At 38.6% G+C, this 288358-nt stretch overlaps 4 long non-coding RNA genes and 2 pseudogenes across 9 annotated transcripts, besides 4 other annotated features; 4 read left to right on the top strand and 2 right to left on the bottom strand.

Moving 5' to 3' along the window:
- Window positions 1-5791: 5791 nt before the first annotated feature.
- On the top strand, window positions 5792-215817 carry LINC01507 (long intergenic non-protein coding RNA 1507). Of its 2 annotated transcripts, NR_121212.1 has the most exons (5): window positions 156285-156484; window positions 156816-157093; window positions 171219-171326; window positions 211846-212031; window positions 215563-215817. It is a non-coding gene; the product is annotated as a long intergenic non-protein coding RNA 1507 (long non-coding RNA). The 2 variants fall into 2 exon arrangements; NR_121213.1 differs by lacking the exons at window positions 156285-156484; window positions 156816-157093; window positions 171219-171326 and adding an exon at window positions 5792-5888.
- Window positions 15878-16508: an enhancer, noted in NCBI's record as "OCT4-NANOG hESC enhancer chr9:82449531-82450161 (GRCh37/hg19 assembly coordinates)". NCBI's record gives its function as "activates a minimal SCP1, AML or CMV promoter by ChIP-STARR-seq in naive H9 embryonic stem cells {active_cell/tissue: H9 hESC(naive)}" and the evidence as "EXISTENCE:reporter gene assay evidence [ECO:0000049][PMID:30033119]".
- LOC105376334 (ankyrin repeat domain-containing protein 36B-like) lies at window positions 32067-32829 on the top strand (annotated as a pseudogene).
- On the bottom strand, window positions 43469-69144 carry LOC105376101 (uncharacterized). 4 transcript variants are annotated; one of them, XR_929985.3, is made up of 5 exons: window positions 68707-69144; window positions 67827-68012; window positions 55752-56367; window positions 47948-48130; window positions 43469-45177 (listed from the first exon to the last, which is right to left on the bottom strand). It is a non-coding gene; the product is annotated as an uncharacterized LOC105376101 (long non-coding RNA). The 4 variants fall into 4 exon arrangements; XR_929986.3 differs by lacking the exon at window positions 67827-68012; XR_001746762.1 differs by lacking the exon at window positions 67827-68012 and having other exon boundaries at window positions 55752-55865; window positions 68707-68735.
- On the top strand, window positions 44282-48137 carry NPAP1P6 (nuclear pore associated protein 1 pseudogene 6; annotated as a pseudogene).
- LOC105376100 (uncharacterized) lies at window positions 69184-73271 on the top strand. 2 transcript variants are annotated; one of them, XR_929984.3, is made up of 2 exons: window positions 69184-69311; window positions 70034-73271. It is a non-coding gene; the product is annotated as an uncharacterized LOC105376100 (long non-coding RNA). The 2 variants fall into 2 exon arrangements; XR_929983.2 differs by having other exon boundaries at window positions 69184-69307.
- Window positions 156661-159521: an enhancer, noted in NCBI's record as "VISTA enhancer hs1163". NCBI's record gives its function as "enhancer in: branchial arch[6/11] | trigeminal V (ganglion, cranial)[8/11] | cranial nerve[8/11]" and the evidence as "EXISTENCE:transgenic organism evidence [ECO:0001131][PMID:17130149]".
- On the bottom strand, window positions 166475-169144 carry LOC105376099 (uncharacterized). The gene is made up of 3 exons (XR_929981.2): window positions 168770-169144; window positions 167640-167725; window positions 166475-166626 (listed from the first exon to the last, which is right to left on the bottom strand). It is a non-coding gene; the product is annotated as an uncharacterized LOC105376099 (long non-coding RNA).
- Window positions 231272-231773: an enhancer, noted in NCBI's record as "OCT4 hESC enhancer chr9:82664925-82665426 (GRCh37/hg19 assembly coordinates)". NCBI's record gives its function as "activates a minimal SCP1, AML or CMV promoter by ChIP-STARR-seq in primed H9 embryonic stem cells {active_cell/tissue: H9 hESC(primed)}" and the evidence as "EXISTENCE:reporter gene assay evidence [ECO:0000049][PMID:30033119]".
- Window positions 247615-249039: an enhancer, noted in NCBI's record as "VISTA enhancer hs1004". NCBI's record gives its function as "enhancer in: hindbrain (rhombencephalon)[7/10] | midbrain (mesencephalon)[8/10] | limb[4/10] | branchial arch[3/10] | nose[5/10]" and the evidence as "EXISTENCE:transgenic organism evidence [ECO:0001131][PMID:17130149]".

Below are 288358 nucleotides of genomic sequence, written 5' to 3' on the forward strand. Positions count from 1 at the left end.
TATCCTTAGAGCTCAATTCTACAATCCTTCCATCCCCCATTTTGCCACTAAAGGTAGAGTTCTTGCCAGCCAGACATCCCAGGAAAACCAAGCAGCACCAAGCCCAGCTAACGGGACCATGTTGAATTCTAATGCAGTTGGTTCAGTTGGTCCTTCTTCAGGTCAGAAAATTGCTTTAGGCAAATGCGCTGGTCTGGCGGACTGGGAACACTTTGGAGGTTTAAGTTTTTAGCACCATGTGGGGGTGATTACAAACTCTGAACTCAATGAGTGACTGAGTAGCCTTACTTCTGTGAATTTCTCATGTAATATTTTAATTCTGGTGCTCCAATTCCATTCTAGTATGTAACATGCTTGAGTTTTTAAGACTCCTCTTTCTTTCTTATAAGTATACCAGCATAGAATACCTCTTCTAACATACAAGACTGTAATGAATATGAAATAAGGTCATCTATTTCCAGATATGTTGTTCCTAAGAAGAAAGGTGTTATCTAAATTCTAAATAGTGCCATGATTATATTTTTATAATAATAACCTTACATTTTAATATAATAATCTTACATTTTAATATTGAGGGACAAAAAATTCACATGACCCAGTGAGCTGTACTTACTTGGACTATGAACCAGAGATGCACTTAAAATTTATATCTTGGCCAGGCACGGTGGCTCACGCCTGCAATCCCAGCACTTTTTGAGGCCAAGGGGGGCAGATCACCTGAGGTCAGGAGTTCAAGACCATCCTGGCCAACATGGTGGAACCCCATCTCTACTGAAAACACAAAAATTAGCCTGACTTGGTGGCGGGCTTCTGTAGTCCCAGCTACTTGGGAGGCTGAGGCAGGAGAATTGCTTGACCCTGAGACGTCGAGGTTGAAATAAGCTGAGATTGCACCATTGCACTCCAGCCTGGGCAACACAGTGAGACTCCATCTCAAAAAAAAAAAATTATTTTTCAGCAAGTTCCTTGGGTATTACATTAATGTTTATATAAATTAAATTTCTTTTTCATAACAGCACCCGTTCATTAGGTGAGAGTTGATGTCTAAGGAAGAAATAAATAACAGCCTGGTGGGACAGGCAGGAAATGCAGGACGAGGAGTGTAATGTTGGTACTTCAGTTTTCTCATAATTGATAGGACAAAAGTGAGACATCAAAAAATTTTTTCTTTTAATTACAGGAAAAAAAGCCTGCACAGAGACGTTAGACAACTGCTTTCAGATCTGATCAACTGTAATCTAATTTTTCTTTTCTTTCTTCCTCTTGAGCCAAGGGGGTTTTGTTTTTTGTTTTTAAAATATTGAAGTAGTTTGAAAGATGGGAAGGCAGTTGTGCTAAATTTTCTATTATTAGCATGGAAGTGATAACAGCTTTCTTACCCCTTGGGAGAAGAGGTGGCAGTTGGAAGCCGAGGAATGCTCAGTGCTGTGTCGGCACACTTTTCACCAAAACAAAAAACGGAGTAAGAATATCTGCCTGTAATAAAATAATGAGTCTGTTACTTTTCCTCAGTATGAAGTGAGCGTTAAATATACACATATTATTAGGCAAAAGAGAGCACCACGAAATCAGTGGAGTTTTAAACCCTCCCTCTCCTGTCCGGTGGACACCAGGACTGCTTGGCTGCAACCCTCTGTCTTCTCAAGGCTCTAAGGGCAAGCAGCACCATCTCCCCAGTGTGTTTTTCACTAGTTGCTTGCTTTGGGATCTTGATTTCTTTGCTAGAGTCTTTTTATTTTGGCCTGGCAAAATCCTTCACTAAGCTACAGAATGCAGAGAGTGCATACCAGGGGTGAGTTGCCAACATAAGGCTTAGTCAGTAAGGTGCAGGAGGAGGCATTTGATACACATTTCCCTCCTCTTCACCAAACACCTGGGCAGCACTCTGCAAGAATTGTATTCTATTTACGGTCATCTTGCTTATGATGAAAATTATATGTTTCATCCCAAGCAACAATGAAAAAATTACTTTGAAACCTCTCACTGGCACTTCTAATGAACACAATAAATAGAAGAATATGCTCATCAAAAATTGTTCTCCTTTTCTCCATGATAAACCCAATAAATATTTCATTAGAAGAAGGGTTTAGCTTCTCATGTGAATTGTGAAATCTCTTGGGTTATATTAAGGCTGTAAATGTAGTTCAAAGCAGCTCAGAGTCTCGCTTTAGGGGATGGGTGCTTTTTATTTTTTATCCTTTCCCTAGAGGGTCTGATTAGCCCAGAGCTCATTTGGTGCAATAATGGAACAGGAAATTTTCTACGAGCGACTGCAACAGAGTTCCAGTTGAGAGTTTGCTACCTTGGGAGAATCAGGTCATTCTCATATCTGCTGGGGAAACGCATGCTCCCCAAGAGAAAGGAATTGGAAAAATAAATTCTTCTGACAAGTGGAGAACTTCTGCTGCAGAATGTTTCTGAACCTTGCCAGAGGGGGAGATTTTGTCTTCCTGATCTGATTGCCCTAGCATTTTCCCCTCTTCCTTTAAAATTTTGTGTTTTTATTTTATTTATTTTGTTTTAACATAAGATAACTGAAAGGTCTAAATGCTCTAATGTGCATTCTTCTAATGTGAAGCGCTCATCATTTCAGTTCTGAACACCGATTTCTGTCACTTTGGCCAACACGAAGGAAGAGGCACACTTCTTTTCCTCACTGACACCTCTGATGACATGATACACAAATGATGGACTATGTAATAATTTAACCATGCCTGATCTTTCTGCCTGGGGCACTTGCAGTACTTAAAGCCTCAGTGGGTCTTTATTTTTTATATCACTCAAATAGAGAAACCATGGTATGTAAAATTCACCTATTTTTAAATCTTTAACATGGAGATTTCATTTTTTTTCTTATTGCTGACCAACTATCCCCATAAGCGAAAGTGGTAGAGTTCTAGTTAGAAGGAGATTCCACAAATATTTTAATTATCATTTTTTCCTTCGTTAATGTCTGGGGTTTTCGTATGAGCTCTCTCCTTTATCTGGGCACTGTGCAGAGGAGAAATTGCGTGTCCTTCAATCTTCAGGGTGATCCGTTGGTTTTGTCACTTTGATTATTTTCTTTCCCAAGTACTACACAGCATATGTTTTCTGCTGGATTCAGCTAAATTCATTCCCCTCTGGTTCACTGTGTTGCAGATGATGTGATGTACCAGGGATCTTGCTTGAAGCCAGTGCTAGATTTCTTAAGAGCACTTGAGCACCTCTTGAATGACATAGGAATTCCTCTGACACAACTGACATGGTGATTCTTTTAGGACAAGGACATGCCATTTTTTTTCTTCTTCTTCTTTCCTGGTGTATCCAGGCAGGATTTAATATAGAGATGGATGAGTAGACAGAAAGGAAGATGAGGTAGGTCTTACAGATCTGTCTTTTAAATTAACAAAAGCCACAAAAATATTAAGAATTAAGCTACATTTGAAGAGGCCTCAGGAGAAATCTGTTAGTCTCCAAGACCCAATGGCATTTAAATACACTCAAGACAAAGCCATGAAGTGTCAAATTGGTCATGAACTTCATCACAAAGTGTGGAAACCAAGAGGATGAAAAAACAGGAAGGCCTTAACCAATTTAGATGTTGTCAAAGAGCATTCTTAGAAGCCCTGTCTGAAAGATGTTAGTTTTGCCTAATGCCGATTATCACCTAATTCCAACTGAGATTGAATTTCAGACTGTGAGTAGTAAAGGTGAGAGGAGGAGTGGAGACTGGTGGTCAGCGGAGTTGAGAGGTGGGAGCTCTGGCCACTGGGAAACAGATGTTGCAATTTTTAATGGGTTGGTCAATGTCATTGACAAGATGGCATTTGATTAAGGCCTTGAAGGAGAGGATCAAGTCAGCCTTATAGAAACTTCGGAATGGAGACAAATCAAGTCAAAGGCCCTGAGGTAAGGGTGTACCTGGTTGAGTTTGAAGAAAACTGAGGAGGTCAAATTTCATGGAATGTTGCTGTAAAGGGGAAATAGAGGATAATATGGGGGTAAGGAGGGGTTCTTTTTAAGACACTTGACACTGATGGGCATGACCCAGTACAGAGGAAGAAATTCTTGATGTAGGGAGAGTGATGGGAGAGGAGAAGTTTCAGGAGTCGGGTTTACGTAAGAGAGAGGAGATGGAATCTAGGATGCATGTGAAGTGTTGGCTTTAGGGAGAAGCTTAGACAGTTCAGCTATAGCAGCAGGAGGGAAGGACAAACATATGGACACTGTTTCCAGTAAGGAAGGAGATTTGGGGTCAGGAGCTTGGGAAGCTCTTTTCTGATGTGTGTGTGTGTGTGTGTGTGTGCGTGTGCGTGAGTGCAAGTTAAGTCATCAATGGAGAGTAAGGATGGAAAATATGTGTTGGAGGTTTGAGAAGAAAGAAAAAGTCAAGAAATAATCATCTAGGGCAGTGGTTATCAATGTGTGGTCCAGATTAGCAGGGTCAGCATCATCTGGGAACTTGTTTGAAATGCAGTTTCTTTTTTTTTTTTTTTTTTTGAGATGGAGTCTCGCTCTATCACCCAGGCTGGAGTGCAGTGGCGCGATCTCGGCTCACTGCAAACTCCGCCTCCTGGGTTCATGCCGTTCTCCTACCTCAGCCTCCCGAGTAGCTGGGACTACAGGTGCCCACCACCGCGCTCGGCTAATTTTTTTGTATTTTTAGTAGAGACAGGGTTTCACCATGTTAGCCAGGATGGTCTTGATCTCCTGACCTCGTGATCCACCTGCCTCGACCTCAAAGTGCTGGGATTACAGGCATGAGCCACCGCTCCTGGCTTCGAAATGCAGTTTCTTAAGCCCACCTTAGATTGCCTGATTCAGAAACTTTAGGGGTCAGGACCCAGCAATCTGAGTTTCCACACATCCTCCAGGTGATTCTGTGGCAGTCTCAAGTTTGAAAATCACCAGTTTAGGGTAACAGGGGAGTGAATGGATTATGGAAATATGGAATGATTGATGGGCAGAGCTCGAGACCTTTTTGAAGGTAGGGGTCATCAACTTAAAATGAGATCAGTCAGCAAGCTGTGTGGCTTTCTCCAGCCGTAGCAAGCTGTGTGGCTTTCTCCAGCCGTGGCCATCTGTGTTGGTGTGCAGAGTAAACTGAGTTGATTTAACCTGGCCTTGGGCCTTGTTAATCTTCTTAACAAGATTGTTAAGAATGTATGCAAGAGTGTGAGATGATGGACCATCAGATCTAATCTAGGTGGGGGAGGAAATTGAGGGACCAAGAAAAGCTTAAGCAGTCAATGGCTAATAGCTCCTAGTGGGGTCAAGGTTTCTTGGAGTTGGGGCATTGGTGAGAGTGAGCTGGAAAGACAGAATGGTTGAAATTGTAGTTATGGATTGCTTTACTAGTAATGATAAGGATAGAGTATGGCATTTGGAGGGAGTGGTTGAGGCAGGGTGGAAAATGTGAGAGTTGGAAAAGAGGGCCTCGAAAAACCGAGTCTAGGACATTGGAAAGATCATATATATATATGGATATTGAAATTACCAAATATGTTGGAGAAGTGGTGGTGAGTTAGGTGCTAAAATCTTCAAGGAATTAGGGGAGTGACCTGTGGATCTGTAGGTAACAGGAATAAGCTAAAATGGTGCTTGGTAAGGACTAATCACATGGTAATAAAAGATCAGAACTTTGTGTTGTTGTTTGTTCTTGTGGCGGGAAAAAGGATGTTCCAGTGGCAGTATGAAAGCAGAACACCTGCCCCTACCTCCAGATCTGGCATTACGAGAACCTTGCAAGATACCACAGCTACCACTTTCAGACTGCTGGGTAAAAGCAAGTGGTTTCCTGAGAGTCTGTCCATTTACAGCGAGAAGTGAAAAAAAGTTCTGAGAAGAAGTGAGGAGGAGCTAACAATTGAGCATGACTTCCAGAAGACAGTGTGGACTGGTTTCAGGTATTTGGGATGAGTGGCAGAGTGGATGAGAAAAGGGAGACTATAGAGATAATTGAGAATAAGGGTCCAGGAAGATCAGAGTTGATTGGGAGCTGCAGGCTCCTTGTGAAGTTTGATGTACATGAGAGAATGGCAAAACAAGATTTGCCTTGATGTTCTCAATGTAAGCACTGAGGAGAAGGCTTGGAGTGTTCCAGGACAGTGAGTGGTGGAGTCTTGCTGGGAGTGTTCTGAGCCTTTCTCTTTATTCCTGACAGTGGTGATGTGGGGCCCAGGATGGCAGTCTTATCCTGAATGCTTGGAAATCAGGGAGAGGTGTGGAGACCAGGGGAGTTTAATCTTTTTCAGTTGAATGTGTGGATGGCTCTTCAATCGAGTAGATTTGAAAGTGTGTAATGGAAAACGGTGTTGGAAATGAGTTGAGGAGTAGATGAGTCAAGGCTACTCTAATTTCAATGCCCCAAACCATGCCCAGCTCAAAAGTCACAGGGTGGTAATAACAGTTCCACTTTTCTATTCTTGTTAACATTAAGCCTCAGAAATAAATAAAAATGGGGGCCTGTCTTCAGCATATCAAAAGCAGCTAAATTTGTGTCCATTTATCCTTTCATTGTTGTGAGATCAAGCAGTTGCACTTCAAGTGCATTCACTGATATAATTTCCAGCAGGAGAGACCACTTCATTCCACATTGGTGCCCCACTCATGCTCCCAGCATGTACCATACAAAGAGACATCTGGTTTGCAGAGATGCTCTTAGGAACCAGCATGGTTTGGTGGCTTGAGCACAGGTCCTGGGTGTGAGGAGTGTGCCGAAGATGCAATAAGGCATACTTTTCTGGGGATGCACACCCGGACTGCAGAGAGGGGGCTACCAAAAAGCAGTTGGCTTGGATGCAAAATACTTTCAGAACAGGTAGCCCCAGTGGAAGCCTCTTCAACCCTGGCAAGAATTCCAAGTTTTGAGAGTGGTGCACACTCAATTTTCACACTGTATGTGAGCCATTGCTTTGTGTGGAAATGCTTGAATGCAAATAGAATTCTTGTAATGTGCCTTTAGTGGCGTAATATTGCATGCAGGGCAACAAGCCTTAATGCACTGCCTCCCTCACAGCTAGGCTTAATAAGTGGCAAGAGAATGGCCTGATGCAAAAATTAATACCTTTTAATGAGTCAAGATTGATTCTAGAATTTAAAGAAGTATTCCATGTTTTCAAATAAACAGGTAATAGAGAAAACTCTGGACAGCTATTGGCAATTTTGAATATCTGCAGAGAGCTAGAGGGATGACAGAAAGAGATTTGCTTCTTTAAGGCCTGTTTTAAAAATGAAACAATACCTTATAGTTCCAATTATATGACTTTCTGGGAAAGACGAAACTATGAAGACGGTAGAAGGATCCGTGGTTGCCAGAGGGTTTGGGGTTGGGGGTTAGGGTTGCATAGGTGATGCACAGAGAACTTTAAAGTAGTGAAAATACTCTGCAGGATACTGTAATTACACAAATGTATAATGAATATGTGTCATTATACATTTGCTCAAGCCCATGAAATGTATAAAAGCAAGAGCGAACCCTGTTGTATACTATGAACTTTGGGTGATGTGATGTGTCACTGTAGATTCATCAGTTACAACACATGTACTACTCTGGTGGAGGATGCTCATAATGGGGGAGGTTGTATTCACGTTATGGGGGCAAGGGATATATTGGATATCTCTGTAACTTCCTCTCAATTTTGCTGTGAACCTAGAATTGCTCTAAAAAAGTCGTAAAAAAACATAAAACCCTTTGAATCCTTAAGATCTCTTTCTCACTTGCTTCCTCTTCTCTTACTGTAACTATTAACCACTGTGAACAGTTTCATTAACAGGAACACCTTTGGCAACCAGTCCCTGGTGATGAACATTTAGGCAGATTTTATTTTGCAGCTACTACAGCAAAACTGTGGTGGACTTCCTTGTGCAGATGTATTTTTGTGCACTAAGGCAAATCTATCTTGCCTTATGAGTGGGGCACCAATGTGGAATGAAGTGGTCTCTCCTGCTAGAAATTATACCAGTGAATGCACTTGAGGTGCAACTGCTTGATCTCACAGCAATGAAAGGATAACCGCCTAAAAGTATAATTTCTGGTTTAAAGAATGTATGCATATATTTTTAGTTTGATAAATAAGGCATTTTATTTTAGGTTCACAGTGTTCCAGCAAAGCAATAAGTAAACGATGAATTAAAAAATGTAAAACTAGGTAAAGGAAAAGATAAGTGGCAGGGAAAAAATACAATGGGTTAATGAGCAAATGAAAAGATACACAATCTTACTCATCACTAAAGAAATGAAAATTAAAACAAGATATCATTTTACTCATAAAATTGATAAATATTTATGAGTTTGATCCCACATGGCATTGGTGAGAGGGTGGGAACCCAGCATACGCGTGCCTTCCTGATGGCGGTGTGAACCATCTCACTTGTTTTGGAAGGCACTTCAGCAAGAATTTTGCCAGTGTTTTAACTTTCTAATGCCCTGCAACTTGGCCTCGAGCTACACTCTGCTAACTTGATCAGAGGAAGATCTTCTTTGGGCACCAATGATAGTTTATTTTTCAGTTTGGAAAGCTGTCTGACTTACCTCATTATGAATCAATGTATCAGTTTAACTCTGAAGGCAAAGGCAATTTTATTTCATTCATTTAATAGATGTTTGTTAGGCAGCTGCTGTGTGCCTCTGGGAACACAGTAGCGATCAGTGGGCATGGCAGGCAAGGCCTTTGCTCTCAAAGAATTTTTATTTTGATGGAGGAAGGCAGGCAACAAGCAAACACACAGATATATGATCAATAGCAGGAGAGAGCAAGTACTGTGGTGGAATCAAAACAGGCGAAGTGATGGCAAGTGGCTGGGGGATATTGAGATCAGTGGCCAGAGGGTCACTCCAGAGATATGACATTCAAGCTAAATGCTAGATGACAAGAGAGAGCTGGCCATGCCAAGACCTGGAGAGGTCTTGCAAGCAGAGGGCACAGCATGGCCGAAGGTCCTGGGGGCAGGAAGCCAGCGTTAGGGATTGAATAGTGTTCTCCCAAAATTCATATGTTCAAGCCCTGATCTTCAATGTGACTGTATTTGGAGACAGGGCCTTTAAAATGGTAATTAAAGCTTTCTGAGGTCATAAAGGTGGGGCCCTAATCCGAAAGAATTGGTGTCCCTATAGGAAGAGACCCAGGGATGTGTGTGCACAGAGGAAAGACACTGTGAGGAGACAGTGAGGAGATTATGTGAGGAGACTAAACTTGCAGCCACCTTGACTTGGACGTCCAGGCTCCAGAACTGTGAGAAAATAAGTGCCTATTGTTTGAACCACACAGTCTGTGGTATTTTGTTAATCAGCCTGAACTGATCAAGGCAACCAGTATGGCTAAAGCCTCATGACCACTTGGTAACAGAGGACTAGAATGAGCAGGGCTTTGAGGACTGGCATAAAGATGCTGGATGTGGTTTTCAGTGTGATGGGACACTACGGGGGGCAGGGGTTAAGTTTAGAATTCTCACTCTACTTGCTGTGAGGAGAATGGAATGAAATGGGCAAATAGGAAGCAGGAAGGACAATGAGGAGGACTTATCTTATAGAAGTCCAAAAGAGGTTGGGCGTGGTGGCTCATGCCTGTAATCCCAGCACTTTGGGAAGCCGAGGCGGACGGATCATCTGAGGTCAGGAGTTCGAGACCAGCCTCGGCAACATGGTGAAATCCCTTCTCTACTAAAAATACAAAAAAATTACCGAGGCCTGGTGGTGCATGCCTGTGATCCCAGCTACTCGAGAGGCTGAGGTAGGAGAATTGCTTGAACCCAGGAGGCAGAGGTTGCAGTGAGCCAAGAAGGCGCCATTGCACTCCAGACTGGGAGACAGAGTGAGACTCCATCTCAAAAAAAAAAAAAAAAGTCCAAAAGAGAAGACAGACGATGGTGGTAGCTAGGGTGGCAAGAAAGAGACAGAGAGGGCTGGGTGAATCTGGAATATAATGTAGTGTATGAGAGGTAAGCCTTGGGGACCTCTACCCAGTGGTGCACCCAGGAAGGGCAGTGGGTGTGGTCTGTCCTCGTGCCTGCAATAGGGGGTGCATTGTCTGGAGAGAATTTAAAGACAGTGGTAGTAATGACAGTCCTCTGCTTCATATTATCATCATGCTCTGACACTTCTAGACAATGTTTGGGATAGAACATTCCTCAACATGAACATGGACATCTCCTGTCATCTCCCAGTACCCACCATCTCACTCCCTTGGCCCAGACGCTGGGGCGGGAGCGTGAGCCCAGTAACTGCACCACTAGTGCTGTGAGGCAAACTGAGGGCCTCAAATTCTCACCTATTAGGCTAGCGACTTCCTCTCCATCCCTGAAGGGTGAGTGGATAAAGATGTGAGTGGAGAAAAACCAGAATCTCTCCTGCCAACACTTCCCTGCACAGTGAGACAGCATGAGCACAGACAGGTCGAGAGATGGCCAGGTGTTCCCAAATTCTCCTCAGCTTTCTGTTCTCTCTCAAACTTTTGGACTGATGGTCAAGCATATGATCAGCCAAGGACATAGCTGTCCCCAGAGAGAAGGGGTCAGCAGCACCAGGGCCACTCTGCTCCTTCTCCTGGGCCACTGCCCAATACCCGACAAGACTCTGAGGATCGTGTCCTGGCCCTAGAGACCCATGCAGTTCAGTTTTCACTCCAGTAGAATAGAGAAGGGTTACAAAAAGATGTTAACTTATTTCAAAGGCCAAGCTGAATTTTAGGCTGAGTTCATGCCTCGGCCAATACCCAGGCACACTAACCAAAATAGCTTATCCAAGATTAGGGACTGGATCAAAATAATGCACTATTGGTTCCCCAATATCAAGACTAGATAACTTGTCTCTTTACTAAAGTCCTAGAAGAAATTAGAGCTCAAAAGTGACATAAAAATGGAACTCCCCTTTCCCTTGTCAACCAAAGAAGCATAATTCTAAAATACCTTCCTCCTCCATCTCCCATTCTGCTCAGAGTCAGTCTTGCCTGGCTGTTGCAGGCTGCTCTGATTTCTAGGGAAGTGCTGCAGCTGCTATATCCTCCTAAGAGTAGATTCAGCCAACCCCAGAGCTCTAATGTGTCCCAGGTTCCCAAAGGGTCAAAAAGTCACCCTGACTCATGAGATGATTGATCAGAGCATCAGACCCATACAAACACCATTTATACATAATCTCCACAGCAAAAGCATTTCACAAATAGAAGCGATGTTCCCCTCTTACTTTAGCCAGCAATGGATCAAAGCAGAGAGTTGGTGGTGTTATGTGGAGGAAGTAGCACAGAGGAAAAAAAAAGTACGAAGGGAAAAATCATCTTGTCTTTGGATTTGCCTGTGTGCCAGTTACTCTATGCCAGCTGTCTGGAGTATACAACATGTTCACTTAAACTCAATTGGAAAAATTTTCCATCATGAGGTTCAACATACTGCCATATGCTCCTACCCGAGCCTTACATAAGGCCAAAGCTTCCTTCGCCTGCGCCGCTGCTGAGAACTTTCTCTTTCCGAATCCTGAGAAGTGAAGACCTCTGCCTGCCATGTGCTTCTTTTCTCAAACTTGCAGTAACTGTGGATTTCTTTAGCTCATTCTGGCTGACATAACCCCCAAAACATGTGATTCAGTGGTCCCTGAGAAATAAGAACCCCAAAAGCTTTTCCTTTTTCCAATTTTTTTCTTAATTCCCCCAGGCTTTGAATAAATTTAGCTGCCCAAGTGGCAGCACAAAATCCCTTTAACCACCCATGTCCTGATACATTAAATCCATAGCAATGGACTAAGGGGAAAAACTAAGCAAGTAACCTTGCCTCTCACATGCTCAACTCTCCAAACATCTCATCCATTTGAATTCTCCAACATTTGGATGTTTCTAGGCCCTTGAGATGAGTCTTCTTTAACTCTATTAAAGGCCTTTTTCTTTCTCCTTCCTTCCTTCCGTCCTTCCCTCCCTCCCTCCTTCCCTCTTTCCTTCCTTCCTTCCTTCCTTTTCTTCAGAGTTTCATTCTTGTTCCCCAGGCTGGAGTGCAATGGCGCGATCTCAGCTCACCGCAACCTCCTCCTCCCGGGTTAAAATGATTCTCCTGCCTCAGTCTCCCGAGTAGCTGGGATTACAGGCATGCACCACCACACCCAGCTAATTTTGTATTTTTTTAATATAGATGGGGTTTCTCCATGTTTGTCAGGCTAATCTTGAACTCCTGACCTCAGCTGATCCACCTGCCTCAGCCTCCCAAAGAGCTGGGATTACACGCATTAGCCACTGCGCCTGGCCTAAGGCCTTATTCTTTCTAGGGCTGTAGTCTGTGAAAGGCTCTGTGAGATCCTGAATTCCTGGAGAAATTAGATGGTCCAAGAAAACTTAACTGATGCCAGATGAGAAGTCTTTATCACTGCTCCAGACCAGATCCCTGCTTATTCATTTTGAGATTCCAAATAAACAGTGAGTTCCTTTTAGTTATAATTCCACCTGTGGCCAACTGCATTAGGATCCCTGGCACAGGTGCAGATGATTCTCAATTGCTGGGGCCTATGATTGCTAAGTCCAGATTCCTTGGCCTTGTCATTCTAGAGCTGCCATAATGATCTACACTGTAAGCAGCAGAAGAATTGGAACAGAGAGAGGAGTGTGGCCTGCATCTCACTCACCACAACCAATGGAACTAGAAAAAAGCTCATGCTTCTCTTGAGCATGTGGGAGTGAAAAAGGAAGCTGATCATTTAGTTTCTGCTTTGGAGGCATGGAGATCCTGCCTTCTACTAAAAGTGGTCAAATGAATGTCTTGTCCTTTGTCCCAAATAGCTCCATAAACAAGGACTAAAAGCTTGCCTGTAAAAGACAGTTTGTGGGTCCCATGCAGATATGTAGATATGTGTCAGTATTAGCCTGTTTGTATTGCTATAAAGGAATACCTGAGGCTGAATAATTTATAAAGAAAAGAGGTTGATTTGGCTCTTAGTTCTGCAGATTGCACAGAAAGCATGGGACCAACATCTGTCCCTGGTGAGGGCTTCAGGAAGCTTTTACTCATGGTGGAAGGCAAAGGGGAGCTGGTGTGTGCAGAGATTATATGGCAAGAGAGGAAACAAGAGAGGGGAGAGAGGTGCCAGGCTCTTTCTAACAACCAGCTCTCACAAGTACTAATAGAGCTACCACTCACTCATTACCTGAGAACTGCACCAAGCCATCCATGAGGGATCTGCACCCACAAACCAAACACCTCCTATCAGGCCCCACCTCCAATATTGGAGATCAAATTTCAACATGAGACTTGGTGGGGCCAAACAAATCATACCCAAACCACAGGATTTTGCCCCTGGTCTTCCAAATCTCATGTTTTTCTCACATGCAAAATACAATCATCCATTCTAATAGTCCTTAAAAGTCTTAACTTGTTCTATCATCAACTCAAAAGTCCAAAGTGTAAAGTTTCATCTGAAACTCAAGGAAAGTCTCTTAAGCTGTGAGCCTGTAAAATAAAAAACAAGTAATTTACTTCCAAGATATAATGGTGATACAGACATTGGGTAAACATTTCCATTTCAAGAAGGAGAAATCAGCCAAAAGAAAAGGGCAATAGGCCCTGCCCAAGTCTGAAACTCAGCAGGGCAGACATTAAATCTTTTTCTTTTTTTGTTTTTTCTTTTATTCTGAGGCAGGGTCTTATTCTGTGACCAAGGCTAGAGTGCAGTGGTATGATCACGGCTCACTGCAGTCTCAACCTCCAAGCTCGAGCAACCCTCCCACCTCACCCTCCTGAGTATCTGGGATCACAGGCATGCATCACCACACCTGGCAAATTAAACAACAACAAGAACAACAACAAAAAGTCATTTGTACAAATGGGGTCTCACTATGTTGCCCAGGCTGGTTTTGAACTCCTGGTCTCAAGCAGTTATCCAATCACAGTTTCCCAAAGTGTTGGGATTACAGGCATGAGCCATTGTGCCCAGCCAAGAAATTAATTCTTGAAGCTCCAAAATAATCTCCTTTGACTCCATGTCCCATATCCTGGGCACACTGGTGTCAGCGGTGGGCTCCCAAGGTGTTGGGCATCCACAGCCCCATGGCTTTGCTGGGTGCAGCCCATGTGGCTGCTCTCATGGGTTGTAGTCTGGTGCCTGCAGCTTCTAGGTTGAGGGTGCATGCTGCTAGTGGTTCTATCATTCCGGGGTCTGGAGCATGGCAGCCCTCTTCACAGCTCCACTAGGCAGGGCTCTGGAGGGCATTCTCTGTGGGAGCTCCAACTCTATATTTCTCCTTGGCATTGCCTTAGTAGAGGTTCTCTGCATGGGCTCCTGCATCAGGCTTCTACCTGGGCACCCAGAGTTTTCTATATATCCTCTGAAATCTAGGTAGAAGCTGCCAAGCCTCCATCACTCTTGAATTCTGGGAGCCTGCAGATTTAACACCATATGGAAGCTTCCAAGGCTTATGGCTTATGCCTTCTGGAGCAGCAGCCTGTACAGTACCTGGGGTCCTTTTGAGCTGTGGCTGGAGCTGGAGTGGCAGGGAGATAGGGAGCAGCATCCTGAAGTGGCACAGGGCAGTGACACCCTGGACCAGTTCCCCAAAACTGTTCTGCCCTCCTAGACCTCTGGGATTATAATGGAAAGGGTAGCCTCAAAGATTTCTGAAGTGCCTTCAGAGCCTTTTCCTTATTGTCTTGACTGTTAGCACCTGGCTCCCTTTTTTTTTTTTTTTTTTTTTTTTTGAGACGTAGTCTTGCTCTGTTGCCCAGGCTCTGGAGTGCAGTGGCACGATCTTGGCTCACTGCAAGCTCTGCCACTCGGGTTCACGCCATTCTCCTGCCTCAGCCTCCCAAGTAGTTGGGACTACAGCTTTTCACTTTCCCTTGTCTTTCTTTTCTTTCACCACACCTGGCTAATTTTTTGTATTTTTAGTAGAGATGGGGTTTCACCGTGTTAGCCAGGATGGTCTCGATCTCCTGACTTCGTGATCCGCCTGCCTTGGCCTCCCAAAGTGCTGGGATTACAGGCGTCAGCCTCCATTTTATTCTTGCTAATCTCTCTAGCAAGTTGTTCCAAATGTTTACACTCTGTTTACTCTTTAATTATAAATTCCAACTTTAGGTCATTTCTTTGCTCCCATAACTGATCATAAGCTGCTAAAAGCAGCTATGACATTTCTTGAATGCTTTGCTGCTTAGACATTTCTTGTTCCAGAAAACTGAGAAAAGGAAAAGCTTTTAGGTTCATTATTTCTCAGGGACCACTGAGTCACAGGTTTGGGGAGGTTATGTCAGCCAGAAGGAGCTGAAGAAATCCACAGTCACTGCAAGTTTGGGAGCAGAAGCACATGGCAGGCAGAGGTCTTCACTTGTCAGGATTCAGAACAAGAAAGTTCTCAGCAGTGGCTCAGGCGAGGAAGCTTTGGCTTTATGTAAGGCTCAGGTAGGAGCATATGGCAGTATGTTGAACTTCATGAAGGAAAATTGTTCCAATTGAGTCTAAGTGAACATGTTGTACACTCTAGCCTTTGTGAAAGGCTGATATTAAGATTGATAAACTTGCCTTCCACAAAGCTCTTGGGCATGAACACAATGTGGCCAAGTTCTTTGCTACAATGTAACAAGAGTGGCCTTGGCTCCAGTTCCCAATAAGTTCCTCATTTCCATCTGAGACTTTGTCAGCCTGGCCTTCACTGTCCATATCTCTATCAACATTTTACTTACAAGCACTTAACCAATCTCTAAGAAATTTCACTTTCCCTTGTCTTTCTTTTCATAAGCCCTCCAAACTTTTCCAACCTCTGCCCATTATTCAGTTCTGAAGCTGCTCCACATTTTCAGGTATCTTTACAGCAACATTCCACTCCTTGCTACCAATCTTCTGTCTTAGCCCATTTGTGTTGTCACAAAGGAATACCTGAGGCTAGGGAACTTATAAAGAAAAAAGGTTTATTTAATTCACAGTTCTGCAGACTGTACAAGAAATATAGTGCCAGCATCTGCTTCTGGTGAGAGCTTTAGGCTTTAGGCTGCTTCCATTCATGGTGGAAGGTGAAGGAGACCTGGCATATGCAGATCACATGGTAAAAGAGGAAGTGAGAGAGGGGAGGGAGGGAGGTACCAAGCTCTTTTTAACCATCAGTTCTCATAAGAACTAATCAAGCAAGAACTCATTCATTTCCATGAGAATGGCACCAAGCTATTCATGAGGGATTCTACCCCCAAGACACAAACACCTCCCATTAGCCCCCATCTCCAACACTGAGGATCAAATTTCAACACGAGACTTGGCAGGGATCACACGAATCCTATCTAAACCACAGAAGCATCCCACTCAGGTGTACATGCTTGAGCAGAATGCCAGTCTTGTTTCCCGTTACAAGACAGAGTAACTCCACTCATTAGTAAAACAGCATGAGGCTTTGAATACCAGCCCTGGCTATTTAAATTGTTTACCATAGTCACTACTTCTTCCTTGGAAAAGAGTGAGCTTGGGGAACAGTTAGGGGGGAGAGAGAGAGAGAGACGGCAAGAGAGAAAGCAAGCCTAACTGTTTATTATAATGCTTCCTCCTGTGTGCAGAATGTCAGATTGAGAGGCATGAGTAGTATATCAGCCAGGGTTTCAACAGAGAAACAGAACCAGTAGAATGTATATTGCGTGTGTGTGTGTGTGTGTGTGTGTGTGTGTGTGTGTGTGTGTGTGTAGAGTGAGATTTATGTGATTGTGGGGACTGACTAGGCTAATCAAGAATCTGTAGGGTGGATCATCAGGAAGGGCAAACTGAAAATCTCAACCAGCGGCTGATGCAGTTCACAGGGGAAGTTTTTGCTTCCTCAGGGAAACTTCAGTTTTGCTCTTAAGGCCTTCAACTGCTTGGATGAAGCTCACCCAGATTATCCAGGATAATTTTCCTCCTGTAAAGCCAACTAATTATAGACATTAATCCAATCTACAAAATACTTCACAGCAACACCTAGATTAGTGTTTGAATAACTAGATTCTACAGTCTAGCCAAGTTGACACAGGAAATGGACCATCACAAATAGTAAGGAAAACAGCAAGCTTTCTCCACTAACTAGGTGACTGTGAGGGGGAGGGTGTTTCAGACAGTGGGAACAGCATGTGCATAGAAGCATTGAAGGAAACTCAGAGTGTTGTGGGTGGGATGGAAGGTGGCAAAAAAAAAAAAAAAAGAAAGAAAGAAAAAAAAAACTCAGAGTGAAGAAGGAAAAGATTTATAAAGGTGAGCTGAAAAAATCATAAGTTGTCTTGCATTTTAGAGCTAGGAAGTTTAGATTTTATCGATATACTTAAATCTTAGAATTTTAAGATAGAGAGGGATATGTATTTATAGAAAGATCAAGGAGGTAACTCTAAGAAGGGACTGGAAGAGGCAAAAATGGAAACATGAAGGCAAGATAAGAGACAGTGGACAGGATCCAGGTAAGAAATGTGTTTCTAGGGGTCAAGCTGAAGACAAGGTATAAATTCATCATCAATTTAGTCTGTTTAAGAAGTAGAGTTTACAACACATGGTAAGGATTGAAAATGGGGTTGAGAGGTCAGAGAAGAGTCCAGGTGTTGGGCAACAAACAGGGTTTTTGGTCATTCATCTGTGAAACAGGGAATTGGGAGGGAGATCTGATTTGTATGTCTTGTGTTCATCATGAGTGGTGTGTATAGGGATCCTGTACAGAAAGGAGACTGTGAGCGTTCACATGTGAATAGGTAATACTAGAGCCCTAGAGAGATGTCTGAGCTGAAAATAGAACTTTGTGGTCTTCTAATATACATAGTGAGTTATACAATTGGAAGAGATTATTTAGGAAGTCTATGAGCATGAGACTCCAAAAAGAATAGGAAAAGAGGAAATAAGAGGATACAAGAAAAGAAAAGGCCAATGAGAAAATTCTCAGGGTCACTAACATTTAAAGAATTGGAATAGAAAGAGCATGTTGTGAATGACGTAAAAATCAGATGAGGTGAAAGTGCATGTTCTTTTCAATAAACCTCCCTAAATGATGATATTCTATAGAGTACTTACTGCCTTTGGTCCTCTTAAATGATTTATCTAATTCCGTCTATTGCCAGACACCATTCTGGAGATACAATGATGAGCAAGTCATGATTTAGGCCTTCAAGTATCCTAGAGCAGGGTTTCTTAATTTCAGCACTATTTTTCGTTTTATAATTTCAACTTTTATTTTAGATTAAGGGGTACATATGCAGGTTTGTTACATGGGTATATTGTGTGATGCTGAGGTTTGGGGTATAAATTACCCTGTCACCCAGGTGGCAAGCATAGTACCCCAATAGGTAATTTTTCAGCACTTTTCCCCCTCCCTCACTTATCTCTCTAGCAGTCCTCAATGTCTATTTTTTTTTGATAGGATTCTTTTTTTCCAACTTTTATTTGAGACTCAAGGGGTACATGTGCAAGTTTTTTACACGGGTAAATTTCATGTTGCAGGCATTTAGTGTACAGATTATTTTGTCAGCTAGGCCATAAGAATAGTATCTGACAGGTAATTTTTTGATCCTCACCCTCCTCCTACTCTCCACCCTCTGATAGACCCCAGTGCCTATTTTTCCCTTCTTTGTGTCCATGTGTAATCAATGTTTAGCTCTCACTAATATAATAATATAAATGAGAACATGCAGTATTTGGTTTTCTGTTCCTGCATTAATTTGTTTAGCATGATGGCCTCCAGCTACATTTATGTTGCTGAAAAGGACATGATCTCATTAATTTTTATGGCTGTGTAGTATTCCATGGTATAAATGTATGACATTTTCTTTATCAAGTTCACTGTTGATGGACATCTAGGCTGAGTCCATGTTTTGCCATTGTGAATAGCCCTGCAGTGAACATATGTGTGCATGTGTTCTTTGGTAGAATGATTTATATTCCTTTGGGTATATACCCAGTAAAGGGATTGCTGAATTGAATGGTAGCGCCAAGTTCTTTGAGAAGCCTCCAAACAGCTTTCCACAGTGGCTGCACTAATTTACATTCCCACCAGCAATGTATAAGTGTTCCCTTTTCTCTGCAACCTCACAAACATCTGTTATTTTCTGATTTTGTTTTTTTGTTTGTTTGTTTTTTCATAATAGCCATTCTGACTGGTGTGAGATGATATCTCATTGTGGTTTTGATTTGCATTTATGCTGAGCATTTTTTCATAGGCTTGTTAGTCACATGCATGTCTTTTTAAAAGAAGTGTTCATGTCCTTTGCCCATTTTTTAAAGGAGTTGTTTGGGTTTTTGTTTTTTTTTTTTTAACCTGTCAATTTGCATAAATTCCTAATAGTTTCCAGATACTAGACCTTTCTCAGATGCATAGTTAGCAAACATTTTCTCCCATTCTGTAGCTGTCTGTTTATTCTTGGCTTCTTTTGCTGTACAGAAGCTCTTTAGTTTAATTAAGTTCCATTTGTCAATTGTTGGTTTTTGCAATTGCTTACAGCATCTCCATCATGAAATCTTTGCCAAGGCCTATGTCCAAAATGATATTCCCTAGGTTTTCTTTTAGAGTTTTTATAGTTTTAGGTCTCACATTTAAGTCTTTATTCCCTCGAGTTGATTTTTGTATATGGCAAAAGGAAGGGGTACAATATTAATCTTTTGCATATGACTAACCAGTTATCCCAGCACCATTTATTAAATAGGGAGTCATTTCTTTATTGCTTGTTTTTGATGACTTTGTCAAAGATCAGATGGTTGTCGATATGCATCTTTATTTCTGGGTTCTGTATGCTGTTCCACTGGTCTATGTGTCTGTTTTTGTACCAGTACCATGCCATTTTGGTTACTGTAGCCTTGTAGTATATTTTGAGGTTGGGTTATCTGATGCCTCTGGCTTTGTTCTTTTTGCTTAGGATGGCTTTGGGTATTAAGTCTCTTACTTAATAACATATAAAGTTTAGAATAGTTTTTCTAGTTCTGTCAAAAATGACATTGGTAGTTTGATAGAAATAGCACTGAATCTGTAAATCACTTTGGGCAATAAGGCATTTTAGCAATATTGATTCTTCCTATCCATGACCATGGCACATTTTTCCATTTGTTTGTGTCATCTCTGATTTCTTTCAGCAGTGTTTTATAATTCTCATTGCAGAGATCTTTCACCTCCCTAGTTGGCTGTATTCCTAGCCATGTTATTATTTTTGTATCTATTGTGAATGTGGTTGCATTCTTGACTTGGCAGTCAACTTGGATGTAACTACTGTATAGAATTGATTTTGTATCCTGAAACTTTCTAAAGTTCTTTATTCTTGGAGCTTTTGAGCAGAACTATGGGGTTTTCTAGGTATAGAATCATATAATCTGTGAAGAAAGATAGTTTGACTTCTTCTCTTCCTATTTGGATGCCTTATATTTCTTTTTCTTGCCTGATTGCTGTGGCTAAGACTTTCAGTACTACGTTGAATAGAAATGGTGAGAGTGGGCATTCTTCTCTTGTTCTGGTTCTCAAGGGGAACACTTCCAATTTTTGTCTGCTCTCTATGATGTTGGCTGTGGGTTTGTCAGAAATGGCTTTTATTATTTTGAGGTATATTCTTTCAATGCCTAGTTTGTTGGGGATTTTTTTTTTTAACATGAAGGGATGTTGAATTTTGTAGAAAGCCTTTTCTGCATCTATTGAGATGATCATATGTTTTTTGTTTTTAGTTAGGTTTATGTGATGAATCACATGTGTTGATTCGCATATGTTGAAAAAAACTTGTATCTTAGGAATAAATCTTGCCTGTTTGTGGTAAATTGGCTTTTTGATATGTTGTTGGATTGGGTGTACTAATACTTTGTTGAGGATTTTTGCATCTATGTTCATCAGGGATATTGGCTGGATGTTTTATTTTTTTCACTGTGACTCTGCAAGGTTTTGGTATCAGAATAATGCTATCATTGTAGAATGAGATAGGGAGAAGTCCCTTATTTTCATTTTTTCGGAATAGTTTCAGTAGGGCTGGTACCTGCTCTTTATACATGTGATAGAATTTAGTTGTGAATCTGTCTGGTGCAGGGTTTTCTGTGGTTGGCAGGCTTTTTATTACTGATTCAATTTTGGAACTTGTTATTGGTGTGTTCAGAGTTTCAATTTCTTCCTGGTTCAACCTTGGGATCTTATATGTTTCCAGGAATTTCTTCATTTCTTGTAGGTTTTCTAGTTTGCATGCATAGATGTATTCATAAGAATCTCTGATTTTTTTTATATTTTCGTGGGGTCAGTGGCAATGTCATCTTTGTCATTTCTGGTTGTGTTTATTCGGATCTTCTTTTTTTCATTAGCTAGTGGTATACCAATCTTATTTATTCTTTCAATAAATTGTTGGTTTAATTGATCTTCTGTATGGCTTTTCCCACCTCAATTTCATCCAGTTCAGCTCTGATATTGGTTATTTCTTTTCTTTTGGTAACTTTGGAATTAGTTTGCTCTTTTTTCTCTAATTCTTCAAAAGTGTGATGTTACCTTGTTAATTTGAAATCTTTCTAATTTCTTGATGTAGGCATTTAGTGCTATAAACTTTCCTCTTAACACTGTTTAGCTGTGTCTCAGAGATTCTTGTATGTGTATCTTTGCTTTGATACAACATACAAAAAAGGAAAATTTTGATTTTTGCCTTCATTTTATTCTTTACCCAAAAGTCATTCAGAAGCAAGCTGTTTAATTTCTATTTAATTGTATGGTTTGAGAGATCTTCTTAGTATTAATTTAAGTTTTTAATGTGCTGTGGTCCAGGAGTGTGGTTGGTATGATTTTGGTTTTTTTGAATTTGTTGAGAATTTTTTATGGCTGATTGTGGGGTTGATCTTGGAGTATGTGCTATGGGCAGATGAGAAGAATGTATATTCTCTTGTTATTGGGTAGAGTATTCTGTAGATGTCTGTTAGGTCCATTTGGTCAAGTGTTGAGTTTGGGTCCTAAATATTTTAATTAGTTTTCTGTCTTGATGATCAGTCTAACATTATCAGTGTGGTGTTCAAGTCTCCCACTATTATTGTACCATTATCTAAGTCTCTTCTCAGGTCTCTAAGAACTTGCTTTTTGAATCTGTGTGCTCTAGTGTGGGTGCATATATATTTAAGATAGTTGAGTCTTCTTACTGAATTAAACCCTTCATCATTATGTAATGCCTATCTTTGTCTTTTTTTATTGTTATGGGCTTAAAATCTGTTTTTTTTTTTTTTTGAAATAAGAATAGTGACTTCTGTTCTTTGTTTTCCATTTGCTTGATAGCTCTCTCTCCATTCCTTATCTTTGAGCCTATGGATGACATTGCATGTGAGATGGGTCTGTTGAAGACAGCATACAGTAGTGTCTTAATTCTTTATCCAATTTGCCACTTTGTGCCTATTAAGTGGGGCATTTAACCTGTTTATACTCAATGTTAATATTTGTATGTGAGGATTTGATATTGTTGTTGTGTTGTTAGCCGGTTGTTATGTAAACTTGATTATGTACTTGCTTTATAGTGTCAGTTGGCAGTGTATTTAAGTGTTTTTTTTGTGGTAGCAGGGAACTGTTTTTTGTTTCCATATTTAGCACTCCCTTAAGGACCTCTTCTAAGGTAGGACTGGTGATAATGAAGTCCCTTAGCATTTGCTTCTCTGAAAAAGATTTTATTTCCACTTCACTTGTGAAGGTTAGTTTTGCTGAATATGAAATGCATGGTTGATATTTCTTTTCTTTAAGGATGCTGAATACATACTCCAATCTCTTCTGGCTTGTAAGTTTTCTGCGGAATGGTCTACTGTTAGCCTGATGGTGTTCTCTTTACATGTGACCTGCCCATGCTGTCTATCTGCCTGTATTATTTTTTCTTTTGTGTAGACTTTGTAGAATCTGAGGATTACATGTCTTAGGGATGGCCATCTTGTACAGTATTTTGCAGGACTTCTCTCAATTTCCTGAATTTGCATGTCAACCTCTCTAGCAAGGTTGGCAAAATTTTCATGGACAGTATCCTCAAATGTTTTCCAAATCGCTTTCTCATCCACATCTATTCCAGGAATGCAAAAGAGTCACAGGTTTGATCTCTTTACATAATTCCATATTTCTTGGAGGTTTTGTTCATTTTTAAAAATCATTAACAATTTTTTTTGACTGCCTTTGCTGGTTCAAAGGAATTTCAAGCTCTGAGATTCTTTCCTCAGCTTGATCTATCCTGTTATTAATGCTTCAAGTTGAATTCTGTAATTTCCATAGTGAATTTTTTATTTCTAAGAGTTCAGTTTGGTGCTTTCTTAAAATGTCTATGTCATCTTTAAACTATTGGGCCATTTTATTGTTTTCCTTGGATTGAATTTCAACCTTATTTTATCTCAATGAGTTTCCTTGCCATCAAGATTCTGAATTCTATGTCTGTCATTTCAGCCTGGTTAAGAAACATTGCTGGGGAGCCAGTGCAGTCATTTGGAGGTAAGAAGATACTCTGGCTTTTGGAGTTGCCAAAGTTCTTGTGCTGGTTCATTTTGATCTGAGTGGTCTAATGTTCCCTTATTCTTTGAAGTTGTTGTCTTTTGGATGAGGCTTTTTGCTTTTGTATTCTTTGATGCCTTTAAGCATTTGACTGTGGTATGGGTTGGGTTTAGTCAAGTGGCATCATTTCTACATGCTTTCAGGGGGCCAAATTTTATCTTGGCATTCTTGGGCTGCATGCCCTAACTCTTGGGGGCTGGGATCAGGCCACCTGCAGCTTTGTTATTTGGCCTCTCAAGGTTAAGCACCTGCTGCACTAGAGGGGTTAAGGGGTTCCCAGCCTGCTGGCATCAAAATTCCAATGGAGGCTGCTGGCGAAAGCACCCCAGGGGGGCGGTAGTGACCTCCTTCACATACACATGCCAGCAAAGTGGCAGGGGTCCTTGTGTGCGTATGCACTGGTTATGGATCTGCAGGTGTATGTGCATCTGCAAGTCTGTGCATCTATGCATGCTGATGGGGCAGTGGCTGGCCCCATGCACATGTGCAGCAGTGGGTTGGTTGTGGGGAGGTTGAGGGTGAGTGGGCACAGGACAAGGAAGGCTGTGGGTTGGTCCATGCTGGTGGGGATCGGTGGGGATCTAGCTTCAAAAGTGTTATGATGGGTAGGTGATGTCTGTCAGTGAAAAAGCTGTGGTGGTGGCCGCTAGCAAGCTGAGGCTGTGCTGCTAATGGGTGCAGCCAGGCAGGGACCCTGGGAGAGGCTGACAGATATAGGGGTGTTCAGATCACATTGGCCTCACCCCACTGGCAAGACAGCCCTGCTTTGTCCACATCTAGCAGCTAATAAAAGCTAAAGCTACCTGGGGGAGTATGTTGAGCTTTGGAGGATGGGCACCAATAACCATTCTCCACTGCAGCCATTCCCATGCCAAACCTCCTGGGCTCTGTGCAGGCCGGAGTTCTGCCTCTGCAAACTCTCTGGGCAGTTCTCCCTACCAGCTCAGATGTCTGTGGGGATCATGGGGTCTGCTGCAGCTACAATCCCAGAGGACCATGGCTACAGTTGGCCAGTCCACACCTGTTTCGCTTGCTCCTTTCCTAGGAGCTGCTAATGGTGAGGTATGAGTGCCAGTTCTTAGAAACCCCATGCAGGTTTCCCAGCTATCTCTCCTTTTATCCTGCAGCCTGTATCCTCGCTCTGTCAACTCCCAATGCCCAAAAGTCATTCAGAAACTACTTTCAGATCTGCTCAGAGTGTGCCAGTCTACCTGATGGTCTGGTCTCTCCCGATGGGAGAAGCTCTTCCTGGCTGTTTGTAGTCAGCCATCTTGGCAGAGCTCAAAAAAAAAAAAAAATCACCCTTCTAAAGACTACTACTAAGTCAATTAAATTTGTAGGCAATAAAATTGTTAATATTGTTAATGGGATTTCAGTTATATTTTTGTGTTTTCATAGCTGACAACAGAGATATTTGGATTAAAATATCATCACCATGGAGGCTTTTTAGTTCCTGCTTATAAAATTATCAAATTTATATAATATTAATAGATCACTTTCTTACTGGTGGAAAGAAAGCTTTTCTAAACAGCTTTCCACCAGTAAAAAGTTGTGGCAAAGTCTCTGTAACCAGAAATGCTGGTTATCAAAATGCAAGAAATGTATAAAAAGCTTTGAATAATGTTTATGAATTGTCAAAGTATAATACATTTGTATTTCTCCAGTTTTACTGTTAAAGAGCAATGAGGAGAATTGTTGTGTTATATTTTTGTTCACTATAAAAATAAATTAAAATAGGCCAGGTGTGGTGGCCCATGCCTGTTATCCCAGCACTTTGGGAGGCCAAGGCAAGAGGATTGCTTGAGGCCTGGAGTTCGAGATCAACCTGGGCTGAATAGCAAGACCCTGTCTCTCCAAAAAATAAATTAAACTAGCTCCAAGCATCTCTATTCTCTTTCCTGGTCTACCTAAATGAGAGCTTCTTAATGGAATCTTCTTACTCTACTAACCTCTCCAATTCTTGGATAAAAAGTACTCTTGACTCTGCTGTGGTTATTTAGATCTGTGATGCTGTAATCTTAAGCTCTGTTAACTAGAGATTGGTCCTAGATGCCACCTCCCTCCCACCTAGTTGAAGTGACAGAGTCTCTGTCGCCCAGGCTGGAGTGCAATGTTGGGATCTCAGCTCACTGCAACCTCTGCTTCCTGGGTTCAATCCATCCTCCCACCTCAGCCTCCCAAGTAGCTAGGATTACAGGCATGCTCCATCACACCTGGCTAATTGTTTTATATTTTTAATAGAGACAGGTTTTCACCATGTTGGCCAGTCTGGTCTCAAACTCCTGAACTTAAGTGATCTGCCCGCCTCGGCCTCCCAAATTGTTGGGATTACAGGCATGAATCACCTTGTTCGGCCGAACTGTAATCTTTGCTAGTAGAGAGTCTTGCCTCAATGCTGATGGCTGCTGACAGATCATAGTGGTGGTTATTGAAGGCTGGGGTGGCTGTGGCAATGTCTTAAAATAAGAACATCCATACTGTTCTTGTTGATTTTTCACCTCCTTCCATAAATCACAAATGTTCGTAATGCCATCCATAATGGGGAGTCCTTTCCAGCAAGTTTTCAATGTACTTTGCCAGATCCATTAGGGGAATCACTATCTATGACAGCTATAGCCTTACAAAATGTATTTCTTAAATAATAAAATTTGAAAGTTGAAATTACTCCTTGATCCATGGGCTGCCGAATGGATGCTGTGTTAGCAGGCATGAAAACAATATTAATCTCCTTGTACGTCCCCATTCAAGAACTCTTGAATGACTAGGTGCATTGTCAATGAACAGTAATACTGTGAAAGAAATCTTTTTTTTTCCTGAGGTATAGGTCTCTTCAGTAGGCTTAAAATATTCAGTAAACCATTCTGTAAGCAGATGTGCTGTCATCCTGACTTTGTTGCTCCATCTATAGAGCAAAGACAGAGTAGATTTAGCATAATTCTTAAGGGCCCTAGGATTTTTGGATAGTAAATGAGCATTGGCTTCAACTTAAAGTCATCAATTGCATTAGCCCCTAAAAAGAGAATCACTGTGTCCTTTGAAACTTTGAAGCCAGGCAGTGACTTCTTCTAGCTATGAAAGTCCTAGATGACATCTTCCAATAGAAGACTGTTTCATCTACATTGAAAGTCTGTTGTTTAGTGTAGCCACCTTCATCAATTATCTTAGCTAGATCTTTTGAATAACCTGCTGCAGATTTACATCAGCACTTACTGCTTCACTTTGTACTTTCATCTTACGAAGATGATTTCTTTCCTTAAACCTATGAACAAGCCTGTGTTAGATTCAAACTTTTATTCTGCTGTTTCCTCACCTCTCTCAGCCTTCAAAGAATTGAAGACATTTAGGGACGTGCACTGGATTAGGCTTTGGCTTAAGAGAATGTCATGGCTGGTTTAATCTTCTATACAAACCACTAAAACTTTCTCCATATCAGCAATAAGTCTATTTCACTTTCTTATCACTGCAGTAACACTTTTTTCAAGAATTTTTCTTTTGCATTCACAACTTGGCTGTTTGGTACAACAAGCCTAGCTTTTGGCCTATTTCAACTTTTGACATGCATTCCTCACTAAGCATAATCCTTTTGATTTAAATGAGAGACTTGTAACTTTTTCTTTCACTTGAACACTTATAGCCACCGTATGGTTATTAATTGGCCTGATTTCCATATTATTGTGTTTCAAGGATAGGAAAACCCAAGGAGAGGGGAAAAGATAGCAGAACTGCTGGTCATGGAATAGTCAGAGCACATACAACATTTATTGATTAAGTTGGCTATCTTATATGGGTGAGGTTTGTGACGCTCCAAAGTAATTACTAGGTTGGTGCAAACGTAATTGTGGCTTTTGCATTTTTGGGTTCTATGCTAATAAATGCTATGCCACTTTATATAAGAGAGTTGAGCATCCCTGGAGTTTGGTATTCATGGGGGTACTGGAACCAATTTCCCACAAATATAGAGTGGCAACTGAGTTTTGTTATGGCAGACCTAGAAAAGTATTAATATAGTAGTAACATCAAAGATTACTGATACTAATCACCATAACACATAAAATAGTAAGGAAAAAGTTCAAAATATTTTGGCAATTATCAAAATGTGATATCAAAATGTGACATAAAGAAACAAAGTGAGCACATGCTATTGGAAAAATGGTACCAATAGACTTACTTGATGCAGGGTTGTCACAAATCTTCAATTAGTAAAAAATGCAGTATCTGTGAAGCACAATAATGCAAAGTTTAATAAAATAAGGTATGCATGTATATATCACATTTTATTGATCCATTATTCCATAATTGGACAGTTGGTCAGTTTCCAGCTTTTAGCTATTGTGAATAATGCTTCTATGAACATTGGTTTACAAATATATGCTCAAGTCCCTGATATCAATTATTTTGCATATATACTTGGAAGTGGAATTGCTAAATCATATGATGTATTTGATGAATTTTCATATGTTGAAACATCCTTGCATTCCAGAAACAAATCCCACTTGATCATAGGTGTATAATCACATGCTGCTGAATTCAGTTTGTTCATATTTTGTTGAAATTTTAAAATTTTTTACATTAATTTTCATAAGAGTTATTGATCTGTATTTTTTTTTTGTAGCATTTTTGTCTGGCTTCAGCATCAGGATAATGCTGGCCCTACAGGAAAAGCTAGAAAGTGATTTCCTGCTCTTTGAGTTTTAGAAAAGTTTGATAAAGGCTGGCTTTGAGTTGCTGTGTAGCATCCTTCCATTTCAGCCTGAAAGTCTCCCCTTATCATTTCTTGTAAAGCAGAGCTAGTGGGAATAAACCCCTCAGATTTTGCTTATCTGAAAATGTCTGAATTTTTCCCTCATTCTGGTGGACAGTTTTGTTGGACATAGGATTCTCAGTTTAGAGTTTTGTTTTTCTTTTAGTACTTTAAATATATTAGCCAACCAACATTGGATTCCAAAGTTTCTTCCTAATAAATTGGTTGATAATCTTACTGCTGATGATTGGCACAGGATAAATCACTTCTTTATTGCTGCTTTCATGTTCCTTTTTCCTTGTTTTTATTTTTCAACAGTTTGGTAATGATGTGTTTCAGTGTAGTTTGAGTTTAGCTCACATAGAGTCTATTGAGCTTCTTGGATTTGTAGATTCATACCTTTAATCAAATTTGGAGATTTTTAGACATTATTTCTTCAAATAATCCCTTTGCCCTTTGTTCTCTCTGCCTTCTTGAACTCTCATAATGCATATATTGGTCCTCTTAATGGGGTGCCACAGGTATCTTCAGCTTTTTTGACTTTTTTCATTCTTTTTTGTAGGCTTTCTCATCAATAGTTTTTGACAATTTATTTTGTTCCCTTAAGTAGGTCATGTTTTCTTGTTTCTTTGCATGCCTTGTAATTTGTTGTAATTGTTGAAAAGTGAGCATCTGAAAAACAGACACATCTTCCAGTTTTTGAAGACAGACTCTGTCTAGGACAGTACTTCACTGATTAGCTGGATTTTCTCTGAGCCTAGGGATCAGCTAAAGGTGGAAGTTTAAGGTATTTTCTGAGTATTCATCTTTCCAGGGTCTGAAATTGGCCTTCTCAACTCTAAAATATACATGACTTCTCTCAAACGTCCTAATTTTCCAAAGAGTCTTACCCTAGATTCTCCTCAGGGCCTTAGATGGTGTATTCTATGTCTCTACCTGTAATCTTTTGTCATAGACATCATCAGGTCTGAAGTCTCCCTGTGGCTTTCAAAAGCAGAGCCTGGTACTTATACCACCTAAGATGTGAGTTATGCGAAATAGAAACCAGGCCTTTGAGCAGTCCCTGAACAGTTTAGAACATTGCAGATAAAATCTTCTCCCCTCTCTCCAGTTTGAGGGGGAGAACTGATAGCTGGGCTGTCACCTCTTCCAGGCCAAGACCATGAAACACAGAAGAGAGATGGGAATTTGGGCAAAGGCAGGTGAAAACACCTTAAAATGTCCTACCATATGAAGGTGGCCTTTTCCTGATTGAGTGTACATTCATTTGCTGTAAATCTTTGACTTTTTTTCAGAGCTTCTATAAGGTTAGTTCAGCCAGTTTCTGGTTCTTCCTTGGTGTTTTTGGTGTTTTCAGAGCTTAGAGATTCCTAGTCTGCCATTTTGCTAATGTCACTCTTGTCAGTTAGTCTTTTCATTGAACCATTTAATGAGTTCTCCTCATTCATTGACAACAGGACAGGGGCCATTCATTCTAAAGCACCACTGATACATATTTCACCAGTCCTCAATGGTATTATTTTCCATCCACATCCTATAGCCAGTTTCTACCATTCCACCAAAAATTACTGTCAAAGGCAACTTAATGACAGAGAAAGGACTTGGGGTTTTGAGATCATCAGGACTTGGTTAAAATTCTGGTCCATAATTACTTGTTTTTGTATCTTGGACAACCATCATAAACTCTGCAAGTCTCAGTATAGTGAGTTATTTCATTATTTTACCTGTAATATAATCACTTTGCAAATTTGATTTAAAAATCAAGATTAGGCTTGTGACTACCCCACCCCCCACCAATAACTCAAAATCCATCTCTCCCTTTTTTTCGCATGGTTTATCCTATGGAAATCCAATAAGAACTTTTATGCCTCTTTCGAATCGCTGTAGCACTTGTTATCTGTATCATTTATAAATATGTCAGTTGCAACTCTGTGACTGGAAATACAGTTTTTCTCTTTGCTTATGCCTTGGATCTTTCTTAATAATGTGTTCATTTGGAAATAAAGTCATGTCTCTATCTGTCAATTTATCTGTTGCTTATTTATTGACTGTTTCATAGACATTGTGTTCAGTTCTGGTTACAGATGCTAGTGAAATATAGTTCTACCGCAGAAGCTTACAGTCTGCAGAAAATAGAAAAAAACCAACAGCCTATGCCTCAAATACTTTTGCGTTTCCCAAAGAGAACACAATTAGTAGGTACAATAAATTAATGTGTTATAGGTAAACATATAGTTATTTGGCATCAAAACCCAGTTAACCACTTTTCTATTTTGAAATAGAAAACTTTTCTTTTCTCCTTGGTTTGCTCCTTGATATCTGGGATAAACTTAAGCCAGCAAGGAGCAAACCTTATGAGGTTCAGAACTTTAGTTCAGAGAAGCATTGAGAAGTTATTATCTGAACACTTATACAACATGCTTGACATGAAAATAGAGCTGGAAATCTCTCAAAGTTAGGGATCTTTCAGGAATTTCAATACTTCCTGCTGTTGGTTGGAAGGCCTTTAAGAATAGCCTCCTTTAAAATGCAGTTAAATATTCAACGACCTATGTATTGGCTAAGTGAGCTCAAGAAGGGAAAGAAACTTGTGTTTTAGTTCCATTTACTATGGAGCCTCTGGTCAAATTATTCACTTCTGCTATATCTCTGTCAGCTTATCATCTATAAAATAGAGGAAGCTCTAAAAACGTAGTGAGAGATGCTGCACAGCTTTATGTGTAATTGTGTTCATTTATCTTAGAATACCAAGGACATCTAAACTATTACTGCAGACAATTCAAATGTTATTTGGGGTCATCTAGTAGACTCTGTGGAAACAAAAGTAAAGAGGCCCCAGAATAACTGACTTTTCCAAGGGGCCACAATTATTTTCTGGCCAACTTGGAACAAAAACCTAGATCTCCTCAATTCCACTCTATTGTTCTTTCATTGAGTCCTAAACACAGATGCATAAACAGAAAATAAAATCCTTCTGTTCTATGTAACTTGTGCAGGGTTTGGCAATATCAAAATTGCAGCACTGAGTATTAAGAGGCATTTGGAAAATTCTGAAAATGAAGTAGGATACAGAACTCTGATACTGTAGATGAGCAGAACTGGTAAATAAAAGTGTATGAGGACTGTAGTTTCTAATAGGATAGTTGAGTTATTTTCTTCTGGTACCTTGAAGGCTCCAACCCAACATACAACTCTAAAACAAAATAAATTTTTCAACTAGATCACATTGAGTTCTACATGCATTCATGCAGACATGCATACATCTACATACACTGATGTAAATCAATAAAATATCCCATGTATCATTTATCATTTGCTTTTCTTGATTTTTAATTTCTACTTCATTCTTTCCAAACATAGAACAGAGACTGAATATAGGTATATGGGAGGCCACGGAGATGAAATAAGCTCACTTCATTCACCATGAAAATTAAGAACCTGACAACCTCTTTGTAGCTGAGAGTATCCAGACCAACTATCTTTGCTTTATAGGCAAGACTTCTGGAAAAATCAAGCTGACAAACTCTTAATTACCCAGTGTCCCTTGTCTGTTTCAATAAGTACAATTATATGAGAATTCTTCTAGAGACAGAGAAGGGCAGCCTTACTATCACCATGACCATAATGTGGATATGATGGGCTCAAATTATGTTAGAAGGGATGGAGCCTATTTCCCATTACTAATATTAATATAGTATAGCATTTAATATTCTCTTGGTTTTGTGCTAAATAATTTTTTCCATTCATTTAAATGGATGGGCTATAATTGAGTCTGTAGTGTATGTACTGTTGAAAGCTGAATAAATCTTTGTGGGTTACTAGTATCACTTTTATAAGTCACAGGTTTCTAGGGAAGATCTGCTGAAAAACTCTCAGTCTAGTATTACATTTATAACAAAATTGTAATGTAGCCTTCAGCAAGTTAAGCTCATCTGTAAAAGAAAGATACTTACACAGTAGATAAATTGTGTCATTTACAGGAAAATTTGAATTCTCATATTCTGATTCTTTCTCAGCAACTTCCTAAAGCTGAGAGTAAGTCCGGGGGCCTCGAAACTGCGCTCCATTACACAATAGAGGCTCTGAAAGAAAAGGCTTTGGTTTTTGAACACGTACAAAGAGAGCTAAACCAAACACAGTGTCAAATGAAGGACACTGAAAAAAATGTACAAAGATGGCCAAGATAAAGTAGAAAAATGCATAGAAAAGCAAATAAAATTATGTCAACTACAAAGACAAAATATGTTACTTCAACAGTAACTGGATGATGCTCACAACAAATCTGACAATCAAGAAAAAACAATAATTGATATTCAAGCCAAATGTGATGTTAGAGTACAAAACCTTCAAGCTGAGTGCAGAAAGCACTGTCTTTTGCTAGGAGAAGATTATAAGAAGTTGATCAATGAATTTAATCATTTGAAAGAAAAACAATGTCAATATGAAAGAGAAAAAGAAAGAGTAGTTGTGAGACAACTTCAACAAAAACAGGATGATATTCTAAACAAACAATCAACAACAAAAGCTCTGCTGGATGCTTCATTGTGTCACTGCGTCCATCTAGAATGTGAGATGCAGGATTCAAGGAAGAAATTAGGCCAGATGAGAAGTCAATTTCAAGAAATACAGGATCTTGGGAGGGTGTATGTGTCGAGGAATTTATCCATTTCTTCTAGATTTTCTAGTTTATTTGCGTAGAGGTGTTTGTAATATTCTCTGATGGTAGTTTGTATTTCTGTGGGATCGGTGGTGATATCCCCTTTATCATTTTTTATTGCGTCTATTTGATTCTTCTCTCTTTTTTTCTTTATTATTCTTGCTAGCGGTCTATCAATTTTGTTGATCCTTTCAAAAAACCAGCTCCTGGATTCATTAATTTTTTGAAGGGTTTTTTGTGTCTCTATTTCCTTCAGTTCTGCTCCAATTTTAGTTATTTTTTGCCTTCTGCTAGCTTTTGAATGTGTTTGCTCTTGCTTTTCTAGTTCTTGTAATTGTGATGTTAGGGTGTCAATTTTGGATCTTTCCTGCTTTCTCTTGTGGGCATTTAGTGCTATAAATTTCCCTCTACACACTGCTTTGAATGCGTCACAGAGATTCTGGTATGTTGTGTCTTTGTTCTTGTTGGTTTCAAAGAACATCTTTATTTCTGCCTGAATTTCGTTATGTACCCAGTAGTCATTCGGGAGCAGGTTGTTCAGTTTCCATGTAGTTGAGCGGTTTTGAGTGAGATTCTTAATCCTGAGTTCTAGTTTGATTGCACTGTGGTCTGAGAGATAGTTTGTTATAATTTCTGTTCTTTTACATTTGCTGAGGAGAGCTTTACTTCCAAATATGTGGTCAATTTTGGAATAGGTGTGGTGTGGTGCTGAAAAAAATGTATATTCTGTTGATTTGGGGTAGAGAGTTCTGTAGATGTCTATTAGGTCTGCTTGGTGCAGAGCTGAGTTCAATTCCTGGGTATGCTTGTTGACTTTCTGTCTCGTTGATCTGTCTAATGTTGACAGTGGGGTGTTAAAGTCTCCCATGATTAATGTGTGGGAGTCTAAGTCTCTTTGTAGGTCACTCAGGACTTGCTTTATGAATCTGGGTGCTCCTGTATTGGGTGCATATATATTTAGGATAGTTAGCTCTTCTTGTTGAATTGATCCCTTTACCATTATGTAATGGCCTTCTTTGTCTCTTTTGATCTTTGTTGGTTTAAAGTCTATTTTATCAGAGACTAGGATTGCAACCCCTGCCTTTTTTTGTTTTCCATTTCCTTGGTAGATCTTCCTCCATCCTTTTATTTTGAGCCTATGTGTGTGATGGGTTTCCTGAATACAGCACACTGATGGGTCTTGACTCTTTATCCAATTTGCCAGTCTGTGTCTTTTAATTGGAGCATTTAGAAGAAGTTGAATCTCGGAATAGACCAATAAAAGGATCTGAAATTGTGGCAATAATCAATAGCTTGCCAACCAAAAAGAGTCCAGGACCAGATGGATTCACAGCCGAATTCTACCAGAGGTACAAGGAGGAACTGGTACCATTCCTTCTGAAACTATTCCAATCAATAGAAAAAGAGGGAATCCTCCCTAACTCATTTTATGAGGCCAGCATCATCCTGATATCAAAGCCGGGCAGAGACACAACCAAAAAAGAGAATTTTAGACCAATATCCTTGATGAACATTGATGCAAAAATCCTCAATAAAATACTGGCAAACCAAATCCAGCAGCATATCAAAAAGCTTATCCACCATGATCAAGTGGGCTTCATCCCTGGGATGCAAGGCTCGTTCAATATATGCAAATCAATAAATGTAATCCAGCATATAAACAGAACCACAGACAAAAACCACATGATTATCTCAATAGATGCAGAAAAGGCCTTTGACAAAATTCAACAACCTTCATGCTAAAAACTCTCAATAAATTAGGTATTGATGGGACGTATTTCAAAATGATAAGAGCTATCTATGACAAACTCACAGCCAATATCATACTGAATGGGCAAAAACTGGAAGCATTCCCTGTGAAAACTGGCACAAGACAGGGATGCCCTCTCTCACCACTCCTATTCAACATAGTGTTGGAAGTTCTGGCCAGGGCAATTAGGCAGGAGAAGGAAATAAAGGGTATTCAATTAGGAAAAAAGGAAGTCAAATTGTCCCTGTTTGCAGACGACATGATTGTATATCTAGAAAACCCCATTGTCTCAGCCCAAAATCTCCTTAAGCTAATAAGCAACTTCAGCAAAGTCTCAGGATACAAAATCAATGTACAAAAATCACAAGCATTCTTATACACCAATAACAGACAAACAGAGAGCCAAATCATGAGTGAACTCCCATTCATAATTGCTTCAAAGAGAATAAAATACCTAGGAATCCAACTTACAAGGGATGTGAAGGACCTCTTCAAGGAGAACTACAAACCACTGCTCAAGGAAATAAAAGAGGATACAAACAAATGGAAGAATATTCCATGCTCATGGGTAGGAAGAATCAATATCGTGAAAATGGCCATACTGCCCAAGGTAATTTACAGATTCAATGCCATCCCCATCAAGCTACCAATGCCTTTCTTCACAGAATTGGAAAAAACTACTTTAAAGTTCATATGGAACCAAAAAAGAGCCCGCATCGCCAAGTCAATCCTAAGCCAAAAGAACAAAGCTGGAGGCATCACACTACCTGACTTCAAACTATACTACAAGGCAACAGTAACCAAAACAGCATGGTACTGGTACCAAAACAGAGATATAGATCAATGGAACAGAACAGAGCTCTCAGAAATAATGCTGCATATCTACAACTATCTGATCTTTGACAAACCTGAGAAAAACAAGCAATGGGGAAAGGATTCCCTATTTAATAAGTGGTTCTGGGAAAACTGGCTAGCCATATGTAGAAAGCTGAAACTGGATCCCTTCCTTACACCTTATACAAAAATCAATTCAAGATGGATTAAAGACTTAAACATTAGACCTAAAGCCATAAAAACCCTAGAAGAAAACCTAGGCATTACCATTCAGGATATAGGCATGGGCAAGGACTTCATGTCTAAAACACCAAAAGCAATGGCAACAAAAGACAAAATTGACAAATGGGATCTAATTAAACTAAAGAGCTTCTGCACAGCAAAAGAAACTACCATCAGAGTGAACAGGCAACCTACAAAATGGGAGAAAATTTTCTCAACCTACTCATCTGACAAAGGGCTAATATCCAGAATCTACAATGAACTCAAACAAATTTACAAGAAAAAAACAAACAACCCCATCAAAAAGTGGGCAAAGGGCATGAACAGACACTTCTCAAAAGAAGACATTTATGCAGCCAAAAAACACATGAAAAAATGCTGATCATCACTGGCCATCAGAGAAATGCAAATCAAAACCACAATGAGATGCCATCTCACACCAGTTAGAATGGCAATCATTGAAAAGTCAGGAAACAACAGGTGCTGGAGAGGATGTGGAGAAACAGGAACACTTTTACACTGTTGGTGGGACTGTAAACTAGTTCAACCATTGTGGAAGTCAGTGTGGCGATTCCTCAGGGATCTAGAACTAGAAATACCATTTGACCCAGCTATCCCATTACTGGGTAGATCCCCAAAGGACTATAAATCATGCTGCTATAAAGACACATGTACACATATGGTTATTGCAGCATTATTCACAATAGCAAAGACTTGGAACCAACCCAAATGTCCAACAATGATAGACTGGATTAAGAAAATGTGGCACATATACACCATGGAATACTATGCAGCCATAAAAAATGATGAGTTCATGTCCTTTGTAGGGACATGGATGAAATTGGAAATCATCATTCTCAGTAAACTATCACAAGAACAAAAAACCAAACACCACATATTCTCACTCTTGGGTGGGAATTGAACAATGAGAACACATGGACACAGGAAGGGGAACATCATACTCTGGGGACTGTTGTGGGGTGGGGGGAGGGGGGAGGGATGGCATTGGGAGATATACCTAATGCTAGATGACGAGTTAGTGGGTGCAGCGCACCAGCATGGCACATGTATACATATGTAACTAACCTGCACATTGTGCACATGTACCCTAAAACTTAAAGTATAATAATAAATTAATAAATAAATAAATAAAAGAAATACAGGATCAACTTACAGTGACTATAAGACGTAGTAAGGAGAAGCAACGCCACGTACAAAAGCTTGACATAGAAAATTCCAAGTCAAAAAATACAATTAAAAACTAAGATGACCAAATTGAGTGGCTTCAGAAAATCCTGTGAAGTTCAAGTTTGATGCAACGGATGTCACGAGAAAATGAAACTACAGAAGTAGATGAAGCTGCCTCTAAATTTAAATCTGGATCCTCTATAGCAGAGGTCCCCAACCTGCAGGCCACGGACAGGTCCAAGGCCTGTTAGGAACCAGGCTACACAGCAGGAGAGTTATTGTGGATCTTGTGGATCATCTGCATGCCATGTGAATCTTAAAACCAGTTTTCAATTACTACAAAAAAAAAAAAAAAAGCCTGCTTGGCTTGGGATGGGAATTGCATTATATCTATAGATGAGTATGGAAAAGAATGAACATCATAACAATGTTGAGTCTCTCAACCTATGAACAAGATATTTACTTAGGTCTTCTTTAATTTTTCTTAGCAATGCTTTTTAGTTATCAGTGTACAGATATTCCACATAGTTTGTCAGGTTTATTCCCAAGAATTTTATATTTTAATGCTATTGAAAATAGTATTATTTTAAAAATTTCAATTCCTAATTGTTTACTTTTAACATATAGAAACACAATTGATTTTTGTATATCAGTTATACATCCTGCAGTGTTGCAAAACTCACTTGCTGGTTTCAGTAACTTGGTAATGGATTTTATTTGGTTTTCTACATAGATGATCACATATGTGAATTGACAGTTTTACTTATTTATTTTCAATCTAAAGGCCTTTTATTATTCTCCTTCCCTCCCTCTTTCTCCCCACTCCCAATTAAAAAATGATTGCAGTGGCTAGAATTTCCAGTACAATGTTGAATAGAAGTGGTAAGAACTGACATCTCTGTCTTATTCTCAGTCTTAAGGGAAAGTATTCAGTCTTTCATCATTACATAGGATGTTAGCAGTAGATATCTTAAAGATGCCCTTCAACAGGTTGAGGAAATTCTCTGTATCCCTAGTTTGCTGAGATTATTTTTTAAATAAAGAATGATTGTTCAATTTTCAAAAACAAAACAAACAAAAAAGATACTTATACTTGCTGTCTCTACCTCAGGGGGCTCTTATAATAAACTCAATAGAGGTGTATATGCATGCATGTATTTCCAATATTTACAAATATTTAAAATGAATTCTGTAGAATGCACTATGAAAAATCGTGATTGTGTCTCCCTCAAATAGTTCCAGACTCCATTAAAATTACCTAAATGAACAACACCCTATATATTTACAAACATAGAACTCCAAATACTGCTTCTTGCAGTACCCTGTCCCAACCATGCTGCCTTCTTCTTCACACTAGTCCTCAATTCAGACACTATGGGGATTCATTTACTAATCGGTGCATACATTTAGTCATTCAAGATAATTTATTAATCCCCTACCAAATGCCAGGTACTGCCCTTTGGTATGTTTCACAGGTACATTGAGGAAATATAGCCATAAACAAAAAATGATAAATATCTTCACCTTGTAGTTGGAGGGGGACACAAAAATAAATAAATGAATAATCTTATAAACATATACATAAATATATAAATAAAAATAGATGGGTAAAATAAATAGTACATCAGATAATTGCTAGGGCGAAGTAGAAAACTGGGAAAGGAGATAAAGACTGTTAGATGGTGGGGGGAGGTTGCAACTTGAAATTATGGGGGAGGTGAAATTTAAGAAGGAGCCTGAGGGTGTTCCAGGAAACAATAATGTGCATATCTGGGAAATGAGCCTTACAGGCAGAGCGAACAGCCAAATGGGAAGGCTGTGAGGCAAGAATGTCCATGAGTATTTAGGGAACAGAAAGGGCACCAGTGTGTGAGGGAGAGAGGGATCAGAGTGGAGAGGAGAAGGAAATGATGTCAGCAAGGAAACGGAGAACATGGGTTGCTAGGGGTTTGGAGGCATTTAGAGGACTTTGGCTTTTGCTTTGAGCAAGCCATTATAGAGGTTTGAGTGATACAATCTGATTTAGGTTTTAACAGGATCTCTCTGGATGAATGTTAATTAAAAATTGTAGAAAAGTAAAAAAAAAAAAAAAAATTAGGGAGACCAATTCCTTTACAGAAGTGATTTACTCAAATATTTGCTTTCTACTCAGTAAAGAAATAGATCAGTGATGGGCAAAAAAATGGCCCATAGATCTTTTTGTATGACCTGTGAGCTAAGAATGATTCTTACATTTTGAAAGGGTTCTTGAAGAAAAAGAAAAAGGAGGAGAAAGGGGAACTACAGAAACTGTTTACGGCCTACAAAACATAAAATATTTAAAGTCTGGAAAATATTTGCTAAATCTTCAAGTAAAGGATGTAACTGGAAGTAGGTTCTCAATAAAATTGGAAACAGAAATACATGAGAAAATAGTTGCTAAAAACATTGTGAAGCGATAGGTGTTAAGAAATGTCTATGGTTTCATTCCCAACCTTCACAATGTCATAATTTCCACTGAGATATTGAAAAATATGGTCGGTTTGTAAAAGAATAAACAAAAAGGCACTGTGTCACCTAGACAATGTCATACATAAAATTGTATAGTAATAACAAAAATAATAACACAAAGTATTTTTATAGAACTTAAAATTTTACAAAGCATTTTCATGTTAATTACCTCATTTCACCTTCAAATCAACTGCATGGGAGAGGTATAATTTCCTTATTAGAAATTACTGTATCCTAAATCTTTAGTGATTGATTGCTCAAAAAAAGTTGACATCATAAATGCTACATCTGTTAACAGAGGTTGGTTTTCTCCTATGAGAACATTGGATACTAAAATCAACAGGGACTTGTAGTAAAAAAGGATAGACCATGAACACATATTAGCCTTGTGTTCCTCCTGAAAACATACTTAAATAAAAGTATAAAGATACCGAAATTAGTAGACCAATAAAAGTCAAGAGATTGTGGAAGTCATCAACCACAGAAAGGTTTTGTTACATGTCTGGAAAACAAAAAGTGAACTGGAGGGGTAATTAATAAAACAATCAAGAAGAGTATCTTAAGAAGCAACTGCACAAAGTCAGTCTGTTTTTGCTGAGCCTTCGGTATAGTCAAAGGCAGAAGTGTGTGAACAAAGTGAAACTGAAAGAGCCAATCCTGGACCCTGATTGGTTAACTGGACTCCAAGCAGCCATTGGCTGACTAGAGGTCACACAGGTACTTTGAATTCCCTCAAAATCCACACCATTTCAACCTGGGAACTTTCAGACATCACCTGAACCAACCAATTAGAGCTCGCCTGCCTAAGCCAATCAGGGCTCAGCTGTATGAACGAGGCAGGGCTTCTCTGTATCAGCTAATTAGAGCTCAGTTGCATCAAACTATTGGAACTCAGCTGTGTTGACCAATCTGAATTAAGCAAGTTTCTAACCTTTCATTTGTGTAAATGGACCTGAATGGGAACCTAGACAGAAAATTTCTGCTGTAAAACTCAAGCCTTCCCTGTAGGGTGAACCGTGTAGCCTAATATAAAACCTACCAAGAGAATTGCATGGGGCTATAGAAGCAAAGCCAAAAGATTACACTCTCATGCCTGTAATCCCAGCACTTTGGGAGGCCGAGGTAGGCGGATCATGAGGTCAGGAGTTCGAGACCAGCCTGGCCAACATAGTGAAACCCCGTCTCTACTAAAAATACAAAAAATTAGTTGGACATGGTGGCAGGTGCCTGTAATCCCAGCTACTCAGGAGACTGATACAGGAGAATGGCTTGAACCTGGGAGGTGGAGGTTGCAGTGAGCCAAGATCATGCCATTGCGCTCCAGCCTGGCTGGGTGACAAAGCAAGACTCTGTCTCAAAAAAAAAAAAAAAAAAAAAAAGATTCTACTCAGCATTGTCTACAGTCACACCCCCTAGGCCCTAGGAAGGGGGTGAGGATAGAAAGGGAAAATGAAAGAAAAAACAATAATACTATTATTATAGGGAAAGAAAGAAGAAAAAGAAGAAATACTACCTGCACGGAACTAATTATAAAAGTTAGAAGTGCCAGTGTCTCCAGGTGAGAAGAAACCAGTCAAATAATGTTGGAACCATGAAAAATCTGAAAGTAGTGATACTACCAAAGGATTGCACTAGCTCTCCATCAATGGATGGAGATTTAGTTAGGTTTGATTCCTAACCAAAATGGAAACTCAGAAGTGACAGGTAAAGAATTCAAAGCATGGATTGCAAGGAAGCTCAATGAGATCCAAGACAAAGTTGGAAATCAACACAAAGAAACTGCTAAAGCAATCCAGGAAAGGAGAGGAATGTGTAGTGACTGACAGCAAGGAGACAAAAGGTATTTTAGAGGAAAAAAGTCTATTTAATGAACTCCATAGGTCAGTAAAGTCTAGAGGACTCAGTATGTCCCCATATTGACTCTATATGACTTAAAATGGATTGTTGGTGATTAAGACAAGAAAAGGGGGAGTGAGAGTGTCAACCACAGTTTGCCAGCTATGGTTTATTGTCACTACCACAATTCCATCCCAAACTGGCCAACCCCAGATTCATTTTCTATGATTGAAAATTGTTCCTTTTTTTCCTCAAAAAAAGATAGAGGTGATTTTTTGTGGAATATCCTTGTCCAAATTTCCTTGTATTGTCCTGAAGCCCAAATATGCATTATTGTGTTTAATAATTTTTTTTCCTTTTTGGAGAATAAATGAAAATAATATGGTATTAATTTATTATTTTTAAATACGTCTGACATATCATCTTTCTTCCTAGTTCCTCTAGGAAGTCTTTGTCCAAAATTTGTACCAGTTTGTTTTGTTCCAGAAAACAAAATCAAGAGATTATTCCTAATTGAACTCTCTCCAAATGATAGCAAGGAATTATGGTTACATGCCATAACTGTAAACCATTTATGCCGTGGTTAGAAAGGGCTGATAATATTTCTCCTCTTTTCAAACAAAATTTGGGTCTGAGCAAAAACTTTTTGTGTTCTACCAACCTCAGCCTTTTTGGGAATGGAACTCCAAATTTGCTCTGACATGCTATAAAAGGAATCTTATGAGGAGAGGGCTAAAACCAATTTTATAGTATGTTAATTATGTACAGTGTTATTTTAAATAGATGTTTTAAAATGTAACATATGAAAAATTTTTAGAGAGCTTTGTTCTTGGTTCTGAAACTTCCGCATGTCATATATCTGATACACCACATCAGCCCCAAGAGAGAAAAACACATTACTGAAATAAGCCTGAGAAACAAGATTCAAACTAGACAAATCTCTGTAGGATTTTCAAATCTTTCTTGTCATGCTGAAGCTTCTAGCTCCTAGGACAGTAACACACATTTCTCTTTTCCTGACACTGAAGATCATGTCTCCTCTCTTGGGCATAAGAAGGTTTAGAGTGATATGTAGGTGACAATAATGTGTGGTGAGGAGTAGGTCCAGCTGGCATGCTCACAAAGACCAAATTGTGTTGATCATATTTTAATTCAATACATTTCTCCAACATTAACTGGCAAATAAATTATATACTTGCTTTCTAGACATATTTCAGGAAGACCAGAAAACATGGATTCTTTTATTTTATTTATTTTATTATACTTTAAGTTTTAGGGTACATGTGCACAATGTACAGGTTTGTTACATATGTACACATGTGCCATGTTTGTTCGCTGCACCCATCGACTCATCATTTACATTAGGTATTTCTCCTAATTGTTGCGGGAAGTCAGGGACCCCAAACGGAGGGACCAACTGAAGTCATGGCAGAAGAATGTGGATTGTGAAGATTTCATGGACATTTATTAGTTCCCCAAATTAATACTTTTATAATTTCTTATGCCTGTCTTTACTGCCATCTCTAAACATAAATTGTGAAGATTTCAGGGACACTTATCACTTCCCCAATCAATACCCTTGTGATTTCCTATGCCTATCTTTACTTTAATCTCTTAATCCTGTCAGCTGAGGAGGATGTATGTCGACTCAGGACCCTGTGATAATTGCGTTAACTGCACAAATTGTAGAGCATGTGTGTTTAAACAATATAAAATCTGGGCACCTTGAAAAAAGAACAGGATAACAGCAATGTTTAGGAAACGAGAGATAACCTTAAACTCTGACCACCGGTGAGCCGGGCAGAACAGAGCCATATTTCTCTTCTTTCAAAAGCAAATGGGAGAAATATTGCTGAATTCTTTTTCTCAGGAACATCCCTGGGAAAGAGAATATGTGCTTGGGGGTGGGTCTGAACTGGCCCCCCTAGGTGTGGCCATCTTCTATGGTTGAAACTGTAGGGGTGAAATAGACCCCAGTCTCCCATAGTGCTCCCAGGCTTATTAGGAAGAGGAAATTCCCACCTAATAAATTTTGGTCAGACTGGTTGCTCTCAAAACCCTGTCTCCTGATAAGATGTTATCAGTGACAATGGTGCCTGAAACTTCATTAGCAATTTTAATTTTGCCCCGGTCCTGTGGTCCTGTGATCTCGCCCTGCCTCCATTTGCCTTGTGATATTCTATTACCTTGTGAAGTATGTGATCTCTGTGACCCACACCTATTTGTACACTCCCTCCCCTTTTGAAAATCCCTAATAAAAACTTGCTGGTTTTGTGGCTTGTGGGGCATCACGGAACCTACTGACATGTGATGTCTTCCCCAGTCCCAGGTCCTCCTCCCACCCCTGACTTGGGAGTGGGCCCAGCTTTAAAATTTCTCTCTTTTGTACTTATTTCTCAAACCGGCTGATGCTTAGGGAAAATAGAAAAGAACCTTTGTGACTATTGGGGCAGGTTCCCTGATACTTAATGCTATCCCTCCCCCAGCCCCGCAGCCCCCGACAGGCTCTGGCATGTGACGTTCCCCACCCTCTGACGTTCCCCACCCTGTGTCCAAGTGTTCTCATTGGAGAACATGGATTCTTATCCATAATAAATAAACTGCTGGTGAATTTCTTTCAGGATAGACCATAATGGGTCTAGAACATAATCTTTATATACTTAGATACCTCACACAGGATCAAAAAGATCATCTGAGCTGCAAGGCTCCATTAGAAGAGAAATGTGGCATGACCCTGTGGGACAATTGCTGGTCCCTGCCCTACATTTTCTTAGAGGACTGGAGCCCACTGTGGGCCATGGTCAACTTATGAGTTGAGGTAAAGGCCTCATCCTAGGAGTGCATGTGCTTATTACACATATGCCACCGTGCAAAGTACCCAGAGAAAATACATGTAAATTGCCCATCTCGAGCGAGTTGTGCTCACTTCCTTTTACAAATTTGCTAAAACACTCCTTCGTTTTGTACTGGATATTGCTAAAACAACATTTGGGCCTGAGACTCTTCTCCAGGTCATTCAGGTGGCAGTGGCCCAGCCAGGCTGTGAACCCGGGCTGTGTGATTCCACAGCTCACGCTCTGGCCTGTGTGCCTCCTTATCGTGGAGACATGGTGTTTTCTCATTCTTTCCTGTAGCCGGATGGAGGTTCATTGCCTTGCTTCTGTCCCTCGGTGGAGATGGGCAATTTACTTCACACGTTTCTTCTCTGGTCTGCCTGCAGGCTCTCGGGCCAGCGGCCGCCCCTTGCCCTAAAGGCCTCTGCGCCTGCCCAGGACAGCCAGGCCCTTTCTTATTCCTGTTCAACCCGCGGCGGCCTCCTAGGCCCTCCTCTCCAGGCAGCTTGTGTGGCACCCCTTGTCCTCTCCCACATGACAAGGGTGACCCTCTGGAGTTCCTGCAGGCTGTGGCCTCTGAGCCACCTGTTGGGAACTCCCGAAGGTTGCTGCACCCAGGGTCCCTGAGGACCCTCCTCCCGTCCGCAAGTTCGCCCTCCCGCTGCCTTCACCACCTAAGCAGGTCCCAGCCAGGCTCCCGAAGGAGACTGAGGGTAGGGCCGAAGAGGAGCCCAGAACAGTGACGCAGGAGCATCACGTAGAGACCCAGGAGCAGGATGACAAGAAAAGAGCCCCCGTAGCCACGGCAGGACTTCATCCACGTCTAGGGCCCTGGAGACCCAGGGAGACCTCACCTCCTTCGGGTGCAGGCCCGGGCCTCTGCAGGGAAATGCCCACCCCTACCTGTTGGAAAACCATTTGAGAGAGAAGGCCCAGGTGTCTCCAGTGAGTGGCTCCTTCTGGGAGGGCCATGAGGCCCCCAGCTCACACAGCCCTGCTGGAGGTGGCCTTCCCCTTGGGAAGCCTGACCCGGCTCCAGCAGTGCTCCTGGCCCCGGCCCCGGCCCCGGCCCCGGGCTGCTCCCTGCAGCCAGAGAAGGCGGCCAGGAAGGTGCTGGATGAAGACCACCCACCCAGCTCTCCAAGCTTGCTGATGTCGGGGAAGAAGATGCAGGACAAGAAGCCTTCAGCTCTTCTGTCATGGAACTCTTGTCCACTCAGAGCTGCCAGCAACAGGCCCTGCGAAAGGAAAATGTGGATTCCACCGCTGCTGCTCCTGGCCCCACCCTGTGATTGATGTGGGATAGAAGTGAGTTGTCTCCACCTGCTAAGCTTCCCTGCCTGTCTATTGAGGGATACCTGGGCAACTTGGAGAACAGCATGGGGTGTAAACAGAACAGCAAAATCTTGGAGGATAAAATGGACAATTTGGAGCACAAAACAGAGGCCAAGGCAAACTGCAGCACCATCCAGCCTGCCCCTGCTATCTCCCCACATGCGGAAACTTCAGACTCTCTGTCCCTGGCCACCTACACTTTGCAGGTCCCAGCTCCTCCTTCCACCCTTGACTTGGCTGAGCCGGCTACCAGACCCCGCTGCCTGTCTGTCACACCAAGAATATCCAAAATCCCTAACTCTCCATTGTCTCTTCCCACTGACCTTGTTCCCATATTTTGGGTTCCACCTAATGAGGAAGGAGGTTCTTCTCATTCTGGAGTAGCTTCAGCATCTCCCACTTCTGACCCCCTGACACCTAGCCCCACACCTTTCTCCTTCCGGCCTCCCTTCAGAAGGGAGTTCCCTACAGCTGTGTATGTGCATTCCCTTCCTCCTCTTTCCTCTCCCGCCCTTCTTCCAGGACCTTCCACCAGGATCTCTGTTACCACCAGCAAGCAGATAAATTTCAAAGCAGTCATTTTCACCATCACAGCAAACACATCTGCCCACCACACCTTGCAGCCTCCTTCAGATCCTCAGGTCCTCAATAGGGACACCACTTTCCCACCTAAGGCTGTGATGTTCAGAACTTCCTCAAGCTCCAGGATGAACTCTCTACTAGTTTCCCAAATTGATGGCAGTGCACAGCAGGGGCCCCCTGGTAAGACTCAACCTATATCACCCAGCTACATTTATATTCCCCAGCCCCACCCCTCAGCCCAAATTTTGGGTCCCTGATTTGGCCAAGGCAAACTGCAGCACCCCCCAGCCTGCACCTGCTGTCTCCCCACCTGCAGAGACTTCATACTCCCTGTGCCTGGCCACCTACACTTCCCAGGTCCCAGGTCCTCCTCCCACCCCTGACTTGGGCATTGCCTCAGCCCACATCTCCACCAGTTTGCCTGCACAGCCAGTCATGAGACCAATGACAACTTCTAACCACACTGTAAATCTGGGAGCCACGGCTCCACTCACATTGGGGGCCCCTAATGGGCAGCAGTGGAAAGCCTGTCTCCCCAGTACCCCTGTTATTCTGAGCCATGATGGGATCATCATGGCTCATCCAGACACCTCCAGTTTAGGGAGCAGAACCTCTGCAGCATCATCATCCATTCCTACCATTGACAGCAGTGCTGTGGATACCACCCTTATTGAAAAGCTGTCATCTTCCAGTCTGCCTCTGTCTCACGGAAGAAGTGTATCCTTGTCTCATCTGAGCCTCCTTGGTTCTGGGAATACAGATCCCAGTGGCAACATTGTCTCAGTTCATGTCTCCACCAGTTTGCCTGCACAGTCAGTGGTAGGACCAACTGTAACTTCTAACCACACTGTAAATCAGGGAGCCACTGCTCAGCTCACACTGTGGGCCCCTGATGGGCAGCAGTGGAAAGCCTCTCTCCTCAATGGTTTTCTGAGACTTCCCAGACACCTCCAGTTTAGGAAGCAGTACCTCTGCAACATCATCTTTCCTTCCTACCATTGACAGCAGGGCTGTGGATACCACCCATTTTTCAAAAGCTGCCATCTTCCACTCTGCTGCTGTCTAAAGGAAGAAGTGCATCCTGTCTTATCTGGGGCTCTCTGCTTCTACAAACAAACAACTCAATAGAAACACTGCCTCAGTTCACATCTCCACCAGTTTGCCTGCACAGTCAGTCGTAGGACCAACTGTAACTTCTAATCACGTTATACATCCGGGAGCCACTGCTCAGCTCACATTGGGGGCCTCTGATGGGCAGCATTGGAAAGCCTGTCTCCCCAGTACCCCTGTTTTTCTGAGCCTTCCCATGATGGCTCCTCTAGACACCTCCAGTTTAGGGAGTAGAACCTCTGCATCATCATCATCCATTCCTACCATTGGCAGCAGCACTGTGGATACGACTCCTTATTCAAAAGCTGTTGTCTTTCAGTCTGCTGCTGTCTCAAGGAAGAAGTGCATCCTATCTTGTCTGGTGTTTCATGGTTTTGGTAACACAGAACCCAGTGGCAACATTGTCTCAGCCCACATCTTCACCAATTTGCCTGCACAGTCAGTCATGGGACCGATCCCAACTTCCCACAACGATGTAAATCCATGATCCACCTCCCAGCCCATATTTGGGGCTTCTCATGGGCAGGATAAGTCAGACCGTTCTTTTATTCTGGGAAACCCAGCAACCCCAGCACCAGTTATAGGCCTAAGGTGTTCTTGCAGCCAGCCACCCAGTGACAGCACAATGGCAGCAGATCTCACCAGTGTGACATTACCATATTTTGCATTTGATTTGCCTATCAATGTGCAGCCAGGTATGATTAAAAAACCAAGTGCTTCCCTCATTGGCACAGCCAAGTCATCTACATTTAGAGATACCACCAGAATGCCTGGCACTGGAGACAGTAACTGCATCGGTTGACAATTCTACTCTAGGCCCAGGGGGGATAATGAGACCTGGAGCCCCTAAACATGGTGAAAACATTGGGGTTAGCATGTCTCTGCAGTTCCACATCAAGAACACCGAAAACTATACCAGGATGGAGGGGAACAACCAGCACCAGCCTGTACCCCCATTTGGTCAGGTAGCCTGGGGCTCACCTGCTCACACCACATTGGTTGTGGCTACAAACACCAGCACCATCCTTGCTTGTTCCACCTTCATGCCAAATACCTGGCATGCACCACTCCAGAACCCAGGTGTTGCACTAGGAAGAGGCAACCACATTCCCATTGTTGGAGCTCCTCGTGGTTCCTTTTTCCATCAGTCCATGGTCGGTCCACCTGGACAAAACACAGGTAGTGCATCTACAGTGAATTCCACCATAGCTATAATGAGAGGCCTTCATGTGCCGTCACAGCAGCCAAGCTCCCAAGGCCACCTGGACAATGATTAGATGGTGTCATGGGGGACAACAGCACAAATGCTGTGAGTGGTCACACTTATAATTCTCCATTCACAAAGAGCACCTGAGGTCCACCTGTGGTGTGATGGGGGACAAATAAGAAGCAAGTTCCCCTCCACATGCAATCTCCATGAACAAACTTTGCCCCTGGAGAAAGGGGCTTAGTCTCTTTAAATTAAACTTAAGCTGCTCTCTCCCTTTAGAAGCCAGAGGCCCCAAACCTCAATGGGTGTGTGTGTGTGTGTGTGTGTGTGTGTGTGTGTGTGTGTGTGTGTGTGTGTGTGTGTTTGTGTGTTGGAGGGCATGAGGAGGCTGATAAGCCCAGTCAGAACCACAGTGTATTTGAGACACTCCCCTGTGGAAGGTAGAGGAAACCAGCATGTGTCAGCTGTGCTTTCTCTGGCTTGACTGTTAACCTGGGTGTCCCAAGTGCCCAGCCAGTTCTCTAATCTTTGAACTGGCAGGATATCCTCTGTTATTTACAGGTGCTACTTTTCCACTTGCCCGTTTTTCACAATAAGCCCTTATCTTTCCCAATTGTGTCTTAAAAGCTTGCTCTTGCTGATGTGCCTCTGCTCATGTGTCTTTGCTCTTTGACTCAACTGTGGAGAAAGAATTTACATGTTTGAGGAATGATGTGTTGAGGCAGACTTTACGAAAAACTTTCTGTATGCCAGGGAATAGGATGTGGAAGCAGCCACCCTTTCTGACTTCACAGGCTGAGTCCTGAAGCCTCTGTGTGAGGTTTGAGCATCAGGGATGACAACATAGTGAAACATGAGGTTCAGACCAGGGCGAGACCAGGTGGCCCGTCCTTGCCTTTTCTGTCTGTTCTTCTCTCCTATGTCATTGGAAGCAATATATTTCCTGATGTGTGTTAGGAACCTGCACTTTCTCATTTTCATTTTAAAAAATTGTTTAAATGTCTTTTGTGTGTGTCTTTTTGTTTAATTTAGACTTAGGCACGTCATCCTTACAGATTCCCGCTTCACCAAGAGAGGTTGGGCTTAACATCCAGCTTCTTGCACATAGAGCCATCAAGAAAGGAAGCACTCATGCCTACTCTGTAATTATTGAAAATTCATGTTTACTTAGAATTTATCAGGCTGCTTAAAATGATCAGAAAAGATTCTTTTTAAAAACTGCTCTGGCTCTAGTCTAAATCACCAAGGTATCAAATCACAAGAGTTACAGTTACACCCAGATCTGGCTGACCTTCACATTCTGCTAGGTCTCCACTAGACTGAAATGCCAAAAATACAAACTTTTCTAAGGTATTTCACAACCCAGGAGAACCATCTCAAGGTGGGGAAAGAAGAAAAGTACAAGCATTTCCCTCAGCTTCTAGCATATTCACCATTTGCTAGTGATGACTTTACAATAAACTCTGTGCTAGGCCCTGAAGATACAGAGTTGAAAGACATCTCTTGCCCCAGAAAATTTACAATGTATTCTGGGGGACAGATGACCAGACCAAACAATTAACTGGATAGGTAGGTGCTGAGATAATGGGAGCAGGTAAGAAGAACATTAACTACTTCTGTGGTAAATGAAGGATGAACTGCACCTTCAAGGAGAAGGGGACAGTTGAGTGGATAAGGACTACTTCTGGGTCAAAGCAATAGCATTAAAAGGCTAGAGAAAGAATGTAGATGACCAGTCAGTGGGACACTAGACTGGTAGTCAGGTGTGTTTGAAGAGTGAAACCAAAGGTGGGAGGTGCACCTGCAGGGTTCCACAAGAGTGGATAGAAAACAAACTTAAACACCACAGTGGGGCACCTGTTCATTTTTCTGAAAGCATGAGAAGTCATGAAGGGATTGTAAGCAAAGATATGACAAGATTATATGTAGATTGTAGAAATCTCCCTGTGACTATGTGAGAAAGAAGAAGTAAATGATGCCAGGGCAGAGACAAGGAAGCTTAGTGACACTGCAGTGAGTCAAGGAAAGATGAAGAAATGAGTTCCTGGTCTAAAGAACCTGACAGCAGGGATAGTGAGGAGGTCAGAGAAGAGGGAAGTGAAATGGGTGACAGCAACGAGCCCCGGCCTATCCTCATCATCTGCCTTGAGTGAACAAACATAAGTGATTTTGGCAAAAATTTAAGTTCTACTTTTCATAGTGTGAGATGATGGTGGAAAATCCAGATTCTATTTGGAAAGCAGTTCATTTACTCAGTCAATTTAAAGTATCTGTTGAGCAACTGGGATGTGCTGTGGACTATTGTAGGTAGTAGTGTCAATTACAAGAAAGGAAAAATTCCTGACTTTGTGGACTCTGCATTCTAGTTGAAGTGGAGAAAAGAAGCAGCAAACATGGAGATTATCTGGTAGGTTAGCCAGTAAGAAATGCTATGGAGAATAAAGAAGTACGTGGGGGATTGAGATTGTGGATAGAGAGAAGCAGGGGATTCCATTTAAACTGTGGACAAGACAAGCCTCACTGGGAAAGTGAAATGTGAGCCTCAGAGGCAACTGAGCCAGATATCTGAGCAAAGAGCATCCCAGATAATAGGAATAGTCACTGCAGAGGCTCAGGGGAAGGACGCCTCTCAGGTCCTCAGGGAGCAGCTAGTGAGGCAATGTGGCTGGAATGGAGTCAGTAGGAGGGAGGGAGGGAGAGAGGGAAGGGAGGAGGACAGAGAAAATGTGGGGTGAATTCCTTGCACCACCATTTATTAGTTGTACAAACAGTAGAGTCAATCTTCAAGAGTCTCAGTGAAGTCAGTTCTTATGCTATGGACTGTTTACCTGAGAAAATTTCTAAAAGGATAACATGAAATAATATAAGGAAGTAACTTGGAAGCCATTGTTGTTATTGTTCTGTGGATAAATGGATGGATGGATGGATGGATAGACAGATGAGAGAAGTATAGACTGAAATTTTGCATTCCCTCAAAAATTCATATTTTGGAACCCTAACCCCCAATGTGCTGTTATTAGGAGGCTGGGCCTTTGGGAGGGGTCTAGTTTTAGATGCAGTCATGAGGATGGAACCCCCATGAAGGGATTCGTGCCTATATAAGAAGAGCAAGAAACACCTGAGCTTCTTCTCACTGCCACGTGAGGACATAGCAAGAAGGTGACCGCCTTTAAGCCAGGAAAAGGGTCATCACAAGAAACAGTATCTGCTTTCATCTTGGACTTCCCAGGCTCCAGAACTGTAGAAAATAAATGTCTGTTGTTGAAGCTACCAGTCTATGTCACTTTGTTATAGGAGCCTGTGATGGTTAATACTGAGTGTCAACTTGATTGGATTGAAGGATGCAAACTATTGATTCTGGGTGTGTCTGTCAAGGTGTTGCCAAAGGAGATTAACATTTGAGTCAGTGGGCTGGGAAAGACAGATCCACCCTTAATCTGGGTAGGCACCATTTAATCAGCTGCCAGCACTGACAGAATATCAAGCAGGCAGAAAAAGATGAAAAGACTAGACTGGCTTAACCTCCCAGCCTACATCTTTCTTCCGTGCTGTATGCTTCCTGCCCGCGAACACTAGATTCCAAGTTCTTCAGCTTTGGAACTCAGACTGGCTTCCTTGCTTCTCAGCTTATAGACGGCCTATTGTGGGACCTTGTGATTGTGTGAGTTAATACTCCTTAATAAACTCATATCTATATCTTTATCTATATCTATATCTATATCTATATCTATATCTATATCTATATCTATATCTATCTGTCTGTATCTCTATCCTATTAGTTCTGTCCCTCTAGAGAACTCTGACTAATACACAGCCCAAGCTGACTAACATAAACAGGTAGGTAGGTAGGAAGGTAGCTAGGTAGCTTGATAGGTAGATAGATAGACAGATACATAATGAAGATAGAGAGCAGATACTTATATATGTGTGCTCTGTGAGTAAGTTCCTTAAGCAGTGGTCTTCTGCTTGCCTTTACTAGGCAATGCAAATAGAAGAACCCTATTTTAAAGGGAGCATAAAAATGCTTACTTTTATGAAGTAAGCACCTGTAAAAATATGATAAATAGGGCTAAAAATGCACAGCATTGTGCCTAGTGCAATATGTATGAGATTAGCCCTGTAACAACAAAACCATCTAGTGGACTCCTCCTGGCGCCCTGCTGCCTGATTCCTTTACTCTCAGTTGCTTAGCACAGTTCCAGAGGGTCAAAGTTCCTGTGCAATGGGTACAGAGAATCACCTTCCCTTTGTGGTCAGAACTGCCTTACAGAAGCAGGGACAAAATCTGTTTGCTTTTAATAGTCCTGCCCCCTGTCTCTACCATGCCTGGCAATAATATCACCAGGGACAAGTTTTAAAAACTCATACTTTTTGACATTTTAGAGAAGACCTTCAATTATTATTCTGATAAGACAAACTTTAAAGAAATATGTGAGAGATATAAAGATGAATTTGATTTTTATGTTCTGATGCACTTACACAGCTGTAACTATTTCTAAACAAATAGATTCTTCTGTTTTTATTCAAACAAGCATAATATAAATTTGAATAATACTGAAATTCAACCCTTCCTACTCCAGTTCCCCTTTCCGAAGATAGGCTTTAGCCACTTTGTTGTTACCCCCGTATTTCTAAACTTTATGCTTATTCTGCTGTGTCGTGAAATATCCATTTTAGAAAATATTTCTACCACCCTAACATAAGGGAGGACGATAAACTCCCACTTCCACTCATATTCCCCATCTCTTCTCATGTGTCATATTCATTTTATTAATTTTGCTGCTTTCGTTTTATAACTTCACGTAGTTTTGTAAGCTTTTTTGGTGAGAGAAAATGGTAGTATAGTGGCTAAAAGCATTGGCTCTGGAAATAGACCACTTGGTTTGGAATCCTTGCTCTTTAGCTTACCAGTTCTGCAACCCTGAGTAATTTACAGAGCCTTCCTATGCCTCTGTCTCCTTATCTGTCAATCAGGGAAAAGGCAAATATCTACCATATGGGCTGCTCATGATGCTTAAGTGGAACAATGCATTTGTAGACTTTAGCATCCAATACACAATCTCAAGTTTTTTCTATTAAGTTCTTGTTTTATCAATGTTTACTCTAATCTTAGGACTTTATGCTCAAAACTGTATTCTCATGACTCCTCTGCCTTTCCTTTTCCCTTGCGCAACTCACCTTTGTCAATTTAAGTATTGGTCAGTCCTGGGGAAAACAGTGGGATAGGATTATAGTTTCTTCTTTGTAGGTAGAGGGCCCCAACTTATGTCTTTTCCATCAATGGTTGTTATATTCTGTTTTGCATTTTACTTCAACTATTATTTTTCCATATAGATTTCATTGCTTTTCCTACCATTTGACTTGTCTCTTTTAAATCCTTGCATTCTTTGCCATGAGAGAGTATTTCGTATTTTCAGACTCAATATTGTTTATGTGACTGGATCACTCCCTTTTCCAGAAACCTTGTGCCTCCCCAACTCCATTTGGAAGCTTTAAGGCCAAAGTAAGGACATAGTCTCAGAAGAAAGAGGGCCAAAGCAGCCACTCATATTGCTTTTAGGTTAGGCCAGAAGTGTTCACTAATCACTCATTACAAAAAATATCTGATTCTGACCTCGTCATCCTAACTTCCTAGATCTGTGGTAGAGCCAAGAATCTGGACTTCAACTAGCACTCTGGCTAACTATGATGCAGACAGTCCACATTTCATATTCCTCCAAATGCTACTTCAGGCCTTAGGCGAAGGCTCACCAAGGGCCCATTCATCTCATCAGATAAATAATTTTATATAGGAAGTGAGGACAAAACCGTAGTTACTAATAAGCAGAGTATACATCTACTTCTTAGGAACTAGAAAGTGGCATGTGGGAAATTTTAGAATTTCAGAGATGTGGATGCATGTCTTTCTGGCTCTAAATATTTTCATTTTAGAGATCTAGAAACTGCCCCTGGCTGTAAGGAGCGTTCCCAGGCCCTCCCTGAAGCAGTCACTACTGTGACCCCAGGCAATGTGATGCAGTGAGGGCCTCCTGAACAACAGCTCATTCTTTTCCTGAGACAGAGCTGGGAATGACTCTCCCAGAAGTCCCAGGACAGGAGTGTCATCTTCAAGAATGCCTTCTGGATAGGAAAACTGAGGATCCTAGGATCAAATAGCGGCTAAATCTTAGAGCCACAATCTAGATCCTGGATTTATTGAAGGCAGGGAGCGGGGCATGGGAGGGACCAGAAAAACAAAACCAAACAGAATCTCTGCTAAAAAATGGTTTGTCTTAGGTAAATAGCACCTTTTCTTTAAGCTCTTATTTTTTTGTTAATGACTAATATCAGAGGCTTTCCTGGAAGTAGGTCTCACAGGATGGAGGGAAATATGAACACTTATGAGTAAAAATATAGGGCTTTGTGGGGAGACTGCATTGAAGATAAGGGTTCAAAACACATACTAGGTCAATTTCTAACTTGCCATTGGACTAGCCTAGGCTAGAAGCACTGACTAGTGAAATGCCCAAGTTAGCCACAGGGACAATCACTAAAAGTATTTCTTCTGATTTCCCTTGAAGTTTGATGATTTCACGAAATATATATCTCATATATGCACAGAAAATGTAAGCCTTGAAAATGCTGAGATATTTGTGAGCCTAACCTTGATGGACATCAATACTTATGACAGAAAGTGGAGTAAGTGATGAGCTTCGGATTTGCATTTATTATTAACAAATAGTGCTTACTCTATGCCAAGCACTATTGTAAGTCATTAGCAAATTCTGATTCATTTAATCTTCATAATAACTCTATTGATAGGTATCATTTATAATTCTACTTGTTTATTTTTTTAAGGACGCTGAGGCCCAGAGAGGTTAAATACCTTGTTCAATGTCACACAGTTAGTAGATTGCAAAAACCCAGATTTATAACCAGACCATCTGAACTTTTGTCACTTGGCTGTACCACCTCATTATAAACCATGTGTAAGGAAAGGACTAAATTGACAAGAATCTGAACTAAAGACAGAAGAGGGAAATGAGAAAGTGAGTGATGTTGGAACCTGGGGAGAATTTAAGTTCAGAAGTTCTCAGGGATGAGTCCTGGGAGAGGGCCTGAGATATGGCTTGAATATTAACTTGCGGTGGCACCTAAGTCCTCTGAGACAAGACTCTATTCTCCTTAAAGTTCAGAAAGGCAGGTTGGATGAAATGTATTGGAAACAGGGTAGAAAGGAAAAGAATAATGTGACTTCAGTGATGAGCAGTAACATTTTCCCTTTAAGTAATAGGAGAAGAGAGGGTCTCTGGGGAAGGAAAGACCTCTTGCTGCCAGGTGTCTAGGCATTTATTCCCCGGATGAACATTGGGAAAAGTGACAGTCATTGTACTGGTTTCAGAAATCCCTTAAAACCAAAGCTTCAGCTCCCCAGAACAGGGTTAACAGTTGTGTGTTAGGCTCTCCACTGTGTCTGCAGTCACATGTTTTCCCTGGAGTAACAGTTCCTGTTAAGTATGCATTAGTCTCCTATGGCCGCTATAACAAATTAGCACAAACTTGGTGGCGTGAAACAAAATACATGTATACTCTTACAGTTCTGGAGGTCAGAAGTCTGAAAGCACTTTCACTGGGCTGAACTCCAGAGGTGGCAGGGCTGTACTCGCTCTGGAAACTCGAGAACAGGATCAGTTTAAGATGAGATAGCACCTACAACATAAGCTGGGAACTGTTAGGTGCAAGTCAGTGACACTGAAAATGAAGGCATCACTAGTTTAGAGAAAGAAATCAGAGAATAAAGGTTGACTGGTTAATATTTGGGAAGGTTTTCATTTTATACCACAAACATTTATGGAGAAAAGGTGACTGGAGAACAGGAATGTGCACAGGATTTGGTAATTGGTAGTGGGGTATCTGCTGTTATGCTCATGAATCCACATGCTTTTTCCTCAAATGGCAAGTGGAAGTCTGTCCTCCACTACTGACGTTGTCAGCTAGAACTGGATTTTGGCATTTCATTGGCTCAAGTCATACTTTCTTTTGGTGTTAGAATCTCCTTAGAGTTTACAATCTTGTGTTCTACTTAGGTTGCTTTTTAAGAGTTAAATTCCAGCATAGGCTGGGGTTTTGCCTACACAGACTCTGTTATAGGCGATGCCATGAACTTCCAAGGGCGTCCAGTTCAATCAAGTTGTCGGAAGTGTGCAGGAAGCTGTAAGACAGGTTGTTAAGATACAAAGGGCAAGTTAAACTTTAAAGTGCGCTATAAGAGAGGCTGCCTCATGACATAGTGTATTCCAGGCCCTAATGAATTCACTAGGTCCCCATAGCCGAGCAAAGTGGAACCTGTAGGGCTTCTTAGATGAGAGGCCCTCTGTGTTACTTAACCTCTGCCCTGTACCAGGGCAACTGCTACTTCTCAATCTAGAAGAAAACCAGTAGAAACAAAATTCTTATTGTAGAATCTTATATTAATACTCTCAAAAATAAGAACTAAGGTTTTCTTACATGCTATTGATGAAAATCATGATGATCTAAATTTTTTAATGAAAAATTTTAAATTTTAGTATTTAATTATGGGTGAAATTGAGCATTCGTTCAATCATGTTTCCAAGTTATTTGTGTTTTCTTCTAAAATGGACTTCTCCTTAAATGAAAGGCAACTAAAACTTTGTTCTATGTCTATAATTGTATGAAACAATCTAATCATTTATTCCTCCAAAAATAGTATTGTGTCTTTTGATAAAAGAAAATTAAACACTGACCCAAGGGGAAAGCTGACAAATCTCAATACCTTCACATTTATTAGGGCCAACTATCCTAATGTCAAAAAGAAAAAAAAGAAAAGAAGAAAAAATATTGGCAGTACATATGATTGTGTTTAGAATTAAACTATCATTTAAAGTGCTATTATAAATCATAAAGGAAAGAGTAAATATATCCATAGAGAATAGGGAAATGATATGAATAAATAGTTTGACAAAAAAGAAAATATAAATAGCTTAGACCATATGAATACATGCTCAGTAGCATTCATATTTTATATTAAAATTAAAATAACTATGAAATATCATTTTAACTTTTATATTAATCACAAAAATCATTGCTGAAGATGTGGAGAAATGAAAATTTTCAGGCAATTTTAACAGGAATGCACATTGGGATAGCCACTTGAAGCACAATTTAGAAATATCTTTCACATTTTTCAATGTATATACTATTTGACCCGACAATTCCATCTCAAGGACTCTCTCCTATGGATGTGTCTAACACATAAGCAAAGATATGTGTCCATTGTTATTAGTAATGGTCTGGAAACATTTTAAAAGACCCATTAATAGGAAACTGACTAGAATAATTATAGTGCATTCATATAATGGATCACCTTACAGCCATTTTTAAAATGAGGTACCTCCCTAAGTTCTGACATGCTGAAATATAATTTTCTCTAAGATATATTGTTAAGAGAAATAACGAAAGTTGTAGAAAAAGGTAACACAGGACACAATAATTTACATAGAAAATTCCAGAAAATATACATAAAAACTTTAAGTAGTAAGATGAGAGGGAAAATTATTTTCACTGTTTACCTGTTTTGCTATTTTGCATATACATTCCTTACTTTAATTATATAATCTAGCTAAGGAGAAGTAAAGTGTGCCATGTCAAAATAGTCTGAGCTCTATATAAGCTTTTTAACATATCTTTAAGGAGGAAAAACATTCTGCTGAAATATGTCAAAAAGAAATTACATAAATAATGAATAGATAGATGGGTATCCATGATGCATGCCACTTTTAAATCTAGACACCTTGAGTATTTCACAAATATATCCAGGCAGGCAATGTGTATACTAGTCTCACTGGCTAATTCACTTCATGTAATTCATGCCAATTCCTCATATTGGGTTCAAAGAACACAATTGTACCTAAAGACCTAATAGAAATACTCCTAAAACTTTTCTGACTATAAAAGGAAGATGCTCAGCCTAGGAAATATGATGAGACCTCGTCTCTACAGAAATGTTTATATTAAAACTAGCCATGCATGGTGGTGCATGCCTGTAGTTCCAGCTACTTGGGAATCTGAGGTAGGAGGATCTCTTAAGACTAGGAGGTCAAGGCTACAGTGAACCATGAGCATGCACTGCCCTCCAGCCTGAGTAACACAGTGATACACTGTCTTAAACAACGAAACAAAACAAATATCAAAAAAATTGCTAAATACAATTTCAAAGATTAATTTTTCATTTTAGAAAATTTATCTATACACAATTTCTCTGATTCTGAAGAATTTGATATTTTAATCTAAACCTTAGTTAACTATGGTATCTAAAAATGTCTTAAAAGAGAAAAATAAATATGCTATTAAATCTCATTACTACTCTTAGGTTGATACATTTCCCAATAATCAACTTAGCTTAAAAGTACTCATAATATGGCAATGTATTGCCCAGATTCAATGCCACTTTTGGGAGTGAATATAATAACCAAACTTAGATTCACTTATTTATGGAATAATTATTAGCCTCCTTAAGATCCTTTGTGTGATTGGACCAGTAAATAATATCATTAACTGTTAATTAAAAAGTCACACTCACTGATTTTATCAGGAGTAAATATACTCAAGAAAAAGACCTTGGACATCATCATAATTGGGATTTATACAAACTAGTGGATGAGAAAAGTCATGATGGAAGTCAGATTTCAGAGAGTGACTGGCAGAAAATCTCTGAAAGTGCAGAAGGGATTGAGTCTACTAGGGCTGACTCAGAAATAAGACCCACTTTTCAAAAGGGATAATGATTTTGGGTAGAGAGTCAGGCTGTGACTGAATTTAGTCTGCATTATTTCCTACTAGACTGCCTAAACACTGCTAAAAAGAGAGTTTTGTAGGTGGAAATTAAATAATTGTGGCACTGGAAGCCCAAGACGTTCAGTGGGAATCTGTTTTCTTTACAGAGAGTGCTGGACAGTATAGACTGGACTCTTTCAATAGGAGCCTTAATTATGGATGTGTCATAAGAATAGAAAATAAGAGAATAAAAAATAAATGAGAACTAAAGACATTTTGTGGAACTTTGGGAGTCAGAACATTAAAATAAGGTGCTCCTGGAGCTTGGAGTTGAAGCTTTTATAGGTGTGGGCCAAACAGCCTATTGGTAATGGTATCCATGGGCTGAAGAGGTAGAGGGTTTCCAGGCTTCAAAACAAGTGTGGTGAAGCAAGTACCCTCACGAGCCTTTCTGCTAGAAGTCAGCTGGATTCTGCATTAAATAGACTTTTGGATTTAGTGCTGGTCTTCCAGGACATAAGAGAAACCTCTAAACATCTATAATAAAGAAAGGCAAGAATCTGTGTGCTGAAAGTAGAGCAGTGAAGGGCAAGCAAATAAAAGTTGGATTTTCCCAAGGGCAAAACCAACATTAGTATCATACCATGCGAATTAAGCCTCAGGCTAATGGTAAATAAGTAAATCTGACCCATAGTTGCGTGTATAAAACCAGAAACCCTGAATAGGGAAGTAGTTCAAGATAGGAAGTCCCTCTGGTTCCCAGCAGACACAAAGGCAAAACCACAGAATAATGTCAACCAAGCACATATAAACTCACAACCAAAGGTCATCCACCAAAATAGGCCCCCAAGGGTAAAAATTTGGAGAAAAAGCAGATTCTTCTGATATTAAATATTTCAGTGTGGAGTATTAAAATGACTCTTATTAGATGTTAATAAATAAAAGAAGTAATCACAAATTTAAACAAGCAATAAGAACACAGTGCAGATATTAAAAGGAACTATGTACTAGGTTTTGAAACAAAAATGTATTGTCAAAGTAAAAAGAAATCCTCAAGGACTTATGTAAACAACAGATTAGCACACTGAAAAAAAAATTAGTGAACTGGAAGCTAGATCAGAAGAAATCAGACAATACAAAGGGACAAGAAAATGTATAACATGAAAAGAGGCCAATGGGTATAGAGGACGGAACTGTAAGTTTCACCATACATCTAATCAGAATTATATAAGGAGAGAAAGGAGGAGAGGCAATATTTGAGGAGCATTTTTTCCAGAAATGATTAAAGACATGAACTCACAGATATAAGTGAAAAGAAATCTAGACCCAGATTCATTGTAGAGAAACTGTAAAATATCAAAGACAAAGAGGTTAAAAGCAGCCAGTGAGAAAATATAGATAATCCAGCAAATTACAAAAGCTACATGACAATTAACATCTCAATAGCAACAATGGAGATTAGAAGACAAAACCTAACTGTCAGCAACAAACTGGGCACTCAGGAAAAATACATTTTAGAATAAATGTAAAGTTAAGATTTCATTTTAGGCGCTCAAAAACTAGAAGTTTTTATGTAAAGCAACTTCTAAAAGTTATACTTAAGAAAGAAGAAAAAAATAACATCAGAAGGAAATTCTCACATGTAGGATCAAGAAGGCATAGAAACAGATAAACATGTAGCTAAATAAAATTAAGCCATGTCATATGGAGTAATCATAGTGTTGTCTAATTAGCAGGGTTGAAAATGACGAAAATGATACAAATAATGATATGCACACCAGGAGGGAAGAGTTGAAGGCATTACATTTCTCATACTGTTTTTGAGGGAAGGTTAAGATACTAACTTTTTAAAAGCATACATGGTAACAAGTTAAGATCAGTAACTAAAATTAAAATAGCATATATAACTTTTCAGACTCTGGGTATGTAGAAATGAAATAACGAACAAAACAACAGTTAAATTAAAAAGAGAGGCAAGACCTAGTGTCTGATAGATCAGTAGGGTGACCATGATTTATAATAATCTATTACAAATTTCAAAATAGCTGGAAAAGAATAATTCTAATGTTTCTAGCCATAAAGACAAGAGAAATATTTAAGGTGATGAATATCTCAAGTACACTAATTTTATCTTCACAAATTATATGAATGTATTAAATTATCACATGTAATCTCAAATTGCATCTATTATGAATCAATAAAATAAGAAAGTTTTTTTAAAGTTAAAAAAGAAAGGCAAGAAAGCAAGAAAAAAGAAATTTCTTGAAGCAAAGGGACACATAGCAAGGATAAAAGAGTAGGCAAGTCTAAATATATTATTAACCACAATTAATTTAGATATACTAAACTAGCTGGTTAGAAAACAAATTGTCAGATTAAAAAAAAGAAAATCTTGACACATGCTATTTGTATTAGACAAGCATAACACTTAAGGGCACAGAAAGTTTTATATAAAAGGATGGACAAATTATTCTAAGCCAATTAACCAAAAGAAATAAGCAATACTGATTTTTCTTAAAAAGGGTACATTGGAATCAAAGTTACATAACCTCTACAGAAAAAATTAAAAATATGTCTTGAAAGATATTATAGAAGATCTAAATAAATTGTGAGACATTTCGTATTCATTAGACTCAGACTGTTAAAGATGATAATTTGCTCTAAGCAATCCACAGGACATTCAAGAACTTCCACTCAAAATCTTGATAGAATATTTTTGAGGAACTTGACGAGATGATTCTAAAATTTACATAGCAGAAATAAATGCCAAGAACGGTCAAAATTTTCCTTAAACAAAAATAAAATGGGAGAGGGATTGCCTTACTAGATAATAAGAGTTGTTATAAAGCTATAATACTCAATATTTTGTTGTACTGTGAGAGATGGAGACATTGACCAATGGAGCAGAATACATCGCTAATAGGAACAGACCAATGTAACCTGGACATCTGAGAAATGAGAGTGTTGGATTTGTAGGGATAATTATAGACTATTATAAGTGCAAAGCTGGGCTTTCTTAAACAAATGTAAAACATGCAAACAGTAATTGGTAAGTTCTAATTTATAGAAGTTAAGAATTTCTCTTCATGTAAATACACCAAAGAGAAAATGAAAGCAAGTCATAACTGAAGTAGATATTTCCAGTATGTCCAGCTTGCATGAAGAGCTACAAATCAGCAAGTTAAAGACACCTGCAGAAATTCTGGTTATGTGTGTGACACTCCCTGATCCTCAAGATCCCAAATTCAGGGACTATTTAAGAGACACAGAAGTAGTGGCTGAATTCTTTGAGACTGAGTAATTTCCTAGACTTTGGGGATTGCCATTGAAATGACTTTTTGGGAAAACAAGCAGGTGATCTTAGGGAATTTCAATTTACATATAGTCTATGAAATATGTCAATTTGCAGTACTTCTTAATGCTTGATTCTGATTGTGTATTCTTTTCAAGTAGTACAGTCAGATGAATACAGAATAATGTTAAGATGGTAGGGCAATTGCACTAGAGCAAGTTATTAAGAAAACAACATATTCTTCACTAGTGTTGAGGGTAAATATATATACGGTTTTTACCAACTGAAATGTAAGCAAGGCATGAAATATTGCATCAAAGACTAGTTGTCTGAAAATATGGAAGAGTATTCTTTATATCTTTGTCTGCTTTTCTGCCTTGAAAGCTTTGGTTTCCCTCATCTCTCTTTCCACAAGCCTCAAAGTCTAGAATGTCTTCTCAATCCTTTTGTTTCCCATACAAACTATAGCTACCTGTCTAGCCACTCCTCTCCTCTCTGCTCCTCTCCTCTCCTCTCTTCTCCTCTTTCCTCCCAATCCCTCCCCTCCCCATCCTTTCCCTCCCTTCTCCCCTCTTCCCTCCCCTCTCCTTCTTCCCCCCTACCTCTCCCCTCTGTCCCCTTTTCACTTCCTCTTCCCTCCCTCTCCTCCCTTTCCCCTCCTCTCCCTGTCTTCTTTTCTTCTTTTCTGTCTTCTCATCTTCTGTCCTCTCTTTTTAAATGTTGACCCTGACTTTTCTTATCATCTTAAAGAGAATAACACTGTTTCCTATCAATAACACTGTGTCCTATTAAGGACAATGCAGGAATAAATAGCCACAAATTCCTTTGATTGGAATTTATGTTTCAGATAAGAAAGCCTATTTAACAAAATCTCAATGGTCTTTTGCCATAATAATAGGTTAATAAGTTAATTAGCCAACCAAACATTCATATATGCTATACTATTTTTCTTCACTTAAATCTTTATTTGTTAAGCACTTTCCTTGAAGTCTTACATTCTTCTAAGTTGTCTTTTCTCAAACTGGGTTCTATAGATTCTTGGGGGATTCAACCACAAACATCTTCTCAAAGAACCAAGAGTTCTCTATGAGAAATCTAAAATACTATATTTTTATTTAAATGAGGATTTACAAATTTAATATATTTATCTTTTAATTCTCTGAATAATCCCCTTATAACAGGATACTCTCCTCTCAACCTCAGGGATCTAATTTGTGCTTGTATTTATGACTATGCTGTTGCTCAGTAAGCTCTCAAAGTGAACACATTTAACTCTTAAAGTGTCGTTAAATATGTCTGGTAGCCATTAGGTGAATAACAATCATAATATCAGAAGGACAATAATTGCCTGATTTCTGCCTCATACCTATTTTGAGTACTTTTACTGTCAATAAATACAAAATTTCTCTTTTACAATGATAATTCTCAATTGAAGACACTTTTCATAGAATAAGAATTTAATGTCTTATTGGAATTAAAGAACAATCTTTAACATAATATTACATAAAATTAGCAAAGCAAATCTTACAATAGTATAATAAAAGTACAATACTTTATGAACGAATTGGTTTTAGTCCAAGAATGCAAGGTTGATTTAACGTATGAAAATCAATTAATGTAATCCACCACACTAACAGGTTAAAAGAAGAGAATTATATAATCACTATATGTAGAAAAAGCATTTGACGAAACACACAACTCATTTCTCATAAAAATTGTCAGCAAACTAGGAATAGAAGGAAACTTAATCAACCTGTTAAACGGCACCCATGGAAGTCCTATGGTAAGTATCATAACGATGAAAGATTGAATGCTTTCTTCTAAGATTGAAGAAAAGGATGTTTTTTTCTCACCATTTCTATTCAACATTGTATTAGAAGGCCTACCAAGTGCAAAAACTAAAATGAAAAGGATGAAGATTTGAAAGGAAAGGAAAACTATCTGCAGATGACATAATTTTGTAGCTAGAAACTCTTGTGGAATCTAAAATTATTAGAACTAATACTGGATGTAGCAATATTATAGAACACACATTGAATGAATAAAACTGTTTTATTTCTACATATTAGCAATAAATAAGTAGAAAATAAAATTTAAAAACATTATCAAAAACATTGAATACCTAGTAATAAACATAAAATATGTGTAGGACCTCTGCATTGAAAACTAGTGCAGGCTCTAATCTGCAATGCACAAGGCAGGATTGGGGTGGAAGTGGGGCCTGAGGTTGTACCAGGGCCGGATGTGGGGTGGTAACTGGCAGGGCTTCAGCCCAGAGCTGTGGCACAGCTGTGGGGTGGGGAAGGCTCTGGGGAGAGGAAGGAGTGGGTGGGGACCACTTAGCCTGCTTTAGGACTGAGGGTACATGAGCTGTCCCACCTAAGACAGAGGGGACCCTAGTGGGGAAGAGCTACCAGAGATGGGGAGAATCAGCCCTGAGTCTCACTGTGCAGGCAGAGGACACCCTGAACAGCTGGCCCCACACCTGCCGCTCAGGGTGCCCCATGGTTGTGGGATGCAGAGGCCACTATGGCCTGCGCTGCTGCTTTCATTGTCTTCTTTGCTCCTGAAAGTTTGGACACCTGTGGTGTCCTGCTTGCCAACAACTGAATCTCAGGTGTTTCCAGTCTTCATTTGGTAGCCTGACCTCAGGAGTTTTGGAAATGATCCCCACTTTATGTGTCCTCCCAAATCCAGACATCCCCTTTCTGGATAACGTCTCCCCAGGTGCTCCTGGGCATCACAGAGGGGGAGTCTAGCAGCTTCCACATGCCTGCTTGCAGGACCTCCCAGAGAAGGCTTCTGGCAGGTGGCTAGAAATGAGCTCTTGCAAGAGAATGGAGAGGGAGAAGGGGATGGAACACATCTATGTCAGGGGAAGGGGTAAGCTGGGTGCTTTTTGCCTGAGACTTCAGGGAGGAAGGGAACACCCAGCCGGAGGTCACTGGAGAGCAGCACTCAGGACAGAGCACAGCGGGTGGATCACGAGATTGAGACCATCCTGGCCAACATGGAGAAACCCCGCCTCTATTAAAAATACAAAAAAAAATTAGCTGGATGTGGTGGAGGTGGTAGTGCACACCTGTAGTCCCAGCTACACAGGAGGCTGAGACAGGAGAATCACTTGAACCCAGGAGGCAGAGGTTGCAATGAGCTGAGATCATGCCACTGCACTCCCTCCTGGTGACAGAGTGAGACTCCTTCTCAAAAAAAAAAAAAAAAAAAAAAAGATTGCAACTGAGTCCCATGAGTCAGAGTTAAAGCAGAGTTTGCCCAAGGAGGAGCAGAGAGGGTGGTAGGTGCAAATCTCAGTCCAGTGGATCAGTGTGATTCCTGGGATGAGTTAAATTAGGTGAAAGATTGAAATTCTGACAGAGAGTGGGTCACATGGGGAGCTTGGGTCAGAGACCAAAAGAGGTTTGGATGGGTAATAGAATACAGTGTCTGAGTGTGCCTTGGAGTTAAAAAGAAAACATCACTACCTTGATGTGAGAACCAGACCATTAAGAGATTGAGGGCCAGTGGCACAAAGACACCCTGTGGTGAAGGGAAAGAAAGGACAGTGATGAGGTGGCTGGGTCATGTGGGCAGGTGGACACCAAGAGATGAAAAGGCCAAGGTTAGCAAGGACTCTAGCAGGGAAGCTGCGGCATCCCAGGGGGACACAGAGGGAGTAGCTTCCTCCACCAGCTCTCATGACAGGATGTCCTGCTCCCCCAGCTGTTCTGTGGCACCCCTGTCTGCAGAGATCTTGATGGAGTTTGCACAAGGCTACTTTCAATGGGAACTTCCCCAGATGGCTGCAGGAGACAGGCGGTACTGACTACAGCCAGGAGCACTCCCAGGACAGGACGCTGGCAAAGTTTGCATCCTCCCACATCTTGACTACACCATTGCTGCAGCTTTTCTGCCCCGAATGAGTTCTGAGTTAGGTAAAACAAAGGCAATGGCCTTGTGTCAGTCCTTCAGGTAACCCCCAGACAGGTTAGAACAAACATACACAATTCTTTGAGAATTCTTCTCTGCTCCCTTGGGAACCAAGGACCAGGTTCCCATCCTGGGAACCTGGCCACCTTCTTCAAGACCATCACCAAGCAGGGAGAGAGTGGGGCGAGGGCAAGGAAACACACAGCAAAGCTGCCTTGTTGTTTTTAAGCTGCTTTTGTGCTGCTTCAGCTTTCACTCTGTTGAAGCTCCTTGGGCTATTTCTGAGTTCTGACAAAGCTGAACCCAGCCACCCAGTTTACTTCCACAATTTCCCCCCAAATCTGCATCTACAGAGAAGCATCAGTGAGCAAAGTGGCCTTTATTAGAGCGACTGAGGAGGAGGGAGCGGTGAGCACACCCCGTGTCCCCAAATTTAAAACTGTCTCTTAGTGATAATTTCCTTTGAAAGTCCCTTTTGCACTGCTTGGCCCTTGAGGGCTGTCAGCCTCTCACTTGTACCCATGTAGTCCCAACCTGCCAGCATCCTCCTCCCCTTGCCCAGGGTCCCTCCCTCTCTCCCAACAATCTAAAATATTTTCCCATTTTTATACAGAGCAAGCCAGCTCCCAGGAGTCCCTGCTGTTCCTACCTGCACATTCTAAAGCCATCTAGATGTGAAGTACAGATAGGAGGCCTTCTATTTGGTATAACTTAAGAGAGAAATTGCAGTGATGTAAAGCACTCTCTTTTTGTTTTGTTTTGAATCACACCAGTGGTTGTTTCCCCATGAAGGGTTGTTTTATGATGTGTATGTATGTGAGTGTACATATATACACACATACACATACATATGCGCACACACATACATATGCCACACACACACACGCTCCCGTATTTTATTTATTTATTTATTTTTGAGATGGAGTCTTGCTCTGTATTGCCAAGGCTGGAGTGTAGTGGCGCGATCTCAGTTCACTGCAACCTCCGCCTCCCAGGCTCAAGTGATTCTCCCTGCCTCAGCCTCCCAAGTAGCTGGAATTACAGGTGCCCACCACTACGCCTGGCTAATTTTTGTATTTTCAGTAGAGACAGGGTTTCATCATGTTGGCCAGGCTGGTCTCGAACTCCTGACCTCAGGTCGTCTGCCCGCCTCGGCCTCCCAAAGTGCTGGGATTACAGGCATGAGCCACCGCGCCTGACTGCTCCCATATTTTATATCCTCATATTAATAGATTCAATTAGCTCAGCTTAAAAAGCATTGCCATTCATTGGTATGCCGGCTCCTGAAAGCCACTGTGCAGATCTTCTCAGTGCTCTGTAGCAGTGCTGTCATGTTGGTATATTGAAATGATAGAGTGGTGGAGTATTTACACCATGGAATACCAGCAATGGTACTTTTAAAAAGAGTGAGCATCCCACTGTTTCACAGAGTTGTGATGCTCACTACTACATTATTAAGATCCCACCCTGGTGGAAGCAAGCATCGTATCATTTCCTCATTAATCTCCTCAAGTCTCATGATAATTCTAATAAATCAACCACAGCCAAAACTTTTTCCTCCCATATGATGAAACCTCACAAGAGTTGTAACCTCCCTTTTTGTTTGTTTTCTCTGGCAAGACAGCTTGTTCATAATCCGTCCCCATCAAAGGACTTACACTTCAAAATCCCCTCTTCTGCTCTCCTTTCACTGCCAGATGATGCTCTGTTTGGCAAAGACCTGCAACTCATTGCTGACATCTCTTGCTTTGGCATTTGCAGCCTGATTCTGGCCAAGACTGACTTTAAAGACCCAGATCTCTTAGATCTAAAAATACCCTTCAAAGTTTGAACATAGGTAAGATCTAGAGAGAGAAGTTTCAGGTGAGAAAATAGGGTTTACAAATGGCCTGAAGTATATTTCTAAAAAACAGATCAGTATTCTAAAAGGCAAAAATTTGCTGGAAAATTTCAAATGTTAAAGGAGACTACAGAAACATACTGTATGAGATGCGGTCTTATGGTAGACCAGTACTCCAGGGAAGACAGTGCTATAAAGGACATTACTGGGTAAATTGACAGAATTGTCATGCAGAAAGAAGATTCAATAAAATTTCTTTAGTAATGTTAAATTTGTTCACGTTGATAAACTCTGTACGTACTGGAGTATCTACTTTGTGAATGAATATACTCTGAAGTACTTAGAGAAGTAAAGGACCATGTTGTATGCAACTTATTCTCAAAGCTTAAGGAAAAATATTGATAATTATATGTATATATAGAAAACAAATCTGATAAAATGTTAAACATTTGAGAACCTGGGTAAAAAGGTATAGAACTCTTCTTTTTTTTTTTTTTTTTTTTTTTTTTGAGACGGAGTCTCGCTCTGTCGCCCAGGTCGGACTGCGGACTGCAGTGGCGCAATCTCGGCTCACTGCAAGCTCTGCTTCCCGGGTTCACGCCATTCTCCTGCCTCAGCCTCCCGAGTAGCTGGGACTACAGGCGCCCGCCACCGCGCCCGGCTAATTTTTTGTATTTTTAGTAGAGACGGGGTTTCACCTTGTTAGCCAGGATGGTCTCGATCTCCTGACCTCATGATCCACCCGCCTCGGCCTCCCAAAGTGTAGAACTCTTCTTTTTTTCTTATAATTTAGCTGTAACTTTGCAATTATTTCCCAAAAAAATGTTTAAAACTTTTTTTCTACATAACCCCAGTAGACTCAGGACTTGGAGACACACAATAAGAAAGAAAGAAGAAAAGTAAAAGAAATTCAAGCCTGAAAATTGGTTTCAGGGCTGCAGATATCTATTGTGGTGATTGTTGTTAGACTTCCAGTCACCACACCAACAGCTTTTTTTCTTAATCAAACCAGTTCTAAGAATATGTAGCAAATTAGCCAGCAACAAAAATCTCCATGGGTAAAGCCATCTGATTCCTGCCTCAGCTCACTGCCTATAGCTCTAACCACCCTGCAACCCAGCATCCAATTGGATTCTGGGAGCTTTAGTTCTGTTGCAACTGTTCTAACTGTCATTACTGGTGTACAGAGAAGAGCTTCACTGAGGATCCCTTTCAGGATGCTGTGACTCCCTTTACAATTATATTTCTCACTGCCTTGGTAAAGGGTCTTTTGGACTCTTCTTGGATGTAGTTTAGCGGGTAGGTGAGTGGTTCTTCGATGAGAAATCTACTCTAGCATTTCAATTTCCCTGGGCCCTGTAGACCTTCTGCAACATACCAGTGGAGTTCTGGCATTTCACCTGGATTTAGTCTAGGCCACCACATTTTAGTCAATTAACCAAGCAAACTCTTAGAGCCACTCAAACGGACACATTGAGTCCAGAATCTTGGCTTAACGTTTCTATATCAAGATTTCATCCTTGTCCAATATTATATTCCTTTCCTCCTGATCAGACCCTTAGGATCCATTTCCATGCATGTTCCTCGGGTTTCTGTCTATATAAATTGATAAACTCTTGCAATATTTAGATGTAACTTGCATCCTCTCATGGTTCACACTTTGTAACTCACACTCTGGGGCCTGGTGAGACTTGAATCTGGTTACAAATGTAGAAACAAGAGGCACTGAAGGTTTTCAGGAAGGTTGGCAATCCTTTGCAAGACAATTACCTTGAAAGAAGTTATCACAATCTTTAAGGCAAAGGAATACTAACTTTAATCTTGGAGAAAGGGTTTCCATCTGCAAAAGGGGCTCTGAAGAATTTAGAGATTCATGGTCTCCAGCTTCACTGGAATTTGTCCATATGTCCCCTTTTAATTGTTAGAGAGAGTCTCACTCTTAGTCAGTGTACCAAGTTCAACATGAATTCAATTTGCCTTGTAATCTAGCCACCAGAAAGATCAGACTTTGAATTTGTTTTTCAGAAATCTTGGCCCTATGTCTACAGGAGAAAAAAAGGTACTCATTGAAGCATTCTGCTCCCTTATGCAGACCTTGAGCTGGGAATTCAAAGCCCCGACTTCACTGTTTTCTTTCCCTAAGTTCTCTATTTTACTTGGAAGCAACTAACCAATCCCATTATGTTCCTTATTTCTACCAAAATATTCTAAGGTACCACTACTTGATCCCCCAAACCTCTGCCTTCTATAGGCTGGTGATTCCAGATGCCTGCAGGTGATCAGATATCTAAGTAACCCTCTTGCCACCAAATACCACACACACTTCAGTTACTCTTTCAAAAAAAATTATCAAGCAACTGCTCTGTGCCAGAGACTCTTCTAGTCCTGAAGATACAGTGATAAATAAGATAGAGACAGTTCCTGCTGCCATTCAGCTTGGTTCTAGTGAGAAAGACAGATATATTAAAAAATAACTTGACATTACATTTTCAAGAATTTAAGTACTTTATTGGAAAATATAACTGTGTAAGAAGACAGATATTGACAAGGACACTTAGTTCTTGTAGCGAGGAAGTATAGACTTAACTCTTATTAGTAAAAGAGTGTTTAAGAATAAAAATATATCAATACCCCTAACTTTGGAGACAAACTGAAGTACTGAATGTACTTCTATTTTTGATTTTTCCCTTAGCATGGTGAGTTGTTTGGGAAATGATTCAATAGTTATTTGTAGTTTCTAAATTCTCAGCAGCAGTTGCCTCCTGATATGTGTCACTATATATTCTGAGTTGACATCTGTTATCTGAATCACCAAAATAGTGCCTTGTTTTAAAATTTATCCACTATTGGCTTATGTTTTATCTTACTCTAGGCCATGTTATCACTACATGTGACATCTCTGTATATGTGTTTGTGAAACTGGGATAAAGTTGGCAAAACTTGAGATAGAGGAAACTATCTATGAAACATGTTTTGCATTAGTAGAACAGGAGGCATAAGCACATTTGGAATAGAAAGAACAGAGAAGGCGATACTGGAGAAATAGGATCTCACAAAGGAAAGTAGAATGCACGTAGAGAACTTAAATGCAATTTAGGCAATAACCTATGCAATTTGGACAACTATAGACCTACTATGGCTTATGGTTTCTACCAACTAGACTTAAGCTTCTTTTGGAATAAAGCCTTTGCCTCATGGAGGAAGTCAGTTAATGTTTGTTGATTGTGATTTTGATGATGACATTCATGATGATATTCTATTTGGGGAATGTTTTTCAAAGTGGGGCTTTGACCTGACAAACTGTTATACCGATAGAAAAATCAACATTCTCTCACTGACACCTTAGGTATTTGACAGATATCTGAAAGAAAAATAATTTGATATGACCAAGCAATAGTGAAGTGTAGGATATTGATCTCCAGAGATTTGTGAGACTAAAAATTGTGCAAACGAATAAAAAAAAATCATAGTCTAGATTATCCCAATGTTGAACAATATACTTATGTTTACACATAATGTTGGAAAAGTCATCAGTGCAATTTCTACAATGCACTGATGATAATGATAATGAAATTTTAGTGACAATGTGATAATGAAATTTTAGAAGAAATTATAATTAGTTTTTCATCTCTCTTAAATGGATGTGTTGTTTTTTCTGTCCTCTTCCTTCTCCATTTATGCCTGTTCTGGTTCCTTGTTGACTTGGGGAAATATACATGTGGGTAATAAGGGTGAACATTTCCGCAGAAACAAAGCAGGTCTACTATGCTTCAGCAGGCTTAACTCTCATTTGTTTAATGAGGGTTTGGAAAGATGGGGGGGTTTCCTACATATAGTCAATGCATACTTAAGAACACCTACTATGTGCTGGCTTCATTTTAGTCTCTAGGAACTGGGAGACATATTGAGCCATCTGTATCTACATATATTAAAATTGTTGTACCGAAGAGTATTTCAAGGTCTTCTATCTGTTTTCTTTTGGATAGAAGCAGTCAGTGCAAACCAGCATGGTGAATGAGCTTGATTGTATTTAAGAGAAAAAATTCTCACTTTTGGGGTTTTTGCTACCAATTTTAAGAATGGGGAGCTGTTTTCAGAACTAAAAGTTTGCCAGCGCACTAATAAGATGTAAAATGAAGAAAAATTAAAAAATAGCTCTATGGTTTCAAAGAATGTGGAGCTACTTTGGCTTCATCGGCAGAGTAAGTCTGTTAATAACCCCGAAGCTCTCCCCTTGTTGAAATAACACAAATTAGCGTTTAACCTGGGAGGAAGACACGTGAAGTTATTTAACATTTACATAAAATTATGGAGTAAACTCCAAACAGGTCGCCTCCAAAATGTATAATTACACTCAGCAGTCCTGTCAGCATACATAGAAACAATTTTATTTCCAATCATCTTCTGCTTTTATTCACTCAGGAATGTATCATTAAAATTTCCACAGAACAATGAACCTTAATAGGCGCTAATGCAATTGTGAATTATGGTAATTGTTACCTAAATTAATCTCTGTACTTTCCATTCCTTATTGCCCTGTGCATAAGGAGTGTGAAAAAGATAATGTTGAAACTGACATTTGTATAAATGGTATAAAAATTTATCTTATTTAATAAAAATTTAATATAAGAACTTGCTACTTTGTAAAGTAGTTTACTCAGAAAAAAATGTTAGATTTGTTGCAAGTTGGGTTTATAAAATCTTTAATTTGTGAAATTTGGGAGGGAAACTGGCAGTTGACTCATTATGGTTATCTTTGGGGTATGTGTATGCACCGAGGTATCGGGATGGTACATGTATGTTCCTCCGTGCACATATTGCCAGGGCAGTGTATGCATTCGTACCCTTATCTGTGTGCCTGGCCTCTTTCTGTGTGTTTATGTTTACTCATTTACGTAAACTACCCTCTTGGTGTAATAAAATCCACCATTATGTGTTGAATTGTGTTCCTCTCAAATTCATATGCTGAAGTCTCCTAGTTCTTCAGAATGTGACCATATTTGAAGATAGGACCTTTAAAGAGGTGATTAAGTTAAAATTAGGCCGTATGTTTGGGCTCTAATCCAGTGTGACTGGTGTCCATCTAAGAAGAAATTAGGACAGAGACATAGAGGGAAGACCATTGGAAGACACAGGGATAAGATGGCTGTCTACAAGCCAAGGAGAGAGGCTCCTGAAGAAACCGGCCCTGCCAATACCATCTTGTCAGATATATGGCCTCCAGAACTGTGGGAAAATAAATTTCTGTTGTTTAAGCCACACAGCCTGTAGTACTTTGTTATGGCAGTTCTAACAAACTCATATACTCACCTGGATTGGAAATAAAGAAATACAGGGTTTTGTCTTGTTTCTGTCACTCCTGAATTATATTTGACTTTGGGCATATCACTCAGCCTTCCCATTTGCCGTGTGGTCCAGTTCTTGTATACTTGTTTATTCAAACCACTCAGTTTCATAGTCTTTGCTAACCGCGCCCTGACTTTACTCTGAGAAAACACTCACCCTTCACATTTATTTCTCACAGTTCAGATGGAGCTGATCTTCTGCTCCAGCTCCAGTGGGCATGTTACTCAGGTCTGGCCAATCAATATGTTCCATGCCCACAATGACTGGTTCAAGAATGCACATATGACAGAGCCCTGGACAATGAGATTCCATTTCAGGACTTAATCTGGAACTATTGTGCAGGTAGGATCTCTGTTTGCTGAAGCTGCTAAGGTGAGAGGATGAATGTCTGGGGCTTGCTTCAGCTGTCTTGGAACCACAGAGAAGGGTCAGACCAAGAATGAAGCCAATGCAGAGAAAAGTGAACCACAAGATGGAGAGAGATCAGTACTAAGAACGCTTTGTGAGTCCCCGATCCAGCCTTGCCTGAAGCCAGTGATTCTTGGGGGCCCTGTAGTTTTCATTAATAAGCTAGTGAATCCCTCCACTTTTTCCCCTCAAGGCAGTTTGACTTGCATTCCTCTCATTGCTACCAAAAGAGTCCTGAGTTGTAGAATGGCTGAATGCTGCCTCTTCCTCTGCAAAATGAGTGTATCCTTTATAATTGAAACTATTTTTTTCCCAATTAAATATTACATAGAACACAAATACTGCTGTGTATGTGAGAGGAGGCAGGAGTGAGGGTGGGAAATAAAACCTGACCCCTTTGACATTCCTCTAATCCCCTGGTTCTGTGTGGAAACCTCTGGGTTAGATGATTCAAAGTTTCCTGCCAATCCTTAGAATTATTAAGTTTTCTGTACTTATGAACATTTGTAGCACTCGGTGGGTAGGAATTTCAGGGGCAAAGGGGATAGCAGAGTGAGGAGGAGAAAGCACTAACAGGTAAAGAAAACACAGTCAGAGGCCACACACAGGCATTTTCTCCCCCTAATGCTGGTGAAGTTGCCGAATGACCAGAGGTGAGGGCTGCTTGTAAAGTGCTCTAATATTGGGATACTCTATGTGATTTTTCTATCTGTCTCGGGCAGAGCTCCAGGCTGTCAAGCACATGCTGAATAATTGACTTGAGAACACTTATGGAGAGAGGTGTTCTTGGTCCTCATGGTAGTAACAGAACTTAAAGAGCAGTATCACTGGAGCCCCTAAAAACTTCCACAGATGGGTGAAAAGCCCACCAGGTTCACCTTGAATGTACCATAATTAGTAGTACTTTTATAGAAAAAGTTTTACTGAGCCCCATCTGGGATGAGTTTTGCCATTTATAATAATCTTTAGCACAGTGATTTTTCACCAAATCTGAAGAAAACTTTGAAACATACATGAGCCTTCAATCCCTTGTCTGCTCTCAAATGTGTACATACAGTTTGCAATCAATTTCAAGGATTCTGTCCTTTCAAAGCCATTTTTGTACTGGACCTCAGGCAAAGCGCTCCTGCTCTAGACACATGTGTCACACATGCATTTGCTGATTTGTTTTTTAAGCCACTGGGATCTTTCTAAATCTAAATTCTTTAAATCATAGTTTAAGCAACTCTGCTAATTCATTTTGTCAACTGCCATTACCTTTTTCTTTTATTTTGTGAGTGCTTTGTCTCTGATTTGGTTCACCTCTGAGTATGATCTAAGGAAGAGTTCCTCATTTACTTAACAAATATTTATTGGGAACATGTATGTGCGATATCATGAAAGTGAAGATAGAGGGTCTCAGTTGCCTTGGAACTTCTGGTCCTGTGGGAAAACACAGGACTTAGGTAACGTGAAGTCAGCAGACTCTTATAATGTCAGCTCTATCTCTAGAACAAGGGCATTAGATCGGTGGGACTCAGAGCAGCAGAGGACTGGAGTTTGGAGGGGACTCTCGCACCTAAGACCTACAACTGTTGCAGCTTTGCAGAAATGCTGGAGGCTTCACAGAAAGAGAGACTAAGAAAGACTGAGGACTGTTAAGCATGCCCTATCCTATTATCAAACACTTCACTCCAGGGTAAGTTCAGTGAGGCACTTGACTCTTGAGTGAAAAATTTATGGAGACTCTAAAATCTTTTTGAAAAATAGATATCAAAATGTTGATATTTTGCCCATCATGGAAAAATTAATTTTAATCTTTTAAAAATATTTCATGAAAATGTTATCTCTCCGTCCCTGAGATTTTTGATGCTCCCTTAAATTTTGTGCCTGAAGTGAGTGTCTTGCTCATCTCACCCTAGTCCCAGCCCCACCTCACACTGCAGTGACAAGTCACAGCACATGATTTAGAAATGTTTGCAATTGATCATTTTATAATTTAGCGTATATGGGATGCATATTGTTATAATAAATATTTGGGATTTTGTGTGTGTGCGTGTGTGTGTGTGTGTGTGTTTGTATGTAACTAATTTGACTTCATGAGATCCTTAAAAAATTTACAGTAAGTGTTTGAGGGTCAGCAGATTGAGACACAGAGAGAACATACATGCATCATTTTTGACTCAACATCTCTTAGTTTAGCTTGGAAATCCTGCTGCACAGCACCACATCTGGTTCTGAGGTTTAGCTGTTGTCTACATCTGTCCTATGTGGTCATAAAGAGCTGGTGGAGGCTGGGCATGGTGGTTCATACCTGTAATCTCAGCACTTTGGGAGGCCGAGGTGGGCGGATCACTTGAACTCAGGGGTCAGAGACCAGCCTGGGCAACATGGCGAAAACCTGCCTCTACCAAGAATACAAAAATGAGCTCGGCCTGGTGACCTGTGCCTATAGTCCCAGCTACTCAGGAGGCCTAGGTGGGAGGATCACCTGAGCCTGGGAAGTTGAGGCTACAATGAACCATAATTGTGCCACTGCATTCCAGCCTGGGTGATGGAGTGAGACCCTGTCTGTCTAAAAAAAAAAGAGCCAGTGAAGACTGCTGACTGCATGCCCTGTAGCTACATGCCTTGCCCTGAGGCCACTGTTATCTTCCCACTTCATGATCCTCCATGGGATTGCTCAGCCCCTCACCTCTGGCTTTATGTTGCCCTGATCTCTCCTTACTGTCCCAAGTCCCATATCTCTGTCCTCTTCTGTTCCTAATTTTCTACCTGTTCCCCAGTCTCAATGCCAGACTTTGCTTTGTGTTTCATCCCTGACTCCTCTATTGCTGGTGTATATCCGTCTCCTACGCTATTTCTTTGCCATCTGGAACAAGTTCTAGAAGCCTAATTAACTTGTAAAGTGCGTTCGGTTTGGATGGCACAACCCATCTTTCTTCCCCGTGACTTGAACCTCCTGACCTTTTCTCATAAAACACTCATGTCCTATTTGCTACCCTGTGCTCAGTTGTCATTAGTTTGTGTTGACAGTTTTATTGTTTCCTGGTGACCCCTGTCCATCCACAATTACTATGGTATGTAGCAACCTATTTATTTCAAAGTTAAATGTGTGGTATAAAAATAAAACCAAAAATTCCACATTCTCGGGGGCAAAAATCCCAGGTTTTAAAATATGATTCACATTCATTCATGTATGTATAAATCCTATTATAACTTATTTCACTAAATTAGTGGCGAGGTCTCTTAACCACGTCCAGAGAACAGTTAGTAACTCTTGGCTTTTTAGAACTCCTAGGCTCTTAAAATTGTGCATATGAATAAACAAACATTGAAAGAAAATTTTTTCATGGAAGCCAAAATCAACCAAAAATAGATACATTTCAGCAATTACCACATTTATAGGCTTTAAAATATTGGCCTATTAATGAAGATGATTCATTCTTTCAAAACATCCTGGATTTTGACATAAAATAAGTTTATAGTTATGAGACCTGTGCGACCTCATCATAATGTTGGAATTAAAATAATAGAGAGAAAAATAGTTTGGTATATAGGAGTATGAAGCGAGGTGAGGAGACCAAGGTCTTTGTGTCAGTTGCTGACACTGATTATGGGACCAGCTTGGGTAAGACGTGTACCATGTGGATGCCTCATGCTGGTAAAAGCAAGATGGGGGCTAAAAAGAGTAGCTTCCATCCAGAAATCACTAAAGCCAATGTAAATCAGCATCACATGACTACAGACCTATATTTAAAAAAATGTTTTATCTCTGATTGCATTCCTATGATTAGTTTACATAGTAACGGATCGCTATTTGATTTTAAAAGTTGAAAGGCCAGCACAAAGATGCAGAAAGAAAAAAAAAGTCCTGTGTGTTCCATAGGAGGCCAAGAAGTTTGGTATTTTTCCAGATACACGTAATATTCTTCTATGTATATCTGTACTCGTTAGACTGAGGATCCAGGTTTTATTAATTTCCATATCCTTTTTATAACTCTGTGGGATTCACATCTTTTGGGAGAATGGACTCTGGGAATAACCACATCTATTTGTAAAAGCATGCCCTTGACAGTTTATCTTTGGATTAATTGGTAAGTTTTATGAGTCAAATTGCCCCAGGCTTTTTCCTGAGTTTCTTCAGAGAAGCAATGGGAGGCAAAACTAACATTTTGCTGGTGCTTTGGGATCCTTGGTAAGAAGCTTATGTGAGAAGCACAAAGTATCGCTCTCATTTGGCACTCGTGATTCGAAGGCATATTGATGCAGACACTTGAGTGCTCCAAATGACAAGATAATCCAGATAAACTTTACGCATCTTGCAGCACTTGAAGTTTCTAAAGCCAAATAGAGTGGAAGGATAAAAGACAAACCAAGTTCCTAAGTTAGTTCATATCCTATATGTACTTGATGTCTCTCCTTCATATGAATCCCTGCTGCCAGCAACAAATATTACAGCCAAGCACCTAGAGTTGGCCTATCTCCATGTGGACAATTCTATCACATATATGGGCTATGGATTCCAAAAATGAGACTATCTTCTTATGTAACTTGCTTCATTTTAATTAACATAGTACTGAGTAATTAAATATGCTTTTCTACAATATCAGCTGTAATAGCAAAATAGTTCTCCATTATATGGATGAAATGAAAATATACTTAATCAATCCCCTATATTTACATATTAGGAATCTCCACTGTTGGTGACTTACAATGTGGAAAAAGCTTCAATTTGACCTTTTAAGGTTTCCAAAACTTTCAGTAAAAATGAAACTGACGGGAGACCCAAGAGAGTAGGACTCAGAGCCCTGTGAGGTATTACATATTGTTACATATTGGGTCAGCAGGGCTTGCACCCTACAGAACCTGGGGGAGAACTGGATGCTTGAGTAATAATTTCTGTAAAATCATTATATAAACTGTGGCAAATGCACAAAATATGACATATTAAGGCTCAGAAATGACTATCTTTCAACATAATCTTTCCATGGTCATTTCCTGCCGAAGATATTGGCCTATGTTTAATTATCAGCCATGGTTTATACAGTTTAGTGTGGGGTGCATCTTTCTTTGAAGAGTCTTTTTTTTTTTTTTTTTTTTTTTTTTTTGAGATGGAGTCTCACTCTGTCGCCAGGCTGGAGCGCAGTGGCGTGATCTTGGCTCACTGCAACCACTGCCTCCTGGGTTCAAGCGATTCTCGTGCCTCAGCCTCCCTAGTAGATGGGATTATAGGCACATGCCACCACACTCAGCTAATTTTTGTATTTTTAGTAGACACGGGGTTTCTCCATGTTTGCCAGGGTGGTCTCGATCTCCTGACCTTGTGATCCGCCTGCCTCAGCCTCCCAAAGTGCTGGGATTACAGGCGTGAGCCACAATGCCTAGCCTCTTAGACGAGTCTTAATATGGACTTAAGTATAGTGCAGTTTAAAAAGTGGACAATGGCTTTATAAGTGAATTAATAATTTTAGATGTATTAAGTCTGGTGACTTGTATTGTGTGAGCATAGCTACTTGGAACTACATGTCCCAGGATACTCTTTCCTATTTGGTACCCGGTTAAAGTTGGCCACTAGAAAAATTCACACAAGTTTTGGAAGGCCAAAGCCAAGCCACAGCCATCTTGTTATTTTTGGAAGGTTGGCACAGGATGCCAGGCACGGAGGCAGCTCATGCACACTGTAACTCTTCTGCAAGCTCACCTCGTTGTTGTGGGGCAGCACCCACACCCATCCACCTGCACCTCCCACCAGAGCTACTCCTTCAGGTTCTGTGAACTCTGGGTCCCATATGCGTGTTGCTCCTTAATGAAGGATGCAGCTCGTCCTGCAGATCATCCGTGGCAACACGGTTGGAAGTGGTGCAAAGCAGATGCAAGTTCCAGTGTGATCTCCCATGTTCCAGTTTGTTCTTGCTCTTCTTTTCATCCAGCTTCCTGCCCTACAGCAACCTGGCTGACCTATGGAAATTGCACAGACTGCTTCTTCAGTTCCCACTATTACCTACAGTGTAACCACTACAAGAAATTCCTTATCTGAGACCACTCATACCAGTTCTACTTCTTTGATCAAAAAGTATTCATACACATACAGACAAGCACACACATTGAACCTGAAAGGTAGATGCACATAGCAGCTAGGCCTCCTCAGGCACTGAGGGATAGGATTGGGGTAGAGATTGAAAGACTCTTTAGTATAGGGAGCTTGCGTGTGAGAGATGTATGAGATGTGAAAGATGTGAGAGTGATGACGGGAGTAGCCTCAGGCTTAATGGGGAATGACCCCATGGGCCTGGGAACATGGGACACAATTCCAGACACAAGAGCTCTGGAGAGTTTAACATAGAACCTTACATATGTGCAATTAGTGAACCAAAGTTTATGTACCTGGGGCCCATAGAAAACATAGAAAGTACATATAAGAAAATGTAGAGAAGAGTATGGGACTGGGATGGAAGCATTCTGGAAAGGAGTAGTGGACCTCTGGTAGTTTTGCCTGCCTGGCAAACATCCCTAACCTCCTGACAAGAATACCAGGGTTGTTAATGCATACGGTGATTCTCTGTGAATTTATAAAGGGATGATCCCTCCAGGCAGATGCCCTAGATTGGGGCACCTGGCCTGGAGACTGGAGCAGATCCTAGCTTCATTCACCCATCTGAACATTCTGCTGCTAACTTTGTGCCATGAACATGCTTGACTGTGTGCCATACCTCCCCACACAGTTCATGTGTTTCAGGTGGAGGGGCTCAAGCCCACCTTAGGCACAGGAATGGACATTTGACCGACTCCTGGCTATATTCCCATAGCCGATAATCCCCATGGATGAAGAGAACATCATTTTCCCCAGAGAAACAGAATCTTGGTGGTGTGACTTTGAGGAATGTGTTCACTCCTGAACCTATCTCTATGGTTAGCCATATGATCTCCTATTTAGACATTTGTTTTGTGCTGAACTGTGTCCCCTAAAATTGATATGCTGAAGTCCTAATCTCCAGTATCTCAGAATGTGATGGTATTTGGAGATAGGACAATTAAAGAGATAATTAAGGTAAAATGAGGCCTTATAAGTGGGCCCTGATGCAATATGACCACTTTCTGTATAGGAGATTAGGACACAGATGTATACCGAGGGAAGGCCAAGTAAAAAGGAAGGAGAAGGGCCATCCACAAGCCAAGAAGAGGGGTTCCAATGAAATGAACCCTGCTGACACCTTGTTCTCAGACTTCCAGGCCCCAGAATTGTGAGAAAATAAATTTTTGTTCATTAAGTTACCCAGTCTCTGGTACTTTGTTAAGTCAGCCCTACCAAACTTATACAGCATTGTTAGCTCTTACTAAGTGGCTCCATTTTTATAAAAAGATATCAAACTAATCTGTATTGTCTGCCTAGATACTTGCCTATTTAAAAAGTGACATAAACTAGCCCCATAATGAGCACCCTTTTAGCTTCAGGCCCACCCACCATTTAGCAAAAATCAAGCTGAAACAACCTTTATGAAGGGAAGTTTGGTTAAAGTGTATTTGTTTCATCAATTCCATCAGCTATTTGAAAGCTTACCTCTCTACCAAGCTCAATCATGAAGCTGAATCCCTCAGCTTTCAAGTGTTATTTCGGCATTAGCTTATCTATAACAAATTGCTCTTTGTTGAGGTGTCCTCGGCATTGAGCAAAGAACATTCTAGAAGAACCTCAAGAAGCCCATTTCTGTGTCTCCTGAAAGGTAACTACTAAGACCATTGCATGGGATTTTTGCCAGGAGGGCCCTGGGGAGAAATTTCTAACTCAAGTACCAAGAATATCTGCTCTTCTCATGATCAATTAATCCAGAGATTCACATAGTTTTTATTCTTGCAAGGATAGCTAGAAAGTTGGGTAATGGTTCTTAAACTTAAAACTTAATGTGCAGAAGAATCACCTGAGGAGCTAATTCTGAAACTCTTCTGGAGAGTGGGGAAAATGTAATACAGTACCCAATTTGGTCTGATGAAAACATTGAAGCTGTTTCTTTAGGTCGTGTTGCACTCCTATTAGGTAGAATTACTTAGGTTCTGTCTCTCCTTATTTTGCTTTCCAGGATGGCACCTGGGTATATGAGGTGTCTCCATGTTAGTGGGTTGGAGGGGTCCCTGTCCTTTTCTGGCTCTCGAGTGTTCTCTACCATGCCTCCCACCCAGCCCTCGGACCAGTCTGCTCAGTTCCACCTTCCCCTGTGGTGTCATCTTGCCCAGGACAGCAGGCTCCATGTGAGGGTGGCTGACTCTCAACTCAGATACCCACAACCCACGGGCCTTCAGGGAGAAGGAGTTGTTTTAACCCAGATCACCCTCTGTTTAGCCACTGGGTTGCTTTCTTAGTTGGGCTGAGTGTCTTTATGTTGGTGTGAGGCCTTCCTCATAGTCATCTCCTCCTTCAATCCCAAATGGAGAAGAAGGGGCAAGAGCCACCTTTCTTTGAGATTTCTTTGCTTATTCAGCACAAATCACCCTCTGGGCAAAAGTCTGAGGAGAAAATCAGGAGACCCAAGACTGAACATTTGAATCTTCATTTCTTTCTTCCCTTTCTGCTCTCTGTAATTCCCCAAGCCAGAAATGGGTAATCTTTTATTTTTCTTTACCTGCATCTTGTTTTCCTACAGTTGAGCAAGAGCTTTCCTGCCATTGCCTTCTTGGGGGGAAATAAAATTTTCTTAGCTCTAAGAAGAACTCAATGGCCGTGGGTCCTTCAGGATTGGCTGTTGATGTCCTAAAAGAGTAAATAAAAGCACTTGGGAAATCCTTTCTCTCTAAAAAATGCATGGCTCTTAAGCTTATTGACTTTCTGTTATATCCTATTTCATATGTCAGATGCTGAATATTACGTCAGTCTTTATTTTTATTTTTCTTTCCCCAACACATCTCCCCAAGCGTATGGATGCTCTAGGACATGTACTTGGAAATGCAAAACAAATAAAGTGCATTAATAATTTAAAATACTGTCTCCGATATATGCTTCTATATTATAAATAATAATAAAAGATAGATATCAGAAAAGAGAAAAAATTGTTTTGAAGGAAAGGAGGAAGAATAAATAATAAACTCCAAGAGCTCTTTTTTTTTTTTCAATCCTGGTGAGAGAGAGCAGTTCTAAAGGCATAGATACTGAGAAAGAAGAGATGGGGTCTGGGCCATATTTCAGGGCCCCTAATTTGGAGCATCTATTGGTAGACAAAAATTACTTTGAAAATTAGATGTGGGGCTAGTTGTCCTTGATCTGATAAAGGATTAAAGGGTTAAGCTGAAGTATTTCTAAGAGCATTGGGACGATGGCAAGTAATCCAAATTTTCTTTGCTTCAATTTTTTTCTTTACTTTTATGAAGCTGATCAAACCATTCTCTTATCTGTCTTGCTGACCTCAAAGGAATGTGATGGAAAAAAAAATTGAAGAATAGAGCTCCCTTTAGAATAAGGTTGAGTTATTAGGTTTATTACATCTTTATTGTTACACATCAAGAATGGGCAGCTTTCTTATTCTATATCTTTAATAATGGAATTGTTGCAAACTGGTGGGCAGTTAAAGACTTTCAAAAGCAGCATGTCTTCCTCTTTCATTTCACATTGCCTTATTTCTTGTTTTGATAGAGATTGAGATGAAAGGAGGACTTAGAAATGTGCAGTCATTAGACATGGCAGTGGAATAGCCCAGGTGTGTGTCAGGTGACAGATGATTCCATAGCAAGAGACAGTAAAGTACTTTATGGTTAAAGAGTAGCAGGAAAGATTGTGAAGCAGGAAGGGTGCTATTATGAGTTTTATTATTTAGGTTTGTTTAGCAAGTATATGTAGATACAAAATCCTTGAAGATTTTGAATACTTCATAATTGGTTTAATTAGGAGCCTCCTTATTTCCCTGTTTTTCCAAAGAATCTCTGTTTAGACAAAAGGTGGTTACCAGCTTTATATGTCATCTTTACCACAATCGTAAGATGTACTTTTTGTTCCTTTTGCAACCCACACACTGATGTAGCACACTGCTTAGCTTTCCATATTTCTTCTCTAAATCTTATCCCTTTTTTCCACTGTTTTTGTAGCAATAGGGACATGCCATCACTTTTTTTTTTTTCAGTTGAAAAATACTGTAATAAAGGTAGGCCGTGAATATATTCTGGTGGCATGATTTGTAAATGAGAAATGTTTTTAAAGATGCCTTTCTTGATGAATCCATTAGTGGTGTCTTGGTTTAAAAAAAAAATTGATGCCAGGGTGGAGTCTCCTTTTCTCCTAAGCACCTCTGATCCCAGTGTACAAATAATGTTTATATTCCAGTTCACAGAAAAAAAAAGGAACGTGAAAATATTTCATTGAAAGCTGACAGCTTTAACGAACTTTAAAGGTTAACCCTGGTGCTAGTTAGCATATCTATTCATGTCTCCATCAGTCTATTGAATTACTCAGCTGAACATGCACACAAAAGCAAAACTGGAAAAAAAAAATACCCAGAAAGCCAACATTAATAATTCATAAATACTGGAGGCTTGTGACTGACAATTTTCCCCCTACTGTGTTGAAGTCTGTTAAGAACTGAATCCTGATAGCTCCTAAGTTACTTTAGAAACTCAGTGAGCAACCCTGTCCAGGAATGTTAATGTTTCTGTAAGTGGTTAGCTACCGAAACACATTGTGGGTTTTCATCCCCTCAAGCACTTGTTCATGTTCCTTTGGATTAGTATAAGGTATGGCTTTTCATGAGATGTTTAACTGACGGTTTTTATATTTGAATTTCACAAGCATCTGCAGACCATAAAGAACTCCAAATTCAGCCATAATCCTCTGTTACAAAGTAAATCGGCATTTTTGAACAGATTCCAGATACCAATTATCGCATTAATGAGGATATACAATCACGTTGTCTGCTTGGGCAGGATTAGAAGTGATGCTGCTCCTGACAGGCCTGGCCTGCCTTGGAATTCATAGTCCTTCTCCCTCCATGTACATGAAATTATATTTATTAAATCTTTCCATTAAAAATAGAAGTTATCAACATTTTTTATATATTAACTATTTTCCAGGGGATATAAGGGACAAATACTTGTTGCCTGACGATAAATTGATTTCAAGCTCTTATATAGGAAGAATGCAAATTCAGGCTTTATGTTATTAGAAACATTTAACGAAGTGCTCCCATAGAGGACTGAGGAGATGGGAACTGCATAGGTTCTCCAGTTGGTACTGATTGCTTTTCTCTACTGGGTTTGCTTCAGAAGGGGTTCCAAGGCGGTGGGCCGATATTTCTACCATTTGTCAATGATGAAGCTTCCTTTTACATTTTGCATTTTAGGATTTTTAATTGTTGTGCCATCTTTGGGAAAAAGCAATGGAAGTGTGTGGATGCAGAGTTTTCTCAGACTATTTTGATATGAGGCTATTGGTTAGCTCTCACTAGCCTGCTTCTAAAGGTGAAATGATGGTGACGTTCCAATTTTAAAAACCCTTGCTTGGCTTCCTAAATTGCAGTGCTAGAAATTGGTTTATATTAGGGATAGCTAGAGAAATAACTCAATCTCTGGCCCTGTTAGCAAAAAGTCTGTTTTTGCTTCCTTTAAGTTGCTGTTAATAACAATCAGAAAACTATTACATTAAATCAGGTCCTTCCTCATTAAAGTCTTAGCCCATGAACTGTCACTAAGGGATGTAAGTTTCAAGATTTGCAAGTTGTGGAGTAGATACTCAAAAATAAATGATTGATTCCATATGATTGCTTAATACAGAAGGCATTGACTTTTGTATTGAGCAATAAGTGAAGTCCAAAACATCTGTTGAGTACCTTTCCCGTATGGGGAGCTTCACCTGGTATGGTGACTGTATCAGTCATTTATGATAGATGTAAGTTTGAAATCCTGCACTGCTGATTAATAACTGTGTAAGTTTGAGCCTTTGTTTACTGGTCTGCAAATTGGGGATAATAATATTTACCAAAGAGGGTTGTACTGTGGATTAAATAAGATAATTTAGATGGAATACCTAGCAAAATTATTAGTAAATGCTGTTTTCCTTTCCTTCATATGAGAATCAGAACAATCTTTTGAAGAATCAAAACAATCTTTTTGTGCGTGCGTGTGTGTGTGTGTGTGTGCCTTTATTGTAATCCTGTGAGGTAGAAAAGGCAGATGTTAATGAAGAAATCGAGGCACAATCAAGTTATGTGGTTGGCTTGTTTAATTCAAAATTGGAATTTCAGCCTATTGATTTTTCCTTATACTGCTTCTATGAGTATATACTGCCTTTTTGTACCATTCTGTATCAAAGTCCAAATTAAATAATAATTACATCACTCCTAATTGTTTCAATCAATATTTGTCATTATACTAAGGTTATAGGTTATTTCTCCTTTGCTCAACACACATTCTTTAAAAAAATCTATTTGCCTATTTTTTCCCTTTGAGGATTTGAGGCAGCTTATAACATAGCAAACCAAAATGAGAGTGACAAAGAAGATATAAAATATCAGGATCAAATAAAAAGGAGATCATAATTATCCACATCATAAGGCTTAAACCTTGTTGCCACAGCTGGCTTTCAAATTTGGCTTTAAGCCATTATATAATTCCTTGAGGGCAGTGAGTGATGTAATAAAAACTGACCTCAATCACATTTTTATAACTGATAAAATACTAAATTTCATATGGCTTGACTATATGATGACATTTGATAAAAGCTAAAGGTAAACATTACACTCTTAGGGATAACCCTAATGTGTACAAAAATGTAACTTTCTGGCAGTTCAGCTCACTTCATCTCAGTATCTAGAGATGCTTGAGATCCCTGTGGATTGCATGAGTACTTTTTTGAAATGTTTTCTCTATGTTACAGTTATTTTGCAAAAGTACCATTAAATTTTCCTCCCAAATTTATGAAATGTATGTGAAAAAATACAAAACAACATATTTTATAATCTTTCTCTTTACTCTTTTCTCTTCTCTGTTAATGTAATAACCTATATTAACAGCTCATGTGTATTAGTCCATTCCAGAGTAGAGAGTGCTAAAAAGGCAGATACAATACTTCAAAAAATCCTTTTAAATGTATTTGAAAGTTGTGTGTCTGAGCTAGGGTTAAAATATAAGAAATAACTGGAGTTCAGAATCAGTCAGAAAAAAAATGGAGGTAAGAATGAGCTGAAGATTGTTTTTTGCCTTGAGGGCGTGTGCTGAACCCTGCAAACTAGACTGATTTTAAAGGTCCTTATGTAAGGGATAGGAGACAGAGTCTATAATCCAAAGAAAATGGGATGGCAGATCACTCCTCTCACACCCCCATCCCCAACACACATACATATAAAGCTGAAGTCCACTTTTATTTGGCACTTTGAGAAAAAAAAACCACAAAACATTGTCTACTTGCCTGTTTGGGATTTGGCAAGAAAAATGAAGTCTTCTCAGATTATTTGAAAAAAAGGCATAATCACCAATATGGCCAGAAGAGCACATCAGATTAGATAAATTTCAGGTTGTTAATGCTATTAGGTCCATGCCAGAAAACAAACAAACAAACAAATTGCTATCTGAAGTGATGCATGTTAAACACTAGGTTAAGGAATTCTCATAGATGAACTTTCAAGGAACATGAGTTCATAATCAAAATTCACTAATAACATGAAGAAACAAGTGACTCTGAGTTTCAGCAGAAATGACATAAGATACAATCAGACCAGCAAATACTATATAGATACTGGAATTATTTGAGAGTAAACATTCAAATGTGCTTATTTTTTAAAGGAATAAAAATGGAAGGAAAGTGTAATTAAGGAACCAGAAATCAAAAAAGCTACTCTGAGTAGGCAAATAAGAAACAGAACCAAGTAAGATTTCTAAAAATAAAAAATGGACTCATTATAATTGGAAACACAATGGATAGTTTAAACAGTACATTAGACACAGCTGACATGAAAATTAGTGAACTGAAAGAAATCTAAACAATATTACCAAGAGTGTAAACCAGAAAGAGCAAGAGATGGGAATTGTGAAATAGAGTTTTAGACATTGAGGATAGGTAAGAAATTCTGACACGTATCTAATCTGATTGACAGAGCAAGAGAATAGACTGAATGGTGACAAGTTAATATTCTGAGAGGTAATGGCTGAAAATTTCCAGAACTGATGAAAGAAAACCATCCACAAATATGGGAAGATTAATAAATCCAAAAATAAGATAAAGAAAAATCCAAAATTTTTACTTTTGGCTATGATGGAATATTTTGTATCAGAACAATGTCTCTATTGAGAACAATAATTAAATCTGAATTTTAAAAAAAATCCCTACTGTTTGAATGAATTGTAGTGAAACTAAGCAGCCAGAACTTGTGGAGCCAGGATTCCAGCGGGATGAGAAATGCGTTGAAGAGGAGCTCCGCTTTGTCTGCTACTAATACTCGTAGGTTATTGTGGACTACAGAGGATAGAAAAGCTGAGTGGCAGCTCAGTGCTATCTGCATTCTTAGCAGACTGAGAATATAATTGGAACTCAAATTTACCCAAGCATCCAGAATTTTAGGGGTCACAATCTTGAAAATGGAGAATTGCTACGAAATGAGCTCAGTGATCAGTAAGATTTCCCCCTGAGGTATTTGCTGATTCCTAAACCATGGGCCAAGAGGTCAAAAACCCAACCAGAAAAAGGCACAGAATTTTTGACATTTTCATGCCACTAGGAACACATAAATTGGATATCATAGCTATCCAAAGATGAGGGACTCTGATAAACACCCCATGCTTTAAGTTGGGTCTACTGAAAGGCTAAACCCTGAGAATAAGGATAAACTGAAAAACAGACCAGATCTTCTTAAAACAAATACCAAACCTCAGATGATCTCAATCCCTGATTGGATAAAGATGATCAGCCCTCTATCTGCCTTCCTGAAGAAAAGGAAATTAACTCTGAAGAGAGATATCATCATTCAGAACTAGCATACATATGACATTGCAATCAATAACTTTAGAATACACATTCTTTTTTGGTGCATGTGAAACATTTGCAAACACTGACCATGTCCTGGATTATAAAGAAAATCTCAGGCATCAAGGGATGGAAATTATAAGTATTTATTCTTTGGTTACAAAAAATTTAAGATAGAAATTAGCTATAAAAAGATAACTTGAAAATCCCCAAATATTTGGAAACATAGCAGTTTTCTTTTGAAGTAACTTAAAAGTCAAAAAATTTATCACAATGGAAATTAGAAAATATTTTAAACTCATTATTAATAAAAGTATCACATATCAAAACTTCAGAGATACCACTAATGCTACACTTAAGAAGGAAATTATAATGTTCATTGTGTATATTAGACAAGCGGTATTAAAATATAAAGAGAATACTAAAACCAAAGATAATAAAAGGGATGAAATAAAAAGATGAGAAATTAATAAAATAGAAAATATATTTAAAATAGAATATATCAACAAAGCCAAATTTGGCTCTTTAAAAAGACCAGGCCAGGTAAGGTGGCTCACACCTGTAATCCTAGCACTTTGGAAGGCTGAGGCAGAAGGATCACTTGAGGCCAGAAGTTCAAGACCAGCTTGCGCAACATAGACACTGTCTCTACAAAAATAAATAAATAAATACTATCCAGGTGTAGTGGCACGTGTCTGTAGTCCTAGCTACTAGGGAGGCTGAGGCAGAATGATTGTTTGAACCCAGGAGTCTGAGGTTATGGTGAGCTATGATTGTGCCACTGCACTCCAGCCCGGGTAACAGAGAGATAACCTGTCACAAACAAACAAATAAACCCCCGCAAAAACCCAATGAAAAACCAAAAATGTATAATCTTGTGGAAAGATTGATAAATAAGAGAGAAGCTCAAATTACCAACATTAGGTATAAATGAGAGACATCATTATAGACCATACAGTCATTGAAAGTCACAATAGGGTGTTGTGAACAAGTTTATGCCTATATATGAAAATTCAGATTAAGTAGATAAATTTATAGAAAATATCAGCTTACCAAAGTCAATTCAAGGAAACATAGAATATTTGAAAAGTTCTATATCTATTAAGGAAATTGAATCCACAGTTTAAAATTTTCACAAATAAGTCTCTAGTTCTAGATGGCTTAACTTCCAAATTGTTCCAAATATTTAAGGAAGATATAACATTAATTTTAGGTAAAATTTCTAAAAATCAAAAGAAAGACAAAGAAACATTCCCTACTGTTTTCATGTGGCCAACGTAATACTGACACCAAACTGGACAAAGGTAGCAAAATACATAAAAATTACAAGTCAACATCTGGAACATAGTTATAAAAATCATAAACAAAAATATGTCAATAGTAAATCCTATGATATATAGAAAGGCTAACACATCAGAATCAAGTTGGATTTTCTAAAAATAGAAGATTAATTAATGTTTGAAAAATCATTGAAATTAATAAACAAAATAAAAAAGAAAATCATATATTTATATTAATAGGAGCAGAAAATGTATTTGATAAAATTAAAAATGGTTTATCATAGAAACATTTAATAGCAACCAGCAAACGAATAACAAAGAAGAAATTCTCTTTCTGATGAAGGGTATTCTACAACATACTTACAGCCAACATCATACTTAATGGCGAGATATTGAAGCTTTTCCTCTCTTATCAGGAACAAGATAGGGTCCTAGCTCCTGCAAGCAGGCAAGGAAAAGAAAGAAAGTATATAAGAATTGAAATTGATGCAATAAAATTTTCGTTGTTCACTGCTGACATGATGTGAACATAGAACATAGAAAATCCCCCCAAAATTACAAAAATTTAAAAAGTGAGTTTAACAAACACTGGATAAAATGTCAATATACAAATATCGACTGATTTTCTATATATTAGCAAAATAATTAAGAGATTCAAAATTTTGAATTAAAAAAATTTACAGTAGCATCAAATAACATCAACTCTCTAGAATAAATGCAATGGAAGATTTGTAAATCTTCACTGAAAACTAAGTAACTATACAGAAAAAAGTTAAAGAAGACCAAAATAATGGAGGAATAAACCATATTTACTGATTGGAAGGCTCAACATTAAAAAGATATTAGTTCTCCTATATGGACTTATAGGTCCCATGCAATTCGAGGTTTGTTTATTTATTTTCTGTTTCTCTTGAAAAGTAGCATGCTGATTCTTAAATGTGTATTTAAGAATATACAGTTTTTGATGCAAAGAGGCAAGAATAACTAAGATGATCTTGAACAAGAGGAACCAAGTTGGAGGAAAACATTCTCAAATATGAAGATTAACATAAAGCTGCTATAAGTAATATAGTGTGATATTGATATAAATACGAATAAAACAGGGGAGAGTCCAAAAAGTGACTCACATATATAAAATCACCTAATTTATGACAAAGTGGGGAAGAGCACTGTGAGGAAAAAGATGGTCTTTTAAATAAATAGTGCTGAGTTAATCATATACACACATTTAGAAAAGAATCTTACTCCCATCCTACATTGCATGCATGTGTGCACACACAGACACACACTCACACACACAAAATTCTGGGTCCAATCATAGGTCTAAATATAAAAAGCAAAACAACAAAAGTTCTGGGAAATAATATGGGGATTACAGAGGCTGGAATTTCTCTGTCATATCCAGAACTCTCTGAAGAGATGCAATCCGTTTCAGAGACTGCCCAAGGGAGAGGAGGAGGGGAGTAAAGAAAGTTGGGGTGGGGTTGGAGAGATCCCCGGCTTCTCTGCAATTCCACCTTTAATCCCCTGCCAGTGACTACCTTGCGGGACCTAGGTAAAAATATGTTGTCCAGGGAGCTTGGAAATAGAGCAGAGTGGGGGAGAGAAGAGAAATGGATCCGAGAGCAAATAAAAAATTAAAACAAAACAAACAAAGGCTTTCAATCATTATGTCCAAAATTATTGGTAATGATTTCTTATATTGCCACTCCTCTTCATTATTTTTGGATAACTCTGTTCCATATTAGATGATTCCAGAAAGCTCATAGAGGGAATATGGTAATGATTGAAAATAAGTGTATTTTATTTCACTGTCCTATTATTTATTACTTACCTTTCTTCAACGTTTAAAAATTCAATTTGATTTTTTTAAAAGAAAAGGCTCCAGTTGGAAATTTTAAAGCCACTTAATATTTGTCATCTATCTATCTATCTATCTGAATATATATTCCGAAATATAACAATAAGTAGAATAACTAGTGTTGCCAATGTATTCAATATAATCCTTGACTCTTATTCAGTCTTTAAATTGTTAGGAGGAGCTGAGGGGAAGAAAAAAACCCAACAAACGCCAAATTGGTTCCAAGAATGGCTTTCCTTTTTAGCCAGTGTCACATTTTTCACAGGATGGGGGAAAAAGCTTTAGTGGTTGCATGCTGTTCTTGGGTAATACTTTTTAGTAATGCAAGAGCTTAGTTTGCTGGGTAACTTGATTACTCTAGAGGGCATGCTATTAGCAGAGTGGGAAGAAATCAAAAGAAAAAAATAATTTACATTAAGGCCACAGGCATGCCATACAATACAATTACTTCAGGTTTTATATCCAAAAAGCTATTATACTTTTTTTTTTTCCATTCTTTTAGCACTGTTGTATTCTGGTAAGGGGTTTTATGAGAGGCAAGAAATGGATGCTAGCCCAGAAAAGCCCAAGAGATTGTTTTGTGAATGAACGAGGCCTGATGGTGGTAATAAGTCCATATGGATTTTTCTTTACAGGCTCTTTCTAATGAGCTGTGATTATCTATGGATAATCAATTCACTTCTTTTACTTTAGTTTTCACATGGAAATGATCATTCTAGTTTTCATTACAGAAGTGCTATATGCACAAAGGAGACAATATATACAAAGTGCTTTTGTATACCGGAGAGAAAAGTACAGTGTCCTTCAGAATCATTACCCAGGATCTCATTAATTATTATTCACTTATACAGTAGGAATTATCATGAGGAAAGAGGATCTTGGAGTTAACATTAGTTAGGACAGGTTAGGTTATGTTGGAGTAACAAATTAATCCCCACATCTCAGTGGCTTAACAGAAAAAAGATTTAATTTATATTCATTCAGTATATCTTACAGTGGGATGCTTTGCTGCAAATGCTGAGATCTGGCCTGAATAAGCCCTACTATTGTTACTGGCGGGTCTTTGTCCTTAGAGCTCCCAAGATGGGGGCGGGCCTCTCCCAAGATGGCAGCAAGCCTTTTGTTCTCTGACCTGGGGTTCTTGGCCTCACGGATTCCAAGGAATGGAACCTTGGGCCGTGCGGTGAGTGGTATAGCTCTATTAGAAGCCGTGGATCACAGAAGAGAACTGTGGAACCCAGCGACTAGTGTTCAGCTCAGTTAGGACGAACCCAGGCACTTAGCCTTGCAGGAACAATGGCCAGCCTTTAGCCTGATAGGGAGTGGCAATGGGCGCCTCACTGGATCAGGAGCGCAGTGGACACCGTTCCTGATCCGGAGGTGGGGAAGTCAGCGGCGGGTCTTCGATGGCGGTAAACAGCAGTGGTGGACGGCAAGCGAAAACTCAGCTCCGGCCGAGCTCCAGCCGTAACAAACACGAACCAGAAGAGTGTGCAGGTGCAAGATTTAGTAGAGTGAAAACAGAGCTCCCATACAATGGGAGGGGACCCAAAGGAGGATGCCCTCTCCCAGCTCAAATGCCTGGGGTTTATATCCCAATAATTGTCCTTCCCCCTGTGCTCTCAGGCAACATATTGTTTGACTATTTCTTTACCTCCTGCTTTTAGCCTAATTTGTATTTTAGTGAGCCCTCTTTACTTCCTGATTGGTCGGGTGTGAGCTGAGTTACAAACCCCGTGTTTAAAGGTTGGTGCAGTCACCTTCTCAGCTAGGCTTAGGAATTCTTAAGCCAGCCTAGGAAATCCAGCTAGTCCTGTATCTCACTATCACATGTTGATGCCAGCTCACAAACATGATTTCCAGGGTCTACCTGAGAAAGAAAGAGGGAACACAGAGCATTTAGACCTACTCTGAAGTTCCTTGACCAGAAGTGGCACAAATCACTTTCACTTGCTTTCCATTGGTTAGAAACAGTCATGTGACTCCACCTACCTGCAAGATACCTGGGAAGTATAGTCCCATGTGCCTAGGAAGGAGCAGAGAGCCACAGATAGGTGAACACTGTACTCTTAGCCACAGTCCACTGTATTTCAGTGATTGACATGTGCAAAGGAGCTCATTAAAAAGAAGCTATTTACAGATGAAGGTGACCTTTACTACTCATCTCAGGTACGTCATCACAGTAGTGTTTTAGTTTATTTCATTCTTGTCTTGCTTCTAATTGGTAGATGGCCAACCAGAAACAATCCTGGGCTTTAAAATGAGGCATTGGCAGAGACACAATTTCTAACCTCAAATATCAGACTCTGAACTGACCACAGAGCTCCTCTCTGAGTTTATGTCAAGTTGTGAGCGTCTGCTTCCATCAGGAAATCCTTAAATAGTTCATTTTTCCTTCTAGGAGCCTGCTGCTGTGTTCTGGCTAGAGGGAACAGGACCAGGGCCAAGTAAGATCTTGAAATTTAAGATAGAGACATCTGGTCTGAGTTTTCTGAGAAGCTTATTGAATCCTACATTAATCTAGGCACTCATAATACAGAAACTTTATTTTATAGGCAAGTGAAAGAGATAATTTATGTTAAAGAGCCTAGCACAGTTTTTGGCATGACTATAGTAGGTGCTCAATAAATGCATCTGTACTTCCTTTGCAAAGGAAGTAAAAATTATACTGGTTTGTACTCTGTAAGTAAATGCTGTTTAGTGGAATTCTCATGTAACAATATTCTTCCTACTCCTGTATTTCCATCTGACCATTGGTACAATTATGAAGCTATTAGAACTTCTATTCAAAAGAAGGATTTTATTTGAAGCCATGCACTTGTGAAAGGAAAATAACTTGGGCCCCCAAACTCACGAAGCTAAAGGGAAAATTCATGTGGGGAACTGCTTAGGGCAAACCTGCCTCCCATTCTATTCAAAGTCACCCCTCTGCTCACTGAGATAAATGCATATCTGATTGCCTTCTTTAGAAAGGCTCATCAGAAACTCAAAAGAATGCAACCAATTGTCTCTCACCTATCTGTGACTTGGAAGCCCCCTTCCCGCTTTGAGTCTTTCTGCCTTTGCTTGGAGTTGTCCCACCTTTCTAGACTGAATCAATGTATTTCTTACAAATATTGATTGATGTTCTCATGACTCCCTAAAATGTATAAAACCAAGCTGTGCCTCGACCACCTTGTGCACATGTCATCAGGATCTCCTGAGGCTGTGTCACAGGCGCATCCTCAACTTTGGCAAAATAAACTTTCTAAATTAACTGACATCTGTCTCAGATTTTCTGGGTCCACACACTGGACAAAACAGAAGTGAACAAAATAGCCGAAGTTCCCAATTGTGTTCCTATGGTGGGAGTAGGGCAGCAATGGAGACGGAAAGCAAACAAGTAAATGAAGAAAGAAAATATCACTGAGATGTGCTAAGGGGAGAATTGAAAGAGGGTGATGAGGTTGAGTATAAGGAGCTACTTCAGATAGGTGGTGTAGCAACCCTGGTTCCAGGAAGAAAAACAGAGGCAAGTCAAGTATTCCAGGAATATTGGGTGGTGTGAATGTGGGAGGAGTTGGAGAGTGAAGGCCTGAAAAGCTTCAGCTCTAGAATCAGAGAAACTCTCTGCACTTTCACCTGGAAAAGCTGGAACTCAAAGCGAAGTTCAAGAAGTAGCACAATACTAGCTCTTTGAGTTGGATTGTGAAGTGTGTCCGTGAGAGTGGCCTTGTCTTACACTCACGACCTCCCAATAATAGTGACTTCTGCCTTCCATATCTTGCTTGAACTCCTGTCCTTGGCAAACCCTAATCTAGAAGCATACAGAAAAGGGGACTCTGGGAAACATAGTTCTCATCCTCAGATGGGCCTTGTGGCTTGGTGCTGAGCTGATAGCTGACAATTTAACACTGATGATCAGAATGACATTTAAGCTGAGGTCTAAATAACAAGAAGGGGTCAGCTTTCCAAAGATCACAGGGAGGAACATTCCAGACAGAGAGAGTAACCAGCACAAAGTCCCTGAAGCTAGAAAGAGCATCTTGAGTTCTCCAGAAACATCAAGAAGGCCAGTATGCGTGGAGCTGAGTGCATGAGAGGAAGACTGATGGGAGATGCTGTTGGAGAGGTAAGCAGAGGCTGAGTCATACGGGGTCCTATAAGATCTAGTAGGTCCATTAGGGATTTATGTGCCTGACTGGCTTGTGTCTGTGTCTGAGCCCCGTGGATAAGGTGTTTGTGGACAGAAAGCTCACTGAGCTGTTTAGAAAGAGGGGCTTGGTGAGATTTAGGGACCCAGACTTTTCTGCCTCAGGCAGTAGACAGTGCTATGAAGCAGAGAGGGGCACTCACCTTATACTCCCCAGAACACAACAGAGTTTTGCAGCATGGAGAGGTTAGGGGACACAGTGCTGCCCTGGAGCCTGGAGGAAAGGACATTTGGGAGCATCCAGAGACATTTACCCTGGGAAGGATGTCCACTCTTGTCCAGTGGTGAAGAGCCACAGTGTAAGAATAGAGGTGCTCTAGTAGGTTTGAGTTGTCAACTGACAGATGAATTCAGGAACAGATGTGAGACCCTCATCCTGCAGCCAGAAATAACAGGATGAACAATAGAACAGACTTGGAGAGGGGACATGAAGGTGAAATATGAGTCAGTAAATGTTAAGGTGATCCTATTTCCCTTGAAGCCTGGGTGAAAACCATGTGGAACCTCAGATTGCATTGGCTAGGCCCTTGCTTGAATGCATTCAGAAAGTTAAGGGATATTCATTTTCTTTGGGGAATCCATACAGTTAGTGATTTCATTCCCAATGTACATACATGCTTTACTGAAATGACTAGGTTGCTTGGAATTTTTTATCAGGCATACTTTCAAACCCAAAAGCTATAATTTTAGGCATTTCAGGTCTCCCAACAAAAGTACTGGCCAAGGTTGATCAAATACAGGTTGGTCTATGCCCTGTGGTGACATTTGTGGGATAACAAGATGATTCTAATGTCCCTTGAACATGTCTCCTTCGCATTGTCTGAATGCCATGATGGAGAGTTGGTTGGCCTGTTAGTGTGACTGAACCAAGTGCCCGCAGTGATAGCTGCTCTGGATGCTCCCTAAGTTAATTTCTTTACATTTTGATCTCACTTCCACAGTTCCCTGCAGGTGCTTCTTGAGATCACCTCCCAAATAAATTACTTGCACAGAAACCCTAGTCTCATTGTCGTTTTCTGGGAAAGCCCAGCTAAAAACAGTAAACACAGCTGAATGTAGAGATGTGTTTGATGCCTGGCAAGGTGTGATTCTCACCTAATTGCTAAAACAACTCTATGAGGTAAGGATTTTATTATTATTATCCCCATTTTACATGTGAGGAAAGCAAGACACAGAGTAGTAAAGGAACTTGCTTAAGGTTACCCAGTTAGTAAATGGCATGAGACCTTCACCTCACTTCATTCTCATCCCTCTTTTACCAATTTCTGATAAATTTCGTTCCTTTTGGCACCCCATAAGGAAAATATTTAATCTCCCTGTCATCCTACTTTCTAAAAATTGCTTCTCCCAAACACTTCCTTCCTCATTATAATATATAATAATATGGTGCTGTTTTTATAAAATTCCCCTAATCTGAGAACTTCTGTAGAAGCACATATTACCGTTGATGGTAATAACAGGCCACAGGCCTCACCAACATCTTAATGTTCCTCACGTTTACCAAAGAATGGCTTGACTGATGTATTTCCCCCCAAGCCCTTGAGACTTGACTGCCTCTGTGTGAGAAGCTGAGGCTTTGAGCCCAAGGCTTGTTCTTTGGAGAGCAGTGATTGTACAGAGGAGAATATGTGTGATGCATTTAGACTGCAATGCCTGTGGGTCCTTACCATGGCTCCTATTTTTGCTCTTTGGGGGAAATCTCAAAATAGTCCACTTTCCTTCACCATCCAATTTGATTTCTTCTCTCACAGTCCTTAAGGCAATAGCGATATGTCTGTCTGTGGTGGCAAAGAGATACCAGTCTTGAAAAGTTGGAGGGCTAGAGAGTTGAATCTATGTATGACTGTAGATATGTAGTCTCTCTCTCTCTCTCTCTTTCTTACTCTCCCTCCCTTTCCTTTTGAGTGTGTGACTAAAACTTTGTCTCAATGTTTGTCCTGAGGTTTGTTTGTTGCAATAGAAATGCTCTCAAAGAGACCTCAAATATAAATACATGAACTACATAAATTCAGGTCCATGGAGATGGACTTTGTGGGGCCTCTCTCTCCTCTCTCTACAAATAGTGTTCACTCTTGCTTCTCTCTTTGCTTCTGCTTTGCCCTCTTCTCTCTCTACCTGTTGCCTTTCCTGCTCACTCCTCTGTTTCTGTGACAGTGACCTCAGTGTCCATATTTTTATGATCTTTTAGCTCAGCTTCTTACAACTAAATGAATTGGCTTCTTATTCTGCCTCCTAATTCCTGGGAGAGAGAATATGAATTGCCCATGTGGAGCCAAGAGGCCATCCCTGGTACAACCAATTGGTGTGGATGGTGCTGCTTACTCAACAGGAGTCACCAGTCTCAGAAGAGTCTGTCAGTGGCAGCAAAATTGACCTTCATGTTGGCTAAAATATTTTTATTTTATCTGTGCACATAATTTTTATGTATATTGAATGCCAACCAATTCCCCAAATCATGCTATAAACATTATTTTATGTAATCTTTACAATTACCTTGAGATGTAGGTGTAATTATTCCCATTTACAGATGGAAACTCTGAGGGTCTGTGGCAATCCTGAAGGAGAGAATAGTGTTGGGTGTTATGCCATCTCTCTGCCTCCAATCCTAGTGCCCTTTATAGGCAAAGCTGAGTGGAAAAACTCATTAGGAAACCATTTTCAATGCAAGCAGCATACTTGGCAGGTGTCACTGCTTTCTCAGGGAGAAAAAGGTGAAGTGCATGGAGCACATTTTTATTTTTTAGCTAGATCAGGTCAGCACCCCCCTGCTGAAAGTAGAGCCTGCCTGCTGATACATAACGATATTTCAAGATGATGAGCAAGAAAGCTCTGTCCATTCCAGGGCAGAGTTCCCTGGGGACAAGGCTCAAAGAGCAATGAAAAGAGGGTAAGTGAATCATGAAGGCTTTGGAGTGAGGATGAGCACTAGAGCCAGGCATTTACAGTGAAGGGCAGAGTGGGCTGGAGAGGACTCAAGAAGCATTAGAAAAATGATTATCTGCCAACCCGAAATGAGACTCCAAGGAGCGCGAGCAGTCCTCCCACAAAAGGGTTTGTGGAAGTTCTCCCAATTTGCAGGGACGTGCTTGTGGAGTTTGTTCACTCATTGATAGATATTGGTTATCTTAGGGATTGTGAATACTATACCCTATGGTGTGGGATAAAATCTTTTTAAAATGGAAAGCAAAACATATTTTCAAATAGAATGAAATGTGTTTTGTAGTCATGATATTAATCCTCCTTTATTATTAGTGGAGTAATTAGAGAGTAATTCCATGACACAGAGTAAAACACAAGATAGTGAGGAGCTGGGAGGCTTTCAGCTGCAAACCTCAGAAAAGCAAGCTCAGTGAGGACATATCTTGGTGCATGTAACTGTCAGTCAAAGAAAGGAGGGGCTTGTGGGCGTCATTCTGATACAGGAGCTCAACCATGTCCTCAAGGACCCAGCTTCTCCCTTTCTGCTGTGATGTCCAAATGATCAGCTTCATCCTGAGAGTAATTTTCTGTGTGGCCTTAAGATGATTGTCAGAAGCAATTAGGCTACAATATTGCTAATTCTTTTCTTGGGATAGACAGACGTTTGCAGGAAACTCTTCTGGAAGTGGCAGGAGAAACTCTGTCACATCTCTATCTCCTTGGCTTGCAGGTGTGCTGCAAGCCCATTCCCACACAATTCCCATCGAGGAGTATGGGAATACTCTGATTGGGATAGATTGCTAGTTTTCAGCACTCACTGCTTATTAGAATCACAAGGGAGGCCTTTAAAATGTTTTTTATATTATTATGGGTACAAAATAGTTGTACATATGTGTGGGGTACATGTGATGTTTTGATACGGACATATAATGTGTAATGATCAAATTAGTGTAATTGGGGTATACATCACCTTAAATGTATATTGTTTCTGTGTGTTAGAAACATTCCAATTCTACTCTCTCAGTTATTTTAAAATATACAATAAGTTATTATTTTTTTAAATTATACTTTAAGTGCTGGGGTACATCTGCAGAATGTGCAGGTTTGTTACGTAGGTATACATGTGCTATGGTGGTTTGCTGCACCCGTCAACCCGTCACCTCCATTAGGTATTTCTCCTAATGCTCTCCCTCCCCTAGCCCCCGCCACCAACAGGCCCTGTGTGTGATGTTCCCCTCTCTGTGTCCATGTGTTCTCATTGTTCAGCTCCCACTTATGAGTGAGAACATGCTGTGTTTGGTTTCCTGTCCCTGTGTTAGTTTACTGAGAATGATGGTTTCCAGCTTCATCCATGTTCCTGCAAAGGACATGAACTCATTCTTATTTATGGCTGCATAGTATTCCCTAGTGTATATGTGCCACATTTTCTTTATCCAGTCTATCATTGATGGATATTTGGGTTGGTTCCAAGTCTTTGCTATTGTGAACCGTGTCACAATAAACATATGTGTGCATGTGTCTTTATAGTAGAATGATTTATAATCCTTTGGGTATATACCCAGTAATGGGATTTCTGGGTCAAATGGTATTTCTAGTTCTAGATCCTTGAGGAATTGCCACACTGTCTTCCACAATGGTTGAACTAATTTACACTCCTGACAACAGTGTAAAAGTGTTTCTATTTCTCCATATCCTCTCCAGCATCTGTTGTTTCCTGACTTTTTAATGATCGCCATTCTAACTGGCATGAGATGGTATCTCATTGTGGTTTTGATTTGCATTTCTCTGATGACCAGTAATGATGAACTTTTTTTCATGTTTGTTGGCTGCATAAATGTCTTCTTTTGAGAATAAGTTATTTTTAAGTACATCACTCTATTGTGCTGCTGAAAACTATATATATATTTTGAGACAGAGTCTCTCTCAGTCACCCAGGCTGGAGTCCAGTGGCATGATCTTTGCTCACTGCAACCTCTGCCTCCTGGGTTCAAGTGATTCTCCTGCCTCAGCCTCCCAAGTAGCTGGGATTACAGGCATGCACCACCACACCCAGCTGATTTTTGTATTTTTAGTAAAGATGGGATTTTGCCATGTTCCCCGGGCTGGTCTTGAACTCCTGAGCTCAGGTGATCCGCCCACCTCAGCCTCCCAAAGTGCTGGGATTATAGGCGTGAGCCACCGCGCCCAGCCTAGATCTTATTCATTCTATCTAATCGCATTTTTGTACCCCTTAACCATTGCTACTCTATGCCCCCAATCCCTGCCACCCTTCCCAGCCTCTGGTAACCATCATTGTACTCTTGATCTCCATAATTTTAATTTTTGTTTTCCTAGCTCCCACATGTGAGTGAGAACATATAACTGATTTGTCTTTCTGTGCCTGGCTTATTTGACTTAACATAATGTTCTCCAGGTCCACCCAAGTTGTTGCAAATGACAGGATTTCATTCTTTTTATGGTTGAATAATATTCCACCATGTATATATACTGCATGTCCATCATCCATTCATTAGTTGATGGACATTTAGGTTGATTTTGTATCTTGGCTATTGTGAATAGTGCTGCAAGAAACACAGGAGTGCATATATCTCTTTGATATACTGATATCCTTTCTTTTGGATATAGTGGGATTGTTGGATTATATGGTAGTTCTATTTTTAGTTTTTTGAGGAGTCTGCTATTCTCCACAGTGGCTGAACTAATTTACATTCCCACAAACAGTGTATGAGGGTTTCCCTTTCTCCACTTCCCTACCAGCATTTGTTATTGCCTGACTTTTGGATAAAAGCCATTTTAACTGGGGTGGGGTGGTATCTCTTGAAGTACTAATACTTGGGCCTTTCCCTGGCCAGGAAAGTCAGACTCTCTGGGCATGGAGCCTGAATATCAGGATGTTTCAAGGTCTCCTTAGGTGATTCTAAAATTTGAGAAGCACTAGCTTATACTTCTCAGGATTCATCCATTGATGTAGAGATGGGAGCAGCTTACCCTAGGTAAAAAAGTCCCGGATGTAGAAGGGTCATGGAATGAAAAATTAAGATTTTGTTATAAATATGGAAGTGGGGAATAGATGCTTGGTAGGCATTAAATGTTATTCACTCTAAAAGAGATTTGCTAGTGTCCTTTTTTAAGATTTATAGGTACATGTTAATTTAATACAACAACCTGATGAGCAGAGCATACAACTCACTCGTGTGTAATAGTTATTGCCCCACCACTTGTTTGCTGCACGTACCCATGCAATTTGACCAATGTTTATGCTATACTAGATCGTAAATATTTCTAATATTACTCATGCCAATAAATCAAATGACTTCGTGGTTTATTAACCAAATTGAGGCAGTTTTGAGAGTCAAAAGAAGTGTGACATTTTAAAAGCTATTATTCCAGGGCATCAAGAATAAACCGCAGGATTATAAATCATTCTACTACAAAGACACATGCACACGTATGTTTATTGCGGCACTGTTCACAATAGCAAAGACTTGGAACCAACCCAAATGGCCATCAGTGATAGACTGAATAAAGAAAATGTGGCATATATACACCAGGGAATACTATGCAGCCGTAAATAAGGATGAGTTCATGTCCTTTGCAGGGACATGGATGAAACTGGAAACCATCATTCTCAGTAAACTAACACAAGGACAGAAAACCAAATATGGCATGTTCTCACTCATAAGTGGGAGTTGAACAATGAGAACACATGGACACAGGGAGGGGAACATCACACACCAGGGCCTGTTTGGCGGCAGGGGGCTAGAGAAGGGCTAGCATTAGGAGAAATACCTAATGTATATGATGGCTTGATGGGTGCAGAAAACCACCATGGCACTTGTATACCTGTGTAACAAACCTGCATGTTCTGCAAATGTACCCCAGAACTTAAGTATAAAAATTAAAAAAAAAAAAAAAGAATAAACTGGGACTGTTCTGGGCAAATAAACACATATCGTCACTCTACCTAGGAGGTATTATGTGTAGTAGAGAGTTTAGTTTTGTTAAAGAGATGTATGGCCTTTGCCATCAGCTCTAGAAGGTAATCTCTGTCATACCTGATTAAAATGCTTTGCTTAGGCTAGGGCTGACCACACTAGATTTTTTTTTTTTTTTTTTTTTTTGAGACGGAGTCTTACTCTGTCACCCAGGCTGGAGTGCAGCGGCATGATCTCGGCTCACTGCAACCTCCACCTCCAGGGTTCAAGTAATTCTCCTGCCTCAGCCTCCTGAGTAACTGGGATTACCAGAACCCATCACCATGCCCAGCTAATTTCTGTATTTTTAGTAGAGACAGGGTTTCACCATGTTGGCCAGGCTGGTGTCGAACTCCTGACCTCAGATGATCTGCCTGCCTCTTAAGATGAGGGTGGCCACATCTGATAACCTTAGGGTGGGAGCTGGCCACACCAGAAAGACCTACAATGTGATTTAGGGTGGGGGCTTTGGAATACAGGGTGTCAGTTGACCTAGATACTGAGTTTAGCTATATGGGCAATCAGTCAACAAATCATGCCTACATAATGAAGCCTCAGTAGAAACTGTACGCTGACACATAGGCAAGCTTCCTTGATTGTCAGCACTGCATGCATATTGCCATACATTGATGCCAAAAGGCTAAGGTGTCCTGAGGACAATGGAAGCTTCACATTTGGAACCCTTTAAGACTCTGCCCTCTGTATCTCTTCTTTGGTTGATGTTGACCTATAATAAACATAAACTGAGAACGATAGTTTTCAGTGAGTTCTGTGTATTCTTGTAGTGAATTATAAAGCTGAGAGTGATTTTGCTAACCCTCTAGACTTGCAGTTGATGTTAGAAGAAGGGGAAGTCTTGACAGCTGTGCCTTCCAATCCTCACACTTTAACTAACTCTGGGTGTATCAGACCACTTAAGGAGGCCAAGTAACTTGCCCAGTGTCTCAGAATTCATGAAGAAAGGAGCCAGTTTTCAATCCTCAGAAATTACTTCTGAGGTATTTCAATGTCACCTTTTTTGCTCTTTTCTTCCTTCAATTCCTTATGTTACTTCTTTTTGTTAAAATAACTGATGCATTTTCTGTTTTCCTGATTGAAACTGAATTGGTACAATGGCATTGGTATTCTAATACTTTCTTCTCATTAAAAAATATTAAATTTATGGGATACTTTCTACTATAAATACAATAAAAATATACTTGTCTATAATCTTAGAATTTGAAAATAGCAAAAACTATAACAAAACTGTTATTCGAACTAATAGCTCAATGTTGACTTAGTCAAGTGAATGGTCTTTCCTTGAGCTTTCAGAGGCTGGAGCAGGCTTAAAGTGAATCAGTTGTTCCAAGTCCTGGCTTTTCAAGGCACCTCTCTATTCCTGGGTGTTTTGTAACCCTCGGGCAGATGCTGATGAGACTCAAGACTCAAGACTCATGCAGTGTGACAAGAAAGTAGCACAGTTGCACAAATTCTCCCTGTCCTTTCCTTTTCCGTTCTGGTTTCTAAGACTAACAATTTGATTCAGTAGAGTGGCATCCTTATCTTTTCTGGTTTTGGTCGTATGAGTTTTCTCTCTAGTTTTACTGCTCCCTGATGTTTTGGTTAATATGAGGTGTCAACTTGATTGGATTGAAGGATGCCTAGATAGCTGGTGAAGTACTGTTTCTGTGTGTGTCTGTGAGGGTGTTGCCAGAAGAGACTGACATTTGAGTCAGTGGACTGGGAGAGGAAGACCTACCCTCAATGTGGGTGGGCACCATTCAATGGGCTGCCAGCAGGGCTAGAACAAAGCAAGTGGAAGAAGGTGGGCTAAGCTGGCTTGCTGAGTCTTCTGGCTTTCATTTTTCTCTCGTGCTGGATGCTTCCATCTGTTCCTTCTGCCCTCAGACTTCAGGTTCTTTGGTGTTTGGACTCTTGGACTTACGCCAGTATTTTGCTAGGGGCTCTTGGGCCTTCAACCACAGACTGAAGGCTGCACTGTCAGCTTCCCTGCTTTTGAGGCTTTTGGCCTGGGACTGAGCACTACTGGCTTCTTTCTTCCCCAGCTTGCAGACAGCCTGTGGTGGGACTATGCCTTGTGATCATGTGAGCCAATTCTCACTAATAAACTCCCTTTCATATGTACATGTATCCTATTAGTTCTGTCCATCTGGAGAACCCTGACTAATACACCTGGGTGAGGGAAGCCAGTCACAGAACCATTCACTGATGAAAGTATTTTTCAGTCGTTTGGACAATTACTGCTGATTTAGTGCTTTTTAGCTTTAGTTCTTCTAATATATAGATTGTGCCAAGGTGAGTTAGGAAAGTGAGCCCATACACAGCATTAGCTTCATTAATATTCAATCCATAGATACAGTTGTGAATGTGAAGCTGTAAAGAAGAATACTCAACTTCTGATTAAATGTCCTAAATGTGCTAGAGTTAGCAGATGGGGGTCACATAGGATTTCTAATTTATAAAACTTTAACTATAAAAGATTCATGTAGACAAATGGTAGGTACGTCATGCTGCTAAAACCTTTGTTTTAAAATACAGCAGATTGATAGATAATTTGAAGTATAGTAAGGCCAACAGATCAGGAAATAACCACCATCGAGAAGTTAGTTTAGTACTAAAACTATTTTCCCAAAAGGAAGGGGCCTGCCACATCCTGGAGGTAGGGTAGGGGTATTAGTCAGGGTTCTTTAGGGAAACAGAATCAATAAGCATATTTGTGTGTGTGTGTGTGTGTGTGTGTGTGTGTGTGAGAGAGAGAGAGACAGAGAGAGAGGGGGAGAGAGAGAGAGAGAGAAAGAGAGAGATAAGGAACTGGCTCACACAATTATGGAGGCTAAGAAATCCCAAAACCCCTAGTTGGCAAGCTGGAGACCCAGGAAGGCAAACTGATGTGTAGTTTCAGCACAAGTCCAAAGGCCTGAGAACCAGGAAAAATGTTGGTGAAAGTTTCAGTCTGCAAGCAACATGCTCAAGACCCAAGAGGAGCAGATGTTTCAGTCTGAGTCCAAAGACAGAACACTCACATTACAGATCAAGCAGTCAGGCAGGAGGAAGTCCCCCTTACTCACAAGAAGGCTAACCTTTCCGTTCTATTCAGGTTTTCAACTGATTGTATTAAGGCCACCTGCATTAGGCAGGAAAATTGGCCTTATTCAGTTTACAAATTCAAATGTTAATCTCATCCAAGAACACTCTCACAGACACACCGAGAATAATGCTTGCCCAAATATCTGGGCATCTTATGTCTCAGTCAAGTTGACACATAAAAGTAGCCACTACAGGGGGGCCACTTGAGGGAGTACTGGGCTTGGTCAGAAGGCAGGGTGGAGGGGGGAAACTGGGCAAGTTTTCCTTGTGGTTTCTGCAGGCAGGAACAGGTAATACAGGGTAAACAAATTTAGGATTGGGTAGTTGGAATAATTTCAATAGGCTCTGGGCATAAGGGTTGTCCCTATTTGTCTAGTACGTGGCCCTAAGGTGATTAGGGCAGGTGTAGAGTGGATCAAAGTGTGACAGCCAGATAAGACTGTAGGAAGTACAGACTAAATGTGTTGGGTTTTAGTTAAAGTGTACCTAGGAAGAAGATTCCTCCTGGGCACAGGGGGAGGTAGCAAGGGAGTCAGGAGGCTAAGGCAAGTGACTTAGGCATATTATTAGGTTGTGCACAATAAGGCATGTAGAACAAATGTTGAATATGGAGTTTACAGAAGCTAGAAACAAAGTTAACACACTCCCTGGTACACAGCCTCTCTTATTTCCATTGTAGGAGTTAGCATCTAGTCACATGCATTCTCTTTTTCTAACCCAAGCTGAACCACAAGCATCCCCATTCTGAACTTACAGACTTGTGGGTCCAAAAGCAAGTAAAATAGGATAGCAGGAAATGCCTGTGCCTTGGAGACAAGAAAACTTGTAATTGAATACTGACCCTGTCACTTATTAACAGTTTCTTTGGAAGGTAATTTAGTCTCCTTAAGACATGATTTTGCTATTTATGAAAGGCAGAAAATAGAATCAATCTATCAGGGTTATGTAAATATTTGGTATAATGAATGTGTGATATTGTGATACAATAAGAAATATATATTTGGTCTCTGCCCACCTTTTCTTAGACAGAGTTCCTAAAAGCCTTGTAGATAAGGGTGCTAGGAGAATCTTTTGCTCTATAGAGAAGAAGTAATATTTTTTTCTTACCCATCACAAGGCTCATGACTGAGACCTCTACAACAAAAGACAGATTAAAAAGAGAAAAGCATACAAATGTGTTTAATATAAGTTCTACATGATACAGGAGCCTTCAGAAATCAACCCTCAAAGAAACGGGAAAATTATATTTTTATGGACAGCCATGCAGAAGTATGACTGGCGGACAAAAAGGTCTGATCTAATGGTAATAAACTTAACAAGGCCCGTTTATTCAGTTTCTTCTTGGTATCCCTGTGTGACATTTTTTTCCCTCTGGGTATAAGGCAAGCCATGTCTGTGTCTCTTGAGGGCCTTCAGGGGACAAGGGAGGAAGGTCAGAGAGTTTTATGGTCTGCTTCCAGGAAGAAAGGGTGAGGATAATTTGAGTTTTTATCGCCCACTTCAGGAGAAAGGGGAAGGGAGAAGGTCAGAAAGACCTTTTGCAGTCTTCTCAAATGCCAAAGTACCATATTTTGGGATTTTCTTCTCCTCATCTGTTCTAATATTTGATCTTTGACCCCTGACACAGAGCTCCTGAGATCTTTGTAATTTCCTGAGTGATAGGAGCATTTTTTGTTTTCATGAAGTGATTCTTGGTGGACTCCTGGATAGCCTCAGGATGGGGGCTGGTTGATGGGAGAACCAACCATGTGATTACAGGGTTGGAACTTTCCACCCCACCTCCAGACCTCCGGGGAGGAGAGAGGGCCTGAAGGCTGAGTTGATCACCAATATCCAGTGGTGTGATGTAATCAAACACTCCTATGTAATGAGGCCTCCTTAAGAATTCAAAAGGACAGGGTTTGGAGAGCTTCTGCATTGCTGAACACATGGAGGTGCAAGGACAGTGGTGTAGCCCAAGAGGGCATGGAAGCTCCGTGTTCCCTGCCTATATCTTCCCTATACATCTCTTCCATCTGGTTGTTCATCTGTATCCTTTATAGTATCCTTTATCATAAACCAGTAAACATAAAATATTTCCCTGAGTTCTGTGAGCTGCTCTAGCAAATTGATCAAACTCAAGGAAGGGGTTGTAGAAATCCCAGATTTATAGCTGGCTGGTCAGATGTATCAGATGTACTTGCGATTGGCATCTGGAATGGGGGAAGACTTGTGGGACTGAGCCCTTAGCCTGTGTGTTCCACCACTATCTCCAGGTAGATAGTTTCCTAATTAAATTGAATTACAGGACATCCAGTTGGTGTCCACTGGGGAATTGGTAATTGGTGAGGAGACATCCCCACACACATTTTGGTACCCAGAGGTGAAGTATTGTATTGAGAATGGTGGGTAGAGTATGAGAGTAGGAAGAAAACATTGCTTCTTTCCATTTCAAACAGAATGTAATATGCCTAGCCTATTTTAATTAAGATGTTTTTGTTAGTATTATTATCATTATAAGGATGCATAAATTTGGGAATCCTGAACTGAACCCACGGCTCATGAGAACTTAGTATTCATAAAAATTCAAAATAGCTGGGGCTATTAACTGGATTTAACCCTTTGAAATTGTTAATCAAATAGGCTTAATTTAATTCACCCATTGGCAGCTGGAATACATCTTTGAGTTAAATGAACAATACGCAGTTTTATATTACCTGACCTGTTGCATGTTTATGTCCTTCTGTTTCTTTTATAGACTTGTTGAAAAAAAAAAACAAAAAACTTGGCCGGGCATGATGGCTCACGCCTGTAATCCCAGTACTTTGGGAGGCTGAAGCGGGTAGATCACCTGAGGTCAGGAGTTCAAGACCAGCCTGGCCAACATGGTGAAACCCTGTCTCTGCTAATAATACAAAAATTAGCCAGGCATGGTGGCACGTGCCTGTAATCCCAGCTACTTGGGAGCCTGAGGCAGGAGAATAGCTTGAACCCGGGAGGTGGAGGTTGCAGTAAGCCAAGATCGCACCACTGAACTCCAGCCTGGGCGACAGAGTGAGACTCAAAAACAAACAAACAAACAAATACAACTTAAGATCTCTTGAGTTGCAGTCTCTTTCTAGTAACCTTTGCTTTACTGTCTTCTGTATTAAGTATTACAGAGAAACCAAATGTCTGCCTGAGTTTGGATATGTTTGTGTGTGGTGGTTGTTTATATGTGTCTGTGTGTTCATGAAGGGATATTTTATGCTTGAGGGATATTTTTAGTGGAAAAATTGAAAAAAAAATGTTGGCTTATGTCTAGGTTTTGTTTTTTCATTAAATTCTTTTTTTTGGGGGGGGCAAAATATTTCAATCTTGAAAATAGTTCTTTTCCAGGTAAAAAAGTTTCTTCTATTATTCTTACAATCATTGCTTCAGTCATGTCTTTCTATTTTATTCCTCTTAGACTCTCTTTGCAACTTTATTGAATTCCCTACATTAACCTTCCGTGTCCCTTAGCTTAACAATTTTAATCTGCTTTCCCTGAGTTTGGGGAGAATTTCTGGTTACAAATTTGAATTTTTAAGATAAGTCACTGGTTAGTAAGCCTTCATTAATTTTATTAAGCTTGTTATTTAAGTTTTTTACCTCCATGTTTGATATAGTTTTATAGAAACAGGTCCTTTTGATTCCTATTGTAAGCACATAATACAGATGTTCTAAAGCACTTTCCTGTTTTCCTTGCAGCAAATTTGTTATTTTATAGGAAGACATTTGCTCTGAATTCTCATGGTGATCCCTTGCTTTTGAACTACCATATCTTTTTTATATGCCTTGTACATTTTTTTTTGTCTTAGTTGTTCACTCTTGCAAAGGAATAGCTAGGCTTGTCAGGGATTGGGAATTGAAAGGGGATCTACCAGGCTTGAGTATGAGGCCTTGTTTCAAATTTTTACACCCAGATGAGGGGTAAAGAATGGTACTTGGTTTCATTTTGCCACTTCAAAGATCCTTCAGCCTGTGGGGAATGAGGATAGAGCAGAAGCCAGAGCCAGAGTTGGAGAAGAGCATCAGAGGCAGTTATACCTGGGAGCTTTGCCCAAAATTTCTGTTTTGCGTTTGGCATGCAGTCAGGGTTTTTCTGGGGCAGGGCCCCTGCTATTGTCTGGCGCAGTCACACCTTTTAAGATCTAATGGTATCTCTGCCATTACCCTTCACCAAATGTGGCTGCCAGGACAAATTTCAACTGAGAGGAAAGCTGCCACAGAGGCTTCAGGCTTGGCAAGACCTCCAGGATGAGAAGTGCTTTAGGTGTCACTAGTGGGATGTGGATTTCTTCTTCCTGCTCCCTGCCGTCTCTGTGATCTCGCATGCTATTATCCCACCTCCTTCTTCATGCCCAGCCCTCACAGCCTTTGTTTCTCTGAGTTACACCAGAAGTCAGCACTTAGTTATATAAAACCCAAAAGGAAAAGACCCTGCCAAGAGGGGTAGCTTGGCCCAGAGTTCTACAGCATGGGGAGTTTGCTTGGTTGTTGGCTGATTTTGCTTCAGGGTATTTTCCTGTGTCTCCTTTGTGTCACGCATTCAGTCATATAATCTCTGGAGCGGGAGTGAGGAATCTGTATTTCTTAAAAGCTTCTGACGTGATTGGAATGCAGCTGGTCCTTAGATCTCTGACATTTATTTGCAAATCATGAACCTGAGAACAAGAGCTGAAAAAAAATGTGCCAATGTGTCTTTCTAACATTTTCTGAGCACCTACTTTATGCAAATTGCTCTGCTATGACGGTGCTGCTGCGTAGGATAGCAAGGAGTACAAGGGGGAGAAATGTACAACCTAATTAGGCAGAAAAGAGGTTTTGCAAAAATAGTTAACATTTATCCAGTGCACTTCCCTTAGCACTTCACACACATTAGCTGGAATTGATCCTTGCAATAACCCCATAACCCCAGGATTGGGAAACCATTATTTTCCCTCCTCTATGAATAGGAAAACAGAGGTTTTAAAAGAGGTAGGAAGCTTGTCAGCATCACTCAGGTAGCAAGTGGCAGGGCTTAGAACCTGAGCATGCAAAGTTTGCCTCCAGGCTGCATTTTAAATAAATTCTATTGCCTCCCACAGAAGGAGATAATGGACAGGATCGTTGATCTGTGGTTAGGCCAAGTGGAAATTCAGATTCTAAGTGTTGTGTGTGTTCAGAAGGGTGATGCATCACAGAAAAGGCAACCTGGACTGGGAGTTGGGGTGTTTGGGCCAGGGGAGGCATAGTGGGTGTCACTGGGGAGTTGGGCTGTTCTCACAGTTGCATCTAGGCAGCCAGTCTAGAGTGCCCTGTCTCTCACATGCCCTGAACATCCACTTCCCTCCTTCTCCCCAGTCTGCCATTTACAGCCAGTGTTGATGGAGGCTGTACCCACCTGTGTTTGCCAGAAGCCTGAATGCTCCCTTGTCTGTTTTTAAGCTGTTTGCCTATGACAGAGTAGGAATAACAAGATGGGAAACATCTCTAATATAACTTTAGAGGCCCTGTGTGCCATTTCAGCTTCAGTTTGTTGTTTTTCCCTTTCTCTTTATGATAGTAAAGATTGGCTACTGCCTCTGATCTTGTCAAAGAAGCATAAAAGGGTCATTTACTAGCTTTTGGGATAACTTATCCAAGTGGATTTCCAAATATTTTGTACAAACCTAATGTAAATATCTTGTAAAAATTGTAGCATAAATGCCTCAGTCACATTCAGGGGAACATCAGAGGGAAGAAATGTTTTCAATGTTGTTTTATTTTCTGTGATGTTATTAGAATTTGGTAATATATTATGTCATTGTTATTACTAGGAATTTAGTAAGTGATTAACTACACAGGTTGCTTTGGTTGACTTTACACAGAAAAAAGCAGAGAAATAGTCTGCCCCTAAGAGATGTGTTATCTGAGATAAATTTAAAACAAATAACACTGGCATAAATATTAAATAAAACCAGAGAGGATGAAGCCCTATGAGAAAGGGAGCATAGCACAGCATTTAGTATATAGTATAAAGTATGCTCTAGTATAATATTTAAGAACACAGATTCTAAAGCCAGGCTGCCTGATTTCAAAGCCCCACTCTCCATATGGCTGTCTGACCTTAGGTAAGTCACTTAAAGCTTCATTTTTCTCATCTGTAACATGGGGATGCCAATCATATCTATCTCATAAGTTTGTCATGCTTATTAAATATGTATATATAGCATATATATGTTATTTAAACTATATCTATTGTTTATCTATCCCATACATTTAGTATATCTGAAGGGAAAAATTAATAGCAAAATCATAATGAGTTGTCAGAATGCCAATTATAAACTTCTTTTGCCTTGGTCAAAGATATTACCACAAGATAGTGTTGGTTGAACTTGATTTCTCTGTTAGAGGCAAAATAGGAAAATGGAAGCATTTCTTACATGTTGGTGGATTGTATTGGACAAAGATTTATGTAGTGCTTACTGTGGGTCAGACTCTGGCCAGAGAATTTTGCAAATATTATTTAGTTATTTATTTAAATGGAGTGGGGAGGTCCTTATCATTCCCTGTTTTCAGATGAGGGGCGTGAAATACAGGGGATAAAGTAATGACTCCAAATCACACAGCTCATCAATGGCAGAACTAGAACTCACACAGGACCTTGGGCTCCTTGGTCAGTGCTAGGAAACCCCACACTATGCTGCCTCTCTTAGTATTTGAATGCTTGACCCATTGAGCAGAAGGTTTTATGAAGACACATGTAGCTTTGACTATAAAAGAGTAAAAGGAGCAGCAACTTACCAATTTTTCTATTTGCCTATCCCCGTTGACTCAGCTACCATTGGATCCTCAGTCCTAAGGAGACTATCAGGTAGAGACATCAAGGAAATCCTGGAGAGAGGCAGGGTGGAGGGGGTGGGATATGTTTTAACTTTTCTATAACAATATTTGGCCTCTCATTTGCTAGCTTTTCTTACCATGTCATGGATTTCTACAATTATGAAGCTAGAACAAGGCTTACTACAGTCTTCTCAAACCTAAAATTGCATATGATTTGCCCTGGGATCTTGGTAAAGATTTTGACTCTGTAGGTCTGGGTGCAGCATTTCTAACAAGCTCCCAGGGGATGCTTCAGGCTTTGGGATCATAAAGCCTTGGAGTTGTATGTGTCAACCCCATTACTGAACAAATAAAAACAATGAGGCCAAGAAAGATCCAGAAACTTGCCCATGGCCTCATGCTTATATTGAGATATGTCAAAAAAACAGATCAAAACAAGATATATAACTTTTACATCACTCAAAAAGGCACCTCTCATTAATCCTCATGACATCTTCATGAAATTTTACTCTTCTACTTACGATAAAGTAAAATGAAACACAGGGAAGAAAAATGACTTACTTTAAGCTTATTCAATAAGTTGTATCATACCTAGAGTATAATGTAAATTTAGTAATGCCCCTCTGGCATTAAAATCACCCCTTTAAATAGTATGCAGAGCAATGACTGGAGAAATCCATGTGCTGAGGATTAACATTTGTGTTACGGAGCTGGATTAAGGCATATCAGTGTAAAGTCCACTCAAGTTGCCTTTTATTTTGAGAATATTTTTTCTCCATTTGACCAACTTAATTTACAAACCATTAAGTAGAGATTCAACTTTGGGGATCATGTGGTCTTTTCTACTGAGGCTATTTGCAATGCTATTCTCATGTCTCAAGTACCTTTGAGAAAAATCATTGATAGAAACCACATGATGTTTTTGTGTTTTTATATCTGACACTTGCCCAAGGACAAGTTCAGTTTCTGTGTTTACTTATCTATACCTACTCTGATTCCACAGAGAATTTAAGGCCACTGATATGCTTAGTTTTGCAGGGGCCTTAGTCAGTTGCTCTAGAATTCAAGTGTCTTGCTGTGCCTCTGTTATGGGCCAGGGGCTCCACATATCGCATTGAATCTGTACAATAATCTGATTCAGTTAGCCTTGTTCCTGTACATTCAGAGATGAGAAGAGTAGAGGCCAGGGAGCTTAAGTAAAATCCCTAACGTCAAACAGTGTAGAAAATGGCAGCACTATGATTCAAACTCAAATCTACTAGCTTCCAAAACATCATGCCCTGCTTCACAGCATTTGGCTAAATGTAGCTTTAGTTGTCTGGAAACCTCATAGACAGGTTTTTTTGTTTTGTTTTGTTTTGTTTTATTTGGTGGTGCTTGTTGTTTTTGTTGTGGGGCTTAAGGTCAGCCCTGAGCGAAATCATGAATTAGACCATTTTCTCCCATCTCTCTCTCACTTGCTCCTTTGTTCCTTAGTGGACCCACGGCAGCCTCCCATCTGAGCCTGCCTGGGCCTCTCCCTTAACCCTTCCCCTTATATTTTGGGTATCATATTTTTTTTCTTGGCTTGCTATCACATTAAAAGCAATATCTGCTTGCATTTATTCCTACTGGAAATGTTATTTTAAATATAGGCTTGTGAAGACAATAGAGTGCAATCCCAAATATTCTCTTTAACTATAGAATTTTTGGCCTGGTCCACCACTGGAGAAGATTGACTTAAAGATCTTCCCACTTCTCCAAATCAGACCCAACTTTTGCTGCATCAAAGGTTATCAGCCTCAGAACTATAATATTTTTGGCCACCAAACTATTAATATTTTGGGCACGGTGGCTCATGCCTATAATCCCAGCACTTTGGGAGGCAGAGGTCGGCAGATCATTTGAGGTCAGGAGTTTGAGACCAGCCTGGACAACATGAAGAAACCCAGCCTCTACTAAAATAAAAATTAGCTGGGCATGGTGGCACACACCTGTAATCCCAGCTACTTGGGAGGCTGAAGCAGGAGAATCACTTGAACTTGCGGGGTGGAGGTTGCAGTGATCACGCCACTGCACTCCAGCCTGGGCAACAGAGCGAGACTCTCTCTCTCTCTCTCTCTCTCTCTCTCATATATATATATGAGAGAAAAAAATGTATATGAGAAAATATATGTATATGAGAAATATATATATGAGAGAATATATATTTTATATATATATAAAATATATATTTGGCCATATACTTGGCAAAATATACATATTATATATCTATATATTATGTATATAATTGTATAATATATATTTTATATATAATATATTATATATATTTTAGATATATATTTTATATATAATATATATTTATATATAATATATATAATATATTATATATTTTATATATACATTATATATATTTATATATAGTTATATATTATATATATTTTATATATTTATATAATATATAATATATATTATATGTATATTTTATATATATGTATATTATATATATTATATATAATATTTATTATGTATTATGTATTATATATTTTATATTTTATATATTTTATATTTTATATTATATATATTATATATTATATAATATATTATATAATATATATTATATATTATATTATATATAATATATATTATATATTATATTATATATAATATATATTATATATTATATTATATATAATATATATTATATATTATATTATATATATTATATATTATATATTTTATATAATATATATATTTTATATATATAATATATATAGCCAAATAATTCTGTGAGGGCAGTTTGTCTCCAGGCATTGCTAAATGTCCCCTGAGGGGCAAAATCAATCCTGGTTGAGAACCACCATTCTACACAAAAGTTAAGTTCTGCTTAAAGTGGTTATATAAGCAACACTTTGCTACTTCTCAGCAATGGGAATCCATTCCTAATACTTTTTAGACTGTTTGTCTATAGTTTGTTAAGCCTACACTTTGACTGAAATGTAGATGGTGAAAATTGAATAATTTTTTCAGTTGTTAAATGGCTTGACTTCCTACTCCCACTCTCCCATAAACATTATTTCTGCTCTTAAAAGTGTAACACACTCTAGTGGAAAATGGCATAGTCCTAGTCAGAAACTCAGGCCAGAGATTAACTTTCTGTTTACTGGCTCTTCAGGCTTAGACAAAATTAGATCTCCACTTTTGTATTTGTAATATGGGAATTTTTCCTGGGACAACACATTCTCTGCTTCTGTAAAAGGGATGAGATTTCCACTCTACTTCCCAGAGAGGGAAAATTGTGAAATTACGGGATGAACACATTTTGCTTTTCCCCACCTCTCACTCATGCCTCCCCAGGGATGAAAGGGAGCTCAGCTGCTTGGTGAATTTGGAGACGGAACTGAGTGTGTCCAGCTCAAGCTCTTTCCCTCTTCAGAACTGCCTGCTTGCCAGTCTCCCTGCCCTCAACTGCCCCTGACTTGGAGATCTGTGGTTTTTTTCCTGGGGGCCAGGTATGACTTGGGTGAAGTATTAGGAAACCCGGTGAAGGCTTAACAGTAAGCCTAGCTCTCCAATCCACTCGAAGAGCCGACATTTTGATCTTAGCTAGTTCCAAGTGCACATTGTAAGGAAACTGTTCCTCAGGGCTCCAGTAGACTTAGCAGAGCCTAGAACTATTGCTCACAATAGTAGTGATGGGTAAGCAAAAGGAGCAGGGCAAATCGCCTAACCTGGTGCCCGGTTACATGGTAGATATCCAATATGACCTAATTTTCATTTAAATTGTTATGTTTTACTACTTTTCTCTAAGCATATTAAATTCTTCTTAAAGCCAAATACCCTTTTAGTTTTTTGTTATTTAGCTCACAGGCCAAATCAAAGGAGGAACAATGTCTAAGGGAGGAAAAAGCTCAAAGATCTTCACAGCAGTGTGGAAGTGAGGAGGAACCTGATTCGTTTATTTAGGAAGTATAAACCTCAATAAATTTCATAGTTTACCCTTGCACTGAGATTTGCTTGACTTTTATCTTAAAACACAACTTCCTATTTCTCAGTCCTGGCAACATCTTTCAGAGAATTCTCAGGTTGACTTTTTCTGTATTTCTTTTCCCCCTATTTTCCCCTTTTTTCTTATTAATTCTCTCTCTTGTTTTTGCACTTGCTCATCCCCACCCCCACCCCCGTCTCCTTTCTTTCTTTCCCTCCCCTCTTTTTATTTTTGCAAGTTGAATGAAAAGTAGCATGGAGTGTCTTACAAATACTTTGAGCAGGCAGCTAATCGTTTCTTAATCTTGGTGCACAGTCCTCTAAATTATGGGAAGAGGAGATGGTGCATACTTTGCAGAAGACCTCACTGAGTGCAGAGCTGGCTGCATGCTTATCATGGTCACCATCTGTCAGTGATGTACAGAAGGGCCTTGTGCTGGTGAGACTTTGGCCAGGTCACTTCTAAGAGCATTCTAGACTTCCAGGCCAAAGGATTCAGGCAGCAAACACCTAGGCGGAAATTCAAATAGTACCCATTCCTCTCTCCCCTTTCCATTTCACTATTTCTGAAGAATAAAGCCAATGTGACCTGAAGTCAAGAGAGTCATCATGAAGCCCTAAAATGTCCGTCACCAATCAGCAAACACCTTCTTTCCCTGAGTTGGAGCGTGGATAACCTCGTGACTAATTTACCACATCTTTTTGTAATAGCAAGGAATTTTTAAGGTGTTTATCCCATCCACAGCTTTTTAAAGCAGTGAGTTCATTTAAATAATTACCTAGTCATTTAGTTAATGCATTCTTTTTTAAACTTGACTAACTACTGCGTATGAGGTTTTGGTGGAAAAAGAGCCCCCTTTATGTAATAGCACTGTTTTTTCCCCCGCAAAATAAACGCAACACAATTATTTTACTGCAGAGAAATTAGCTCATTTGCAAATGCCACCTCAGAACACAAGAAGAATGGCATTTATTGAAGCACTAATAAAGGCACCATGTTAGAATAATTTTATGCTGACGGGCCCACAATCACTCAATATTTTAAGAGCTGTCATCACACCAGCATGAGCTGCATGCAAAAGTACAAATTTATGCTGTGACATCATGGCACTAAGAGTATAATTGGAATAAAATTACCCAGCGTCTCTTTGGCATTTGCTGGCATTTCTGAGCCTTTCACTGCCCACCCAGAGTGGATTCTTGGTTTTTGCACCAGTGGCCACAGATTCTGTGAATGTGGGATGCACCAGGCTCACGGTAGTGGGCCCTCCAGGTGTTTCTAGAGGACACTTTTCGGTAGGTACTCAATGACCTGTACCGTTACTAAACAGAGGGCTGCCCAGGCCTAGAAAATGGCAAGAATCACAAATCAGCCAAGGACACTCTTTAGATGTGGATAATTAAGCAAACAATCGCCATACAATGGTTGAAGACCTCATAGCATCAATTTTAGCAAGTTAATAAATTCTAGTCATGGCTCATGGTTACATGCTAAGCTTGAACAAATGAGAATGTCTGCGTAAAAATAGGGACTTTAAGATTCTGTCTTTTGACTTTTTACTGCATTTTTATTCTCATTGGGTCTTGGGGCGGGGAGTAAAAAACAACATCTGACAAGGGATGGCAGTGAGTGTGGAGAAAGGGCACAGACTTACCTGTCATGTTTAGACATGACACGCTGCTTGAAACCTCGCATTTCCTCAGCGCCTTTTGGGCATAATCAGACGTGCTCTGCACGGTGGGAGAAGGTGCTAATGTGAGTCTTCAAATCTGGGCTGAATTCTGTTGAGTTGATAAGTTTGTTTGGGCACTCAGGTGTGCCTGTCTGTCGAGGGATTTGAGGGGGAGGGGCAGTGAGAATACTGACTTCTGCAAAGCACAGGACACTGTTCCCCGTTGGGGTGCTGAATGTGTGGAGCTGGTTGAGACTCTCTGTGGCCTCCAGGACCAGAGAGTGAGGGTCTTTAGTAAGCTTGATGGGATAGTTAATTTAGATGTAAGAGAGGAAATGTTGTAATTAACAGCCTCACAGTTGGTAAACATAACACATTCCTGTGACTGGATGACAGAATATGGAGGCTGTTGGGATGAAGAATGTAGGTGTTGATTGCTCTGATGCTGTATTTGTATAATGCTTTCTGTGGTGGGCAGAGTGATGGCCCCGAAGATGTCCACATCCCCAGCCTCCAAACCTGTGAATATGTTACTTTATATGGCAATAGGGACTTTGCAGATGTGATTAAGAGTCTCGAGATGCCGAGATTATCCTGGATTATCTGTGGGCCCAATGTAGTCACAGGGGTCCTTATAAGTGAAAGAGGAAGACAGAGAATCAGTCAGAGAGGGAGACGCAAGGACAGAGCAGAGGTTGAAGTAATGTGATGACTGGCTTTGGAGATAGAAGGGCCCGTGGGCTGAGAAGTGAGGACAGTGTCTAGAGGCTGGAAAAGGAAAGGAAATGCATACTCCCAGAGCCTCCAGAAGGGCAGAAGGGACTCAGCCCTGCCCGACCCTGAGTTTAGCCCTGTGACACCTACTTTGGACTTCTAACCACTGTAACTATAAAATAATAAATCTTGGCCAGGTGCTGTGGCTCATGCCTGTACTTTGGAAGCCGAGGCAGGCAGGTCACCTGAGCTCAGAAGTTCAAGACCAGCCTGGGCCACATAGAGAGATATAGACATAGAGAGACCCCGTCTCTGCAAAAAATACAAAAATTAGCCCAGCGTCATGGCTCATGCCTGTGGTCTTAGCTACTTGGGAGGCTGAGGTAGGAAGATCGCTAGAACCCAGAAGGTTGAGGCTGCAGTGAGCCGTGATGGGGCCACTGCACTCCAGCCTGGAAGACAGAGTGAGACCCTACTTCAAAAAATAATAATTAAAAAAAAATCTGTGTGGTTTTAGACCACTAAATTTGTGGTCCTTTGTTATAGCGGCAATAGGAAACTGATACAGTCTTTTTATTTATTAGTATCTTAAATGCATTGAAATTATTTAGTTTTTGGTGTTTGATGAGTTTTTGATTACTGTGTAAACTAAAGCACAATTTCTAAAATCCTGTATTTTTCATACAAGTTAATTTTAAAAATGATTTTTTATTAGAAAAAATTTTTTGCTAAAGTGCAAGTAAACATAAGGTGATCTCAGTGAAGAATAGTAAGAAAGTACCAGGCTTTGGAATCAAATAGACCACGGTTTTGTACAGTGCCATGTGTATTTGAGTAACCCTGAGTTTTAGCTGCCTGACTTGTCAAATGGAGATAATAATAATTTCTTCATAGAGCTGTTGTAAAGAGTAAATAAGGCTGTGTTTTTAAAGTCTCTATAGTACATAGTAGTTTCTTCCCTTATTTTATTGACTATTAACAGTGTCGATTGTGGCAGTTATATAGTTGTGGCAATTTAAAAATATGGCCACAAATTCTTTGACATTTACCTCATTAAGAAGTGATGTTTATGTCCACTCCTTTTGAATCTATGTGGCTTTGTAATATTTCAACCTATGGAGTATAGCAGGAAGGAAGCTATATGTTTTCTAAGAGTAGGCCATGAATGGCTTCATTTGTTGAAATGCTCACTCCTGGAGCCCTGAGCTACCAGGTCAAAAGCAACTACCCTTCCATGCTGTGAAGAAGCCTAAGCTTCATGGAGAGGTCACCTGTCCACACTCCAGTGGATAGTCCCATCTAAGCCCAACTTTTGAGTCATTCTATTTCAGGCACCAGACATGAAAGTCAAGAAGCCCCCAAATGACTCTAATCCTAGAGGTTGCAGCCTCCCAAAGCCCCGGAGTTTTGCCAGATGTGGCCCCAGACATCATGGAGCAGAGAAGTTATTCTACTGTGCTCTGTCTAAATTCCTGAACTAGAGAATCCACGAGTCTAATAAAATGGTTGTCACTTTAAGCCACCAAGTTTGGGATGATTTGTTATGCTGCAATAGAATACTGGAGCATTAGATTATTAACCAACGTTAGTGAAAAATACAAGGCAGAAAAGTGTGGTGCTAAAACAAGAACCCATTGCAGATCACTAAGTCAGAGGTAAAACACAGAGAAACGTATTTACATGGTTTTACAAATGCGTTCTCTTTGTAAAAAGTAAAAGCACTGTATATTCTTTATTTTCCTTCCTATTGCAGTGTCATGAAAGAATCTCTTCCTTCTCATTTTTCTAAATTAGGAAAGGAACCATATCTTTAAAAACATCAGACAGGATGCCTTCTGGATCTTCTGTGTGTATCCCTGTTTCATCAGAAGATAATTGTTTGAAAATACACATTTGAATGGAAAAACTAGCTCAAATGAAAGGAGACAACGTCTTGTTTGTCCAGATGATTAATTAACAAATCTTGGACTTCCTATTCCTCTCTGTAATAGCTTCTTTATTTGTATGTTATTGTTATCTCTCTCCTCTTTCAGATTTGAAATGCCATATTAATCATTTGCTAGACATACAAACAAAGGGATTGCAGCTAGATTATATTGATAGGATCACGGTGTTTGTGTTATACAGAACCTAATCGCATCTCTCCATTTTTGGATGACTTGGCATTGTCTCACGAATCAGCTACTTGCAGGATTTCCAGCGGGCACAGAAACGGGATGCTTGCCCAGACTTCAAAGTTTGGCAAACATAATGAGATAGACCTTACAATGGCTGCTAGTGTATGTATTTTCATGGACTCCCCCTACATCCTGTTTTAATTTAAACACATATGTTCATTATTTTTGAAGTACATGCATATGCTTGAATATTTATTTGGATATAAACAAAATCATTTTCATCACAATTATTTTTTAAATTCTAAGGATAAAGTGACACAAATAAATCAATATTTCAGAATATGTACACAGAATAAATGGCTAACTGAAAGTTTTGACAGATCTACAATATTTTACAAAAGGAATGAAATGTTTGCCTTTCTTAATTTAATGCGTGTCCGAAATAATGAAGTAGAGGAGAAAAGTGAGTTAAAATTTCACCGTATTTGTTGGTTCTTCAAGAACACCATGCTACCTTTCCTTGCCTCAGGAAGGAAATTAGAAATTGTAAAATGCTGTTGACTTGCAGCCCTATCAGGAATTGGATGTGATGGAAAAGTGAATCATAAATGGAGAGATGTATTTTTTTAAGGAATATTTTGTTTAAAATTCTCATTTTCTCTTGATGGCCATTGCTGTTGCCACTGGCTTCTCACAGGTCTGATCCTCACACTGCCCTCCGGCTTCAGCTGATGTTCCCTTTTTTGCAAACAGTGCTTTTCTGAAAAGCTGAAGCCTCCTGCATCACATTTCTTTGACTGGCAAATGTGCTTTCTTTGTTGAATAATGATAAAGTCATTAAGTCATTACTTCTCAGCAATAAGACTCTCTGCATTCATACAAGTCATCTGTAAGACCCACATTTCTGGACCAGCCTAGACAATCTCCGATCTGAAGTTTCTTTAACTTAGTGGACATTTTAAGAAAAATAATGCAGAATTCCAGATGAAAGCAGGTAAGAAAATGAATATTTATTTTAGAGTGAGAAAAGAAACCACAATAAACTATTGGAGTTTGAGATTCAGGCCCCTTTGTTTTGACATCCTTTCAAGCAACTGGCCAGAAATGACCTCATAGAACACTTCCTCCCACAGCCGGGCATTTCCTATCGCCTAGAACATCCAACAGCTCCCGCGGAGTCGACATGCTCAGTTTTGAGTGTCAGAGACACCTTGAAGCTTAAGCTCATTAACTTCAGGGCAAATTTGCCTCTGGTCTAGTGAATGAATAAATTTTGCCAACAGAAAGCAATCACAACTGACACTATTGAACACTAATTTTGCATGGACCACTGTTGCAAGCACTTTACACGTTATTGACTTATCCTCTCAGCAATACGTTTTGTCCAGAACCAACAGCCACACAGGTGGAAATGGGAGTTTCCCTGTGCATAATTGTATAATTTCCTTTGTATAATTTTAAAAATATAAATATAATACATGTGCAGGGCTGTTTATAGCTCATACTCATAGAGGAGGAAATATTCCACAAATCCTTAAAGGCAAATTAGTGGCAATACTATAGATTTCATTAAAATAATCAGACAAACATTAATATCCCAAATAAAGACATTCTTATCATGTAATAAATTCTGAGTCGAGAGTAAGTATGCTACTGAAAATTATTATTAATTTTTAAAATGAAGAATTCACTATTATACCTTGTTGGATTGAAGAAAGATTCCTTGTGTAGGACTTTTCTTCTCATTTGGTTATTTAATATTGTGAGACCAATAATATCAGAAAAGAAAACACTTTCAGGGACATCTAGTCAATGCTTTTGCAGAAGTGCCAATTATAAATATTAAGTACTTTAATCAAGTTTCATAATTTGTAAATATTCCTCTTCTCACACATGACAGATTATTAAGATATCTAATATATTAGTAAAAACTGGCATAATTGTGTTAAAATTGGTAGATATTGGTCTAACATACATGTTACAACTTCCTAAAATAATTTTTTCAATGTTCTTTGAAGGGTAAATTAAATGAGAGATAAATGTTAGATTTGGCATTGCTAGAATTCAGCCCATAGTGAATGTCGACAATTAAGCTCAAATCATAGTAAAAACACAGTTGAAGCTAAGAAGAGGCCTCCAAGTGTGGAATGTCAGCTCTTAAATGGAACAAGCAATAAAAGGGTTCACAAATAACACTCTGTTGTGACAGATGTTTTCTTAGTACTTTCCATATAAGCCTAACTTATCTGTGTTATTTATTTTAACTGTCCCCCTACACTTTGTATTTGTTTAAACTTTTTAAAGCAATTTATTATAATGTATTCTTTGCATAAAGCAGAATCCATTTGGATGGTTTAAACAAGAAAACTCAAAAGAGGGGACTACTTAACAGAGGCCTAAGAAAGGTTTGGAACTTACATTGTAGGATGCATGTTAAGGCACCTAGGGAGTAGCAGCAGCTAAAAGCCTTTGGTGCTAGAGGGGCAAAGGTAAAAGGAGTACTATGAGAATCCAATAACACCTGTCACCATGAGAAGTAAGTAAAGTAAATAATCTCTACAAATTATTATGTTTGTAAACCTAAATGTTCAACTATTGGTTTGCTTAAGAATGGGTATGTCCATGGCTCAGGGATGAATCCAAGCTTGGAGGGGCCTGAAGTTTACACAAATGGGGGACCCTTTTTAAAAGCATGACAGAATTACAACTGACAATTGCTAGGTCTTCTGCAAGAGCATTGGTAGCAGGCCAAGCAAGTGAAAGAGTTACCTAGAAATTGAGTTTCCTTGGCTTTTCAGCAAATGTGTCTCCACTCTTGATGCATGCTTCCTGCCTGCCAGCTACTTGGTAGGCTCTTGTGAACTGACATCTGCCAGTTTGGTCGTGGAAAATTTGATGATTCTTTTGGATAGATGATGGTATGAAGTTAGGTAAGCCATCCAAGAAGTTTGTGGTGGAGAGGGTTTGCAGCTCCCCTACAATGCCACTACCTGGTACAATGAAAGGAAGTCTCAGACTACATTCTGTCACAGACATGGACAGTTATTAAACAGATATTCGCTAGCAAAGCAGGAACCAAAAAGGAGGGCAGGACTAGTGTGAGGTGACTGAGACCCTTGCCTAGGGCACAAAATATAACGGGGTGCCAAAAAATTCAGTCATCAAAATAATATTTTAATATATTATTTTTTAAAACCAAAATCAATGCAATAGACACATGATGAAAAAACGTACAAATTTTAAATAAAGATGGGATCAATATCACTGATTTTATCTTCTGCCTCAGACTTCAAAATGGTTTTGCGTGGCACTGCAAAGGGTTGAAATCATCTCTTTTGTTAGCCCAAGAAATCCCAGTTCTCCATTCTTTGAGATGGTTCCAGCATTCTTCTCATGATAGGTTGACCCAGGCTTCCAGAGTCAGTACTTTGCATTCTGGCTGGTGTCAGACAAACAGAAATCCTCTTAGATAGCAGGCTGAGTAGGGCTCAAGCTTGGGTGCCATTTTTGAGGGTGCAGGTGAGGACCCTCACGGATTCTTGGACCTTCCTTATGCACGAGATTAGAAAGTGTCGACATCGTGTGCCTAGTTATTACTCTGTGTATCTGGAATAGCTAGAGACCTTGTTTCTCACTCTGCTAACTTCACAATAAGAAGCCATTCCTGACGTTCACTTTGAGGAAGGGTGAGAAGTTACAGCTGTGCGCGTGGTGGCGTCCTCTGCTGTGTGACTCTTCCTCATCAGATTGCCATCTGACTAACCCATCTGTGTGTTCTGGGTAGGCCACCCTTTCCACATTCCCGATTAGCATCTAGGCTTCGGCTAACCCTAGTGACCATGTCTCACTCTATTTGCGGGAGTAACTTAAAGCAACGTAGGCATCTGGGCTCTGGGATAGTGTGAGAAGCACAACAAAGCCCTCATCCTCACAGAGTGAACATTTAGCAGGGAAGAGCGTTCATGAAAAAACAGACAAACATATGTTACAATATTCTAATATCAGGTACTGATAAGAGCCATAAAGAAAAATGAAGCAGCATGGAGGGATAGGGCTGGATGAAAGGTGTTATATTACTTAGGGTGGTCAGGACAGTCCTCTAAGACAAGTGACATCTGAGTGGGGACTTGAATGGGGTGAAGCAATTGCTTTGCAAACATCTGAAGCGAAAGACAATTTCCCGCAAAAGCAATATAGCAAGTGCACAGGTAACATGTGTTAGGCAAATTATCACATTTATGTTGTGAAAGATCCAAATAAGAAAATAGAAAGCAAAGAAAACAAAAGCTTCCTATATTCCCACTCATCCAGGGTAGACACTTGAAGCAGTTCCTTATGTTTCCTTCTAGACATTTTCCTGTACATGTAAAACCCTATACCTGTCTTTACTTTCTCCTTCCTTTTTCCCTCCTTCCTTTCTACATTTTCTCTCTCCCTTCTTTCCTTCATTTCTCTTTCTGTTTTAAAAGTAGAAGGTACCATACCCACTTCTTTGCAGTGTTTTAACAATTTTGTATTGGTTTTTCTTCAAGATCTTTCATTTTAGCATAGTCACTTGCAGAGCAACCTCATTCTGTGATAAGTGTGCTATGGTACGGATGTGTCCAGATTGATTCAACCGGTCTTTGGTAAACAAATTTTGTAGTTCCAGTTCTTTATTATTAAAAGCAATACTGTGATAAATATCCTGATACATATTTAATATATATATGTATGTGTGTAAGTATACCAGTGCATGTGTCTCTTGCTAATCCTCAAGTGGGAATGATAGGTCAAATGGAATGCACTTTTCTAATTACGATATACATTGCTGAAGTGCCTTACAAAAGGTTATGCTAATTTAGATCCCTGCCACACTTTATGAGAGTTCCTGTTTTCTCGTACTCTCACCAATATTAAGGAATGAACAGTCATTTACATCTTTGCCAGATGATAAATAAAAATTACATCTTCTCATTACTATAGTTTGCATTTCTTTTATTTTTAGTGAGGTTGAATATTTCTTCCTATGCTTATTGGCCACTGATTGTGGGAAAGTTGCTAATTATTAATTGAGGATAGGAATTCTCACCTATTTCTTGTCTCATATATAGGGCTGCCACCAGCACATAGTACATCTTGAACAGATTAGAAAAATGTGTCCCTTCCTCATGACACTTTACTGCCATCTACCAGAAAATTGCTATTATAGATAAACAAATCAGGGATGATTATAGTTGTGAGTGATTAATGGGGCTCTGTAGAGTTGTGCAGTGCTCAACCCACACATCTGTATGAGACAGCCCTGCTAATATTCAGGCTTAGTTTCTGATTCTCAGCCAAGATAGCTGTTGTCATCTTGACCTCTCTAGCTTTCGTTCCTTGTGCCTTAGCTCTCTGACTGAGTCTAGGACATAGTCCCCTGCCCCACCCCACCCCGCTTTTTTCCCTAAATCCCTTGGGCTGTCTTGGTTTTTCCTTTCTGGCTCATTTCATCTGTCTTCAAACTTGAGTCCTTCAGTGAACTGGTTGGTGCCCTTTTGTCACCTTCTAGACAGGAAGAAGTAATTCATATTTTTCTATAAAACTTGTGAGTCAGAGTCACAGCTCCACCAGCATTCCTAATGCCTAGGAGAATTTCTGTGACCATGTAGCCCATTTCTCTTTAAAAACACTTATCATTTACTTTCTTCTTAGAATGCCATTACCCTTCTAGGCTGTTGCACAATACATGTAATTATAACATTGATCTGAGTGCTTACTAAAGGCAGGGCACTTTTCTCAGCTCTTTAAACCTGTGAACTTATTTTTTTTTATTTTCAAAACTGAATGAAATTGATACTAATTACTATTCATATCACTAATTACTATTTCTACTATTAGTAGTGTTTTTAGAGGCAGGTGGACAAGGAAAAGGAGGTGGAGATAAAGGAAGCAAAATCTAGCAAATGTGCGCTTAAGGTTTGGAGCAAACATCCCATTCCTATCTTTTTAATAAGGGAGGGCACTGAGTTTACCTACTCAGAAATATAATAGAGGAGCTTAATGCCATTGGGAAAACTCTACAACAACTCAACCCGCAAGAGGCTTGAGATAATTCAAGCCCTTTAGCTTCAGAATAAACTGATGAGGCTCACAGAAGGCCGTTTTCTCGGGAAGCAGGTCCCTGTTGACCTCCCTTTAAAAGTGTACAAAGTTCATGGTTCCCCACGATCCACTGAGCAAATGTCACATGCCTCTGATAAAACTCAGTCCAACGAAAAATCAAGCAGGGGACTCTATTTGAAAATACCCAGATGAAAGCGTGTGTATATCTGTGGCAGGGCCTGGGGAAACGTTGTGAGGAGCACAGTACATCCAGTAACATGTACTGGAATTTGGAGGCTAAAAGCAGCCTTGGAAATCATCTGACTGAAGACTCTTATTTTCAAAACCTGGAAACTGAAGCCCTGGAGGTCTTAGTGACTTGATCAAGCTCACACAACTGTTGAGCGACCCACCCTGATGCCTAGAATTATCCCTTTCCCCAAATGACCTGCCCTGTTAAATGTGGAGACAAAGGTCTTCAGTTTTAATGTCAGACCTGTTGCTGATTGATTGTGCCACATTGGGAAAATTAGTTTATCCATATGCCTAGGTATTAGATTTCTAAAGTTTCTTTGCTCCTTAACATGCAGTGACCCAATTGTAAGTATTTTTAAAATTTATTATTATTATTATTATTCCTAAACCTAGCTCTTTCTACAACCATTGGTTTTCATATCCATTGACCATCCTCTAGGGGCTTAAGAATGGCCCCTGTGAAATGTCTTAACCTGTGTAGGCAGCCGTCGTGGGGCCCAGCCAAGAAGGTGGATAGTGTGGAGCTTTCTCTGAGCAGTGCTTTGACTAGGAAAATGGCCAGCAGCCAGCATCCAAAACCAAACAATTGTCAGATGGCTAGGGAAAGAAAAATAAATGTTGAGCAAAGCCAAGAACTCAATAGCTGTTTCAGTGCAGCAGAAGGCTTCCTTTATGTCTATTTCAACTGCAGCATTGGAACATGTCTGAACTAGAGGGACCTACCATTTCCTGACCCCAAATGCCTGGGCTACAGTGGCCTGGGAGTGTTCTGTCAATCATCTGCCCCTCAGCCCATGGAGCTTGGGCCCTTGGGAACACCACCAGTGAGGGTAGGATTTCTGCTGCTACGCAGGACTTTCTGCAACCCACCAAGCACGTTAAGGATGATTTTTGAGCTCTTGCTACCCATACTGTCTGCACACAGTGCTGTACTCATGCTTTTCTTGACGTACAGAAGTGTGTCCTCAAGCTCATAGGGTCTTTTTGATGACATATGTTTATTTCCTTGACCAATTACTCTCTGCATCTACACACTACACTGTGAGGTTGACATCTTTTTATTTTTCCTAGATTGAAAATATTGGATAAAAAACTTATTTTCACTCTATTCCTCAATCTGGGAGACAGGATTGCTTTCCACCCCCACCTCTCTTTATTTATGCTCATACTTGTGTCTGTTTTTACATGTTGTATAGGGATGTTGTGATACAAATATTGTATATTTAGGGACATCCAAACTCCATCTGTGTAGAGATTTGATCCTGGAAAATACAATATAGCCAATTCAGATTTTCTAGGTAGTAAATTTACTTACAAATTTCTTTCTCTCTTATTTTTCCATATCTTTTTTTCTCTTCCTCATATCTTCCTCTCACCTCTTTTTCTTCTTTGTTTCATTAAATTTCTTTTCCTTTGTATCATACTTTGTGAGAGTAGAGCACAGTAAACACATCAGCAGAAATAAATTTCACAAATGCATATTTCCTTATTGCTATCATCTTATATTTAATAAAGTTTCTCATTAAAGAGGAGAGGCAATTGTGAATTTTTTTAATCTGTGACAGATGAAAATAAGCTATTTTATCTGCAGAAAATCTTAGCAATAACCTGAGGATAAATGAAGAAATATCTGTTTTGAGTAATTCTCTCAAACACAAATGGCTTCAAAGCTTTCAAGTAAATGTGTTTATTCAGTGTGAGGCAATTGGGAATAGTGAAGTCTGTGGCTGAACTAGAATGTCATGCCTAAAATCATTCAAATTTTCTTTTTTTTCCCCATCACGTTAGCCACTCAAAATAACTCTTTTGACTTAACTGGATGCCAGGGCAGTAACACTGCCTTAGGTAATCATCACTTCTATTTTATTCCATTTCTCTGGTGAAGCTGATGCTTGTCCTAGAATAACTTACTTAAGATTATGGTGTCCCTTACCACTGTGTTGGTCATGTCACTCTCCAGGGCTCCTCATTGGTTTTTGAAAGAAGGGAACATTTCCATGGCATTTAATGTTCTTCCTGATCTGGCCCCAACCTGCTTTTATGTTCATTTACTTTTCTCTGTCCTTTTTAAATTTATGATAACCTAATTTACTCACATTTTCTTTTTTCTTGTTTTGGAATAGGATCTCAGTCTGTCACTCGGGCTGGAGTGCAGCGGTGCGATCTCAGCTTACTGCAACCTTCACTCCCAGGCTCAAGCAATCCTCCCACCTCAGCCTTCTGAGTAGTTGGGACCATAAGGTGTGCCCCACCATGCCTGGGTAATTTTTTGTACTTTTGGTAGAGATGGGGTGCTGTCATGTTGTGCAGTCTTGTCTTGAACTCCTCGGCTCAAGCCATCTGCCAGCTTCAGCCTCCCAAAGTGCTGAGATTTAGGCCTGAGCCAAGGCACCCAGCACTCATATTTTCTTAAACATACCCTACTCTTTTCTTTTTTCTCATCCATGGGCTTTTGCTGGCACCACATCTTTTCCCTGTCTTTGTGGACACTTTTCTTTTTGGTCAAGGCCTTGATTAAGACTGTTCGTACTGAGCTCTAGAAACTCCATTCAAATCCCCTTGCTCTGCGCTCTCCTGACACTTTATGTAAACCCTGTTAAGCTAGGATAACATACATCCCAGTTTGTTCTGGACAGTCACTGTTTATGTCTGTGGTCTCAGCTTCATTATCACTTTGTAATGGTCATGCTAATTATAAAACGTAATTACATTTCTGCCTTATGTTAAAGTTAGATGTGGTTTATGTCCTCATTGGACCAAGGATCATCCTTGTATCTTCCAATGGCCAGGCTATCTATTTCTGTTATATAAATGACTTCCAGTTAAGGAAATTGGTGAGTTTTATTTCATTTCCATATAAGTAGAACGGTTAGAAGATATAGTGTGTTTTATAAGCAGCTCAGAGCTGAAATGATTCTCATCTGTAGGCATTCGCTATTCTTTTTTCTTTCTTTTTTGGAGGACTCTATTTGATCTTGTTTCTTTCTTGAATGTAGATAGTGGGGATGGAGAACAGAACACGAAACCATATAGAGCAAGAACCTAGAGTGATTACCTAGTCAGGTCCCCTGCCTTCACTCATGTAAATAATCCTATAGTGGACATCTGCTTTGGGCTCCGCATCATTCATTCCTTTTCTTTGGGTAAGTTGCACCCTGATTTTCCTTTGAGGAAATTGGTCTCACCTAACTCTCATTAGCAGGGCTGTTGTGAGTAGAATGAGGCAAGTAAGGTACTTAGGGTGCGAAATTTAAGGAGGTGCTCACTTCACTTCCAGGGTTATACAAGTACGAGGTTGGCAACCAATATAGTGCCTTCTTAAAGGTTGTCCCCTGGGTGCCTTGCTTGCCTCACCCTTGTACCACCCTTGTTCAAAACAAGAAGGGCTGACCGAATCCCTGTCATCAGGGATGAGGTTTGACACAAGCCTGGCCAAAGACCTTTCCTTCCCCTGGCAACATTGATTGATCGAGCCACAGTCATGTGGCACAATCATAGCCAATGAGATTCTATTCTGGGACTTTTCTTGGGAAAGCAGTCTCTCTTTTTGATACAGTTGAAACACGGAAGATGAAAGTCTAGAAATTCTGGGGCCACCATGTGGAGCAGCCTACAGGACAATGGAGCCACAGCAGAGGCAAGCAGACCCAGGGATGGAGAAGGGCTGCTTTCAGATGAATTGTTTGAAGGCAAACAATTACATATTGCCTGGTCTCTTCAGTTGTGACTGATTTCACCTAGATTTAGGGGCACATAATACCTAACTCTTCACACTCACCCATCCACACACACCCCTTTCCTTTATTTTCATGCCAGTTTGACTTAGGTTTCTGTTTGTTTACAACCGAAAGAATTCTGGGTGTAAATATGAGAAGCCTAAAGCCCATGGAAGTTGACACTTGTTCCTGGTCACACAACTTTAATGAAGTGTACAGAGGAAAGCTAGATCTACACTTCCTAGCACAGCGTTTCTTCATTCTACTGTCTCTGATATTCATCAGCACCACATAACAGCTCAGTCATTGAATCACTCATGTAAAGTGCATTTGACAGAAATCATGAGTTAAAAGTTACTTAGGAACCAAGAGGCTGTGCTTGATTTCCTTTTTAATGTTAATTTCAGACTAATTTTCTGTTCAATTTTTAATGTTAACTGAGGGCACTGAAGTCAACAGAGATAAGGTAAAATTCGTCCAGTTCTCTGGACTTTTGTCCAGTGGCCTTTTTATTATACTTCTCAATCCCTCAAAACTAGAACCCCTCATTTTCATCTTTAGCTAGATTTTGATAAGTTGTTGAGCCCCAGGAATCAGTTAGGTGTCTAGATTATAGTTTATTACAATGCTTACTTGGCTTAAGACCAAACAGTGGTGATTGATTTTTTGTCTCCCATTGGGGCACACAACTTGGTTTGCTAATGGTGACAAATGACATTAAGAGACAAATCAGTTTAAATTAATGACCCTACGCTTGCAAAATACCTCAGGGAGGGTAAGTTCACTCTGATATTGTGGATAAAGTGGTATTCTTGCCACTTTCAATTAGTAAAGTTAATGAAAAAATTCAAAGGCCATCACAACTTCACACACTCTAGTGAAAACACAGACTGCTGGGCCCTGTCTCCAGAGTACTGGATTCAGTATGTCTTGGGTAGGGCCCAAGAATTTGTGTTTCTAACAATTTCCAAGATGATGCTGATCTTGAAGGTCTGCGGGCCACACTTTGAGAACTGCTGCTCTAGATCAAGAAGAATCCAAGAGAAATGGGGAATTGGTGAGAGATACTAACAAAGATTCATAGTCAAGATTAACTTTTTGAGTTTGTGATAGAAAGAAGAAAGGAAGTTGTTCCAAATGCCACTCTTGCTATTTCCCATAATTGTCACATTTTCCTTTATTAACCCTTCAAACCAAGGGTTATGCTAATAGAGTCCTTTTAAAATATTTGAAGGAATGCCTGTGGCAGTGGGATGTGTCATTTACAAGTAAGAAAACAGAGAGACATCTAATCATGATTAATTTCATTTTGACACTTAGTTTTCTAGGCCTAGAAATTTAACTTTTTTATTTCACTGAGTGGAGGTCAGTCTTTCAGGGATGGTGTGAATACACAGGAGACTGTTAAATAAGTCTGAATGCAAATTTATTAGTGCACAGTGAGAAATACAACAGGTAGAAATATTATTCTCATATCAGTAGATAACAGTTTCTTTTACAGTAAGCAAGCTTTTATAAAAACCAAAATACCGTCAGCTTACACCAGAAAGTTGCTTAGGGAGTGTGGCCCCAGAATAAGAGGCATTAGTTTAATTTGAGGAATATTGGCTATAGGTTGGTGTGATGCACTCACCTTCATTTGAAGATAGCTTTCCTTAAGGGACATGCGTACTGCTACCCTTTCACTAGTCCTCTTAGGGCTCTAAGAAGTCCTAGACACAATCTGCTTGATTTACCTGTTTTTCTGAAAACCAAATTGACCAAATGGCTTCCAGAATATATTAAGATATTCAGACAAGTTGCAAGCACATCTTGCTCTGGACATTCAGTCATTCTGTTGTGTGATTTTGTACAAATAGCTCTAGTGATCTATTTTGAGATATCACATTAATGTCTACCAAACTTAATAGGAAAAGGAAGTTAACTTTCCTCTGTGGATATGATGAGAAGACCTAAAGGAATATATGAGAAGTTCATAATTTGTTTGAATTTCATTCTTTACTCTTCATAATTCTAAAACCTTAGACCTTTGTCCTTAGAAGAATGCAGCCTGCTATCAATTCTTGAACCCTTGTCCACTGAGGTTTGTACGAAATTGAGTAAGTTGCCCTGGACCATACAGAAGTCTAAGTAAGGTTGCCTCAAGAATTATATGATGCTGGGAGGCTTATATTTTTCTATTTAATAGTGGTTCTAATTTATTTTTTATTTTATTTTTTTCTGAAGGAGTTCTCCGTTTCTGAGAGAATCCCTCTGCTCTACCCTGATATGCATGTGGAGCAAAGACCTTCTTGATTTTCATCACTTTGCTCACCCAAAATGTTTCTTTGTAGTGGGGTTTTACTGAAAGTTTAGGGTGATGATGGGGTAAGAGTGTTGGGAGTAGATGGGAGGGCAGGAGGCATGGTGTTTAACACACAGCATTATATAGCAAAGCCTTTGGAATGGAATGTTAGACATTTGTGTCCTAAATATGCTTCAGAATCTTATCATGTTGAACTGAATTTCTCATGGGACATTTTCCACCCCCCCCCATGGACTCAAACTGCCGTATCATGCTACTTCTTCGATTTTTCCTAATGACTAATTTTTTGAGTCAGTAGGAACATTCTGAGTCTTGGAACAGTCTAGCTCTCTCCTTTTCCCCATCTGTGTCCATATCACTTCCTGAATGCCCAACTGTTAAAATCAGTGGTTTAGTATGGTATTTCTTAAACAAGGACAGCTCTCTATAGTCCACTGTACTAATAATAATGTTTCAAAATAATGAATAAATACTTGTACTCTAGAAACAATGTACTACATTTTCCTGCACAGTCCTTGGCAAATTGCTGTGCTCTGCAGTTTCAGAAGAATGGTATTGGTGGTCAAGTTTGTAGTTTAAATCTCAGAGAGCATTTACCTTTCCATGACCATGGGCATAAAATATCCTCCCTTAGTCATGATACCTCCTTAAGGTCTGTACTATGTACTTACTATCTGCTATGTGTCACCATAGTGTGACTAGACTTAGATGAAGAGAGCCCAACTAACAGAAATAAGAATTAAAACTTTCTCAATACCCAGTCTGCTGGCTACACAAGTAGTTTTCATATTTCTCAAGAAAATTTAATATTTTCTTCACATTAAAACCCCAAGTTTCTAATTAAACCTTTTCCAAAATTATGTGTGTATGTGTTATTGATGTGTCATTGTTGATATTTTGTTTGAAAAACAATTGAGCCACGTATATTTATCTTATATCTGATCACTTTATGTGCTTTATTAATCCCAAGAATTGTAGAGTATATTTACTGGGCTTTCTGAATGAATACATACATATGATTTTATTAATGATAAAAATTTCTCTCCAATAGTCAACTCTCTTTGTCTGCTTCTTATACTATTGAATTGTCTCTACAAGTTTATAATGTTGAAAAATTTCATTTTTAATTTTCTATAGTTTATAAAAATTAAATGAGGAATAGATAGTGAATGCTGTTGAATGCCTTTGAAACAGCTGAATGATTAAATTATTTATCTTTTTTCTTATTAGGCCTATTTTTTGAATAATTATATTAAGAGATTTCCCAATCCTAGGCCTGAATTCTTGGGATAAACCCTACTTAGTCATGGTAGCTAATTCTTTTGTATTAATGAATTCAGTTTGAAATATTCATATTAATAAATGAGATTTTATGTGTGTGTGTGCTCTTTATGTCTAATTTTGGCCTTAGGGTTTGTTAGCTTATGAAAAAATTCAGTAGCTTTTGTAGCACAAGAATACTGTGGTTTTTGAAAGTCTATATAATTTGTAAGCTACTTTTAAAGGTAATTTTTAGATAAACTTTTATTTAATTTCCCTGTGAGTCTTTTCATATTTTATCCTTTTTAATGGAATCATTTTAGATAATATATTATTTTCCAATAAACCCAAACATTCTGTCAAGATGTTTTAATTTTTATAATTATACAGTATTTTTTAAATTTTCTTAATCTCTATTTTAATATTTATTATACAAATATATTTTTTATTATTTATTACATTCATTATTTATTATATTTTATTTATTTTTATTTACATTTTATTTTATTTTTCCCCCCAAAATTAATATTTGTGATGTGCTTTGGCCTTGTCTTCCCACCCAAATCTTACCTTGTGGCTCCCATGGCTCCCATGTGTTGTGGGAGGGATCCAGTTGTAGATGTTCAAATCATGGGGGTGGGTCTTTCCTGTGTTGTTCTCATGAAGGAGAGTGGGTCTCATGAGATCTTATGGTTTTAAAAGCAGGAATTTCTCTGCACAAGCTCTCTCTCTTTGCCTGCTGCCATCCATGTAAGACATGACTTGCTCCTCCTTACCTTCTGCCATGATTATAAGGCTTCCCCAGTCGTGTGGAACTGTAAGTCCAATTAAACCTCTTTCTTTTGTAAATTGCCCAGTCTCGAGTATGTCTTTATCAGCAGTGTGAAAATGGACTAATACAGTAAATTGGTAACAGTAGAATGGGGTGTTGCTGAAAAGGTACCCCAAAATATGGAAGCGTCTTTGGAACTGGGTAATGGGCAGAGGTTGGAACAGTTTGGAGAGCTCAGAAGAAGACAGGAAAATGTGGGAAAGTTTGGAACTTCCTAGAGACTTGTTGAATAGCTTTGACAAAAATGCTGATAGTGATATGAACAATAAGGTCCAGGCTGAGATGGTCTCCAATGGAGATGAGGAACTTTTTGGGAACTGGAGCAAACTTGTTATGTTTTAGCAAAAAGACTGGCTGCATCCTGGCTCTGTCCTAGAGATTTGTGGAACTTTGAACTTGAGAGAGATGATTTAGGGTATCTGGTGGAAGAAATTTCTAAGCAGCAAAGCATTCAAGACACGACTTGGGTGCTTTTAAAGGCATTCAGTTTTATAAGGGAAGCAGAGCATAAAAGTTCAGAAAATTTGCAGCCTGACAATGTAATAGAAATGAAATTCAAGCCAGCTACACATATTTGCATAAGTAATGAGGAGCCAAATGTTAGTTCCCAAGACAATGAAGAAAATGTCTCCAGGGCATGTCAGAGGTCTTCATGGAAGCCCCCTTCCATCACAGGCCCAGAGGTCAGGAGGAAAAAGTGGTTTCATGGGCTGGGCCCAGGGTCCTCTGCTGTGTACAGTCTAGGCACTTGGTGCTCTGCATCCCAGCCACTCCAACTATGGCTGAAAGGGGCCAATGTAGAGCTCAACTGTAGCTTCAGAGGGTGCAAGCCCCAAGCTTTGGCAGCTTCCATGTGGTGTTGAGCCTTTGGGTGCACAGAAGTCAAGAATTGAGGTTTGAGAACCTCTGCCTAGATTTCAGAAGATGAATGGAAAGTGGCTGGATGCCCAGGCAGAAATTTGCTGCAGGGGTGGGGCCCTCATGGAGAACCTCTGTTAGGGGAACGCAGAAGGGAAATATGGGGTCAGAGCCTCCACACAGAGTCCCTACTGGGGCACCACCTAGTGGAGATGTGAGAAGAGGGCCACTGTCCTCCAGAGCCCAGAATGGTAGATTCACCAACAGCTTACACCGTGTGCCTGGAAAAGCCACAAATGCTCAATACCAGCCTGTGAAAGCAGCTGAGAGGGAGGCTGTACATTGCAAAGCCACACGGGCAGAGCTGCCCAAGACAACCCCTTTTATTTGATAACTCAGTTATTTAAAAAAATTTATTTTTAGTACCAACTTGGCAACATAGCAAGACCTCATCTCCACTAAACGTAAGAAAAATCAGCCAAATGTGGTGGTGCACTCCTGTAGTCCCAACTATCCAGTAGGCTGAGGCAGGAGGATGGCTTGAGCCCAAGAGTTCAGTGAGCTATGATTGCACCACACTGCACTCCAGCCTGGGCAAACTCAAAAAAAGCCCAAAGTTTATTTTGAAATAAAATTAGATTTACAGAAGCATTTTAAAAGTAGTTCAGAAAGGTCCTATATCCTCTTTACTCAAATTTACCCAATGTTAACATCTTATACAACCATGATATATTTGTCAAAATTAAAAAATTATCATTAATGCAGTATTATTAACTAACTGTACTCTTTATTTGGATTTCATCAGTTTTTGCACTTTTTTTCCTCTTTCAGTATCCAATGCCTTTGATTTTCATGCTGTCTTAATATCTCCAGTTTGTGACAGTGTCTTACGATCTTGACACTTTTGATAAGTATATTCAACCATTTTTTCAATGATGGTTAGTGATGGAACACATTCTTCATCTATTATTTCTGCTTCTATTCCAGTCATTCACTTTTTTCACCTTGGGAACATACCTAATTAATAGGTTTGATCTCCATTGTCTTATTTCCTTATCTGTCATGTTCTTTCAAAGATTTTCTTCTCTTTTACACCCTGTCACTTTAGAGTGTTTCTTATGTTTTTCTTCTACCTTGATTTTTTTTTATTATCTGCAATGCCATTCTCTTTATCATCAACATTAAAAATTTTTCTGGTCTAAAGTGGGTTTACATGCAACACTTTCTTACATAACATTTTATCTTAGCTTGTAATCTATGCATTTCATCTACTATAATTACATTTCAGCCCATTGGTGCCTTTTCATTATATGCCCAAGTTTCATAGAGCAGAAAGTAACAAGGGAAAAAGAAAATAAAGTAGGTATAAAAAGAAAACTGGAAAGAAGTACATGCTGCTGCATAGAGAGAGAGGCAGAGACCAACTGCTTTGGTTTTGAGGATTTGCAATTCAAGTCTCTTCTGAAGCCTGACTACATTACATTGCCAAAAGCTTTGCAGCAGTTTCTTCTGGTTCCTATAGTGAATCATTTTCGGAAATTTGTTTCGTACGAAATTACCTTTTCCTTATTTTTCAGGACTTTTTGTTTTGAATAGGCCCAATTTTGTCTTTCCTCTCCTTACACATCCTCAAGTGTGGTGTGTTTGATCCACACAGTTAACCAGCCTTCAGTCCATTAGAAATTACTTTGATTTACTTCTGCCTTCCTTGGGCACTGATTGAGACCCCTTTCTACATCCACAGATGGAAATACCTGTAGAATTCCAGCTTAAATTCTAAAGCTGAGCATGCTCTAATCTAGTGTTGCTCTGTTGAAAAAAGTGAAATGCTCTCCTGTTCTGGATCACTGCTCAGTTTCTTGAGATTCCAGGTAATATGGTGTATACAAAATAGACTTCCTTAAGATGAACTGCATCCAGATTTCTTCCTATTTCTATCCACAACAATTTACTTTGGGTGGCTATACTTCCCACAGAGCAATATGGCATTATTCCCCTCCATATTTCTCTAGCTGTTGTTTTCTGAGACCAGTGGTTTCTGGGTAGATATTAAAAAAAAATGAGGCAAGGAGTAAAGCAAAGTGCTAAGAGCACAGAGATGACTACATTCTTTAAAAGATTAATATAGATTGCCAGTCAATTGTGGGAGGGTGAAAATTATCCCCCTATATTTTGAAGGGTGAGCAGAACTGCTTAGCCATGATGCAAAGGATGGGGAGAGCACATTTTTTTTTTTACTTTATGTATTAATTAGTTGATTCAACAAATATATGTATATATTGGATCATTGTTATGTGCAAGGCACTGTACTTCATCCTGGTAACACATATCTAAACAAGAAAGTCATGTTCCCTGCCTCCATTAATTTTTTTTCTCAGTTGCTGGAAATTCATTAGCATTTTTGAATGTCGGCATTTATGGCGTGTACCTTTCTCCATAGAGTTATTATCATAACTAAACATGATAATCCATGTCTGGTGTCTCCTGCATGGTAAGCACTGCATGTTAGCTTTTTTTTTTTTTATTATGATTATTATGAGTACTACTACTTTCTCTATTACCATTGGTCAGACATTAAGGCAAACACCTCGCATGCATCATCACATTCAGTCTTCAGAACAAGCCTTTAGGGAGGATGTCAGCCTTAGTTTTCAGTGTTCTGTTTTTATCTATTTTTTTCTTGGGCATTTTGGTGAACTGTTGGAGTAGGCTGTGTAAGGGATTGATAATAATTTTTCTTTCTCCTGTTCTCTTTGATCCTGTTTCCCATTTTTGCCCATTAATTTTATCATTCATTGATGATGGTACTGACACCAATTTTAATACCTGTTGATTATTCTTGTTCACAACTATTACTGTGGTGTTTACTAAATTGGTTATTTTTTATTTCCATCACCGTACCTACTATTGTTCATTGGTATTTTGCTGTAGCAAGAGCTTGCACTTCTCCTCTCTTTAATTATGAAACTTTATTTATGTCAGTATATACTCATGAATATTCATTTATAATCATTAAATATTTTGTGACTCAAATTGACCCAGGTTTGAACATTGAGAGCCCTTTACAGTTAGTTGTCTCCTGTTTTGGATAATATTTTAAATTGGAAATCTCTTAGCTTTTTCTGCCAAGTTTACTATTATACAAAATGTTGAAAGAATTATACAGTAGATACTCATATGGATTCTACAATTTGCATTTTTTCTGTATTTCCTTTATAATATAGCTATCTAATCATCAATCATCTTATCCTTTGTTGATATGACAAAGTATGCTGCCGACATACGTACACTACACCCCAAAACACTTCAGCTTGCATATCATTATCTAGAGTTCAATATTTGTTTATAGTTCGTTTTTGAGGTATAATTAAATAATATGAAATGAACAAATCTTAAGTGTGCCATTAAAGGAGTTTGGATAAATGCATATACCTGTATCAAACAAATCCCTCTAATGATATACAACATTATCATCATCACCCTAGGAAGTTCCCTAATACATCTTTATAGTAGAGAGATTTATATTCTTTTGGGTATATACGCAATGATGGAATTGTTGGGTCAAATGGTAATTCTGTTTCCGCTTCTTTGAGGAATCTCCACGTGGCTTTCCACAATGGCTAAAAAATACCTATTAGGTACTATGCATATTACCTGGACGATGAAATAATCTGTACACCAAACTGCCGTGACATGCAGTTTACCCATATAGCAAACTTGCACAGGTACACCTGTGCAGGTTAAGAAAAAAAAAAAAAAGAAATTCCCTAATTCTTCTTTCTTTCCAAGTAACCACTGTGCCCACCTCCCTGTAGACTAGATTTCTCTCTACTAGAAGTTGATATAAGTAGAATCATAAATTAGATACTCTTTTGTAGGGCTCCTTTCACTCAACATGTTTTCAAGATTCATCACATTGTTATTCTCAGTAGTTCATTCCCTTTAATTATTGAATAAAATTCCATTGCACAGACATAACACTGTTTATCCATTTTCCAATTGGTGAATACCAGAACATTTCTAATTGTTGCCTATTATGAGTAAAGCTGCTATGAATCTTCTCGTCCAAGTCTTTCTGTGGACCCTAGAAAGGGTTTTGCTCCCTGAATGTACATCACAGATGTGAGCCATACCTCCTTCTCTCACAGCTTGCTTGCCGCCAGCCTCACCCATGTGAGACCTTGTGGCCCTGTTTGTACCAATGATTCCACTCCCCTGACCCTGCTTATTGGGTGGTGTATACACCTAACCCATTTGGAGAAAGCAGATTATTTTTTCTAAGAACCTAAACTTCTGGAGCTATGGACAAACGTAGGCATGGAGAAATAGAGAAAGCCAATTTGCCAAAAGAAGAATGCAGACTTAGGGGGACAGAAACAAGGGGCAGGATAGCCTGTCCTAAAGAGGGAGAATGGAAAAAATAGCTGCCTATTTTTGACGGTTTCCTCATTCTGGACTCTCCAAGGCTTTGGTTGCATTTCCTTTCTCAGGTTTCGTAACATTTTTTTCTATATAATAATACATTCTCTAATAAATTCTATTATTATTTATTCAAGTTAGCTCAATATATTTTGGATATTTCCTACTGAAAATCTTGACTAAATCACTGAAAACAAAATACCACAAGTATAGATTTGTTGTTTGGTCTAAATTCCAGTCTGTACACATAACAGAGCCTAGCATAGAGTATATACTCAATAAAGGTTTGTTGACTGACGAATGACTGAAAAGTGTAAACACTGTGAACAAGGCAATAATAAAGGTGATTGGTTGGTTATAGTCTAGGATAAATGGCTCAATCAGAAAATTTCCTGTGAGCAGGTTTTTAATGACAGGAAGGAGGAGAGAATATCCAACTGGGGAACTTTCTACCTGAGTAAGGAATGATTTCTTCTATAGCCTCCTAAAAAAGGAGGGCTCTGGAACAAGAAGTATAGCAAAACCAAGTATTCCTACAACACATAAATGGTCAGGGCCCCATGTGAGGCACTGCAGAAAAGATAGAGGACTTAGTCTTAGTTCTCTACCGTTTTTGGATGCAGACTTAACCTACTTCACCCTCCTGTTTAGGATCCAGGCAGAGGAAATGGGGTGAGTGAATGTTAGAAGCTAGGAATTTTTCTCTCCCTCCCTCTGGAAAGGCTTTATCTAACTTTCTCTGCAGTGGAAACTTAGAGACACTCAGCATTCAAATAAAGTAGGTTGCCCGAATTTTCATCATCCCAATCCACATTGGAAATGTGTCTATTTTCTGAGAAACCACTGAGCTCAATCTACATTTCTTATTACCATTTAGAAAAAGAGGGATGGCAGTTGACTGTAACAGATAAAGGGCAATTGCTTATTTTTCAATCAATTCTTATTGATTTGGGAGACACAGGTCCTTAACTGTATGTGTGCTTCATCTTCCCGTTGGAAATTTCTACTTCATTTGATAAATGGATTCTAGTTTAAATTACAGTGCAACATCCTTGTGTGCATTGTAGGAGGAGGCTTTAGGTCTTTCAAATACAAGAGAGGAGTGTTTACAAAACAAGTAAACCTTTCCCTATACTGGCTGCCTTGACTGGTAGTGCAGGTTCTGAAATCAGACTGCCTGGATTTGAATCCTGGCTGGATCACTTACTATCTTTGTAATGTTGGGCCAGCTGATTCTCCTCTTGATGCCTCAGTTTCTTCATCTTTGAAATGGGTGTAGCTCTAATAGTATTTACCTTATGGTGTTGTGAGGATGAAATGAGGATAATTTTATGTATTAAATGAAAGGACTGAGAAAGCATTTAGTTCAAGCCTGTTCTTTAAACTTTTTTTGTTTTCTTTCTCTTGGGACCGAAGGGTCAGCATTACTTCATGACTGAGCCTGCAAGTCTCGTTTCATTTTCCCTGAATTCTTTCATTTTTCCTGAATTCTTTGCAATAAGTTGTTGAAATACTTTTATATGCCCACCTTTCAACATTTCTAATTGTACTACCAATAAGATTTTGGATGTGTTTTTATTTTCATACCACTTATTTTTCTTTTCATTTTGACACACTTGCAAGTACTTATAGATTGATTCTATATTTGTATTATATACATCTCTCATAAAAATATATGTGTGTATATGTAATAATGGTTTGCTTATAATTGATTCACAAAAATGGGAACACAGATCAAAGATGAATTATTTTTAGGATTATGGTACAGGGTTCAGTAGTTTAATAGACATTTATACTGATTATTTCTTTAAATCCTCTTTTGAAAATCTGATCTTATTTTGGTATCATGTGAAAACAGCATTTAAACTGTATTTTTTTTTGTCAAATATATGTTTCTAAAATTATTTATTTCATACTAAATTTCTTACTGTTAATCTCTAAAAGATAGCTTTTTAGCATAACCAAAATAACACATCTAAAATATTCACATCTAAGTTAGAAAAAACTTTTATATTGATATAATTGTAAATTCAAATGTATTATAGTTGTAATAAATAATGCAAAGAGATTCTATATATCTTTTTCCCAGTTTTTCCTAGTGGGAGCATTTTGCTTAACTGTGGTCCAATATCACAACAAGGAAATTGACACTGATGCAATCCATCACATACTAAAAATTTTAACTATAATTCTTTTCATATTATTAAAAATGAAGGTACTGCCCAAATTTCTGTATTGTCTCATAATATTTTCCCAGATGATTTGTTATAATAAGAGGGACCCTTGCTTTCTTAAGAACAAATCAAATAAATCTCTTTCTGAGTAATATTTGCTGCCTTACACAGCCTAACATGGATATGTACAGAATGGAAAAGAGCGGACAGGTGAAGAGAATCGAGAATCCCATCGAGTCACAATCATTATCCCCAATTTGCAGGTGACTGAACTGAAGTACATAAAAGATAAGTACTTGTGCAAGGTCCCATGGATGGCTAGTGCCACAGCCGGAATTCTAATCTGAGGTTTTCATGTTTTCTGTGACAGCACAAGAGATCCATGGAAGCTCTGGGGAAAAAATCTTGTAAAAATTCAAGACATTTTACAGCCTGCAGGACTGTTGGGACTCAAATATTGCTGATGCAGCTTAATATGTTCTGGTACACTGATTTCTAGAGGTAGTTAGTGAGGCTGTAGATGAAAGGACATAAGACTTGACCTTAAGGACAAGGGATCCACCCTGCTCCCATCATTTACTTGTAGTGAACTTTGGGCAGGTCATTTAATCTTTTTGAAATTCTATATTTCATCTACACAGCAGGAATATGAGTACCTATTTTATAGTTTTATTTGCCGATGACACAAGATAATATTTGCAAAGCTGCTAGCACATAACAGTGCTCAATAAATGCTAGTTCAACCTGAATGCTTGGCAAATAGCAAAAAACAAATGCTACAGAAAATGTTATTCAATGTTTGCAATGAGCCTGAAAATTTGAAGACTAATTTTGAAAGAATTCTTCAGAGCAATTTAATTTTTCTCAAGGCAACAGCAAAGGTTGATACAGGGGCTCCTCTTTTGTATAAGGTGTCATGGACAAGGGGCTGACATTCATCCCTGCTTCATTTTGGCCCCAAGTCCTTTACAGATTGGTGCTGACACACGCTCAAGAAACCCAGGCAAATCATCTGCTTGGTTCCTAACAAGCTGCTTGTGGTTTTAGCCAGAGTCAGTTTAACATCAGTGGCCCCTTTGTAAACTGTTTTGTTCTGTTTTTCTTAGGAACAAAATGCCAGCCTGGTCAAGATGTAGAAACTTGCTGTTCCATTGTAATAGGATATGCATTTAAATGGGAGTTATGCAAGCTGAAGGATACTCCTGCTAGTGTTAGATTCAGCAAGCCAGTGGGAAAATCTACTAAGTCCTCTGGAATCGCTGAGCCTGAAGGCCTCTGGGGCTGGAGGCACGACTGGCTAGGACCAGCTTGCTTTTAATGTAGATATTTTGTTTCTGCTCCACCACTGGGAGAAAAACATCCCAAATAAATTCTACTATTTTTTCTGTTCCTTTATAACATGTTATTTCTGCACTTATGATTTTAGAAAGATGTTATTTCCAAACTTTGGGTATAAAGCTAAAATTTCTTTTACAACACCTGCCACAATGCTGTATTTTTATTTTCCCATAAGAATTTCTTTATTATGAAATTCACAAGTTGAAAACATCAATTGTTTTGTTGTGTAATTCAAGTTCTAAATGCATCTTCTTTTCTTTTTAGTCTATAATATCAGAATTTACAAAATGAGTTAAAAAGCACACTATTGGCTTAGGCCTTGGGCACTACATGAACAGTTTGGTGAGGGTTTTAGGATGCTTTGAGATGTTGTTAAAATCTTTTGGTGGTATTAGGAGGAATCTCTAAAAGTTTTGCAATTTAACTATTTAAATAAGCGCTAAAGATTTTCTGTGAAAAGAGCACAAAAACTCTTTAAACAAAGACCCATTTCACATTTTAATGCAAATTACTATAATTTGGAGAGTCTGCCTATATTTCTAAATATAACACTGCATAAAATTAGTGGCATATTTTGTATTATCCACTCACTTATACTACTCTCACTCTGAAAAGCCTTATAGGGATGAATAGATTGCCTGCACAAAGTGGGTGCATAGGCTTTCAAATGTTTAAAGAAGAGATGAGACTATAAAGAATATAGAATGCTCATGAAAACATTCCTCAAGCTTGATACAAGCGTCCATATCAATAGTGGTGGACGAATGAGACCCCTAAGTACCCTAAGTAATTACTTCTCCTGTGGTTCGCCAAGATCATGCAACCGGGAGGCAGTGGTTGCTTCAGCAGTCTTGCCATATAAGCGAAGAACACTGGAGTTCATTTCTAGAGGTGCTGATAATTGCCACATTCATGATAAAATGTTCCATAGTATACCACTCCCTTTCTTCACACATATATTTTTACCTAATTTATAAATTACTGCCTTTAAATGAGTGAGTCACGTGTAACAGCTGTTTGATGTTTCTCTGTGCAGTTGGCCAGCCTTAGGAGATCAACATGGCGGCCTCCTTTCCCCTTTTTTCTTTCCCCAGTATGCGAGGTGGAGACCAAAGGGAGGAGAAGGAAAGACTAGGAGAGCGACTCTTTCTTCCATCCCACATCAGTTTAATATCTCTAGAGTAGGAATTCTGCACAGAAATGACTACGCACGAGGCCTGCTAATTCAAATCCCTTCACAGACGGAAAGACCCGCGATGCTAGTCCAGGAGTCCGAAGGCGACTGTCTCCTCAGTCCAGATGGCAAGGGTTCCCCAGCTGAATTAGTGAACAAACGCTCTACATTTTAACAACCTGACAAGCCCTCAACTGTAATATTAAACCTCTGATAGAAACAGACATTTCTAACCACCTCAAGAATGTAGCGCAGGTTATGAAAATGAAGATTGATTTAGAAGGGGAAAGGCTCTGTTGTTTTTGATGTTGAGAATCTGGGAAGGAAGAGAAATTAGATGGAGTTATAAGAAGACTTCCCAGCCACCTTATAGAAACCGGTGCAAATGAGTGACTAGACTAGAAAGCCAAATGCCCAGGCTGCTGTGATGCTGTGACTTAACCTTCCCTCTCTCAAGTGCTTGAGGCCAGCAAGCCAGCAGAATAAAAGCAGCAACAAAACTAAGGCTGATTCAGGGAGGCTGCAAAGCTTACCAATAAATCCCAAATGAAATGCATTTTTGGGTTCCAGGATGTCCCGAATGGGAGCAAGTAATATACTCAGTGCTTTACTTACTTGTGGAGGACCTAGGATGTGAGGGATTGTTCAAAAGCCTAAACTGCACTAAATGGGTCCATTTACAAACTATACATTCTGCTCCTCTGTGTGCTTTTAGACAAAAGAAAGTTTCAATATATTTAGGAGAATTTGGTGATTGTAGTATCCAAAGCTAAATGGTGGAGTGAGGGTGTAGGCTTTCTGAATCCTGGGCATCTCTCTTTTTCTCCCTCTGTTTAAAGGGCAGGAATTTTCCTCAGAGTTTCTTGTGGAAAGTTGTAGACTTCTCAGGATTTTTCTAAATATAGGAGATAGGTTATTTTGGTGTTGCCTGAAGCCTCCCTTTTTTCTAGGGAACTGGGGCCGTTAGTTCAAGAACCACTTGGCGCACAGCTATACATGTAGAAAGAGTCTGGCTTCCCCACTCTGGTTGGGCCACTCTGCTGGAACCCAGGAAGAGTGGAGAGATTTAGAAAGCCACACAGAATAGGGAATTGGCATAGAGAGAAGCCACAGGATTCCAAAAGGACAGGGGATTTGGAGCATGGAGCCACTCAATGGAAGCTCAGGGCTAGAAATGAATTCCTCCTTGAGAAGTTCTGCTAGTGCTGATGATAGTGGAATATGGTAGATTCTGTTCAGATTATAAACGACAATTTACCTTTGTGTCACTACGTACAGACTGCATCTATAGCTTGAGAGAGAAGATAACAGGAGAATAGTTCTGGAACTCTACAGCAACCACAATGCCTTTGTCAAGTTCTTTTGAAGAGTCCAGAGTACAGCCTGTTACATATCGCAGGCACTTTCAAAAAAGAGTTCAAGATGCCTCAGAAGATCAGAGCAAGGCTGAATAAATGAATGAAGAGATATATTCTTAGGAGCAGGCAGAGGGCAAGCGAAAGATTCAAGAGTTTTCAATAAGGCATCGGCAAGTCTGAGTGAGCGAATGAATGGGGCGCGATGCTTAGAAACATCACTAACAGAGAGGATGAAGTAGAGAGGATCTTTCATAGAATACCTTCAGTCAGGACCATTTTAGTCTTCATAAACCACTAGAAATGGTATTTTGGAGTTTCTATGCCACACAACATCAAATATTAATATATACCCACATCCAAAATGAAATATAAATTTTCTTGTAAAGTGACAAGATTTTTATAACTGACTTTCAAAATTATTTGACATCAAATAACTCATTTATTTTACGATTTGCTGTGACTTCTCTGACATCACTGTGCATTCAAAATTCTCCCTGTGTGAGAAAATGTATGCTGATTGTTTTCAAGTTGTAGTGAAATTTTATCAGTATCAAATTTAATGGTTGGTAAATCTGAAGAGTGTAATATAGTCATTTAATTAAAACTTTATTAATTTTGAATTTCAGTCCTTTTTTTTCTATTTTAGAAGCAATAACTTTTTCTCAAGTGTCTGTCATTTTCATAGGTTCCCAAATAGCTCCCAAGCTCTTGTCATTGTGCTTAGCATGCCAGTTGGATAAGGCAGCTGTTCCCAGCTAGTCCACCACAAGGAAGACCAGTGTAGACAGTTGGGTACAATTTGGAAGGAAGGTTTTTCAAAGATATGAACAAATGACCTCTTATCTTCAATTTTGGAATGGTGTGTTGTTTCTAAAGTTTGCTTAATTGCATTCCCAACTGAAGAGAAAGGAAAGGGTTGAATATTTTCTGATCACTGGGCAAGTAATTTTTGCTCTAAGAGACACTTGAAAGTTCTGGGCACTGACTTGTCAAGGCAAGACAGTGTTTATTTATTTGCATGTTACCTTGTTGCACAAAAATTTGAAGTCATGTATTACAAATACATGTGTAACACTATGAAGTAAACGCTATTTTCTTATACTTCATTAGAAGAAGAGAATGTCTTTGTTTGGGAAGTTCTTGGGAAAGCTATTGGAAATGAAGCAGAGATTCCACAGTCCTGAGTGCCAATTGATGCCCAGGCCTCAGAGTTGGGATGCTGCTGTACCTAATGAAAGGGAGAGATATTGAAAATTCCTATGGGAACATCCAAGTAAGAGGGAACAGGTGTCAGGAGAGCTGGACCTGGCATAGTGGAGAGTTTGGAGAGAAGATGAATTTAAATAGAACTACCAAGTGGTTGTCGTGAGTTCTTTCTGGTGAGCTTGACTCACTCACAACCAAGGGGAAATTAAACTCTAAGTAATACATATAACAGGGTTAATATAAAGCAGAACAGGTCTTCTAGCAAAGGGACACATGGTATGCAGAGAAACCTACCTAAAATCAAGCTGTGAATGGTCCTGGCATTAGTTTTATAAGATCCAGAAGTGCCTAATTATAAGCTCTTTAATAAGATGAATAATGGGAATTGCCTATTATAGTAAGGCATAGAGTGACATCCAGGACATTATAATGTTCCCTTACCTCCCCTTCTTTGAGACATCTGTCAGCCTCATTCTAAAGGACATCGAAAGGACTGATGTCCCCTTCTCAAAGGTCCTATTCTAACTCCCTTGTTTTATCTATCTTCTTCCCCTTTGAATTTTATCCTCTTTCAACACGCTCTCTTCTGCCCAATGTTTCTGCTAATGGTGAATTAATTTATCAATGATTTCACTAAGTCACTTGCAATTTTTTTTTTTTTTTTTGAGATGGAGTCTCGCTCTGTCACCCAGGCTGGAGTGCAGTGGTGCAATCTCGGCTCACTGCAAGCTCCACCTCCCAGGTTCATGCCATTCTCCTGCCTCAGCCTCCCGAGTAGCTGGGACTACAGGGGCCCGCCACTACGCCCGGCTAATTTTTTTGTATTTTTAGTAGAGATGGGGTTTCACCGTGTTAGCCAGGATGGTCTCGATCTCCTGACCTCATGATCCACCCGTCTCAGCCTCCCAAAGTGCTGGGATTATAGGCGTGAGCCACCGAGCCCAGCCGCCACTTGCAATTTTTTCTTCTTCTCCTCCCAATTTAATCAGTGGATGTGTAATATCAGTACTACCTGGGAAATGTGTGTCCCATTGTATTAGTTTCCTATTGCTGCTCTACTAATTACCACAAACTTAGTAGCTTAAAAATACCCCAGTTTATTATCTTCCATTTCTGAAAGTCACAGTCCAAAATAGGCATTGGGCTCAAATCAAGGTATCAGCAGGGCTGAGTTCCTTCTGGAGCCTCTAGGAGAGAATCAATTTCCTTGCCTCATAGCTTCCAGAGACCACTTGCCTTCCTTGGCTCATGGCCCCTTCCTCCATCTTCAAAGCGATCAGGGTAACATCTTCTCTCCTCTCTGACCTCTGCTTCCATCTTTGCATTCTCTCTTTCTCACTCTGATCCTTTGGGCTCCCTCCTATAAGGACTGTTGTGTTTAGATTATACCCACCCCGCTAATCCAGAGTAACCCTTGCTTCTCAAGGTCCTTAATCACATCTGCAAAGTCCTATTTGCCATGTAAAGTAACAGGTTCTGGAGATTAGAATGTGAACATCTCTGGAGGGCCATTGTTTAGCCTACCACATATACCACCATTCCCCTCTCCCATTACCATCAGATTTGCCTTGCCTCGTGCTTGGAATATTATAGTAGCCTCATAACAAGATCCCCTGTCTCTAATACCTCACTCCTCCAATCCAACATGCACACTGCTTCCCATTATTATCCTACAGCTGGGATGTGGCCACACATCTCCCTTCATCCACATCATTCAATGGTTCTTCACTGAACAGAGGAGAAAACCCTCAAACCTCAGACTTTAATGCTGACCTTTTATATTTCTCATTTTTCACCCATCCACAGGGTTCAACCATACATCATGTATTCCATATATCAACTCTACTTGCTATTCCTTCAACATGCCCTGAACTTTTACAAATATCTTCTTCTGCTTTTACTGTTCCTTCAGTAAAGAAGGGACAATTTCCTTCCATTTCCCTACCTTGTTAATTGAAGTTCAAATTGTGATTCCAGGCTCAATTCCAGTCTCTCCTCTTCCATAACACCTAGATCCCTGCTGTCCTCACCTATTTTTACTATCTCTTTTCCTTCTAAAGACCTCTGCATACATTCATGGAGTGACTGTCTCCACAGACTGTGAAGCTCTGATGGGCAGGGACCATAATTTTTTGATTTTTCAAGACTTCATAGCACTTAACACAATGTGTTGTTTGTTAGAAAATGTGAGCAGATATTTGTTTTATTGTATATTTGAGGTTTTTCTTTAAGGACTAGCCAAACAAGTTATAGAGATGCTCTTCAAAATCGTTTTTTAAAGGGAAGGTTATGACTCAAACACACAGATTTGCATATTTTGATTTGCTAGTTTTCTGGCTGGAGGATATTTTCTCCATTCTCTGGTTATACCATCTCTCAGGGAGGGTTAGCCTGATGGGAAAGTTCTCCCAGGTCTTTCCCAATCCATTTGCCCCCAATAGTGTTTCACATCTGCTTTGTCATTTGTGAGCCTCAGATATGGTGCCAAGGGGCCCTTGTCCTCCAACAGATACTTCTGTTCAGCTCTGTCTGCAGTGAATTATTCCTCTCAGTTTCTTATCCAGTATTTAATTCCCCATTACTGAGCTGTATTGAAGGTGAGGGAGGCCTATCTGATCTCCCAAGGGGCTCAGTGCCAGCAGAGTAATTAGCTAGGCTTCATGCCAATTCAGAGCTTTGATCTGGAAACCTATAACCTTCAGTTTCAATATGGTGGTGGAAGAAGGTATGGGGCTAAAGAAGAATGCTCTAGGCTCCTCTTTCAAAACTGTACAAACATTACCCTGGAGAGGCTGAGAACTGGACTACACAAAGTGTTGCTGAAAAAAAAGAAGAAATTTATTGGTTCATTTAACTAATCAAACTCTGACAATGTGTCAGTGGTTTCACAGAAAATTTAAACCAAGGAAGCCTGTATTCAAAGGCGATGAGGCTGATACATTTATTGAATTGTGAATGGCATTTCTCTGGGCACAAGGAGGCTCCATGTGAACAGATATGCTTCTGTGAGGAAGTTTGTGGCCATAATGAAAGTAGTATCTCAAAGAGTCCACTGCGATTTTTTTCCATCTTATAAAAGAAAAAAAATTAGGGAGAAGAAACGTGGCATGATGTATAAAAGGCACATTTGACCAGAAGACACATTCTGGTTTTGTGGCCACTAGCTTAAATACAAAAGATTTCTGTTGGAGTGAGGTTTGAAAAGCTGACAAGAAATAAAGCAGCCTCAGAAAGCTGTCTGTCTATGTGAAGTACTTTGCTGGCACCAACACGGAGTGTGGCAGCTGCATTTGGTATCCAACAGGGAGCTATAGATATTTACTAATACTCTTGGAAAAAGAGATTGGCAAATACCCTCTAAGAGTCCTATATGCTCAAAATGTTGGCTTGGCTGCCCAGGAAGCATGTGGAACCCCAAAGGATGGCACATCACTTCCCTAATGCTTTTCCTTCATCGTGGTTTGGCCATAGCTTTTAAACTTGGGAGCAAATCGTAATGGAATTGCAAAGTGGTCTCATTATGTTAGATGGATTGAAATAACTTATAATGTATGACAATGGGGATGTAGGGGGTTGTTAGTGGTGGCTGGCAGCAGGCATGGCCCATGTTCCGTTAATGAAGGTAGTGGTCTTTGTGGGTGACCAGAGAGAGGACTCTGGGACAGACACTCTTCTTAAAAACACCTCTCCTGCTGGCCTGTCACAATGCTTTTATCTCAGCCTTTAAATTCCCACTGGCTAAGGCTTAGCGGTCTTTAACAACCAATAAAATGCCAGGGCTGCTGGACTGAGTTGAGCATTCAACTGTATGAAGATTTGAGAGACTTCCCTTCAAACCTGTCTCTCTCCTACTGTTCCTGCCATGCACAGTTAACAATTTCCTTATTTGTCCATGGTTTCTCTCACTTCCTCACCACACACATCTAATTTGTAAGTGAGTCTTGCCACTCCTACCTGTGGCTTAATTTTCTTCACCTCAGTGCACTGCCTTGATGATCTCTTGCCTGTGTCCATGCAGTAGCCTTATGGTCTTCTGCCGTGGCTACTGGACATGCATTCTTTGCACCGCCTCCATTATCCTTAAATATCTCCCTAACTCCTTAGCGGCCACGGGATGGTCTCAATCGTGTAGTTCGATAGCAAAAGCCCTTCACAGGCCCATCTCCTTCTACCTGTCTCTGATTCCCTGGCTTCCCACCATATGGGCACCACCTTTTTCCTGATTGTAAAGAAGAACGTTTTACAGCTTCAACTTACTGTGTATGCTGCTACCCCTCTACTTAGCCTGAACTTTCCCTTTCTCTCTGCTTGTAAAGTTTCTTCTTACCTTCCAAAACCCAGATCGTATGTGAGTACTGTTTCTGTAACTCTTCTAGATAAGACTTAGTTGGTCTCTTCTGCTCAAAATAATTTGTACACACCTCCATCAAAGCACTTTCTATCCTGTTAGTAACCCTCTCCCTACTTTCTCAAAGATATCAATAACGTAGCATTCATCTCTAGGTCTTCAGTGCTTACACAATGTCTAGAATAATAAATCTAAATGAAAAAACTGACTGGCTGAATACATAAACCATTCTTGGGAATTAGTGGGTATGATCAGTTGCCCATTTCAGTGGCTCTGTTGGTCTAGCTCTATGACAAACTATAAAGAGAGACCAGTCTCGTTTGTACAACTTTTTCTCCTTTTTTATTTTGAGATAGAGGTTCACTCTTGTTGCCCGGTCTGAAGTGCAATGGCATGATCTCTGCTCACTGAAACCTCCACCTCCCAGTTCAAGCAATTCTCCTACCTCAGCCTCCCGAGTAGCTGGGATTACAGGCACCTACCACCATGCCCAGCTAATTTTTGTATTTTTGGTAGAGACGGAGTTTCACCACATTGGCCGGGCTGGTCTCAAATTCCTGACCTCAGGTGATCCTCCTGCCTTGGCGTCCCAAAGTGTTGGGATTACAGGTGTGAGCCACCACTCCCGGCCTTTCTCCTCTTCTTAAAACACCACCCCCATCATTTTCTTTCAGAAAAGGCTTATGCAAGGTGTTATTTCAATCTTCAATTACAAAACAAGTATTAATGGTATGTCTACTATATCCCTGACACCTTTGAGAATTGATATGTCAAGAAATAAGACAGGCAAGATCTCTGCTTTCAGGGGACTTGTGATCCAGGTTGGGCAAGACAGACATTAAGCATACAAATACACAAATAAGATCATTTTAAATAGTGAGAAGTACTATACAGAGAATAGAAACAGGGGGACATTGGAACAATTGACAGGAAGACCCCTTCTACTTGGATCACATGTTGTTAAAGAAGACTTCTCTGAGAAGGTGCCATTTAGTAAAGAGACAATGACAAGAAGGAAAGAAGCTTCTAACCCTGTGAAGGTTAAGATGTGGGAGAGGGTGGAGTGTGGGAGCATTGCAAGAAAAGGCAGCAGCTAGTGCAAAAACCCTCAAGAAGGAACCAAACGATTGTACATAGGAAGGAAGAGAAAAAAGGTATTGGGTGGTGTTTGAGAGCTGGGCAAGGACAGATGGTGCCAGGCGGGGGTTGGGTAGGGGTGTCTTCCGGATTGCCAGGGGAAGGTTTTGCAGAGTTTTCAGCAGGAGAGCAGCTGGAGACCCGGGCCCTATGGAAGCAGCATCTGGCACCATTCTCAGGGGTTTCCTGACATCATCCTTCTGAATGTGCACCTCCCACTCCTCAACTCACTCCTGTCTCTGCCTTGTTTTCCCTTTCTCTTGCCGTTTGTCTGTCTCTCAGAACTCTGAAGAACAGTAAAAGGCAATTGACCATAAGCAAGTCTCTCTTTCCCTCTGTTTTATCTAAAACTTTCATGTAAATTATATATTCTATGCTCTGTTATATTCCTCTTTATCCTCCAGCAGACTTGATGTTCCAGGAAGTTGCATTGGATTTTTCCAGTGGTTTTGCAAATTCCTGGTATACCATGCTCATACCCTAATTTGAGAAGCATTAGGATACAAGATAGATTGACTTTGTTTGAGTAAAATGGTTTAGGTCTAAACACAGAGTGAGTCTGCTTGACTGGAGGCCTCCAATGAAGACCAGGCAGCTGTGGGAAATCCAGCAGAAAGAAGTTTTGTCAGTGAGCAGAGTAAAAGAAGCAACACAGTACAAAATAGTTGTTGAAAAGGGAAAGTGAGGGACCTCAGTGTCAGATTTTACTTATTCCCTTTACTTATTTTACCATATATCCAGGGGGCACCTGTGTTCTCCTAACAGAAGCTAAATTCCATGAGCATGGACCTGTCTGTCCTGTTCTCAGTGCCCAGAGCACTGCTGGGCACAAAGTAGATGCTCAGTAGCTATTTATGAATGAACGAATAAATGACTAAATGATTGAATGAGCAGAGAAAGTAGCAAGGCCTACAGCCATCACTGATCTGAGACTCTCCCACAAGAAGATCAGGAAAAATGTATCACGAATAAAGAATGAGGCCACCCAGAAATGATTCTGGAACATTGTTATTGACATTGGGGGAGGGGACATGGGAAGAAGGAGGTAGCAAGGAGGCAAAAGGAGAAACTAAATTAAAAATGCATAGGCAAAAACATTAGAAAAAAAGAAACAATGGGTAAAGTTTAAAAATAAGTATAAAATTGAACAGAGATTGAGCATATTTAATCAGACTATAAAAGTCTTTCATAATTACTAAGATGACAAACCCCTTGAAAGGAAGTTTATGAAGCACTGCTCCAATCAGATTCAGAGCCTTTTGGGATCATTTGAGTGATAACTGTGTGGGTGTTACTCCCTGTAGATTATCATTTTCTTTCTGCATTCATTTCCTTCAGCAGAAATGAGAGCCTGCGTCACTCATGGGGCATTCTTGGGCGATGTGTGGGTTTCCCTACCCAAGAACTCATAGAATCACAGAGCTCAGAGTTAACTCAACAGGTCACAGAAGGCTCACCCTGGCCACAGTGGAGAAGCCTTGGCCATCATTCAGAGTGAGAGTCCCAGAGATGCCCACGTAAGAAGATTGTGTCAGCACACTGGGCACATTTTCAACTGGTTGTATTGTGCCATCATTTGTCCAAATGATAGGACCTTTGGGTCGTCCTCATCCTTCAAGTCTCAGCTTTTAATACTCCTTTCCTTTCCTAACTCATCCAAGACTTCCTTCTCCTTTGTTCCCACTGGGCTTTGTACATATTTACAGGATACTAATTATACTCAATTATAGCATGAACAGCTCAATTACCAAGCATGTATTATGTACCACACAGTTTATTCAAGTATTCATTTATTCCAACATTCATCATTCATTCATGAGTTATTGAACATCTTTTAAACCTAAGACACTGTGCAAAGTAAATACTTGGGACACCAAGACAGTAAAACCTGGCAGCTGCCTTTAGAAGCTTAGTACCTAGCGAGGAGCAAAAGGTACAAGGACCATTTGCTGGCTGACTACTGTGCTTTGGCCACTGTGCTGGATACTTTACCTTTGTTATCTCTAATTTCATAACAATCATGTATGAAAGAAGACAGGAACTGGGAAGCGGACACTCAGAGAGTAAACTGATTTGATTGCCTCAAAGCTACAAGGTTAGAAAGATTACATAGCTTGGTTCCCAACTAGCCTTTTGTTGTTGTTGTTGTTGTTGTTGTTGTTGTTGTTATTGCTAAATTCATTACTATTGTTTTTCTTTATCAATCTCCCCATAAATGGCAGCTGCAGCTCCTTTTCTCACTCCCTTATTGTATTACACTATAAGATCTCTGGATTAGGGTACATAGCTCTATCACTAGTTTCTACCAGAAAGTTTATGATACTGTAGCTGCCCCCTGTAAAAATTTGTTGAAAGGAGGCTTGCATGCATGAATAAAACGGCACGCTCCCTACACTAAGCTTCAGATCCCATTTTCAAAGTGGTCTGGCTTTAGTCAACTCTGCTGTCTTCCCCGGTTCCAGGCACGTATTACCTGCATCAGTCAGGTTTCAGCCAGGTATGTGAAACAGGAAGTATTTTAACATGGGTAATTAGAGGCTGGCACATCCATGAGGAGGGCTAGGAGCCAAGGTCAGGCAGAAACTGCCTGTTCAAGAAATCTGGAAGTGCAGGAAGCAGAGGGAATCTTGGGCAGCCTCATAGTAATTTTCGATAGTATACTGGGACTTGCAAGTCCTGTCCCAGCTACTGCTGGAGAAGAGTGGCTTCTCTTTCTCTTCCCCTTCCAAATCCTGGTGAGATCCCTTCCTTTGAAGCGTCTGACCTGGAATCCTAGTGGTAAGGAATGCTGGGAAGTGTAGTTCCTGGGCAGGGAGTGGCGGGGGCAGGGGGCAGGGGCGGGGGGATGCCTCGGTCGACAACAGACAATCTGGCAGTTGAACTCTCTTGTTCATCCTGTCTTTATTTCTTAGGTAATGTTTCTCACCCAGCCCTGAGAGTCCCGGCAGCCTTGCCTCGCTCAGGCAGTACTTTTGTAAATCGCCTTGTATCTTGTTGCCACGCTAACAATGGCAACACCGGAACTTTTGCCAGTAACAAAACACAAAAGATCCATTTCTAACCCAAACAGAAAAATTATTTTTGTTTGTTTGTTTGTTTCATCCAACAGAGACTAAATTATGAGTTCCAATTCTGGGTAGGGCTTTCAAAATAGAGCCCTGACCAGTGCTGAATCAACTTGAAGAATGATGAAGGGTTGGCTTCTCTCTCTCAGCAGCTGTGAGTTTGGTCAGCCCTTTGCAAAGTAAGAGGAAATTTAATGAACCTAAATAAGACATGATCCTTTGTGGCTATAAAAGTTACACTTTGAAAAAAGCTCAGCTGGTCAAGAGCCACTTGAAAATGATGTTACTGCAGGGGAACTCTGTCAAAAGTCTACTCCTCTTGGTGAGTTTCCTTTTCTTTAAGGGAAAACAAAGAGAGGTTTTACAAGCTAGAGAAGGGTCATTTTGCTATTTGAAAGAGTGCATTCAAAATTTGAGGCCCGGTGCGATTGGGAGACATCCACAGTCAGTACTTGTTTATTTGTCCAGCTTTACACCATGTAAGTGATGCGGAATCCTTTCCGCCTCTAATAATAACACCACCGTGGCCCTGAGTTAATGGAAAGCTGGAATGGCCAAATGAGAGCTGGTGCTCAGATTAACCACTGTGGGTCAGACCAGTCCACAGCTGCGGCGGGGGAGGCGGGAGAGAGGTGAAGGGGTGGCGTGGAGGAAGGGCAGAGGGAGCCTGTCTTAAAATATTTTTGCCTAGTCAACAGATTTGATGCATGGCGTTTTTACCACCAGATTCATCAACTGGAGCATTTTTAAAAGGATCGGGGAAAACAACCACCTAATTCACATTCTATGGCCTCTAATTGTGCAAGCAGTACATTTTAGAAACCCTTTGTGCCGAGGAGTCTTCATTTGTGGAGCATTTCGTTTGCTTATACAGTAGGCAACAGTGCTTAAATAGTGTAATTATTATGTGTTTCTAGTTTGCTTCGAATTTTGATTCAATCAGAATTCCTAAACCTGACAGCCTATAATCAAACAAAGGGAGTGCTCTGGAAGCAAGGGATTAACAGAGGGGAATTAAACTGTCGTTTTGAAACAGCTTAGACCAGTATGAAAGCCCATTTAGGAGTCTCTCCATAAATATCCCTTTTGTTTTGTCTAATTGCCGGTTTGAATGTATCAGACTCATCAATGGGATTAGGGTTAATAGATGTTTGGTCACGCAGAACATGCAGAGGAGGAATCTGATACACACACACAAAAATTGCACTTAATGAGCTTAGCAAATGTTTGCCATATTTTTAATGAACCCTGGGGCTGTCATTTAGAAATGCTTAGCAACGGCTTTTCCATCCTTGAAAATAGAGCAACTGAAGGACATTAACACTATGTACACCGTAAATAAGAGGAGCTATTTAAAGACACCAGCCAGGAGGAGGGAATGATGATATTTTTCTTTCTGAGCGCCAGTGATACTTAACACTCTGGGTGTGGGTTCAGTATGTGACAACAGAGTTGGGTGGTTCCGGTTTCCCGAAGGGCACTGCGCGGCGTGAGGTTTTTGCACAGGGTCAGGTAACCTTTTTTTTTTTTTTTTTTCTTAAGTTAAATCTGTTTAGGATCGAATCTCCCACCCTCCTACACCTACCCCTGCTTCTGTTTTCGCACCTTCCTCCTGCCCTTTCCAAGTATTCGTGTATAGGCTTTTTAAAGAGGAGGTTATGCATTTGCTGCTACTTCCCCAGGCCGGATACTGCACTGGCCACGAGGCCGGCTGCTCCTGTATCTCAGCCAAGCGGGCCGGAGCGGCAAGCTCTGGGGATTGATTACTCAGAAGATTGAATGATCCATCTTTGGAGCCCTTGGGATTTGGCTCCGAAACCAATGCAGTCGGCAGTAATGGGGACTTATTGAAGGAGGCCATGTGGCTTGTGCTCTCAGAGCACAGGCTGAGCCTAAAAGAATCAGGTTCTCCTTGGGGAAGGTTTGATTTGATAGACAGAGCACGAAATGCAAGTCCAATGGATTATGGTTAGAGCAAATGAAGGATATCTTAGACCTTTAGTTTTCCACAGAGCCAATTGATTTCAAGGACTTCCTGCTCCCTGCCATCTCTCCTCCAACCCTGCCTCTCAAGGAGCAAACATAGACACCACCTCATTAAAAAAATATATTATGAACTAAACACAGCCACCTTTCAGCTTTGCTGGAAAATGAACAACCCTCCTGTGATAGCAGCTGTACTTTTGTGTTGAATGATGATGTCATAATTCTTATTAGGAGAGAACTGAAAAAAGAAAAAAGGTTGTTTCTAGTATTGTACAGGAGCTCTGTAAAGCCTACAAAATTAGAAAGTTTTCTTTGGAGGAAGCAGGTTGAGGAAAATTAGCATCATGAGGGAAAAGGGCCGGTGTGTTTTGTTCTTGTGGTGGTGGTGGTGGTGATGGTGAGGGTGGGGATGTGTGTGTGTGTGCTGTATGTTTGTGTATTTTGTTACTCATTTGTCATCAAGTACTCCTTGCCCTCAAGCAACTATTAGAATGCCTGGTTTGATTAATGAAGCTAGAGATATTACCAAAGGCTTCATGGTTCTGTAGTTTAAAAACATTGTCAGTAATAAGCTATTTTTCTTTCAGAAGTGTCTAAATTCTTGGCATCCAAACCAGTGGATCAGATGAGTTCCAAAAACTCATGTATTAAATAAATCCCTTAGGTCACAGGTCCACAACCAAAATACCTACAGAGTCTAGATTGGTAATATAATGGAATAAGTCTGGCTAAATGAAGTATTAAGGAATGGTGGAGACTGTCACAGACTAGAAACCACACCTGTCCCCTCCAAAGAGGGCAGGATGCTCTGTTCTTCAACCCCTCTGCTCTGTCTCAACTCTACCATCTTCTTGGTTTCTGGATTTTGAGCTCGATTTTGACTTTCATACCAGTGGTTCACTGACTTTATCTTATCTTTAGGCTTTAAGACACCAGCTAGCATTTTCTCTCAATTCCTCTGAGCACCATCCTACATCCAGGTCCCTCGGGTGAATGAAAGAATGAGTGAGCGAATGAATGAATGCCCTACTGTTTTTTAGCACCAGTGTGTGTGAATATTCTTTTTCCTCCTTCCTTCCTTGCTTTGCGGCTTCTGTCCTCCCTTTTTTTTCTGCATATATACGGATAAGCAAGAAATAGACTCTCTGCATTGTAGACACTATATAATCTAGAGACAGTGATTCAAACATTGTATCATGGCAGGTGCTCTGGCTGCAACACGACAGAGGCCAGAGGGAAAAAGCAGGGGTCCTCTGAGTCTCCCCAGGTAGTACCAGGGAAGGAATCACCAGCGGCCTGAGTGTGTGAAGTTGTCTGTAGGCATTTGCCAGGAGGACGGTATTGAGAAAAATACTCGATATAGATAGGGCAGCTTAGGCAAAGGCATAGAGTGTGAGAATATGGCTTCCATGGAAAGTAACAAGCCTGGCTAGAGATCGAAGGAATTGCAGGTAAGAGGCTAGAGAGGTGGACACTAATTAAAGCCTTAAGTTTGGACCTTATCTTACAGGTATTGGAGAACCATTGAAGGGTTTTCCACTTTCATATCATATTCAGGAATTATTTAGCTCTTCACAAGAAATCCAGCTGCTAACGCTTATTTAGATTTCAAACTCTATATTAAAGGTTCTGCTTTTCCAGAACCTTTGTGTCTGCATGTATTTAACGTTGGGTAAAAACCACAGATTGCTGAGAATATTCAGTGAATGTCCTAGGGTCTACTCTCCAAGGGAACCATCTGAGGTTCCTTAATTTCATAGTTGGGTACCTACAGATGTTCTTCCACTTCACTTGTAGAAAATGTGCTCAAGCTGTTTTTCATACTCCTAAATTCCCTTTACAAGGAGATGCTCAAGTGTGGCTTGACATTAAAGCCAAAAATTTTCTACTACTGGCCGAGCAGCTTAGCCTAGAACAGACAAAACCCTCTGCCTATCTTTCTGCATGCTTCCCTTTTCAGGAATGGTGTTTGGCTATTGAATGGACACCACCAGTTCACTGAAGACAATGTTTTTACTTTTGTCATTTCCAAAATATTTGTGTTAAGGAGTGTTCTATTGTCCTGCCAGTTCAAATCAATGCAATTAGCACTTTGAACGCCTAATGAAGACATGGCAGTGTGCTATGTAAGGTGGACTTACAGAGGCTATGCCATGAAGATCTTTTCTTAAAAAGTTTATAATCCCTCAGGAACAATGACGGGGCTACTTAAAAAGGGGTAGGGAGAACTTTTGGGGAAAAAGCCATATTTTTTACAAAAAACAAAGCAAAACAAGTGTCTTCGTTGCTTGAGACTTTTCAGTTTTAAAAATTTATCAGCTAAGACATTAGAGATCCAATCAGTTCTTTTTAACTTTTGTAAAAAAAAGTTAAAAAGTACAACATTTAAGTCAGAAATTCTCTTTGTGAGTGGAGCGAGGAAAAACCGGGTAGAATTCTTAGGCTAGTCTGTTTAGGCTGAGGTTAGGCTTTTCAGGGTATGGAGTTGGCCCTGCTCATAAACTCTGTAAACAAAAGCCTCACCATGGAGCTTTGAGTGTCTCAGAAATTTAATAAACAATTTTAATATAAGGCCAGCATTGCAGGGGAAAAAGCTAGTTTACATTCTGCTTGTCTTCCAGAAGACTTAAATATATGATAAATATGATAAAATTAAGAAAGATGAGTATTTTAAAACCTTACTAATTTTATCTATTCTTGAGTTTCTTTAAGACTAATTTAATATCTTGGTTTAAAATTTTTAATTTCTAAAAATTGTGGTAAAATACTCATAACATAGGATTTATTACTTAAACATTTTTAAGTCTACAGTCCTAATTTGCTTCAAAATAGGGGAAAAAAGCTTGTTGTGCCAAACTATTCCCTGGAGGAGATCATTTTTAAATGTTTGTATTTAGGTTGGAAAATGAAAAAAGTCCTTTCTTTCCAATAAAGTCAAAAGAGGGAAAGATGGGAACTTTACAGTAAAAAACAACACATTAGCTTTGGACTTCTTACTAAGAGGGTCAGAACAAAGGCCTTGGCTGTAAAACGCCCACCCATTGTGAAATGAGACTGCCATGTCGGTGAAGAAGAGGTGGGAGTGGAGCAAAGGTTTACAGCTGACTGGTTTGGTTTTGCCTCCTGCTGATCTATGGCTGCTGATCTGTTTGGGTCTTTTCGGGAAGGGGGCAATGTTTGGGTTATTTATTCTGACAGGAGGCTAGATGCTATTTCCATCTGCCTTGGAGTATTTGAGGAGATAAATGTCTGCCACATCCTGATGAATGGCCTCTATGGTTCATTGCCACAGAAACTGAGTTATGGCTCCTATATTTCATTTAAGAGAAAATTTCAGCCATCCAAAGTATGCACTGCAGCCTTCCATTTGACCAGGACAGCAAAGTGTTTTTCTGTATAAAGGACAAGGTTTGCACAGTTGCACCTTAGGGGGATTGAAAGGTAGGGGATAAATAGAAAGCACTCCATAAGTCAGGCTAGTAAATCCAGTGTAGCCAATTTAAAATACGAAAAAGAATCCAGGGAACAGAACGTAACAGTTCTGTGTCCTGGCTGAGTTTAAGATCATCTTTTCCTGTGAACTCACATCTTCAGTCAGTGGAAATCATTCCAGAGAACATTATTTTTAAGAATATAAAAGGGGGAGCATATAAATTTAAATGCTATCAAAAGTATCACAAGATATTTATTTTTTAAGATATGTGAAAAAGACACAACTCGTTGGCCCATATACCAATTATATGTATCAGTGCATTGAATGAAAATTTATTCTAGACACCAACAGATTTTCAGATACCAAATGGCAAGGGGATTATAATTGTAAATAGGTTTGTCATAACCTAGTATACAGAGGCATATATATCCTGTATTCATTACTTACTGATATATGAACACCTACATATGTTGAGTGGCTTGTACGGATGGGGTGGAGTATTTGTTGCATGAAAAGGGGGAAATATTTCAGGGTAATACAGCCCAGTGGAATGTGTGAAATCAGTACCTCTCGGGAACATGTGCCAGTCACCAGGACCTTTGGGGAAACAGACAAAATAAGGAGGAAAGACCAGAGAATGTTTGCATTCTTGTTAGCGAGGAAATGAGGTAAGCCAAGAATTCACTCGGGATTTAATCAAACTGCAGAGAAAGTCCATACATGCCAAACTGTACCTTTTCTGGTTGTCTGGGCATTGGGGCCATACTTTATGAAAAAGCTGTTATTATGAGACAAAACAAAAAGCTTACTCAGATAAAATGATATCTGAATGAATGCTAATTTACAGGTGAAGCCCAACCGTGGTCTAGCCAGCTCTACTTTGTGGAGATGGTCTGGAGAGAAATGTTGGAAAGTTTTGTGCCGCAGACCAAAGATTAGGACTTGGGGAAAAAGACTTGGAGTTACGTACACAAGAGTTAATTTAACTCTGCATTCAACAGAACTTCTAGGTATGATGCTTATCTATGGTTTCTCTGACTTTGGTCAGTTGCAGACACGTGTTGCCTTGCCTAATTTAAACATACGCCACTTGATCCTTCCTGGAAGCAACATTGGGTGAAGTGGATGCTCATCCTCCCAGTAACCTATGTGAGCTGGTGTGGGACTGAAGCAATTGCAACAGCACGTTGTCCCACCTAGGGTGTGTGCGTGTGCATGTGAGTGTGAGTGTGTATGAGTAAAGTTTCCTATAAATCTAACTTATTTTCCCATAAACTGGAGACTGAAGAAAAAAAAAAAAGAATACAACCTCAGAGTACTTGTTCTTATGCTAATATGATGGGACAGTATAATTTGGAGCTGAATCATGAACACAGTTTATGCAATTATTAACCTACAGAAAGAACCCCTACTTATGAATTACATGTGGCTTCCCCCAAGAAACCTTCTTTAATGCTCTCATCCACCTTTCCCCATCTTTGAATATTGACTTATCTGCCCCTTTCTCCTATTGTCAAAATATTCTGTGCATGCCTCTGTTATTGTACTGTCCAGATAATAGCTGGCTTGCCTTTTCAACTGGACTGTAAATTACTTAAAATCATTTGCATTCCACAATACTAAACATACTGAACACATAGTAGGTGTATTAGTCCATTTTCACACTGCTGATAAAGACATACCCGAGACTGGGCAATTTATAAAAGAAAGAGGTTTAATGGACTTACAGTTCCACATGGCTGGAGAGGCTTCACAATCATGGCAGAAGGCAAGGTGGAGCAAGTCATTTCTTACATGGATGGCAGGAGGCAACGAGAGAACTTGTGCAGGGGAACTCCTCTTTACAAAACCATCAGATCTCATGAGACTTATTCACTATCGTGAGACCAGCACAGGAAAGACCCGCCCCCATGATTCAATTACCTCCCACAGCGTCCCTCCCACAACAGGTGGGAATTCAAGATGAGATTTGGGTGAGGACACAGCCAAAACTTATTGGTAGGTGTTCAAATAATGTTGAATGAATGGATGTTTACAAATAAATCATTCTGAACCTCGAAGGAAAAGCTTATTGTGTCCACTGCCTCCAAGATCATTGTTTCCTAAATGGATGTAAAAGGGCTATTTCAAAGCAGAGGTGAAAAAGAAAAGAAAATCCTATTTATCAAGTTGGAATATATTTCTAGTTGATGAATGGTAGAAAATAGGCTATCCAAGGACTGACCGACTATAGAATTCTGCTAATTTTGAGTGCTGTGGACTTAGAATCTGGGCTAATTGTTGCATTTGACTAATTAAACTCTCAAGGAAAGGCTTGGCATGACCACAATTCAGGCAAGGCAGGAAAGATAATCGCTATGGTCTTAAAGCAAAGCAGGAGCCCAGGGGGTAGCAGGTATCCCTGGGTTCAAATCCTGACATCACCACTTAACAATAGGAGTAATAAGACCAATTTCCCATGGTATTTTAAATGTCCAAAAGGATAATGCGTATACAGAGTGTTAGTTTCTCTTCCTCTGTGTCTCAGAAGGTGGTTTGAATTGTGTCAGGTGCTCTGAGTGCTGCCCAAATTCTCCTTCTCTGTTCCACCAAGTTCCTATTCTACAAAGCAGACCCTGTAAGAACTTTCAGGGAGTCTCACTAATCCTTCAACACCAGCCACATCATTACAATGAATGAATTTCCATTTCTCCTTCAACGTATAACGCATATGCTTCTTAAATGTTCCCCTGTATCCCAATCAATTGAAACTGAATCTCGAATAATACGCTGAAGGAAGCTCCCTATTTAGAAAACTGAGGTGCATTTCCTCTGACTTTAATCAACACCACTCTTTCAGGCTTGCTGGTTAGCCTCTTTAAAACCACCCCTACTCCAGGGAAGGGGAAGATAGATCTCACTGGAGAGGTACAGCTGCATCTTTGAACTGGCTTATCATTGCCTAGATTGTGGCAACAACTCCTCAGGATTGAAAGATGCACAATTTGTATACTGGAACTTGAGGCCAAAATCTATACTGGTAATGTTGCTTTACATCTTTCCTATGAATTAGTGTAGATTTTCAAAAGAAACTATAAGTACAGCAATGGTAGCAAAGCAGAATTTGCTGTAACTTTCCAATTGCTGCTAGTTTCAATAGCCAGTTCACAACAACCTTCTTTATTCTTTTGGATTGTTTTATTTGAGCCTCTTTTTATCTGCTTATCAGATAGACATGGATAGACACCTGTAAATCAGTTAGCTTCATCTATATTAGACTTTTTTTGCATGTAAATGATCACATTAAGGTGAATGCAAATGTATCTCACCACACCTTTTCAGAAGCATAAATTTAAATTTTTAAAATTTTATGTACATGTGGGTTTAGGAATACCTCTGCTCTTCTTCTTGTTTTTGCCTGTCAGAAGATCAATGATGTATCAAAAATCACAACAAGTATTTATAAAGAAAACAGATAGGATCCATTAGGTTTTATGTCACTGCTTTTTAAAAGTATAGTTTCTAAATATCAATTTAAATTGGACTTTGATTTAATAACTCATCGAGGGTTGGATACAATTTCAATTGAGTAATGCTAATATGGATAGAAGTTGGAGCCAGGCCAACATAATTTGAGTGCCAAGGGACCACACCTAATTATTGTTACCCAGCCTGAGATGTGATGCCTTGTCTTCTGAAACCAGCTGAAGTGAGGGGAAGCATGCCAGGGAGAGGGCATGCCAGTTTGCCCTTACATGCCCTAAACTTCCTGCCTAGGTTGATTAGTGGAAAGAACATGGGCTTTGTCGACAAACCTCAGATTGAATTCTGGCTGTTGCACTTGTAACCTTGAGGCCTTGAGCATATTACTTAACCTTTCTGAGTCTCAGTTTCCTTTCCCATAAAACAAGGATTATACCTCCCCTGCAGTGCTGTTTGTAAAGATGAAATGAAATACAATAACTCATGTCTGATCACTAGGCCAGCACACAGTGGCTCCTCCTATTCGTTCCTTTGCTTCTTTTTCTTTCTGAGTAGATCAGATTAATGCAGAGCATTGTTTTTGGCAAGTTGTTGAAAACAGCTACTTCTGTATAATGATGCTGAGATTCACTAGGTCTTTAATACTGTGAACAGGGATACTCACGAAAGTTATAGAGAGGCTATATGAATTAGAGCAGGATTGTTTCTTAAAATATTCTTCTCATTTTTCTTCCTCTTAGACAAGAAAAGGAAAATGACCCCATAGAATAAAAATGTATTCTGATTTCCCTACCTCTCCTTTAATTTTATTTATTTGTTCATTTCTTTCATGTCAAATTATTTATTTATTTATTTTCGGCAGACTAGAGAACTTGAATCAGAGCTTTAGAGAACAGAGCAAATTGCTGTCTTCATTCTCCATCCTGGGCCAGTCTGATAGTTTCCTCGAGGCAGATCTCCTTTGTGATGGTCTCCTGTAAATCAAGCACAGGGATGCAGTTGCATGGGTCAGCATGTAAAATAACATGCTGTCCGCATAGAACGCGATGTGCAAAGTACCAGCGTAACTTGACATCCATGCCCCTTTAACACCTGTTTCCATAGCTACACTGTAATCCAGACATTTGAGAGGCAGACTTGCCTCTGCCAGGCCTGTCATTTCGGGGAAATAAATTAAGAAAGCTGATGACAAGGCCTGGATTATACAATTTCTTTAAAGTACAAAGCAGACCTGAAATCTAACCAGGAACGAACAGAGTTCAGATAAAATGGATAAAATCCATTTCCGGTAACCTTTGTAAGAAAATTTGAATGCAGCCTCCTTTATACATTTTGTTCCCCGACTCCCAGAAGCAGCATCATATGTTACACCTGGCAGCCGTATTTGTGGCACCATATTTTTCTTATTTTTAAGCGGTGCTACCATATTTTTTAAAACGAAAGTTTGGAAAAAATAAACAGATGGGAAGATACTGGTGGAGGGGGGACATGGTGCAAAGAGAAAAAGAGAGAAAGATGGAGTTAGGCAAGTGCTAAAGGGCAGAGCGTCAGTATCAGACACTGAGATATTTGCATATTCACAATATGTTTCTGGCCCAGAGCACGTTTTTCTGGCGTTCTGTATGTATTTCTAGGTCTCTATATTTATCCATGTCTCTGGCTACATATGTAAGACTAACTTTAGAGGTGGTGTGTTTGCTGGATGCTTTGCAGTGGTACTTGAAGAATTTCATGTTAAATATGCACTGGCAGCAGGAATGAGCTGCTCTCACATAGGAAGGGAAATAGGAGGGAGGTGGGGACCCCAGCCATGGTTCTGCAGCGTGCTGGCCAGCTGGAGACAGGGCCTTTCAACACTATTTTCATCAAGTGGTTCTGAGCCAGTTCATTTATTTTTGGATTCTCCTTAATTCCAAATCAAAGCAGGTGATACTAAAATCAGACTATGCTGCATGAGAACAACTACCCTCCTCCAAAAGACCCTCACCATGCTATTTTTCACCTCGTGGAATCCAGGTAATGCTTGCTTGCTTGAGTGCATTTATCTCCTTATTTAGTATGCAGGGGAGAAGGCTGTTTTGGAAGCAAAGAAGGTAAAGAGAGACTGAGTTTGAAGAAGGGGTTATTACAAGGATATGTGCTCTCCCAGGGACATGGCACTCGCCATTACGGGAATGTTCTCATCACTAGTTGCTTTATTTTAATGTCCTTTTCTTCATGCTCATGGCCATCCCAGGTAAAACTGATGACTCAGCCTGATTATTATTTTTGGATCATCAGTAAAATTTACTTTTGACTCAATATATTAAAAACTTGTCGGATCGCGTACAATATTAAACATTGCCTTTTAGTGATGTTCTAAATTTAGTATTTTATTTAAAATTGCTTTACAAGAGAAAATTTGCCAGTGGGTTTGCTCTGATTAGGTGAATCTCTTTTCTATATTGAAAAACAGAAGATAAAATTTATGAAGTAAAATTATTAGGCTGGTGCAAAAGCAATTGTGTGTTTTTGACATTAAAAGTAATGGCAAAACCTCAATTAGTTCTGCAAACTAACACATGAAAACTGAAGAAAACCATATATTATTAACTTGAGGTGATGTGTGTGTGTATGCATATATATATACATATATACATGTATGCATATATATATATACATATATACATGTATGCATATATATATACATATATACATGTATGCATATATATATACATATATACACATGTATGCATATATGTACATATATATACACACACATACGTATATAGTATATGCACACACATTTAGTTTTTTTTGTTCATACTAAAGTTTTATTTACCTTAATATGAACAAAAACAATGAACTTTAAGTTAATATAATGGAGGTAATATTTTGAAATGTTTTATTGTGCCTTAGTCCTTTGCTTTTGCAGTTATAAGCTCTTAATTCATTCCACCCAAAGCATCCGTCTGCACAGGGACTGTGGATAGAACATGACGGATGATATTCAACGTACAACCTACGACTATGCAGTGAGAAAAAAACCTGTAAGACAGGCTATTGACCTGAAAGAAGACTTTCTATTCCAGTCTAGAGAGCTACTTCTTTAGCCCCTGATGTCGCTGACAGGCTTACCTGCCTTAGGGAGTAAATTTTGATATAGTGGCAGTGTAAATAATGTGATCCCCCTTCCAGACTCAGGCAATGGTAGGAAGGAGAAGAAAGAAAGAAGAAAGAAGTGAAGATAAGTGAGTTCTGAGTTTCATCTTTTCTGGCTTTCCTCCAGTCTTATCTTGTAGGCTCTACCATCCATTCTGAATCTGAGATGCCACCATATCAAAGTCTCATGGTGGCAGAGAATGTGCTGAGGGTCCCCAAGACCACTTCCAGTTTCAGGGATTTGCTAGGAGGACTCACAGGGCTCAGCTTGTGGTTGTACTCACGGTTATGGTTTATTACAGTGAAAGGATACAAAGTAAAATCAGCAAAGAAAAAAAGGGCCTGGAACAAAGTTTGGTGGAACCAGACCCAAGCTTCTAAGAATCTCTCTTGGTGGACTCTCATTGGATGTACTTGATTCTCATGGCAACGAGGTGTGACAACACGTGTAAAATGTTGTTTACCAGGAAGCTCATTAGAAACCCAGTGCCCAGAGTTTTTACTGGGAGCTGATCATGAAGGTATCCTCTTCCTGGCAGTTGCCAAATTCCAGGCTCCCAGAAGGAAAACAGGTCTTCAGCAAAAACCACATCGTTTGCACAATAGTTGAGAGACAGTGATCCGTTCTTATTAGTTAATATGGTGGAAATCCTCCCAAAATCCAAGTCCTAGACACTAGCCATGGGATAACCTTGTAAGCAGGCCTAAGGCTAGCAGTCTCAGGCTTGCTGTGACTCTTTTCTGCATAGAGGGTAATCAGGCAGAGAGGCTCTGGGATAGGCTTTCCTGGCAGCCTTCAGTTGTCAAGTGGTATAAGTGCTGTATTAAATGATCATGGGATTGCTGTGGAGTCTGCTGTGAAATGAGATTGATTGTGCAAGACAGGCTGGGATGGGTGGGGATCACTGGTCCAGGTGGACAACACAGCAGTTAGGATCTGTAGCCAGCAGGAGTAAGGGGGGGACCAAGTTGTCCAGGGAATACCATCTAGAACCTTTCCCAAGGAAAGGCTGAACATTACCTAGCAGACAGTTTAGGTTACAGATCATTGCTTTAAGCCAAAATGCATACTCAATATATTTTATCTCCTACTCACCAGTGTGTAGTCATTTGGGGCAACAAATCCAGGTTAGAGACTGAATAAAGAAATCACATTTCCCCCCACATCTGCATTGTAATGTGACTTAAATTCTGTGCCTTTACTGTACTAGTAATTTTTATTTAATTTGTGAGAAAGGGTACTAAAGATATTTTCCATTTCACTATCCTAAAGCCCTTTTCCCCTTTTAGATATCTGCCAAAACTAAGGGCATTTTGCCACTAGGTGATGGTACTTTCCAATGTGCTTTAAATTCAAAGTCCAAGATACATCCAAATACAAAGCTCTTTTAAAGCCACTACGTGATAGTCTTCAAAAATGGCTGCCCACAATCCTATACCTCCCTTACCCCCACTAAGGTAAGGAGTCCTGATTCATCTAGTTCTCCTTCCGTGAAAACTGGGTAGGCCCTTGTGATTTGCTTTGATCGATACAATGCAGCAGGAATCCATAGTGTAACAGTCCTGAGCTGTCTGTTAGAAGCCTGACAGCTTCCTCTTTTTCTCTTGGGAAGTCTGCTGCCATGTAAGAAATCCAACCACCCCTGAGACCACCGGGCTGTGACTATGTCCAGTTATATATTTGGCAAGGCCGTGGGGAGGAGTACTTAAAGCCCTGCCAACAGGAAGAAGCAACGCCCCAGACCTGTGACCCCAGCGGAGCTGTCCACCAGGTTCCCAGCCATCTGCGTCATCCCAGCTAAGACTCCAGCTTTCGTGGAGCAGAGACACTCTTGCTATGCAAATTCCTGCTCTACGGATTCACAAGCAAATGAAATGGCTGTTATTTTAAATCATTAAGTTTGGGGGTAGTTTGTTATGCAGCAATAGATAACTGAAACACAGAAATTTGCATTTTATTTGCCGATAAAACTAAAAAGGTAATCTTCTAAAAAAACACAAATGTTCTTTATCACCTATATGAAAAAGCTTTAACTTATGCTTTTGGAGCCAAATTATCCTTTAAGTAGCCTAAGTTTACCAAATCTTTAAGTCCTTTTCACATTAAAACGTCTTAGGGCTTTTGACAGTACAGAGCAGGGAATGCTAAAATTTAGTGTCTGTTTTTGGAAGTAGGCAGTAGAAAATTTAGCATTAATTCTGTTACTCAGAAATCATTAACTATGTTAACTGCTTTGGTTAATTGGTTACTGATTTTTGCCTAAGAAAACATTTTTTACTTTTCATTATACAATTTTTCAAAAATATACAAGATAGGAAATTAGTATAAGGAACCCCCCTGCCACGAACCCTTCAGTCGACATCAATGATCAACATTCTGTCATTCTTCTGAGAAATCAATCTTATGATCATCCTTTTCATGTAGATTTCCTCCTAGGCACTTTTGTCTGAACCACGTGGCACAAATTGGCAGAGAACAAGGAAAAGAAGAACAGAGGAAGGAGAAAAGGAGAAAAGTCATTCTGCTGAAAACGTAAGAATCTCTTTTTTCATTCTCTTTAATCAGATGACTTATTTCTCCACTTAGCACTCTAGTTAGTGAATCAAGGAATATTGACTCCAAAACTGAAATAAAGTGATTAGCCTCACTAAATCCCTAGCAATAACTGCAGTTCAGACTTTAATAAGTGCCTCTGATATAAACCCTTCCAGAAATTATTTCTCAAAGGGCATCCTCTTGCAGAAAGGTTTAAACAAAATTTAAACAAGATTTTGAACATAGATTTACAATAGTTTCATGACAAAAGCTATGGTTTAAAATGTTTTAGAGTTGCTGTGGGTTTTCGACTGAGGACATAGTGTGTTATACATTAGCTGTTTAATGTGTTCAGTTGTTGAATCCAAAATTGCTTGGAAGGTTTAAACGTTGGCAGCCTTGAAAACAAACACTAGTCCGTGTTCCCAGAGCCTAAATGAAATCAAAGCAAACCTAATCATTTTCTTTCATATGACTAATAAAGATGTGAAAAAACAAGCTTCAGTTTTACATTTGAGCAGTAATCTTCTTAATTACATCTGGGTTACAAAATGCAAGGCTATGGTTCTTCTCCATAGTTGTAAAATGAAAGCTGAACGTTTATGTATTCCTTCTTCTGCATCATGTGACCAGGGTGGGCCTCATAAGAAGAAGGCAATGGGCCAACAGGAAATTTAATAGAGACCCTGTTTCTCTTTCTTTATTTGTTGAGGGTGGGTGGGGGGAGGTGGAAATCTTTGTCAGAGTTGTATTTATCTTGGGGTCAGAGTGTTCTCTCTCAGTTTATGAATATGTGGTGGGACAAAATGAAAGTGTAGATTAGATAAATATAAGTAGGTAAAAATAGGAATTTGCTGATAGAAGGCTGCTGAGCATTTTGGCAGGCCTAATGGTTTTGGAAAGCTTTTTGTAAGGCCGAGCTGATTTTGTTTGCTTCTAAAACAATGATAGGCCCTGAGTGTTGAGCTGTAAGATACCTGCTTTTATAGGTATTTCCCCATTGAGGTAAATTAATTGTATATTTCTTTTTGAAGGTTCTTAAAAAATTAAATTCTGTTGGACACACAGAGAGCACCATGAATATCAGCACACTCAGATGTCATAAGTTTCTTAATTAGGGTTTGCAAAGAACATCACGCTAAAAGAGGAATATCTGAATGAAAGTTTTGATTAACTTTTCTCTAGTGAGTCTTGTTGCTATATTGCTACATATGCTTAGATTTTTTATACAATGGTCAATGTCTTAGTTGTTTTATATGTGAAATAGAGCTAATAAAACCTGTACTATCTACCTGATATTGTTCAAAAAAATTAAATGACATTAACCAGTGGCTTGAAAACAGGTTGAAAAAGTTCAAGTAGAGGATGAAAACCTGATTGTGAACATTAGTGTTATTTATAGAGTGCTATGTCATGCAGAATAGAGGTTAGGAAGGGGAGTTTCAAAGAAACATGGCAGATGTTACTATTAATATAAACAAGATTGTAATTCTTAAGTAAATAATTTGTTTCCAAGACTAGGAAAATAGATAAAAATGAAATAAATACATGGATTTTATCATTATTCTTTCCTTGCTATTAACATTCATTGGTAGATCAGTAGGTATTTGGTCTTTATTCAAAGAATATATGTGCATTGTGTGCAAACTTACACATACACATTGATTTTCTAGCAACTGGTAGAGTCTGATAACACTAAGTACAGCAATCTAAATGGACATCATTGATGTAAAAAGTTAGAAAAAGAGTTCTATAAAGGACTGAGCTCTACTAGGGGAAATATGTCACTACAAGAACTTGCTTAACCTTCTGTTTCTGTTTTCTATTGCTGCATAATGAACCACCCCAAAATTTAGTAGCCTAAAACAATAACTATTTTATTGCTATCATTCTGAGTGAGGAATCATGGCTGGGAGCAGTGGGGACTGGCTCATTTCTGCTTCACATGGTGTGAACCAAAGCAGCTCAGCTGGGCTTGAGGATCCAAGGTGGCCTCACTCACAGGTCTGGGATTCAGTGCTGGCTGCTGGCTGGGGCTCTTCAGTCCTTCTCTGCCTGGCTTCTCTCTCATCCTCCAGGGGACTCTCTTCACATGGCCTCTCCTCCAGCATGATAGCAGGTCTTTACATGATGGCCAGGGTCCAAAGGGCAAAATGGAAGCTGCAAGATCTCTGCAGACCTGGATCCAGAACTGAGAACAGCAAGTACCTATCTCTTGGCCTCCTGTGATGTGAGAAAAACAAACTCCTAAATATTCAAACTATTCTGGCGGGGTATTCTGTTAGGTGGAGTTATGTTATCATTCCTGTCTGCTCCAACACCAAAGCCTGGCTTGTCTGGAGACTGAGCCTTTCTTCCTCTGCCCTCTGTGTTGTTTAGTGTCAAACACCAAGGCTTTCCTCAGGTAGCCAGTACTATCACTGTGTGGATTATTGTTTTAAATAAGAATGGTGAGCATTTCACCATTTTATTTGCTTTGTTTTGGGTTAAACCCTTGTTAATAAGAACATTTAATTAAACAGAACATTTATGTTGCCCTGAGAAATACAGTTTTTCTAGGTGAATTTGGTGAGAGGCGACTGCCTTGTGAATTTCAAAAAGGATGCTGCAGAGAAGGAAATGGTACAGGAAGAAGAATTAACTGGTAACAACAAGCATTAATATTCATGACAGCCCTCCAAAGAACCTTAAAGAAAAGGGAGACAGCCAAAGCTAATGGATTATTTTCATAAACCTTTACCTCAATAAATAGTTGTAGAGAATTAATCTAGCATCAGTATGATCATAAGATTCTAATCATACACTCTTCCTCAAATGTCATAGCTGAGAACAGAAGTAAACCATACCTTATACTTGAATACTTGTTAGCTAAATCACATCTTGGCTGGACTGCATGAAATCTGATAGATTGCAAAGTAGCAGATGTGTGGACTGAAAATCAGAAGACAGAAATCAGCTACTTCACTATAGCCTGCCCTTTCCAAGGCTTCTGAACTTTGAAAGGGATGCTGATTAATTATTAGAAAATTGATTCAAGGACACGAGAACTTAAAAACGCAACAACAGATCACATGAAAATGGCTATTATCTTTGTGACAGAAAGGGTCCTTTCCATGGCTTACTGTGTCTGAAGGTAATCTGCTGAAGGGAAGCTACAGAGTAAGGCACAGGAGGGAAAAAGCCAGATGTCATTAAAAAGGTCAGTCCAGCGAGGCCTTCTAACCTTGAGCTTCATCCTTTCTCCCTTTCTTTCTCTCCCTTCTCCTCCCCTTCATGGGGATCGGCCACTCTTGGTGTTTTTCCTCAAGTGAACATAAAAATGGGTCCAAATCATCTAGTCTTGTTAGACTGGTCCATAGATTTCTAGCCATGAGGGCCTCTTTATTCCAGAGCTGTGTAATAAGCTGAAATCCTAGATCATTTACTCCACAGAGGACCTAGGGGACTGCATTCAAAAGACAAAAACTCATGTTGTGAACACCACTGAAGAGAAACACCCTCTCTGTTGACTGGTCACACTTTCCATTCGTGATCACAGATGGGCACACAGTGCTATTTTTTTCTTAGCCTTCGGTGTTGGTTTCTCCTCACCTTCCTGACTGCTCAAATGTTTTGGTGCTCTAGGACTTCGGAGGAGCCCTCTTGCCTTCGCGCTTTCCTTGGGTGAATACTTCTAGGTCTGTAACTTTAAATATCTATCTATATGATAATAACTTCCAAATTCATATCTCCCAACCAGATTTCTCCCATAAATTCTGGGCTCCTAGATCTACATGCTACTTGACATCTTCTTTTAAATGTTGATAGGCATCTTAAACTCAACGTATTTTTAAAAGTCTTGATGAATGGCCCATCTCCATCAACACACAAACACACACACACACACACACACACACATCCCTTCCTTTTCTAGGACTTCCTGTATCAGTAAAGGCGCCCTCCCACCTGCACTTACTCAATTGTTCAAGCCAAATAGCTAGAAGACATTTCTTATTTTTCTCTTTTACTTTCCCCAAAATTGATTCTATCAGCATGTCAAGGCAATTCAATCTCTAAAACATATCTGGAATCTATCTTATTCTCCCGCATTTTTACTATTAACACCTTAGTCTAAGTCTGTAAGCCACCATTGCAAATGGATTAAGCCACTCTCTTGCTAACTGTTTTCCTTCCTTCTTTTTCTGACTACAGTTGATTCCCCAAACAGGAGTGGAAGCAGTCTTCTTAAGAATGTAAATCTGATCATGCCACTCCTCTGCATAAAACCATCCAATACCTTCTCAGACACATAGAATAAAATCTCATTGCTTAAAGCCCTGCATGATCTGGTCCTGCCTGTCTCACCCACTGATCCTACAGCCCCTCTTGCCTTCTGAGTGTGTTTCCAACCCATAGCCCTTTATCTCTCCCTCAAGCACATCAAGTTCGCTCCTGCCTTTGATCTTTTGCATCTGCCATCCTTTTTTGCCTGGAATATCTTTCCCTCAGAACATTTTATGGATGGATTTTTCTTGTCATCTAGTTGTCATTTCAGATGCTGTCTCTTCAGACTGTCCCTTTCCAAGCACCAATTGCATCACTCTTTTTTATTTTCTTCATGGCACTTCCATTGTGTGATATTGTTTATGGAATATCTCTCCTGGTAAATTGTGAGCTTCTGAAACAGGGACCATACTTGTTTACTTCTCTACTGAATCTCCCATACCTAGAATAATGTTTGGCACATACTGCTTTTTCAGTAAATATCTGTTCAATGTAAGATTTCAGACTGGGCACCTAGATGTTCAAAGCCTAATCCTCAGGTGAGTGAACATATGAGTGATGCATGACATTTGATGATACCGCTCCTAGAAAGGACTCTTCTCCTCCATACCCCAAATCCACCCCACTCTATTTGGATGAGTTTGTCGTCTTGGGATTTTATATGCCAAAATATATATATATATATATTTGGGCCTAGTAAGATTCCAAAGCAAGGAAGGGGTATTTTCTTTTTTTTTTTTTTCTAAATCAAATATTTGTCCAAACATATTTCAATAGGTATTGGTATTTTTACTTTATTGGAGAGAATTATTTTCAGGACAGAAAATGTTCTTTCTACATTTATTTCAGGCATAGGATTCTATAAGTCTATTTTTCTTACATTGTATTTTCTTTACTTAAATATGGAGGAGTTACCAACAGTGTTCACATAAACTGTCTTCTATACTTAGTGGAGTCAAAGGCTAAGCGGGTGTCTTGACTTGACTTGTCTTCCAGATTTCTGCAGACATACAAGAGCAGAAGTCATTTTTATGGTCAAATTTGTTTCCATTTCTTTTGAACTATGCGACATGTTTTTCCTATTTGTTAATGGTGACCTTTAAGCATTTTGCCATTGCAAAAACAATGCGTAGTTTTATTTATTTATTTAATTCCTGGTGATAAGCCATCATAACTCCATTTAAAAAAACATTCCTATTTGGAAAATTTAATGCAAATTCAAATTTAGACTAGCAAGATACATCAAATCACATGTCATTGTTGAACTGAAAAGTTGACTAGTCTGATATTTTGTCTCCAAAGAATATTTTTAAAAATGTAAATTAATTGATTTATTCTGCACAGCACAATAAAAATGATAAATCTGTGTGAGATTAGAGTCTACCACAGATTCTGATTTGCTTATATAATGGAAACTATTTTAATTGACATATTTATTTAAAAATCAGGAATTTGTATCTATTTAAAAACTAAAAATCGGGCAGTTTATAAACACCATGTGTAAGTACATATATATACACACATATAAAATATTACTCAGACTTATTTTTATGTTTTTTCCCAATGTTATAAATAATTTGCCAGAAATCCTTAAGACTTTTTAATTGAGTAGCAATTTTTGTTTTTTCAGGTAACAGTACTGGCACTAGGAATGGGTCAAAAATTTTAAAATACTGTCTAAATATGATTGTTGTTACCAAGTAATTTTTGTTCTTGGGTGTTGTCCTTTTATCTAAAGTAGCATAAAATATGGGAAAGCAGTACAGATTGGTATCAGAATACATGATGTCTTGGAAAGAGAATGAAAGAGAGATTCTAAGTGTTCTGGTTCTGGTTCTAGGACTCACTAATCATCTGTATTTATAGATAAGCTATACTCCTTTGGGTCTCAGAATTTCCAAACATGTTTTTCAGTAAACTCGTCTGAAGGATATTCATATGCATTTCACTAAGAAATATTTCAATAATCAAAACATTGCGGATATGTTATATAATATCCTGGTGTAGTCTTGAAAATTCATTAGGAATATTATCATATTAAAGCATTAAAAATACAAGAAAAACTAGTCTGATGTTAAAAACTTGGCATTTCCCGAATATTGTTACTCACAGAACTTTCATTTCTTTTTTTTTCTTCTCAAATCTTTAAAAATTTTTCTCAGAACACCTATCAAATCTTGCAAATCAAGTGTGCTGTAGTAGCCCAGCTTAGGTGAGGTCATACTACAAGATTCTTAAGGTTCTTTCAAACCCCAACCGTCTATGTTTCTTTATATCAAAATGATAAAACTAATAGCTCAGAGGAAGCAAGAGACCAAACTTTCAGAATTACCCTGTATTTATTCTCATAATGTAATATAATCAGTCAATAAAATGTAGAACTTTCTCTTATCACCCATGTCAACCAAAAATCTAAAGGCCTAGAATTTACATCTACTTAAGGCTTGTTTAAAAAATCTCATTACATAAAACATGCAGAAAGACCTAAGTAAGTGATAAGCCTGAGAATATTTACTATGTTTCCTGCTTGTTAGATTTGATGTCCTCCTTTGGTGCCTCAAATAATGTTTTTGCTATCACGATGCTTTGGAGAGGAAAGAGAAGAAGAATGATCACTTAAAATCAAACCTTGGGGACAGTTTCATTGGAAAAAAAGGGCCATGAGAAACAAGCACCAGCTTTCTGCTTGTATCATAGTAGAATTGCCATGGATCCATTTGAATCGACAATGCACAAGCGATGCAATCATTTGTGGTGCCATAGTGTTTACCTTCTCGGCTTAGTTCCCTTGAAGAAATTAATGAGCCATCTTTATGTTTCAGGCCCTAGGCCAGGCACTGGAAATATGCATGAGTAAAACATCGTCCCAACACCCCATGATAAATGTTCTGATGGGTAAATGTGCAGGATATTAGAAAAATCCAAATGCAGTGTGAGTATGCATAATCTAGGAAGAGAAAATACAAGAGAAATACAGTACAACAAGAACACCAAAGTAAATGAAGGAAAACCTCTAAGGTGGAAGCTGAGAAAAATTATTGGTCCTAGAAGGAAATGGGGCCAGAAGACATGGGACATAGTTGCTGCTGTGGTTTGGATATTTATCCCCCCAAAACCTCATGTTGAAATTTGATCCCCAATGCTGGAGGTGGAGCCTAGTGGGAGGTGTTTGGGCCACAAGGACAGATCCTTCATGAATTGCTTGGTGCTGTCCTGCTGTCCTGGTGGTAAAGAGTTCTTGCTCTATTAGTTTCTGTGAGAGCTGATTATGAAAAAGAGCCTGGCACCTCTCCCATCTCTCGTTCTCTCTCTGGCCATGTGATCTCTGCACATGCTGGCTTTCCCTTCACCGTCTGCCATGAGTGGAAGCAGCCTGAGGCTTTCACCAGATGGCCAATCGTCCAGCAAGCAGAATTATGAGCCAAATAAATCTTTTTTCTTTGTAAAAACCAGTCTCAGGTATTTCTTTATAGCAATACACATGGACTAAGACAGTTGCCACAGAAAAAAGAGCCAGGAAGAGCAAGTCTCAGTAGTTAATGGATCTCATTTCAAAGAAATTTATCAGAGGATTCTAGACTTTAAGAGAAAGGGGGTCCTTGAAGCTTATTAACTTGCTCATAGCACAAATGAGTACACAAAATCCAAGATCACAAAGCAGGTTTGTGGCAGAAACAAGACTGGAAGCTAGAAAGTCTGACCTTAAGCTCATGTTTCACTGTTTTATTATTTAAATTATTTAGGGATCCTGTGATTTTTTTTTTTTAACCATCACACATAGTTTGAAGTAAGTCGACCATTGTTTATGTGATGTAAGATAGATTTTAATGATGTTTATTTTAATGAGATTTAAGCCATGAACCATTAAACCATTTTAGGAAAGCTATGAACCTTTAAACAATTTTAAGAAAGTCCATATTAGAGGAACAGAAGTTCAGCTTGTACACAGAGAAAATGGCAAATAGAAGATTCAAGGCACATGAGGAAGAAAGAATTGACCTGGTCTCCGATGATATATGGAGGTGGAAAGAAAGGAAGGAAGATGTCAAAACTAATTCATATTTCATTTTCAAGTGACTGGAAAAATGTTGATACCATTGCCAGCTGGAAGTAGCCTGTAGGGTAGGAAAGCAATGTTGATGTCTCCAAAGGGGAGAACACAGAGGCTGGGATGAGAAATTGTCTGTAGAGTAGAGAGGGAGAACTGGAAAAGACAAAGTCTCTGCAGGGTGAATCAATGGCACCTGACTATGGACTGTACATAATGAATGAGGCCAAACGAATTTAAAAATCATGGTGATGGAAGGGCATGCAGCCTGAGGCCTGCTATAGGGTTGGAGTCAGGAAAGACCTCTGGAACAAACATTAATATTTTCTTTACTTGAAAAACTGCTATAAATAATCATAAAATTTTAGGTCTAGGAAAACTATAGCAGGTAATCGAGTTTTTTTCTGCCTCTAAAAAATTACTCCTTAGGCTTTAACAATGGGTAATGCAGAGTGTGTGGTTTGTCCTATTTTTAATAACTTCCCTTGATAAAATATTTGAATACCTATCAATCATTTTATTACTAAATCATTCCACATGCATAACTGTGGGCCCTCATTTCTATTTGGTCCATTTCCTTGAATTTAAATCAAGAATAGATAAATCACTAAGGCATTACCTCCATTCCGCTCCCTAAAGGTATTTGAGAGACAACCCTCGTAGTCTTCTATTCTTAGAACTACATTTTCTAGTTTTGTGAAGTTTTCCTCATGGACATTGTACATCAGCTTCAGTGATATGGTTCTATTTGTCCAGCTTCAATTTGCCTATAAATTATTTTAGTTGAAGAGACAAGAAGCAGAAACAGTTGTCTTGTAAACAAAACAAAACAAAAACAAAACAAAGCAACATTCAGATAATGGATGAGCATATTGTATTTCCTGCAAGTTCTAGTTTTATTTATGTAGCCAGAAAGAACCCTTTTGAACTTCTTAAAATAGTGCTATGTATTTTATACGAGATAGGTTTGATATGTAACATATAAAGCCTCCCATTAATCCCTCCAGAATACATAAAAATAATTTTGCCCTCCTTTGCCAGACATTGGCAATTGCTTTGGGAAATATGTAAATAACTTGTTGAAATACTTTCCCAAGCTCCTTCTCCAGCATTCTTGTTTTCTTTTCAATTGAAAGACTTAACTCCAGTACCACAATTTAATACAACAAAGGAACATATTTTCCCAGGTAGTGCAGAAATAATAAATGGAAAAGATTCCCACAGCTTCCAGAGCCTGCTACTTAACATTACTTTTTTGAATCTACAGAAAATAAATTGATCCATTGATAATTTTAATAGATGTCTGAGAAAATAAAAACAGTGTATCAATTCTTGTCAGTGGCAATATTCATCTCTTTCCTTCTGTGTAGCAGCAACTCTTTGGGATCGCTCATCATAGAGACATTATAGATATTTGCAGAGGGAAATGAGAGGGCATAAGTTATTTTATTTATAGACAATTCAAATTCTTCCTGCAAAGAATTTATAGCAACACATAAAAAAGCTAAAATACTGGCATTCTTACTTCCAATCCTGCCCATCCTTTTAAGTCACTGTCCCTAAAATCCTCATTTCCTCTCCCAAATTTTCCAAAGTGTTTCCTTCACGTTTTCAAATATATCCTTGTAAGCTCAGCTCTTTTCTGTTTGTATAAAAGTAAGGTAACTATACTGGTCTCTGTAACTGTCGATAACTTGCATTTTTCACTTTGACCTTATTTAAAGTGTGCAAATATTTAGCCCTTGAATAATATCAATTATGTAAATATGTATTTGCACATTCTATTTTCTTGAAAAGATACCATGTGATAAGCATATTCACTATTTTTTTTCTAAAATGGTACCAAAATGTTATAAATATTGGTATAAAAAAGGAGACAACTAATGGATTGGTGAAAATTTGTGGGAGCTAGATTAAGTTGATAACTATTCATGGGGTTGACAAATTTTATTGCGTTGCTGGTGCCATGTAGAAGAGGGTCTTTTTAGACAAGGCCATTGATTTGATGTATTTATAGCAGAATTTTCTAAAGTGTTGTCAGAGGGCCGTCTTTACAGGATCAACTCGCCTTTTAAAAATTGCAGATATTTGTGTCCCATCTGTGTCTGACTGAAAGAAAGTTTCTAAATGGAGAGGGCCTTAGAATCCACATTTTAAGCAAGCAGTTCAGGTTATTCTCCTCACGTTAAAACACCTGGGCATCATTTGTTGATAACATGTTACTAAAACAACATTTGTGTTTTAACCCAGATCTCCTTCTTAAATTCAGAATCTGTTTCTAGAAGGAGCTATTAGTTTACTTTCTTGAGTGCTCTGTGGGTATCTCGTATTCATTGCATGCTTCATCCCACTAAACCTGCCCTTCCTTTTTTACTTGTCTTGCCAATCAAAAGCCTAAGAGTCACCCTAGACCCTGTCCACACCTTCATCCTCAGTACCCAAATCACCAATAAGAGCCTTCGTGTCTAGCTTTTACGATTCTTGTGTCTTATCACCTCCTCTCAAACCTCACCTTTTCTAACATGCCAACTTATAAAGATTTTCATCTCTAAAGTGATGAGGCCCAGCAGAGCAGCACATCACTGGCCTTTATGAGTCTCCACAATTGGCACAACAAGGAGGAACAGTGGGAGTGATCTGTCACCTGTGCAGGCTAGAAGTCCTGTTTTTGTTACTGTTGGTGAAAAATTTTTAAAAATAATAAAACTGTTGGTTTGCTTTAATCATCACCATTAAGTAATGTTAGTAATAAAATACTCCTTGCTGCCAAACTGTTCCCCCCCTTCCCTTGACACACGGTTGGCCCACACTATATACTTTCTACATATTTCTATTATCTTCATACATGCCATTTTATGTTATAATGAGCTGCTTACGTGTTTGTCCATCTCCCTACACTGTGAGTTCTTTTTTTCTGAGTTCTTTCTATATTTTATATTTCCTACTAACCAGCAAAAAACTCTCTATGCATTATACACACTTAATAAATATGAGTCTTGCATATTGGAATAAATTTATTATTATAACATTATATACAAGAAATGGATTAAACTGCAAGACTAGGTACATGTATCTGCATAACTCATTTTCAAAAACATCTCTAGAAATTGTGAAGCAGGGATATTTTAGAATTACAATAACATGTAGGTATGGGAAACAGAGAAGTGTCATCAGTGGATTAGGTAATTTAAAGAATAATGAAGTGACAAAGTCAAGTAGGTATGACTATTTGAATAAATCACTCCCCTAACACTGGCTGAAGAATACATTAAAACACAAAGATACACACACACACACACACACACACACCTATCAACAGGTGAACATGGAATATCAGGTTGAAAATTAGCAAAGACCCCCATGTGCACACACACATTCACACCACTCATATTTAAGGAAAATGAATACCATAAAATAGAAAGTAGTATAGTAAACTTAAAATAAATATAACTCATATACATAGATAAAAATAAAGCATATTTCATCAGGAGGAAAGAATAGTTTTTCATGAAAAAGGAAAAACTAGAATGTAAAAAATATAATTATGGGTATAAACAGAAGCTCAATTCTCAGTAGCAGAATGGAGGCAGCAGAAGAGTAAATTGTTGAACAGAAATATTGAGCCAGAGAATTGTCCAATATTTATCACCAAAGAGCAAAAGAATAAGTACTTTGAAAACATAGTTAAGAGGTAGGAATCATAGATATAGAATTTAAAATATTCTTTTCATAAGAATTACAAAAGGAGAGAACAGTAACTGGAAGACAGGAAATAAACACATAATATTGAAAAAACTTGATAAAGATAAAGTAAAACATGGAACTTTGGGATAAAAGTGCTTCCCAAGTGCCTACCAAAATCAATGAAAACAAAGAAAAAAAATCTGCATCTAGGTATACCTTGTGGTAAAATTTCAGACTTTCAAAGATAAGGACACTATGCTAACAGCTTCTGAAGACAAACCATGACACAAACAAGTTGCCTGTAAAACATAATGCATAAATAAAAAGATCACGGCTTATTATTTTTCTTCTGCCTTCCTTGTCAGCATCCTTCATGCATTGAGCAGACTTTGGAATTGTCAGTCTCCAAGGTTGACTTTGTTTACCAGTATTTTCTTTATTTTATTCATCTTTAAAACTGTTTAAAAACAGCTTTCCATTCTATTGATCAACTCCTATGGGTAAACCAAGGAATGTGATTGCTGAGTCATATGATAAAAGTATGTTCAGTTTTGTAGGAGACTGCCAAACTAGCTTTCAAAGCAGCTTACCACTTTGCATTCCCGCCAGCAATTAATGACAGTTCCCATTGTTCCACATCCTTGCTAGCATTTGGTGTTGTCAGTGTTTTAAGTTTTGGCCATCGTAATAAGTGTGTAGTAGTATCTTATTGTTGTTTTAATTTGAAGTTCCCTAATGACATAACATTGAGCATCTTTTCATATGCTTATTTGCTATCTCTTTATCATCTTCAATGAGTTGTGCAGGTCTTTTGCCCATTTTAAAATTGGGGTGATTATTTTTCTTATTGCTAAGTTATAAGAGTTCATTGTATATTTTGGATAACAGTACTTTATTAGATATGTCTTTTGCAAATATTTTTTCCCAGCCTTCTTGTTTTCTTGATACAGTTTTTTTTTCTAATTCCAGCATTTTGAAAACATTGTTTCACAGTATTCCGGCTTCCATTGCTTCTAATGAGAAATTAGCAGTTCTTCATTTTGTTCTATGTACAGAACGTGTCTTTTTCCTTTGGCTGCTTTCAAGATTTGTTTTCTTTGTTTTTTTTTTTTTTTTTTTTTTTTTTGAGATGGAGTCTCCCTGTCGCCCAGGCTGGAGTGCAGTGGTGCGATCTCGGCTCACTGCAAGCTCCGCCTCCTGGGTTCACGCCATTCTCCTGCCTCAGCCTCCTGAGTACTGGGACTATAGGTGCCCGCTACCTCGCCGGGCTAATTTTTTGTATTTTTAGTAGAGACAGGGTTTCACCATGTTAGCCAGGATGGTCTTGATCTCGTGACCTCGTGATCTGCCCACCTTGGCCTCCCAAAGTGCTGGGATTACAGGTGTGAGCCACCGTGCCTGACCGATTTTTTTTTTTTTTTTTTAGACAGAGTCTCACCCTGTCACCCAGGCTGGAGTGCAATGGCGTGATCTTGGCTCACTGCAACCTCCACCTCCCAGGCTCAAGCGATTCTCCTGTCTCAGCCTCCCAAGTAGCTGGGATTACAGGCGTGCACCACCATGCCTGGCTCTGGCTAATTTTTTGTATCTTTAGTAGAGATGGGGTTTCAGCATGTTTGCCAGGCTGGTCTTGAACTCCTGACCTCATGATCCACCCACCTCATCTTCCCAAAGTGGTGGGATTACAGGCGTGAGCCACTACACCAGGACTTTTCTTGGATTTTTATCGGTTTGACTTTGCTGTGCTTGGTTATGATTTTCTTTGTTTTATCCTACTTTGGGATGTCTGAGATTGTTAAATCTTTTTGTTTGTATTTTTGGAACAAAATTTGACATTTCTAAAGCAATGTTTTCTTCCAATTTTTTTTTCATGTTTTCTCTTTTCTCTCCTTTTGGGACTTCAGTTACACATGTATTATACTACTTAATACTAGCTCATAAGTCATTAAACTATGTTTATTTTATTTAATTCATCTTTCTTCTTTCCTTTGGCTAGGATAATTTTTACTGTTTTGCCTTCAAGTTCACTGACCCATTCTTCTGTTTTGAATGTGCTTTGCTTATCCAATAAGTTTTTCATTTTAAGATTACACTTTTTAGTTCCAGATTGCATTTAGTTGTTTTTAACAGTATTTAATTCTCTGCTGATATCTTCCATCTTTTCATTTGTTAAGATCACTTTTCCAGTTCTTAAACATACTTATCATAACTTTTAAATGTTCTTTGTCTATTATTCAATATTAGGAGTCACCTTCATGTTGTAAAAACAGTTGAAAGCATTACTATTTTCAGATAATCTATATTTGCCTAGAGAATTGACCCTAAAACTATTAAAACTAGTAAGAAAAAATTAGTGAGCTGTGTATATAATGCACTATACAATAATCAATATGCTTCATGTGTAAATAAACTCAAAATATGTATGACTTGTTTTAAAATATAATTTTTATTGACACAAATTAAGATGGAAAATTGTTTTGAATAAGATGCCTCAATATTGTAAGGATGAATGTTCTTCCCAAATGGATCAAATTTATGATCGTTCTAATTGAAGTATAGATATGATTTTTTTTCTGTGTTTGAAATTGCTTGGTGAACTCCTAAGTTCATCTGAAAGAAAAAAGCATCAACAGAAATCTAGAAAGAATTTAAAGTAAGAATAGAGAGCAGATATTATAATATACTAAAAAAGCTGCAGTCATTAAAGTATATAAATATTGGCTTTGGCACCTTCAGTGCAAGCACTTCATTCCAAACTACCATCATATTTTCCCTCTATTAGTCATTACTTTTTAAACTGGTATTTCTGCTTCCACTATTTCCTCTGTTATTTATTCTCAGCCCAGCTGCTAGAATAATCCTGTTAAAATATAAATCAGATGATGTCACTTCTATACACAGACTGCCAATGGCTTCCCATCTCACTCAAAATAAAAGCTGAAATTCATACTGTAACTACAAAGTCATACAAGATCTGGCTCTTATTTGTTTCTTTTGTCATCTCTTATTGTCCCTCTTTACTGCTTGTCCTTCATGTTCAGCAAGCACACTGGGTATGCCCGTGCCTTGGGAAGAAGCAACTGGATGGGGTGGAAAGGAGACTGAGTTACCTACAGCAGGTAGCAGGGCCTCTGCAGTGAAGCTACTCAGTGACTAGAAGAGCAGCCACACTCTCTGGATCCTGAATTAGAGGCTTGGCAAGTCAGCACTGTTCACAATTGTGGAGCTGGTCTCTGGAGGTCATGTCCACATGTCATGTCTGGAGTTGACTAGTCACTGTCATAGGTAGCTTCTTCTAGCAGATGTAGAATGTTCAGGTTGCAGCAATGATCAGGAAGAAGGCCATTGGGATCATGTTTCTCAACACATGCAATTTACTTAGTGGCTTCATTTTGACGTTCTCATTCCTTTCCACTGGACATTTGTTGAGCTTTGACAATCCTACCCTGTCTCCTTCACTCTACATCCTAGAGAGAAGAGAGATGTGCTGAATATAACTGTCTTCTGTCCTGGAAGCACCACTGAGTTCCTTTGACATCTTTTTCCCTTCCTCAGATGTCATCATTTCACAATGCATGCTTTTGTTTGCTAATTCAAACTAATGTTGCTCCTCTCCAGGCCAGGGGCTGTTCTGCTCACCTGTGTCAAATGGTGCTACTTACGATATGCATTAAGGCAGCATTCTATTTCTGTCTACACAAAGAGCTGCTGGAAGATGTTTTCACTGTGGGGAAAAAAGGCTGTATGATGGGGCATCTGACTCCAAAAGCGTAAATGTGCTCTTTCTGAGGTATAAATGCCTAATTTCAGATCATTTTCAAGAGCACATGGAGACAGAGAAGAGGAAAGAATACTGGCTATTTGGAGTAAAAGCTATCATGTTAGAGGAAAGGAGTAGTGTGGAGAAGAAGTTTGCTTTGCCCATTTAACACATTTTATTTGATACTTATTTTAAATATTAGCAAGTAGAATGTCAGATGTGAGGCAGAAGCCTTTTATAATATGGCAATGTTCCACCTGAAGAGAAAGGATCACACTCAGCATTTTGAAGTTTGTTTTATTTTACCTGAACAAATTTCAGCACCTTTTTCTTTCTTTAATACTCATTTTAACTAGGAAGCACTATTGATTGCAAAGTGTAAAACTTTTCTGATTAACTTTGCAGTGCTGTGGCCGAGGCTTTTTAAGGAAACATTTAACCTTAGAATCCATAGTTTAAGTCTCCTTCTGCACCAACCAATTTTCATTTTGTCTCTGGCTAGTCGACGATCTCCATAATTTCTTTAACTTGTTCTTCCAAGCTGGCGATGTATTTAGTTGCTGTCACTGACAAGCACAGACTAAATAATAACACAAATAAGCAAAGTGATTTAGGTGACAGCTTGTTGGCTTTGTCACAATAGACAGAAGACCTAGTTAGTAGATAGTTGCTAGCAGGGTGATTTTAGATAAATGGTGAGAATAAATTTTATGTTTTATTGTTAAGGTAATTTTCAAAGTTAATTGTAACTTGTAATATGTAAGGCTCTGTAAAGAGGAATAAAAGTCACTGAAATTAAAGCTGTATGACCTGGGGATGAATCTTGAGCCAATACCTTTGTGGGTTTCTGTTTTCTCATTGGCATAAAGCATCCAGACTGATTTGTTCACAGAACTGGGATAAAAATGTAAATGATAATATGTGAATATAACTAGCACAGTGCCTGACAAATTACAGTACTTTTCAATTGGGATTTGAAGATATTTTGGGGAAACATCAGCAACTTTATATTGGATTCTTACTCATAATTTTTAAGCCATCAAATTAAAAAAATATATCTATTGAAGAATAACCTATGTGTAGAAAGATGCATTACTCTTAAATGTATGGATTGATGAATATAACTTTATAAAGTGAGTATAACTTTATAAAGTGAGTATAACTTTATAAATATGACTCAGATTAAAAATATTATCAGCACCCCAGAAGCCCCCTCTTGCACCATCCCAGCCACTATACCTGCAAAGGTAACCACAGTCCTAATGTCTATCTACATCAGTGTTCCTGTTTATGAACTTTATGTAATCAAATTCTCTATTCCATTTTTTGTGTCTGGCTTCTTACTGTCTCTATTATGTTCATGAAAAATATTCATGTTATGTTCTTTAGCATGAATTCATCCATTCCCAGTGCCATAAAATATTTCATTATAACAATTTATTTATTCATTCTACTATCGGTGAATGTCAGGGACTTTTACATTTTTGACTATTAAAATATTACTACTATGAATATTGTGCATGCATTTTTTGGTTTACATGTATATGGAGTTTTAAAATTTTTCCTCAATCTTTTATTTGGGAAAGAATAAAAGTTAAAAAAAATGTTGAGAAATAGTACTATGCCCTACGTATAGTGTATAGCCCTATGCCATTCATCTACTTTTACCAATTATTAACATTTTATCACATTTTCTCTTTGTTTCTATTTCTTTCACCTCTGAGTACTTTATTGAGTTATCTCTTAAAAACAAGGGCATTTTTTTCTATGTAAGTACAATTAGCACACTCAGGAAATGTAACTTTGATAGAATACTATTATTTAATAAGATACCATCAATATTGAGACTTCTCTGTTTATACTAACAATGTGTTTTATGGCTGCCATTTTAAAAACAATGATTATTATTTTAAGATCTAGAATTAAGAATCTTGCATTCAGGTACCAGGTTATTTTAATCTCCTCTAATCAAAAGAAATTCCTTAACCTTTTCTTGTCTTTTTTGACTTTAATATTTTTGAAGAGTTCTGGGTATTTACTTAGCATAATGTTCCTCACTTTGGACTGGTCTGATTATTTTGTATGTATACATTTCTGTTCACAATACCTCTAAGTAGTGGAACTTTTGCATCAGAAGTCTGCACAGATTCAGCTCTATTAGCTATTGCCAAAGAGTTTTCCAAGGAAAAATGTTCAATTTATAATCCCTCCAGCATTATATCAGCGTTCTAGTTATCATGAAGTAATCATAGGACTTGGCCAGAATTTTGACTTGACAGTGTTTTTAACATTTTAACTATTATGATGGGTATGTAGTAATATCTTGCATTTCTCTAGTTATTTTGAGAAATTTATCATAGTTAGTATCCATTTGCCTATTCCCTCTTACGAAGTGAATTTTTAGACCTTTTTGTGAAGATGATCTTCAATCATTTAACTTATTTTTCATATATGCATATAAAGCTATTACAGCTTTAATAGAATCTCACAAGTTTTTAAAAACAGCTTTATTGAGATACAATTCACATACCATACAAATCCCCCATTTATATTATATACAACTCAGGGGCTTTTAGTGGATTGACACATCTTTGCATCCATCATCACTATAAATGTTAGAGTTATTTTTTTATTACCATGAAAAGAAGCCCCACAAAACTTTAGATGTCACTTCCAAATCTTCTCATAGTCTCCAGCCCTAGAAAACCAGAAATCTACTCTCTCTATAGATCTGTCTCTTCTAGATGTTTCATATTAAAGGAGTCATACAATAAGTGGTCCTATGTGGCTGGCTCTTTCACTTAGCATAATGTTTTTAAGATTCACCCATGTCGTAGCAGGTATCAGTACTTCACTTCTTATGGCCCTCCTAGTGCTGTGAAGTGGTATCTCTTTGTGACTTTGATTTGCATTCCCTAAAGACTAATAATGTTCAGAGTATTTCTATCTCCATTTTGCCCATTCGTATATCTTCTTTGGTGAGGTGTCTGTGCAGGTCTTTTGCCCATTTTTAAATTAGGTTATTTTCTTATTGTTGAGTTGTGAGAGTTCTTTAAATATTCTGACTACTAGTCTTATTGGACATATAATTTGCAATTTCTTTTTCTATTCTGTTCATTGTCTTATCACACTTTTGATAGTGCCCTTTGATGCAAACATTTGGTAGAATTCACCAGTGAAGCCATCTGAACCTCAGATTTTTTTTGTGGGAAGTTTTTTGATTACTAACTAAATATCTTTATTTGTTATAGGCCTATGCATTAGTAAGGGTTTTCTGCAGTAGCAGAAACACGATGGATATATATATATATCCATCGCGTGTGTGTGTGTGTGTGTGTGTGTGTGTGTGTGATTTATTATAAGAAATTGGCTCACATGATTATGGAGCCTGGCAGGTCCAAAATCTGCCAGAGCAGATGTCCCAGTTCATGTCCAAAGGCTGGAAGCTGCTGTAGAACCAGGAAAAGCTGATATACTACCTTAAAGGCCATCAGGCAGGAGAATTCTTTCTTACTCACTAGAGGGTTAGTATTTTGTTCTCTTCAGGCCTTCAACTTATTGGATGAGGGCCATTTACGTTAGGAAGGGTAGTCTGCTTTACTCAGTCTACAATTTAATTATTAATCTCATCCAAGGCTATCCTCACAGAAACACTCAGAATAATGTTTGACCAAATATCTAGGTACCCCGTGGCCCAGTCGAGTTGACACATAAAACTAAATATCACTGTCTATTCAGATTTTCTGTCCTTTTGAATCAGCTTCAATAATTTGTTTTCTATGAGTTTGTCTGTTTCCTGGTTATCTAATTTGTTGGCATATCATTGTTCACAGTATTTCTCTATAATCCTTTGAAATATGTTCTGTAAGCTTGATAGTATTGCCTCCTCTTTCATTTCTGATTTTAGTAATTTTAATTTCCTCTCTTCCCCATACCCTTTTTGGTTGGTCTAGCTAAAATTTTGTCAATTTTTTCTATGTTTTCAATAACCAACTTTGGTTATATTTGTTTTTTTCTGTTGTCTTTGTATTCTCTACTTCATTTATTTCCCTCAAATCTTTATTTTCATCCTTCTGCTTGTTTTGAGTTTAATTTACTCTTCTTTTTCTAGTTTATTAAGATGGATGTATACATACATATTGATTTAAAATTATTCTCCTTTTTAATGTAGGTGTTCATAGACATACATTTCTCTCTTTGCACTCTTTACACTGCATCCTATAAATTTGGCATGTTGTACTTTCATTTCCATTCATCTCAAAGTTTTCTCTAATTTTCTTTATAATAGCTTCTTTCACTCATTGACTGTTTAGGAGTGTGTCATTGAAAATACATGTATTTATGTATTTCCTAAATTTCCTTCTGTTATTACTTTCTAATTTCACTCCATTGTGGTTATGAAATATATTTTAGGAAATATATTTTGTATCATTTCAATTAAAATTATTGATATTGTTTTAATATATATTGGGACCATATAACATATGATCTATTCTAGAGAATGTTCCATGTGCACTTAAAAGGAATGCATATTCTGCTCTTATTGGGTAGAGTGTTCTATAGACGTTTGTTAGTCCAAATTAGTTTATGATGTTGTTCAAGTCCTATGTTTCCTTACTGATCATCTGTGTGGTTGTTCTATCCATTATTGAAAATGGAGTATTGAAATCTTCATCTATCTCTCTCTTCAGTTCTGTCATGTTTTGCTACATGTATTTTGGAACTATGTTGTTAATCCCAAATGGCAGGTAAGTCCCATATATACTTATACTTGTTATAGCTTCTTGATGGAATGACTCTTTTATCATTGTAATATGTCCATCCTCGTCCCTAGTAACATCTTTTTCCTTATAGTCTATTTTGTTTTATATTACTGTAGCCATTTCAACTCTGTTTTTGCTACTGTTTGCATGGCATACCCTTTTCCATCCTTTAATTTCAGTCTATTTGTGCTTTTGAAATTAAGGTGTATCTCCTGTAGACAGCATATAAAAGTATCATGTCATTCTTTTATCTTTTTTTCTAGTGTCTTCCTTGTTCTTGAAGTATTCAGTTCATTTATATTTAAAGTAAATATTGATAAGTAGAATTTACATCTGCCATTTTGCTATTTGTTTTCCACATTCTTTATACTTACTTTGGTTCTCAATCTCTCCATTATTGCCATCTATTTTGTCAATAGATACTTTCTAGTGTATAATTTTGATTTTCTTGGGTTTTCTACTGCATTTTTGAAATATATTTTTAATAGTTACACTGTGGTTTCCAATTATCAACTTACACAAATCTAGTGTGAAATATTATCAACTTAATTCCAATATTATTTAGTTTTTGTTCCTCTATAGGTAGCTTCTTTGTTTCTCATTTTCTTTATGGTGTTACAATACTAACTAAATTTTTGTATATGCCCATTCACACAGATTTATTACTATTTTTCCTTATGTAGTTGTCTTTTAAATCAAAGGGGACCAAAATATTGACAAATAAAAAAAGATGTATTCTGTCTTTTACATTTGACCAATGCAGTTACCTTTACGAGTCCTCTTAATTCTTCATGTGTATTTGAGTTTTTCTCCAGTATTTTCTCATTTCAGCCTCAAATTCTCTCTAGGATTTCTTGTAGGATGGGTGTCCCAATGAAGAATACCTCAGTTTTTGTTTATGCAAGACTCTCTTAATGTGTCTGTCATTTTTAAGAAGTATTTTTCTGGATGTAGAGTTCTTGATTAAGAGCTGACTTATTTCAGCACTTTGAATTTGTCTTGCTGTTGACTGCTGATCTTCATGGTTTCTCATGAAAAATCAGCTGTAAATCATTATGAAGTTACCTGTACATGATGTGTCACTTCTCTTTTGCTGCTTAAGATTCTCTATTTGTCTTTTTCTTTTGACAGTTCGAATGATGTGTCCAGGGGTGAATGTCTTTGAATTTATCCTACTTGAAATTTGTTGAATTTCTTAGATATGAAGATTTGTGTCTTATAAGAAATTTGAGAAGTTTTTGGATACTATTTCTTCGAACACTTTTCTGCCCCCTTTCTCTCTACCCACTTATTGGGACTCCCATTTTGTGTATGTTGATATCCTTAGTGATATCCCACAGGTCCCTGAGGCTCTGTTCATTTTCCTTTTTTCCTTTTCTTTTTGTTCTTCAAACTGGATAATTTCAATTGGTTTGTTTTTGTGTATGCTCATTCTTTCTTCTGCCGGCTCAAATTTGCTCTTGAGCCCATCTAGTAAAATTTTTATTTTGGTTATTATTCTTTTTAACTCCAGAATTTCTATTCTGTTCTATTTTTGTAATTTCTCCTCATTTACTAATATTCTCTTTGGTGAGAAATTATTTTAATACTCTTCTTTAGTCCATAAAATGGTCTTATTTAATTCTTTTAACATGTTTAAAGTAGCTGAATTAAAGTATTTGCCTAGTAAGTCTAATGTTTGCTCTTCCTCAGGGACAGTTTCTATTGATTAAATTTTCCTTCTCTGTATAAGCCATACTTTCTTACTTTCTTGCTTTTGTATCTCTCTTAATTTTGTCAAAAATTGCTCATTCTAATTACTATAATTCTATTAATATATTAATATTAACATAACTCTGAAGATAAAATTTTTCCTCCATCTCTGGAGTTCATTACTATTGTTTATTTTTGTTTCTGCTGCTTTTTTCTTTAGTAATTTTCCTAAACTAATTCTGTTAAGTCTGTATAGTCAGTCATGTGTGGCCACTGATATCTCTGTTGAGTTAGCTTAATAATCAGCTAATGACTGGACAGAGATATCCTTAAATGCCTGAAACCAAAATGTCTCCCAGTCTTCGCTGATGGGCTCTATATCTACGTTGGGGCATAACTTCACACTCAACTAGGCAATTTACAATTCTTCCTTAGCCTTCATTTCCTGTTTGTGCAGAACCTCAAGATTAGCTACATGTGAGAACTTAGGGTCTTCACTGGCATTTCCTGTACACATGCATAGCTCTGTGTATACACACAGCCCTAAGTGTGCACATAGCCTTCTCAATTACCAGGAATATGTCAGATCTTTTTAAAGTTCTCTATGGACATATTTACCCCAGATTTTTCTTTTCTTTTTTTTAAGGTTTTTTTTTTTTGCTTGTTGTTTGCCCAATTGTTACAGCTGCAGGCAGCTGCCACTGATTGTTTTTAACAGGTGTTTAGGTTGTGGGTACAGAGGGTGTGGGGGTGTGTTTACACTAAGTAAGCTCTTAATTAGGTTAAAGACAAGCCTTGCAAGTAAAGTTTTCCATAGGATTGCCATACATGCCAAATAATGACAATTCCCTGAGAACAGGGCAGTGAAAGAGCTTCTACCCCATTCCAACCCCTCCATTGGCTGCTAGAATGTTGGTTTTCACAGTAATTGCCAGCTGTTGATTTTCAAGGCTATCACAGAAGTGGACAGTTGAGAATAGGTCAAATTAAATACCAAAAAGTAGTTATTCTTACTAACATTCAGCTTTGTTTTTTGAGTAAACATTCCTCAATTTTTGTAAGTCTGAAGTTAATTTCTAGAGTTCTGAAAAAGTTGATTTTGACTTTTTTTTTTTTTTTCTTGCCAGTGTTCTTGTTGGTTTTATGGAGGAAAGGATTTTTGGAGGTCCTTTACTTACTTCACATGCCAAATGTCCTTCTGGCCTGTACTTTTGAATGACATTTCACTAGATGGATGTGAAATTTGGGGTTGGTAGTTATTTTCATTTAGCACATTAAAGATATCATTCCTTTTTCTTCTGAGTCCTACTGTTTGAATAGAAAATTTAGTTGCTTTTTTGCTGTTGTTGTTGTTGTTGTTGTACTTTTGCTCCTTTGATGGTGATATATTTTTTTTCTTCTGGGTGCCTTTGAGATTTTTGTATATGTCCAGTTTTCAGGAGCTTCAGTATGCCCAGGTGTGATTTTCTTGGTGATTAATATTTATAGAACTTTTAGAATCTGGGGTTTGATGTTTTCTACCTGTTTGGAAATTTTCAGCCACCACCACTTGAGCTACTTCTTCTAACTTGTTGTCTTTCTCTTTCCCTTCTGGATCTCCAGGTTCCTTCATATTCACCCTTTGCATAAGGTTCTGTACATCTCTAATGCTATTTTCTGTACTTTCCATATATTTTGTTTGCATGCTTCAGTCTAGATATTTTCTACTGACTTTCTTCAGCTCACTAAATCTCTCTTTAACTCTGATCAATTTCCTTTTATAACCATGTACAGTCATCCCTAAGTATCCACAGGAAATTGCTTACAGGACCTCCTGTGGATACCAAAATCCACAGATGTTTAAGTCCCTTATGTAAAATGGCACAGTATTTGCACATAAACTATGCACATCCTCTTGCATACTTTATCTCTCGATTACTTATAATACCTAATAAAATGTAAATGCCATGTAAATAGTTGATATGCTGCATATTTTATTTGGATTATGTTTGTTGTTGTATTGTTATTTTTTTTTGTTTTCAAATATTTTTGATCTGTGGTTGGTTGAATTCATGATGCAGAATCCATGGATAGGGTGGGCCAACTGTATTGAGTTCCTATTTGCTGTTACCATATTTTTCATTTCTTTAACATCCATTAAACTCTTTTTCTTATATTAAAGTTCTTTTCTGAGGTATTTCACATTCTCTATTTTCTGAAATGTGTAACTTACTTATTTAAAAATACATTTCTGATTATATCAATATCTAGGTCTCTTTGGATTTGTTTGTGTTGTTTCTGTTTTCTCTTCTTCTTATTTCTTGGTATGCTGGTAATTCTGACTAAATATTGAACATTATGATGAAAAATTGTGGAGGCTTTGCATAATGTCATCTTCCTCCAGAGTGGATTCATTCTTTATTCTGGCAGACAGCAGAAAGTCAGATCAACTCAATCTAAGTTTCAGACTGTCCTGACTCAAAGCTGGTTTGCAGTCTTTGTAAGGATCATTCTACTTCTCGTTTTCTTCCACTCATCCACCTTCAGTGGATTCAACGCACAGCCTGGAGCTTCCTAAGCCCTTTCCAACTTTGCATGTCATGAACTTTAATTTTTCCTCCCCAGCAAAAAGGGATAATGTTTTCTTATGCCTTTCAGCCATCTTAATCTTAACATTTTAGCCTTTTGTCTTTCTTAGATTAAGCAAGTGACTCAAGAAGAAAATGAGTTCCAAATATTAGTCTTAGGTCTCTGTACCTCAATTCTATCCTTTTTTTTTTTGAGACAGAGTCTTGCTCTGTTACCCAGGCTGGAGTGCAGTGGTGCTATCTTGGCTTACTGCAACCTCTGTCTCACAGGTTCAAGCAATTTTCGTGCCTCAGCCTCCCATGCAGCTGGGATTATAGGCTTGTGCCACCACACCTGGCTAATTTTTGTATTTTTAGCAGAGACAGGGATTTGCCATGTTGCCCAGGCTGGGCTCAAACTCCTGGTCTTGAGTGATCTGCCCACATCGGACTACCAAAGTGCTGGGATTACAGGCATGAGCCTCCATGCTCAGCCTCTCTGTCCTACATTTCAGATCCTTAATATCTGGCTGCTTTGGCAGCCTTGAACTTCAAGTTTTGTCTTCCCATGCTCATGAGACTGCCTAAAGCACTCCCATGTCTTAGCAACTAAATTTTGCCTTCCTTCCTAGGCCATCATCCCATGCCAGGGCTCAACAAGTGCTGTAGGATATATCAACAGGCAGAATTTGAGCTCATTTCAATGAGCTTTCCTTTGGTGTATAATCTGGGTCCTTCAGTCCTTTTTGTCACAGTGGCATGCTGCTGTCTACAAACAGATGTTTTGTATTTTGAGGGCTTTAAAAGTTTTTCTCAGTGGGAAAAGTGGTATGCTATGAGCTACAGCGTCAAGAAGCAGCAGAATTTTCCTTGTCAACCTTTTAACATACAATTCTTATCAAAGGTTGCTTTCTTTCAAATATGATTATGACTAAAGTGTACCCATTTAAGTTGTTTCAAAAAAGAAAACTTGTACTTTCAAACATGTCATAACTTCATAATTTTAGAATTTGTTTTTCCTGGAGGAAATTCTCCATTTTAAATTTTGGGCCAAGGGAGATATTTTAGAACACAAAATTTATGTCAATTTAGCCTGCTGTTTTTTATATATTCCATGGTTTGTAAATATGATGAATGTGTATGTATGCACACATATATAGAGAAAGCTGAGATATCAATACAGAATAAAACTTTTCAAATAAAAATAATGCAGAAGCAGCTGCTGTTCTCTAAATAAAAGAAACAATAAGCTTGATTTTAATTTTTAATTTATTTTCATGTAATTTTATGGCTTTCAACACTTCCTTATTCTGTCGTTAAATTCTCAGTTTTTATAGTTTAATGGTATATTCTCTGTAGTGCAGGCATTATATAGCTCTTTTTCTGTAGCTATTCATCTATATTCATAATACTTATAATTAGGAAATTGTTAGAAGACGTTTTCAGTATGAAGGGAATCAAGTTGAAAATTATGTAGGAATAAGAAGGGAGAGACCAAAAATTGGATGAAATGAGTCACTTATCAAGAAGAGTAAAACAGTGTTTCCAAACTATAATGTGATCAGAAAGAACCATAATCTTTGGAAACTATGAAATTAATATTGTTAAAGAAATTTTTGATCCTCCAAATTTTAAAATGTCCAGGAAAACAGATACTGTGATGAAAAACATAATAAGGTCATTAAGTTTGGGTTAATTGGTGTCTTAGCTACTGACATGATTAATGCAAGGGATTCTGAAAGTCATACAAAATTATACAATATAGAAGAAAACAATTTATTTTACAGAGAATCTTTTTATTCAATAGTTTTTAATTCTCCACTGAAATTCTCTTTACTTTGCTATTCTTGAACATATTAAGCACAGCTATTTTAAAGTTTGTGTCTGTTATCTCTATCTGATTAGAATCCTTGTAGGTCTGCTCCTCTGGGATCTTTTTCTCTGGATTTTCAATCACACTGTCTTGTCCTCTCATATACTGAGTTTTGATTGAATGCTGGACATTGTATATAAAAAATTGAAGAGATAAATTGACTTTCGTTAAAGGCATCTTCCTTTTGAAAAGAATTACATTTGCATCTGGACATAAAAAAATATATATATTGTTTGACAGAGGAACTAGCCATCCCAGGTCACATTAGTCCAATCAAAAACTGAGATGATGCCAAGATAAGTTTTAGACTTTGCTAGGATTGTTTTATTTCTGGCTTACCTTGCCTCTAGGGAGTATGTGGCCCTTCGGAATCCTAACTGAAAACTTGGAGAGTTTTCCAGGGACCCATTACCTACATTGCCAAGGCCCGAATTCTAATTTTTATCTCTGTAGACCTGTGAGAGTTTGGTTATGCAGGTCAACAAGTTGGCTTCTTAACTATCTTATTAGAAACTGGAAGAAACCCAGAAGAAAAGCAACCTGAAATGCTGGGTTCAACTTTCTAGATTTTCTTCTTTTCTTGGATCGTGGCATTGTAATTCTTCATGGAAAGGTTACTTCTCCATTGCCTTCAAAGAGATTTTTAATCTTGTTCATATTTTCAATGGGAGATTTGGTATAAAATGCCTAGGGTATCATTACTGCAATAGAACACCCTAGAATTATTTAAGTGGGAATATCAGTTATTTTTTTCCTGCCACCTGAGAATGTGAAATTAGTCTACCCATGTCAATCATTGTAGAGAACAACCTGGATTCTATTCTACTCATTTTATTACATTGGATTTTTAAAATTAGATAAGAAAAATATATATCTACTCTACTATACTAAGTAATATAAAATATATTAATAAAAGCAATAATTTCTCTCCTCATTTCCTCACATCCTTGACTAACCTCTACTCCTTAAAATAGCAAATCTTCAGTATGTATAACTCTATATTTACCTTTACATATACATACACAAGCTTATATACATATATGTATTTTTTATAAAAGGATTATAGCATAACCATTGTGCTAATTTATTTTAATAACTTTCTATATAAATTATTCAGTCTGCATTTAAAAATTGGATCCAGAGTTTCATCAATTTTTGGTAGACACAGTAATTCCATAAAATAAGAACAAAATTAGATTTGTTTTCATTTTAGGGGAAAAATGCATTTTGTGTTCATTCATCTTTCATTGTTTTCTTTTATTGGTTCTAAGGGGATAAAGTTTTTATAAGACCCTGATTTGAGTGGCTCCTAGGCTCTTTGTACATCCCATTTCAGGGACAGATGCATCTGTGAATGAGTAGGTATGCAGTCCTCTTTAAAGACTGCATCATCTTAGGCAAAATATGTTTGGTGGTTTAAGGCCAGCAGAAGAAACTACACGTACAAACACTCACCATATATATATGTATATGTATTATGTATAGACACATATATGTATATACATTTAAATCTAATATAAAATATTCATTATATAAGAAATAATATGATATACATTTATAATCAATTTTAATTCTACATTATTCTTATATATACACATAGATACACATAAACACACACTATATGAAGACAAATGTTATCTTTATACATAAAATAAGTACATTGTATTGTGTGAGTCTGCTATATTTTTAGAATACAGAAATCACTCTTCATCTACTTGGGAAAAGTTTTCATAACTGAAAAGAGGATTTTACCAGCACATATAAGTAGCTACTAGTACTATGTTAAATGGTTTTTTAAATTGTTAATGATAGCATTTCTTCAATATCATATATATGCTATGTATTTTGTTATGCACCTTGAGTGTAGTATTTTATTTAATACTTAAAATATCTTTATAGATTAGGTAATTTTTTTCATTTGCTATTTAACAGAAGAGGAAAGCAAGACAGAGAAGGTCATTTATTTGTCCAAAATCACAGCCAGGATATTTGATACTCAAACTGTCCTTCGATTCTGAGCTCACTCCTGTCTACTCAATTATACTGTACTTCAGTTTGTTCAGTTGCATTGTGTTCACATTTTCTTTTTGATCTTGCAACTTCTCAGAATTTTGTTACTTGTTTCATTTTGTACTTTTGTACAAAGTTCCATTCTGCATTGTGTTGTAAAAAGGCAGGGTGAAGCAACGTCTGTTTTTTCCTTTAAGTGGAACAAATTCACTTGAGTGACATAAATTGTCTTATATCTCAAGGGTTTCTTGAATTTCTATCAGTTTAGGCTGATAGTTTAAAAGGGTACATGATTATTCTGTAGAAGTCCTCTTATTGAAAATGATTTCCCTAAGTATTTGGCCAGTTAAGCAGAAATTCCAATTAAAGCAGGGAATCATAATATATGATTCATACAGTAATACATACACACATATACACAATATCATGCAATGTATTCCTATATCTTACACATTTTATTTTAATGTGAACTATATACTTGTAGAGTTTTTGCCAATCAATCAATACACTTTGAGTTCTTATGTGGCATCAATCAAACCTCTTTTATTGCACTGATTGGAATTTGGCATCATCAGTTAGGATATTATATTTGTTGTGTAGATCAAGCCCATAAGCCATTACATACATTTTCCAGATTTGGCTTATTTAAAGATTAATGACAATTTAAACACACTTGCAGAACAATTTAAAACAGGACACCTTATAATTTTCTTCCTCAAACTTAATGTTACAGCATTTTTAGTACTCATTTTTACTGAGATTTTACTAAGCATTCAACTTAGTTTTCAGAGAAATGACAATTTTTCTGAAATTCTTTTATTTTCCTCATATTTCGTCCCCTTAAAGGTAGCTGTAATAGGTTTAGGAAGAAACACTATACCTCTTGTTAAGCATGTAGCCGCATAGGTGGTAGGATACATGAGGAGTAGATGTGTCAGAGCTAGCCTCTGGTCTCTAGCAACCAGCATATCCTACACTGCATGTTACTCAAGGAGTAGAGTTTCCTTGTAAATGAATGGAGAGTCAGTTAAATGGAGTTTCATTTTACTGCAGTGCCTACCTTCTTTCCATCCATTACATTTCCAAAAGTAGGACTGGGAGAGATATCCAGGGTTATAAAAATGCATTCTCCTGTTGGCCCTATGTGATGGAATGCTATTTTAATCAAGGAGTGCTACAAAATATTTTCTGGATCTTACCTAAATAATTTTTATAAATATTTTCATTTAGTTTACTTCTCTAGCAATTGCTGAAATTGCTGATGCTGTTCCTGGAGATTGCTATCTATTTTACATTTTCTGTTTCAAAACTGTGTCTGCATTGTAGGCAATTCTCTGGCTACCCAAGAAATTTAATATTTTATTATATCACAATTTTTTTATTAGATATTTCGTAATTCAAAGGTCAGATCTAACAAAATGATCTTTCTGACCAAACTGGCTAGCTAAATTTAGCAACGAATTGATGGCTTTTCTTTTTTACGATGTCTTGTCTGATAATTGAAGTTTCTGAGTCAACCAGTTGTTTTGCCCTCACCTAGACATTGCCTAAGCAGGTTTATTTCACAGTCTGGTTACCAGGGTGCCTCGCTCACATAAACACATCTGGAGTTCACTTCAAATTCTTAAACTAAATACTAAAGTGTGCATTTGATCAGTGAAGTATTATCAACCCATAAATCTCCCCCTTTGCTGTAATCAGCGCTAGAGTTCTTTAAAACCATTGTCATACAAGCGTGAACCTGAATCCTTTCTCCTGGCCCATTTTGTATCTACAGGAAAAAATATAAATACATTAAAACACATTTCCCCAAACTTTTCTTGCTTCTTTAGGTTCCAGAAGTATCAAAAGAGTGGGGTGTAATTGAAATGAGCCCTGAGTGATTTGTTGCTAATGTCTTTTTAAGAAACCCATGGAAATCACAGTGACTTAAAATGAAACTCATGAATCTATTTTAAAGTTCACATAAATCTGAGATTTGAAGTTGAAGGTCACACAAAACATAAGAACTGGAAACCCTGGTGTTTCTTAGTGTGGTAGCTATTCTGATTCTGTCATTTCTGTGTGATCAGGCTGACTTCTTTTGGAGCATTGCATTATGAAAGGACACCTAGTCTGTCAGTCAACTTCTGCATACTTTAGTAACATCTTAAAAATTCTTTAAGAAGTGATGGGTGAACATTTTGTGGCTTTTCATCCCTGATATACAACTTTTTCTTTTTTGATTTCTAAATACTGACTATTATGCATTCAGGGTTTGAAAGAATATTTTCATTAAGCAGAGACTTCTTCACTCTGGCACAGGATATTGGCTTGTTCTACCATGAACATTACCTTTCCTAGCACTCCAGTCTTCCACCAGGTCCTTCTGCTGGGCACCCTCTTGGTATCATGCTCTCTTGTGGAGCATCCTGGCTCCTGGGAACCTGCCAGGGAACTATGGGCTGCACTGAATGTGCTCACACATACTCTTCCACTAGGAGCCTCCAAACTGATTCCTTGGAGTCCTGGTGATGATAAACCTACATGGCCACCCATGGCAAAGTGAAATAAAACATTTCTCCCCTGTTGGTTACAGTGTTTGGAAAATATCACATAGTATGGCTGCACCCAGATACATGCTAGGGTTTCAAAAGAAATTATTGTTTCAGTTTTCATCCCTCTCACTACTCCTCTTGTTGGGTCGGGAGACACTGTGAATGGCAGACATCATTCAGAAGTCTAAGTGTTGTGAATGGGCCAACTCATAACCCTTTGTTCTGTTGCTGCTTAAGGTCACGTTCCCCCTAGGAGCCTCTTATTAATGATTGCTGCTACAAATAGATTTTTGTGGCTCACATCTCATTCATTTATTCCATAAATGGAGGTTTTGTTCTATTATATTTATTTATTTTTGTTGCTCTTGTTGTACTGTTTTCATTGGTTCCAATTTCACTTAACATGAGTCTTTTATTCCCAACAAATAATCTTGGCCTTTTATTTATTTATTTATTTTTTGAGATAGTCTCACTCTGTTGCCTAGGCAGGAGTACAGTGGCATGATCACTGCAGCCTCAACCCCCTCCCCGGTTCAAGCAATCCTCCCACCTCAGCCTCCTGAGTAGCACACCACCACGCTCAGCTAATTTTTGTGTGTGTGTGTATTTTTTTGTAAAGACAGAGTTTTGCCCTGTTGCCCAGGCTGGTCTCAAACTTCTGGGCTCAAGTGATCTGCTCGCTTCAGCCTCCCAAAGTGCTGAGATTACAGGTGTGTGTCACTGTGCCCAGCCTATTCTTGGCTTTGATTGCGCAAAACTCAATAGCTTACAAGACATGTCCATGTATATCAGTTCAGTGGTGAACTGAGCTTGGGTTCTCTCATGGACAACTCCTCAGCCTCTACTTCAATGTGTTTATGGAAGTCTGGGCCAACTATCTGCTGAACATGATGAGTTATATACAAATCCCACTAAGACACAAATCTGGACACTTCCCCACTTTGCCACATTAATACTAGGTGTAAAGGTTATGAATTATTACCTGATTTTTACAGTTGAGTACACTTGGCCTTAAAGAGTTTACAGAAGTTGTTCAGGGCCTCACATCCAGTGAGAGGTAGTACAGATTCCAAAGCCAGACCATATCTACTGCATCTTGTTATTCTATTAAATCTGTGATATGGCATAAAAATCTAGCATTTCCTGGAGAAAACTCTTCTAGAAAGAGGTAGGAGAAATGATCTCCATCCTCTTTGTTTACTCTCTCATTCATCAGGAAGTGATTATGTGATATTTTATAGGTTTTTGTTCATGGTTCCTGGCTTATAACTCCTACAGCCCTAGTTATAATATTGTGGTCCTTTAGCCTTCAGAAGCAGGTCTCAGGAAACAGCATCTCTTTCTCTGACCTTCTTCTGCCCTCCTTTCACCTGCCCAAGGCAGGACTCTATCTGACTGTCATCATTACATCTGAATCTATCATTCCAAAGAGAATCCTGCCCCATACCCCAGAGAAAGGCATGCTGCACAGAGAGGCCAAGAAGAATCTGAACACACAGGCCTCACTGGGTTTAGATCACACCCTTTTTGTCCAATCACATTTCTACATGGTTGTCAATTATGGAAAACAAATAAAATCTTCATGAAAGGCCTAAAAGACAGGGTTCAGAGAGCTTCTGGAGAGCTGAATACATGGAGGTTCCTAGACGGTGGCACACCCAGATATGGTTTGCCTGTGTCCCCGCCCAAATCTCATGTTGAACTGTAGCTCCCATAATCCCCACATGTCATGGGAGGGACCAGCTGGAAGGTAATTGAATGATGGGGGTGGGTTTTTCACATGTTGTTCTCGTGATAGTAAGTAAGTCTCACGAGATCTGATGGCTTTATAAAGGGCAGTTCCCCTACATACACTTTCTTGCCTGCCACCATGTAAGACACGACTTTGCTCCTCCTTTGCCTTCCATTATGATTGTGAGGCCTCCCCAGCCACATGAAACTGTGAGTCCATTAAAACTCTTTTTCTTTAAACAAATTACATAGTCTCAGGTATGTCTTTATTAGCAGTGTGAGAACAGACCCAGGTAGGACATAAAAGCTCTGTACCCCTTCCCCATTACCTTACCTTATGCATTTCTTCATCTGGATCCTTTGTGATAGCCTTTATAATAAAGCAATAAACATAAAGCAAGTGTTACCTTGAGTTTTGTGAGTTGCTCTAACAAATTAGTTGAACCCAAAGAAGGGTCACAGGAACCCCAACTTATAGCCAGTCAGAAGTTCTGGAGGCCCAAACTTGTGACTGAAGTGTCTGAAGGCAGGAGGCAGTTTTGGGGACTGAGCCCTCAACCTGTGGGATCTGACACTCTTCTCTAGGCGGGTAGGGTCAGAACTGAATTGGAAGAAACCCAGCTGGTATCTACTGCAGAACTGATTGCTTTCTTGCTGGTAGGGAGAAATCACGACATGTTTTGTGGTCACAGATGTCTGTGTTGATGGTTGTTGTTCTTTTGGTAAGAGAGTAGAGGAAAATTGGTTTGGGAGTTTTTTCCAACAGAGTCACTTTCAAATTCTCCGGATTGAAGAATCACTGGGGAACTAGACTTCTTTGCTTTTCTTCCAGATTCTCACAGAGAAGTTTGTTTCTTTGTTTTACTGTTAAGAAAATAGTTGTTTTCACATTACTTTTTAGTTTGTTTGAAACCTGTTGGCACCTCATTTTAAAGTGCCATTTAACATTGTTCAGTCATAATGAGAGAGAAACTTTTCTTAGACTTATAGAATGTGGGGTCTAAGAAACACATACTCTACTTCCACATTTGATGCTTCAATCTCACCAACCAGGAGACTGGCATGCTTTCCTATAGACACAACAGACCACTCTCCATAGCCTAAACACAAGCTACTCTATCTTCACAGCATTTCCTATTGTGCCAAACTTGTTCCCTTGTTGAGCACAAAGCTTCTGATCCTACCCATGCCTTCCAAGAGGATATGAAAATGTCTCCTGTTTCTTCCACATAGAGAGCTTTCAGAAATCCTCACGACCCTTCCAATACAATAAAAATAACCCTTATTTCTTTCTTATTTTTAATTTTATGGACCACTTAAAAATCTTGTTTGAAATGCCCTCTGACGTAAGGGAAATTAATTGTTTACAGGCAAGGAAAATGAGGTTCAGCTAAAATAAAGGAGTCAAAACCAAGATTCTTCTGGCCCATTTGTTGGGACTCTCTTCTCCAAGCCTCCCTCCATTTCTAAGTGAACTGTTCCCATTTTTTGCCAGTTGTTCCCCCTATAAGCCTGTGCCAATGTCCACTCAGTATCTCAGGCCCTGTCCCAGCTTATGATAATGTTCACAGTGCTCAGGACTGAAATTAGGGACCACAGCTATTTTTGATCAGTACAGATGGATTATGCTCTCCAAGAAAGATTGTGCTGATAAACTTATGTTTGCTCAAGTAAGATCAGTGCAGAAACCATGTAAGGTGGAAAAAAAAAAACCTCAGCAGAACACTGTAGGGGGCTACATTAAAGGAATTTTCTAAGGATGAAATTGTTACATAATAAAAAATATTATTTCAACTGTTTTCTTTTGCATGCATTATTTTCCATCTTACCTTACAAAGGTATTCACCCCCATTATATTTCCATTTCCCAAAGTTCCAAAACCGTTCAGAAGATAGAATTGTAGGAGTCTCTCCTGTGCATCCCCATCTCCATTGCCATCACCCTAGCTGGGTCCTTGATGCTTATCCTGGCTGTTTGAAATATCCTCCTTATTGTTCATAATCACTCTCATTACTCCCTCTTGCAGATTCATAATCCACATTGCTTCCAGGGTTATCCTTTCCAAACCTAAAGGGACTAAGTTAGTCAGGGTTCTCCAGAGGGACAGAACGAATAGGAAAAATGTATATATAAAGGGGAGTTTATTAAGGAGTTTTAACTCACATGATCACAAGGTCCTGCAATAGGCTGTCTGCAAGCTAAGGAGCAAGGAAGGCAGTCAGAGTCCAAAGCTGAAAACTTGGAATCCAGTGTTTGAGGGTAGGAAGCATCCAGCATGGGAGAAAGATGTAGGCTGGGAGGCTAAGTCAATCTGGTTATTTCACATTCTTCGGCCTGCTTTATTCTGGCCACACTGGCAGCTGATTAGATTGTTCCCACCCAGCTTGAAGGTGAGTCTGCCTTTTCCAGTCCAGTGACTTAAATGTTAATCTCCTTTGGCAACCTCTTCACAGACATACCCAAGAACAATACTTTGCATCATTCAATCCAATCAAGTTGACACTCAGTATTAACCATCACAGGAACTAAGTTTATTTCCTACTCAAAACTTTCCAATAGTCTCCCCTTATGTGAAAAATAACATACAGCTTCTCAGGCTTCTAACCCAACTTTTACAATTTTCCCCAAACTCTCCAAAGACCTTCACTAAAACATTCTTAATTCTAAGAGACTAGAAATTGTATTTGCAGTTCTCCAACGACAGCTTGTATATTTCCTGCTTCTGTGTCCGAAAGCACACTGGTCTTCCCTTCTTTCTAGGATTCTAATTGCTTCTTAGCTACCTTCCAGAATCTTCCAATTTTTCAAAGGCTCATTAAAATCTAATCTCCTCTGAAAAGCCTTCCTGTGGTCTTCATTTTTCTCAGCTTCTTTTCAACTCTATTATGTATTTATCAGAGTCTGCTACTATTAATTATTTATGTATTTGGCTTGCCTGAAACACTGCAATTCCTGGAGAAGAACATTCACTGCACATCATAGGCACTTAAAAGGTTTTATGGATTGAATTGAATTCCAACTGATGTTAGCATATTCACATATTTATTTATTCATCATGCATTTCCTTAGCATATGTTTATTGAATGACTACTACATGCCAACTGAGAGAATGCCAAGCCTGGTAGGCAAGATCGGCACAAACACTTCTAAGTAGAATTCAATGTAGAAGAATGACACAATCGACATACAGCAAAGAGCTGGTGATCTGCCATACCTTAGTTTTATGTTGTGCTTCCTCAGTGCCCTTTTTATTCTTTCTGCTTCTATTTCTCTTGATCGTGAGGCTTTTGTCTCTTGTAGGCTCTATCTGAACTGTTATTGGAAAGCCATGTAAAACATGATGTCATCCAGTACTGTTTCATTCTTGTCATAGTATTCTAGTCCTAGTTTTCTTTTCCTTTTTGTCTATAATAACAATTATGAATTCCTTCAGCATTTTCTGCCTTTTTTTGCTTGCTTCAGAGTTAAAGAAAGTCTGGTAGTTTTCTTCCTCCTAAAGATCGACAAACAAAGCATTCGAATTTTAAGTTTTTTTTCTGTTATTAATAATAAGTGAGGTCAGAGAGAAAAAGTGTTAATACAAGAAGAAAACACAAAGATCCAGTGACTCTTACAAATGTCATTAAATCTTAGCCTTTTACTCATAGTTCAAGGATTTCTTCTGGAAGAATATTTAATTGCATAATTATGCTTTTGCTCTAATGGATATTTATTTTTATTACGGTAAAATACACAGAACTTTTCGGTGCATGGCTTTGTGGCATTAAGTACATTTACATTGTTGTGAACCCTCACCACCATCCCTTTCTAGAATTTTATCTTTCCCAAATGAAGTTTTGTACCCACTAAACACTAACTCCGCATTCCTCCCTTCCCATCCACACTTTCCAACACCTAGAAACCACCATTCTACTTTCTGTCTCTGAATTTGACTAGTCTAGTTATTTTGTACAAGTAGAATCATGCAGTATTTGTCTTTTTGTGTGACTGGCTTATTTCCCATAAAATAATGTCCTCAAGATTCGCCCAGGTTGTAGTGTACGTCAAGTTTTTTTCTTTTTCAGGCTGAATAATATTCCCTATATTTATATACCACATTTTGCTTACCTGTTCATCTATTAATGGACATTTAGCTTGCTTCTACTTTTTAGCTATTGTGAATTATGCTACTGTAAACACCAGTGCATAAATATCTGAGTCCTTGCTTTCAGTTCTTTTGGGCATATATCCGGAAATAGAATTCCTGGATTGTATGGTAATTATAGGTTTAATGTTTTTAAGGAATCACCATCCCTTTTTTCAAGTGCGTACATCATTTATATTTTCATCAGCAATGCACATGAATTCAAATTCTTCCACACCTTCACCAACACTTATTGTTTTCTTTCTCTTTCTTTTTGAGATAACCAACCTAACCAATGTAGAGCGTTCTCTCATTGTGTCACCATGGATATTTCTGATGGTGACACTCACCAAATCTTACTCCTTCTTCAGACTTTTATTTTTTATGGAAGAGTATGTTAACACTTTCCTCTATGAAGTCTTATTTTCCCAGAATGTCATTGTAAATGGTCATGTAAGGAAAAATAGTAGATACTTTTTAGGGAAAGAAATTTATTTAGATTTGTGAAAGCTCCATAGTGATGATACCATCACGGTAGGCCCCTTCCCCCTCAGCAAGGTCTCCATAGGAAATTTCCTCATACCTCTATCATCACATTTGACATCAGCTCAGACATGGACCTACCCAGCAGCAATAATCCATCTATTTTCATCCAATCATTCATCAATTCATCCCTCTAAGCATTCATTCAACAATTAATTATTGTACACCTATGCTCTGTTTAAAACTAGCAATTCCTTTTAGTCTTTTTATTATTTATGATAACTAAGGAAATATATTAATGAAATACTTTGGCTATTTTCTTCTGATTGAGTATCCAGGCTGGTTCTCCGGACGTATTTTCTGGGCAAGATAAAGAGACAAAGCACAATGCTTTTTAGAAATGAAATGTTCACCTCATCTATGGCTCACATAGGCATTTCAAAGTGGGACCTAATGCTTTTAGAAACTATATTTACACAGCATAAAATAGGAACATGTATTCCACTTAGAGTGAAAACTATTCATGCCTTTCTTATATGGTAAATAACATATTGTGAGTTAAGGATGTTTAATAGACACTAAATAATGTAATACATGAGAAAGGAAACTATGATTGGCTAGCCCAGTTACCTCGGTCTTACAATATATTTTTTTAAATTGAACTTTCTATCATTACAGTAGTGATTTTTGTTTTTTTTCTGTCTTTTTTTCTTTTTGAACAAGAAAAAACAAGATTGACAATGAGAATTGTCACATGCAGCATGTTGTTAGATTTCAGAGTTATAACAAAATAAAAATTGAAGTAATTTCACATCAAATATTGCCCAGATAAATCCAGGGATTTCCACCCACTTTGTTCTTAGGAAATCATCACCGTTTCTCATTGTAGAAGTATTTCCATGTGTAATTAATTTAAATATAACATAAAAGAAACAGACTCTAGCAGAAACAGACAATAATCTTTTACTCAAACATATTCAACCACAAACCAAAGTCATATTTTGGATCGTGTCCTCATTTTGATGATCACAGGATTTATCTTATTTGTGGTTTACTTGGGCTATTTTCAATGCCTGGAGAGACATGATGTACATTGTAGAATAATGCAATAAAGTAATTGAGCATATTTTCCTCATCTCTGGGCATATTTATGCTTGTACACACAGTTCCATTAAAAGGGCCAGAATGCAGCAAGCTCAGCTGTAAGTTATTACCATGATGGTGCTGGCGTGCTAGGGCTGCTCTCACACTGAGATGCAGACTGGGTGTTCCAGTGGGATGGATTATCCTAGAGTCTGCTAAGAAGTCAGTGCATCCCATGGAGAGAAAAATCTGTTGGGCTTAAAAGAAAAATGCCTGTGGAACAACACAAACTAACATCTAATCCTTTGCCAGCAGAAGCTTTTAAGGGAAGTGAAAAATTATTGACAGACAGAAATGTTCTTCTGAGTCTAGAATCAGAACAAATCCAGCTGTGGTCATTCTACTGGATCTCAGCAAAACAAACTTGGTTGCTTACATTTGTTCTGACCTCTTACATGAGAAAAGATTCAGAACTGGGTAATTTCAACTGAGAAAACTTGGTTAAATGAAATGAAATAGGTTTAGATACAGGATGTTGAGGCAAGTACAATATGATTTGAGAGTCAGAGTTTGGAATTAGGAGCCTCAAATCAGACCAGATGATTTTTAAGACAACACTAGAAACTTGAAAATGCAAATAATGAATAGGACCCCATAGACTTTTAGGGGGAGGCAAGAAATTTTCAATGCACTGGATTCTATTCAAGTTATAAATTGATCCTGACAGTAAATAGGAGTGTTTTGTGCTATATTTGCCTTATGGCAAACAGACTTGAGCTGATTTTGCTCTCTCTGAGAAGTGGCTATGAGTTTTGATCAAGAGTGCAAAGGAAAAAGTTAGTTTGAGGGAAAGAATCAAAAGGCCAAGGTCTGAATTCTAGAACATTGGTCTGATCTGGAGTCAGAAGACCAAGGTCTGATTTCTAGTTTCTTTACTTACCAGGGTTATTTTGGAAATGTCATTTCATCTCCTCTTAGTTTTCTTTTTCCTGAGAAAATGAGAATGTTTTCTGTCATCTTTATCTGAGGACAATGTGCAAATGTTTTGTAAACTCTTGTCAAGGATTATCATTATTTTAAAACTGAATTCCTTTCTCAGTGATAATTAAGTAAACTATGAGAAAAATAATTCTTAATATGAGAACTATGTAAAACTTTTTTTGTGTGCAGTTGAGTTGGAAGTGTGTTTTGGAGAACTCAATGTCTGGAAGCTGTAACTGGTTTGTTTCCAACATACAATACATTCCTATTGCAGGTTTATGTATTAGGGTATTGCTAGCAACCATACCAAATAAAGCTAAAATTGCAATTCTTTAATACAATAGGAGTATATTTCTTGCACATATAAAATAGGTATTCTTGATTGGTGGGCTGTTCTTCAAGTGGCGATTCAAGAACTTGGTGGTTTGTTTCGTTTTGCTTTTGCTTTATTATCTTTAACACACAGCTTCCTACATAGCTATGTATGCAAGCCACTGGATAGAGAAACAACACAGTGGATATGGTGTGGAAGGCTGTTTATGAGCCAGCTCTGGATGTGGCACACATTCCTTCTGTTTAATTCCATTGGCTAGAACTCAGGCTCACAGTCATGTCTCTTTGAAAGGAAGGCTAGAGAATACAGTTGATTTTTGTGCCTGAGAAGATGAAATGGGATTGGTAAGCAGCTAGCTAGTATCTGCTAAAATTTTGGATCAGAACAACAACTCATGCAGTATCTGGACTGCAATACAGGTAAGTTGATCATTTTAATTGAAGTGTCAGTTGATGAGAATAAAAAGACCAGGCTTTTCATGAATCCCCAGAGGACATTCAGAAATGCCGTGTTCAGCAGTAGTGGATACGTGTATGCTTGTGTGAAGCATCGGCAGAGGGTAATCCCAATTCAGGTGTAATATTTTCCCTTTTGTCTTCTCATAGGAGCTGACTGAGTTGGCTTGGCTGTACATAGGAGGAAGACCCTGATCCCTGGTGCTCAACACAGAAATGCTTCAATGATACCCTGAGATTGTTTTACCTTGCAACACTCTCTGGAAAATTGCTGCTCCAGGAATGCGATGAAAAGATCTGTAAGAGAGCACAGCCCCTGTTGATTGACTTGTCTTGGTAAGCTTTCCTAGTTCTCTCGCGAAAAAAAATGTGAGCCATAAAACCACTTATATGTGGACAGCAATCTCCTGGTCTAACTTTCAAGCAGAAGCGATTTCATGGTCAAGGGCTAGCCTCAGAAAATAAGCCTTGTTAATGAATATATAATTCTATGGTTCCTGAAGGTATGTGCATACAAGAACTCATGATGTGAAAGGACCATGAACTGAGGGAAACTGACCCATTGGGTTAGTGGTGAGCACAAGAATGAAAGGCATTCAGCCATTGAATTACAAGCACCTCCAAGTACCACATAATTACATTTCTACCAGGATTTTTATAAACAAATATAACAATGTTGACTTTGGATTTGTTAGCTTCAGGCTCCCACACATTTTTATTCCTCATGACTATTTTATTTTATTTTTCAAAAGAAAAGAAACCCCCGTATATGTGGTCAGAGAATAATTCTGTGCACTGGGAACTTTTCAAATAAATGTACTACTCATGCTCAGTGAATGACCTTCACTTAGCAGCAGTATGTAAACCTTGGAAAAAAATTAAAGCCAACATAAAATTATCCGAAAATTCCAGAGTTCTAGCTCCATGGCCCCTATAAGAAATTCTGAATCAATAAGTATGAGATCTGGGAATGTGAATTTTCATACAAACCTCATACAAAATAATTCCAATGTAGCTAGTCCTTCTACTTTGGGAAATACAGATTTGGTGATTTAATATGATTTGCTCAGGTTTGTGTACAAGTATACACAAAGAGTTTTGTGTATCCCTTAACATGACAAACTATCACATGATTATCATTGTCAAGTGAATATTTGCTCCTTTTTTATCTTAGGAAGTCAGCAAGGGCACAATAGATTTGGATCAAATGGGTAATATAATTTGTGGGCATTGTAAGTGATATGTTGACATCACTCCAACTATTTAGCACCTACTATTTTCCACTAAAATATACTGCACCAGACACTTTATATTCATGTCTAAATCTCAAAATAACAAAGAGAGGTGGCTATCATTGACTCAATCTTATAGTTGAGAAAACTGCAATGCAAAGGGGTTAAATTGTATTTGTCCATTTGCATTGCAATAAAGGAATACCTGAGACTGGGTAACTAATAAAGAAAAAAGGTTTAATTGGCTCAGGGTCCTGCAGGGTGTACAGGAAGTGTGATGCCAGCATCTGCCTCTGATGAGGACTCAGGAAGCTTATAATCATTGCAGAGGGCAAAGGGGAGCAGGCACATCACATGTTGAGAGTAGGAGACAGAGAATGAGAGGGGTGAGGTCCCAAACCTTTAAGCAACTAGATCTCACTTGAACTTAATGAGCAATAACTCACTCATCAAAAAAGGAATGGGGCTAGGCCATTCATGAGTGACCCACTCCCACGATCCAACCACCTCCCGCCAGGCCCCACCTGTAACACTGGGAATCACATTTCATTCCCTCCCTGGCCCCCCAAATTTCATGTCCTTCTCACATTTCAAAATACAATCATGCCTTCACAAAAGTCCAATTCAAAAGTCCCAATTCCCTAGTTCCAATTCCAGTGTTCACCTGGAGATAAGTTCCTTCCACATATGAGCCTATGAGATAAAAAACGAGTTATTTATTCCCAAGAGACAATGGTGGTACTGGCATTGGGTGTACATTTCCATTCTAAAAGGGAGAAATTGGCCAGAAGAAAGGGGCTACAGGCCATGCAAGTCTGAACCCATCAGGGCAGTCATTAAATCTTAAAGCTCCAAAATAATCCCCTTAGACTACATCTCCCATATCTTGGGCACACTGGTGCAAGGGCTGGGCTTCCAAGGCATTGGGAGCTTCACCCCTGTGGCCTTGCAGGGTACACCCTCTGCACCTGGTCTCATGGGCTAGAGTTGGGTGCCTGCAGATTTTCTAGGCTCAGGATGCAAGCTGCCAGTGAATCTACCATTTTGGGGTCTGGAGGGCAGTAGTTCCCTTCCCAGAGCTCCACTAGGCAGTGCCCTTGTGGGAACTCTGTGTTGGGGCACTAACTCATTTCCCCTTGACATTGCCTTAGTGTTTCTCTGTGCGGGCCTGCCCCTGTTGCAGACTTCTGCCTGGGCACCCAGGCTTTTCCATACATCCTACGAAATCTAGGGAGAATCTGCCAAGCCTCCTTCACACTTACATTCTGTGTGCCCACAGACTTAACATCATGTGGAAACCACCAAGGCTTGTGGTGGTTTGCACTCTCCAAAGCAGAAGCTTGAGCTGTACGTGGGGGCACTTTGAGCCAGGCTGGAGCCAGAGCAGCCCGGATGCTGGGAGCAGTGTCCTGTCTTCACGGGCAACAGAGCCCTGTGTTTGAGCCCTGAAATCATTCTTTCCTTCTAGACCTCTGGCCCTGGGATGGGAGGGGCTGTCTCCAAGATCTCTGCAGTGCTTCTAAGCATTGCCTTGTCTATTAGCATTTTGTTCCCTTTTAGTCATGCTAATCTCTGTAGCAAGTGGTTGCGCTACACCTTACTTGAATTTCTCTTCTAAAATGCTTTTTTTGTTCTCTGCCACATGGCCAGGTTGTGAATTTTCCAAACTTTTATGCTCTGCTTCCCTTTTAAATATAAACTCCAACTTTAAGTCATTTTTTTTTTTTGCTTCATTGTCTAATCATAGACTGTTAGAAGCAGCCATGCCACATCTTCAAAGATCTGTTGCTTAGAAATTTCTTCTGCCAGATACCCCAGGTCATTACTCCTAAGTTCAAACTTCCACAGATCCCTAGGTTACACACACAATGCAGCCAAGTTCTTTGCTAAGGTATAGCATAGGTAAACTTTACAGTGAAGGTCATCAGCTTGGCCTTCACTGTCCAAATTTCCATCAGCATTTTGGTCAGAACCACTTAACAAGTCTCTAGGAAGTGACAAACTTTCTCTCATCTTCCTGTCTTCTTCTGAGCCCTTCAAACTCTTCCAACGTTTTCTCATTACCCAGTTCAAAATCTGCTTCCACATTTTCTGGTATCTTTATAGCAATATCCCACTTCTTGGAACCAATTTTCTGTATTAGTCTGTGTGTGCTACTGCAAAGGAGTACTTGAAACTGGGTAATTTATAAAGAAGTTTAATTGGCTCAGGGTTCTGCAGAGCACACAGGAAACATGGTGCCAGCATGCTTCTGGTGAGAGGCTCAGGAAGCTTACAATCATGGCAGAAAGCGAACGGGGAGCAGATGCATCACATGGTGAGAGCAGGAGCAAGAAAGTGAGGAATGGGGAGGTCCCAGGCTTTTAAACAAGCAGCTCTCATGTGAACTAACTGAGCAAAAACTCACTTATTACCAAGGGGATGGTGCCAAATGATTTATGAGTGATCTGCCCTCATAACCCAATCACCTCCCATTGGGACCTCCTTCCAGCATTGGGAATCACCTTTCAACATGAGATTTGGAAGGGGCAAACCTCCAAACTATATCACTTGCTAAATTTTGATGGTAAGTGGCAGAGTCTAGATTTGTATCCTATTGTTTCATTCCGGTTCTCTGCCTTTTCATTTGCTCTAGATCAAACCAGAGCTTCTGGCTGGGATACTGGTATCTTGAGTGAGTCACAGCAGGAGATACGTGCTGGAGCTGAAGAGGTTGGAGAGGCAGCAGAAAAGGTAGGAGACAGCAAGAGAAGGAGAGCAGCCTACAGATGAGAAGACAAGTAATTTACCCTAAAGTTCTAGGACTGCTGTTGGTCAAAGGAAAAATCCTTCTGAGAGATTTTGATTTTAGGTTTTGATTCTACTTCTGTTTCTATGAATGCTAGAGAGAAGAAGAAGCCTATGAAGTATACATTTTCATAGTATTTTATAGATAAGAATCAGTGTATTTAAGCTATTAACTGAGTCACCTAATTAGTTAATGAAAGAGTTGGGATTACAACCCAAGTGTGTTTGATCTCAGGGACCACACTTTCTAATTCACAAATAATCTTTCCCTAGTAGAATCCATACCAGTGTTTTCCAAACTTGTTTTTTCTGTGAGATTAACAAAAGTAAATTTAGAGTATAATCTGCAATAAAAGTCGTTGTTGGTGGTGAATTAGAGGCAAGAGTCAGAAAGACCATGTAATTGAATATGTGAAGCAACAGGGGTTTTCGCTAATGGGCTGTGTTCCTGAAAAGGTAAGGAAAGAGAAAATAATGAGGACAAAGAAATGAATAAGGCAAGGAAAAGACAATAATAGAAGCTGAAACGAAGTGAAAGGAAAAACAGACCATTTGCTATATTTCGCTTTATTACCACCACCATTCTTAGACATCAGAAGATTTAAAAAAAATCACGGCAGTAACTTCTTGAAGTAATATTGATAAAACTTGCTTCCAAATATTTATATTTTTTGTAACTAAAAGCATAATCAGAATTCAGTGATCCCTTTTTAATGCCACAAGTAGTGCAATGTTAACAAGCTAGACTGCATGATATCCTGTTTAAGTGTGTGTCTGTGCGTGAGTGGGGCAGGGAGGGGGTCTTTGTGATGTTATATCTACCTATCAGTATGAATGTAGGAAGTAAATTCTGAATTGAGAAAATCATCATATTGCAACTATATGTAATTTATGTGAATTAATAATAAGGGCATAAATCTTGCTGCTTATTCTAGTTCATAAGGAGCTGGTGAAGAAGTCCTTTATAATGAAATAATTACTTTTTCAAGGCAAGAAGATAGTAGTAATTTGATAGGTGAATGACTTCCCAATATATAAAAATCAAATCCAAGGGAATTTCTAAAGCCAAATATATATTATTTTTAGCTTTTGTACCACTTCAGATAATTTATATCCATAGCCTTTAATTAGAATTTAAAAAATCAAAAGTTGATTTTAAGAAGATCTCCACAGATAGGATTTAATGCGATTTTTGTCTGCACATTGTTATTTTCTGATTATTCTACAATTAACGCAGGTTAGTAAACAAATTAAAGGAGATAATTGTTGATAAACAGATAAAGCCAATTCTCAAATTCTGAATAAGCCTAATTCATTGGCAAATATGTTGATTGTAGATAAGACCACATTTTTAGATAAAGATGACAATTTAAATTCTATTTTGATTTCAGGTCAGCTCACAAAGACCTCTGAAACTTTCATTTAGTTTAGCTTCAGCACTGATAAGAGAAACTGAAATTTACTGTCTTCTCTTTTATTATGTGATGCCTAAGACAGGAAAAAGGAAGAGCTCCTTTAACTCTTCTTGGACTTTTTAAAAAAAAATAGCTTCACTGAACTTTAATTGACATACAGTAAACTGCACAAGCTTAAAATGTGCAATTTAACAAGTTTGACTTATCTTGTAATAAGTTCTCACGAAAAATTTGAATTAAGCCAAAGCTATCCTCTTATTCTACTTCCTTATACTGTCCCCTCTACCATCCATTGCAAAATATGTTTGTTAGAATGTGGGTAAAATACTGTGGAGACTAGTCTCAAAAATGACAATTACTGGTGATCTAGTGTCTATGAGAAAAATATATTCTAAATTCTTAGACATTGTTTTACAAAATTATTATTATTTTTATTTTTATTTTTTTATTATTATACTTTAAGTTTTAGGGTACATGTGCACATTGTGCAGGTTAGTTACATATGTATACATGTGCCATGCTGGTGCGCTGCACCCACTAACTCGTCATCTAGCATTAGGTATATCTCCCAATGCTATCCCTCCCGCCTCCCCCCAACCCACAACAGTCCCCAGAGTGTGATGTTCCCCTTCCTGTGTCCATGTGTTCTCATTGTTCAATTCCCACCTATGAGTGAGAATATGCGGCATTTGGTTTTTTGTTCTTGCGATAGTTTACTGAGAATGATGATTTCCAATTTCATCCATGTCCCTACAAAGGACGTGAACTCATCATTTTTTATGGCTGTATAGTATTCCATGGTGTATATGTGCCACATTTTCTTAATCCAATCTATCATTGTTGGACATTATTTTTAACACATCTTACTTGTGAAATGAAGACTAGCCAGCATTTACCAGTGTTGATAATCATCCTAACTGGTACATCTGGTCTTCTCACTTATTCTGAATATCACATATATTCTGTTATATCTTTCTATATCAAATGTCCAATAAAGCCCAATTATCTGATGTCATATGAAAGCAGCTTGTGGAAGGTGGGACTATTGGAGATGCTGTACCCCTGCTAGGAAGTGGCTCTGGAAAATGTTTCATTTAATATCCAATGAGATTGAGTTGGAGCTAATGTCTGAGTGGTAGATATAAACTAAAGCTGAGCTTTCTATGTTCTGCTCAGCCCTTTGATCTTTTGAGCTTTGCTACCTCTCTTCTTTACCTCCCTACTACCGCCTGCTGCCTGGAGGCCTCCTCTTTTTTTCTAACCCAGAATATAAAATTCTACTTAATAGTGCATTTTTCAAGGCAGTTAACAGTACAGCTTTCCTCCTTGAAGTCTACTCTGCATTATTGCTATTAGAAGAAGGAGGAACCTGCAGGGATGTGCAAAAGTTAGACCAAGAAATAAAACATATTGGTGGTCTTCCACCAGATCATGAGTACACCCATATCCATCTTACAGCCCTGGTTTTGCTTTTATGCAGTGGAACTATCACCCACTGCTTCTATATGAAACTTCTAAGATTTTCAACCTACAAGTCTTTTCATGCTAAGAAATGGCATTTCTTAAAAGAAAAAAGAAATAAAAGAATGTCTGGAAATTAGTTCTACAATGAAGTTACAAATGAGAGCATTGATAATTCAGTCTTATGCTGCTTCTTGAAATATGATGGTTTCTTTTTTGATAGAAGATGTCTTTCATATGTAAGCAGCACAAAAAAACTTATAATTTTATATTTTATTCTTAAAATTCTTATAATTTTAATCCCATTAGAATATACTACATAAGTGACTACAGTCATTATTATGTTGATAAAATTTTATTCTCAATCATTATTAAATGTAATTGTGAGATTAGAATTGATGCATTTGATAGTTTGGTCTCTTTATTGTGAATTTCTGTATCCCTTTTGCCCCTGCAAGATTTTGGTGAAAGATGAGACTTGAACGCCAAACCTCGTGTTACAGATACTTTATACATATTTCCACCTTTGATCTTTGCAGCAACTTTGTGAACTAAGTATCATGATTTTAAGTTTACAGGTTAGAAAACTGACACCCAAGGAGTTAGAGAATTTGTTTAACTCCACATGGGGGAGTCTGAGATTTGCTTACACCTAGGTCTGCTGGGCATCCTTCACTATCTTAGGACAAATTGCCACAATTTAGGTAAGGGCCAGGACTTTATTCTAGGTGCATTACTCACATTGCTATCTCAGCTAAGGCTCCTTGCTCTTCGTTCACATCATCTCTGGGGTATAAACCATCAAATGAAAGATGACCCTTTCTGTCTCTCTCAATTAAAAAAGCATAATCCTGAGTTTTAAATAAATGTTTCTTTCCCATTTCATGGTCACTGTTATCTTTTTGCCCTCCTGTTCTCAGTTTTACTTTTAGGCCTGAAGCATTTGGTAGGTTCATTGCTGAATGTGGGAAGTTTCACTATTTTTCTATTCCATAAGGAAAACCAAGAAGAAGTCTGTGTTCTTTTATTTTATTATTTTATGTTTTTGAGACAGGATCTCGCCTTGTTGCCCAGGCTGGAGTGCAGTGGGGTGATCGCAGTTCACTACAGCCTTGATCTCCTGGGCTCAGGCAATCGTCCCACCTCAGAATCCTGAGTAGCTGGGACTGCAGGTGTGTACCACCATGCCAGGCTAATTTTTTTTTTGTTTTTTTTTGTTTTTTTCTTTTTTGAGATGGAGTCTCGCCCTGTCGCCCAGGCTGGAGCACAGTGGTGCGATCTCGGCTCACTGCAAGCTCTGCTTCACGGGTTCATGCCATTCTCCTGCCTCAGCCTCCCGAGTAGCTGGGAATACAGGCGCCTGCCACCATGCCCAGCTAATTTTTTGTATTTTTACTAGAGACGGGATTTCACCGTGTTAGCCAGGATGGTCTCCATCTCCTTACCTCGTGATCTGCCCACCTCGGCCTCCCAAAGTGCCGGGATTACAGGCGTGAGCCACCGAGCCCGGCCCCCTAATATTTTTTTAATTAATTTTTTGTAGAGATGGAGTCTCAAACTATGTTGCCCAGGCTTGCGTTCTTTTAGTATCAGGCTTTATTCCATTTGCTTCCACAGCTCAGCAAGTTAGAGATGAATGAAAGAGCATATGAGGAAAGGGCTGAAATCAGCGTCCAAATCCTCATCTGGCAGAGGGGCATGATACATCTATTTAACTTACTTGACTTCAACCGTACACGTCAGCAAAGAAATAGTAAGAAAGTTAGGGGAATGGCATAATTCCAATGATGCTGGCGGGTGATGGTATGCCCCAGAGGGAGGGCGCTCTATGGAATGTAAATCCCCTGACCTTTCAAAATGGCCTCACTTCCTGTTACCTCTCATGATGTGAGCATCCCCACATTTGGACAGGGATTCTGGGGTTTGCAGATATGTTTCCTATTCAACATGGTACCTAAATGCCAACCAACAACATTATGGAATTCTCTGCCAAGGAGGCAGAAGTTGATTCCAGCGGTAAGAGAAACAAATTGCAGAGGCAGCAACATCCAAGACAACACCAGCCAAATAACTGGTGCACAGTGCATCGGTGCATTCTATTTTATGGATGATATAAAAGAGATTTTTCAATGGTAATTTTAATTATTTATAATTTTTGCCGTACATGCTAACTTCAGGACATAAACTCTTTTAAGTTGAAATGTAGTTTTTTTTTTAGAAAGCAAGTTTATTAAGAAAGGAAAGGAATTAAGAATGGCTACTCAATAGGCAAAGCAGCCAAAATGTAGTCTTTATTATTATTGTATATTTTTTGAGACAGAGTCTCACTCTGTCACCCAGGGTGGAGGGCAATGGCGCAATTTTAGCTCACTGCAACCTCAGCCTCCCAGGTTCAAGCAATTCTCCCGCCTCAGCCTCCTGAGTAGCTGGGATTACAGGCATGCGCCACCACGCCCAGCTAATTTTTATATTTTTAGTAGAGATGGGGTTTCACCACTTTGGCCAGGCTGGTCTCAAACTCCTGACCTTCAATGATCTGCCTGCCTCACCATCCCAAAGTGCTGGGATTACAGACGTGAGCCACTGCACCCAGCCAGAATGTAGTTGTATTTCTCCATTTATTAGAGGACTTTGGTCACATCACTTTAGATCTTTGAGCTACACTTTATTTGAAATCTTCACAGTTAGCAGTAATGTCCAAATGTCTGTGTCTTTCAGAGTTTTTGAATATTTAATAAGAAAAAATATATGTGCATATTTTTAAGTACTTAAACATTCAAGTTATATAATAATAATTTCTAAAAGAGTGTAAAGCATTGGTATCCTTTTGAAATTCCCTGATCCCATGATGAGCTAAAAAACTTTGTAAGGTTGTAAATAAATTTTAAAAAACATTTTCAGTCTTTGTAAGGTGTGTATGTGTATACCTATATCTATATCCCCATATATTTGAATTTTGGAAAAGGTTAAAATGACTTCAAACATATGAATTAAGGTTTGGGTTAATTTTATTTTGCCTGATTAAGTTTACTTATCCCCATGGCAAATCGGCATCTGAATTGTCATCCGGCAGGTGTATTCCACACTTTTCGCTTGTCTGTGTGTGTATGAGCGCACAGACCTTCAAGAGCACTCACAAGTCTAACTGCAAGTTTGCCTCTGAGTGCATAGACCTGAAATCTTAATATGCTACTTTTTTTCCTCCATAAACAATACAAAGAAGTTGACAGGTCTGAAAGGGGCTTATGTGAAAAGATAATTAAGAGCTTTAGAGAGTGTCAAGAGTCAATAGCTCAGCACTGTCAGCACTCCGGAGAGTTACAGGCTATAATTAGATGGCATGGAGGTGTAAGGCATGCTTGGCAGTTGATTCCTGCATGATCTCCAAGGGAAAAACAAAGAGCAGCCTCCATGAGATCTCAGGCAAAGTGGAAAACAGACATGCTGGAGTCAAACCTCTCACGCGTCTGCTGTTTTCCCAGGTTGCAGCGTTTGGTGAAGACCTTTTTTGCCTTTTGATTGGCATCTGCATGGGCCTACTGGCCTGTGTTCATCATTCCCACAATCCCCTTGGTTTTGGGGAGCAGACCTTCCTTCAGCTTTGTGAATTAGAGGTCATTTTTGTGGAGTCTGTGAGTACAGCCTGCCCCATGTTCCTATATTCACTTTGGACTCTGAAAAGTTCAAGTTTATGTGAAACAGAGCTAGTTGATCCCTGATAAAAGACCATTTTGCAAAGAGATCCGGAAAAGTCCAGAAGAATCTCTCCCTAAGTAAAGCTGAAGAGACAAAAAGCATGTGCAGAAGTAGATTAAGATGCCCAAAATACTGAAAAGATTATGGAAAACAACCAATCATATGATGTTAACTTTTAAAAAATCAAAATAGTAAAATATGTATAAATAAGTCAAACAGTGTTCTAATTTTTTCCAAATATGTATGTGTATGTGTATGTGTGTATATATGTGGGCCTTCAAAATGTATGTGGAAAGTGCATATTATGAAAAAATCTTTGCATAAATTCCAATTTTTTGCACCCAAATAACTCATACTAACTTGTTACAACATGTCTGACCAGAATCTAGTTTGAGACACTAAGAAGGATAAAACATCAGTTTAAAAAGAGCCCCTGTCAGAGCAACATGAATTCTGCCAAAATTAAAGCAAGAACAAACATCAAATGTATGGTAAAGCTTGGGTGGAAGAACTTTAATCTGAAATCACTGATGTTTTATGAAGTTTATGGAGACAAGGCCTTAATGAAATCAATAGCTCGCAAATGGTTAACTTGTTTTAAGAAGGGACAAGATGATGTTGAAGATGACATCCACATCAGTTTGCCAGAAAAAAATTAATCTTGTGTTCCTAATTTTTTTTTTTTTTTTTTGAGACCAGGTCTTACTTAGTCACCCAGGCTGAAGGGCAGTGGCATGATCATGGCTCACTTCAGCCTCAACCTCCTTGCCTCAAGAGATCCTCCCACCTAAGTCTCCCAACGGGGACTACAGTTGGATATCACTACAACCAGCTAATTTTTCAAAAAAAAATTTCATAGAGACAAGGTGTTGCTATGTTGCCCAGGCTGGTTTTGAACTCCCGGGCTTAAGCAATCCTTCTGCCATGGCCTCCCAAAGTGCTGAGATTACAGGCATGAGCCACTGTGCCCCACCCTTGTTTGTGAACTAGTTGAACAAGATGGGCGACTAACAGCAGAAACAACAGTCAACACCAAAAACATCTCAGTTAGTTCGGCTTACACATTTCTGACAGAAAAATTAAAGTTGAGGAAACTTTTGACTCAATTGTGCCCAGATCAGCTGCAGATAAAAGCAGAATTTTCAGTGGAAATTTTAAACAAGTAGAATCAAGATCTTGAAGCATTTGTTTGAACAATTGTAATGAGATGAAATGTGGCTTTACCAGTATAATCCTGAAGACAAAACAGAATCAAAACAATGACTACCAAGAGGTGGAAAGTGGTCCAGTCAAAGCAAAAGCAGACCAGTCAAGGACAAAGGTCATGGCAAAAGTTTTGTGGGATGCTTAAGCCATTTTGCTTGTTGACCTTATGGAAAGCCAAAGAATGATAAGATCTGCTTATTATGAGAGTGCTTTGGGAAAGTTAACCAAAGCTTTAGCAGAAAAATGACCAGGAAAGCTTCACTAGAGAGTCTTCCACCATGAAAATGCTCCTTCTCACTCTTCTTATAAACAGGGGCAATTTTGTGAGAGTTTCAACAGGAAAGCTTTAGGCTTTAGTCTCCTATAAGACTATGAGATTTGGCTCCTTCTGGTTTTATTGTTGTTGTTGTTGTTTCTTATTCTTAAAAAACTTTTTTAAAGGGCACCTATTTTTCTTCCATTAATAATGTAAAAAAGGTTGCACTGACATGATTAAATTCCCAAGACCCTCAGATCTTTAGGGATGGACTAAACAGCTGATATCATTGCATACCAAAATGTCTTGAACTTGACAGAGTTTATGTTGAGAAATAAGGTTTATATTTTTTATTTTTACCTTTTAATTCATTTTTCCCACAAACTTTTGATGTCCCCTCATATGTATCATATTCCCCATTCCCCTACACGCACACACACACACACACAGCATACATGTAAACATATATATGTATATGTGTGTATACATATATAAAGTTTTATATATATATACATATAAAACTTTTTCACAGATGTTAGTGCTTTAGTGATTTTATTTGGCCTGTGCTTTAGATATACTCAGCCTTTTCATTTGCTCTCCTAGCTCTGGCATGTGTTTTTCAGTTAGATGCAAAATATACCTTGATTTTACTGGTGAACCATCACCTCCATAGATTCCAAAGCACTGTCCATATTATTGAGTCAAAATGCAAGTTTCTAGGTAAATACTGCTGGTCAAAATTTGACCTTAAAAGTTTCTCATTATATAGAAGCTTTAATTGAAAAACAGCATTTAATTGAAAAAATTGCTATTTAATCAGTAATATTTAAGTAAAATGTGCGAACATAATGTCACAAACTGTATAAATACAAAGAAAATATATATGTGACAAAAATTAGCTTGAAATAAACCTGTATGCCCTTAAAACATAACTATTTTTAAAATGATTGAAAATGTATTTCTTGCCTCCAAGAAATCTGACTGTGATCAAAGAATAATCCCACACAGATCTGCTAATTTTTAACATTTCCTTCAAATCTTTTTAGAATAAAAAGTTATAAAATATTACAGATGAAGTTGAAGTCCTCAATAGTTTCATTACCATCTCTCATTCCAAAGGCAATTACTTTAATAAATTTTAAATAATTTACATATATTTTAATCTGTATGTCTGGACAATAATATTGTTATTGTGTCTTCAAAGTTATTTATAAATGGTGTCAAATAAAATATGCCATTCTGTAATTTGTCTTATTTTAGTTAATACTATGCTTTTTGAGATTTAGCCATATTTATATATATCTGTTTCATTTCTTTTAGCTACTATATATTATTCCATTTTGTTTCTTTGTTATCCTGTTGATTAAAAAGTAGGTAGTTCCTAATTTTTCTCTTTAACAAATAGAGTTTGTATGAACATTCAAACATATCTGTATATGGGGGTGAGTTTCCTCATGTAGTTGTAGAATTTAAATTACACCCATTTTGGCAAATTATTCATGTTCACCTAACACTTTGGGTTTTTGGCTCCCAAAGAAAAGTAGATAAGTAAAAATGATCTGATAATGTGAATAGATGTGATTAATACACAATACCTGAATTCAAATCTGTTGAAGTTAAATATTGTATTGCTTAAATAGTTTTCCATATTTTATCATTCCACTGGGTTAGTTTTTGGAGTGATGCATTTAATTAATGAATCTCAGCCATCTTTATCATATTTCTAGAACTCAGATACCACTTAAACCTGTAGATATTTAAGATCACAGCGTCTGCAAGTCCAGGTGCCAGGGTCCTTTAAACTAATCCTAGAATCCAATGACCCTGGATCATGTGGCTTTCACCTCGACAGGCAAGAACATCCAGAATACTTTTTTTTAAGCTTGGTGTTTTTTTTAGAAAAGGAAAGGCAGTGAAGATGAACTCGGGCCCATTTAGAAAGGAAGCAAACATATTAAAAATGGATAGCATTTACTAGCTTTTGTGAACCTCTTCTCCTGCTCTCACTCAGACTTGAAAAAAAAAGTACATTAAGCTTTGCACCTGTCTCTAAGAGCTGTTTGTCATCACTTACTCGTTCCTCATTTTCTTTCATTGAAAACTAACAATAAGTGTGATAAGACTGCTGAACTCAAGTGTAAGCATTAGGTAGGCTGTGATTAGAGCAAGATGAGTTGCTTTAGGCCAAGATCTTCTAACCCCCTTCTAGAAGAAGCCTGTAGAAGCCATCTCTTTCTCCATAACCCTGGACAGCAAGTGACCTCAGGCCCTCATTGTATTTTATAAGGCTATTATATTACACTCTGAATTGTAGTTTTAACCTGTAGTCCCACAAAACTCCCCTCCGAATCTACTTTCCATACTCTCCCCACACTCATTCTTCTGATACTCGGATCAAATCACGCCCTTTAATGCTTAGAAACATTCTGTGATGCTCCACTTTCTTCACACCAGTCACTCTAGGTGAAGTTTAAAGTCTTTAATAAGGAGATTGAGAGCATCCACAATTCAGTCCGAATTAACTTTCCAGGCTCATTGTCATTGATTCTTATTAACTAGTGTTCTCCCAGGACACTCACTGGGTCTCAAATATGCCCTCATCTTTTGTAGCTCTTTGCCTTTGATATAACTATGACTGAAAATCTTCAAGTGACAACATTTTCATGAAATCTTACTTATGCAATAGCAGTTTATATCTTCCTTTCTTGAAGATATTCATTTTTATGAATAAAGATGTAATAAAACACAGCCACATAATCTTTTTTTCTTCTTTTATTTATTTATTTTTTTTACTGGTTCTCACTCTGTCACCCAGGCTAGAGTGCAGTGGTGCAATTATGGCTCAATGCAGCCTTGACCTCCCAAGGCTCGGGTGACCCTCTTACCTCAGCACCCCCGAGTAGCTGGGGCAACAGGCACACACCACCACACCCAGATAATTTTTGTATTTTTAGTAGAGATGAGGTTTTGCCATGTTGCCCAGGCTGGTCTCAAACTCCTGGGCTCAAGTGATCCACCCACCCCAGCCTCCCAAAGTGCTGGAATTACAAGCATGAGCCACCGCACCAGAACAACAGCCACATAGTCCTTTACATATTGCTTATGGATGCTTTCTCTATATGGCAGAGTTGAGTAGTTGTGATAGAGAGTGTATGACACACAAAGCCTAAATATTTACTACACGGCACTTTCCACAGAAAATTTTCTGACCAAATGAATGAAAATGGGCTGTGTGGCAGGGAGAGGCAAGATCAGAGAGCAGCATAAAATGTTTCTAAAAATATTTAGTTATTACTCACATTTGTCATTTCAGGAAATTTTCCCTGTCCTCCATTTCCATTCACATGAAGATAGGAATATATGCAGTTGTTGTCAGCTTTCTTGTCTTTATTGATGGCAAATGATAATAGTGATCAGTCCAAGATAGCTTGAACTGATATTTGGGGTATCTAGCCATCCATCCATCCATCCATCCATCCGTGTACATATATATATATATATATATATATATATATATATATATATATATATATATATATATACACACACACACACACACAGATAAATACATATATATATGCACATATATATGACATATATCATTTTTAATTTTAGACTCTTTTTGGAAAATGCTCAGAAATAAAGAAAACATGATTACCCCCTAATCACACAATTCAAAATTTTAAAAATCACATGAATAGTTTAACCTGACTGCTTTTCAGAATTCAGTCAAGAAATTTGAGGTTTGTGTACCTATACTCATTACTGGCTGAATATCCAAGAGTGGCCTGCATATAATTGCAAGATAACAATATTATAATTCCATTAGAAACAGTCGTACTTATTACATCCTAACTTGTGTTTGTCCTGAAACTCCACCACCTGATGAATATGCAATTAACCTACTTATTACCACAGAAAACATCTCCTTAGAAATACAACACATTCACATAATTTTTAATCTGATCTTCAAAGGCTTTCTGTGGGAAAAAATAATTTTTCCCAATAAGATATATTATTGGAAACACAAGTCTATGTAGCCGATTTGCTACATCATCTGATTTATTTTAATTAGAGGTTAGCTGCTGAATGTGATTACAGTTATAATTATTACAATACCAGTCATCCACACTTTCATTAGCATTCCACTTGATAGTTAGCAATAAGCAGAAATAAAATATTAGGACTTTTAAGAGAAGAGATTACCAATTAGTACAATTCTCCACTGGCACAAGATAATTATTAATTATGATCATCACGGTAATTATTCACCAAGCTAAATTTCACAGGGCTACCTGTGTGCAGATTCTCTCTGTACTGCATTCTGACATCAGCAGTCTTCTTATCTGCTATGGAAATCCTGAAGCAATATTTGTATGAAATACACAGTTGACTGCACACCAAATGGAAGGGCAGCTGCAAAGGTACAGGATGAATCTCCATTTCATTAAAGGATCTCTTCTCTTTGTAGGGCATTGCAAGGGGACTATGTAAAAACATATACCTTCAGAAAAGCATCACTAGTCACATATGTGTTTTCTAATCACATATGATACAACTGTATCAAAACTAGCCCTCTCACTGTCAGCTCTTGCATTCTCCTGATATTGCCATTCACATCAACACCATTTATAAATAAAACAACAACAAATAAAATTTAAGGATTATTGATCGCTCAAGGACTAATATTATGTAAATAAGTTAGAAAAATATCTACAGGCATCATGGTTTTCAAATTACATCGACATCACCACTGATGTACTAAAATATAAAGTCATTATTCAGAAGTATGTTAATTCTTATACATAAATACACTTTATATGATACCACTAGGCTGGGCGTGGTGGCTCTCACCTGTAAACCCAGTACTTTGGGAAGCTGATGTGAGAGGATTGCTTGAGCCCAGGAGTCTGAGAACAGCTTGGGAAACACAAGGAGACCTCGTCTCCACAAAAAATGAAAAAATTACCTAGGCTTGGTGGCATTGGCCTGTGGTTCCAGCTACTTGGGAGGCTGAGGCAGGAGGATCACTTGAGCCCAGCAGGTCGAGGCTGCAGTGAGCTGTGATTGGGCCACTTCACTCCAACCTGGGTGACGGAATAAAACTCAGTCTCAGAAACAAAAAACAAGAAACAAAAAAATCCACCATATTCTGCTCCAGTTTTTCTGTCTGAAGTGAAAGAAGTTTCCGAAGGTTCAAGGGAAATAAACACCAAATGCAACCGGGAAAGAAAGACAATTTGCTGGAGTGGACAGCACTAGATTGGGAATCAGATGAGTCAATACTAGTCTTGACTCCGAATTTACATGGTTACTTTCTTGAGGTAAGTTATTAAACTTCTCAGAGCCTCAGGTTCTTTATTTGCACTTGGGGACAATACCTCTTCTGCCTTTCTTGGGAGGCTGTTAGTCGAGTCAGATGAGACTCTATGCAAAATAATTTTTACAAGCTATGAAGTGTTGTTCAAATATAAGGCAACTTTTAATAATTCAAAAAAATCACATTTAACTTAGACTGTTGAATGTTTCTTGAAAAAATAATTTTAGAGTGTCACATAGCCCAAGTTTATGTTTTTACTCAGTAGACAGGACGGAAAAGTCTAGAACTGTCAAAAATGGAATTAAGGTAAGATATTAGAGTTTCTTCAATCTCTGGATTAGGAATTGGTGACACAAAGTATGAAGCAAGGTTTCGTTGTCTTGGTTTTTGCATATTTAACAGGAAAAGGCAGATAGCTGATGTTTTGAAAAGGAAGAGCATGTGGGCCACCCTACTTCTAGGGGTGGGAGATAGAGGAGAACAACCTCTGGGGAGCCTTTTCAGGGTCAAGATCATCTGCATTAGTCACCCGGATGCACTTCTTTGCTGTGGTGACTGCATCAATCAATGTGCTGCTGATTCTAAAGAGAGGAAAAATAAATTTCAAATGACTTTTTTTCACTGCTGTTCATGTTTGCTGCCAATGTTTGCCTCCATGCTTGAAAACATGAGCAAAGATTTGTTATTTGGAAGAGCTCTATTTCTCATGTTCAAATAGCTTCTGCTCTAATGGGGACTGAGAAGAGATGGGGGACATCCACTATCCAGTGGACATATTTGCTCAACAAAACAAAAAATACCTAAGAGTAAAAGCAAAGCAATTTGTAATGTGGTGTTTGTTATTGCCTACCTATACTTCTTGAGTTGGATCAGAAACAAAGGCAGACAGACATGGCTCAAATTGTCTTTGGGCATTTATCATTTTAAGTGTTTGAAAAGTCCAGCTTCTGTAAATACCAGTGCTATTAAAGATTTATAGATGCAACAGTCATTTTCTTGGTAATTTAATTCTGTTACAAGTTAAAAAAAACTAACATCTATTATAGGCCACATTTCTGAAATATCTGTCAGGAAGAAAATATATATATGAATTTTTTTGCCTTATGAACTGATTATTTTTAGCAGCTTTTATAAGCATAATAATAGTAATTTAAGCAGTTAATTTACCAAAAATCATTTTATTCCAAAACCTGAAAGCCCTCAAATCAAAGGGTTCTCTTTGTCTAAAAAGTTAAATCAAAATAAATGTTTCTAGTTAGTTTTAAGAGGAGAAATTAGGGTTTCTTAATGCTCAAATATTTAGCAAGCTCTCAAGGAGGTGTAGGGGGAAGCAATCTGCCTGTCATAGGAGAGAAAAAAAAAATTAAAGAGCAGAATTTTAAAATTGTACCTCTTGACACCAATAAATAACAAGAGAGAGCTAGTACCATTCTTTAACAGGCGTGCATGCAATACAATAAGCAAATCTGACTCATCTGCCAGCTTGATTGCTTTGTTTAGAATTCCACTGTCAGAGGTAAGGTGGGGGTGAGGGGATTTATGTAAATTAGGCCCTTCCAAGCTGGAAGAAAGTTGGATTATTTAAAAAAAAAAAAAAAACTTTTCCAAGTTTAGAAAGTTAGAAGTGTTTTTGTTCCCACACTCTTCTGAATAGCAGTGACTTGAAGTTCTCAGAATCAGGTTAAAAATATTATCTGGAAACCATGGCTATGAATTTCCACAGATTTCTCAAAGCTTTGAAGGCAACTGTGATCCATATCTTCCTGCCTTTCTGGTATTACCATGTGTGAGTGCTGGGAAGGGAGGGTGGATTTTTGGATGTGATATTTAGTTTCCTGTTTCTAAAATGGGATGAGTGTAATCAATCAGATTAATCTAAGAAATAAACAGTCATTTGTCTGAAGGTTTCGTAAGGTGATGAAACTGCAATTTGTTTATATTCAGTTGGAATTCATAGGAAGGTGCTCCTGGAAATCACTGTCTAGTACTCTAACATTGTGGGCACTTTTGTTTCATTTTGTTTTACAGAATATCAGGGGGCTGGAGTCTAATTCTTAGACTCTGATTCCTTACCCTGATGATCCCCAGGGATCTGCAATAGAGAGATGAATTTAATTCACTTAAAGCATTCTATAGATACAAGCTACATAATACATGTACAGGGTGGGAATGTTGCAGAAATGACACAAATATAGGACAGCATAAGTTCAAACCCACACCAATTGTTGGGGTATTTGAGAGCACACTCTTCTTGAGGGGAGTTTGGTTTCAGGGCAATGGCTGGAGGGTGACTGTGGGGCTCCAGTAGGTTGTCCATTTATGCATCACTGCGATGATCCTCCCTTCTAAGCTTCAGTCTGATCAATAGCCATTCATGAGCTGATTGTGAGAATCCTCCAGCTCCCATAGTGAGTGTCTTAGAGGAAAAGAAGAAGAAAGAGAGCAGACCTCCAAGACTCCATTCCCCTCTGGAAAAGCAGTAAGCCTAAAGGCTAGCAGCAGAGATCTGGGCCTGTGGTTCTCAGGTGTTATGGAGAGGAAGGGCAGCTTTGACCCGTTTTGGTTTGGAGAATATCCGCTGATATCCCTCATCCCAGAGAAGTTAAGGGACAGGGGACTCACTTTCCCTCTCTGTCTGAGGTGGAGCACATGAACATTTGCCACTAAGGAGACCAATCTTTGCTGCTTCCTGTGGTCTTCATGACTTACCAGCTGGAACTTTGTAAGCCTGCAAGGATATAAATGTCTCCCAGAACCCACACATGTTCCAGTATTTAAAGTACTAGCAGCCTGAATTTATATAATAATAAAATACCAAATTGTTATATATTTTCTTCATTATATTTTAACTCAATTTATTATCATTTTATTATTTTTAAAATGCAGGAGTGAAGGGTAGCATGGCTATGCATAGAATCCCCTGTTAGATGGTTACTCTAACATTAATTAATATTGTTCATTGGGAGCTTTGCATGATATAGCTTTAAGCAGAGAATTGGAGAGAAGAATTCATCAACTGTTAATATTTTGCCATATTTGCTTATGTATGTGTTTATCTGTATATATACATGTCTATCTAGGTACATTTTTTTCCTGCACCACATGAAAGTAAGTGATAAACATAACATTACACTACATACTTCAATATATGCTAAGGATAAAAACATTTATTTACCAAAACACAATTTTTCCACATATTAAAAATTATTAATTCACTAATATCGTTTAATACACAGTCTTGCATAATTTTCATTTGCCTGAAGAAAAAATGTTAAGTGTAGCCACTTATTTTAAGCTCAGAATCTAATCAATATTTACTCTTTGGGTTGGTTATATTTGCCTTTAGTCTGTTTTAATCTAGAAATATTATTCACTGAACTTTTAATTTGTTTTTAATAACATTAACTTTTTAAAAATAGTCCAAGTAGATTGCATTGTAGAGCATCCCACATGCTGTATTTGTGTTTCCTCATGCTTAGATTTATGCAAAAGATTTTGGTAAGAACAATCTTCAGTTCTTATAAGTGCTTTGTACTGCTTTACAACCAGGGACTTTTAATGTCAGGTTGCTCCACTATTGATGTTGCCACATATTATCACTTGACTAAGGTGGTGACTCTCATATCTCCTTATTATAATGGTACGTGATTAACTTTGTAATAGTAACTAATCAAATGGATGAAAAGATCATTCTTTGAGAAAGCTTTTTTGGAAAAACCTTCTCTATATTTTGATAAAATAAGCTGTAGAATCCTGCAAATTATAAGAAGTGTAATGGTTATGTGAGATGAGGAATAGGGACAAGTCCTGATGTCATGTACTCCATTTGTGTTCTGGGTTGTTTGACCATTTTATTATCTTAATAATCTTTAGGGGAGACTAATGTCAGAAAGATGGCTTAATAAAAGTTTCCAGCACTTGCCTTCTCACAGAAACATTAATTTGAACGATCATCCTTGCAAAAAACTACCTTCAGAATAATTAAAGGATCAATGTGAGAGATCACTGGACCTGGAGGTGCACAAATAATAAAAGGCACATTGAAGAGAGTAGAAAGAAGAGTTTCACATTACTCATGAGATTCCTCCCTCAAGCTCACACAGTGCAGTATTGAGAGACATATCATCTGCATAAGGAAAGGAGAATGAAGTGAGAACCTGACTTTACCATGGACCCCAGTGCCAGGCCTGCCTCAGTGAACCCCAGAGTCAGACTGGTCCTTGCAGACCCAGTTTCCAGGCCAGCCTCTGTGGGTCTAGGTGCCAGGCCCATCAGCCCATTGACTGAGGAACCAGGCCATCCTACTCTCAGACTCCAGCAACAAGCCCATCATAGATCCTCCCAGCCAGTCTTCTCATAATCTGTGGGAGACGACTAGTGAAGGGCTTTCCCTATAAAGACTGAAAAAGGTGTCTACTTCTTTACATGCACAGACACCAATGCAAGACCACAAGGATCATCAATAATCAAGAAAACATGACACAATCAAAAGAATGAAATAAAGCACAATTAACTGACCTTAAAAACAAACTGCCTAAGAATTAAAAATAATGATTTTTAAGAAGCTCATGAACTACAAGAAAATACAAATAGACAATTAAATGTAATTTGAAAAATAATATGTAAATAAAATTAGAAGTTCAAAAAAGAGAAACCATAAAAAAGAACCAAACAGAAATTCTGGAGCTGAATAACCAATGGTTGAACTAAACTTTCCAGAAGTTCAACCTCAGACTCAAGAAGAAGAGAATCAGTGAGCTCGAAGGCAGTCCATTTAAAATTACCTAGTCAGAGGGGAAAAAAGAATAAGAAAGAGTGAAGAAAGTCTATGGGACTTATAGGACACCATCAAGCAAATCAACATAGACACTACGGAATTTTCAAAAGAGCAGAAAAAAAAAGAGGACAGAAAGCTTATTTTAAAACATAATGACAGAAATCTACCCAGGATTACAGAAGGAAATGAACACTCAAGTTTATGAAGCAAAAAGAACCTCAAGTAAATGTATCATAAACAGATTTTCAATGAGAAACATTATAATCAAACTCTCAAAAATCAAAGACAAAGTGAGAATTTCAAAAGCATCAAGAGAACAGCAGCTCATCACACACAAAGGAACCTCTATAATACTATAAGTGAATTTCTCAGCAGAAACTGCAGGACAGGAGAGAATAGGATGGGATATTCAAAGTGCTGAAGGAAAAAGAAATCGTCAACTGAGAATACTCTACCCAGCAAAATTTTCCTTCAGATATAAAGGAGAAATAAGGGCTTTCCAAGATAAAAAAAAAAGCTGAGGGAGTTCATTACCATTTGAACAATCTTATAAAAAAGACTAAATGGAGTTCTTTATATTGAAAGAAAAGAATGCTAACTAACAACATAAAAACATTAAAAGTACAAAACTCACTGTAAAGGTAAGGATGTAGTAAAATTTAGAATGATCTGATATTGTAATGATGGTATATAAATCACTTTAACTGTAGCATAAAAGTTGAAAAACCAAAAGAATAAAAAATAACTATAGCCACAATAGTTTCTGAATGGATACACAATATAAAAAGATATAACTTGTGACATCAATCACATAAAATGAGAAGGGAGGAAAAGTTAACATGTAGAGTTTTTTTTTTTTTAATGTGGTTGAAGTTCAGTTGTTGTCAGCTTAAAATAGACTGCTGTAACTATAAGGTGTTTTTGTAAGCCTCATGGTAACCACAAGGAAAAAGCCTGTATTAGACACATCAAAGATGGAAAAAGGATTCAAAGCATCCACTACAAAAATACATCAAATCACAAAAGAAGACAGCAAGAGGGGAAGAAAGAAACAAAGGAATGACAAAACAGTAAGAAAATTTTAACAAAGTAGTGATAGTACTTACATCTCTATAATTACTTTAAACAGGAAATGAATTAAATTCTCCAATCAAAAGACAGTGGCTGAATCAATAAAAAGCAAGATCTAACTATATTTTGCCTATAAAACCTACCTTACCTTTGAGGACATATTATCGAAAAAAGATACTCCATGCAAATGACAACAAAAAAAGAGTGGTGGTAGCTTTACTAATATCAGAAAACAATAACTTTAAGTCAAAATTGTCAAAAGAGACAAATAAGGTGATATATAATGATAAAAGGATAGGTCCATCAAGAGGATATAACAATTGTAAATATATGATGCACCCAACATCAGAGCACCCAAAGATATAAGAACTGAAGGGAGAATTGAACAGCAATATAGTAATAGTAGAAGACTTCAGTACCTTATTTTTAACAATACATAGATCATCTGACAGAAAATCAATAAGGTACAGTAGACTAGAATAATATTATGGGCCACATGTACGTAATGCACATATGTGGGACATTCCACCCAACAGCAGCAGAATGCACATTCTTTTCAAGTGCACATGGAATATTCTCCCAGATAGATTATATCTTAGGTGGCAAGCAAGTCTTAATGTATTTAAGAAGATTGAAATTATATCAAATATCTTTTGCAAACACAATGATATGAAACTAAAAACCAATAACAAAAGGAAAATTAGAAAATTTACAAATATGCAAAAATTTAACCTCACACACCTGAACAACCAATGGGTCAAAGAGGAAATTAAAGGAAAAAATTTAAAAATAAGTTCGACAAACAAAGAAATAAAAACAAAAATAGAAACACACTCTGCCAAATCTTATGGGATGCAGCAAAGTCAGTTTTGAGAGGGAAGTTTATATTGATGATAAACAGTTACATTAAGAAAAAAAAAGATCTCAGATAAACAATCTAACTTTATGCCTCAAAAAACTAAAAACAAAAGGAAAAAATTAAGCCCCAAATTACCAGAAGGAAGAAAATAATAGTTAGGGAAAAACACATGAAATAGAGACCAGAAAAACAATTAAAAAGATTAATAAAACTGAGTTTTCTTTTGAAAAAAGAGAATATTCAAATAAAATATAATGGAAAAGGAGACATTGCAACTAATGCCACAGTAATATAAAAATACAAAGTATTATAAGAGATTACTATGAACAACTATATGCCAACAAATTGTAAAGCCTAGAAGAAATGGATTAATTCCTAGGAGCATACAACCTATACAAATTGAATAATGAAGAAATAGAAAATCTGAACAGACCAATAATGAGTAAAGAGATTGAATCAATAATAAAAATATCTCACAAGAATGAAAAGCCCAGGACCTGATGGCTTCACTGGTGAATCTAGAAAACATTTAAAGAAGAATAAATACCAATTTTTCCCAAACTCTTCCAAAAAATTCAAGAGAAAGGAATACTTCCAAACTCATTTGATGAGGCAGCATTACCCTGAAACCAAAGGCAGACAAGAACACCACAAGAGAAAAAACTTACAGGCCAGTATCCCTGATGAGCATAGATGCAAAACTCCTCAACAAAATATAAGCAAACAAAATTTAAAGGATTATATAACATGATCAAGTGAAATTTAACCTTAGGATGCAAGGATGATTACACATATGCAAATCAATAAATGTAACACACCACATTAGCAGAATAAAGTATAAAAATCATACGATTATCTCAGTAAATACAGAAAGGGAACTTGACAAAACCCAACATTATTTCATAATTAAAAAAAATCTCAACAAACTTGCTGTACAAGACATAACCTCAACATAATAAAGACTTTGCGTGACAAACCCACAGTTAACATACTCATTGGTGAAAGTTGAAAGCTTTGCTTCTGAGATTAGGAACAAGACAAGGAAGCCCACTTTTGTCATTTCTAGTCAATATAGTACTGGAAGTCTTAGAATAGTTAGGTAAGAAAAAGACAAGAGTCATTCAAATAGGAAAGAAAGAAGTAAAATAGTCTCTTTTGCAAACAACATAATTTTATATATAGAAACCCTAAGGACACCACCAAAAATCTGTTAGAACGAATAAGTGAATTCAGTAGAATTATAGGATACAAAACCAACATATGAAAATTAGTTAGCTGTGTTTTCATACATGAAAAACAAACTATCCAAAAAATAAAGAAAACAATTCCATTTACAGTAGCATAAAAATACTTAGGAACAAGTTTAACCAAGGAAGTGAAAAATCTGTACAATAAAAATCAGAAAACATTGATGAAAAAGTTGAAGAAGACATAAATAAATGTAAAGATATCCTGTATTCAAGAATTGGAAGAATTAATATGGTTAAAATGTCCATACAATCCAAAGCAATCTACAGATTCAATGGAATCCATATCAAAATTTCAATGACATTTTCCAAAGAAATAGAAAAAAATCCTAAAATCTGTATGAAACCACAAATCCCTCAAATATACAAAGAAATCTTGAGTAAAAAGAACAAAGCTAGAGGCCACACACTACCTGATTTCAAAATATACTACAAAATTAAAATAATCAAAATAACATGGTACTAGCATTAAAGCAGTCATATACACCAATGAAACAGAATAGAGAGCCCGGAAATAAACCCATGCATTTACAGTCAATTGATATTTGACAAAAGTGCCAAGAACACGCTTTGGGGCAAGGTTACAGTGCTCAATTAATGGTGCTGGGAAAACTAGATATCTGCCTAAAAATAATAAACTGGAACACTTTTGTCAAACCCATATATAAAAAGTCAACTCAAAATGGATCAAATACTTGAATGTAGGACCTGAAACTAAAACTACTAGAAGAAAACCTGGAGAAAAGCTCCATGACATTGGTTTGGACAAAGATTTGTTGGGTATAACCTTAAAAGCACCTTCAAAAAAAGTAAAAATAGACAAATTGAATTACATCGATACAAACAGGAGATAGGGAAATACTGGGGAGAAGACAGTGGTTCCCCAGCAAATGCCCCACCCTCAAGCCTGATGGGCAAAGGGCCTGAATAGACATTTCTCAAAAAAAGACATCCAAATGGCCAACAGATATGTGAAAAAATGCCTAACATTACTAATCATTGGGAAAATGCAAATCAAAACCACAGTGAGATACTGCCTCACACCCGTTAGGATGGCTATCATAAGAAAGACAAAAGATTACAAGTAGTGGTGAGGGTGTGAAGAAAAGGGAAACCCTAGAATATAAATTGAGGTGGCCATTATGGAAAACAGTATGGAGGATCCTTAAAAAATTAAAAATACACCTACCTTATAATTCAGCAATCTCACTTCTGGGTATATATTTAAAGTAAATGAAATCAGTGTGCAAAAGAATTATCTGCACTCCCATGTTCATTGCAGCATTATTCATAATAGTCAACATATGGAATCAACCTATGTGCCAGTCAATAGATGAATGGAAAATGAAAATGTAGTATGTATACAATAGAATATTATTCAGCCTCAAAAAAAAAAAAAGAAGAAAGAAATCCTGTCATTTGTGACAACATGGAAGAACCTAGAGGACATTCTGCTAAGCAAAATAAGCCAGGCACAGAAAGACAGATACCGCATGGCCCCACTTATATGTAGAATTGAAAAGAGTAGAGCACATAGAAGAAAAGAGTAGAATGGTGGTTGCCAAGGACTGAGGGGGTGGGGAAATAAGGAGATGTTGGTCAAAGGGTTTCAGTTATGCAGGATAAATAATGTGTAGAGCTAATGTGTAGCATGGTGACTATAATTGATAATAATATATTGCATAATGGAAATTTGCTAAGAGAGTTCATCTTAAATGCTGTTACCACACCAAAAAATGGTAGCCTTGTTAGGTGATGGATATGTTAATTACCTTAATAGTGGTAATAATTTCACAATGTATACATATATCAAAACATCACATTAAATATATACGTAATGTCCCTTGACTTTTGAAGACAGCTATGATAGATCTCTTGAGTTTATTAAAAAAAAAAAACATGACATATCCATTCCCCAGTCATCCTGGGCCAATGAGTAGCCTGTGGTGGGGTAGCATGAAAAGTTGCACTATAACCAATCCCAACATAGCCAAATACCTTAGTGTATAAAAGGAAATCAGTTGACTCGTTTTATTCCATATATATTAGAAAGCTGGATTTTAGAAATTATTCTTTTTAGAAAATAATGTATCAACATCAGGGGAAGTAAAACAAATAATCCACATTTATATTATCTAGTCTCAAAAGCACAAATGTTCTTATGTGCTCAGTGTCCTCACTAGGAAGAAGGAATATGTGGAGTTAGAAGAGCTGAGTGTGTGTGACAGTGAACAAGTTCTGGGTTACTTTTACTACTATTTGCTTAAAAAACAGAAATAATGTTGGTTATATCACAGGGTTGTTATAAAAATTAAATGAGATAGTGTGCTTGATGGGCATAACATAGTGCTTGATTATGTCCTGGAAAGTGTTCACTGAATTATTTTTATTTTTGGTTTCAAGATGGGGTCTCACTCTGTTGACTAGGCTGGAGTGCAGTAGCACAATCACAGCCCACTGCAACCTCAAAGTGCTAGGCTCAAGCCATGCTCCTTCCTCAGCCTCTGGAGTATCTAGGATTACAGGTGTGTGCCACCATGCCTGGGTAATTTTGTGCATGTGTAGAAATGGGGCTCTGACTATGTCCCCCAGGTTGGTCTTGAATGCCTGGCCTCAAGTAATCTTCCTGCCTCTCCCTCCCAAAGGGTTAGGATTACAGGTGTGAGCCACCACACACAGATTTTTTTTTTCTAATATCACTGTTTTTATGGTAAAAATACACCAATCTTTACAAAACTGGAAAAAGAATGAGCATGAAATTTTAAGAAGATATTAATATTTTTCCTGTTTCAAATATAGGCTTACATTTTATTATAAGCAGTAAATTTGGCACTTCCTGTGTCTTAATTTGGCTTATTGAATAGCTAATAAGTATTGTAAGACCAAATTTCAAAACAATCTGCATTGTAGTTTATCTAACTTACACATGGCCGCATGCATCGTTCTATGTTCCCATCTTCACAACAAGATTAATAATGCCTTGTTTTTTAAACAACTGTGGAAATATCAGGAATGGTAATTCCATTTTAGAAAAAAATAAGCTATTAAGAGTGGCTACTTTTCTAAACAAATAGAAAATTGCTATTTACTTCTTAGAAAATACAACAAGGAGTCAAAACAAAGCTGAACTGTGCAATTTAATATCCATGTTCAAAAGAGATTGGTATTTTGGATTCTTTGAATAGTGACTAGCCTTCCAAACAAAATAGTGTTTAGGGATTCTTGACAGTTTTGGAAATTTATATTCTAAGTGGCTTACAGTAAAAAATATGAATCCAGGGTGTATTTCATCTGAATTAATCTTTTGGAAGTGATGGCACGATATGCAGATGAGCGAGAAGATATAGGCAGAGGAGCCTGGGTTGCAGTGGTAGTGCTGCCACCATGGTTGCTGATTGAGAGATAAGGGAAACAAACGGGTCTTTCTTCCACTGAACTCATGGGGCTGGGCGGAACAAAGAAAGGAAATTTTTTTTTTTCACCTTTCCCTCCTGTTTCACATTCTTTCTGACCTGTGCCCAAGGATATCAGTGCTTAAACATATTAAGATACAGACATCAAGACTGACATCTCAACGTCGTTATCTTCACCAGCAAGCAAAGCCAGATGACATCAGTGGTGTGGCTACACCCAAAGCATGTGGGACCGTATCTCCTGGTGTCATCAGAAAGTGTCAGAACTTTGCGGTAGTTATTTGTTGAAGCATTAGGGAAGAGGCATATGAGTTATTCCTACTATTATCTTGCAAATTGATTGCTTATGAAAACGTTGATGGCATGATCTGCATGTGTACCTGAATAATGCTAAAGAGGCTGCTGCTTTGAAAGTTCCAGAGGCATCCTCTGACTGCTACTGAGATATCCAAAGGAATACATGTGGGGTATTAACATTATTGATAATGATGGTGACATTTTTAATCAAAATTTTTTACCTAACCCACGTACTTGTCAATTAATGGAGGAAATTCCATGTGTGGGAAATGTTAGGATTTCAGATTTTGTAGTAATATGGATAATTATTGTGAATATGATACATAGAAATGTATATAGTAATCACATTTGGAAGTAGTTGAGAAATTGTTCAAGGCACTGATCTAGTGATTCTCTAAGTCAAGGGTAAGTTGGAAAATTGAGTTTAGCTTTGAAAATCTTTTTGATTTTGTTGGTGCTGTGGAGTATGGGGCCTTGGTTTATATAGAAAACCACCAGCAGGTTAAGTAGTAAAATCTGGGGCATTATATCAACTAGCTTTTGCTAGATAAGAGTACCCCAAAACTTAAATGCTTAAGACAATAACAACTAATTATTTGGCTCATAATCTGTGGGTCAGAAGTTTGGACTGGGCTTCACCGGGTGGTTCTTCTGCTTTTGGGGTCAGCTCTGTCACACGTTTATATTCAGCTGCTTGGTTAGCTGAGTTGGCTCCTGAGGATGGCCTTTAGCTGTGACAGTTAACTCCTGTACACAGTGTCTCATCCTCCAGCAGGGTAGCTCAGGTTTCTCACAAGGCAGATGGGCAAGTTTCCAAAACGGCAAGCAAACATGTATGTGACGTGTTATGGTCTCGGCTTGGAAGAAGCACAACATCCCTTTTACCCCATGTTATTCACCAGAGAAAATCACAAGTCTATTTCAGATTCAAGGAGTGTGAAACTAGACTCCACCTCAAAATGGAAAACACCACAAAGTTACATTGTAAAGACTGTGGCTTAGGAAGGGAAATATTGTGGCCATTTTTATAGCCTATCAAAGGCCTCCTTCAGGTGACTGAAGTTTAGTTTGGTCTGTGTTACCCAGGCTCTTTTCATTTCTATTAAAAAGACAACCAACCTTTTGGGCTGACTTTATTAGTAGTAGTAGTAGTAGTAGTATTTTTGAGTCAGTCTTGCTCTGTCACCCAGGCTGGAGTGCAGTGGTGTGATCTGGGCTTACTGCAGCCTCAACCTCCTGTGCTTGGGTCATCCTCCCACCTCAGCTTCCCCAGTAGCTGGAACTACAAGTATGTACCACAATGCCCAGCTAAATTTTTTGTACTTTTTGTAGAGACAGGTTTTCGCCATGTTGCCCAGGCTGGTCTCAAATTCCTGGACTCAAGCAATCTGCCTACCTCAGCTTTGCAAAGTGTGAGGATTACAGGTGTGAGCCACTGCACCCAGCCTAGCTAACTTTATTCTAATGATCTCCCAGGAATGGGGAAATACTAGTGATCTAATATTGATCTCTAACAAAATCAATTAATGGATGTAGAGGTCATGTCCTTTGAGGTAGTATAAATCAGTTCCATGAGTTAGATATTTTGGAACAATCAAGAGTTTCAAGATGGCTCCAGAAATTGGAAGGATCAAAAACAAATAGTTAAACTGTAGCTGAAGCCAGCTGGTGCTCTTGGGCAGTGGGGATGAGCTGAGCAAGTGGTAATATATTCAGAAATATGAGTTGGGCTGGATATTGCCATGCATGATTCTCTTTTGAATCTGTACAAAATGATTCATGCTCATTTTTTATTTTTAATTTTGCCTGCAAGCTAGGTAAAATAAAAAGCAGTGAAATGTAATGTTTTGAAATAATCCCATAGTTTTCAAGTGCTCTTGAGCAATAGAAAGCAACAGGGCTCCATGTGCTTTTCTCCACAGACTTAATACTTATTGTTTATGCTGCCTAGAACAGTTTTCTTTAATTGATACTTGGCTTGATATCCTTTTAAATTATTAAAAATTGGAGGCACTCATTAAATAAGAGATTAAAAGACATGGTAGACACAGCTAATTATTAAAGGCCCAAGAAGGGACATGAAACGCATTTTATCTGAGGCTTTAGTGGATTGTTAAAGTAAATGAATGGTTTAGTGATAAACCAGTCAGAGTTAATCAATTGAGAAAAACGATAGGGAAGCTATTTGAGTCCAGATTTGAAGGGTTTATAAGTAATCATAGAGACTTACAGCTGCTCCCTACTTCTTTAATTTTAGACTCTTGAGCTGCTAATTGGTCAGGAAATTGGGTCTAAGCTCCAGAGTGGTAACTAGAGGAAGGCGGCTTAGGGGTCTTTGTGGGGAAGGTCTGCATGGCTAACCATTAGCAGATCAGAAGCTAGAGAGAATTCTTTTGTGGCACATTGTGATTTAAAGGCTGTCATCATTCTAGAGACAAAGCTCTGAGGAGGCCTATTTTCAACTTCTTCACTTCCTGAGCTTCTCAACCTCTCAACTGCTCCCTTAATTTCCAAATAATGAGCAGTGTATTATTTTTGCCTGCTTACTAAGATGGAATGTTGGTTGTTGACATAGCCACTGCTGGCCAGTGAGATTAGTAACATGATACAGAGATTTTCACCACTTAGAAGTCACTGGCTCAACATGGCTCAGATAGGTAATGACTTAAAGTTATTCTGACCTGACAGCTGTTTAGAGGCCCATTTGAAGTGAACTATTTCTCAGTTCGCTTCCAGACAGGGGACACGTTGCTGCTGTGGATTGCAAATGTCATCTCTGTTGGAATCTTACATAGCAGTAAGGCTCAGTGTTGAGTCATCATCACCAAGGCTAAAATAACATGTTCCCTAGAATTAGGAACATTTGGCTGGCTTTTGTGTAAAGGTTTTGAGCCCTGTGGAAAAATAATATTGAGTTAGTTTCTCCCCAGAGTCAGAGTCACTCTACTTACAAGCTTAATACCAGTAACTAGTTCAACACACCAGGGCACCATTTAATGCATTACCAACAATCCACCGAATCTTCAAAGAAGATACATTTAATGTCCTGTCCTTGGGCCTTCAACAATTAGCCACATCTACCATGCTTTTTAATCACTTATTTAATGAACATCTCTGATTAGAAATAAGTGTCTGCCAGCCACCTAAGGAGTGATTTAGGCACTAGAAAAGATAGGGTTCAGAGGTTTTAAATCACCAAGGACTCAGTAATTTCCAGCTTCATAAAATTCATGTTGAAAATGCACATAGTTCAAAGAAAACAGCCTAAGCAGATTGCAACAGAAAGCGTGAGAGTAGAATGGGATGGTAATTAGGGAAATGGAATATGACACATTAGTTAATAATAAAACTTTGTTTAAAAACTGCTTGCATTTAAAGTGGCTATGACAGAAGGACATACTCCAGCTACAGAGTTTCTAGTCTTTGAGTGTAGCTCTTCTAATCGTGTGCCTGCCTTTACATCAAGGAGTCTAAAACACTTTTTGCGACATAACGTCTCTTTTCACTGTTTGGTGATTGTGATTATATCCAATGCATGTCTATTGTAAGAAACATAATAACTTGTTTCTGATTTTATATTAAACTTAGTGCTGATGTTACTGCAAAGTATGCAAAGACATTCACCTGTGAGGTTAATTTCTTATGTTTAATCTTTCTAAATTATAATTAATCTTTCTAAATTATACTCTTTCAAATCTTATTATGTATTCTCTTTTATGTATTCCTGTCATACCTTCACAGCTAATCTGTACTTCCTTGGAAAGCAGTGCACATATTTTTTTTCTTGCCTTTATACACCCTCACGCTGCTTATCCACCTTCACACCCGGCACACATGTGCTGAGAATATGGTCAGTGGCTGATGAATGAATTTTTAAAGTCACTTTTGAGCTCCTTTGGACATAGGATTAAATTACTGTCATGACTATTATTGCTATTTGCCACACAGCCCTAAGTTTAAGGCAGGAGCAAGAGACTATGATTCTTCTCAACCTCCACCCATCCTATTTATGGACACAAGGCGTTGGTATAGAAAGCGTGTGCCCTGAGAGTTCTCAACCTGTCATGTTTTGGGAATCTTCTGGCTTCTTAAGGTTCGGAGAACTCATAAACTGGTATAAAAATTTTGTGAGGTTTGGGAGGCCGAGGCAGGTGGATCATCTGAGGTGAGGAGTTCGAGATCAGCCTGGCCAACATGGTGAAACCCCGTCTCTACTAATAATACAAAAATTAGCTGGGCATGGTGGTACACGCCTGTAATCCCAGCTACTCAGGAGGCTGAGGCAGGAGAATTGCTTGAACCCGAGAGGCAGAGGTTGCAGTGAGCCGAGATCGTGCCACTGCACTCCAGCCTGGGCGACAGAGCGAGACTCTGTCTCAAAAAAAAAAAAAAAAATTGTTAGCTAAACATCGTACAAAATGAGTGCTTTAAACAGAGACTCATAGAGAAGCCAAAGGAATGAGGATATAGAGACCTCATTTTAGTCATACTGCTTTCCCTAGGGAAGCAGATAATTTCCTCATTTATTTTGTTCCTTCTTTATTCAATACCTGTGCTGCAGCTGGGATTCTATGCTGTGCTGAATGTAGAGTCCTGTGTCTTTTGATGTCACCCTCATCTTGTGATGCAATGATGTTTAAGATATTTCTGTCTTTTATTATCTGTGTAAACAGGATGTTTTCAATTTTCTTTTCTCTGGACTTCTATTCATCTTTTTCTCTTCCCTCCCACCCACCAGAAACCAAATTAGAACATAAAGACTTCTATTCATCCTTCAAAACTTTTCTCATACTTTATTTTCTTTGCAATACCTTTCCCCAGCGCTAATCAACAATTGTTCATTGACTTGCCTGTGTTCTAATAAAACTTTGGTTTTGGCTTTGCTATTGTAAAGTATCATTGACTCACAAATGTGTGCTTCTTTTACTACTACATGAACTTTTGGGTGGCAAAAATGATGTCTGTAATTGTCATTGTATCAGTGCTGCACTCTCTATTCTCTTCCTTCCCAGTGCCAGGGATATATACAGAGCCACGCAGTACTCAATAAGCATTGTGAAATGTACTGAATTTGGGAAAAAAATAAGATTTTCTTTAAAAATTTCAGAGGAAACATGACTCAGCATTGATACCAAAATTATAGTTTGTTTTCCATTGAAAATAATCTCACAGTTAATGGGAAATTTTAATGTGATTATTGCAGATAAACTAACACAATATATAAAATGCCTCTAAATGTAATACTATTCTAATAAATTTCACTGCAAAATTATATAATTAATATTGCCAGTTTTCAGAATGTTTAAGGAATAACAAAAATTGTAATGAACTTGTAATAATTTCATTAAGATGATGGCTTAGAAGCTACTCATATGATAAACTTATCATAAGATAGTTTTAGAGGATGAAAAACTAAACCCATTACAAATAAACCTAGTAGAATGGGTAAGGAATTGCTATGTAGGAAAAAGGCCAAGAAATAGGGTGTTTTGATTATCATTAAATTCACTCCTAAGTTGATAACTGTAATACTTTGTTAGAAAAGCAATGCATGGAGTTGGCTTGCTTAATTTCCTCAAGTCTACACTCTATAACATATCATTCATGAAGTGACTTTGGTGTCTTAATGACATGCTGATGCTGAGTGTGTTCTCCTGGACCAGCAGTGTTTGTATTCCCTGGGAGTTTGTTGGAAACGCAGACTCTAGAGCACCTCTCCAGACGTTTGCCTCAGTAGCTTCATTTTAACAAAAGTCCCAGGTGATTCCCACGTACAATAAAACTGAGTCACACTTGTCTTAATGTATGTCATTGAAATATGCATGATAATTACGGAAGATTAAGCCCATTTGAACAAATAATCAATTGTCATTGTCTTCCAACAAAGGAGAAGGACATACATATTTAACACAACAGCTTTCTGGATATCTTTTACTAGGATAGCAGTATTTATCTGAAAATCATTTTATATCTTCTGAAATTTATTGTGCAACTGCCAGAAGGGGGGAAAAAAGGAATACCAAGTAGTCCACTTAAAATAACCATTGTTTTCATTTCATTCTGTCAAGAAGTGACATTTTCAATCAAAAGTTTAAAAAATAGGAACATTTTTGGATGCTTGCTAGCATCTTTAATTTAGGTAGTATATTTCAGTCTACCCAAGCAGTATTTCCAGAGCAGGTACTTTAGACTTGTGATATGCATAGAAAATCCTGCTCACAGGGTATACAAATGTACTGGATTATTAGGGAAACTTCAGGAGTTAAATTTCACTTTGACATCTGGGTGTTTTTGATTGACTGGTAAGGCTAAAACCTGAGTGAATAGTCCACAGTTAGATCATGGTTTTCTTCTATTGTTGTAAATGTTAGTTCCATTCAGATTTTATTCAAATCCTAGGTTGTAAGTATTCCTGCAGTTTTCTAGACAAAAACCATGTAAGACATAATAAAAACCAAAGTGTAGACTCAATAAAGAAACCTGGTGTAACCTACTCTTTTGCTTTCTTTCTTTCATTTTGCATTTTTTTAAAAAAATGAGATTCTTTGTTGGAGAAATTCCCATGTGTTTTATTTGTCTCTATTGTGAAGCGAGGAGCAATATTAGGCAGTGTGATTCTAGGATCTGTTAATGAGGGTAAATACCAATCACTCAGCCCAAATGTAAAGATATTTGGCTTTAGAATTTTCAGAGTCAAACCAGTGGTGTTAAACCTGTTTTATTCTGATTGTTACAAAACTACTTCCATTCCCTGCTGTCATCTCAAACAACTTTCTCTGGAAAATCCTCCTGTCAAATACTTGTTTCCCCCCTCCCCCACCCCACCCTAAGTCAATCAAACACATGAAACTTCTTAGGTTCATCCCCTACTAATGTCCAAGTCCAACCCCATCTAATTGCAGTAATGGAGATTTACTTTTGAGCTATTCTGAGGGATGGTTTTATCTACTGGGTGGCAGAGACCCTTTCATGCAGCAGCAAAATATAAGTATCCCAATATGCCCTTTTCATTCTCCTTTCCAGGGCCCAGAGCATGAGATCAGATCAACTCAAATCTCTGAGAAATAGTGCTTTCTACTGGTAGTTATTATTCTGCTCATTTTTAAAGTTACCTTAATTTTTTTTCTCTCCTTGTTGCGCTGACAGCCTGAGGCATCGAGAAATACAAACCCATCCCAAAACACATCCAGACATTTGCTTGTCATGCCTTATGTTTGTATTTTTGACCGTTTGAAAATTAATTAAGAGATGTTGATTTCAAAGTGTTTTTTCTAAGTTTCCCAAATATTTAAACAATTTTTACACACTTTTTAAAATTTCCCCTTTCTCTGTTTGTAATAAGATTAATTATGTGAGGTGCACCGCTGCTTATCCCCATGAAAGAAAATCTAAAACGAGGGATTTCAGCTTCAAGAAGGCTATTTTGTCCTGTTTCCGATGTTCTAAGGGGATTAATTTACCATATCGTATAGCCCTGGAAGACTGTGATAATTGAAAACATCCATATTCATTGCATGTTCAAAGGGATCTGTCTGACTTTGTAATGTAAAAAGTGCATTTTTAACCTGAACGGGGACCTGCATCTGCTATTGCTTAATCCTATTAGTCCGACAGTTCCAAAGCTTTAGTGTATAATCATTAGCTCGTGTTAATCCTGAGACATGCCTCCAGCTTCAGCCTGCCAGAAGGAATCCCTGCAGGGAAAATGTGGAGGTGCTGATAGCACAACACCAACTAATCTTATCTTAAATGCTAGCAGCAGCCTCTATCTGTGATAGCCGGGGAATTAAAAACAAATTTTTTATGGGTATTGGATAGCAGGGTGTTCCTAACCACATCCCCCTACCCACCAGCCTCTCTCTCTCAGCTTTTTCCTTGCCCTAGTTTCCCTAGATTATTTGTTAGGGTGATGCTAGTGATGACAGAACAGGATGAATGGAAACGGGGTGGGCGAAGAAACATTTAAGATACTGTTTCAGCAGTGGAAGCTCCTTGCTAAATCACTTAGGATACTTGCCAGGTCTTCTATCATTTTTATTCCTTGATGTCAGAAAGTTGAGCCAATCCTGTCCTTTGCACTGCTGTGGATTATAAAGTAAGATGACAAAATTTATCTTACAGTCATCACCCCTCCCATGGCATGGCCTCCTGAGAGTCTAAGATCTAGGACCCCAGATACTGATACAAGCTTGCCTAAGTAGAAAGGTAAGCTGCCATAGAGTGGTGAGGCTAGCAGGTGAGGATTTCATGGGTGGGGAAGAAAATGGCCATGGGGGATTTTGAGAGTAGGAGAAAGTGTGGGTTTGCGGATGCTGTAAGAGGTATATAGAAATGTTGTTACTGAGTAGAGTTTAAAGCTGTGTATTTTAGATATAGCTGAAATACAGTTGGGGTAGAACACCCATCAAGGGTACTGTCACTTTGGAAGGGGAGGTTTCTACAGAATGAAAGAGAATATTTAGTCATTTATGTAACCGTTGTTAATTTGACAATCAATATATGCTAATCAGTGGGATTCCAACAGTGAATGTGGCCCCCACCAGTGATTGTGGTCCTCACTCCCATAGAACTTAGAGTGGTGGTCTAGACACAGTTAGTAAACCAATAAACAAAGAAAAAATGGGCACAAAATAAACAATTATACACTATAATAAATTCTAAAGCGTTGTGGTCCATATCCTAAGAGCTCTTTGCCTGGATGTTGTAAATTCAGCTTGGTCATTGGTAAAATGCCTCCAAGGAGGCTTCTTGACAGTGGCATGGTCCTCCTTTTCATATAATTTATCAAAGTTTATTCACCTCCTAAAGAGCCTGGAAATAGCCGGAGGTTACACTCTTTCTTTACCCATCTAAGTTTACTCTTTATTAATTAAAGTTTAGAGGTATTTCTAAATTCATGCATTTTTCCAATGGCATGAATTCTGGCAACATCATGTAGACCTAGTGCAACTGGCAATCAAATAATATGATTTTACTTATGGTGTTTTCTGTTGTGTGGTGGTTCTCATACTATTGGTGGGATGTGAGAGAAACACCTTTTGCTTTAATATTTATATATGTCCTATTATAGATACCTTCTATTTATGACAATGATTTGAAGTTTCTCTTTCAAATTCATTGAGGTAAAGACAGTGAGTGATTTGTCTTAAAAATATTAAGTGAGTTATGAATAGTATAGAAGTTGTAAATGTATGGCAAAAATCTTGAGTCTGGTACTTGGATTTCTTAGTATATGAACAACTACACTGCAAAAATACAATTTTTCTTTTTTATAAAGTAGCGATGATGCAGGACTTGTTGTTCCTTAGCTCTGGTAGGTTTGGGTTCTTGTTTCATGACCAGGAAGAAGTGGACACAAGGATGCTCAAAGAGTGAGCAAGATGGGAAGTTTTATTGAGTGATAAAACAGATGTTAGCAGGGAGGGGTATGGGGTTGTCCCTCTCCTGAAGGCAAGGCAGGAGAGTTCTCAATATGGCTGAGCCTGGGGCTTTTTATGGGCTCAGAATAGGGAGTGTGTGCTAATTGGTTTGTGAGTATGCAAAAAAGGTCAAAGTGAAGATGCCACTCAAAGGTAAGCGTGACAGTGTAGAAAACCAATTAGGAAAGGGTAAGCGTATGTAAAATAGGTAAAGGATGGAGATCAATCAGAGCAAAGTACACCAAACGAGAAGGTGCGTTCTCAAACTGGTTGGAGGATTTAACATGTAGCTTGGCTTTCAGGCTTTAAACTGTCTTGGCTTGGAGGTGGGGTTTTGCCAGGGACCCGCTCCTATCTGCCTATGCATTTGGCTGCCTCCCATTGCTGTCAGTAAGGATTGGTAATTCTCCAGTCATAACTGGGAAAGAAAGAGTTATTGCACTTTCTGCAGACACATACAGCTGTCTTGGTTGAGTAGTTGATCCATCAGGTAATATGCTATTTGTTTGATTAGAGTTACCAGTTGCAATGAACTGAATGTTTGTGTCCCATCAAAATTCATATGTTGAAATCCTAATGCACAATTGATGGTATTAGGAAGGGGGGACTTTGGGAGCTAATTAGGTCATAAGGTTGGAGCTCTCATAAATGAGACCAGTGCCCTTATAAAAGACATCCCACAGAGCTCCCTGGTCCTCTCTTCTTCCTGTGAGGACACAGCAAGAAGTTGGCCATCTGCAAACCGGAAAAGGGCCCTCAACAGAACCTAACCATGCTGGCACCCTGACCTTGGACTTCCCAGTTTCCAGAACTTGAAAAATAACTTTTGTGTTGTTTTTAAACCACCCCAGTCTGAAGTGTTTTGTTATAGCAGCCAGAACTGACTAACACATCAGTGTTGAGCTGTGTTGCAAGTAAGCTGCCTTGACAATATCAAAGTTGGTAACAAGAAAGAAGAGATTCTTGGATGTATAAATGGAAGGACAACTGAAAAAATAAGCAGCTTCTTTTTATTTTGGTTCATTTTAATTAATTAATTCATTATTTTTAGTTTCCTTAGCAAATACAATTATATATTAATCACCTTTTTATTATAGTTCCCGAAGGACAAAAAAGTAGGTTTTTCTCTACCTCCTAAATACTGCCTTTCTACTCCTGATACTATTGCTTTGAAGACAACTGCAAACTTATAGCAGAACTCAACACACAGAATGTCTTAGAAGAAATCCACCATATCATTTATTTCTTTGCCTCCAAGAACATGCCAGGAAAATCCCCTGTAATTAGATTTTAGGTGTCATCCAAACAAGAATTGCCAAATTATTAATCTTGATGTTTCACTTTTCACTTCCTCATACATCCTTCCTTTGCTGCTCTGTTGAAAGGGGCTTCTTAGAGTTTCTAAAATTAAAACCCTCTAATTAGATTTACTCAGATGATCAGTGTGCCACTCAATGAGTTAATACTTATTCAACATGATCCCTGCCATGTGCCTTGCTAGAAACTGAGCATATAAAAATGTGAGACAGAGGCTCTGCCCTCCACGAACTTACTCTTTAATAGAGGAGAGGTAGTATCTACACATCTACTTTTTATAAAGGGTAGACAGTGTAAAAATGGGGATTTTGCAGAACTGAATATTGTTGCTAGCTGGAGAGACAAGGAAGTGTTCCATTTCAGTGGTTGCCAGCCCTGATTGCAGATTAGAATCATGCGGGAGCACTGAAAAACTATCAGTGTTTGGGTCTCACTCTCAGAGATTCTGACTCAAGTAGTTTAGCTGGGGCTCCATTATCACCATGTTTTAAAAGCTCCCTGTGATTTTAATGTACATCGAGGGATGAAAACCAGTCTTCTAAATATTTATCAATAAGAACTGGATGGTTTTGAGAATTTTTAAGTGTAATATTCATGTTTTCAATTAAAAAGAAAATGTCTTGATGGAATATCCTACATAGATTTTGTGTATTGTCAGTGTTGATATGGATCAATTTATTTAAAATATTTCATCAAACAAATGTTTTCCTTTGTGAGATTGTTTCACTGTATATTTTAACAAATTATAGTAATACAAGACTTGGTTCCTATAAGGCACTGCATGCAACAATAACATTCATTAGCACATTGAAACAGAAGGTAAAAAAATATTGCTTATTTATAATGGATACAGATTTTGTCTACTTTTGAATGTGAATTGGTAAAGAGGCAAAGTTTTAATATTGCTTCAATACTCTAAAAATTGATCAATATCATTTGCATTCTTTTCAACTCTAATTTTTCTTTTGTATGGAATCCTCTGCTCTTAACACATATCTTAGGCCTAATTTTCATAATGGAAAAGCAACCATAAAGAGTTTTTGAAGAGGAACTGTCCTAAAACTTTTGCATTATAATGGTAGAATATTTCAAAAACCATCCTTAAGCTATGAAATTGGCTTGCTTGCTTTCTGTTGGCCTGATGACTTCTATGAAGAGAAATTTGGATGCTGGGAACAAGTATTGCCAAATGGAGATGCGATGAAAAGGAGCTCTTATTTTCTCCTAAGGGCACCTCATTAAGCAGATAGCTTCCTGAGAATTCAGCCTTTAGCATTCTGGAGAAACTAATGTAATGCTCTTTTTAAAATTGTCTAGTTTATTCTTTGTTATGGATTTTCTTCAACTGTGCAAAACCTGGCTCAATTAAAGACTCTTCTAATTCCAATCCTTTAGTGGAATTAGAAGGGCACTCAAGAAGCTACCAAATTTAGGCATGACTGTGCATAAGGCATACAATGCAAGTCTATTCTATTTTTTGAATCATAGGAAATAATCTATGATTAATAAAGGAATAAATGAATGAACAAATAGATGTGAAAAGCACCAGGACCACTATATAGTCACCTTTCCCACAAGTATTTCATTACTTATCCTATTCTCTGTGAAAATAAACAATATCTTCTCAATAGCTCCTCTATGGCTCCCATCTACGGCATAAACAAAGGGAAGAACTTGCTCCTCTTAATGAGAAAAGGCAGAAAAGCTCTGCTATGTGGTATCCTAGGGAGTCAATCTAAGTCAAATATTGGGAAGAGTCATATATATGGCATTTGCGGCAAAGAGAGTATTGCTCACCAAGTTCTATATTAATTGCCCCATATTTCCCAGTGTGTTCGCAATAAGAAAAGGGTCATGGAACTAGTCTTGGTCAGGAAAATGTGAATACATGTGCATCAGTTGCACAGTGAAGTAGTGAAAAGCCCATGAACAATTTTGTCTCTTTCTCTTCCCCTAACATGGCGACTGAGAAAGCTACTTGTTACGGATAGCCAGCCACAAGAAGGTAGGGCCTCTGTGTGTCAGGGAGACTGGAGCTGAGCCTTTCCCTCTGCTCTTCACCAGCTAACATGGGTCATATAGTGTGCCTGAGAAGTAGTAAACCATTGAGGATTTTGTCTTGTTGCTTCTGCAGCAGAGGTTAGTTATCTTGACAAATACAATTAACTAACACTGTGATCAACTATTAATACAGTATAATCTTCACGGATCTTGGCTCTTCTCTGCATTCAATGATTCTAATTCTGCATATCGTTTTTACTTTTTGGAAGTCGCATAAAATAACAACAACAACAAACTATTGGTAGCTATTCAATCAGTCCCTCTTGAGCCAAGCCTCAGTTTGTTGGGGGAACAACTACAAGAAGCATGGGGAGGAGGCCCATCTGCTCTGTACCCAAGGGAGGCATGTTGCCAATGCCCTCCCTGGGCTTGAAGGAAATAATTGGACTCATTAAATTGCTTTTCACTCTTCTTTTCTTTAGTATAAATAACCCTTAGGTTAATTAGACATGGTTTCTAGCCTCGGGAAATTTTTCTGTGTGTGGTTAGTAATGGAGAGAATAGTCATAAACTCAATAATTAAATTTTCAGTTTTGCAAATGCAAGAGAATGGCAAGGTACCTGTAAGATGTTTTTAAAAATCAATAGTCCTTGTGAAACTAATATCTTATATCAATAATTCTGCAACTATTAGGTCATAATTGAGATGGTTCTGTTAGGATAACAAAACAGTTAATCTCAGTGCGTGCCTGGCCAAGTGTGCCATTCATTAACAGACAGAATCACGTAGCGCACTTGCTGCCCAGCCCTGGCTACACATATATCTGGCTTTGTTTTTAAAATGGTGTTGCCTGGGCCTAATCCCAGAGCAATGGAATAAGTATCTCTGAGTCATTCTAATATCCAACTGGGGTTGAGGACCACTGGTGAAGTGAACAAGAACGGTAATCTGGAGTCAGAATTTGAGTTTTGATACTGTATCTTTTAATTAATCATGTAACCTCAGACAAAGCATGTAGTCTCTCTGGACTTCAGTTTTTTTTACCCATGCAATAAGTATAGTAACATTCTTCCTGTCTAGTTTCTAGTACAATTTTGATACAGGAAAAATGTATGTATGGAAGTGCTTTCTAAATTTTGAAGAGTGAAAGTATACTATTTTCCTTATTACCATGGACTCATAGTCATGATTCAATTCCATTTCTAATCATCTCATTAAAGTAGTATGAAATAAGTGAATTAGTAAATTACCCACCTGAGTATCTGTGCCCGAGAGAACAAAAAATCCAAATTGAGTGATTTTGCTGGCAGACTTCTCCCTTCCACTCTGATGGCCTGTGTTTGTACAAAGAAGAAGCATTACAACTTTTTGATAAATTACCATTCTTTGGCTCCATTCAGGGCATAGTGAAGATAGTGATATTGTCAGAATTGCTGCTACCTTTGTGAGCTGACTCTTTCCCACTTTTCTCTGGGTATTTACTACTTTAAGGATAGTACACCTAAACCCAGACCCTGTAAAGGGCAGAGGCAGGATAAGAGTGTAACACAGGGGACTGCTTTACACTTTGCATTCATATGGGCCTACATTGGATTCTTTTTTTTTTTTTTTTATGTAAGAGATGGAGTCTTACTCTGTTGTGCAGGCTGGAGTGTAGTGGCACAATCATAGTTGACTGTAGACTTCAACTCCTGAGCTCAAGCAATCTTCCCACCTCAGCCTCCTGAGTAGCTGGAACTACAGGTGTGTTCCACTATGCCCAGCTAATTTATTTATTTATTTATTTTTAGAGACAGAATCTGGCTATGTTGCCAGGGCTGGTCTCCAACTTCTCACTTCAAGCAATCCTCCTGCCTTAGCCTCCCATAGTGCTGAGATTATAAGCATGAGCCACCATTTCTGGTCTAGATTTGATTCTTAACTTTATTATTGGCTAGTTGTGTAAACCTGGGTAAGTTATGTAACCTTCTGGAGCTTATTAAATTTTTATTAAGCCATTATTATTGCCAGACAATTTGCTTAGAGCAGAGAAGATCTTTTTTTTTTAAGCCCCTCCTCAAAGAGCTCACAGTCCAGAAGGGAAGACCAACAACAAAGGTACCATCACGTTTACCTTCAGTGATGTTTTGTAATTAAACCAGCCCAGTGCCTGGCAGAGAAGCAGTTCAGTACATGGTAATGAATATTGTTGTTATCCATTGTCTTGGGCATGCTGGAGGCACAAGCCATGGGACATGAACTGAAGCCCTCAGCTTAAGCAGATCTGGCAGTGACAGATCTCAGCTTATCTAAACTTTCCTGCCCCTGGCCAAGCTCTGGGCTGAAGGAAAGCAGGAACTTCCTCTGAGTATAAAAAGGCCTTGCAGGGCCTGCCCTTGACCTCAGCCATCCCTGCTGTTGGACTCGTTCTAAAGCCAATCTATGGCTTTGGGTTTTCTCCAGGACTGACAGGGCATGATTCCAGATCACGATTTCAGAATGCATCCTGGCCAGCAGGGAGCTGCCCGAGTTATCCTCAGGAACACCTTGGCCTCCTGAGAATCTGCCCAACCAAAATTCCTGGGAGCAGGGCCAGACTCACTCAGGCGATTTCTGGTCTTGCCGGGGAATCAGTTTTGAGCCAGAACCTATTCCAAGTTGGGAGGTGAGTAGAACTTTGCCCAAATATCAACCAGCTCTCCCAGCCATGGCTGTCTTTTGTAGGTTCATTATATCAAAATTAATGGAACGTATTTTTGAATCACAGAGATTTATCTATGTGGTAAGAAAATTTTAATATCTGACCATTCACTTTAAAGAACATAACCGTTGTTACCTTTTGACATTAATTAATGGTATTCTACCATGTTATCAGGAGACTCTGCCAAGCTAGAGCTTGAATCTGCTCATCTCCTGAAACCTACAAGTGTTTGTAGTTTAAACAAAAGCAAAATCAAAATAAAAAAATTCTCTCCAGTAAAAGAAATACTGAAAAATTGAGTCACAACTTAAAAGCATTTTTATGTTTTCTTTTTCTGTTTTCAAGCCTGACCTCAAACATGCCCATTTACTCATCTAAAGATAATCAGCTACGTCACTATCAGCTCAAAATTGATGCTTTGAAAGATCATTTTTCATTATAGCTAATTAAAAATGCATCAAGGGTCAGCATGCTATTGTAGGTTCTGAGCAGTTTAAAAGGGAAGGGCTGGCTAATGGAATCACCTGCCATGACATAGCACCTATTTACTTGTTTCTCATAGAGATATTTTCTGAAAAATACACCAACCTGGGCTATTTAAGGTTGTGACATATAACGGAGGTTCTGTGCCAGACCAAACTTCATTCAGCCTCCTAAACTTTCTCCTAGGCCCATTAGTTCACTTCCTCATAACATGAAATCTTAGCAAAGAACCCTGCTAGGTTAGTTTAGCAAATACACTCCCTGCCAATAGCTGATCATCCTTGATCTCTGATTATCCTTGATATCTGATCAGGTTTCTCATCATCCACCATCCCCCAAGTGATGTCTGAGCACCCTGGCCTGTCTTCAGCAAGAATGTCATTAAGTAGCTTCAGCCAGGATTCCCCCTTATCCTTGAGGATTCTCTTAGCAATTTTCCATCCACTGATGCCATGCTGCTCCTTGGATGTCAATTCCCATTTGCGTATGCTGTATTTGAAGTAGAGCCCAGTCTCTCTCTCCCACTGCAAAATGTCACTGTAGAGGTCTCTACACCTATGCTAATCATCTAAATAAAGTCTGCCTTACCATACTTTAACAAGCATCATTGAATAGTTTTTTCTTTAAGACATACATGGGGTGAAATCATCTCAATAGCCTGCTTCTACATCGGAAAAGCTGTTAAAGTGTTCGAATCAAAATAGTGGCATTTGGTTGAAGATGTTTTCCTTCTTTCTCTGCTCATTTTTCATCTTCCCAGAGGGTCCTCCTTCTCTCCATCCCCCACCTCCCCTCCTCTGCTATTCTTTACCCCTCTCACTTGTCTCCACTCACGACAAGAAGGAATGCCTCCACAGGGCCAATACATCAAGCCTGACACCAGCAGAGTCTCATTCCCTCTGACAGACGTCAATTTAAAAGGCAAGAGAAGATTTCAAGGCAGGGGTGAGGGAAGTGAATGAAATTAGTCATCATTACCCTGAAGCAACATGGGCTCATCAGGCTTCTCATGACTATGCCCCGAGGATCACCCCCATCACTCTAAGTAGTCATGACACTGCCAATGTATGGGTTAAAATGATGAGCAGGAGAGACAGGCCGATCCCAAAGTAAATAGACTGAATTAGAGGCATTACAACAGTTAATATGTCAGGTCCCTGTAGGGAGGCCATAGATCCTGTGTGGTCTATTTCCCCTGCATATTAAAATTGATTGTGCCTTGGGCAATGGCAGGACTGATGGGGCAGGGGAGCTGACGATTCATCCTTCCCCTCACATGGATCAAAGAAAGCAGACAGTGTTATGTGAAATTATTTGCTCTGAAATTGCTGGGAATAGAATTTAATAGTGAAAGAAACCATGAGTGTTAGCCAGTGTCTCCCCAGGCCACACCATCCAAGGAGTATAAATAAGGTCATGCTCTCACCAAAATCATATTTCTCTGGCAAAACTGCAGGAACTATACCCTCCTTTTTCCCCCACCTGGCCAACTGTTTCTCGAAACCTCAAGGGATGCCTCCTGTATTTTTGAACATAGTCCTCTTGGCCCCCACATCTGAGGTTCTCCTCCTCCCCTTCTGCTCACTGTGGTGGTATCTGTCAGGCGAGGCTACCAACTCCTGAGCTAGTCCCTGATGCCAAACACTAAGGACATTGGTGCCACAGTGATGTTGGCACTGACCCTGGCACCTATAATGCCACAGCGTCTCAAGTTAGTGCTCACAGGCCCAGCACCAACACTGTTAATCCAGTTGGTTCCTTCTTAAAGCAAATTCAATGCCACGATAACTTCAATGAAACTGATCTTTGTGTTTCTATTTCCTCATCACTGCCACCCACCTCTTCCAAGCTGTGGTCAAGAATGCTCAGTGACTGTTTCAGATGCTGGTCTGGGTAATTGTTAATGCCCTGGTTCAGGGTCTCCTGAGACAGACTCAGAAGGAGATTTGTATGCAGGATATGTACTGAGAGTACATTCAAGACCAACAATTGAAAACAACAACGAAAAAGAGAAAGAAAGAAAGAGAAAGAAAGAAAGAAAAAAGGAAGAGAGAGACAAAGGAAGGAAGGGTATGATGGCTCATGCCTATAAGGTAGGAGGATCACTTGAGCCCAGGAATTCAAGACCGGTCTGGGCAACATAGTGAAATTCCTGTCTCTATAAAAAAAAAAAAAGTTATTTTTTTTAAAAGACTGATGATTGTGTGAGGGGACATAAAGAAGCTGATAAGGTAGAGGGAGAGGAAGAATAATCTGTGGGGGAGTGAGGCAGCAGGGGTTGGAGGAGGAAGCAGATTAATTGTGATGAAGTTGTAACAGAGGCCTTTTTCGATTGCATTGGGGAGATCTGGAGCTGGCCTGGCTCCTCAGAGTTGTTTGCCATTGAAGCAAGGAGCTAGAATTTGTACTCCCTCATCATGCAGTTATGAGATGTGGATTGTCTCAGGTAGGAGACATAAACTTAAGAGAGGTGGTTTTCAACTGAAGGCAAGTCCCAAAGGATTCAGATGGGAGTGGTCTGTAGCAAACTCTGTGAAACTGGGGGAATGAGTATCTTGGTCTTCAAGGGGGATCTGGCTGGTACACCCTTGATCTCCCTCCCTCTTCTTTTCCCTATAGACTTTGTTTGTTGACCTTGGCCCAACACTTTTCCTTCTTAGGCTGAATTATTTTTAAAGAAGATCCTTAAACCAAGGCAAGCCCCTTCACCTCAGTCCTCTTTGAGCCCTTGGATAAATGATTGCCAATGCTCATAGCTGGACCACTGCCATAAGCACAATCAAAATATGTCTCATTTAAATCCTAGAAATAAAGGCAAGGAGCCTGTATAACACAAAGCATGTGAGACCTGAGTTCCCCTCTGCCTGTCTTAGCTCTTAGGTGACATTGAACAATTACTCCACCCCACCACAGGCCCTGCCTCTTAAATGCAAATTCAGACTAACTAGTTTCTAAGGTCATTTTTCAGTTTTAGATTTCTCCAACCATGTGCTCATGGAGACATAAAATAAGCAAATGGCATGATTTATGTCTTAGAGAATATTTAAGCTGCAAATGAGGCAAAATAAAGCAACTAAGAAAAAACTAAAAACTAGAATAATGAACCATAGTTAATACACTAAAATTCCAAAATATTTGCCAGAGGCAATTGATACAGAGGCAATTGATACTAAAGCAAACCATTTTTTTCTGTAAAGGGATAAATAGCCAATATTTTCAACTTTAAAATCATACATGGTCTGTACTGCAATTAATTTTTATTGTTGTAATGTAAAAACAACATAACATACATAAAATGTTAACGAATGAGCATGGCTGTGTTACAATAAAACTTTGTTTACAAAAACAGATGACAAGCTGTGGTTTGCCAGTCTCTTCTGTAGAGTTAAAAAGAGAAAAGAAACCTTAAAGATTAATCCCTTGCAACTCAAAGAGCAGTTCACCGATGCTCAACATTGGCATCATTTAGGAAGGTGTTAGAAATGGAGAGGCTCAGGCAGCACACACCAGACCAACTGAATTATAACATGCATTTCAAAAATACCACCAGGTAATTTATATATGCACAGTACAAAGTAAATAGCACAAATCTCAACTTATTTTCTCATTTTTACAGATGAATATACTGAGGCCCAGAGTGATCAGATGACTCATCTGAGGTCACACAGCTAGTTTCAGATCAAATTGAGATTAGAGATCTGATTTGTTTCTTCATTCTACAAATATTTATTATCTCCTACATGTCAGGCAAAACTACCCACTTTCGTGTGTAAATTATTTCAACCATTGTGGAAAGCAATGTGGTGATTCCTCAAAGAGCTAAAAATAGAACTACCACTTGACCCAGCAATCCCATTACTGGATATATGCCCAAAGGAATATAAATCATTCTATCATGAAGACATATGCAAACATATATTCACTGTGGCACTATTCACAATAGCAAAGACATGGAATCAACCTACATGCCCATCAATGGCAGATTGGATAAAGAAAATGTGGTACATTTACACCATGAAATACTATTCAGCCATAAAAAAGAATGAGTTCTTGTCATTTGCCAGAACATTGATGGAGCTGGAGGCCCTTATTCTTAGCAAACTGATGCTGGAACAAAAACACAAATACTGCATGCTCTCACTTATAAGTGGGGCCTGAATGATGAGAACCCACGGACACAAAGAGGGGAAAAACAGACACTGGGGCCTATTTATGGTAGAGGGTGAGAGGAGGAACCAGATAAAAAAAAAATAACTATTGGGTACGAAGCTTAGTACCTGGCCAATGAAATAATCTGCACAACAAACTCCCGTGTTGTGAGTTTACCTATATAACAAACCTGTACATGTGTCCCTGAACCTAAGATAAAAGTTAAAGAAAAAAAAAAAAACTACCCACCTTCATGAAACTTGTGTTCCTTTAAGAGGGAAACAGAATTAAAAAATTGGCAAATTAAAAATTAATAAATGTTTTTGGGGAATAATAAATCAAGGATAGAGAATAGGGAATATAGGGAGGTGCACACTACAATTTTATACAAATTGGCCAAGGGAGACCTCATTGAGAAGGCGAGGTTAGCAGACAAAGGAGTACATAAGCATGTTGAACTTCCTGTCTTATGAAAGTGATATGAATATTGATGTAATAAATCAATTAGAAAAGTAAATATGAGTTTGAGTCTTAGTCTACAGGGAGCAAACATGAGAACAAAAACAGAACGCATAATTTTTACACAAGCCAAAGGAAACTCAGTCTATCCAATGGGCATTAAGAATTGGGGTGGGAAAGAGAATAAAACTGAAGGAACGAATAATAAATAGATGTGGAAAATGTAAAAAATCTCAGATTGCATAAATTATACAATTCAACAATACGTGTCTCAGGAAACATGCTTAAAACCAAGACAAAAGGAATATTTGTGGCTAAAAGAGAGAATAAAAATATATTGGTGTGGGAATCATAATATCTGATAATATATAACTAAGGTAAACAATGTATTAAGAGCGAAAAAAACCCTTTGTATATTGATAAAAGAAATCACGTTGATAGTAAATTCTGTGCCCTCAAAAATAAAGCCTAGAAGTATAATTAAAATAACCGACAGTACTCTAGAGAAAAATAGCTATATCAAACACATCCTTCTTAAAAACAGATTACAGAAACAGACAAAAATAGATATCAAATACTTGAACAATTTGAGGTTTAAACTGTATCAAAGGTTTAAGCTATCTTAAACCTATATTATTGCACATATATTTTGTGCATATGTGTCATCTAACTCCATAATTCGTAAACAGAAAATGTACAATCTTGGGAAATTTTATAAAATTTGACTGTTAAGCCGTAAGTGAATGTACAACCAATCTAAAATCATTGATATTATTCAGATTATTTTACATAATGTAGTAAAGTTGGAAAACAAAATGGAAACCAATCTTTATTTGTAAGCTAAGTAAAAAGTAGTAAATAACCATTGTGTTGAAGAAATAAACATATAATACTTAGAAAAGAATGATAATGGGTGGGGTAGGCAGAGATCTATAATGGCCCCTAAGATTCCTACCCCTGGTGTACACTGACCTTCTTCCAGTTAGTCCATCAAAGACAAATCTAGTTGGGGCTGTGAAGGGAATTGCAGATGTAATTAAGAGTTTAAATTATCTGACTTGGAGGTAGACAGATGATTCTTGGTAGGGCTAATCCAGTGTGACCTTAATGGAAACTGGGCTCTTCTTGGTGAAAGAGATTTAAACAACAAGAAGGAATATATGCAAGGGCTTTTTGTTGTTGTTGCTGACTGTGAAGATGGAGAGGGCCAAGAGGAAAACAACGTGAGTGGTCTCTGGACGCTGAAATTAACCACTGGTTAAGAGCCAGCCAGGAAATGGGCACCTCAGGCCTACAACCACAAGGAACTGAATTTGCCACAACCATGAGAATTTGGAGATGATCCAGAGCTCCCAATGAGAACGCACCCTGGCTAATACCTTATTTTAGACTAGCCAGATCCTGAGCAGAGAATCTAGCCCACTGTACCTCAAATTCTGCCCTAGAGAACTGTGAGATATTAAAGGAGCCTAGAGTCTTTTATATTGAGAGATTTGGGAGAATTTTACCCATAAATTTATTTCTCTCTCTCTTTTTTTTTTTTTTTTTTTTTTTGAGGAGACTGAGTTTCGCTCTTGTTGCCCAGGCTGGAGTGCAATGGCGCAATCTCGGCTCACCCCAACCTCCGCCTCCTGGGTTCAAGTGATTCTCCTACCTCAGCTTCCCAAGTAACTGGAAGTACAGGATGCACTAAGACACCTGGATAATTTTTTGTATTTTTAGTAGAGACAGGGTTTCTCCATGTTGGTCAGGCTGGTTTCGAACTCCCGACCTCAGGTGATCTGCCCTTCTAGGCCTCCCAAAGTGTTGGGATTACAGGCGTTAGCCACCGTGCCTGGCCATTTCTTAAATATATATGAAATGATTCAGGTTATCTATTTTTTTAAATGAAATTTTCTAATTTGTATTTTTGTCCTCTATTTTTTTTGACAGATTAATGATAGCTATTTTCAAGTGCGTGTTTTATAACTCCATTGTCTGACTACCCTATGTGTCTGTTTTATTTCCTGATTTTTTTTCCTTTGATTTTAGTTACTTCTTTTTGTATGTCTGGTTGTTGTTCTTTAAATTTGCTTATTTATTATTGATTGGTTGATTGATTTATGTCTCCAGAATACCCTATTTTTGTTTAATCAGGATGCTGAAGCTTGCATATGAAAAACCTCAGAAATCATTTGGGGCTCAGGATGATGTTTTCTTCCTCTAATGAGGTTTCACTTTATTTCTGACTGGCAGTTATTCTAGGGACGCTAAGAATCTCAGGTCATCTAAATCCCAAAGGGTTTAAAATTATTTGAACCTAGACTTTGTTTCCTGTTTGGCCTGGTCTGTTTCTGGTTCAATGTTACCCTCAGAACCTCCCAAAGGCATGAGTTTTTACAAGGACCCTCTGCCTAGGCAGGACCTGAGCTTCATTTTGGGCTCAGACGTATGAGTCTATTGGAAGCTGTGCTTGCCTTCTCCACCTTACAGCCACTGCTTTTAGAAGTGGCAATCATCTTGAGAGAAGCTGCCCCAAATGCTTATTGCTGTGCTGTTATCAAGCCATAGAGTAATATTCCATAATATTGATTCACCATCACTTAATATTAACATCTTGAAGAAAATTGAGGTTACTTGTAACTTTTCAAATATGCAGAAATCATATATCTTTCAGAGGGAGTTTTTTCTTAGACATTTGACAGTTTTGTTTTACTATCTCACAGTATGCAGTGTTGTCAAGGAGAAGCCTGATGTGAAAATGCTTCTTTCTGTTTTGTAGGGAAGCTACGAAAGTGATTTCCTTCTAGAATATTTTAGGAGTGGTATTCTTTTTAGTCTTTGCTTGTAGAAGAATCACACCTTGGTATATTTAGCTATGACATTTTACTCATTCTCCAGGTTGGTAAGTTTGGGTCTTTTCAATATATTTCTTCTGCTCTGTAAACATTTTCTATTTCATTGATTATGTGTTTTTCTCTATTCTCTAGGTTTCCTTTTCCTGATGCTCCTATTAAATGGATTTTGGGTATACTGGATCTATTCTCTGCAACTATTTATTTCATTGTACTTTCCATTTTTTTTTTTCCTTTCACACTGTTCTGTGAAATTATTTGCATGATCATCTAGCTCATTAATTTACTCTTCGGCCTAGTTCATTTTGTCATTCAACTCACCTTTTGAATGTATAGTATTTTTATTTCCAAAATCTTCATATTTTGTCATAAAATGCTTTTATACATATGATAAACATATTCACATAATTTCATTAGAATTTAGTCTACTTGCTCCATTAAATATTTTTTCACATTAGTTTTGTACTTTTTGAATGAGGGTTCTTTCTTTTGTGGTTTTGGTTTTCCTCAGCTATTTGTTGATTCTTAGATATAATTCAAGCTTTAAACCATATTTATTTTAAAGTTCCAGACAGTTGAAATGCTGTTGATGCATGCACATGTTTATCACAGCACTATTACCTGTTTGTGGTTGCATGTTGTGATTGCAGAACCTGGTCTTTGGAGAGATAGAAATACTGTGGAATATAGTATGCTGCAGCCTGCTTTGCAATTTTGAAGGTACCCTCTCCATCTCTCACTGGATCTTTATATATCCGGAATTCTCTGGCTTTATTGCTCCATTCACTGACACATCTGGGAGGAAACTTAGTTACTTTGTCCTCTCAAAACATTTGTACAAAGAAAGTAATAGCTCCAGTTGATAACTACCTAAGGACTCATAATCATTACCTGTATCCTTTGGCTTTGAATATTCCCCTAAAACAGCGGTCCCCCAGTTTCGTGGAAGGCAATTTTTCCACAGACCAGGGTGCTGGTGGCGGAGGGGGCGGGTTGGGGATTAGATAGTTTTGGGATGAAACTGTTCCACCTCAGATCATCAGGCATTAGGTTCTCATAAGGAGTGCCACCTAGATCCCTTGCATGCACAGTTCACAATAATGTTCCCGCTCCTGTGAGAATCTAATAACACTGATGATCTGACGGGAGGCAGAGCTCAGGCAGTAATGCCAGCGACGGGGAGCAGCTGTAAATACAGATGCAGCGTTGCTGTGCGGCCCAGTGCCTAACAGGCCGGGGACCTGTACCAGTCCGCAGTCCATGGGTTGGGGACCCCTGCCCCAAACCACTCTGATTTCAGTACCATTTCTTTACTTTGTATATTTTCATTACAATTTGATGTAGCCTTCGGTTCCTATTTCATTCCTATCAGCTTTCTATTCTTCAGAAATTCATCAAACTTTTGCATTTATCAGAGACAATGTTTTTTATTTTCCAGTAACATTATAAAATCTTTTAAAACAGTTTGTTTCATTTCTAAGGATTTTAGACTGGGGTGAAAGTGGTTGCTTATGCTCAGTCCACACCATAGTTTTTCAATGAAAATCGTAATGTTGCAGCAGCACAAATTGTAGAGAAGAAAGGCTCAGGAGAAGTTTACGCAGAACACATAATGATGGTGCATGTCTACTGTGGGGTAAAAGGATGAGGATACGAGGGTAAGCATGAAATTTCCAGAGACTGACTTTTATTCCAAGTTGAGTATGATTAAATATTTTGTCCTTGGTTAGCCAAAACAGAGAGAGAGCAGTATAGTAAAGACTGAGCTAGAACTCAAATCAGATAAATGCTTCAGAATGAGTCAGGGCACATCTCACACAAATCCTCTTTCAAAAACACAGGACACAGGTGAGTATTTGATGACAGAAAGAAGTCTGAAGGTAAAAACCATGTTGAAGTGCAGGATTGGGTTGATTTCAGTATAGTGTTTATTGACAGTGATTGACATTTCATTGCAGCCATCACTGAAAGAGACTGTAATTACCTCTGAACTAAAGTACAGACCAGTGATTTTTCTATGGCATGTAAATAATAATGATCATTATATTTCTTGAACTCTCCCAACATATAATAATAAAATAAAATTTTAACACATTTAAAATCAGGCATTTTTTAAATTATATGCTATTTATAAAAGCCTATTACTAAAGATGCACACAGAGGCATTGCACAATGTGGAGGCAACACATTGAGGTCAACTCAACCACCTCTATGCATTTAAATTTGAAACTGAATATTAAGAGTAGTAGACTGTAGGTGGAGGGATCTGGAAACTTGTTAGGCTGACATCACTAGCATTTTATTTTATTTTTATTTATCTTTAGAATCAGGGGGTATATGTGCAGGTTTGTTGCTTGGTGCTGAGGTTTAGGTTTCTATTGGACCCATCACCCAGGTAGTGAACATAATACCCAATAGGTAGTTTTTCAACTCTTGTTTCCCTCCCTTTCTCCCAGCTTTTGGAGTCCCCAGTGTCTATTGTTCCAATCTGTATGTCCATCTATACCTAATATTTAGCTCCCATTTATAAGTGAGAACATGCAGCATTTGGTTTTCTGTTTCTGTGTTAAATTTAACCAAGATTAAGATAATGGCCACCAACTGTAGCCACATTACTGCAAAGGACATAATTTCACTCTTTCTTACGGCTGCAAGTATTCCATGGTGTATACATACCACCACTGATGGGCACCTAGGTTGATGCCATGTCTTTGCTATTATGAATAGTGCTATGATAAACATGTGCGTGCATCACCAGGATTTTAAATGTCTGGAACTTTAAAATAAATACAGTTTAAGGCTTGAATTATATCTTTCTTGATCACCAAACATGACTGCATGTTAGAATAATTTAAAAAAATCTCTGGGTGATATGGTTTGGCTGTGTCCTCACCCAAATCTCATCTTGAAGTTCAGCTCCCACAATTCCCACATGTTGTGGGAGGCACCTGGTGGGAAGTAACTGAATCATGGGGGCAGGTCTTTCTCATGCTTTTCTCATGATAGTGAGTAAGTCTCATGAAATCTGATGGTTTTACAAGGGGGAGTTCCCCTACACAAGTTCTTGCCTGCCACTATCCATCTTAAGATGTGACTTTGCTCCTCCTTGCCTTCCACCATGATTTTGAGGCCTCCCCAGGCATATGTAACTGTGAGTCCATTAAACCTCTTCTTTATTAATTACCCAGTCTCGGGTATGTCTTTAACAGCAGCTTGAAAATGGACTAATACACTGGGTTTTACTCAGATTTTGTTTCAGTTGGTTTTTAGGGTGCCTTGGGAATTAACAGTGTTAAAAATATCCTAGATTATATACGACATGCAGCAAAGTAGTAGAATCACTGATTTAGAAAACCGAATTCTTCATAGCTCTTTCACTGTACAAATATGCACCTTATATATTTACATGTTCTCTCTCTCTCTTTTTTTTTTTTTTTTTTTACTAAAAGGTCTAGAATTTCTCTCAAAATGCTCCCAGATCTCAATTTTAGGTAAACATGGGCATAAAAATGAACTCTAGCAGGAAATCAACCTATCTCCATAGAACCTAAGTGGCTTTTTTCCTTCCAACAAATGTTAGAAACACCACCCAACACAGAAAAAAAGGAAAAAAAGAATAACTTTCATTGTCAAAAACAGGAAACATCTGAACTTTAACAAATCCTTTGATGAAAATTTGCAAAACTAACTCATTCTAAAAGACAACGTAAAAGAAACCCCCAATTTTCCACACATGATCATCGACAGAATTCATTGCTATTCTCTAACTAGGCACTATGAATCACCTACGAACTTTCATAGCATGATTTATATTTATTACTGGAGTATCCAAATTTGTCTTCAGTCTTGATATTCATTTTCCATTCATTTTTAAACTTGAAACAGACCAGAAGCATCTCACATTTTTTTTTAAACCAAGTGAATGAATGCCAATATGGAAAAATACGTGTCTTTAAATGCTGTGGTCTCATAAAATCTGTAACAAAAAAGCCCTAGCTGCTCAATTTCACCACTTAACTCCTGTGATTAAAATCTTTCAAAGGCTTCTTATTTTTCTTAGGATAAAATACAAAATAGAATATACTAGTTATTTTCTGCTCACCAATCTTCCTCCCCTTCCTTTCTCTGCTCTGCTCTATGTTCAAAGAAAGGCACTGGCCGGGAGACACTGGCAGGGTGGAAGGAGAGAGTTGAGAGGTGTTTCTGTCTTGCTGCCTCTCTGTTTCTGTGTTGCTTCTCTGCCAGCAAGGTGGGCAGCCTTCCCTCTACAGGTCCTGCTATCACTGTACTCTAATAGCCCTATTCCCCTCTCCTTCCTCCTAGGGGCGAGGGTAGGAGGTGATGACAGCTCCCTGATGTTGTGATTCTCTAGGTGCCTGGGTTCCAACCCTTGTTTGCCCCCTAAATACTGCCTACTCATGTGTAAGTATCACTTTTATTAAAGTATCTTTATGAAACCATTTGAGTGATTTCTGTTTCTTCCTAGGACCTTGACCAAGAGGCTGAGGTTGTGAAGCCCTTTATGAGCTAACTTCCCACCTGCCCTGCCCACATTTCACCTACATTCCAGCCATGATTTATCCCACTCAAGGTCTTGTGCTGCTGCCTTTGCTTAGACTGCTCTTCCTTACACTACTACCTGGCTAAGTAAGAGTCTCCATGTATTTGAAATGATTTGTAGATCAGTACCAAGAAGTTACCAGCAAATGTTTGACAACTAGTAAATACTTTGTGGTTGAGGATAGTACTCATGCAAATGCTTCATCATCAATTTAGTCCAGAGAAAGAGCTATTGACAATTCAGATGAATTTGCTTCTTTATAAAATTTTTTTCACTCTTTGGTTTATTGGACATACTTATAGCTTATCAGACATACTCACAAAAATTATTTTAACCTGGTGGAAGATCAGTTAAGTCTGACCACAAGACTTTTCTAGAATGTACTAGATAAATTTCATTCTTTTGAAATTTTATAGGAAGGTCAGGGATGGTGGCTTCGATCTCAGCATTTCGGGACGCTGAGGCAGGGAGATCACTTGAGGCTTGGTGTTTGAGACAAAGCCAGGCAATATAGCAACACTCCGTCTCTACAAAAAGATTTTTTAAAAATTAGCCAGGCGTGGTAGCACAGGCATGTAGTCCCAGCTACTCAGGAAGCTGAGGCAGGAAGCTCACTTGAGCCCAGGAGTTCGAGGCTCCATTGAGCTATGATCGTGCCACTGCACTCCAGCCTCAGTGACAGAGTGATACTGTGTCAAAAAAAAAAAAAAAAAAGAATGAAATCTTATAAGAAATACAGAAGAGGCTTAAGGAGAAGAATGTAAGTTTGTTCCTGTATGATATTGTTCAGTATATACAAGTAAAGTGAGAAAATGAGAAGTAAAAGAAATTGAATGATCTAGTGTATTAATTGTTGTTATGAGTTGGCTTTAACCTGCTTGGGTCTGAAGAAAACCTTATGGATCAGGAACAGAAATTATTTAAACTATTGATGATAATCATATACTAGGATATCACCAGCTGTAACTTTTTAACTTGGCGACACTTCAATTTGATCTCAGTGAGCATTATGAGTGTTTGTGAAGGTCACTTCTACTGACCTCATGTTTGGAGTAAAAGCCCTGTCTGTTTTTTTTTTTTTTTTTTTTTCTTGAGATGGAGTCTCACTCTGTAGCCCAAGCTGGAGTGCAGTGGTGTGATCTCGGCTCACTGCAAACTCTGCCTCCGGGGTTCAAGTGATTCTCGTGCCTCAGCCTCCTGTGTAGCTGGGACTACAGTTGCACTCTACCAGCCTGGCTAATTTTTTGTATTTTAGTAGAGATGGGCTTTCACCATGTTGCCCAAGATGGTCTCGAACTCCTGAGCTCAGGCTATCTGCCCGCCTCGGCCTCCCAAAGTGCTGGGATTACAGGTGTGAGCCACCGCACCTGACCAAGTCCTGTCTTTTTTTTATGTTTGCATAGAATGTCATATCTTTCTAAGCTCCTTCACACGTCTTGTTTCTTCTTGACCCAGTGAGGTAAATAGAAGCTCAGAATGTTAAATACTTTGGTGCAGGCCACAGAGATGGAAGCGGGTAGAGTTTTCAAATCACCTCCTGGTCTTCTGTCATAAAGTCTGGTCTTTCTTCCACTGCTTCATGTTGCTGCTGCATATATCCCTGATTATAAAAAAATGGACAGTCATCTTTCCCTGTGCTTCTGAAAGGAGACGGATTTAAAAAGGTTAAGGACAATGAACATTATAGTTCAGCCAATGCTAAGAAAGATGTCTTTTTTTAAAAGTGGCAATCATTAATATCTGGCAAATAGAAGATATTCTATAAATATTAGTTGCTCTCCGTCATGAAAAGAACTCTGAAAAAAATGTTCCTCTGGAAATAAATTAATAACTGGGATCATTGTGTCTTGGCAAAAGTTTGTCACTGGTGTATGAACAAGGAGCAAAAGTTGCCCCTGTCCCAGAATAGACTTCAGCTACGCCTGCCCATGGATATGATGTATTTCCTGAATTAGAACTTAAAGAAATTTGATCATTAATTTTAAGGTCATTGATTTAAAGAGAATCTGGCCACAGATTATCTGCTTAATGAAGGCCATTAGGCCAGGCGAGGTGGCTCATGCCTGTAATCCTAGCACTTTGGGAGGCTGAGGAGGGTGGATCAGTTGAGGTCAGGAGTTCGAGACCAGCCTGGCCAACATGGTGAAACCCTGTCTCTACTAAAAATACAAAAATTAGCCGGGTGTGGTGGTGCTCACCTGTAATCCCAGCTACTTGGAGGCTGAGGCAGGAGAATCGCTTGAATCTGGGAGGCGGAGTTTGCAGTGAGCTGAGATCGTGCCACTGCATTCCAACTTGGGTGACAACAGCAAGAATCCATCTCAAAAAATAAATAAATAAATAAAATAAAATGAAGGCCATCAAGTGCATTACGAACACAATTTAACACAGCAAATATATCTGTATGTCATTGCAGCAATCAGCTCCCCATGTGGTCTGCAGAAAACCGGGTCAGAGCAGGACACAGGTGGTTGGGTCCTTTGCCTATGGCTGATTTGGTGGCCAATTCAATAAATTGATTGAATCTCCTTTGTATAGAAATATCACCTCCCATTTCAAGAGCAATCATTAGCAATAACAGAATAAGATTAGCAGGTCTTGGCTAGGCCCTTTTTGTACCTGGGTAAACTGATGTACTCATGAGGCAAATGGATGAGTGAGGGGTACCTTTTTTACTGGATCATGGCTCAAAGGTGGTCCTCCAATTTAGCCCCTTACTTTTATGGTGGGATCAGGTGCTGTGTTTAAAACTCAGCAACTAGTGGTTCAATGAGAAAAGAATATTTTAAGTGTAGGATGGTGAATTTCCCCAGTTCTCCACCTTCAGCCAATTGAGACATTTAGTTCATTCAGTTTCTTGAAGAATTGGAGGAAAAGAATAAGAGGATGGGGAAGAGGGAAAATCCTCTTGGATAAAAAAGCCAATCATCAGGTGACATCTCTGGCACTAACGTTTAGTAACTGATAATTGCTGTAACTAGGGCCATTGAGCTTTGCAAATATTATCTAGTAAATTTTAATTATCACCCGGGGGATTGAAGAGTTTCGGAATAAGCTCTTGGGAGAAGATTCCCCCGCTAGTGGTGATGTGTGCTGAGTTATTTTAGATCAGCTGGCCTGTCAGAGCGGATCAGTGTCACTGCACCACTTATCTGGAGGAAAATGCACCTGCTTCTACATGGAAATAAGGTGCATTATCTGCCAATTTGTGCTGCTTATTTCTACTGCTCCCCAGGTTTGACGAGTGGGGAATGCAAGGGCTAAATCGGGAGGCTGTGGAGAAGAAAGGAAGGAGAGTTTTGCTGTCCTTCAAGGACACACACTGTTCCAGGCTCCGGGTGGCTCCCTCTTCTGATTTTGGTTGGGTTTGAGACCTCTCTTGGAGCTGTATCAAAATGAGAGGCATTTTGCTGTGAAAACTGATGATGCTCTTTTGCAATAAGATTATCAGTTTCTTATTTTTTTTTGTATGGAGAATTTTTGACTAATCCAAAGAATAGGGTGACCAATTAGTTATGGTGGGACACTGATCTCTGACAATAAATCTATTAAAGCCTAAATGAAAACATTGACTGGAAATGTTTAGAAACAAATAATATGTACAATTATAAAATGTACAATTCATTGATGTTTTTAATTGCACAGTACAGGAAACACCTCCTCATTGTTAAAGAGTCAATGAATGTAGAAGTACTTAGCTAATAGTTATAAACAAACAACTTAGCAAGCACTATGAGAAGCAAGTTATGTATGCTACTTCTATTGTTCCCACTTACAGATAGGGAAAATGAACTTACAGGAATTAAGCATCCTGCTTCAGGTCATTCAGGTATTATATGGCAGTGCCTGGATCTGACCTAAAGCAATTTAACCCAAGATCCCATGCTTTCAATAGTTCTGAGATATACACAATTACATGCACATGTATACATACTTGTAAGACACACATGCAGTATAAACATGTCCCAATACGCATGTATACACACATGCATGCACATTTATATCAGCTTAGTGTATACATGTACTCTCTTATTTCTATCTTACTGATTTAAGTATTTTAACATTGAATTGAAAAACTGTAATAAATATGTTAAGGTGCACTTCAAGAAAAGCCTAGCATTAACCATCAGAGAAATGCAAATAGAAACCAAAACGAGATACCATTTCAGACCCATTAAAATGGTGTATTAGTCAAGGTTCTGCATAATAAAAAAGACAGATAATAACAAACATTGGTGATGATGTGGAGAAACTGGAGCCCTCATACACTGCTGGTAGAAATACAAAATGGTGCCTCCACTTTGGAAAACAGTTTTTAAAAAAGGTTAAACGTGAAGTTACCACATGACTCAGCAATTTTACATCTAGGTATATATCAAAGTGAAATAAAAACGTATGTCTACACAAAAATTTATGTAAGAATATTCATAGCAGCATTTTTTCTGGTATCCAAAAGGTAGAAATAATAAAAATTACCATCAATTCGTGAATGGATAAACAAAATGGGCATAATAAAATATTATTCAGCCACAAAAATAAATGAAGTGCTGACATGTGCTATGACATGGATGAATGTTGAAAACATGCTTAATGAGAGAAATAGTCAAAAAGACCAGATGTTATAGGATTATTTTATATAAAATGTCCAGATTAGGCATACCTATGGTGCCAGAGAGCAGATTGCCTAAGGCTGAAGAGATGGGGGAATTGGAATCTGATGGGTAAATGGTGCAGGGTTTGTATTGAGGGTGGTGAAAATATTCCAAAACTGATTGTGGTGATGGTTGCACAGTTCTGTGAATATACTACAAGCTGTTGAGTTGCCTTGTATAATTTAAGTTGGTGAATTGTATAATATGTGAATTACATCTTTAAAAGCTGTTTAAAAAAAAGAGAAACCTACATGCATGTTGTGACTGAATGTTTTAGTTGGATGACATCAGTATGATGAGTTACATTTCCAACTCCCCGTTTCCCTGTTTACAAAATACGACAAATCATATCTCCAATCCAGAGTGGTGAGAATTAAAGATAATACTTGCAACAATTTTTATGAATATTGGATTCCATTTTGTTGCCAAAGAAGAACCAGATGCAGTGAAAGCAGAAAGTGAAGGAGAGTTAGCACTGAGAAGCTAATAGACAGAGAGACTCAGAAAGGGCGAGTGGGCAAAGGAGAGAAAAGTCACATGGACATTTAGAGAGTTCAGAGATGAGGTGTGATGTGAAATAACCTGAACACAGAAAGCCAGTGGAAGAGCATTCTCTGAAGGAGGGCTGAGGAAACCTCCCTGTCACATGCTGCTATGTATTTTGTCTATGGACAGCCATGTTTTACTGCTGAATAGAATGTAGGAATTAGCTGATCGGCCACCATTTCGCTCTTCTTTATTCTTGAGGCTCTAACACTCTAGGTTTTCATCCTTCCCTCCTTCCACTCCCATTTCCACCATGCCCAAGGTACACTTGTTACAACGTGATTCTCTTCTGGGGGCCATGAGCCAGACACTTGAGCCCTGAAGAGGGAATAACCACACAGTCTATACAAGATAAAAGTAAGTGGCCTACAAAACAGGTGTGAGAACAGATAAAATGAAACCAAGGGCTAGACTAGGGCCAGTCGGGAATTCGTCACTTCTCAGCTTCACTCATAATCCCATCATTTTCTTTCCTCTCACACAGAAGTGGAATATTAGTGGCCAACACTCAGCAGGCTTGGTTAAGTTGGTTTCGGGATGCCAAACAGAACAGTGATCAGAAAATAGACTCAGCAATCCAATTTGTGTGATCTTTGGAAAACTATTTAGCCTTCTCTGAACCTATTTCCTCAAGGCCTATCATGGCTATTTTACAGGCTTGTTGTAATTTTAAAGGGTAAAGATGTATATTGGCAGCCTAGTCCCTGATCATAGTCATTTCTTAAATGCTTATTTTGGTTTAACTTTTATTTTTTACTGGTTTATCATCCCTGCACATTTAGAATTTACATTTTATCAAACATGAATCATATAACTTATGCATCAAAAAAGGCAAGAATGAAGTAATTCATTCAAATCAAGACTAAACTTGAATAGGCCAGGCACGGTGGCTCACGCCTGTAATCTCAGCACTTTGAGAAGCCAAGGCAGGCAGACCACCTGAGGTCAGGAGTTCAAGACCAGCCTGGCCAACATAATGAAACCTAGTCTCTACTAAAAAATACAAAACTTAGCCGGGCGTGGTGATGCACACCTGTAGTCCCAGCTACTTGGGAGGCTGAAGTAGGAGAATCGCTTGAACCTGGGAAGCGGAGGTTGCCGTGAGCTGAGATCGCACTCCAGCCTGGGTGACAAAGCAAGACTCTATCTCAAAAAAAAAAAAAAAAAGTTACTTGAAAGTAAAGAAAGTTTTTTTTGGTTTTGAAAAAACAATTCTACATAAATAGTCACATGGTGATGTGCATTTGGCAGATATTTGTGTGCATGTAAATAATATGCTTTGTTTCCTCTTAAGTGTTGATACAAAAATAGAAATACAAAAATATCACATGGTATTTCCAGTCTTACTGTAAGTATCAAGAATCTTAAAGGTTCCCATGTCAACACAGTGTGCTGTGATCCTTTATTTCAGGTTTTATCCAATCTGTATATATTTTTAAAACGTTAGCATTTCATAGAACTCATCAAATCTGCTACAGAAATTAACTTACTTTGAGGTTTCTCAATCTGTGGCACACTTTGATTTGAATAAAGGCAAACAAATATACATTTACCAAATATCGCCTGTGGACTTAACCTCCTGTCATGCCTTGGAAAAGCCACAGAATATGAAGACCAGCCTTCAACTTAATTTTTTAATTGGAGAGACAAAAAAAAATTCATGAAGTAGCTGGGATACTGAAAATAAAATATATGACAGTTTTAGCATTTTGGAAAGAACAATTTTAGAGATGCTAGGGCAAGAGGAAGCTGGATGGAAAGATTAGAGGAGATGTTTGAGAAATGAAAGCTGGTGGTGATAGCATACACCAAGAGAAGTGGTTTTTGTACAGTCATAATGAGCATGATGGTATGAGTTTTTCTTTTTAAAAATAAAATTCTTTTCTTAGCCCTTTTTTCCCTTCTCCCTTCCTTCTTTTTCTTCTATGTGACATATAAATTTTACAACACTTTAGGCTTTATCTAAGAACTTAGATTGAAGGCTGGGATGTTGTCTGTATGCATCAGACTATGTTCAGGTATGTATCTTTATGTAGACTTCCTACTGGTAGACATTTTGAAAGCCTGCCTCACTTTAATAACTGGCTTTAATTTACACTTTACTTGAGTTATATTAAACATACTAACTAATCTTTCAATAGCACTTAAAAGTTTACCTAGAATTCCCACAGATTGTCTCATTTGATCTCATAATTACCGTGTCAATTAATTTCATATTAGCTCATTTTACACATAATATACTGAGATTTAGAGTGACTAAGTATTTTTCTGAGATCGTTTAATGTTGAAATGAACAATTCTAAAGCCCGAGTATCCTTTAATTATAAAGAAAAAACATGCAAGAGAAAAGATTGTGAAATTTAACATACTGGGAATGACACCTTTCTGTTATCTTGGAATTTCAGCAAAAGTTCTAAAGCTGTGAAGGGTTTAAAGGGTTAAAAAAAAATTCCAACTTAATTCTATAGAATTTGTGGGAAGTGGAAACCCTGGTCAACCGTGATCACTCCAACAGTCCAGGGATGAGAAGATCAAACATTCAAAAGTAAATTTGGTGAGGAAAAATTTTCTTTGAAGAAAGCTGACAGTTCTTGACTGCCTCTCTTAGGAAGAGAAGGGACTGCTTCCTGCCTCTATGCCAAAGTGGAGCCCAGTCACTAAATATGATGCTGTCTGCAAGAGGGAGGCTAGCATCTCACTCTGGCTTGAAGAGTGCTGAGACTTTTAGGCTACCCAGAGCTACTCCTGGAGTGCAGGAGGCAATAATTCTTGGGAGAATTTGAAATGTGTCCTCCGGATCTGAGGAGAGGCATAAAGCCTCTCACATGGAGAAGTCTGCAAGCCCTCGGGGCTGGCTGGAAGAAGCTGTAAAGAAAAAAAAAAAAAAAAAGAGGATAGAAGATCAGTAGATTTAGGAGAGCCAGGATAGGTGTTTTGCTGTAAGACACTATGAGAGGTAGCCAGGCTTGGAAAGTCTTGAAAGGATCTTGACAAAGAGGGGCATCGCCAAAAGCCAATTCATATGCTGTACAGCAGGGCTATCTTTTAGAAGTCTACCGTAGTAGACAGAAGACATTTGCTGTCTAAAAAAGAACTACTAAAAGCTCTGGCCAGAAGCAGTGGAGGAGTTAGAAGAGAAAGCAGAGTGAAAAAGCTAGGAGTGATATTCAAACCATTTTACATTTGGTGGGACATGCAGGTTGACCACCAGAAAAGATGCCTTCCAGGGCTACTATGAAATGGGTTTTGTTTCCCCTTCTGGGCTAGTGCTTGCCAAACCTCAGATCAGCCTTGAACTTGGGGAGCAGAGAAGCAACTCTACATTGGGTACGTTACGATGTGAAAGTTTAGGTGCAGACTAAAGTAGACCTTTTAACACAGAAAATGAGACTTTCCAAATGTATGGGACCTGCTGAAGATATTGTCCGGAGGAGACTGTTGCCTCCTACAGAGTCCTTTGAAACATTAAAACATTTGAAACATTGGAAAACATTTTGAAACATTAAAACATTGGAAAACAATTAAACTAATGCGGTTTGTACCCTACTGAATTCAGCAAGTTGGCTAAATGATTTACATGTAGCAAAAAAAAATTTATTTTTATTTTTATTTTTTGAGACAGAGTCTTGTTCTGTTGCCCAGGCTGGAGTGCAGTGGCGTGATCTCGGCTCACTGCAAACTCCGCCTCCTGGGTTCACGCCATTCTCCTGCCTCAGCCAATACTGGGACTACAGGCGCCCGCCACCACGCGCGGCTAATTTTTTGTATTTTTTTTTTTTAGTTGAGACGGGTTTTCACCGTGTTGGCCAGGATGGTCTCGATCTCCCGACCTCGTGATCCGCCCGCCTCGGCCTCCCAAAGTGCTGGGATTACAGGCGTGAGCCACCGCGCCTGGCCGCAAAATTATTTTTATAAAACAATCATGAACATAGAGGAAAAAAGTTTGAGGTGGACTTGGCTAGCGTTTTATAAGTGAATTTCAGAACTGAGTTTCATACAGGGGAGGTTGCTTGGCCCAGGTCATACACACAGTTTAACAGAACACTGAACCATGTGCAGGATGTTTGGAGCAAGGTCAAACCTACCTTTTACTAATGGAATAACACGTTGCACTGGTTAAGGTTACACAATACACATACGTGATTTCTCCAATAAACAATGGGAAAGGATAATTTGTTGTAGGCCAAGGAGTACAGAGATATTTGGTAAGACTCCAAAGAAAGTAAAGACAAAAGGAGGACAAGCTTTGTCTTATTACATTTTGGAGGAAATATTGAAGGCTAGAAAACAGCAGGCAAAATCCAATTATTAAAGAAAGGAATTAAAGCCATACCAGAGAATTAGTTAGTGACCAGTTTGAATAACAATAATTTCTAAGCAACAGCCAGAGAAAATATTTTGAAGGATTCAGTATTGGAGAAAAAATTTTTTTAAATCAAAATAGGCCAACATATGTGAAAGAATGTCTCGTGTATGGAAAATACAACAATTGAAAACACATTTTTTTTCTTTTTAAAATAATTGATTCAAAATACATCACTTTCTTCTAGTTTGTGTTCTTCCTATTGTGCTACACTTTGATACATGGCATAATCTCTTCTTATTTAAAAAAAAAATTCATGCCTTAGGGATAGATATCTCATTTTGGAGAAATTTAGGAAGAAAATGTGATAATGTAAGAGATAACTAGGACCTTACAGCTACTCTCATGAAGTTCATATTGTGATGCAAATATAGAGTAAATCAATAAAACATAATTAGTAAACTGTGGGAAAAGATAGAGAACAAGTAAAGGGAAATTGAGAGTTCCAAGTGAGTTGCAGGTAAGGAGATAGGTAGCAATTGTTAAGAGTAGCTGTTATTGCTATGAAAAACATTATGGCAGGTTAGGCTTGATTTGGACCTGCCACAACAGATACCTGTGGCATGCTCAGTTGTATATCTTTTCTGCTACATTAAAACAATAGCAGGTTTTCTGCTTTTTAAATACAAGTTCCTTTCCTCCTACTTCTCTTCCTACTCTTCTCTTAACATGTCACGTCTACCTGCTACATAGCTAGAGGCTGATAAAGTGGCATCTGCTCAGGTTGGTGTAGGCGTTTCTTGTTTCTTGAGTCAAATATGCAGACATGCCACTGCAAATGGATGACTACTCAGTTTGTTTGCTTGTGGATTTTTACAACTTCATCGGTGTTTTATCAGTCAAATTGTCAGTGTTTTTAACAGTTGATGGATATGATAGAAATTGGTACGGTGTAAGTCTGTGGTTCTCAACTCTAGCTGCATATGAGAATCACTCAGGGAGTTTGGAAAAATGCAGATGCCAGGGCCCAGGGCCAGGGATGTTGATTTGATTGGTCTCTATGAGGCCTGGGCATTAGTGCTAGGTGCTGGCCAGTGATTCTGAGAAGTAGCCAGGCAGGGGTATCTCAAGGTGTGCCAGGCAGCCTGCAGGTACTTTCAGAGGAATATGCCATGTGATTTAATCCTCACATCAGTATAACAAAGGCATTGGGGTCCTCATTTTGCAGAAAAAGGTCTGTATTTTTGAGTGATGGCATGATTTTCCCAGAGCCACATCACTAGGGTGTAGAAGGGTGTATTTCATTTCTGACATCGTATTTGGAAATTGTGGGTTGGAAAAGCTAATTCAGTTCCACTCAAATAAAATGGTTTACTTGTGAAATGTTTTTCCACCATCTGCGCCTCTGAAAATAGAGTGGCAGTTTCCATTATGGAATTGTAGAAAGTTTGACCCCCAAATGTACAACTGATAAAAAGTGAAATTAAATAACACACCCCACTTTAGAGAAGGAATCCCAAAATAGGTATCTTAAAATTATTTCCATTTTTTGCTTTTATGTTTATACATTTCAAAGAAGAGATTCAGCCAACCTTTATTTTTTAATGTTTGAAACAGCATTTTCCCCTGTTATTTCTGAGCAAGATAAACCCAGGAAGCACTAGAAATTTCAAGCAATATGGTTTTTTTTCTTGACGATAACACTTGAGTAGTGTAAAATATTGATAAAATAAAAAGTCACTTTTGTTATTATAAATGGTTTGGAATTATTACTTTAGTTACAAATAAATTCCAAATATAGAAGGTATTGTTACAATGACTTTGACAAGCATGATTGCTTCCATATTAGGCTCATACTACACCTCTGTACATATGTGAATCTTTGTACAAAATGTCTTTTTTTCCCAATTGAAAGGCAATTTTTAGCATGTGATAAAAGATACAGAAGGTTAAAAAAAGAGATGATTGTGAAAAGGCAGTAAACCTGCTAGCCGAGTGTCACTATCCTACTGGTTCCCAGAATCAACTATTTTTACCAGATTTTTGTTTTATTTTATTTTTATTTTATCCTTCTAGAAATACTACATGATTCTACAAACATAAAATACATATATTTATCTTTTCACTTAAATAGCAGCATACTATAAATTCACAGTTTTATATCTTGCTATTTTTACTGGCTAATACTTCTTTGAGGTCATTATATCAACACATATAGACCTACTTCATTATTTTTAGTGACTACATAGTGTTACATTGAATGGATGTGCCATAGTTTGTTTAAATGAGTACCCACAGGTGGGCATGAGTTGTAATATTTTTTGTTTTACAGACAATACTATCAAATGCTCTATGAAGTGTTTGAACCAACTTACACTTTGGCCAGCAATGTATGAATGTCTGTTTCCCTATGCTTTAGTCAACTCTATATTATCACATTTTAAAATGTTTGCCTGAATCTAACGGGGGAAAATGCTTGCTTATTGTTTTAATTTATGTTTTGCATTCATATCTTAGAAAGCAATTCATAGTTTATTCTGAGAAGTGCCTGGAACTGCTCATATATATTGAAGGATATAAATACAAATAGCAATGCAAATATTCATGTATGTACCACCTAGCTTCATGTGTAGAACATCAGTGATTTTCTTTAAAAAAGCTCTGTGGATGGTTCCCATTTCTTCTTCAGCATTCAAAGATCACGATTACCCTGAATGGCATCTTCTCTTCTCTTGCTTTTTTCAATAGTTTAATGATATTTGATGAGTCCCTAAATGTTAGATCATTTAGCTCTGTGTGCTTTTTAAGTTTCTACATGTGAAACCAAACTACATGTATATATTTGTAACATAATTTTTTTTTGCTCACTCAAAAATATTTTTTATATATTTTTTAATATTCACGAATATCTATACCTAAGAGTGTGTTTCTAGTGTTCTGAAAAATTCTCAGGTACTATCTCTTCAAAAGTTACATTCCTCATTCCAGAATTCCTCATCCTGATCTCCATGTCTCTTAACTTCTTTATTATTTCTATTTTATTTGTATTTTTTAAAATTTTATTTAGAGGTAGGGTCTTGCTCTCTTGCCCAGGCTGGAGTGCAATGGCATGATCATAGCTTACTGCAGCCTTGAACTCCTAGGCTCAAGCAATACTCACATCTCAGCCCTAGAACAGCTAGGACTACAGGGACATAGCACCATGATGCCCAGCCAAGTTTTTTCTTTAATTTTAGAGACCGGGTCTCACTATGCTGCCCAGCCTAGTCTTGAACTCCTGGCCTCAAGCCATCCTCCCATCTTGGCCTCCCAAAGTGCTGGAATTACAGGCGTGAGCCAACACACTTGGCTTCTTAACTTCTTTTCAATATTTTTCATCGATTTTGTTTTATGTTACATTTTAGAGAAAAAGTATTTATATCTCTGCATAAACTAAATATCTCAGTCTGTATAATCTATGATTTAATTTATCTGTTAACATTTTTATATCAATTTTTTAACTTCCAAAATAAGTATTATTAATTTTTATATCTCTTTTGTCTTTTTATAGTCTTTTTTCTTGCTTATATTTTAAGTCATTTTTATTTGAATGTAGAAATACAGTTATTTCACAGTTTCATTTGATAATGTTGATATCTGAAGTCCTACTAAATATAATTCTGCTATCTGTTATTTATTTTGGCTATCACTCAAAGTGCCTTGAAATCTTTGCTATTATAAATGGTATCTTTTATACAATCCATCTTCTAGTTTTGGGTTACTGGTATACAGAGACAAAACTGATGCTCACTTTACATACTGATTTTATCCACTGTCCTTGATAAATTCATAAATTAATGCTAATTTGGGTCCTTCTACATACACAATCACTTGTAAATAATGACAGCTTCCCAGTCTTCATTTATTTAAACCTTTATTTATACCTTTTATTTCTTTTCTTGCCTAACATCACCCGCTAAAATCTCTAGGTCAATGTTAACTAGAAATTACAATACTAGGCATTCTCATCTCCTTCATAATCTCAGGTGACTAGCTTTCAGTATTTCATCATTGAGCTCTACGTTTGCTATAAGGTTTTTATAGATACTTTTTAATGGATTAAGGAAGCTTCTTCCATTACTAGTTTGCTAAGAGGGCTTTCTTCATTTATCATGAAAGGACATTGAATTTTATTAATTTTTTGCATCCTCCAAAACATGGAATGATTTTCAGTTATTACTAGACATGAACCCATCTAGATTGTGATATATTATTATTTTTATCTAACGTTAGAGTCAATTTATTAATTTTTGTTTAGAAATTTTGTATCCATGTTCATGGAATTGGCCCGTAATTTTCCCATCTTGTTATGCTCTTTTCAGGCCTACAAATAACTATTTAAAAAGCATTTCCTATGTTTATATTCTCTGTAAGAGTTTTTGTAATATTGGTGGTGTTTCTTTCTCAAATGTTTGGTAGAATTCACAGGAAAGCCATCTGGACCTGCAGTTTTCTTTGTGGAAACATTTTTTTAAAGCAGCTTTATTGAGACATGATTTACATATCATAAAATTCATCCATTTAAAATGTAAACCTTAATGATTTTTAGTAAATTTACAGAATTGTGCAGCCATCACCAAAATCCAATTTTAGAACATTTTCACCACCTCAAAAATATACCTCATACTAATTTGTAGTTATTTTTATTCCAACCCCCAGTTCCAGGCAACCACTAATCTACTTTCTATCTCTATAGATCTACTTTTTCTGACCATTTGGTATAAATATAATTGTACAATATGTAGCTTTTGTCCCTAGCTTCTTTTACTTAACATAATAATTTTGAGATTCATCTATATCATAGCTATGTGATCAGCAGTTCATTCCTTTTTATTGCTGAATAGCATTTGACAATATGAATATACTTTATCTTGTTTATATATCCACCCGTTGATGAATATTGGGTATTTTTATGTTTTAGCTATTACTAATAATGTTGCTATGGACATTTATGTGTAAGCCTTTGTAAATACACGTTTTCATTTCTTAGAGTGGAATTGTCATATTGTTTGTTGTATCTATGTTTAACACCTTAAGAAACTGCCAAACTGTTTTCCAAAGTGGTTGTACCATTTTACATTTCTATATCCAATGTTGCAGTGTCTTCATATCTCAATAATACTTATTATCTTTTTTACTATAGCCATCTAGTGGGTATGAAGTGATATCTCAATGTGGTTTTGATTTGTGTTTCCTAATGACAGATGGCATTGAATATCTTTTCACATGCTTGCTTGCCATTTGTGTATCTTCTTTGAAACAATAATTATTCAAGTTATTTGCCCATTTTTTAAATTGGGCCACTAACTTTATTATCATTGAATTGTCAGTGTTCTTTATATATTCTGGATACATGTCTTTTATGAGACACAGGATTTGCAAATATTTCATCCAAGTGTCTGGCTTATCTTCTCATATTCTTAATAATTTTGAAGCACAGAAGTTTATTAGTTTGATAAAGTCAATTAAAATTTTTTTTGTTTATAAGCCATGCTTTTCTAGGTATTATAAGATACTATTATGTATTGTATCTAAGAAATCTTTTCCTAACCCTCAGGGTCAAAAAGATTTTCTCCTGTGTTTTCTTCTAAAAGTTGTATAGTCTTAGAAGTAACATTCAGGTCTATGATCCACTTTGAGTTAATTTTTGTGTCTTATGTGAAGGGTCTAAATTAATCTTTTTATGTATGCAGGTAACTAATTTTAAATGAAAAAGAATAGCAACACTGGATGTTAGTGAGGATATGAAACAAATGAAACTTTCATAAATTGTTGAGAGAATATAAAATGGTAGGATCTATTTAAGAAAATAGATGGCTGTTTATTATAAATTATAACATTTATCGACCTTATGACCAAGCAATTCCATTTTTACCCAAAACAAATGAGAATATATGTCCATAAAATAAGTTATACATGAGTAGTCATAGCAGTATTATTCATAAAAGCCCCAAATGGGAAATGGCTGCAGTGTCAATAAACTGTGATGTATTCATAAAATAGAATACACTACTCAACACTAAAAAAGGAAAAATAATGTTGTTACATGCAACAACATGGTGAATTTCAAAAACATTATCCTGAAGGTAACAAATCATACAGACAAGAGTGCCTATGTTATGATTCCGTTAATATAAATTTCTAGAAAAAGCTACCATATGATTTTCTTTACAAAGCACTAGAACAAAGGGAGAAAATATCAGAACAATAGGCATCTCAGGGTTAGAGGGGGGATGAGTATTTCTATAGAGGGAGGGTGAGAAACTTTCTGGAATGATGGACTGTTATATATTGATAGGGGTTTAAAATACCAAGATGTAAATCAAAACTCAGTGGATACACACTTAAGAATTTTGCATTTCGCTATGTGTACATTTAATTTCAAAAGAAGAAAACTACTGAAAAATTAATTAAACTGTTGTTAGAAATATATGTGTTGAACTTGCAGTTTCACTAAAATATGAGATGATTGATGGTTGGATGGATAGATATGTATCTGTGAATGGATAGATCTGTAGTAAAGTAAATATAGCAAAAAGTTAATGGTAGAATTTAGGTGGTAGGTATATGGGTGTTCACTGTTAAATTCTTTCCACTTTACTGTACATTTGAAACTTTATATAAAAATACTTTTGGAAATTTAAAAAATGTGTTTCATCATTTCCTCAAACCCCAAATTATTTATTTTACTGTCACAGAAAGAAGGAAGAAAACTTGGATTCACTTCAAGACATATTCTAGAGAAGGCCCTGTCTTCTCTTTATATTTTTATCTATATTTCAAGTTAAGAAGATGTGAAACTTTAGTCTACATCTTATCTAAATTTATTCATCTCTTTAGGGTAGCCAAACTTGCTCCTTTTTAATCATGACAATATCCAGGGGACTTTAAAGAGTATCTTAGTTAATTTATTCATTTCATGCACAGAAGCCAGTCAAAAACGTTTTTTGAGGAGCTTAATTTGATGTCTTTATTTTAAAAAAAGTTATTGGTTATTGAATTATGTAGAATGCACAAAAGTAGCCCATGATCCAAAGGAAATAAAGTTATTGTCTCTATTTACTTTGTTCCTGATGGTTCAAATGATCTTACTCTTACCAAAGTGGGATAACCTTCATTTCATATTTACAAAATGTTTATTGAGAGCCTGCTATAAACCAAGTTCAAGGGCCACAAAATCAAATAGATCATACCTCATATGATTTTGCTCTGTGTCCCCACTCAAATCTCATCTTGAATTGTAATCCCCATGTGTTGGGGGAGGGGCCTGGTGGGAGGTGATTGAATCATGGGGTAGACGTCCCCCTTGCTGTTTTGGTGATAGTGAGTTCTCAAGATATCGGTTTGTTTGAAAATCTGTGGCACTTCCCCCTTTGTCCTCTCTCTCTCTCATGCCACCATGGTAAGACGTACCTTGCTTCCCCTTCCTTTTTTCCCATGATTGTAAGTTTCCTGAGGCTTCCTTAGCCATGAGGAGCTGTAAGTCAATTAAACCTCTTCTCCTTATAAATAACCCAGTCTCAGGTAGTTCTTTAAGCAGTGTGAAGCTGGACTAATACAATATCCATAATGAGTTTAAAGTCTACAGAAGAAACTTTCCCTTTCTTATGCTTTTCCCTTTAATTTATTGTTAAAATATTGAGTTTTTAAATAATAGACTCTCCACAAAACTGCCATGCCAATGTTACTATTTTCATTTTTCCACAGTACAATTTCTTTATGCCACTATTTATTTTACATTTTTACATAATTTCTATTTTTTACATTTGACTTTATAGTAATCACATTTTCTCATGTAAATTACTCTGGAATGACCTCTTGTCATAGAGTGTAAGAGAGACTAGGAAAGAGTATAATAAAGATAGGCACAAACAAGTTTCTTCCCAAGAAAAACAAAGCAATGAAGTTAGTCTAGACTTTATTTTCCAGGAACTAGTAGCTTCCTCTCCCTTCTCTGTAGAAGAACTAGGAGTACTTGTCTTTCTTACACTCATTTTTCTACATTTTCTTAAAAGACTGCAGATAGGCCAGGTGCGGTGGCTCACACCTGTAATCCCAGTACTTTGGGAGGCCAAGGCGTGCGGATCACAGGGTCAGGAGTTTGAGACCAGCCTGGCCAATATGGTGAAACCCCGTCTCTATTGAAAATATAAAAATTAGCTGAGCGTGGTGGTGGGTGCCTGTAGTCCCAGCTACTTGGGAGGCTGAGGCAGGGGAATTGCTTGAATCTGGGTGGCAGAGGTTGCAGTGAAGTGAGATTGCACCATTGCACTCCAGCCTGGGCAACAGAGCAAGACCCTGTCTCAAAAAAAAAAAAAAAAAAAAAAGAAAAGAAGAAGAAAAGCCTACAGATATAAAAAGATTTTGTCTTTATCAATAAAATTGTAAGCTCTGAGGCCAGACGGGATTGCTCATGCCTGTAATCCCAGCACTTTGGGAGGCCGAGGCAGGCAGATCACGAGGTCAGGAATTCGAGACCAGCCTGACCAACATGGTGAAACCTTGTCTCTACTAAAAATACAAAAATGAGGCCTGGCGCAATGGCTCACGCCTGTAATCCCAGCACTTCGGGAGGCCAAGGCGGGCGGATCACGAGGTCAGGAGCTCAAGACCATCTTGGCTAACACGGTGAAACCCCGTCTCAACTAAAAAAAAAATACAAAAAATTAGCCGGGCGTGGTGGCGGGCGCCTGTAGTCCCAGCTACTAGGGAGGCTGAGGCAGGAGAATGGCATGAACCCAGGAGGTGGAGCTCGCAGTGAGCTGAGATCGTGCCACTGCACTCCAGCCTGGGCCAAAGAGTGAGACTCTGTCTCAAAAAAAAAAAAAAAAAAAAAAATTGTAAGCTCTGTGACTTTTCAGAAAAAGTAAGGCTTGTTTTAAACATCTTGATATATTTAAATAACGGTGTTTTTTTTTTAGCTAAAAAAACTAAAGAATTAAAAACTATAGCCTTCCATGTGAACATAGAAAAACTACTTGTCCTATTTAGTAAAATGTTGTTAGGACTTGTCTTTCGTTGATTCTCAAGAAAAGGACAGTAGAAGGAGAAGATCAGAATTTGTGAGTCAAGAAAGCACGCATACACATGAAAGCTTGGGAATTGAGAATTTGGGAGAAATCTAAACACTTATAATAAATTCTTAATTACTTAGCTTCTTGTCTGTATTTGCTTTTTCTCTAAAACAAATGTTATTTATTCCAGAGATGAGCAGCTGGATTTGTGAAATATACATGAAATGTTGCTTGAGTTGGAACTATTTTAGGTGAAAAAATATTATCACAGTATCTAGTGAACCAGCAGTCTTCTGAAATGGGGCAGAAGCGATGAATGGTTTTACCTTCGTAATTTTTGAAAAAATCAGAGTCATACCTGAAAGTGAGTCTTCCTATTAATTTATAGATATGGTATTAAATGTTATTAGTTTATAAGACAAAACTTTACCTGAATGCATTTGGTTGACCATAATTGGTATCAGGCTAGGTAGTGTAGCAAAACTCAACAAAGAATTTGACCTATTGGCAGGAAGGATTCTAAGAAGAGAAAGAGTAGAGGTAACGGTGTGTTACAGAATTAGGCATAGCAGGAATTAGAAATAGGTATTAGGCTATGTGGGTTAATTTTGAGTATGTCTTGGAAGACCTCGGTTAATTTGGAGCCCGTGAATTATACCAGGTAAGGACTCTTGAGTTTGGGTCCAGTGAAACATTGAGGTGGATAAGGGCAGAAGGTCAGAGGAAGGAGAATAAACAGTTGCCATTTCGCTTATTCATATGACATATTTATACTGGGAGCTTATTGCAATTAACACTGCACATTCAATGATGAGAAATATATGTATAGTCTTTGTATCAGTCAGAGTCTCAGCAAGAAAGAGAAGGTACACTCCAAATGAACAATTTGAGTAGATCTTCTTTGAGAAGAATTATTTACATAGGTATGGGCAGGATTTCAGGAAACCAGCAAGGCACGGTGTTGGGTTCTAAGGCAGTTACAGTGGAAAATGGTTACCAGGAAAAGTAGCTGCTTTGAGAAACTGACAGAAACAGAGGCATTGGATACAAGTGTGCCATCTAACCATGATAACCCACTATAACTAGGACACTTATCTCCATCTCACTTTGTCCTTGTCCTCCAGTCTCCTGAGAATGCCTCACATTGATCACACCCAACTGGAAGCAA

Source organism: Homo sapiens, chromosome 9, assembly GCF_000001405.40.
Source record: "Homo sapiens chromosome 9, GRCh38.p14 Primary Assembly".
NCBI lineage: Eukaryota > Metazoa > Chordata > Mammalia > Primates > Hominidae > Homo > Homo sapiens.